This window comes from Oreochromis aureus, linkage group 16, assembly GCF_013358895.1.
Source record: "Oreochromis aureus strain Israel breed Guangdong linkage group 16, ZZ_aureus, whole genome shotgun sequence".
NCBI classification, from domain to species: Eukaryota; Metazoa; Chordata; class Actinopteri; order Cichliformes; family Cichlidae; genus Oreochromis; species Oreochromis aureus.
The window spans coordinates 4,310,110-4,598,467 of NC_052957.1; the positions used below are offsets into that span (position 1 = coordinate 4,310,110).

General features: G+C 39.4%; 4 protein-coding genes and 1 long non-coding RNA gene across 9 annotated transcripts in view; 3 read left to right on the forward strand and 2 right to left on the reverse strand.

The window, feature by feature from the left end:
• Window positions 1–8,371, forward strand: part of LOC116333415 (extended synaptotagmin-3-like) — a 15,334-nt gene extending 6,963 nt beyond the window's left edge. The window contains exons 13-22 of the mRNA XM_031756643.2: window positions 1–4; window positions 1,939–2,010; window positions 2,181–2,267; window positions 2,543–2,692; window positions 2,839–3,194; window positions 3,343–3,441; window positions 3,763–3,894; window positions 4,019–4,124; window positions 7,056–7,105; window positions 7,419–8,371. The exon at window positions 1–4 is cut by the window's left edge and continues 59 nt beyond it. Of these exons, the coding sequence (XP_031612503.1) occupies window positions 1–4; window positions 1,939–2,010; window positions 2,181–2,267; window positions 2,543–2,692; window positions 2,839–3,194; window positions 3,343–3,441; window positions 3,763–3,894; window positions 4,019–4,124; window positions 7,056–7,105; window positions 7,419–7,458 (1,096 nt within the window). The 3' untranslated portion in view covers window positions 7,459–8,371. The remainder of the gene's footprint in view (window positions 5–1,938; window positions 2,011–2,180; window positions 2,268–2,542; window positions 2,693–2,838; window positions 3,195–3,342; window positions 3,442–3,762; window positions 3,895–4,018; window positions 4,125–7,055; window positions 7,106–7,418) is intronic.
• Window positions 8,372–11,972: 3,601 nt separating this feature from the next.
• On the forward strand, window positions 11,973–26,973 carry LOC116333425 (extended synaptotagmin-3-like). Of its 2 annotated transcripts, XM_039600015.1 has the most exons (24): window positions 11,973–12,265; window positions 12,377–12,705; window positions 12,843–12,884; window positions 16,191–16,325; window positions 16,438–16,514; window positions 16,615–16,684; window positions 16,769–16,858; window positions 16,943–16,998; window positions 17,089–17,209; window positions 17,410–17,586; window positions 17,788–17,870; window positions 18,103–18,151; window positions 19,318–19,407; window positions 19,546–19,608; window positions 19,690–19,734; window positions 21,603–21,674; window positions 22,298–22,384; window positions 22,681–22,830; window positions 22,954–23,300; window positions 23,435–23,533; window positions 23,638–23,769; window positions 23,918–24,023; window positions 24,588–24,637; window positions 26,170–26,973. In XM_039600015.1, the coding sequence occupies exons 2-24, from the start codon at window positions 12,400–12,402 to the stop codon at window positions 26,207–26,209; spliced, it is 2,487 nt and encodes an 828-aa protein (XP_039455949.1). In that variant the 5' UTR covers window positions 11,973–12,265; window positions 12,377–12,399; the 3' UTR covers window positions 26,210–26,973. The 2 variants fall into 2 exon arrangements, with proteins under 2 accessions (XP_039455949.1, XP_031612519.1); XM_031756659.2 differs by having other exon boundaries at window positions 16,769–16,998.
• Window positions 26,974–27,504: 531 nt separating this feature from the next.
• dnah7 (dynein, axonemal, heavy chain 7) lies at window positions 27,505–101,746 on the forward strand. 2 transcript variants are annotated; one of them, XM_031756651.2, is made up of 66 exons: window positions 27,505–27,794; window positions 28,662–28,758; window positions 28,880–29,060; window positions 30,346–30,406; window positions 31,055–31,235; window positions 31,483–31,555; window positions 31,702–31,827; window positions 32,256–32,375; window positions 34,186–34,369; window positions 34,472–34,651; window positions 34,732–35,004; window positions 35,273–35,400; window positions 35,766–35,844; window positions 36,133–36,357; window positions 36,456–36,602; window positions 37,140–37,319; window positions 38,791–38,931; window positions 39,024–39,391; window positions 40,365–40,551; window positions 46,553–46,746; window positions 48,528–48,726; window positions 49,006–49,146; window positions 49,464–49,676; window positions 49,774–49,883; window positions 50,521–50,689; window positions 51,334–51,436; window positions 52,872–52,999; window positions 53,226–53,438; window positions 54,460–54,558; window positions 54,874–55,122; window positions 56,102–56,251; window positions 59,208–59,390; window positions 61,212–61,388; window positions 61,665–61,796; window positions 63,803–64,024; window positions 64,799–64,996; window positions 68,876–69,031; window positions 69,184–69,352; window positions 70,492–70,618; window positions 71,151–71,370; window positions 71,563–72,189; window positions 72,291–72,536; window positions 72,760–72,989; window positions 73,163–73,493; window positions 73,573–73,919; window positions 74,585–74,765; window positions 75,069–75,254; window positions 77,333–77,496; window positions 78,161–78,315; window positions 80,394–80,584; window positions 82,270–82,403; window positions 82,521–82,856; window positions 83,031–83,157; window positions 83,456–83,650; window positions 87,749–87,841; window positions 87,940–88,116; window positions 88,307–88,468; window positions 88,556–88,756; window positions 88,912–89,073; window positions 90,110–90,295; window positions 92,956–93,093; window positions 94,937–95,167; window positions 96,645–96,797; window positions 98,489–98,666; window positions 99,411–99,514; window positions 101,263–101,746. In XM_031756651.2, exons 1-66 carry the CDS (start codon window positions 27,726–27,728, stop codon window positions 101,467–101,469), a joined length of 11,994 nt encoding a protein of 3,997 aa, XP_031612511.1. In that variant the 5' UTR covers window positions 27,505–27,725; the 3' UTR covers window positions 101,470–101,746. The 2 variants fall into 2 exon arrangements, with proteins under 2 accessions (XP_031612511.1, XP_039456223.1); XM_039600289.1 differs by lacking the exon at window positions 54,874–55,122 and having other exon boundaries at window positions 27,506–27,794.
• Window positions 101,747–102,945: 1,199 nt separating this feature from the next.
• slc39a10 (solute carrier family 39 member 10) lies at window positions 102,946–139,034 on the reverse strand. Of its 2 annotated transcripts, XM_031756650.2 has the most exons (11): window positions 138,974–139,034; window positions 125,407–125,485; window positions 120,834–122,021; window positions 119,759–119,936; window positions 110,771–110,946; window positions 109,989–110,153; window positions 109,729–109,837; window positions 109,344–109,643; window positions 108,496–108,576; window positions 106,106–106,296; window positions 102,946–105,938 (listed from the first exon to the last, which is right to left on the reverse strand). In XM_031756650.2, the coding sequence occupies exons 3-11, from the start codon at window positions 121,998–122,000 to the stop codon at window positions 105,786–105,788; spliced, it is 2,520 nt and encodes an 839-aa protein (XP_031612510.1). In that variant the 5' UTR covers window positions 122,001–122,021; window positions 125,407–125,485; window positions 138,974–139,034; the 3' UTR covers window positions 102,946–105,785. The 2 variants fall into 2 exon arrangements, with proteins under 2 accessions (XP_031612510.1, XP_039456101.1); XM_039600167.1 differs by lacking the exons at window positions 125,407–125,485; window positions 138,974–139,034 and adding an exon at window positions 124,487–124,591.
• Window positions 139,035–235,815: 96,781 nt separating this feature from the next.
• Window positions 235,816–263,683, reverse strand: LOC120433542. 2 transcript variants are annotated; one of them, XR_005608605.1, is made up of 5 exons: window positions 263,653–263,683; window positions 263,489–263,559; window positions 254,103–254,226; window positions 253,264–253,325; window positions 235,816–235,895 (listed from the first exon to the last, which is right to left on the reverse strand). It is a non-coding gene; the product is annotated as an uncharacterized LOC120433542 (long non-coding RNA). The 2 variants fall into 2 exon arrangements; XR_005608606.1 differs by lacking the exon at window positions 235,816–235,895 and adding an exon at window positions 252,907–252,987.
• Window positions 263,684–288,358: the final 24,675 nt, after the last annotated feature.

Consider the following 288,358-nt stretch of genomic DNA (forward strand, 5'->3'; position numbering starts at 1 on the left):
ACCAGTAAGTATCTTCTAATAGAGAGTATTAGAAGATACTGACGTAAGTCAGTGATGCAAATGTGCTCAGCTGTATTTTTGGACTGCTCTACAAAAAGATGGCCATGAGTCTCAAGAAAAGTAGTTTCACTTTATTATCTTCTAATTTTATAAGAATATTTGGCACCAATGTACAGCATTAGCGCGCTTTATATTTAACTGAGTGTTGCACCACTGAAAAACGGGGTAAAAGACAGTAAAAGTGTGTTTATTTTAAATTAAAATTTGACATGGGTATATAAAAAAAATTCAAGCTTTGTTTTACTCATTAAAAATAACAGAGTGATATATTTTATTTCTCGGCAGCAAGCACACAAAAATGTAACTTTATGTGTGATTGCACATATTGTTTTTAGAACCAGCCCACTGGTCATAATGGAGATATTTTTTCATCTGATATCAGAAGACTGATAAAATTGGCATCAGTTCTGGGAATGCATTTTATAATTTAATTTCTGCTGCACTAAAAAAAGAAAAACAAATCACAACTTTGCATTCGAGTTTGGGGCTCTCAACGAAGGGCAGTCGTTATCTTTCATTGGTACTTAGCTTTTCTTTCATTTTTGTGTCCTAGAGTTGATAATGCTTTTGAATGTTGATGTCTCAGTTTGATCAGGAGCTTTCTGTTATCACTCCAAGTGCTCTTGTGTCTGTGAAAGCTGGCCTTTCCCGTTTGTCTGGCACATGCCTCTCATTTTACGTAGCTGTGTTACTGACAGCTGGTCTTCCTCCTGAGCAATGTTCAGGTTACGTTTCCTAGCATAAAGAAAAATGCAGAAAGTGAACATAGTCGTGAACTTTTGAGGAAATTAGAACTAATTAATCCTTTTTAAATCAGACACACACTGACACATTACCAAGGTTGCTATATTCACAGATCTTTTTATAGTTACATGCTATTATGTGTGAATCCAATGATCTTGTTATTTAGGCACTAGCAGGCAAGGAGCATGTTTTCACAGAGACCTGCTAAACATTTCTCAGTTCTGTTGCCTTCAGAAGCATTGCCTCTGAATGCCCTCTGCTGGCCATAGTGTGACAATGCAATGACACAAAGTGTGTGGGAGTATTTTTGCAACGGGCTGTCATTATATCAGATTTCCGTGATTATTGTGGCATTCCCCACAACAATGTTATTCTTATTTTTGTAGATATTTATTTATTTATTTTATTTGATATCCAAATAGCACCAATAACACAAAAATGCCCTTAGAGTATGATTGCAAGGCAGTGGAGAGAACTGCCTTGCATAAAACAAACAACTGCATAATTATTTATTACATTATGATATGTGTATTATAAACAGAGAGAAGGTTCAGGTTTGAATCCCCCATCTGGCCAGGGTTTTTCTTTGCAGACTTTGCATGATTCTCCTCATGTCTGCGTGGGTTCTCTCTGGCTTCCTCCCACAGTCCAAAGTCATGCAGGTACCGGGGTTAGGTTAAATGGTGATTCTAAAACAGCCATAGGTGTCAAAGTGAGTGTGAACAGTCGTGTGTCTCTGTGTGTTAGCCCTGCGATAGACTGGCGACCTGTCCAGGGTGTACCCCAGCTCTTGCCCTGTGCCAGGTGGGATAGGCTCCAGCCCCTCCCCCTTGAACTGGATAAGTGGGAGAAGATAGATGGATGGTTGGATTCAAGGATAAACTGATTTGTTGGTCAATGATAAAAGCTCACTACAACACATTTTGTCTATACCTGAAGAACTCCTAGCCTAATTGTGGAAAAATGTCCCACAATTAATGAAATGAAATAATGGTATGGATGTACACTTACCAGGTTTATAAGTGCAAGGGTTTTTTTTCCGGTTTAAATGTTGACAGTGGCTCACAGAAACACAGACTCAGCTAACAGTAGTTGTAAACTAGAACAGATGTTCCCACTTTGCTTTTCTTTCAGCTCACAAAGAGAACCACCTGTCCCAACTCCTTTGTGGAAATGTCCATTGACGACGACGTTAAGAAAAGCAAGGTAGGTATTGTTAATACGCGATTTCCACCTTTAAGTGTTTATGTCCTTTTTTGGATTATTTTTCTACTGTAAAAATTGAAAACACTGGTCAGTTCATCTGCTTCAGAGATTGCAGTTACATCCACACATCACAGTGACCATCTCGCTTAACCAATGCTCTCTTTCCACAGGTTGCCTATGCATCTAAAGATCCAGTTTGGGAAGAGGGCTTCACCTTCTTTGTGCATAATGTCAGTGCACAGGAGCTCATTGTTCAGGTTTGTCATTTACTCCGTACTGTTTGTAAAATAATGCATTTAAAACCTTTAATTTAATAACCTAATTAAAAAAGTTATAGCACGTTCTCACCTTTTTTCCAGTTTTTAATCAGATATGCTCTTCATACAGTTTTTGTTCTGTGTCTGTAAATTAATCATTTAAACCTTGATTTTTCCAGTGTGCTGCCAATGTTGCAACACCATGTTCCATCTGATCTCTTCATAAATTTAATCTAATCCGTGATTTTTATATTTTCTTTGTTCATGTGGTTCAGGTCAAAGAGCCTGAGAAGAAGAATCTACTCGGTGTTCTCAACTTGCCCCTCAGTCACCTACTCAGAACCTCCAACCTGACTCTAGACCAGCGCTTCATGCTGGAACGCTCTGGAGCAAACAGCCAGATCAAACTGAGGGCCACTCTCAGGGTGGGCATGCAAGGCTAAAGATCTCTTAGGTTTCCCTGTTTTATGTATTATTGTTGTTGTTTTTGTCTCCCCCCCCCCCCCCATTGTGTTATTCACTAGCACTGCCGATACAATTCCTCATCGGCGCTGATGTAAATCTCACACAGATTCTTAATTTGGAAGAGCCTCCATCCCAGACTATCTTCAGTCCTCCTCCACAAGTCAAACAACAACAGGCCAGAAAATCAGGGTACAACTCAGTCTCCAATCCCTCCAGTGCTCCACCCTCCTCTTACACAGCTTCCTCTAACAATATCCCTGCTGCCTCTACTCTGAACCTGGAGGGAGCGTCACCAAGCGAAGGTTATTTAGCTCAAGGCTGTGGCTCCTCCCAGGCGCCTGAAAACAGGAAGCAATCATCTTCATCAATAAACTTGCGTCGGTTTGACTCCCACAGCCTGCTGCTAGAGAACGTCATCGATTCATCGCGATTCGACCTGTCAGATGGAGCCTCCTATCCAGAGTGAGACTTTGTTCTCTGTGTGTCCATTTCTGTCCTCTAATGCTGACTTTTAATATTTTTACAGATATAATGAACTAAGATGCTGCATTTTCAAAAGAACTGAAAGAAAGAAAAAGTGACATTCATATATTCATTTTTACCTCTAAAGGGCCATTAGGAATCATCTGGGTTCATTTGGAGAGATTGCGCTGTCTGTACGATATGCAACCATGAGAAACAAACTCATGGTCTTTGTTAACAATTGCAGGTATGTCACAGCGATCAAGCAGCACCAGTTATGATTTGCATTTTTAGTGTGATGACATTAAACTCCTTTTCTAATAAACACCATATGATGAAATAATATATATACACATAGGTCCAAAATATTGAAAATATGTCATATAAAATGTTCGCAGTAGCTGGTATAAGTCATAAACAGGCTTAATTTAAGAATATTAAGATATTCATTATTTTTTGTTTTAAATTATCTGAACTCAACAAATCCGATGAGAAAAAGGCAACAATTAGAGATTGTAAATTACACATAATAATAAACAGTTTTCTTTTAAAATCCTTTGTTATGCAGGAATTTATTCCCCTGCAGTGAGAACGGCACAGACTCTTACGTCCGCCTGAATCTCCTTCCCGACCAAAGCTTGAAGCATCGCAAGAGGACCGGTGTCAAGAAGAGGACGATCAATCCTGTTTTCAAAGAAAAGTAAGCGTAATAAACTCATTCTACATATCCCGTTTGTTTTTTAAAAAACGAAGAGCTGAGAGTTTTAAAGTTTGTGCACAGTGTTACTTTCTTTTCCTTTTCTGCCAATCCTCTTTTGTCACAGGTTTCAGTTCGATGTGACACTCGGGGAAGCACAAACTAGGAAGTTGTATGTGTCTGTGAAAAGTAACAAGATGTTGGTCTCCAGAGAGAGAAAGGATATTGGCTCGGTATGTTATGCTACGTCAGGGTAAATGGCATTGATACCTTAAAAATAATAAAACTATACACTGAGGAATATTCCTATTTGTAAATAAACATTTTTATAGTAATTACAGTGATATTTGCTTCTGTTAAAAATAATCTTAATTTTTTTTAAAAAATATTAAGAAATAATCAGTAGTGGTGTCATTAAAATTGTAACAAATATAATTAGTATCTAATATAAACAACTCATTTTTTCTGATACAGGCTTTAAAAAGCAGTTTAATCTATTTGTGATCTCTCTATCTATGCATACATACAGTGGGCAACCTTGTTAATAGTCATTATTTTCCTGTATAAATTGTTGGTTGTTACAATAAAAAAATGTCAGTTAAATATATCATATAGGAGACACACACAGTGATATTTGAGAAGTGAAATGAAGTTTATTGGATTTACAGAAAGTGTGCAATAATTGTTTAAACAAAATCAGGCAGGTGCATAAATTTGGGCACCACAAAAAAAGAAATGAAATCAATATTTAGTAGATCCGCCTTTTGCAGAAATTACAGCCTCTAAACCAGTGTTGGTCAAGTTACTTGAAAAAAGTAATCAGTTACTAATTACTGATTACTTCCCCCCAAAAGTAATCCCGTTACTTTACTGATTACTTATTTTCAAAAGTAATTAATTACTTAGTTACTTTTTAAAAACGTGATTTACAACCTGAATAGGTGATAAAGCGATAGATCTTTCAGCCCAATTCTACTTTTTCTGCATAATCCATCATACAAAATGTAATCAAAGGGAAACGTCTCTTTTTAAAACTTTAAATCTTTTAACTTTATGCATCAAGCAAAAATTAAATTAGATGCAACATTCTCTGACTGGAAGAAATTTGTTTAACATTTAAACCTATTTTCTGCACATTCCAGCACATAAAATAAAATATTTTTTTGTGTTTACACTCACTCTTTCAAATAGATGCAAGTAAAACACAGCAGAAAATAAATAAAATCAAAGACTCAGCGGTCCTGTTGCTCTATTTTCACCTGTAAAGCAGGACTGGGGTAGGCGGAGGTTTACCCTGGTGCAGGTGTGCCCAGCGGTCAGTGGAAGAATCCGCGAGTTTCTCTGTGAATTTCACATTACGTCATAGTACACTCGGTGCTTGCTTGGAAGTTTAGGGTTTTTTTCGCTGTAAAAAGAAGTTTTCTTCCCACGCACAACGGACACTAATGTTTTTGTCACTTTTTATGGAATCAAACTCAAAATAAGGTCAGTATTCCACGCTTTAAACGCTGCATGCTACACTCTGTCCGCACTCCATATATTATGATCTGCACACAGCTGTTGTCACGAACGTCGCACACGCTTACGTCACTGTCATGAGACGTTCTCGCAAAAAATCACGGTTTTAGTAACGCAGTAACGCAGCGTTCCTACGTGAAAGTAACGGTAATCTAATTACCGTTTTTGCAATAGTAATCCCTTACAAGTAACGCGTTATTGCCCATCTCTGCTCTAAACGCTTCCTGTAGGTTCCAATGAGAGTCTGGATTGTGGTTGAAGGTATTTTGGACCATTCCTCTTTACAAAACATCTCTAGTTCATTCAGGTTTGATGGCTTCCGAGCATGGACAGCTCTCTTTAACTCACACCACAGATTTTCAATAATATTCATGTCTGGGACTGAGATGGCCGTTCCAGAACGTTGTACTTGTTCCTCTGAATGAATGCCTTAGTGCATTTTGAGCAGTGTTTCGGGTCGTTGTCTTGTTGAAAGATCCAGCCCCGGCGCAGCTTCAGCTTTGTCACTGATTCCTGGACATTGGTCTCCAGAATCTGCTGATACTGAGTGGAATCCATGTGTCCCTCAACTTTGACAAGATTCCCAGTCCCTGCACTGGCCACACAGCCCCACAGCATGATGGAACCACCACCATATTTTACTGTAGGTAGCAGGTGTTTTTCTTGGAATGCTGTGTTCTTTTTCCTCCATGCATAACGCCCCTTGTTATGCCCAAATAACTCAATTTTAGTTTCATCAGTCCACAGCACCTTATTCCAGAATGAAGCTGGCTTGTCCAAATGTGCCTTAGCATACCTCAAGCGGCTCTGTGCTGTGGGCGGAGAAAAGGCTTTCTCTGCATCACTCTCGCATACAGCATCTCCTTGTGTAAAGTGCGCCGAATGGTAGAACGATGCACAGTGACTCCATCTGCTGCAAGATGATGTTGTAGGTCTTTGGTGCTGGTCTGTGAGTTGACTCTGACTGTTCTCACCTTTCGTCGCTTCTGTCTAGCCGAGATTTTTCTTGGTCTGCCACTTCGAGCCTTAACTTGAACTGAGCCTGTGGTCTTCCATTTTCTCACTATGTTCCTAACTGTGGAAACAGAGAGCTTAAATCTCCGAGACAGCTTTCTGTATCCTTCCCATAAACCATGATGGTGAACAATCTTTGTCTTCAGGTCATTTGAGAGTTGTTTTGAGACCCCCATGTTGCTACTCTTCAGAGAAAATTAAAAGAGGAGGGAAACTTACAATTGACCCCCTTAAATACTCTTTCTCATTATTGGATTCACCTGTGTATGTAGGTCAGGGGTCACTGAGCTTACCAAAACAATTTGAGTTCCAATAATTAGTTCTAAAGGTTTTGGAATCAATAAAATGACAACAGTGCCCAAATTTATGCACCTGCCTGATTTTGTTTAAACAAATATTGCACACTTTCTGTAAATCCAATAAACTTCATTTCACTTCTCAAATATCACTGTGTGTGTCTCCTATATGATATATTTAACTGACATGTTTTATTGTAACAACCAACGATTCATACAGGAAAATAATGACTATTAACAAGGTTGCCCAAACTTTTGCATCCCACTGTATGTGGGTTGTTACATTTAATGCAGCTTATTTTGGATAAGTAAAAGACATTTTGTTATATTCCACAGGTAATAATAGATCTCTCACAGATGGATCTGGTCAAAGGCGTCACAGCATGGTAAGATCAAGCTGTGCAGCAGGTGTTTTACCTGTGTGACACTGAATAAATTCTGTTGATTTACTCTGAATGGAACACTAAGTTGAGTGTCTGAGTGTCAGTATGAAGCATCTTATAATGGGCAAGAGATTTCATTGTTTTGGGGTTTTCACTAAAATAACCACTTTCAGCACCAAATGCAAACTGGTGCTGGTTTCTTTGTTTCTTTGTTGATTGCAAGTCATGGACATGGACTCTAATGTAAAACAATGTGTGGCTGATTATTTGTTTTTAGATATAGTCACGTGAATATTTCACACTTGTTTCTCTGAAGGTATGAGCTCACTCTGCTTGGGCTGAAGAAATCCATCTAGCAAGTGGAACTGAGAAAAACTTTGCAACTTAAAAATCACCTCATCAGCCACTGCAGGGAAAACTGCAGACATGATGCTTGATGAGTTTCATACTCCTTTATGGATTTTTTCCCCCCAAAAGTAGCAGAAAAACTATCTTTGATGATGTGTAAATAAGGAACACTCTGATCACAGGCACAAATTTCATCTTCCAGTCCAGTAATACTGGAGGTCTTACTTGAAACTGACACACTTAAACATAAGATTAAAACAAGTTTGTGTCACTTTTTGTATGCAAGAAAAGACAATTTGTCAGAACTATAACTGATGACATATACAAGCAAAAATCAGCTTGTTTTTGAATGCTAAATAATATTTTTACAGTTTCCATCAAACTGCAGTAAGTTTAGGACTTGACCATTAATGCTGATGGTTGATCAGACAGTACCACTAAGTTAGTGAGTGTCATGTGCTCTTTGTTCAACATGTATCTCATAGGTGTCAAACTCTGGCCCGCGGGCCAAATTTGGCCCGCAGCCTAATTACATTTGGCCCGCGAAGCCATACCAAATTACTATTAGAGCTGGCCTACTGGTATTATACAGCTAATATATATATTGTTTAGTATTAAGCTTTGCTTGTTCCATATTCAGTTTTTCAGCAAAACTTGTTTGAGTTGTTACGCCCCCAGTCTAGGCATGTAGGGACGCACATAAAGGTTGGAGGAGAGAGAGACAGATACCTGCCCTGGTTCCCAAGCCAAACATCCAAAACCAGTTGTGCGTAAAAAAAGGTGATTTTATTAAAGGTAATGAAGCATAGCTCCAGGGTGAACCCAGGCCAAAATAACGAACAAAACCAACTAAGTCCCACCAAAGAAAACTAACTAAACCCTAAGAAAGAAACAAAACAAACAAATGACAATACTAACCCTCACTCCCTAACCCGGAAAACAGGAGAAAACTGTTCCAAAGAAAAAGGCGGCTCACCCCTTCCGCTTCAGCCTAGAAGTGCCTAGGCACTAAGTTAATACACTAGGAGCGGCTCTCACAGAGCACGCTCACACAAACACACAGCAAAGGTATAGGCTGGAAACCAGGGCCAGGACCGCGTCGGCTGTCAAACTGCTTGCTCGCTTCTCTCTCTCTCTTCCCGGCGGGAGCTGTCAGAACGGCTTTTTGAATGCGGTCACGTGTTCCACAGTCCAATCAGCTGCTCACTACTCTTCATTAAGGGAGGGACCTGCAAAGAGTCTTAAGCACAGTAAAGAGACAGAACAAAACAGCCCACACAGAGATCTTATGGCCACAGCCGTAACAGAGTCCATAAGAAAACATTCATTCTTATATCTAGAGGAAGACTTTTTTTTTTCAATAAATATTAATATTAGCCCGCGACTTTGTTCCAGTTTTGAATTTTGGCCCACTGTGTATTTGAGTTTGACACCCCTGATGTATCTGGTCCCACTATCCTTGCAAAAATGCACTTTGGACATAGCTTATACTAAGTATTAACAACGTGTTTGTATTACGATCTGGCGTTCAATTGATGACTGTTATTTCAGAGATGAACGTTTGATCCTCTTCTTTATTTTAAAGATCCCCTCCACTATTATAATGAAGCAGTGAAAGGGACTGGATCTTTTTATTTCAGCAATCTCAATCTAATTGTGACAAGAATAATCCCAGGATGACTGTAATGTATTTCTCAATCATTTTGTAAATAAGGTGACAGGGTTACTGTAAGATCCAAGTTCTCCTTATGTTCCTCAGCATGTGACGACCCTTAGTGAGCTGAGTCCTTTACATCATTCTTTCCAGTTATGCTTAATGGCTCAGTTACAGTAATGGGCTAGATGAAACCCTCTTCATACTTATTAGAGATTTTACCTCTTTCCTGTTTGGGACTTTTACAAGTATTGGTTCTTCGTTTCTAACTACTGTTAACAACTCTTTGAAGTAAGGTTGTGGCATTCCCTGTTTTAAGCATCCTGAGCTAGTTTTGTTACTTTAAAAAAATCTAATCTTGATGCCAGTTCTGTTGGGAATTGTTTCAAAAATGCCATTTACTCTATCAGGAGATTATTAGAAAAAGTTGTGGGGAGTCCATTCAGATCCCTTTTATGCAAAAAACAGATTTCTGACCTGTTCCAGTTTGATTTTCCAAAGCAGCACTTCCCTGAGATTGAGGGACTATAATGAGCTTCTAATGGTATTTGATTCAGGAAATTGTTCTGTACTCATTTTACTTGATCTCAATACAGCCCTTCATACCGTTGACTATGGTATGTTACTTAATAGGTTTGAGATTTCGGCTGGTATCTCTGGCTCGGTGTTAGACTTGTTTTCCTCTGATTTTTCAGACAGGACTTTCTCTGTTTAGGGTAAGCAACTCTAACATTGCTTCTCTAACCTGTGAGGTTCCACAAGGTTCAGTCCTGGGTCTCTTACTATTTTCTACTATATTGCCTAAATCCTTCCTTTAGCTGCCATCATTCAACCTTTCCATTTCTTATTTATTTATGCTGACATTCAGCTGTTTGTGTCTTTTAAGCCTTACCAGCTCGAGAGGCTATCCACCCTAGTTCAATGTCTATCCCAACAATTGATTTGTTTTGAATTTCAACAAGACTGAGGCCATGATTGTAGCTCCTCCTGAACTACACTGAAAAATCAGTCAAGTAATTGCTTCCTTTTGCTCGTCCAACATTCATAATTTTGGTATAGTATTTGTTTCCACTTTAGGCTTTAACTTTTATATAAAATCTATTTGACATTTCTGTTTCTTTCATTTAGGTCTATAGTCTCCTCAGCTGAACTGGAGAAAATGATTCATGCATAACATAATGTCCTTTTTACCAGCTTAGTTAAATCATCTCTTTTTCACGTCCAAGCTTTACAAAACGGTGCAGTCAGACTGCTGATGTGTTTTTCTTTGGGAGCTCACGTCACCCTTATGTCATACTTTCCATTGGCTCTCAGTAGATTTTACAATTCATTGTGAAATTCACATTCTTGCACAGAGATCACTAAGTGAACAAGGTCTATTTATCTCAGCTTGTTTTTACCCCTTCAATCACAGACTCTGAATTTATTAACTGTTCCTTGTTAGCGACTGAAGACCAGGAGAGGGGTAGACGGCTGAGGACAGCTGATTTTTATTGTTATTTATGTTAATTGATTTATTGTCACTTTTATTTTATTCTTTTTGAACTTGCCTTTGTATTATTGTTAACAGTGTTTTGTTTTAATCTTCTGATTTATTTTTATTGTGATTCTTCCTCATTTTAATTTATTTGAATGTACAGAACTTTGTGACTATATGTCTGTAAAACAGGTGTATTAATAAACATTATTTAATCAAACAAAGCTCAGTTCCTTACTGCAGAAGAAAGGTAATGAAATGTTAACGAGATGCTGTACAGCTGGCTGGATGAAAACCCTCTCTCCCAGACATTCCCATAACGGCATCCAGACCAGCTGTCTTTCCATTCTCCATCCTCTTCACAGCTGCCCTCACTTCCTCCTTACCAATCCTCTGCACTTCCTAATTCACTAACTGTACTCCATCTGTCCTCCCCTCTCTCTCCTTTTCTTCCTTAAAGTTCCTTTCATCTTATCAACACACTCTCTTCGCATATTAGTACATTACCATCTCTGCCCTTACACCATAACCTGCTGCACATCCTTTCCAGCTCAATCTTGATGTCTAGCTTAAGTGAAACTGGGACTGTTGTGGAGGGCCACACCAATACGCTGAATTTAATTCTGCTCAATATATTTTCTCTTATAAACTGCTACTGGTAAGAGTAGATGTTTACAAGTGAGTAATAAAAATATGAAACATGCATAGTGAAAATGCCACAATTAATCAGCATTGCCAAAAACAACTATGAACAAAATGTGAACTGACACAAACAAGAGAAAAAGAATACAACTGAAAAAGAGTAGAACACAAACAAACAAACATTTGTACATATTTGCAGATTTTGCATTCAATTAAAACTGGGTGTGAGTTTCATATGGTTGAACCCACTGCGTGGATATGGGGATCTACATTATGTGGTTAGGTGAGTCATCATTAAATAATAATAATAACAATAACAATATTAAAAATATTGGTAATAATAACAATATAAGTAATAATACCACCGCCAGTACTATTTGTACCACTACTGATGGTAATGATAATACTGAGAAAAAGACGACAAAAAAATCAAATGAAGCTAAATAAAGATATTCATGAAAATATGAATTAAAATAATGATAAAAGAAAGGTGAGAATTGGTAACAAAAATATATATGAAGTTTCCTTGTTGTTAATTACGTCATCTGCTATTTTTCCGTTCCTTTTTTTCTTGTCCATGGAGAGCAATGCGGTCTGTTTGGGACTTAAACGAGCGCATTAAAGTCGGGTTCAGTAAGAGAGGATCTGTATCTGGATTTGTTAAACTTCATCACAGAAATTTTGAGATCCAAAGAGAACCGACACCTTATAAGCACATCTCCGTGTGCGTGGAAAGTCCTGACTTGAACACTACTGACACAGTAGATGCCAGTAAGGAATCGAAAGTGCAACAACGTGCCTGTGATTGGGCGCTCGTGCCCTGATAACGTTACCGTGTAGTTACAACACCAACAACATGGTGCGGGGTGTTTTGGCAGTGACTTACACAGCACCTCCCGGTGCAGAATAGGCACACAGCATGAAAATCTAAGTTCCAGGTCTGGATTTATTTCCGTCATTTTATCCTGCATATGTATCTTTGTTTTAAAAAAACACAGAGAACGTCAAAACGCGAAAGTTTTAGGAGTACTATGAGCGCGAGGTAAGTGTGGAGGACTGGTTTGTCTACTTTTCAAATGAAAATGAAATGAAATACGCTACATAGAAATTTGTTCGCCCACTGATCATACAGTAAGTGCGTTTTCTGAACCAGGTCCTCAGACGGTGTCTGACCCGATGGCACAAAAAACGGCCGAAAGCATCCAGTGCACGGACAGGCTGGGCTCCTCGACTGTTAACCACGTAATAATAGAGTTCGTGATGTACTGCGGGAGAGCGGTGTTCATCTGCTACCCTGTGTATCTGTTAGGCTATCTGGGCATCAACATCAGCTGGGTGTTGCTGTGCGTGTTTATGCTCACCTACTGGAAGAAAAATCGCCAATGGAAAGTCGCCCGGATCACATCAGCCATCGAGTTAGTGGACAATGAAAAACGCGCGATCAAAACCGAGCTGAGAAGTGCCTTACCGATGGCATCCTGGGTATGTTCTGTTTTTCTGTTACAACCTAAACTTCTGAGGAAGGTCTTTAATCATCACACCTCTTCATCTTCCATCAACGCCGTCATGCATGACACTGTGACACGTCAACTTCTAACTTTAATGCTTTTCCCCCAAAGGTGCAATTCTCTGATGTAGAGAAGGTTCACTGGCTTAACAAGGTACAGTATTCAAACGTTTTTCACATGTTGAGAGTGATAGCATCTATTAAGTCCTTTTTTAAAACCGGTTCTCTCGGTGAGATTGAAATCTCTTTTTCAAGAAAGATACAAATGACTAAAAACAGGTGCAAGAGTAGTTGCAGATGCACAAATACAACAATTTAAAATGTTCACATTATGCACTGTGATACGCAGAATTCAATTCAAATTAATTCAATTCAATTTTATTTATACAGCATCATATCACAACAACAGTCACCTCAAGGTGCTTTATATAGTTAATTAGACCCTACAATAATACATACAGATATCATATGAGCCCCTATGAGCAAGCACTTTGGCAACAGTGGGAAGGAAAAACTCCCATTAGAGACCTATAGATGCACTCATAAAACAATATCACCATAATCAAGTGGAGACAAAATTGTGGGTTGTGCAATGATCTTGCAGCTTATGAATGAGGTAAAAAAAAATTCTATATAAAAACCAGATCTTCATCTTTTTTCATTTTTTTTTATAGAAAAGTCTCTTTATCATCCAGCCAGAGTCTCAAGTATCTATAACAATCAACTGTTTCAGCTTTACAACCATAAAAGGTTTTAATGTGGACTGTAGGGTGATTCAGTAAGAAGGACTGGATGTTACAGTCCCTGATAATGCATTGCTTTAGATGGAGAGACTCTTGAGGGATGGCTGTTATGAGGAAAGGCAGCCCAGAAACTTTGTCAGCAGCACGCATCGTTGTGTGCCTTTTGCCCAGGCTAATCTGCCATTTTCCTTCCTTGGTTAGGTTTAGGGATGAGAGATCTGATCTAGCTTATCATTTTAAAATTTGGGACACATCATCAGTAGTGGACCTTGGATTCATCGGGTGTTTCGGCCATTATCACTAGACACCCTCATCCAAGGAGGCCCTGCCAGGGTTGATCAGGCCCTGGAGTGTGTCACTGGTTTATGCTAACTTGTTATTTCTCTTCTTCTTTCTTCTGTTTAGTTTCCTACAGTTTATTTTCTATCTATTCACTGCAACTGAGAAATGATACTTACCTCTTTAGCATTTATGGAGCCTAACTTCTTCAAAGGGATAGAAAAGGTGATAGAGAGAAGTAAGACAAAAGGGACAAGATAGGAGAGAGCAGAGAGGAGAGCTGGAAGGGGGGCGCCTGATCTGGCTTCCCACACCTCCCCGCCGGATCGGGCTGTACTGGATACCTTTAGGTGACCTCATTAAGATCAAGTAGAATCCTACCCAGTGCAGTGATGAGGTGTCTGTCATCCGTCCTTCCATCCACAATTCCCAGGAATCATTCCTGCCAGATTACTGATCAGAGTTTATGATCACCTAATGAATTTATGGGAGTTCCTAAAACATGCTGATGCATGTGAATGAGGACTTTATGAGACTAAAAAAAACAAAACAAAACAAAACAAAAACTTTCAGAGAAAGAGAGAGACAGAAAGAGCACAAACCTACAGCCAAATTAACAATCTGGTATATTCTTACAAAGATTCAATGCCCTAGCCAGCTCAGCAACACCAAAAGCAAAGAAAGACCACAGAAGACAACTAAAGTGCATGATAACAGAATTGTTTCCATGGTTAAGAAAAACTTCACTGCATCTAACCAGGCCAAGAACACTCTTAAAGAGGTAGATCTATCATTCACAGAGCAAAAAATCAAATAGACAATGACCCAAAGTATAGTGTAAGAGTTTCACAGGGCAATAATGGATATTCTTCAGTGGCCAAGTCAGTCACCTGTGCTCAACCCAACACAGCATGCTGAATGCAGCGACACAAACAAGCAGCAACTTGTTTTTTGGAATGTATGTGGTATTTGTTTTCAGGCAGAAAGAATAACAGTTCAGGAATACGTGACAAAACATAAGTTCTCCTCATACAGGAAACAACTTCATTATGTTATAGATTTTAATTGTACCCAGGTCCCTATTCATGGACATGACTGACACAAAAAGAAAGAGTTTATAGAAACAAATGATTTTCTTTGACTCCTTTTTTACTTACCCGGAGGGAACCCAGGTAAACATGGGGAGAACATGCAAACTCCACACAGAATGACCCTGGCCTGATGGAGGCATTGAACTCAGGACCTTCTTGTTGTGCGGCAACAGTGCTATCTACTGTGCCACCGTGCTCCCATATACTTTATATACCCTTATATACCTTTTATAGTTATTACTGTAATTTCTATTCTGCTGAAATTAACACAATCCAGAAGATATTCGAATTCCTCTATAACACGAACTTACCTCATTTATCTAAAGTAGATACAGATTTCTTAGACTCTGTACTTTACACTGTACTTTACTTCAAATGCCTGATAACAAGATACCAGGCCCTGATGGATTCCCTGCTGTATTTCTTAAACATTTCAGATCAGTGGTGGCAATGCTTTTCTGCAGAACTGTGACAGAGATCAAAAACAGTGGTCAAAACCAGACACAGACCCTAATCTTCCACCCAACTACTGACCTCTGTCATTTATTAATACAGACATTATTCCTCCTTTTCATGGTTCCTCTCAAATTTGGCTTTGGAAAGTTATTCATCATTGTATAACAACTTTATATCACACACAAAAGGCACGATATCACAATGTTTTACTCTTCAGAGAGCAACCACTGTCTCTCTTATTATTTGCAATTTCCATTGAAATAGAGAAAACACAGCAGGTGATGTCCATAGTTTCTACACTTCAGGCATCACTGACAGCAAAATGTTTTCATCAGGCATTAAAAACAGGTTTTATATTTAAAATCACGTTAATTTGGAAAACTAATTTTGATTGCCTGAAAATGGCTCATTATGTATAAAAACTGTAACTGCTAAACAGCTAAAGAAGTTCTTTTGTTAAACCCCTGACAGTCTGCACTTCAATCATGTTTTGTTGTATGATTAAAATTCATTGTGAACAGATGAAAAAACGGGTCTTTGTCCAAAAACGGATGGACCTGGTTACCATATGTTGACCTGAGTTTTGGTGTAGTTAAGGCCCTGGTGATCTAGAGTACACAAAACCTACACCTTGATGCTCTGGCATGAGGGCAGAAGGTCAAAGTCAGAGACAAATTAGCTGAAAGCAACATGGAGACTGCAGGAAGTGCAGACTATACTAATTAATTACTAACAAAAACATTTTACAAATGAGTTGTAATTTTAGAAAGCTAAACAAAGCATTTGATACTTTAAGGCTTTTAGTGTTAATCTCAGTTAACGTTGTGAGTAAATTTCAGTTTGCTATTCTGAATCAAGTGTTCACATGTTTTTTTGGTCATGTGTTGTCAGGTGTTGAAGCAGGCGTGGCCTTTTTTTGGGACGTACATGGAGAAGCTACTTAGAGAAAACATCCAGCAGTCCATCAGGTTCTCCAGTCCTTCACTGAAAACTTTTACTTTTACCAAAATCCACTTTGGGCGCATTGTGAGTGTCTTTGATTTGTGCAGTTCTGAAAAAGACATTTATTCATTGGAAATGCGCTGGAGGTGATGTGTTGTGGCTGAATGGTTTTCTTTAAATCCTTCTTTATTTTCAGCCTCTCAAGATCACTGGAATAAGAGCATACACACATGAAGTGGAACATAAGGAAGTGATTCTGGACATGAACATAAGGTCAGTCAAACCCATTTTTTTTTACTTTAAATTCCAAGTCGTGTGCAGGATATTTTCTCTTGCCATCATTTATGTCTGACCAGCTCAGTTTACTCTGCAGTTATGACGGTGATGTGGACATTCGTGCTGACGTGAACTCAGCAATGACAGCTGGTGTGAAAGGCGTTAAAGTGAGAATCTCATTTTCCTGTTTTCTCTCCATCATCTGTATCACATGCTTACTATTCTTGTAAAACTTTCTCTGAATCTTCCAGCTCCAGGGGATGATGAGAGTTATTTTAGAGCCTCTTATTGGTCAAACACCGCTGGTGGGAGGAGTCACTTTTTTCTTCATTCGCCGCCCTGTAAGTGGCCACAGATTTTCTCAGCGTGGAGTTGTAAGAAGTGTAGCTGTGTGTTTAATATTGTCTAAAGCTCTCTTTTTTCAGACATTAAAAATAAACTGGACTGGCATGACAAACCTTTTGAGCAGCCCTGCCTTTAGGTCAGAGAATCTTTAAAAATAATCCTATTATTACCGATTCATCCAGAATTTTTGATGTTTGCTTGTCTCACTCCATCTTTCGCTTTACAGTTCACTGTCAGACGAGACCATCATGAACATCATTGCTTCTTTTATAGTGTTGCCCAACCGCATGTGTATTCCCCTCATAGACCAGGTCAAAATGGACCAAATGAGGTTTCCACTTCCTCGTGTATGTACCATCACATTTCCAATTCACACATTTAGCTTCACCTTATAACTGGCAGCTACTTCGATTTTTTGAATAAGCACAGTGCATTTTAAGATTAAAAAAATATTTTAACTATTTGCTCTTTAAACCTATTTTTACCTTTACTTGTTAATTATACAAAGACACTATCATTAATATGAATCTTGTGCTTTTCCTCATAGGGGGTGGTGAGGGTCCACTTGCTGGAAGCCAGGGACCTGCTGGCTATGGACACATACGTGATGGGTTTAGTAAAAGGCAAATCAGACCCCTATGCCACACTCAGAGTGGGTAACATACACTTCAAAAGCAAGACCGTGAAAAAGAATCTACATCCAAGATGGAATGAAGTGTATGAGGTAGGCTAACACGAATTCCCCCACACAAAATTCAAACACATGTATTTCATACCCTGTAATGCTGGGTGTGTCACTCATCTTCGGTTTTACTTGTTTCATTGTATTGTTTGTACAGTATCAGTATCTAATATTCCATTTTCTGCATGTAACCTTGTCTTCTTAGTGCTTTTAAAAACGTCTTCGCTTTCTTTATCTGTGCAGTTTGTTGTCCATGAGGCCCCAGGCCAAGAGCTAGAAGTGGGGCTGTATGATGAAGATGTAGATAAAGATGATTTCCTTGGAAGGTATGTCATACAGCTTTGAGTTATGATGATGTTGTTCTTGGCTTTTCCTTATCTCATCATGCAGGTCGCAGTCCTCGTGCAGAGTCAGTTATGCCTCAGTAAATTTCTAAGGAAAGCCCTTCTCATAGTTCTCGGCATCAGTGCATTCTTACCTATGAAGGGCTTATAAAAAATCTAACTAATATTGACATTAACATTGTGGTTTTTATTTTACATTGGCTGTCTGCTTTAGCTATAACCTCGATTTGGGAGAAGTGAAGAGCAAGAAACAAATGGATCAGGTGAGATCTTTTACCCTGAATAAGCTGACAAATGAAAAATGTATCTAAAATCAGGGTTAATGGAATTGAAATTGAAAGAGTGTACAAAAATAAATTTCTTGGAGTGATAATTGATGATAAGCTGAGCTGGAAGTCTCATATAAACCATGTGAAAGCAAAAATTTCAAAAACCATTGCTATTCTCTACAAAACAAAGCATGTCCTGAACAAGAAATCATTATACACACTTTATTATTCTCTGTTGCTTTCATATATGACTTATTGTCTAGAGATATGGGGTAATGCATGTAAAACAAATACTCTTCCTATTTTCAAGTTACAAAAAAGAGCTATAAGAATTACAAATCAATCGAACTATATAGAACCAACTAACATTTTGTTTATTAATCTGAATACCCTGAAATTGTATGATTTAGTTGAATATAAAATGGCACAGATAATGTATAAAGCACAACATAACTTGCTTTGCCACAGTACTCAGAAGCTGTTTAAAGTCAGAGAGTCAATATGACTTAAGGGGAATAGATGTCTTTAAAAAAAACAAGATAAGAACAAAGATAAAGCAGAGACGTGTTTCTGTTAGAGGAGTTAACCTGTGGAATAGTTATGATGGTGATTTAAAAAGGCGTAGTTCATTTTCCTTGTTTAAAAACATGTTTAAAAATAGAGTATTAGAAAAATCTATAAATCAAGAATGAAAAGAGCAAAAATAAAAATACTGAAACTTTTGGTTGTTTTGCTCTGATTATTTTAATAAAATTTAATTTGATGTAGTTACTCATCTCAGGTGGACAGTTATTGTTTTGTTTTGTTTTTTGTTTGTTTGCTTGCTTTGTTTTGTTTTACTCTTTGCTTCGAGCCCTATGTACATGAGCTGCATGCTAAAAGATCTTCTGTTAAAAGGGTTGGCGTAATAAGCATGTGCTTCAGCCAATACCTTTTGATTAGCCTTGTCTCGTGCTTTCTTGCTTTGTGGTAGATCTTTTTTCTGCATTCACTGAGATATTTGAATGCTGATCAATAAATCAATATTCAATATTCAATAATCTTCATAACACAACATTTCTGTACCACAGTGCACTGTTTCATATAAAATGCATGTGTTGCCATTTTCCCTGGTTTTTTATTTGTACTAAAGCCTTTCAAACATCCTCTTACTCTTGCAGTGGTTTCCTTTGGAGGATGTACCACACGGTGAAGTTCATCTTAAACTCCAGTGGTTTTCCCTTCAGACTGACACCAGCCTTCTGCAGGAGGTACAGCAGCCCACTATTTCTTCAACATAACATTCGAATTTGTATATTTCACTTTGAACTAAAAGCAGCAGCTGTATGTGTCTCAGTGTCCAGCTGCTGTAGAAATCACGTCTTTCCTCTCACAACATTTTCTTCCAGTCCAACAACGACTTTGCCTGTGCCATACTTGCGGTTTATCTGGACAATGCCACAGATCTACCTGTAAGCATCTTCTGTTGATAAGTAGTATTGTTCTTGTTGTTGTCATGCAAATGTGCTCAGCTGCATTTTTGTCCTGCTCAGAACTCAGACCACCAGAGGTTCAGGAAGAACTCAAAAGAAGCGCAGGTAAGACGACAGCTTTTTTAGCACAATGCATCAGGCTGTATTCTTGTTTTTCTTGTTGCAATTTGTTTTAATGCCAAATTTATACAGATATTTGGATCAAATGTGCAATATTAGCTCTAATAATAGAGACGGCAAAGCAAGTCCTTCACTATCACTTGTTTTGATCACATTGAGGACCCTTATATCTTTCTGTCCTAAACATGTTTATAAAAATATCTGTGATTTTTGAGTGTTAGTGGGAGCTCAAAGCTTATTGAGTTTGCCAGTGAGAGTATGTTTTCTTTTACAATAATACATGAGCATATTAAAACAAAAGCTTTGTTTTAATTTTATTTACCTTATTTCAATGTCCTGCAGCTGATAGTGCTTTTTTATATTGATGCCAAAAAGCCATATCAGTCAGGTCATCTGCTTTCTGTAGGTGTTCTAGATGTGCCTGTGCGTGTTCAGAGGTGGTCTTTCCTGTTTGTCTGGCGCATGCCTGTAATTGTATATGCCTGTGTTATTGCCAGCTGCTCTTCATCTAACTCCTTGAACCGAGATATGTTCAGATTAAATTTCCCAGCCTTAAGAAACATGCAGGAAGGAAACTTAGAACATGTAGGAAACAGACATTTTTTTAAAAGTAAGGTTCTACTTTCACGGATTTCATAACTGATATAAATTCCATTCATTTGGTGTTTTAGCTAATTAAAAGCCAACTGGTAGAATTATTAAGGATTTTTTTTTTAAATAACAAAACTCTTTTACTCTTTTCTCAATTCAAGGTCTCCTAATTTCATTAGTACTGTCCTCTGCTGGTTATAATATGAAAATGCAGGATAAAAATAAACTGAAAACTTAATTTCTTAGCTTTATGCATCATTATTTGGAAGTGCAAAGACGGAGGTTGGCCATTAGTATTTTTTCTGCTCCAGTAATGATTCTCAGCATAAATGTTTTTCTTCTTCCTCGTCTTAGTTGGTGTGGTGTGGTTTATTACAGAGTTGAATAAAGAACGTTCCAGTTTATTGTTGGAAGACTCCCAATTTTGGTTTTGTACAAGCCAAATAATATTTTTATGAAAGGAGTGTCATAAGAATGCTACCACAGAATCCAGGTGAAGTATGAAGCAGTAAAGTAGTTGCAATTATATTTTTATATAATCCCACTCAAACTCATACATACATTTGATAAATGACATTTACAAATCTATAGAGACACTGTGAACCATTCTCCTCATGAGGACTTCATCCTGAGTGTTTGCAGGATTCCTCGGTCACTGTATTAATTAAACACTGCTTACAATTGGTTATGCAGTAATCACATTTACTTACACTATAATTAGTTCTTTGTTTCCTGTAAAAGGCTGACTTGTTACCTCCCTTTTGTGCCTACCTTTAAGGATTTGTGGGTAAATATAATTACACAGTAATTTCAAATAAAATTCTGTGAAATTCCATTTAATTACATGGGACTTGGTCTTGGTCTAAATAACTGTTACCAAAAATTCTGTTTTCTGCAAAATTAACTACATTTAAAATATGAGTATAAACAACCAGATAAACTAGTTCTTCAGAACACCTTTAAAGTCAATATAAAAATCCAAAATATTCGCCCGGTTATAGGAAAAAGCTCACGGAGACCTCACAAAGCACACAGAATTCATCACATAATTATGACAAAATTCACTCAAAAAAAAGGAAAAAAATATGGAACAGATGTAAACCGCTACCTAACCTGGTTGGCAGAGGTTTACAACTACAAGGCAGGTTTTATGTTTTTAATATTGACACTGACTGAAAGAAACAGATCCACTTAACCGTATTGGAATTGGAATAGAGCTCTACTGATGTTCTGACCAGGTCATTGTTTTGCTTTGTTTTCAGATCACAAAGAGAGCAGCCTTTCCCAACAGCTTTGTTGAATTTTCCATTGACAGCGATGTTCAGAAAAGCAAGGTATTGCTCTCACCATACCATAAAAACACATAACTTTTCCCAATGATATCAAATATGATCATTAAAGCTGTTATTATAGCTGTATGGGCACTTGCTTTAAATGGTAATGCTTCACCTTTTTTCATTAAGTTACAATTTGTTATGAATGAAAAAGATCACTTTTATGATATTTACAGATTTTAGACCATTTCTGCTACCAGGAATATCAAATCTGAGGTCAGAGTAGAGGTCTACAGATCAAATGGAGATATCATTTCATTTGAAATTTGATAAAAGCCTAAATTCAATAAAACTGAAGAATAGTTTGGGACGAGAGGCCATCTGAAAATGAGCACCTGCATTTTTGTCAAAATTCAAGTCTTAAAATCAATTTTTGTCATTTCTGGTTTCAAATAAGAACGTGTGTCACTTACCTACCAACAGTTTTAAGCAACATTTTTAGGTTTAGTGACCCAAAATAAATACATTTTGACTGCATTTTATCTGGAAGCATTTTGACTCTAGATCAGTGAAACTATTATAAAGTCCATTGAAAACATACTGCAGTTACAAACGCATAACACAGTAACTGTCTCATCTTTTTGCAGTGAACTTGAATTACTATTGATGGACTGTTTCTCCAGGTTGTGTATGCTTCCAAAGACCCGGTTTGGGAGGAGGGCTTCACCTTCTTTGTGCGTGACGTCAACGTGCAGCAGCTCTTTGTTCAGGTTTGTTATTTATTCCAGAACAAATTGCCGTCAAAAACAACCATTTGGAAAGTATTGTATTTAAAAACTTGACTATAATCACTGCTGCTAATAAAAACAATATAGTGCTATATTTATCATGTTCCCAACCACATTTAATTGTCCAATTTTGATTCAAAATGAAACTTTTACTACAATTGACACGAATGATTCTGAAGCATATTCTGAAACCAGACCTCTTTCAGTCTGTCTGATCTCTTCATGAGGTTAATGTAATTTGTGTTTTTTTTAATATTTTTTTTGTTCATGTGGTTCAGGTGAAAGAGCCTGAGAAGAAGAATCCACTCGGTATTCTCAACTTGCCCCTTAGTCGCCTCCTCAACACCTCGGACCTGACTCTAGACGAGTACTTCCTGCTAGAGCACTCTGGAGCAAACAGCCAGATCAAACTGAAGGCCACGCTCAGGGTGGGCAAGCATACACACACCCATCTGTCTTCCTGTACAAAGGAAATGTTCTCTGTTGGTTTCCTGATTGTCTTATTCACCTCCGTCATAAGTAGCATTGCTCATGTCTTCTATCTCACACAGATTCTTAATTTGGAAGAGCTTCCACCCAAGACTTTCATCAATCCTTCTTCAGAAGTCAAACAGCAACAGGCCAGAAAAGCAGGGAATACCTCAGTCTCCAGTCCCTCCGATGCTCCATCCTCCTCTCACACAGTTTCCTCCAACAATACCCCTGGTCCCTCGACTCCGAACCAAGAGACAGCTTCACCAAATCAAGGTTATTTAGCTCAAGGCCGTGGCTCCTTCCAGGCATCTAAGAAAAGGAAATCATCTGCGAATGTGCGCCGGTTCACCTCTCACAGCCTGCGGTCACAGAACTCCATCACTTCATCCAGTTTTGACCCCTCAGATGAATTCTTATTTCCAGAGTGAGACTTTGTTCTCTGCGTGTTCTTTAATGTCAACTTCTAACCTTTCCAAAGATATCCTGAACTGAGCTGGATGCTGCATTTTCAAATAAGTATAAAAATAAAACTGACCTTTGCCATTTTTTTCTCTTTAGTGCCATTAGGAATCATCGGGGTTCATTTGGAGAGATTGAGCTAAATGTACGCTATGTAACCCTGAAACATAAGCTTATAGTCTTTATTATCAGATGCAGGTATGTCACAAAAAACTGTTCTCATTACTATTTAAGTTATTAAAAGGCTTTAATTAAAATATACAGAAACAGTTATCCTAAATATCGTGGCCTCTCCCACACAGGAACTTATTGCCCTGCAGTGAGAACAGCACAGACTCTTATGTCCGCCTGTATCTCCTCCCCGACCAAACCTGGAAGCATCGTAAGAAGACGCATGTCAAGAAGAGGATGATCAATCCTGTCTTCAATGAAAAGTAAGTCTAATACGCTCTTTCATCATTTTCTATTTGTTTGTTTGTTGTAAAGGAATAATTTATATTTTTATACTTTGTAGTTTGTGTGTCTTTAAAGCAGACACTGAGATGGTGTCACTTTCTTTTCGTTTACCTGCTTTCATGACAGGTTTGAGTTTGATGTGTTACTTCAAGAAGCACAAAGTAGGAAGTTGGATGTGTCTGTGAAAAACAACAGCATTTTGGTCTCTCGAGAGAGAAAGGACATAGGCTCGGTATGTTAAGCTAATTTTGAAGCTGAACTACTCATTTGGTATTGATGTCTTAAAATATTTTAAAAAATATAAAACTATATATGGAACAATATTTATACATGTACATTTTTGTTTTACATATTTATGCTGACATTTGCTTTTTATTAAAAAAAAAAATCCTAAACATATATTGCATGGTTTATGAAAATATAACTTGAAAAATATTTTTTAAATATTTTTAAATAACCAGTACTGCTATCATAACAATTGTAACAAAACTAAGCAATATTTTTTTGTGCTAATAACACTCATGCTGCTCCTGGTAAATTGTGTATTTTTCTTCCTGTCACAAGCTTCAAATCCTTAAAAGCTTAAAACTCTCTAACTCAGCTAAACTGCTTTATGTGTTTACTCATTCTTCAGACAAATATACGACCTCTCATTTTCCTACTTTTGTTCATTGTGGTTTAAATATTTATTTTATTTTCTTCATATGTGGCATAAATTGAAATCCTAGCTGCTTTCACTATCACACTTTTGCAGCTTGTTCCAGACAATTAATGGCAGTTTTGCTTCTTTCTGCAGGTAATAATAGATTTATCAGAAATGGATCTAGTCAAAGGCATCACAGCGTGGTAAGGGGGCCAGTTTTCTCTTATTACAATTAGATTTATGTGACACTGAATGTGAATGTGCTGACTTTAAGTATCAATACTTCCTTCTTTTATTGTCTTGCAGTCATCAGTTTTGTAAAGAAATTTGTAAAGAAAATCCTCCCTGACCAGCTTAATTAAAGGAACAGTTTGACGAAAATTCACATATTGACTTTCTTGCTGGGAGTTAGATCAGATTGATGGTTCTCTATTCCTCTGTCTTATCTGGTGGTAAATGAAGCTCCAGCCTGCAGCTCACTGACTTAGCACAAATAATGGAAACAGCTACAGCGGCTTTGTCCAGCAGTAATAAAATCTGCCTGCACCTTTGTTGCTGGGCACTTTTTAACTGGTTTCCTTTTTTCTATATAACTTCCTGGAACGTCCTTGCTGCTTTTATGGAAGTCTCACATTGTTTTTGTACCAATTACACAATTGTGAGGTGTAAGAAGAGAAGTGTTTCTGTTGTTCTGTGTTTTAGCTCATTTAGCTGAAGTACAGATAAACTTGTGCAAACACAAGACATCCACCAATCCATCTGTCCACAGTTCACGACAATCACTATTTCATCTACAGTATTGGTCAGATTTCAGAGAACAATCACAATTCCAAAAATGTTAGGAAACTGTGTAAAACATAAATAAAAATAGAATTCAAAATGATTTGCAAATATATATAAACCCATAATAGAATATAGAATTTAAACATATGAAATGTTTAAACTGAGAAACTTTCAAGAAAGTCTCACCTTATTTTAAATTTCATAGCTGTAACATGGTCCAGAAAAGTTGGGAGAGGGCAACAAAGGGCTGGAAAATAAGTGAAACTGAAAAGAAACTAATTTGTTTGGCAACAGGTTATTAAAATGTTCAAATATATAAAAAAACAAAACAAGTAAAGACTTGCAATCTAAGGGCTTACACATCTGGAAAGTCACTGTCACTGCTCAAAGGTATAAACAGGTTTTAGAGGAACTTATGCTCCCGTCCAGGTGATGCCTTTTTCAAGGAAAGGCCTTGCATATTTCAGCAAAAACAATAATAAACTGCACCTGTTAAAACAGGATGGCTGATCTCTTCAGATGGCAAATGTTTGTGTGCTTTTAAAAGACGTGTGTTAAACATGATTTGGAAACAGTTATGCTATGGTTCTTACGTAATAATGGTTCCAACCTGAACTCATGGTGAAGTTGCATATTTGTTATTTTATCTGCACTTTGTCCATTTTCAATTTTCACAAGTCAGATTCCAGTGAAGCAAGATCAATTTTTCATGAATGTGACCATCTGTGCGCCTCCTTGACATCTCAGTGGAATTGAATTCTCATTACTTTGTGCAATAGAGCCACCCAGTAACAAGAAAACTCATTTAACTTGCAGCAACAAATACATGTTTTTTAAATAACTGGTTGACCAAATGTGGTTGCAGGGCATGGACCCTAAAAAAACAGTGTGTACATGCTTATTTTTTTATCCACACGATCTTATGAACATTTCATGCTTCTTTTCTCTGAAGGTATGATCTCACTCTGCCTGAGATGAGGAACTCCATGTAGGAAGTGGAACAGAAAGATACTTCTGTGTGCTGCAAAAGTCAGCCTGGCTTCCAGACAGTCCTATACTGAAGATCTTACTTGGAACAGAATAAACCTGAGAGCATTCTGGTTCTCTTGTTTCCACGTGTTTTCTGGATAATATAACAAAAACCAGTGGTTGTTAATAATATAATTTCTAGCCATTAGAAAATATTCGTTTCTCTACAGAAACAAGGCAATGTCTGTATTCTGAATGTTTTATCTGAGCCAAAGCTACCTTTGTAATTTTGTGTAAATAGTTCTTACAGTTTTTATGCAATATACTGGGGGGGGGGGGGTGTAAATAAATAAAAGAAATGCGTAGATGAGTCAATACAGGGCACAGAATGTTTACACACTTTGATAAACACTGAAACGCACAAACTCATACTTACATGTACGGTATGCATTTTAAACCTAAAGACCTCAGACCAGCTACATTAATCTATTTTAAAAACTCACTCACAGCCTTTATGAATAGCTTCAGTTGTCAGCTGAATAGTTCATAGCTCAGTTGGTATTTGGTAAATTGGTTTCAACAGGCATCAGAATATCAGAGTGACTCTATTATTAGAGTGTCAAACATTGATGGTGGGATGGTAAAGACTTTGTCTTGACTAGTAGTTTAATGTTTTTTATTAATTATTGAGCACAGAACCAGTTTCAGGTTGTTGTTTTTGAGTTGATGTTTAAACTGACTTTTATTTTTTACTAATATTTATGGCAAATAAATATCCTCCAATAAACACATGGTGTATTTGAAATAATTTCAATAAGTGTATGATCATAACAGATTTCTTCATCTTGATCTACCTTTGTGTATCTTTATTTTACAACCTCATTCATTCTTTTAATGTATTGAGGAAATAAGAATATGTATATGCAAGCACAGTGACTGTGCAGGAATGTTTTTTTTCTATATTCAGTTATTATAATTTAGAAATATCTCAAAGAATGCTGAAATGAAACCTATGAAGTATAATTACGAGGAGCTTAAACTAAAAAAAATGTTTATGGGAAAGTATACAGTATTATATAGATTATTATATATGAAGTACGTCTTTATTAAACACGGTTTTGTTTTTATTGCTTTTCTTATTGTTCTTAGTTTCTCTGTTTTCCACTTCTCAGCGCTGTATCGGAGAGGGGGCGGTACCACCACGTGCCACACAATGAAAGGACTTGCTCACCTAAACATTGATGTTGCCAGGGGAGATGAAAGTCTAACAGACCCACGAGGACTTTCACGACATAACGTGAAACACAGAAACAGTGTTCACGACAGACACAAAAACTCCAAAGAAAAGCAAATAAAACGTGAATTATTTTAAATATGAAGCTTTAGATTTTTGTTGCTGTTCTACCCAAACGTTCACGCGCGCGGGTCTTCCTGTTGTCCACAGGTGTTTACGCGAGGTCACCGTTAATCACTTGGCAACTGTCCTAGCAACGGCACAGAGCTTCGTTAACGGTGGTTTTATGGTAATTTGGCACAAATATGAGTTCAGCGAAGAAAAGAAGAACTATCACAGGTAGTCGCTCACTTTTGCCACCGAGTCCAGCACAGGTAAGTTCAGAATACTTGAACTCGAATATCGTCTGCGTTTCTGTGCTGCTAACTGAATGCGACAAAAAAGTTAGGAAGCCGGTGTTGGCACACTGCGGACGTGAAGTCCAGCCTATGTGTGTAAAGAAGACAAATGAAAGCTTAACCGTGGATGTTATAGCTAATTATTAATATAGCTAATTATTAAAGTTAATTATTTTCTTTATTCACTCATTTATTTTATTGTATGTGTATGTTTGCTTTCATTTAGGTTAGCTTAGTCTTATTTGTTTTCGGGGGGGAGGGGACTTGACTCAAAGTCATGAGTCTTTGTACCATAATAGATTCCAGTATTCTGGAGTCAAATGTCCGAAGTCATTATTATTATTAACAGTTGAAGCTTGGCTGGTATTGGGCCGTGCAACTGGACAGTGATCTGATGCACACCAGTAAATCTCCAACAGAGCGGCTGAAAAAAAAAAAAGAATTCAGGCTCTGCCCACTCACAGTTCAGACCTCAACCCACTGAAGTGCTGCTGTTGGATCTTTAAAAAGAGGTGTGCATAAATGACTGGTCTCAGACCTCGATAAGCAGAACCAACTGTGTAAAGATGAGTGGACCATAATTCCTCCACAATGATGTGAGAGACTGAAAGCCATACAGAAAAACCCTTACTGGTACTTCACATTATTGCTGTTAAATGTGCTTCTGGGGTGTGCTTTTTTAAGGGAGTCCTGAGGAGACTTTATTTCACATGGCTGTGTATTTAATTGTTTTAAAGTTTGTTTTTATTTTTCTGAAGTCTTTTGTATTTCTGTTAACTCAGCAATTATCTCAATTTCTAATTTTGTTTTTGATAACTCCAATAACCTCGCTCCACTGCCCAGGTCCTCAGAAAGCAGCCCTGGATGGAAGCAAGACCTTCATTTTCGCTGTTTCCTCTAATCACACAGAAACCTGATGGGACTGAAACAGCTTCAAAACGTGGGTTCATTCCTCTAGGTTTTGAGTTCTTGCCTCTTTTTTTTATGGTTTTATGCCAGTCGTTTTGTTTGTTTTTTTGTAGCTTTACAGTTTACCTTCCTGAACTGTTTCTGTGCTGTAGGAGATGAGTTAAGTGATGAGGCAGGCAGCAGGGCCTTTCAAAGCCATGGCAGAGCTCAGACCCAGTTTGAGGACAGAATGTGGATGCAGACCCGTTGGACCTCCAAGCGTCGCAGCAGAATCCGCAAAAGCATCAATCGAAAAAACCCGAATCTCAGAAAAAACCTGGTTAAATTTATATGGTGAGTTCACTGTTTATTTCTGGTCCTTTATAGGTACTTATTTTACTGTTATAGTACAGATATAATTCTCTACAACAGTGACTACCCTGCAAATAAAAAAAGCCATAATTAGAAATTAGAATAACTGCTATAGTCGGCCTTAAGCCCTCAGCAAAGGAAAGTCCCAACAGTCTCTTGCCCACACTCTCTTGTGGGGCATTTATGAGAATAAAAACAAAAATAAAGACTCTTTAATTTGGTTCTTGCACAGTTTTCTGCAAGTCTCACAAAGCTTTCTTCACAGGCTGGGACATTATTACACAGTGGTTGTAAATTTCATTACAAAATAAATTACCATGACGTTTGAATGTATCATACAGCCACAGCCTTCTGTCATGAAGCTAGCAACAAATAAATGATCTAAAACTGTAAACAGACTCTGCAGTTTTCACAAAGTTGATTTAGATATTTGTTCTGCACAGGCTCTACAGGGTCCAAGTTAAATGATGGCCTTGGGCCAGTAAAAATTATGCTGGACAAGTTTTTTTTTTCTTGGTTGTTGGTTTTCCTTACAGTCAATATTTGCACTTAAAAACCATAAAGCCCTAAATAGAAACGAATGTTTAAAATATAAAGTAGAGCATGTTTTATCTCCTCCCAGTGAATGGTGATTTCTTTCACAGTAATACACTAATTCAAATAAAAAGCAGCTAAAATAAAAGTTTATATGCTGATAAATGGACAGATCTTTATGTCAGATTTCTTTTAAGTTTTGCAGAAGGCTGAGAGCAGCCAGTCAGTCTCTTTCTAGCAGCAGTGGCCGCAGCATGCAAGGGAAAGCACAGCTTTTACTCCTCTACATTATTTTAAAACCTTAGATAGATGCTTTATTTCTCATTGATATATATGATATCTAAATTATGCTAGCAGTATGTAAAGTAATTAAAGTTGCTTTTTTGTGGGCCTGAAAAAAACATATTACTGGTTTGGTTGTCCAGCATGGAAAAAATGCTTTGCATGTTGACACCGGGCTTTGAGTTTGACATGTGCTCTGTGCTTTGGCAGCATGGAAGGGATGTGGCTAACCACTTAACCACACATTTATGGATGGTTTTTACATTAATATTGAATATACATTTTATGTTCTTACTATAATGTATAGAAACCTTTTTCAAAGGCAATTCTGTACTACAAACCATAACTGAGACTAAAGCATTGCTGCTTAAATGTGTTTAATATATGGAAATATTGTTTAATACGATAAAGTGGCATCTGTATTTACTCTTTTTTGCATTTTCTGACTTAGCCAGCAGGAAGAGGAGGAGGAGGAGGATGGCAAAACACCACCAAGTGGAGACTGTGAAATGGTAAAATTAAACTGTGTGCTTCATGTTCAGTCACTTTTTTATTGTGTATATCCTCATTAACAAGATGTTGGACCTGGAAGTAAAAAAAAAGCATGCAGGTTTAGAGATCATTCATGTAACAAGTTCAATGGAAACATAAAGGTAACAATCCTGCAGGGAATTTGTAAAGAAGACTTAAACAATTTTTCTTGTTTACTTCAATATCATCTCAGTTGTGGTTTTGAGCAGTTCTTTTTGGAAATCTTTATACAATATAGTAATCATGTTTTCTCAGTTAAGTCCTTGCAGTTGGTAACTGCAGGATTTTTTATTTACTGTGAATGATTTCCTTTACTTAAAAATGCATTTTGATTTGGTAGTATAGTAAATACAAGAAGTGAAAACACATTTTGTTAATTTGAACTTCCATAGTGTTCCACCTTAAATAAATGAAAAATATACTAAGAGAAGAATATATTGCTAAGAATTACTAAGAATATATTGCAGGTTATTCAGAAAGCACGCACAAGAAAAATGTGTGTGCCCAGTAAAAATGCGATATTCACATGTTGAATCATATCTTTGAGCTGCATATAGGTACAGATTGATTTTCTGGATATAGATGGATAATTTTATTAACTATTTTTTGGCTTTTTTTTGTCCTGTTAGAGATATAACTACTACATTAAGAATGGTATAGACCTGGACCATGTGTCACCTCTGGAGGAATCTTGGGTGGAGAGCATTATGAAAAGGGTCTCCCCAAACCTGAGGCGCCACAGCACATCACTGGAACTGCTGGTTGATGAGATCAAGGAGGACTACTTGCACAGCATCAAGACAGCAATCTGTATTTATTCATATATACTTAATATATACATCGATCAGCTTGGTCTTTTAATCCGCAAATCATTCTGAGAATTGTTTATGAAATCCAAAACTAATTCACAGTCTTTTTTAATTTATACTGGGTTAAAAAAAACCTGAAGAGTGTAGTAGTTAGATTAATAAGATTGTGGTTTCATTGTGGGGTTTTTGTGTGTGTGTGTGTGTGTGTGTGTGTGTGTGTGTGTGTGTGTGTGTGTGTGTAATTGCAGTGAGATATACATTCAGAGAATCAAAGGAAAGTGACAAGGAGAAAGAAAAAGATGTGCCCCCTCACAGACTAGAGTAAGTCTACAGGTTATTTATTGCATTAACAGCCTCTGCTAGTATTCATAAGCAGTAACTACAAGCTTAAACAATAAATTCTATATTGTGTAAAGGCTCGTGGAAAGTAGTTCTTTCCTTACTGGCCCTATATCTTTTACTATCAGAGTGGAAACGGTGCCAAAACCATGGAACAAGTCTTTTGTTCATGCACGCAAGAGGATCCGTGAAAACCTTTACTCCGTCAACCCCACTGTGCTGAAAATACTCTACCTTTGGCATTTCTCCTTCAAGTAAGTATGCTTGGAAACGTGATAGCCTCAAACTAATTTGGTTAAAATGAAATATTTTTTAATTTAGAAACTTTTAAATTACAAATGAATAATTCATTTAGTCACATGCACTATTTGTTGCACTTTGTTGCACTTGTCATAAGTTAATGATTCTGGTTAAAGCAATAGTGTCGGGCCATCTATCATATTTTTTATATAATAATATTTAAGATGTCATTGCAAGTCAGAAGCCTAGTATGCTGAAAATAGACTGTTGTTACTGGTATTTGGAAGCTCTGTTACGTAATAATTGATGGTGTAAATATAGATCTCTTTCTACTTTTTGAAAATTTGTGGCACTGAAACATTGCACCATGTCACAAACATTGAAAAAACAAATGATCAGTGTACAAGATTCTTGTTTGCCCTGCTTGGTTAACTGGTTACAGAAATCTCCGGCTGATAGATGTAGAGGAGTTCCACCGCAGAAACGAGTCCATAGAGCTTTCTGAGTTTCAGCAGATTGTCACTCGACATGTTGACAGTGCCAGAGGAATCCTTCTCCAAGAGTAAGTCTGCTTTATCACTAAATACCAGCATACCTGTGCTCAGTGAAATAACAGTGAGAAGATAACTTTGCACAGATTTGATTTTAAAAGAAAAAAAAAAAACACCATAAAGGTAGCTAAAAAGTAAGTAGAGATGGCACGATACCACTTTTTAATGTCCGATACCGATTCCGATATCATAAATTTGGATATCTGCCGATACCGATATGAATCCGATATAGCGTATTTTGTAATCAGTAAAACTGTTTTTTATAAATATCTTGCTGCATTTTGTATAAGTTTATACTCAAGTTTTAAAAAGCAAGAGACTGAAGCTATTCTGTTATACCTGTATATAAAAAATACACTCCACCCAAAACATTTTATAGTTCAGCAACACTGATCAATCTAATAAATTTAAACCTACACCATCCTCCCTATTCTGGTATTTTAAAGAGTACTTACCTACCTAACTAATAGGGTTGCCAACTCCCAGCAAAAATATTAGGGAACCACCCCCCGCCCTTAATCGATGTAATCAACTTTAATTTAATGCAAATGTAAAACAAATGCACAGAAATCAATTATTTTTCTACAATAATTAAATAGATTCAGCATCTTTCTTCAGCAGAATTGCAGACTGCTCAGATACCGTCCCAAAGGAAAAAGTGCTATAGATTACTAGGGTATATATTAGACTTATTAGTTACTATATACAATAATGGATTTCTAATCAGATGACCACTTTTGTTGTAAGATTCAGATAATTATTTTTTCAAAGTTTTTAAATGACATAACGAAGAAAAATATTTCTTTGTGCCCCCCTTTCCCTGTTAATGCCCAACTAGGCCCCCGACAAAACTTTGCTAGACCCGCCCCTGCACAGTTACCAGCCGTCAGCTACGTATGTAGAAAAGGATCCTGGTATTATTTGTCTCTCAGAAACAGTTCATAACTTCCCTTCAACTCATTCATGTCACCTAAAATGTAAACCTGTTTCTCCATCACCTGCTCAGCTCTGATGGTTTAGTAAGGACATCTCCTGGGTTCATCTTCATGTTTCCCTCTCACCAAATATCCAAATGGATATCATGACCAGCAGCTTTTACAGCTGTGGCTCCAGCAAACATCAGCTGATACTAGAAAGTAATATTAAATACATTCTAACAACAGCTTATCAAGCTTAAACGTTTATCCGCTGGTCTCCTCTTTCTAGCGCAAAGTGGGTGATAAACAAACAAGAAAGACAGGACTTGCGGCAGAAAAGCCGATCAGCTGATCATTGATCAGTTTCATGTTTGAAGTAATAACAGGAGAGGAAGGGGGGTGAATGAGAGAAGTAGATGCAACTGCGCAGCAAAGACAGAATAACTCCAGCTTTGTGTCTATTTTTTAATTCTAGCTGAAGTACGGGACAAATCGCTTCCTTTTCACCTCAATATGGAACTACAAAGTCCACAGCAGACTTACCCACAAGTCCTTTGCCTATGCATTTAGGTATGGTGGTGGAGTCGTTAGCATGGTCACAGGAAAAAGTTTCCCTGTTCAAAGCTCGACTGAGGCCCATTTGTGTGGAATTTGCATGTTCCTCCTATGGCCTATAGGAGTCTCCACCTTCGTCTCACAGTCAGAAGATATACATGTTAGATTAACAGTTCATTCTAAATAGGCCAGGGTAGATAAAATGCTGAAAGTGAATAGAATAAAGTGCTGTATGAATGTGGCTTGTAGTTAAAGTCCTTTGAGTGGTCAGTCAGACTGTCGGGTATCAACATGTATGGTTCTCATTAATGTAATCTTAAATCTGATGTTGTGTTTCTTTTTGTCCTAGTTGGCTCCTTGAAGTGCAGAACATTTACCACCAAGGGTGCAAGCGTGAACTGGTGCCTTCCAGAAGCAACATGACCAAACTAGAATCTTTTTTTAACTGTGTGGCTGCGCTGATGACTTCCCAGCTGCAGAATCTTCTAACAGATTCAGTCATCGACTATACACACTTAATTTCACAAGATCCGGTAAGAAGAAACTGAGTAAGATAAAGGGATTTAAATATATCTTTTGTTTATATTTTATGAGAGTGTGAACACTTTCCTTTTCATTTTAATTTGGTCGCCTAGCATTCAGAACGAGCCAGTGAACACTCAGGCTTTGTTCTGCATCTGATCTTGGAGGACAGGGAGATCAAGTTTGAGCCCAACCTCAAAATATATGAGGAGGTCTTCCTAAATGTGTACGAGTTAATGCTCAGATCTGTCAGTGTGATACCTCGTGTGGAAACCAAACTCTGCTCTGACTGGGTAAGGAGACAACTCTATATACAGCCTTGTTTAACAGCATGCTTCCCCCTGAATTTTTACCTTACTTTGCTTTTCTCCAGCCAAGCTCACAGTTTGGAAGTACCCTGAAGCCCATCATCCTTCCAGAGGTCCTTCATGCCCACCAGGAGGAGGTACGCAGGGTATTCTGGGCTGAGTGTGTCAGGCCCAAGGAGTACATCCACAAGTATGATAAATATGCTACACTGGTATCGAGGCAGGCGGAAAAAGATGTGGAGCAGGTCCTCCGTGACCAGCACTCTTTCCAGGAATTTATGGTGCAGGTGCTACACTACCAGAAGCTTATTGATGAGATCCGGTATATGCCTTCCAAGGTAAATGTATTAAAAAAAAAATCCTAAACCAAGGTCACATAAATTACTCTGTAACTGTTCATGTCTCCATCCAGTTATACTGATACATATTTTGCTGAAATAGTGTCAAATCAAAAAAGCTAAACGGTGGGAAAGCTTAAATCTAATAATCTAATTCTTAAATTTGTGGTTCTTTGATTGGGCTCATTTAAAAGCTCTTGCATCATTTATCACTGGCCATTTCTTAGATTGTGTTAACTGTGTCACTTATTTATACCATGGATTTTAGGTGGTACGACTTGGCATGTTTGAGGTCCAGTCCTATAAGCTCATCCAGTCTCTTGTCAAGCGTGCACAGGACATACAGCAGAAACTGGTTACACGGATGCTAGATGACCATCAGAAAGCCAACAAGAAGTTAGTTGGTTCTCTTTTTTTTATTCTCATCAGGAGTGTTTTCTCTCTAGATCAGCATAGTTCCCCAATACAGCTGAAGGAAGTTATCATTAAAAAAAAAGTAGAGGGATTAAGCAGCTTCTGTTTGGCAGATACTAGTGAAATATGCATAGGGAAGCTTAAGAGTGCAGATCTAAGCTGGTCGCTCTAAAAAAATACACTATGTGAAAGTTATAAGGAATTTAGTTTAGTGCTCTTTTTGATTTTCAGCCCTGTGTTAGCTCCTCTGTGATGTTCTCTATTGCAAAGAAGTGCCATAATAAGATTGTAAATCCGTGAAATCCTCTGTATACATCACTGAATTAATGCTATTCTCCCTCTCACAGGCTCTGTGATGAATTTGAGCAGATTTCAGAGAAGGCACTGAGCACACCGCCAGATACTCAAAAGCTGATGGAACTTAAGGTGACTGCACCAAAAAATCACACATACCAGGCTTGTTGCATTATGCCATGCACAATTGTCCTTTACAGTTTGTCCACAAAGCAGTTATTGAGTGCACTTAATACCAGTCAGTAAACTTTGTCTTTTATTTCTTTTCTTGTGGTTTTGAGTGTGTTTGGTAGTAGGCCCTCAGCTGAGGCTACAGAAAGCCTGGAAAGTCTTGCATTCCTTCACACTTATGAACTACCTTAGTATGGATGCTGTACAATTTTTTTAAGATATAAATGACAACTGTTTTTTCTTATCCAGGCCTATATTAAAAAGGTGGAGACCACAGAGATGCCTCTTTTGCAACAAAGACTAGCAGACTCTGCCACGCAGTTGTGTTTCCTGGTGGAGTTTGCCACCCTGTCAACACTGGATATGGAGCTCAATACAAAGACAATCCAGTGGTTTAAACGTATGCCATCCATCTTTGAGGAACACCAGCAGATAGTTACCAAAATGACGGAACAATATCAGAGTGGGCTCAAGGTCTGTGTTTTTCTGTTTCAGTGTATTTTAATGTTTAATGTAGAGAAAACATACCAGTGGCTAAAATACAAGGACATCTTTCCTTACCCTCATTCCAGTTGTACCGTGAACACTTGTTGCAAGAACTGAACAGCTATAGTAAACAAGTGGAGGAGTTTAAGGCCTTTGGTGAGATTGCCAACCTCAGCAAGTACCTGACAAAGGCTCAGGCCCTCAATGCCAAACTGGAGTTAGCTGCTGAAAAGGTATATCACGACTTGTAACCTGCAAGCCTAGAGAGAAATCTGTACAGGTAGCTCTGGCAAATGAAAGCATGCAGAGCAAAAATGCTGAAGGTAACTCATGCAGAAAAAGTGTGATTAAAGTGTGATTTAGATGCCTAAACCATGATATAACACAGCATAGAGTGTCTTTGTTTGTGCCAGTCCAGCAGCATCTTACGTGGGTAATCCATAGTAGGAATCAGTGAGCATGTGTGCTATAAAATATTTAACCCGTAGAGGGCAGCATTTTATATATATATGTATATATATATATATATATGTATATATATATATACACATATATGTGTGTGTGTGTGTGTGTATATATATGTATATGTATATGTATATATATATATATATATATATATGTATTACACATTGACTATGCATCTACTCATTAATTTATCTTTTCTTTCTATGTCTTTGTTTATTTCTTTATTTTCTTTATTTTTGTTTATTTCTTTATTTTACTCCTATTTTACTCCTACTCTTACCTTTGATCCTTACCTCTGTGGAAAGATTAATGATTTAAATCTAGACGAGGAGGCATTTGGCTGGTCTGTTTCCCAATATCCAGAGCGGAAGAAGGCACAGGAAAAGTTGACACCATTCCTGCGCCTCTATGAGACAGCTGCTGATTTCATAAAACAGCGTGAGAAGTGGCTGCATGGACCACTCACCAGTGTGAACCCAGACAAGGTACAAGCAGTGGAAAAATTACTTTGTATTCAATACAGGAGCGACTGGGGAGTTTAGGTGACAAATTGAGCTCAGTTCTAATTTTCTGATTTTCATTCATGTAACAATGACATCATCTGTCTTATTTACAGCCTCAGTGGTCCAGCAGTAGTATAATAAGGGCATCCAGACCGTCATACATATTCAGATTTCAATTTTTTTGTTGAATGGTGCATTTTATCAAGTCCCTGGGAAGAATTAAAAAAAACTGAACAAATATAAATGCAAAAATAACGCAGAGCTTATTTTGTAGTACTGTGAACATTCAAAACAGCTAACTTGGATAGTTCAATAATAAAGTGGTTGGTCAGAGTAAGAGTAGACTGATTAAGAAAGCAATAAGAAAGCAACAAGATTAAATGGTGAAATAATGTAAAAAAAAAAAAATTCAAATGAACTTAGTCAACTGTTCTTTGTATAACTAAAGCCTTGAAGGAGCTGATGGATTTTTTTGACTGCATTTTTATCTGTTTGTGCACTCTTATTTATATAATGACATCACTGCATGTGGTACTTTTTATTATACTCTGATGGTATTAATATTATTACACTGTCATTTCCCTTTTATATTACAGCCATTCTTCCACATACTATACATGAGAGCAGCAAAGCGCTCAGCATTTTTCACATCACTGATGTTGAGCTCCACAGAGCAGAGCTCCACATGAAACAACGTTTTTTCTGCTTAAACTCCTTTCCTTTTTTCCTTTTAATGCTTATTTAAGTACTTCTTTCATTAACTACATCCTCAGCTATTATTACTATAAGTACCTCTGTAAGCTAACACTGCTGCTGCCTCTACTATAATCAATAGTTGTACTATTAAAAACACATAAATCTAGCATTTAGTACTTGTGAGCAAACACCCTAAATACTCATAGCAACCATCTACCTATTCATCTTGGCAACAACAACAGTACAATGTTTTGTTACATGGAATAACCTTTAGCTTTCTGCCTTTATGTTCGTTTGTTTAATGTCTGTGTTCTTTGATTTAAAAAATAATAATTTTTCCTTTTGTATTATTATTTAATTCCCACAGCTAAACATGTAGTAGCCTCTTATTACCAGGTTTTCTGTGTTTGCAGCCTAAATCCTGCTGTAGAGTGGAGAGCTAAGTTATGATGTAATGCTAGCAAACTTGATTCCTAAGGTTCACCCACAGACGGCATGGATGCATTGTAGACACCTGCTAGTTACAAATAAAATGGTAAAATCCAAAACTGCAGTTCAGGCCTCCAAGATGGTCAGTCAGTTGACCACAGCTTCAGTCATTCATAATTTTAAACTGTAATATGATTTTAAAGGGGAAGTCTGTTGTTTTTTTTTAATCACCCTGTAAATATTTTTATTGAATTACTTGATGTGAAATTTTTATAAATTCTATTTATGTCCTGTTGTTATGTAAAAAATACCCCCACACCCACTATAGGTAGAAGGTGATGTTGGCAACTATTGGCGCGCTCTATACAAGCTGGAGAAATCCTTAAGTGAAGTACCCAATGCCCTTAATATAGCAAACACTGTAAAGGCTAAGGTGGAAGACTTCAAGGAGCACATTCCTATGGTTCAGGTGAGAAATCAAGAGTAAGATTTGGTATTTGACTTTAATACAATATAATTTAAATTTTGGAAGTCTTTTGGACTGGATGTACTTTTTCATAGGTACTGTGTAATCCTGGCCTGCGTAAACGTCACTGGGATGCCATGTCGGACTTGGCTGGCATCTACCTGGAGCCAGCTGATGATCAGGTGTCCGTGTCTAACTTCCTGTCAATGCACCTGGAACAGCACTTGAGCAGCTTCGAAGGCATTAGTGAAGCAGCCAGCAAGGAGTACTCGCTGGAGAAGGCCATGGAGAAAATGGCCAGTGAGTGGGATCACATGGAGTTTAATCTCCTTAGCTACCGAGAGACGGGCACCTCCATCTTGTCATCGGTGGAAGAAGTGCAGATGTTGTTGGATGATCACATTGTGAAGACACAAACCATGAAAGGCTCACCCTTCATTAAACCTTTTGAAGCGGAAATACGGTGAGAATCAAGAGGAATTGATTTTGAGTAATTTTGCTTTGCTTGCTTGGAAAATGAGTTTGGTGTAATGTTATTAAGGGGAAAATTCCATACACTCACTATTTAGTTGCAATCTGTTGGCAGTCTATGTATTGCTTGCTGCAGGGCTCAGCTGAGATTGTGTGGCAAACACAGACATCTGTGCCCCACCGCCCTTACTGCTAATGTGAACTTGTTGCATAATTTAGCTGCCAAAATTGACTGTTTTTGTGAGCATCTGTGCTGCCCGAAACACCAGCAAAGAAGCCCAGAGATGTACGGCTTATTCATAGATGCTGTGGTGATAGTGAGCTAATGAGTTCTATCCAGAAGGACTTCACATTTAAACAGATGCCACATGTGGATTAAAATACCCACAACAATCCCTGCTGAGATCAGAGGAGCTTGAATCATTTTTTCAACCTCTACAGAGAGGTAAAAGGTCTGAACTGATGAACTGAAACAATTTTTTAGGGAAACATTGCACATGTACAATTGCACTTGTACAATGGTACAAGTATAATAAGCAGCTATGGAAAATGTCTTATGGATGTTGTGTGAGTTTTCAGCAAAGGCATGGAAAGCACAAATGTGTGATCTTAGTTTAGGTCTGGTTGTGTTTTATTTTTTTAAATAACTGTGATCAGGATGAAGATGACAAATATTATATGTGATCATTGAAAAAAAACCTGAATTTAAAAAATCAGTTGGAACTTTTTTTATTTTAAATGCACCAACCTTTTTATTTTTGTGAGCAATGAAATATTATATAGCAAAGATTGCAAAACAAAACAAAAATAAATAAATGTGCGGAAGAGCATAATAGCATGTAGAGGAATCAGTTTGTCTTTTACAAACCTTGAATCTAAGCCTCTGCGTCTGATTGCAACTCTTTAACTGCAGAAAAAAATGACTACACATCAGTAAGTAATATTATTATGATTTTTATCATTAGGGAATGGGAGGGCAAGTTGCTGCTTCTCCAAGAAGTTCTGGACGAGTGGTTAAAGGTGCAGTCTACTTGGCTGTACCTGGAGCCCATATTCAGCTCCCCAGACATCATGGTTCAGATGCCTGAAGAGGGACGCCGATTCACAACTGTTGACAAAACATGGAGAGACATCATGAAACAGGTTTCACTGGTGAGTGTTTTGGATCTAACACTATTGCCTTTAGAAGGCAAAAATCTGAAGATTTGGGTTTCAAGACCTGTGTATTTACTTGTTCTCTGGTTTGAAATGCAAATATAGCTATAGCACATCCAGCTCAGGACAAGTATTTATTACTAGGCACTAGGCAGCATATTCATTAAAATTTCAAGTGTTCTACTGTAATCAGATTAAATTCAGTGCATTAACCTGAGCAGATGGGTCAGTGTGCAGACACATAAACATAACACACTGAGAGATTCAGAGAATATGTAGGAAAAGAACAGTGTCAGCCAAATACACCGATACAGCCAAAGCAGAAAGGAGCATTCAGACAGAGGGAATGCGATAAGAGTGAATCAGTCCGAAACGGATGGGGAGCAAGACAAAAACAACTGAGCAGGGATAGAAAGTGAGTGTTGCAAGAGCATCCTCAAAGAGTTTCCAAAGGGTAATTGGCGTCCTCAGTAGACCTGAAATGAGACACATCAATTTCAGGCAGTGTCCTCTGAAAGCCCAGCCTGACTGCACCATCAAATAGAAATTATGGATTTTGTCTGGAAGGGGCAGGGGTGTATGGAACCACAAAGAAAATGAGGTCACCGAGGGATGGGCAGCCTGCACACAAAGACGCTCATGTGTACACTCTAAGCTGCTTTGATATGTTGCACTGTGTTATTGAGCATGTCAGCATAAATACTAGAGCAGTACAGTTTAAACTTAATTTTTTTCCTGTATAATGGAGCTCAGTTTCTAAAGGCTATCTGTACTTTTTTTTTCTTTTATTAAAGTAACGTATGGCCAAAATTTTGTATCAATATAAAGATTGAAAATTTAATAGAAAATTCTGTAAATAGAAAGATTTGTTGGAGTGAGAGAAAAGGATAGATTATGAAGGTGTGATCAAAAAGTTTGTGGAGTGGTTCTTTAAAAATCAGAAATTTTACCTCAATAAATTTAAGTTTTTCTCTATTCAAGGTCATGTTTTCAAGACCGTCCAGATAGCTTCCAGTGTGGTGGTTATTTTTAGATTGCTCCCTGGAAGTCCTGTTCTGACCACTTGCACTGTGTGTCTGGAATTTGGCTGCAGACCTTACATTCATCCAGAGAGCAGCCATCAACTTCAGTTTCAAATTTAGCCAGATTTTATTTAAAGGATCATTAGAGATGGGCCTCCAGCATCCACCAAGCAGTTTTCAGAAGCTTTCAGTTACCGAGCCTGAGTGCAGTGTATCAGATTCATTTCTGCACCGCGAAATCATACGCCAAAGTAAACCTATGCTCTAAACACACCTTTCTGCAGTGTCCTGAAGCGTCATGTTGGAAGGAGAGTGTTCAGCGGTTTGCTGTATCATGCCACACATACAGCACAGTGCTGGCCACAGTAAAACAATCTGTGCTCAGCAACTTGACTGCTTGTCAGATTTGGTTCATTGTAAGTTTGTCAAACAAAAATCAAACTATTTGGAAGCAGTGGAAGAGATGCATCGCAAACATATACAGTATGGGGTTGGGAAAAAAAAATTGGTATGGCATAGTATTATAATATTTTCCATGGGGGATATTGTATACTGTATCTACAGGGATACAAAATATTGATATTTTATTGATATTTATATAAATTAAAATGTGAATACTCTGAACAAGAGGGCTCATCTCATGTACAAGTCTCCTGAGATAATGTACGTTATGCAACATATATGTAATTTTCAACAATTTATCACAGTTAGATGCTACATTATAAGAAACTGGTTGCATGTAATTGCCATTCAGTTGCAGACTGATAGCAGACTGATTCGATCTTATTTGTGGCATTTTAAAGCAAAAAAATAATTGAAGTGGTTATTTTTTAAATTTAACTTTGAGGACATAATATGCAATTGAAAAAGATGACAAATCAAATATTTGTTATTGTAATACTCTGCTTATCGCAACATGTTAAAAATTGCAATAATACTGTATCATGCCTGAAGTATTGTGATGATATCATAGTGTACGATGTCCCACTGCTAAAGGCATATATTAGTGCATTGAACCAAAGTGAAAGTGTTTCAGTGTCACACCAGAAAATGATCTTAAACAGATCCCCAAAATTTAATTTTTAATTTTTTTTTTGATAGAGGAATTCCCTATTGAACCCTAACTTTTGATAAATGTGAATGTATAGCGCTATCAGTAATGACAGGGAAAAAAAGTTTGTAAACCTTTTTAGAAATGTTAGCTAGATAGCTAAATACAAACAAACAAATAAACAAACAAAAAAGGAATATTCTGCTAATAGTGTGGAAAACAAAATATTTTATGGTATGAAGCTAAGCCAGCAAGCTAGTTCAGCCAAACTACATTATCATAAACCAAACACCACCTCCCAGTTTTAGTAGTCAATTTTGATGTCTCGCTCTGACATGTCAGTGCTGCTGCTTCTCTGCCCTGGTGTTTGACACCCTGCCGCCACCCAAACATCCATCTGTATGCTCTGATGGGAGATTTACTCATCACTCACTAATTTCTGTATTTGAGAGCAGTGATGAGCTCAAAATCTGTAACTGTCCTCTGCTGCTGTAATACAACCCCGATTCCAGACAAGCTAGGATGCTGTGTGTAATGTAAATAAAAACAGAATGCAATGATTCAATGCAAATCTCATAAACACATTTTATTCACAGTGCAACATTGAAAACATAACAGATTTTGTCAGTTTAAACATTTGATATGTTTTCTATCTTCTCTTGTGTATAAAATATGTGTTTATTTCGAGTCATTGCGTTCTCATTTATAATTTAACAGTGTCCTAACTTTATTGTAACTAGGGTCATAAATCATTTCAAATAAGAGTTCCCTGACTAAATTGTAATTATGGCCATAAAAATTATGATTTTCTGCTTTTTGATCTCAAATTTTGTTCATTGCTTAAAGCTAATTTACCATTTTAATCCACCACTACATGAGGGCCAGTTACAGAAAAATACCTCCTCGGCATGATCTTGTACTGCATCAAAATCTGACAAACAGTACACCCCTTCTCTTTGTCAATAAGACTGATCAGTGATGCATGAAATTAGAATCATCTCAACTACATGCTATGACACGAGTGTGAGCAAAGGCAGATCCTCTGTCCACATCAGGACGTCTTTGCCCAGGTTGTTGTCATCACATCAGCCACTGGGAGTTGCTCAAGATCCACTCATCTTCTAGCACCTTACACCATCACCATCTTAACTTAATTTTCCTGGCCTTATTTTTTTTATTTGCTGCTTGTATTAGTGTGTCACTTACTTTACTATTGCATGCTCAGTTGCAAGTACAAACAGGGTAAATCAATTTAAAAGATTTGTTTCTATGAACCTGCTTCCTTTTAACTATGCAGCGCACCACACTCGAGTCCCTTTGAATGAGTGAAGAAGGGCAGAAACAGTTTACCTATGAGCACACAGAGAAGACGACTGGCATAGTGTTTATTAATATAACCATAGATATAGATATACCTATAATAAAACTGAGCATGTGCTAGTAAGCTAATCAAAGACTAGTTCACACTCATATTGTGCAATAAAGGACAACAAAATTTTTGTCCTGAATGTGTGTTAATTTTTTAAGACCTGCTGTATCAGCTGGGAACAGTTCCTACCCTTTACCGATTTGTATGGTGCATAAAAATCTACATTACCTCACAAAGTACTTGCATAAATCAATATTAGCATTTCAACATAAATATAAAAATAGACCTGTTATTACAATGTACTCCTAAAGAATGGACCAAAATCACAAATGTGAAGATTCATAGTTCATCAATTAGGAACACTTTGTCAGAATAATTACGTGCTGACAGAAATGCAATCAAATGTGTCTTGTCTTTGCTATCGAGCTTGAATGTCTGATTTAGGCTTTCATTTCTCGGTTACTGTATTTTAAAATTATATCTTTTGGCCTGATTTAAGAAAAAAATACACGATCTACAACAGTTTAAATCTCTCATTGTTTAAATGTTACTCTCATTATATTAGTAGGAAACAAAAACTTGGGAAAACTGCCCTTGCTTGGCACATTATACAAAGTCAAGAGCAACCATGTATTAAGGATGACTAAATCATTGCAAATCAGCATAAGGTGATACAGTGTCTGCACCATTTTTACCTTCAAGGTATAATCAGTTATCGTTTTGGCTTTCTCTTTGTTCTACATCCAACATTTGTTTGGCTTCCAGACGTCTCTGTGTCAAACCTTTGATCAAATTATCCAGCCAGTGTATATATACTAGTCTTATAGCCCTGATTCTTCCTTATTTTACCTGATTTTTCATGTTTATATTCTCATTTGTTCCTGTGCATTACTTTATGGAGCCCCTTACCAGATTTGTTTTCTTTTGGTGCCAGCCTGCTTGTTCTTGTACAGGACCAGCAATCAGGAGAAATACCTTGTTCTTCTCTTTCTCCATGTTTATGGTATTTTGCACAATTTTGAAAATTCACAATGTAAGGAGAGACACAAACACGGGTCATCTGACCAGGAGTCAGACCGCGGGCATTGTGTTGTAACCAATAGACCAAATGTTCCTCCGTGTTTTTTCATGTTGACTCCACACTGGTTCTGCTCCTTCCTGTCTGTTATTTCATTCCTAGAAGATGATATCAGACTTCATTTCAGAACTGCCAAAATCTTCATGTGAACGGGTTAGACGTTCACTGTCCAACCTTGGAAATTAGACAGACTTTTTATTTAGACGCTTCCTGGGGGTGACAGCTCCAGAGGATATTGAATTAGTGTACAGATGAGATGATATGAGAGCTGAAATATTTCAAAGGTGCTAGACATGCCTCAGGTGAAATCTCTATTGCTCTCTCCCACCATAGATTTTTCTCTAGACTGTGTGACAGGTGGATCTCAGTGTGGAGCATAAAGTGGATTTTGTTAAAGGAAGAAATTGCAGTGTTTTACTGTCACCTTCAGAGCAGCAGTGACAACTCTTATGCAAAGCAGAAACCAAAAAGGAATGTGAATTTCTCCTGAATGTTAATGTATTATAAATAAAACTCACCCCAATGACTATTATTTAATCATCAGAGTGGCCACTTTTGCATTTTTCTCACTTTTCCAACATGGTAACTTCATTCATTTGTAATTCTGGTATTTATGTTGTGCTTTAAGCTGTCCAGGACGCACAGCCTGCCACTCAAAGCCAACTGGGATAGACTTCAGGCTGTGTTTTACACTAATTTTCTGACATTTGTGGTTAATAGCTGCATACTTAACATTTCTGTTTCCAGGCTGCCACACTGTTGAGCCAGTTGCAAAATAGCACATTGTTCCTCACCAAATGCTGCCGTGCATGTTATTCGTCTCATTATCCTTCAGAATTTTGCTCTTCTGATGGATTTGAATTTGCTCTCTCTGTCATTGAGTCTCTGTGCTGCTTATTGGTATGAGCTGAATAATGAATTTGCATCCAGGATGTTTCCAAACTCATATGTATAATTGTCAGTGCAGCCTCACCAACTTGTATGCAGAAAAGATGTCAAAAAAAAGAAAAGAAAAAAGAAACACAGTTGCTGATTCATCCAGGACTAGCATTATCACAGGACTCTGTATGGTATTTCCTTTTAACTAGGGCTTTATCAGACATGTATCTGATTATGCCTAAGACTAGTGCGACTTCTCATTGAACTAAGTCATCTTGCTGTACAAGTTTTGTGACTATCTGAGAAGCTAATGTGATATAACATTTGTATTCTTGCATTAATAGCTAACCCAGTGGAAAGCTTCGTGTTCCAAATAAGCCAACATAAAAAAACATTTTGGTAACACATCTGTGAAACTGCAGTGTGTAGTTGTGCCTGTTTACCACCCAAAAGAACATAAACTCAGAACTTAAAATAATCCAATTTAAACATTTTGTACTAACTAGTTTTGTAAATGTGCTGAAATAAGTTGACAATGAAGATCAAATTTCCCACACTGGCAGTGGACAAAGCATTAAAGCTGATTCTCTTCAATGCAGAACAAGCACGTGTTGGCCGTGATAGCCATCGACAAGATCCTGGAGAGACTGCAAAAGTCCAACGAATTTCTGGAAATGATTCTCAAAGGTCTTAATAACTACTTGGAGAAGAAACGTCTCTACTTTCCACGGTTCTTCTTCCTCTCAAACGAGGAGCTGCTGGAAATCCTCTCTGAGACCAAAGATCCTACAAGGTAAAGAACTATAAGTGTGCACACAGTTAGATTAATTTTTTATCATAATAATAATTGTAATCAATTAGCTATGGATGTTATCAACATCCCTTAAAGAAAAAAACCCCATCAAAACTAGCTTTGTACCACAATGTATAGCATATAAAAAGGTCTCAGAGCATTTTCCAATAAAAAGATTTGAAATTGAGATTTATGAAGTGAAAGAAGGAATGCAGAAAAGAAAATGGAAGACTGTTTAAAATTGTGATTGGGGGCTAGCTACTATAAATTAATCATAACAGCCCTTTGTTTTCTTGTGCTTACAGCAGCTACTTTACCTCCATAGTGGTTACCCAGAAATCCTCACTGATAACCAACACTTGTCTCATTTCACCCTGGGCGTTCAGTTAATAATAAATGTGATTTGAGGCAAGATGTTCAAGCCTCTTACTTTCCTCCTGTTATTTCTGTTTCTCATTTCATTTTCATTCTGCTCTCCCTCAATTCGCTCTCTGACTGCTGGGACTTCTCAGTACATCTGTACAGATACACAGTCATCAGCTCTTCTGTAAAGAAGGGATTTCTGCTTCATTGATGTGGATGGTGGGTTTGTGTAAGCCACAGAGGGGTAATTAATGTTGGGGGAAATTTGCATTACTGGTCACTGAATGTAATGTCCTGAGAAAAACGCTTACTTTAAATTCAGGGACTTTTTAGCAAATGCCACAGACAAATGTGGCATTTACAACATAGCAAACCACAGGACATGAAGAGTTAAATTAGGATGCTTGACTGAGAGTCATCTCTTTGAGGTTTTATAGGTGCAAGTGTGTGAAAATTCTCCAACTACATTCTGACCTATTTTACTAAATTCAGTGATTTAATATTTAAAGAAGTTATAATCATACGCTTTAAGGCTGAACCTTTGGAAAGTAACCTGATACTATTAAGACCTAAAAAAAAAACATGCTTTTTGTCTACCTATGGATAGAAAATCATATAGCAGCTGGTGTCTTGTGGCAAACTGAAGAACACTGAAAAGTATTGAGACTTGAGTGCAGTTATCTTTTTTCATGTGTGCTCTCTCTTTCTTTTTATGAATTTCCCCTTTCTAAACTCTTCTGTAACTGACAAATCCAAGTTTTATTATTCAGTACAACAAATGAGAGCTCAGTCAGTATAAATGCAGACTAATAAATCACCCTCATTGCTGGGGACATAAGCATCAAATAAAACCCCTTTTGTACAATTTTGTTTCAATATTGTTTAAAATGATTCTGTTTGCAAAAGTTTCTATTAGTAGAAAATTACACTGTTCAAATAATAATCCATTTTTTGTGTTGCTTTGAATCCATTTGCTCAATTTCCTCAGATGAAAGGGGGAGAGAAGATTTATTACGCAATGTCTTTTTATATACAGCAAAATCAAAAGTTTTCAAACTCTCCACATGGGGAAATTTGCACATAACGACATAGAAATTTGTCTGGGTGATATTGATCCAGACACACAGACATTTTACTGCTTGTCTCACTGACAGTGTAGTAAAAGAGGGGCATCAGCAGCTCACAGACAAAGCTGTAGTTTTGTCTAAAGTGGATTCATTTCAATCCAAATTAAGCTTCACAAAGCTAACAGGCTAACAGACAATTGTATATATGGCTATGTGCAAGCTTGATACTGTGTTAAAGTGAGGGACAGTGTAAGTTTGCATATATTTTGGCCATTTGATCAGATATACAGGCCTGTGGACCTTGAACTGTAACTTTTAGTGATTCATTTTTCTTGCATTCCTCTTCACAAGGGTGCAGCCCCATCTGAAGAAGTGCTTTGAAGGCATTGCTAGTGTGTTGTTCACTGATGTGCTGGATATCACCCACATGAAGAGCAGTGAGGGTGAAATGGTGCAGCTCCTGAATGCCATTTCCACCTCCAAAGCCAGGGGACAGGTGGAGAAATGGCTTTTAGAACTGGAGAGTGGCATGACTGCGTCCCTGCACAAGGTGTTGTGTGGATTTTTATTGAACTATTTTTAAAGATTAATTCATTTATAGCATAGAGAAAAAATTGAAAACAACACATTTCATACCTCAGATGCAGTTTTTTAGATTGCTTTATAAAAATAGTTGGTTTAAGAATTTGCTCTTATGTGTTATTTCTGTTTCCAGCCAGAGTTGACCATGGATGTTCCATGCATGTTCCAGGCTGCACTCTGTGGTTTCCAAAATCCTTCACGATACACAGTTTTTTGAGTGATTTGCTGCTATTGTGGTCAATTGCAGGTAATAGGGGAGGCTATTGAGGCATACCCCAATGAGCTGAGGATAAACTGGGTGCGTGCTTGGCCAGGCCAGACTGTACTGTGTGTTTCACAAGTCTACTGGACGAAGCATATCCACAAAGCTATCAAAATAGGACAGAAGGTAATTTTTTTTAATATATCATATACAGTATATCCTGAATATGGGCTAAAAAGTTGATTGTTAACAATATCACCAGGGCTGCTGTAACCAGCTGCATCTCACAGATTAAATATTTTTTTTTAATATTCGTCAGAAATTCTTTACAATTTATTTCACAGGATTAAGGACATAGCCAGCCAATTAGAGCACTAAGAAAAATGCAATCTCTTGATTTTGGACTTTTTTTTATTAGTAATTTCAAAGATTAAACTTGATGCTGTTATCTTTGCTGGACTCTGGCTTCCTCTTTTTTCTGTTTAATGATGTTTCTCCCTTAGGCTCTTGATGCTTACTTGGAGCAAAACAACAGACAGATTGATGACATTGTGGGACTTGTGCGTGGAAAACTGTCCAAGCAGAACCGGGTCACCCTCGGAGCCCTTGTCGTGCTGGATGTCCATGCCAGGGATGTGTTAGCCACACTGGTGCAAAAGGGGATAAGTGATGAGAACGACTTTGAGTGGCTTAGCCAACTGCGCTATTACTGGGTGGTATGTGACAGGAATGATTGGGGAAACTGGGCATTCATGGCAACTCATAATACAGTTGCAGTCATTTACTTCAGACTCTGCATCACACGCTTTGCAGGAAAACCATCTCCAAACCAAGATGATCAATGCTGGTTTGCCATATGGCTACGAATACCTGGGCAACACTCCACGTCTGGTCATTACACCACTCACAGACCGCTGCTACCGGTAAAGCTACTGCAGTAACATACCCAACAGTTAACTACACCGTTAGCTAGTCTCCTGTCTTATTACTTTTAACACAAAGATACGTTTTAAACTTTTCTTATCATCTTAAGGTGATATAATGTTACAGGTATAACAAAAACCGAACAAGGCTTTCACTTTCAGTTTTTGTTACACTTCAGCTATGCAGAGAAGGGTGAGGGAAATTCAGTGTAGATGCTACATAGTATAAACGTTTGCATCTGGCAAGCCAAGAGCATGTTGTCTGTCTAGGATACGCTAGACATAGCTCAATGCTTACTAGTTAAAGAAAAAGTACTTTAAACAGGAAAGAGTCCAAGAGGACCAAGAAGTTGCTGCAGTTTAATTTTTTTGTAGTGAAGTTTCTTGCAAATTATTACAGCCTTATTCTCCCTGACAGGAAGAACGTTAAAGAGTGGAACAAGAGTTCATATTGTTCAAAAAAAGCTGTGCACACTCCCTCAAAACATGATCTATATACATACACATATATAAAGTATCATGTACCTCACTGAAACTTTAATCTGTAGATTTCAGATTAAAAAACTTGTAAGCCATTAAACATTCAAAGTTATATTTTTATTTACCTGAGAAGAATAAATTCATTTTTCTTTTTCAGCACGCTGTTTGGAGCACTCCACCTTCATCTGGGAGGAGCTCCTGAAGGCCCAGCTGGCACAGGAAAAACGGAGACAACCAAAGACTTGGCCAAAGCTGTGGCCAAGCAGTGTGTGGTCTTTAACTGCTCTGATGGTCTGGACTACATTGCTTTGGGCAAATTCTTCAAAGTGAGTAAATTGTGTTAATGTGAGTCAATCCCAGCAGACATACGCTACAAAGTTTTAGACGTAAGTGAAACGTGGCCCTCGAAAAGATGTTTTACTTCACATAGCTCATCAGAGGAACATATTCATACATGCTGTTTCCGTCTTCTTTGGATGGAAGTGCGGCAGAACACACACATCTACCTGGGAATATCCCACCGGCGTAGCTATTAGCACTTCAAAGATGTAGATAATAGAAGAAGACACAGGGGTAAAGTTTCATTCTTACAGTGTTTCCTCCTTCCCCACATGGCACACAGCCGTTTAAATGTCAGCCTCTTCACAGCCTGTTCTGAAAAATAAAATGTGGCACAGTGGTGCATTTGTTTGTGGTACGCAAATATATGAAGATTGCGTCCGCCATAGTTTTCTGATGTGAATATTCTGAATATTTATCCTTATAGCAATAGCACCACACTAATGGGCCAGCAAGGCCGCCTCAGTGACCCACAGCGCCTCTGCGGCTGATCAGTGTCATGTAATTAGAAATGATCAGAATAATGAAACTCCTTACACATAATTTTTTCCATGCTGATCCAAAAAATAGTTCGGATAAGAAGTGTTTATGTTATTTACTTACTTGTGTGTGTATGTGTGTGTGTGATCAGGGCCTCTTGTCCTGCGGAGCATGGGCCTGCTTTGATGAGTTTAACCGCATTGACTTGGAGGTGCTCTCTGTGGTGGCGCAACAGATTCTCACAATACAGAGAGGTTTGTGTTTGTGCCTTTCTTTCCCTTTGATCTTTAAGAAAGTTGGCAGCACACCCGAAACAAATTTGACATCATCTCAGCGGTGAAAAAGCAGGTTTTTCTACAAAGCACACTAACACTGAACTAAGGCAATTTGTGTTGGTCAGCAGAACTTCAAGCTCAGCAGTGTTTAGCAGTGTGACCGCTGAGTGCTGCCGGCGTTCAATGACTTGTGTCATGAGATGCAGCCATGGCGATGCCCAGAATTTCTCCCAGAAAAAAATTAAATGTTAGTAGGTTTTGGTTAATTAACAGGTGTTAGGATGCTTGTTTTTACAGTCGTACATAAACATAGAGCTTTTCCTTATTTCCTATTATGTCAGATTTTGGACCAAATAAAATTCTCTTGAACTTGTCTGGCCTATGCAGAATTTCTGTTTTACAACATGGGAGTATTTATTTATTTTTTTTTTATTTTACACAGACGCTATAACTTTAAGTTGGGTAATAATGTTATTAGACTGCTGTTGCCATTAACCATTTCACACACATAAAACCAGCTAAAAAAACCTAAAATTCTAAAGAACCAGATTATAACTTAATACTGTTTTACCTTTTACCATTTATGTATTACAAATTACACCTTTATGTTCCATCCCGTGCTCTACGATCTCAGGACTCTGGCCTTCTAAAGGTTCCTAGAGCCAGAAAAAAGACAATTGGAGAGTGTGCTTTTTCTTTTCGTGCCCCATTCTTGTGGAACAACCTCCCTCAAGATATTAGGCAGGCATGTTCTGTGGAGTTTTTTAAAACTAAGTTGAAGACACATTTTGTCTTAATTCTATGCCTTCTAGTTTTTAAATTCTTACTGTTTTTAACTTGTATTGTGTTTTTACTTGTATTGCTGTTTATCGCTTTTCTTTATTTATCTTTTTAGTTTCAAATAGCTGTACAGCACTTTGTTTGAAAGCGCTTTAAAAATAAAGTTATTATTATATTATTATTATTATTAGCGTATACAGCATAGTTTTTCTGGTACAGGCTATAAAATAGGAAATAAACTCACTGGTTTCTCTCTCTTTTTTGTCAACTACTGTACGTGCAGAGATGCACCTAAGGCCAATGGAGCTGTGCTGTTCTGTTTGTGCCTAAAAACTACTGTTATAGCATACTGATATCCCTATCTGTTTCCAAGTTGTCCTCCCCCGTCGCCCCCACTGGCACCTTAGTGCCAGTTGAAGTCAGTATTGTTAACTTTTTTTGCTGGAATCGTGCTAAATTAACAGATTATTGAGTTTCTTAGCCTGCTGCCGCAAATGTTAGTATATCAATTCATATTTATATGTGCCACTTATGGAAATGTGCTGTTAGGAAATTCCCTAAATCAGCAGTTGGATTGAATCAAAAATCCATTTGCAGCTGACTATATTGTTTCTAACTGCACTCGTGCCCCCAGGAATTGCTGCCCACACCGAGATGTTGATGTTTGAAGGGACTGAACTTAAACTGGATCCCTCTTGCGCTGTGTTCATCACTATGAATCCTGGCTATGCTGGACGGTCTGAGCTACCAGACAACCTTAAGGTACAGTATCAGTTCTTGTCACTGTTCCTGTTTTAATCGTTCAAAATATGATTCTTTTTTTTTCTTTCTGGTAATTTAGGAAATGGCACTGTCTTCTAAAATTAGCTCAGATTAGATTAGATTGTTTTATGTTTCTCTCTACTACTACTTCAGCTCAGAATCTTTTGAGCCTTAAATCATGTTTTCATTTAATACATCTTTTACTGTTTTTTTGGTTTCATACCAGGCTCTGTTCAGGACCGTTGCCATGATGGTACCAGACTATGCTATGATTGCAGAGATTGTCCTCTACTCATGTGGTTTTGTTAGTGCGCGACCCTTGTCAGTGAAAATAGTGGCTACTTATCGACTCTGCTCTGAGCAGCTCTCCTCACAGCACCACTATGACTATGGTATGAGAGCTGTCAAGTCTGTGCTAACTGCTGCTGGAAACCTTAAGGTACGTGAAAACAGATTCACGCTCATATGAAGGGAGACTGTGTTCTTAATTAGAGGGGCAGGATGAGGGATCACCGATCCGGGACGGGTTTCGAGCAGCAGGTGAAAAGGAGCCAGAGAGCAAAATGGTTTGAATGTAGCAGGCAACGTTAGCTCTGTTCCTCAAGCTCACTTCTGTGTGCTGTTTGTTAGGAGCAGCACAAATGTTCAGTGTGTGTATCCTCAAAACTGCCCTATTCTCAAGGCAACAGTGTTTAGGGGACATCTGTTAATTGAGCTCCAAAAAATAACCAGATTTCACTGTCAGCTGTGAAACTGCTAGACTGCAGTGGTTGAACTAAAGGACCAAAAGTAAGGAAAGCATAATTGGGGTGTGCAACATTTCTCAGCTCTTGCTCAGTCTTTCCTGATAAAAGTTGCTGAGCAACTTAAAAGGCAAACACTCACATAGCTGAGTGTAAGAAATTGCTTCACCCTCAAAAGAGATTTACTTACATTTTTAATGCACCAGAAGTAAGTTTTAAGTCAGGTTGGGTTAAAAGTTGGTGTTTCTGGGGTATTATTTTTTTTATATTATTCCCCAGGAGCAATCTTTTAAACACAAGAGTCTAAGGACTGGCCCATATCGGTGCATTTCAGAAAAACAACATGAAAAAATGTTTTGCAGAGTACTGTAATTTGTGAAAGAGAGGGATGTGAGTCATAGTGACCTTATGCATACTGAGAATTTTATCATCGGGTTTTGTACAAGCAGAGCAGAAAAATTAAGCCTGATGTCTTTTAAAATGTTGTTTGTTTTTTTGTTTTGTTTTGTTTTTTCATATGGAAATGTGTTTTGTGAGTTCCCTAGCAACAGCTGCTGATTTCTCTTTTTGGCAAATATGGCAAATATTGTTTTTCTTTGCATTACATATCTTCATCCTTTTCCACTGTTTGGGTGTTTAGCTCTCTACATTTATGCTCAGAATGGTGCCTTGTCTGGTTCTCTTCCCTTCACCTCGGAGTTGTTTGTTTTACTACAGCTCACCTTTCCAGAGGAGAATGAAGACACCCTGTTGCTGAGATCCATTATTGATGTCAATCTGCCCAAATTCCTGGACCACGATCTGCAGCTATTTGAGGTGTGTGGAGCTCAGCTCGGCTTGATAAATGGAGCCATTCACATCAGCTCAAGTCAGCTCAAGTTAATTCCAGTCAGTTCATTTGAACCCATGATGCACAAGGACATTTTAAGCACCTGTCAATCTGACTGAGTTATACGTGTGTTTGCATGAGTGAATGAATATTTATGTGTCTATCGTTTGTCCTCAGTCCGAACATCAAAGTGAATGTGTGTTGCCATTGTATGTTGTGGTTAGTATGTAAGGATCTGTATATACAGTATGTTCCATCATTCCACTCCAGTATTCTCCACCAATTCTCATTTTTCATATCAGGGTATCACCTCTGACCTCTTTCCGGGAGTCAAACTCCCAAAACGTGACTACAACGTTCTGCTGGAGGCCATTGAGGATAACTGCCGGCAAATGAACCTTCAAGTCACAGAATTCTTTGCTGAGAAAATCCTGCAAATCTTTGAGATGATGATAGTGAGACACGGCTTCATGTTAGTGGGTGAACCGTTTGGTGGGAAGACCAGTGCTTACCGTGTGCTGGCAGCTGCCCTTCATGACATTTTTAAGAAGGTGAGATGCTGCTTTAAATCTAAAAATCTAACCAGTGAATTGTAAAATAGAAAGTCCCAGCTCTATTTGCACTCTATTGACACTTGGACTTAACAAGGTGGTTTGAGTGGTTGAATAAGAGTCTTGATTGAAGATAATGGCAACAACAGCATAAGTGGTTATAAGTGGCACTTGGCCTTAGGTTGAATGGCATTTAATATGTTCACATATCTTGTCCTGAAAGAAACGAAAAACAAAGCATTATTTTAAGTGGTTGACAAAGCAGAGTTAGTAGTTTTTAATAGTGCTACCTGAGTCCTTAATGTATAAATTTAATCTGTGAAAGAAAAAAAAAATCCTAAACCTTTGTGTCAAGTAAAAATATGTCTTACAATATTCAAGGCTTATCTGAGCTACATGATTGTCCCAAGTATACACATCCATCCACTTTGTCAGAGCTGTAGTCTTTGTTTAGTAGTTATCGATCTCCCAGAAAGGACCAGAACTGGCTTGTTGTATTTACATGGCTGAGAGGGCTGAGAGGCATCCCACCAAGGAGACAGATGAAGGCCTGCTGATGGAGCGCGTGGGAATGCCACATTTATCATCGTCATCCTTGTCGCTGCACATCCACTGATCATGTCCAGCCTCCCTCCCCTCACGCTCCTTTTTTGTTTTTTGTTTTTTCCTCCAGCAGTTTTTAACTCAAACTGACATCCTGTCTGAAGTGCCATTTGAAGCAGGTTTTGCTTCTCTTCTTCAGTTAGCACGAACCCTGTCAAACTGGCAGTAATTGTGTAAGCAATTTATGTGTCAAGGCAAAGACAGGTTGGTCAAATGAGTGTCATAGAAACACATTTAGTCTGTTTTTGCCCCAACTACAGAGTGCAGTCATCTTATGTATAATCATGTGGCTCACGTTTGTCTGATTTGTATTTGTCTGGACAGCTTTTGTTTTTTCCAGTAAGAATATCTCTTTGCACGCATGGCTTTTTATCAGGGTCTGATGGATGAGAACCAGGTACAGATCACAGTAATCAATCCCAAATCCATTACCATGGGCCAGCTGTACGGCCAGTTTGACCCCGTCTCTCACGAGTGGTCTGATGGCATCCTCGCTGTCAGCTACAGATCCTTCGCTGCCTCCCAGGTAAGACTGCTGCCCATGAATGTTTTGCAAAAGCCTGCAGAGTACTAGCAGGAGATCATCAGAAATTTCAGGTCAAAAACAATCAATGAGTCAAAAGATGAAAGCAGCCAAGCAGTGGTTATTCAGCTACATGCACTTTCAGAGTCATACAGATGAACATGTTCACCCTGATGAGCTGTGTGATTATGTAGTGAGAAAAAAAAACAAACTCTACTAGTACTTACTACTACTACTACTACTACTACTACTACAGGTATCTGAGCACCAAAACTTCAAAACCAGCTGACCCTTTGCTATGCTAACTGTGCTCAAAACAGGGTTATAGTGAGTCCTTTTTTCTATTTTGCATCATATTTTTCCTCTCCCTGTGGTGGATGCTTTTTTCAGATATGAGATAAATAAGGATTATTTTGAACAGTTATTCATGCACAGCTATTTTATCAGGGTCCAAGTATAAAAGTATGGAAATGGAACTGGGCAGAACAGGTGTACACTAAACCCTTTTTTTTCTGTTGCTTTGCTTTTTGGAGAAAATGCTTTTCTGTTGAGAATATAATTAGCAATTTTATGCATGTGATTTAGTGCTTGCAGTTTAAATATATTCAGCTGATAGTGCAGAACTGTGATTAAACTGTTAAAGGTCGAGTAAGCTTTTTGAAATTCATGAACTACTGGACTAGCTGTCTCTTTCTCGTTCCTGGATCCAAGCAACATCATCATGCAAGGATGTTTTCTATGTGGAGTAAAAATCGACTATACTTTATTGCCGCATTATTTTAGCATTTCTGTAACATTATTGCACTCATCTGTCAGTTCAGAAAAATGTTTTTGGAACACCTTTGTATCAGAAAATAATTATTATTTATTATTTGTTTGTCTTCTGCAGGATTTTATAGTGCAGATAAATAAAAAGTTTGAATGGGAATGTTTGCCAGTGTAGATTATTCTGACTTTATTGCAAGGCAGGCGGCAATACAGCAATACAGCATATGCTTTGTTCATAATGAGTAATTCAGAACTGAATCGGGAAAGCAGGAAACTACTGTTGCACTCCCCCCTACAAGGTAAAACTTTAAAGCACACGGTAATTGTGGTACAGTTGGACCAGATGTCCGATGTGCATCCACCTACTGTTGGTAGCTGTGCAGGAATAAGATGAGATCGAGATACATTATTGTCTGCTCATCCTCAGTTAATGAGTTTTGACGGATCTTTATACAATAGGCATGACATTCCAATTAATTGCAAGCTAGTAGAAAGAAAGGCTTCAGTGGCAGGTAAACAAGAGAAACATTTGGCTGTCTTGTTAAAATTAGATCTTTAATAACTCTCTTTCATTCCCGTGCAGACAAACACACACACACACACACACACTAGACACACACAGGCAGACAATTTACAGGCTGCACTAGAGGCATGTCCTAATGGAAAATCATTTCTTCCCTTTATTCTCAGAGTGTTTCCAAATGAAGTTGTCATTTAAAAAAAGTGTTAGTATATAAAGCTGTCATATTACAAATTGTAAGGAGTAACATTATATACTGATGCAATCAAAATTGAAAACAAATCTAGCTTTTTAAAGTCATTTTCTTCTGCAGGCAGTGGTCTTCCTTTGTTTTTGCTCTCTTTTCCTGCAACACATTTTACTAAACTCATTTCATGTGCACTAATCTGGAGTAAACTGCGTTGTAGTGTATTAAATTTCTGCATACAAAATGCTTTTTTTTTTCAGATCATTAAATTACTGCATGTTCACTTCCCTCACAAGCACCAGATGGCCCCAGCCCAGGCATCTCCATTTGTTTATATTATAACAAATCAATTTAAAGTACAGCTCTTGCCAGCCCATTTAACTGGAGAATTGACACTTGTTGTCAGCCCCCATTATGACAATGTGGGTGTTAATTTCATTTATTTAGCAGACATTCTTCACTTAGATTGTTATTCACAGGAGTTCAGCTGTGACCTTGAAAGTATGCACAGTGATTTCAGTGTGAGTGCAGTATGTGGACAATACTGGCACATAAAGTTGTAAGACATGCACTCTTTTCACAAACCTTTAAACACATTTTTTTCTAACCCTGAACATCATACTTATCAACACTCGTGTTTTTCCTGGTTTCTCTGATATTTTCAGACCACGCCCACCTTCTTTGCTTTTTTCTTCTGGGAAAATTCCTTAATGTGCATGATCCTCAAACTTTATTTTGAATAATTGTTTTGTTGTTAAATTTGTTGATTACCAACATTTCCAGATCGTCACGCTCGGCATACACAGCATGCAGGTAAAGCTCACACAACCTGTTAGTGCAACCGGGCAACATGCATTCAGACTGAAGGTGTATATGTGCTTGCTAATCTGCACAGGCAGGACAGACTGAATTATCTCGCTATCTTAGCTGTTATTTTGATACTTCAACTCTCCTTATAGACTAAAATAAATAACTGCAGGTTGAGTACATGTGCGACTCTTCGGATGCTGAGAGCTGTTGACTTTTTTTTTCCAGCCACAGAGAGTGAGCAACAGCCATTTTCAAAATGAGCTGGACATTTCATACTGATCTCTGACTGTAGCTGGCTGTAAGATGAGTGTGCAGGGATCGTCTATAAAGTGCACACTGCAAAAATAAAGATACTACAAAAATATAAAACAGAGTCACCAGAATGATTTTACACATCACTGAACTTCTGTTGGTTGTGCTAAACAGTCATTTTTAAAGGCTTTATATTTCACTGTACAACACTGCATAACTTCAGTGTTATACAGAGTCACTGCACTCATAAATGGTCTTCTGATGAATATATCAACATACTGCTGGCTAGCCAGCAGGTCATGATTGTGGTTAATAATCGTAACCTTACTTTATGTTTTGACGTCACAGCTTAACAATTTAACTTCAGTCGTGTTGAAGTGATTTCTTTACGGTATGAACTTCATATTCCTTGTGTGTCTCAGAGCCCTGACAGAAAATGGCTCATCTTTGATGGTCCAGTGGATGCTGTGTGGATTGAGAATATGAACACAGTACTCGATGACAACAAGAAGTTGTGTCTGATGAGCGGTGAGATCATTCAAATGTCACCACAAATGAGCCTCATCTTTGAACCCATGGACCTGGAGGTGGCATCTCCAGCCACGGTGAGAGACTCCTTTAATTTAGACTTCATAGTTTTACACAGTTTTTATTAGATTTTGTGATATTTATTTTGTTTTATATAAATATAATTTTAGTGTGATAGATGTTGATATTAAACAGGGCTAGAGTTTCACTGAGTTTAGTGTGCTGTCCCCATTATCACTTAACGTGTGTGAGCCAAAACCTCAAGCTTTTCACTTTCCAAACACTGGCCATCTACTCGTGGTTCTACTCGTGGCTCTGTATGATGTCAATGAGAGCAGATACCTCTATCATGGCACACAGCTGTGCCTTCAATCTGAAGAAAGCCTTGAAGGGAAGGTGGTCTTAAGCTAAAACAGCTTATTTCAGGCAGAAGATGAACCGAGGTCCTGCACCAAGGCCAAGCACAAGATAAATAACGACTGAACTATAAATCATGAGGTCACCTTGAAGTTCAGTCATTCATGAATACTCTGGTCAAAAGCCTGTTTTAGATGACTCGACCTCTGCGGTCTCTGTTTCAATAATTAGAATGACAGATGTTTCTGTTTTGTTGTGGGACTGTGAAGAATTTTATTCTTGGGAATTCAGCCCCCTTTTCTGCCCTTTTGAAATGTCATATTAACAACATCAGTGGGGGTTATTTGACTGGTTGATCTTCTCTGTTTGCAGAATTACTGAAAATCTCAACAGATATATGTATTCACCCACCCCATGTCCTGGTGAATACATTTATACAAATAACAAAGGTTCTCAGACATAATTTTAAAGATCAAGATAGACAAACACAGTCTAAACGAGGTTCAGGCTCTCAGTTCATGCATGGCCTGGTATTTTGAGCCTTTGCAGAGGTATTCAGTCTTCGAATGCTACTTTTCTGTTTGCACTGTTGTTATTTGTATGGCCACCTCTGCTATTGGCTTTGGGAGACTCTAGACAGCAATGCGCTAACATCAGCCACATTTCTTTACAAAGCCACAGTGACATTTATCAGGAGGGCATAACACTTGAGATAGCATCCTCCCCAACCTCCTCCTCACTGTTTCCACCCTCCACTGTGTAATTTCAAAGGTGCTAAAGGAAATGTCTGCTATAGGGTGCGTAATCTGTCAATCGTCAAAACAAGAGATCACAGGGGTGACACACCTCTCTCTTCCATTTGAAATAACCTGCAGTCCTTGTGTACCAGTAGTTTTCTTGCAGTATATATTCTTTGGTTATTTGTTGTGAGGCAGGAACAAAGGATGTGCTTCAAATGCATAGATGTCTTGAGAGAATAGCTTCTGCCTCTGTTTTTTTTTTTATTAAACAGACTTCTATTTTTGATTCTCTATAGCCTGGCATCTGTTCCTTTCATTACGCTGAACGAAGAGGCATCAAACATTTTGTGATAAAATTGAACTCTTCCCAATTTGTGCACTTCTGACACTTTTGTGCACTATTGATCCCTCATTTTTTCTTTCTCTGTTAAAGAGTATGTTTATTAAACCCTTGATAATATCTTCTAACTTTATTAGTACTTCTTTGCCAAGCTATTAATGGGATGTTACAGAGAACTTCTGTCTTAAGGCAGCAACTCTTTCATTAGATAATAATTACACATGATGTGATGAATGCACTCTGCATTAATTTGCACTATCAGTATGTGTTTTTTGCTACACTGCTGTTTTTATATCACATCTACTTTCAGCATTGTATACCTTTATCTTCTGATAAGGAGTCTATCATAATTCTGGCTGACGGTTTATAGTTAATGTTATTTACAAACAATATTCTTGTGAGTTATGAAGGATAACTGTTTACATGTTTATTTTCTAATGTGATATAAATGATTGTGGCAGGTGTCTCGCTGTGGTATGATCTACATGGAGCCACATATGCTTGGCTGGCGGCCTCTCATGCTGTCCTGGCTCAGTACCCTGCCTCCTACAGTCAGCGCTACGCACAAAGACCTCATCACTGCCCTCTTTGACCGCCTACTGCCAGCCTGCCTACAGCTCATTCGAAAGGCCACCAAGGTGCTTAGAAACTTTTTTAACACTTTCAAGTTGCCAGTACTTCGATTTTAGAGCAGCGAGTGGTCCAGTCAGCCAGGAATTGAACATAAACTGCTTGGGGCATTTGCATGATTTCTTTTACAGATGAATTTTGTGTAATTTTAGTTTTATGCTTGAGTTACGTTCAGATGTTTATAGCCTCAGTTGCCTTCTGTACTAACAAATTAATTATTTCTGAGTCTGGTTGATTTTTTTTTTTTTTTTTAAACATCATTCTTATTCAAAATTTGATTTTAGGAGCTGTCTTCAACAACTGACACCAACCTCGTGAAGTCCCTCATGAATCTGATGGACTGTATGATGGATGAATTTCAGGATGAAGCAAAGATTAAGAACATGGATGAAAAAGATATTTGCTCCTGGCTGGAGGTTTATGTCCACACTACTGCTGCTAATGCTGCTATTTGTTATTGAAGTAATATAAAACATAGTAACATATGAAATAAGTAGAGGTCTTTATACCTTTTTAGCATTTTAGCCCAACCCTAAAAGATGGCTTTACAGAGCAGTCCACAATATACAGTTTTCACTTCCCACTCTCATTGCAGCTCTGTACCTCTTTGATATGCATAATTCTGCATACGGCATTTTGGCTAATTAGTTAATATGACACAGCACAATCAGAAAAAGTCAAACTCACAAGAGCTTAGAAATACTGACTCCCCATTGTGTCTGTTCTCATTTGATCACATTAAAAAATACACAGTGTACTGCAAACACTGCAGAGACAAAACTGAATCCTGTTATATGCACAGAATACAAATTGAGAATATGTCTCATAAAAAATTGGCACTGTCAGGTTCTGTTTTGTGTTGACGCTGTAAGTCTGGGATATTGCTCTTGGAAGTGTAAGCAAATGCTTACATGAACGCAAATGAGAAAAAAATACTGCTGCTACTTTGATACAAAAAAACAGTTTGTTTCTAAAATCAGACTTGAGTAATACAAATTAATACTGTAGTTTAAAGTATTAAAGTGTGAAACTTGACATTCATTTTCTGTAATCTGCAGCTCAGTGTTAACAATACAGATATAATACAGAAAAGAAAACATTCCTTTTGTCATTCTAAATTTACTGTATTAATACGGTCTGCCCCGTTAGAAAATGGCAAAGTTTTAGCAGATGAGCCATGTGTTACAATTGATTTTTTGCCTCTGTATCATGTCTTTTGAAAGCACTGCTATTATCCCCCTGTGGCATACTGCACTGATGAATGCCTTTCAACCCTCGCTCCTATGTTTCTCAGCTAGTCATTATCAAAGTGTTGAATTAATCAGCTTTTTAACAGCAGGAGCTATCATGAGGCTGCTAAGCCTCATTTCCAATTCCTACAGTATCCCCTGCTGGGGTTTTTTTTTCTAACAAAGGTCCTCTCTTTTTGGATTTTGTCTTTTGTCTCATTTAATAACCTGTACAGTACTTGGAGCTGGGCTGACGTACACGGATGCTTTAAATTAGTATAATAAACACAACCCATGACTCTTTAGTAAAATATTTTAGAACAGATTCTATATGCGCGTGGGATTTTTATTTTTATGCTAGACTGGTGGTATCTGTTTACCTTCTCACCCCCACCAGAATATGTAGTCTATTTAGTCATCTAAGACTGCTCACTGGGTAAATATACCACGGTGTTGAAGTCTTTCACCAGGACATTCCAGGAGACAGGCGGGCCCTAAAACATGTCCTCCTCCAGCAGGCCACTAGTGTGAATTTCACCTAACCAACCATCAAAAACACACTTCATGAAGGTGGCCTGAGAGCCTGACATCCTCTAGTGGACCCTGTGCTCACTGCATGGAGCTCAGTTGGCATTTGCCATAGAATTGGCAGGTCCACTACTGAAATCCTGTGCTTTTACAGATTAGAGCAGGTTCATCATGAGCACATGTGACAGGCAGGATCTGGAGAAGGCATGTTCAGTTTGACCAGTTTGGTAGTGGGTCAGTGACAGTCTGGGGAGGCATATCCATGGAGAGATGCACAGACACCCTAAGTATTTGAATTAAATCCTTGGACCAATCGTCAGATGCTGTTGCAGTGGGTCCTGGGCTTCTCCTAGCCTCAGGTAGTGAGATGATTCCTCGAGGATTAAGGAATTAATACTACTGAGGGGCTCCACGCTGTTTTTCTCATCAGACAAATTTTAAATGTCTTGGAAAGTTTTCTTTTCGATGTATTTTAATGTTGTTCTTGGTGAGTGGGATGTGATTAGCTCATAAACAACCCCAGTTTCCTGAGTAGGGGTAATTTAAAAAAAAATTGAACTTTGAACTTTCGCCATTGATTTCATGAATCATATCCACAACATATATCCATACTGATAGGCTTGAGCAGTCAAAACCAGTAATGATGTTCCTTTTCTTTTACAAAGGGCATGTTTGTGTTCTGCCTGGTCTGGTCAGTGGGGGCCAGCTGTGACGATTTGGGCCGAGTAAAGTTTGATGCTCTGGTAAGAGAGGTGATGAATGGCCCCTTAAGTAAGGAGACAGCATCCCACCATGGCATTCTGGTCACTGTGGAGGCTCCACCGAATCAGCTGACACTCCCCTTACCCACTGAGGGAACCCTCTACGAGTACTGCTTCGTTAAAGAGGTAAGAGTGCAAGAGGTAAGATACTTTTGTGCATGATATTTATAAGATGCTTGTATATAAATTTCAGCTGTTTTAGGATTAGAATAAATCCTAACCCTGAATAAAACAGAATAAAAACAAGAAAACTGAAGGTAGCAGTGGTTTTGTTTTTGCCATAATCACAATATGTACAAAAAAGAACTTAACTCTGAGTTTTGTAATCTAGATGGAGTGACATACCACTATAAATCTTTCCTTCCCTGAGATTGTTGGGGAAAAGGGAGTGTAATTTATTGTCTGTCTGTGACCTTTATGGTTGCATACTGCAGTCTCTTTCACATCCCTCCACCTGGCTTTAATGTGCTGCTAGTAAATTCTTATTTTTCATTCAAGCATTGTTTTCTTAGAAAAAGGTTAGTTCCCTTTTCAACATGGATATTTGAGATATTCTTAATATCTGCTTTGAAAAGGACATATGTACATGAGAGATAACATACCAGATGATGAAACACACACACACACACACACACACACACACACACACACACACACACACACACACACACACACACACAAACAGGTTGTGATCCTTGTACCCTCTTATTTTTCATGCTTGTGATCTGAGGAGAGCAATTCCTTCCTGCTTTAAGCAGCAGTTTAACTGTTCACAAGCCCGGTGGCCATTTCATCAAATAGTATTATCTGTGATTAGTAGTCTGGTACTGTATGTGTCCAGCACTCACTGAGCTTTATATCGTAAATGCAAGTTTCGTCTTTTCATTATTTCCATGTCAGGGCCCGGGCAGGTGGGAGCTTTGGACAGATAAGTTAAAGGCTGCTCCCCCCATAGGCAAGGACATGCAGTTCAATGAGATCATCGTTCCCACTGAGAACACAGTACGCTACATGGCACTGATGGAGCTACTCGTCACTCACCAGAAACCCACTATTTTCATCGGTCCCACTGGCACTGGCAAGAGTGTCTACATTACAGTGAGTCATGCAACACATCTATTTTACACATCTAACCTTTTGAAAGCACTACAGTATTTTGTGTTTATGCAAACTGATTTGAGGTAATATACACAGTATAGCAAACTCTATAAAGCTGAAAGCTGTTAGTTCAAATAATGTCAGACAAGAACAGACTTTTTACATTGCTACAATAGAAGGATGTAATCATTACTTAGTGCTTAATTTGTAGTTACATTTAGAATAAAACCACTTTTGAATGTGATATTGAAATTAATCTAAGATGTTAACAGTCCACATTATTATAATAGCTGTCATTTAATACAACCTTTGTTAAGTTATCCCTACCCACCCTGTCTCCATCATGGTCGACGTCATCAGCAACTCTGTAGAACTCACATGGTAACAGCTGCTTTCTGCCTCATTCTCTTAAAAACAAACAACAACAAAAACAACTGTGTCACCATATGGTGACCTTCCACTGATGCTCTATTGTATCTCAGCTACAAATTGTCCAATTAGCTCCCTCCTTTGGTTTTGTCAACTGGTTGAATGACATCAGAATTTCAACCAACTTTTTCAAAATAAAGAACAATAAAATTGAACTCTTGGTTGTGGCTTCCAAAATTTTGCCTGCAAAAGTGGCTCACCTTCATCTTAATGTGGGTGGATGCTTCATTTCACACACATTTGTAGAAGTCTGCAAATTGGGTGTCAACCTGGACTCTGCTCTCTTGTTCCCATCACATGTCAAATCCATCTTTAAATCTACCTTTTACCACCCAAAGAACTTCTCCAGACAATGGCATTCATTCTCAGACTTAAACCCACACTCATATCTTCATCACCTCCCTCCTAGACTACTGCAACAGTACACTGTTCAACCAACAGGCTGAACAGTGTACTGCAACAGTGTACTGTTTAACCAACAGGCTGAACAGTGTACTGCAACAGTGTACTGTTTAACCAACAGGCTGAACAGTGTACTGGTCAGCCTAACAAAGCCCTTGGACAGTATGTCCAGAACTTAGCTGCCAGTCTCTTACCCACACTAAGACCTGGCTCTGTTCAAGTTCTTCTCCTCACCTGCAAATACATACATGTCCTTGCTCCTACATGTCATCCTGAACTCTGATTTTCAAAATTTATGCCTTGATTATACTTTATTGCAAACACTGATACAGACAGCTGGCGACCTGATTGCCCAGGAGTCTTTCCTGGTATACTTCAGGGCAGCTGACTTAAAAATTTTCAGTTTTCTTTTGTGAATGATCAGAAAACTAATCAAAGACTCAGGGTTGCAATAATAGTTTTTCCTACTTTACTACAGTTCTGTGAAAAGCTATTTAATTTGCAGTTGAAGGTGGTTAGTTGTGACATTTGGAGTGTACATAAAATTAATTTGGTTGCATTTTATTTTATTTTTTTTACAGAGCTTAAACATATTTTTCAGAACTCTAATGTTGCACTTTTCTATTTCCTGTACTTAAGAAGTTATGAGTGCTCAGAAGACATTAACTTAGGTCACATGTCCACAAACAATGATGATAATATCCAGTCAGAACCACATCTTACATAGTACAAACAATTAAATAAGTCATCTACGAGAAACACATATTGCTTTGGCAAAACAGCAATATGTATGTACTTTGATGGCCTGTAACTGTTAAAAATTGCATTATATAAAGGTAAGGATTATTCAAATTTTGATTAAATTAACAGAAAATCAGCTCACTCTGATGGGGTCTGTTAGTTATGACATTTTTTCACCCTGAGACAAAACTGGGACAACTGCTATTATTATCTTGTGCACTTTAAAGCTGTTTTTTATTTACATAAATTGTTATCAGATACAGACAAACATTGCCTGTGCCACTGATAGCATCACTACCTCAGATGATTAAACTTATAAATGTGTAAGACTTCCATTCCCAGGCTAGAGTAAGTGCTGTGAGCACACCAATCATTTGTAGGCAGCTACAGAAGCCAGGTGTGAAATGACCACCTTGGAAGAATACAGAGTATCTCTCAGCAGTGCTTTGACTATTTATATCAAGGACTAATCCGTCCTCCATTCCTTTGCTTCATTAGTTCATCCATTAGCAAGTTCAAACTTCAGACTCTGGGGTGAGTGGAGATCATCTCACTGGGGAGTCTGCCTTGTACTCCACTTCCTGTCTGTCTGTCTGCCTGCCTGCTGAAGTGGCTCTGTCCCATGTCATAACCAGCAGACCGTGGCAGAATCCCAAATCTGGCAGAAGTGATAAACACTCAGACTATGTGAATATGTATGGCACCATGCCCGCACTTGTATCCTCGACCGACTACTTCACCTGCACCACACTAATCTAGGGTGAGATTCAGACGAGCGGTGCTGCTGATTTATAATTTAGGGAAGAGGGTGATGCACTTTGTCTGCATCTTGTGATCATTCACATCACACGCTCCCTTTGATTAAGCAGCACATTATTCAAATAGTTTGACAACCTCCATATGACCACTTAATATATGCTTATGCAGAAAGCAAGCTAAGGATGTGCTCTGAACCTAAAGATAAAATCCTAATAAAATGCATCAGCTCTCTATGTATGCTATGTTCTCTGTACATGTAAACACAGAAGGAGGTTTGTTCAATGGGTGCCAGTTATTTTAGAATAGAATAGAATAGAAAACTTTATTTGTCAATTTCTTCAAATGTACTTGCCATACAAAGGAATTGAAATTACGTTTCACACTGTCCCATGCGTAGACATTGACAACAATAAAGTGCAGATGCACAACAAAAACAGCCCTAACAATTTTCAGCTTTTAGTAAAATTTCCTTTCTGTAAACTCATGCAGTTTGAAAAAGTCACTGATTTTACCGTTTTAGCCTGTGTAACATTATTTTAGAGCCTGTCCTCAGGGAGACACCTCATTTCACACGTCATTTTCAGGGATTAACTGAGAATGTTTTCTAATGAAATACATACTGAAAGCCACTTTTTTATTTTATATAGATTAAAAAGCTTATCACAACCTTTTATCCAGATAAAATTTAAAATGATCATTTTTATGTGTATTTGTAACAGGTATTTTTGGTATGCTAATTTAAAATAGGGTGAAAATGAGCACTACAGTTTTTTTTTTCTTTTTTTGAGTGTGCAGCAATCAGCAAGGTTAATAATTTTCTAGAAATGTTACTACTACTGACATACCCAGTTCTTTATAAATCACTTGTAGGATTTGAATAAACCAGAAAGAAAGCCTTTATAAGTATAAACCCTCCACTGAGTATAAGAGCAAGATATCTGTTTGTCTCATGTCTTGGAGTGTGATACCTTGCTATCGAAGTCAAAAGATTAAGCCAATTTGGTGTAAATATCCAGAGGAACTTTTACTTAGTGCCTCCGATATCGACTTTTTAGGTTAACAGAAGGTTTCAGTTAAGCTGTGATATAGACCTGGTTATAACATAGAGAAGATCAGCAGGAAAGGAGAGGAAGGTGATTTATTTTATATTAAAGTTACACTAAAAGTAAATAAACGGAATAGCTGGAATAAGTTGCACTTGAATGTGTTGGTGTGACCATCACCCTTTCTACCAACGGAACACCAGATCTCTGACCATTAACACATTTCTGTGTGATGTGTTATTAGTGTTTGCTCTTGCTGTATATCTTTGTATCTTTTTTATTACAAAGTATTATGTGACCTGCCCTGAAACTATAGATGTAAACTAGCAGGTTTGCTGTAATCTGCCATGTTTACAGTTTATTTTTTTGATACACTGATGTCCATTAAGATGCATTGCTCCTGGTAAATAAACAAAGAAAGAAATGTAATATACTGTTTACCGTATGCTCCCATACCATGAGATCTGATGATAACTTGTGTTCATATTTCAAATCTCTTGCCTAGGACTTCCTGTTGAATAAGCTACAGAAGGATGTGTACACCCCATTGTTTATCAACTTCTCAGCCCAGACTACAGCTGCCCAGACACAAAACATTATTATGTCCAAGCTAGATAAGCGACGCAAAGGAGTGTTTGGCCCTCCAGTGGGGAAAAAAATGGTATCACCTACATTTTATTATGTTTGAACATCTTGTTTCTTTGCTGGTGTGCACTCAGTGTGGCAGCATACAGTTTTAAATACACCAAATAATTTGTTTTTCTCTAGTATATGCAGTTTAAGTTTAAGAATACTAATCTTACATCGTATTAGGTGGTATTTGTGGATGATGTAAACATGCCAGCGAGAGAGGTTTATGGTGCTCAACCTCCTGTGGAGCTGCTTCGCCAGTGGCTTGATCACTGGAACTGGTATGACTTGAAGGACTGCTCCATGATTAATCTGACGGATATCCTGATCATATGTGCGATGGGACCACCTGGTAAGTAGCCGCTCTGGTACCTAAAGGTTAATTAGAAACGCCATCAGACAATGACAGAAATGTCAGTGCTTGATTAAAATGTTTTTAGAGTGAGTATTTTTGTTTTTGTGTTGCTCGAGCGACTGTTGAGTCAGTGTCACAAACCATTTCCTGCTGTTTTGTGAGCTTCTCATTGCCTTAAGGTTTTTACAAATAGAAAAAATGTTTACCACATCTGTCTCCACTACAAGGACCAGTGTAAACATGAAGGCAACCTCCTCCACTGAAGCAGCTGGCAGTTACAGCTGCAAAAGGAAGGGGATGGGAGCAACTCTCAGGTGGCCACATTTTTGGTGATGCGTGAGCTGACAGTTTTTTTTAGTTTTTCTGAGGTCTGCGTACCTGTGGCAGCCACTGAAACTAAATGCTGTCCCAAGTGTTTACCAGCTGCCACAGTGACAGCTGGTCAAGATGACCGATCTCAAGAATTCAAATAAAAATATTACAAAATTTCACATCTTTAATTAAACTAATACATTTTATTAATACATAATTTGTATGTTAAGTTTAGATTTTAACTTTACTGTGACATTAATATTTTTACAAGTCTACTTTTCTGGCCATTGTTTGTCCCAATCCAAGAAGGTTGGAGGGATTGTCAATCTCAGGTAAAGGAGAGAGGAGAGGTACTGTGGCCTCAGTTGAGTTTTTTATTGATTCGACTGCTAGGTGCCCACCTTCTACACTTTCTTTCCCTGCATTAAACTATGACAGCAGGCCTTTTGTTCCTCTGGAGGCTGCCTGGTAGTCTGCCAAAACCACACTGGTTTTGCTGAGCTTCAGGTGATCACAGTAACACCATGTGATCGTGGCCTCTATTGATCTTCTGTACTTGACTGTAAAAACAGTCTCAAAGGGAAGCCAGTATGTTTCTCACTGGAATCATGCCCTTCATTATATTGGTAAAATGTCAATATATTGATAACTTCCATTTTGGAACAAAATGCATTCAAACCCTTTGAACAAATTCCTTAAATGTTTACTACATACACTATACTGTGTAAGTCTGGACAGACAAGGATGTAAACTACTTGCTTGATGCAGGCTTCAAACTGTGAGTTAGTAATTCCAGTTTGTATTTTGTTGTATGCTTTTTTTAGGTGGGGGGCGTAACCCTGTCACTCCTCGGTTCCTGCGTCACTTCAACATGATCACCATTAATGACTTTGATGAGAAGACCATGTATACAATCTTCTCCAGGATCACAAATTGGCATTTTACCATACGGTAACACTAACAATTATGATGTTGAGACAGTGATTTATTTATTCAAATTTACCAAGAATATGTACCTGTGTAAATAACCGTGCCTTGCATATACAGGATAATCAGTTACTCAATACTGCAGAAGATCTTTTTGAGCATCATATAGTAAATACCAGCTAGGATCCAATTATTCTGTACATCAGTGTCTGTGTCAGTCATTTGAGGATTAAAGGTGGTACTTTTGCTCCCCCTTTTTGCTCTGCCACATTGTTTACTTGAGAGACCATAAGACCAAAAGCAATCAGATCTTTTGGACAGATTTCAGATCTCCCCTAGCACTCATCCAGGAGGATATGGCAGCTGCATTTTAAAAATATACATGTTTTAAAGATGTTTTTGCATTTTGAAAACAGTTATATTTGTTTGAAGAAAGATTTTTAATAATACTATATATTTATGAGTTCAGTGTTTAGTTAAAACAACAATTACAGATTCATTTTCCTAACTAAACTTCAGGAACAGGGTCTCAACAATGAATTTATTTGATTTGCAGGTTTTCATTCCCCAAGGCATTTGCTGCTCTGACCTCTCAGATCGTCCATAGCACTATGTCAGTTTACCAAGAGGCCACCAAGAACCTGCTACCAACCCCCACAAAGTCCCATTACTTGTTCAATTTACGTGATGTCTCCCGGGTTATTCAGGGCATCTGCCTGTCGCGGCCAGAGACTGCAGAGGAGCAGTCTGTCGTCAAACGGCTCTGGGTCCATGAGGTAATGTTGTACATAACAAACAGTATGAGGTACATGAAAGCAGCATAACTAAAGTAACCTAACGTATTGCTGTGGAAAGTGGAAATACATTATAAAATAGCTTCAGTCAAGCCAAACAAGATTTGGTGTTGAGATCTGTCCATATCTGTCTCTGCACATGTCTGTTTCTTTCCTTTTCTTGTTAATCCTTAGGTCCTGAGGGTGTACTACGATCGACTGGTCCACGACACTGATCGATCTTGGCTTGTAAGTCATCTACAGGTTGTGTGTCAGACTCACATGAAGGAGAACTTCCATCATCTTTTCCAGCATCTGGACCAGGACCAAGATGGAAAGGTGACTGAAGATGACCTGCGCAGCCTCATGTTTTGTGACTTCCATGACCCCAAAGGTGAGGACCGCAGCTACCGTGAAGTTCATGACTTAGATCGGCTACGTCAGGTTGTGGAATCACACTTGGAGGAGTTCAACAACACCAGCAAAGCACCAATGAATCTGGTGCTCTTCCGTTTTGCCATTGAGCATGTGTGCCGGATTTCCCGCATCCTCAAGCAGCCAAGTGGCCATGCCCTGCTGGTAGGGGTTGGTGGGAGTGGGCGTCAGTCTCTCACCCGTCTGGCAGCCTACATGGCAGAGGCAGAGCTTTTCCAGGTGGAAATATCCAAGACCTATGGGACCACTGAATGGCACGATGACCTGAAACAAATCATGAGGAAGGCTACGGAAGGAGAGGCTCATGGCGTTTTCCTGTTTACAGACGCTCAAATCAAAATGGAGTCATTCTTGGAGGACATTGGTAACTTGCTCAACACTGGTGAGGTAAAGTGGATGGAAGAGAGAGACTGACTACTTCATTCAGGTGAACAGATGGTGACACAAGGAGAAAATGTGTGAATTTGTAAATATTTTCTTATTTCCAGGTGCCTAACCTGTTTGCAGTGGATGAGAAGCAGGAAATATGTGAGCGAATGCGTGTGCTGGACAGGCAGCGTGATAGAGAAAAACAAACAGATGGCAGCCCCTTGTCGCTTTTCAACATGTTCTTAGAGCGCTGTCGCACACAGCTGCATGTGGTGCTGGCCATGAGTCCCATTGGAGATGCTTTCAGGGACCGTTTGAGACGTTTCCCCGCACTCATTAACTGCTGTACTATTGACTGGTTTCAGGTGAGTGTATGTATGTTAGATACATGTTTTGCTGTGCTTTTTGTCCCATCAGAGGTTTGCACTAATAGTTGACCAGTAAACACAGAGCATGTAGTGTATTTCATGCTCCATGCTTCATTAGTAACTGATAACATTACCAGTACCACATAGCAGAGGGTAAATAGTAATGTCTGAAAACACAACTGTTAAAAACAGGAAAACAACCTGTTTCCTTCCTTGTTAGACTTGGCCTGAAGATGCCCTGCAGGCAGTGGCCTGCCGCTTCCTGGAGGATGTTGAGATGACGGAAGAGGCCCGAGAAGGCTGCATCACTATGTGCAAGAGCTTCCACACTTCAACCATTAATTTGTCTCACCGCTTTTTGACTGAGCTGCAGCGTCACAATTATGTCACTCCAACCTCATATCTGGAGCTCATTTCCACCTTCAAAGCTTTGCTGAAGACAAGAAGAGCGTAAGATCAAGATATATTTTATGTATCTGTATTAATTTGTAATGTTTTTCATTCAAGTGCTGCTTTTAGTTTTTAGTTTAAATTGACTTCATCAGTTGATGTGAATCAAGGAGCACAAAAATCTAGTTTGCATGAGTAAGTGTTTCCCTTTAATCCCTCTGTCCTTTGCTCAGTGAGGTGATGAAGATGAAAAGTCGCTATGAGGTCGGTCTGGAAAAGCTGGAGTCAGCTGCAGAACAAGTGGCTACCATGCAAGTTGAGCTAGAGGCTCTACAGCCACAGCTGCTTGTAGCTAGCAAAGAGGTAGATGAGATGATGGTGGTGATTGAACATGAATCTGTGGAGGTGGCTGAGACAGAGAAGGTGGTGAAGATAGATGAAGCAGTGGCCAACGAACAAGCCATGGCTGCCAAAGCTATCAAGGATGAATGTGATGCTGACCTGGCTGAAGCAATGCCCATCCTGGAGTCAGCCCTGGCTGCGTTGAATACTCTGACCCCTCAGGTAAAAGCTGAATATTTTAATATGGCTCAAAGGCTAAATGTAGTGTACAGCAAATAGTGATTAATGATTCTGTCAACAGGATATCACAGTGGTGAAGTCCATGAAAAGCCCACCCACAGCAGTCAAGCTGGTTATGGAGGCCATTTGCATTCTTAAAGGCATCAAACCAGATCGTGTGCCGGACCCCTCAGGCTCTGGTAAAAAAGTGGAAGACTTTTGGGGCCCAGCCAAAAAGCTTCTGGGAGACCTAAGGTTTCTCCAGAGCCTCCATGAGTATGACAAAGATAACATTCCTCCAAATCTTATGGCCATCATCCGCACCAAGTACATTACTAACCCAGACTTTGTGCCAGAAAAGATTAGAACTGCATCCACTGCAGCTGAGGGTATGTGTAAGTGGGTTTGTGCCATGGACAAGTATGACAAGTAAGTAATATTCTCCTCTTGTGTTCTTAGTTATGAAAACTAATGTATATGCACAAAGCCTGGGCAAGCTTTTCATCCGTCTTAGTGATTAACATGAGGCTTAGTTAGCTTCAAAGGGGTAATAAGTTTCTGGCTGTATACCATGAATATGCCAGGTCCCAAGTGATTCATCTGCAAGGCCAATTCCAAGATATGACTCATTGAAAAGGAAATGTTAACATCATTATTGTTGTGACATTCTTAAATGCTACTTTTATTTATTGATGCAAAGTTTGCCATAAAATTTCATTTTCCTCTCTGCAGTGAAATTCTTAATATTGCTCAACAACAGTATCCAGTTTCATTATAAGGGTGGCATCAGGTGACACAGTCAATGAGTAAAAGCCTTAATTTAAAAACAATAAGATGAGAAATTACGTAATTCATATTTTCATACTGCCACGTATTGTATGAAGTATTTCATCTTTTATCTTCCAAAAGCAGTCAAGAAGCTACAGAACTTTGATGTCTGTTAATTTATATTCATGCAGTATAGATGAGTATTTTTGTACAGATAAACTAACTCATAATGGTTTGTTTTACCTATACTTCACACATATCTAGTAAATTATTCTTATGTATTGCACATTTAGATTTATGACAATAGATTATATGTTTTTTTTTAGAGTTGCCAAGGTGGTGGCTCCAAAGAAAGAGAAGCTGGCACAGGCTCAAGGGAAGCTACAGGTGGCCATGGGGGGCTTGAGGAAAAAGCAGGCTGCTCTAAAAGAAGTCCAAGATAAACTTGGAAAGCTTCAGGAGACTTTGGATGCCAATAAAAACAAGAAAGCTGACCTAGAGAGTCAGGTTTGCTATCTCTGCTGGAGAAACCAATTGATTTTAATAGTTGCCATATTTGAAATTTTGAACAGTGACTTTCCTTCCACAGATCTGATCACTGGAAGTGATCAAACCTGTCAATATCACAGACGTGTTCTGTAAATGTTAAAATACAACAGTCAGTATTTTCTCCACTGAATGTATACAAATGTATGTGGTTATTCATCAACACCAAAAAAAACAACAAAGAAAAGAATATGGCACAGACAGGAATCAAGTACAATGTTTTTGAACTGTTGTTCAGTTTCCTTTTGTAATGATATCTTCCAGGTCGATCTTTGCAGTAAGAAGCTGGAGCGAGCAGAGCAGCTCATTGGAGGTTTGGGTGGGGAGAAGACTCGCTGGAGTGAAATGGCCTTACAACTTGGAAACCTCTACAATAACCTGATTGGGGACATCCTCATCTCAGCAGGCATAGTAGCTTACCTGGGAGCATTCACGTCAAGCTACAGACAGGTACAGACCTTAGATTGTATTGAAAAGAGGTTAATGACTCTTTTTACCCCTCTGCTATAAAAGGCTGATTGTGTATTGTTGTCACTCGAGCTGGCAGGTGGCGAGGACACCTACATTTGTGAACAAAGTTTCAAGTTTTCTGAAAATCTTATAAATGCGATAACTTGAAAACACGGTGAACGCTCTGTATTATTGTAGGGTCTATACCTTAGAACTGTGGTGTCCAAACCCAGGCCTCAAGGGCCGGTGTCCTGCAGGTTTTGGATGTGTCCTTGGTCCATCACAGCTGATTTAAATGGCTTTTACCTCCTCAACATGTCTTGAAGTTCTCCAGAGGCCTGGTAATGAACTAATCATTTGATTCAGGTGTGTTGACCCAGGGTAAGATCTAAAACCTGCAGGACACCGGCCCTCGAGGCCTGGAGTTGGCCAAGCCTGCCTTAGAATGTAAAGCGCCTTGAGGTCACTGTTGTTGTGATTTGGTGCTATATAAATAAAACAGAAACTTTGTACCATATGTGCATCTACTAAAAATCTCAGATGAGTTCAAATCTCAGTGACGTTCACCTCTCTGGGCAGAGTAAGTTTTCTGAAAATGTTGTGAATGTGATAACTTAAGAACAAGACGATGTAGGATATTGAAATTGATACCATAGGTCAGGGGTCTGCAACCTTTTACACCCAAAGAGCCATTTGGACCCGGTTTCCACGCAAAAGAAAACACTGGGAGCCGCAAATACTTTTTGACATCTAAAATGAAGATAACACTGTATATATTGTTTTTTACCTTTATGCTTTGTGTGAACAACTAAGGTGTGCTGCTTATGAAATCCATGAAGTGCTACAGAGAAAATTAAATTATATTTATGTAATCAACACATTTTGAACTCTTAAAGAAATATAACAAAAGTAAAGACACCCAGCTGAACTAAAATGATGCATGTAGCAAACAAAAACTGTTGTCAGCCTTGACCTGACTCTTAAAAAATAATTGGAAAAAAGCACTATGCTGCTGAAAAATGAACAATAGATATTTGCAAAATTCTGCCTAAATATGTATTTTACCTGGTTAATGCGTGCGGTGGGGCGTGGTTTGCAGCGCCGCTGCAGGGGAGGCGGACGCACCTGAGCGACACCCGCAATCACGCCTCGCTGCCTTTACGTCTGCGCTATCTGTGCTGTTGTGTTGTTGGTGGTGTATGTCGGGCTGTGAGCTGAAAAGCTACAGCCGGCTGTATGCGTACAGCAACCGTGTGTGAAAAGTGCTCAATAAAGAGATGCTCAAAAGCATGCTCATGGAAACATCGTCAGGTCTGCCGTGATGTGTTTACAATGGGACTTCTGCTCCTGAACCTCTGCACACAGCGTCCGCAAATCGGGGCTATACAAGTCAGTTTACGCAGGACTGTAAGCTGTCATCTGTCAGGCGTGAACGGTGTTTGTCTTTAACATAGTTCACAGTGGAGAACAGCTGCTGACATAATGTGGATCCAAAGATCCATAATTGGCCTACCTGGGGTTGAAGGTCTTGATAAATGCATGGGGTTTCGGCGGGTATACCGGCTTCCGCGAGTGTGACTCTTATTTTGAGCGATGAAAAAATAATAGAATATAATTTTATTTTTTATCACAATAATCTTCCAATTTAGAACTACGAGTTAAAAAGAACTAACATAAATAAAATACACTTCAGCTAAATACTTCTAATTTATTTGCCCAAACCACGCGGAGCCGCAGTATGAGGACTAAAGAGCCCCATGCGGCTCCGGAGCCGCAAGTTGCCGACCCCTGCCATAGGTGTATCTGCCTGGAGACTAAAGGGTAGCACTAGTGGTCACCAGTATTTTTAATATTAGCTATTGAAAGTGAAATGCTAATGAGCAGTTTAATCCAAAAGATGAATTTCAGTATTGCTAACACACTAGGTAAACTAAGCTGTCAGAAATTTAAAAAGAACACTGGGTACACCAGTGTCTTCGGGTAAAATGGGCAGGTGATGTATTTGGTAGCAGGTTAGTGTGTTTGTCTGCATCTAGGAAAATGAAGAAAGTCATTACTAGTAATCTGCTGCTTTCCAGGATCAGACACAGGAGTGGATGAATCTTTGTAAGAGCAGAGGGATCCCATGCTCCCGCAACATGTCTCTAATGAAATCCCTGGGTGATGCAGTAAAAATTCGCACGTGGACCATCGCTGGCTTGCCATCGGACAGCTTCTCCATAGATAACGCAATCATAATCTCGTGAGTACTGAAGTCCAACTTTCAAAGGCCCAAATATTACCGTAATGTTTAACATTGTATTTACTGTGACTTAAATGATCTTGTATGTGAATTCTTTACAGAAAAATGAATTAAATTGAAAGGAGAAAGACAGGATTTTGAAAATAGAATATAAAAATAATATGAGAAAATAGAATGAGAAAAGAGAACTTGAAATAGGCTTTTCACCAAAGCACTTTAGAGGTGCACTGCACCTTTGGATTGTTGCTGTAATAGAGACAAGGGTCTTTTATTACTCTGCAGGAATGTGTTTAGATGCAGTGTTTGAGGTCAGCTGTATATGTGGATTAACAAAGAATCAGGATTAAATTGGTCAGTTTGTCTAAAATGAATGGTACCCCGGTACATCCTTAAGGTGCACTAAAAAAATAACACTGTTTGTGTAAACGAAGAACAACATTGTGCTGTAATCACAGTACTATTGCCACTGGGGTGCTATCCAGCTGCGAGCTGTCTAACTGTGCTCAGTCGGTTTTCACCTCTCAGCTGCTCTCTGTATCGCAGTTGTTGTTCTTCAGCATTCCCCCCAACCCCGTATGTCTCACAGTTAAAAAGATCTCTCTCACTGCCAAGGTGGCCTCATTTGATCACACACTGCTCTGCGTGTGTGTTTGTGTGTGTGTAGTAATGCCAGGCGGTGGCCATTGATGATCGATCCCCAAGGCCAGGCCAACAAATGGGTGAAAAATATGGAGAAGGCCAATAACCTGCATGTTATTAAACTGAGCGATGCTGACTTTGTACGCACTCTGGAGAATTGCATCCAGTTTGGCACACCAGGTAAGCATAAGAATTCTTCTAGTTCAATGCGTCTGCCATGGCTGCCTCAACCACTGTTGCACTCCCTGTTACTGCCTGCTGAGGTCTCTCTTCACCACAGAAACTAATTACTGCTGCCCCAAGACTGCAGCTCTCTTTTGTTCTCTGTTGTTCCATAGTGGCAAAATTGAAATAAGCAATGTTTCTGAGTGAGACATTCCTGAGTGAGCCTTTATTCAGGTCTAATGTATCAGACTACTATAGATCACATAAAAGCACAGGAGAAATCTATTATATGTTCTGCATTTAGTTTTTCTCCTGCCCGGTGTTATGCTCAAGTTGAGATGTGTAGGCAGATGTGATGATGTTTTTGGACCAGTTTATGTGTCTCTGTGTCTGACTTTATTCATCTTTGTAGCCCCGAAGTGGAACAGCATTCAATCCCCAGTGCTGCTGTGTAGATGTGACCTTTTGGTCCTCAGACTGGTTTCAGAAAAGAGCCCACCATGTCTCATAGAAAAGTATACAACATTTAAAAAAAGTTGTGGTATAATATTGTAGATAATTGCTTCTCATATTATTTTGAAGGGGCCACGGGGGGCAACTTCAAGAAGGAATTAAGACTCAGAAACAGAGAAAGCTGCACCACCATTACAGAGACATCTAAATAATGAGCTGACCCAGCCAGCCACTAGGTCTTTGCTTACTGAAAGACTGCGAGGCTAACAGCTCAGAGAGTAACTTGTCCTTTTACGGTGCAAAAGAGTCCCCTGAGGGTACAGTTTCATCCTTCACAGCCTGTTTTCTTATTTCACAGTTTTAGTTTCTTGCTGTTTGTATTGCCGCTTATAATCCTGATGATGCACTACTATTCTTTCTTTTAGCACGGTTGGGCTGGTGCTTTCATGGCAAATCTCCTAGGATATGCATATGTTTATTAAATTTAAAAACATGCTTTTTAATCTGGTAACATATATTAAATATTTATGCCTATAAAGGGTTGACCTGCTTTGGTAACTAACTTGTAAGAGAAAGTTCATCACTCCATCTGAAAACTGAAGAAAAAGTTAGTTACCACCTAAAGGCAAAATGTCAATTATAGATGGGCTGATGTTGGTAACATGAGAAGAGCATTATCATACTTAATGTGAAATCGTATTAATAATGATGTCATGGGAGTAAGGCGATTGCATTTTCATGTGCTTCACTGATTTCTTGATATTACTCATGTATGCAACTGCAGTGGAAGTTCACGGTTGAGTACTAATCACAGAAAGCTGAAAGACAGTGTGAGTTTAACTTTAATTCATCACATAACTTATAATATATAGTTTATGCGAGCCAGGAATGCATCAGCACAACTATTACAAGTCTCTGTATGGAGTATAAACTTTCGTTGTTGGGAACGGTCTCCCACTGCTCCTTAATATGATTTTAAAGATTTTTAAATTGAAAGAACATTTTCAAGCAAGATGCAGAGTACTTTCCAAAGGCAGGAACATGGCCACAATGACATGAAGTGAGAGTCCTGCATGAAATAAATGCACCATGAAATAAGTAAAATGACAAGCCGTGACACAATGCAGTACAGCGCATTTAAATCAAAACAACAGAATAAAACTAATATAAGAGAGAGATGTAAAATGAAACATGGCAACAGTGAAATGATAATGGTGAAAAAAAGTTGTATTATATAGTTAAATTGGGTTAAGAATTAAATATCAAAGGCAAAAGAGCAGATTAAAGACCATTTATAGTGTATTTTTAACCAGGAAGTGAAACATTTGGTATTAAGAGTCTCTTTTTCACAGGTAGAGCAGGCGACCGTATGCAGGGTTTGAATGCGTGTTTCTCCCAGTTCTGCCAAAATGGCTAACTGGTGATCTATAAGAGACTGGTAAAGGTGTTGTAGGTAAAATGCTTTGTGTGGGCTGAAGAATTTGGAAATATTTGAAGCTTTGAAGCAGCTCAGCTGTTGAGGCAGTAGTGTTGGTCGCCTTGGACAGTTTGACAGCTTATTATATTTATAAAGATGTCTCTCTCCTGAAAGAGGTCAGGTGCTGATTAGAAAAAACACTGATTTGAACATTTTCTGTTAGTGCTGCTGGAGAATGTCGGTGAGGAGCTGGATCCCATCCTGGAGCCTCTGCTGCTTCGACAGACCTTTAAACAGGGCGGTGCAATGTGCATCCGTCTAGGAGACTCTACCATTGAATATGTTCCTGACTTTCGCTTTTACATCACTACCAAACTACGCAACCCTCACTACCTGCCTGAGACTTCTGTCAAGGTACTGTAGCGATACTGCCGTCACCACTGTTCTGCTTTTCTTCTCCCTACTATAGTATAAAGTGCAGTACTTATAACTATGAAACCTTTTTTCATGTACTGAAGTCCATTTGGAAGGTGCAGTAGGATGCAGGACTGGTAGTGCAGGTTTGCTGCAGTTTCATTATAATGGCTTGCTGGGAGTTTCACGGGTCAGCTTGTTGGATCAAGTATCTGAGCATCCAGAAAGAACTTGAATGGATAAAATTCCCGGTGATTAGCTTTAATGTTTTCATTCTACGTTGTGGAGACACACAGAGAAACTTTCTATCCAACATATTTCATCACTGAGACGTAAATCTGATACCACCTTTAGTTAAAGCAGAGGATAGCATTCATAGTCACCACACATAACAGTGCTGTTTACAGCAAGTTTCAGTGTTGCTGTAACAAGCCGTATGCAGTCCTCCATGCATTCTGTACTAACCTCTTCCACACAGATGGAGCTACAACCCTTTAATTGTGTCACAGCTAAGGATAGATGTATCTACCACAACAGAGCCGTAGCCAACAAAGAAGGGAATAATAAAAGACAAGCACAGACATAAACCAATAGAGTCATCTGCAGTCTTCTGCCTTTAAAATATCAATATAATAGTGATAAATAGCATCATTTAGAACTGAGGTTTGATTTTCGTTTTGTTTTTTTATTTAAAGTTTTCATTTGATAGCAGATGAGATCTACTTTTCTTCTTTGGCTCTTAGTTATTGATACCACCCAAATGACATTTTTACCTCAATAACACAGTGAATCATTGTTCACTGATATCACCTATATCACCTTCCCAATGGAACACAGCCCCCATCCACCCTGAAAAAAGGATTCCAAGAAAAGGAGCATTAAAGGAAAATTGCATTACTGAGAGGCAAGGGGTTGGAAAGCATTACAGAAGATCACATTTCAAGCATCTATTTGCAGGGGCTCTCCTCTTTATGGGCAGCCATTAGATTGATTCAACTCATTTTTCACAGCTGGCTCAATTCTTCCCTTTTTTTCCCTCATTTTGCTTAAATCTTTTTTTTTTGTCTTCTGTACAGTACACTATGAGCTTCCATTATTCCCATTAAACCCTATTTGAAATGCAATAGCTCCAAATACAAGAGGGTAAGCATCTAGAAAAAAAAGCCCTTAGGAGCGCAAGGGACGAGGCGAGGCAAAGGAGGGTGTATGTGTGAAAAGGACAAACTGGAGATTTATACGGGCTCTGAGTCTTTACCACCAGCTGAGTGGGTCTCACGGCATCAATAGAAATGGAATTAAGCCCCGAAGAAGTGCACTCGTTTATTAGGGCAGAGAGTAGATAGCATATATAGGCTTTTAACCTCCGGGTAAGTGCAGCGCCGGATGACTACGCCTGTGGTAAAAGACACTCCTTCACTTTGAGCTGCAACACCTTTCCACAGAAAAGGGGAAAAAAGTAAATGTATCCTACCTGTATTTTGCCAAGGCTGAAGTAGTTACTGGAATTGATTGGGTAGGAGGTTTGGCCAGGAGAACAGCTCTGAAGCCGAGACGATCAACACTTCACTTTAATGGCTGAGAAAAAGGGCGGGCACCTTCCTCTGAAACATACACACGTACATCACCTATTCTTCGACGATTATGTCTCCATAGTGTACGTGAAGTGGATATTCTGTGTGATGTAGGTGACCCTGCTAAACTTCATGATCACTCCAGAGGGCATTCAAGACCAGCTACTGGGCATTGTAGTAGCCCGGGAGAGGCCTGACCTGGAAGAAGAGAAACAGGCTCTCATTCTACAGGGAGCAGAGAACAAAAGGTACAGAGGCATATGTTAGACCAAGGTCAAATCCATTCAACTAATTCAATAAAATCTCTACTTCCCCGAGTGAAAAATACTATAGACTGTTAATTCAGAGTTTCTTTTTTTTTTCAGACAGCTGAAGGAGATCGAGGACAAAATCTTAGAGGTCCTGTCCTCCTCTCAGGGCAACATCCTGGAGGATGAGACTGCCGTCGAGATCCTCTCTGCTTCCAAGGTGCTTGCCAATGAAATCTCAGAGAAGCAGGCCGTGGCCGAGGTGACAGAGAAGAAGATTGATGAGACCCGCATGGGTTACACACCTATTGCCGTGCATTCGGCAATCTTGTTCTTCTCTATTGCTGACCTGGCTAACATTGAACCCATGTACCAATACTCCCTCACCTGGTTTATTAACCTCTTCATCAGCTCCATTGAGAGCTCAGACAAGAGTGATGACTTGGAGCAGAGGTAGGCAGGCCTGACTAATGTGCTAGCAAAATACTAGTTCCTGCAGGTCACCAAAACAGTGCTTTAAGGTCTCTGTTAAAAAATAAAATGCAATGCTGGTGATGGTGCATTAATGTGAGGGGATTTCTTGTATTTAACAAGATTATTAAATGATGGCATGCGTCTCTTTTTCAGACTGCAGATCCTGAGAGACCACTTTACCTACATACTGTATGTGAATGTGTGTCGCTCTCTGTTTGAGAAGGATAAGCTACTTTTTTCCTTCTGCCTCACTGTCAGCCTGCTTATGCACAGCAAGCTGGTAGGAATCTACACACACACACACAGACACACATTTGATAGTGGAGAACACACACATATTGTTTGGGTTGTTTTTTTTTAATAAGTGATTAGATAATCAAACAAGCTCCTTAGTGTCAGTTTTCAGCTCTGGTCTTCTCGAGGATTGTTTTAGATTATCTGTTTCTTCTATTTCCAATTTGCATAAACTGCTTATCCAAAGATAATCCCCCAAATTGTCAAGCATTAATCCACTTAATTACAAATTCTGGTCATTCTGCTGCTGTGTTAACAGGCCATGTCACTAATTAATGTTTTAGGTGGATGAGGGGGAGTGGCGCTTCCTTCTAACGGGCGGTGTGGGCCTGGACAACCCCTACTCCAATCCCTGCACCTGGCTCTCTAAAAAGTCTTGGGATGAGATATGCCGCTTGGATGCCATGGAACATTTCAAAGGCCTGCGTCAGGACCTGACACGCTGCAGAAATGAGTGGAAACAGGTCTACGACAGCCCAGTAAGTCACCTCTCGCTGGGTTTGTTGAATATAGTAAAAAAGTATGATGACATTTTTCATTTATTGTTCTAGTTTTAACTCAGAAAATTAAACTTTGATGTAGTCTGTATTAAGTACACTTAAAATGAAATATTCAAGCCTTTTTATTTCTTAATTGTGATGATTATGGTTTATAGCATATGAAAATCAGAATTTCAGTGTGTTATTGGCACCATTGCATTGGCAGTATTAACAATTATAGGGAAGACTGCTGATTCAAGAAGTAGAATCTGCCTCCATGCACAGGAATGGAGCTACAACTGTCTGAGCCAAAGACCACATCAGAATATTTTACCTGGTATTTTGCTCAGTGGTTCAAAGTCCTCCTTTCAGATGAAAGTACATTTTGCTTTTTATTCGGAAATCAAAGCATCCTAGCGTCTGGAGGAAGAGTGGAGAGAATCAAAAGGTGTTTCAAATCCAGTGAAGTTGGCCAGTGTTGGGTGCCATGTTATCTGCTTATGTTGGTGGTGGTTGGCCCACTGTGTTTTATCGAGTCCAGAGTCAATGCAGCCATCTACCAGAGCACTTCATGTTTCCATCTACAGCAAGCTTTATGTGGATGCTGATTTTTCTTTTCTCCAGCAGAAGTTTGCTTCTGCCCACAGTCCCAAAACTGCTACCAAATGGTGTTTTGACCATGTTGTTAGTCTCCTTTATTGGCCAGCTAGCTCAAAGAGATTATATGGGGTATTGTCAAGAGGAAGATGAGAAAGAATCCAACCCAAAAATACAGATCAGCTGCTATCAAAGGCTACGTTCACACTGCAGGCGAAAGCGCATCAAATCCGATTTTTTTGACCCTATGCGACCCATATCCGATCATGGTATGACAGTGTGAACGGCACAAATCCGATATTTTCAAATGCGATCTGGGTCACTTTCGTATGTGGTACTGAATCCGATACATATCCGATGTTTTAGAAAGCGACTGCTGTGTGAACGGTCATGTCGCATTAAATCCATCTTTTACGTCACTGACACAAGACAGACGCCAATTATCAGCGCCGGAGAAGACATCGCAAACGCTTCCTGGCCATCCAGTGTAGATGTCAGTGAAACTGTTGGGAAGACAACGTTGGAGAAACGTGAACATTTTATTTGTACTGTATAATCTGCAGATTCTGACAGAAATCTGCAACTATCCTTTGAAGCACCGCCTCTCTAAAACAGCAATAAGGATAATTATTAGGTTATCTAAATTATTATGTAAATAACAAAATAACTTAAAGCAAAAATTGGGAAACGTAAAATCCGAAGTCTTTATATTAACGGCCATCAGTCAAACAATATTGTTTGCTCTGGGTCTAAACAGAGCGCGTTGTGTGTGACGTCTTCTTTTGCGCATGCGGGCCACTTTGAGCGTTCACACTAGAGCGCGTTTGCTGTCGCATTTTATTTGTAGTGTGAACAAGCAGACAAAAAAAATCGGATTTGATCAAAAAATCGGAATTGAGCATTAAGACCTGCAGTGTGAACGTAGCCAAAGGGGCAGTAAATCATCCTAAAATGTAAAGTTAATCAATATTAAACATTAATTTAGCTGGTGTGACTTGTGTCATATTTTAGGAAGTGTGTTAACTTCTAGGTGGAAGTGAGTTTGGTTACAGTTTACATCAAACTGGGCCTCTTTTGGTGTCAACAGAGTATTGAAATTAAAACATCTGTCTGCAGTCTGTTGGTTTGATAGATTAGATCCACTGACCCAAAGTTTACTTTAGAAAAGAAATATGTACATCGAAAGATTTAACAATTTTTTTTGTTTGTTTCTATGTTTTTCATCTCGCCCTCTTACCCAAACCTTATAGATTAATTACTTGACGTACAACCGACAAAATATTATAATTATTTTTCAGTGTGGGTGTTATCGGTCTGTGCTATTTGTGCAGACTGTGTCCTGCGGGCTGCATTGTGGTGGTTTCCTGGTTTAAAGGACCACCAGCTGTTTGAGGCCTTTCTGTGTGGGGGTTGCATGTTCTCAGTGGGGTCTCTATGAGTATTCTGCCTTCCTCCCACAGTCCAAAGACATTCAATTCAATTCATTTTAATTTTATTTATATAGCGCCAAATCACAACAACAGTCGTGTATGTTAACCGGTGATTCTAAATTGTCTGTAGGTATGAATGGTTGTGTTTCTGAGTGTGTCACCTTGTAACAAGCTTGTGAGCCTGTCCAGTGTGCACCCTACCTCTTTCCCTGTGGCAGCTGGGATTGACTCCAGGCCCAGAATTGGATGTGTAAGTGGAAGAAGATTGATGGATGCATTGAGTTTTGTGGAAGTGCTTGTCTTGTAGACACAGATTAGAGTAAAAGTTGCTGCTTTGCGGGTGAAAACACAACAAGAAACACAGTCTTAATTTCTTCTTAATATGAGTAAAAGTGTTTGATTGGCTGTGCAGAGGCAAAACAATCAAACCTTGGGAAAACAGTGAATGAGATAAAATAGCAGCATTAAATACAGGGCCAGCTTCGCCCACCTTTAAGCTTAGCAGGGTGGCTCTGTGGAATCTCACAACTGGGGTGCAGCGCCACTCCCCCCTTCCCTGCCTGGGAACAATGTGGATGCAGAGTAGTTCAGTTTATACATTCAGTATAGCATGTATGCTTTAAGGTAGCATATGTGCTGAATTTGACTATTTTACCACCTTTACTTTTGTCTTGGCTAGATTTTTTTTATTAATCAGAACATGTGTTCTCACTTTGATTCCACACATATGCCATAATTTGATTTGTTACATTGTTATCTTTTTTCTTTTTAGTTTTGTCAATACAACATCACTTCAAATATTGTATTTTTTTTAATTAATGATAGATCTGCCAGACAAATCATAGGATTAGTTGTTTTCTCATACCGTACCCTCCTATAGTACAAGAAAATGTCTGATTCAAAAATATTGGCCCTGTTCAAATGAGCCTTTTTATTAATTGTTAAAGCCACTGATTGATCTGATTTATCTGACTCTGTAATCCCATGACACATTGAAGTTTTAACTTTGTACTTTGTTTTATGATACTTTTTTTCTGTTATTATAAGTGTAGTGAATATAAAGGGCATACAGAACAAAGGAGGTTGAAGAGGGAAACATTTTCCTGTCAGATTGTGATGCACACAGAGACACTGTCCATCTTTGAAACGCAGAGAATCACAAACTGAGGTTTCATCTAATCTAATCAAATCTATTCAGCTCCTGTTGTGCTTGTCACATCTATGCAATCTAAATGCAAGAACAGCTGCTTAATCAATGTGTGGCGCACTCAAACATGTGTGCGGCGCACAGGCTTGTGTCTTTGCCGTCGCACATACGTACACACAAACCATCTTTGATTTATAATCAACAAAATCAGCCACAACACTTCTGTCTAATTAAATGGAGTTTGTTCCAGTTGTAGAATTCACATTTATTCAATTTTGATGTAAGAACAGCTGTTCAATCAAGCACACAGGCACTCAGGCTCACACACGCTAACACACCCTGTTCACACAGTGAATCCCCAGGAGATCCTAAATAGGTGTATCCATCTCAAAGCACCTGCCAACACACATAGCCAGAAGTCTCTCGACAAACAGCCTGGGGGAAATAATTCCAAAAGTTCCTTCTACCATTGCTCACTTCCTCCGGTGCACTTGTTCCACTAATTAATCAAACATATTGCTGTGACCTAAAACCCATTTCTGTTTTTTTTTCTTCTCTTCCCCATTTCGGTCTGCTTCCAATTGTTCCCTTTCTTCATGCTTTTCATTTTCATATTTAGTTATATACAATATTTCTCTCCTCAACATTTGGAATTTAGTTTCACCTTTTTTGCACGGTTACACTGATTTAACCTTGCCTGTCACAGAACTCTTGACGTAATTGTCCCTCAGCTGGTATTTGATTAGGATCATTTTGATCAACAGAATTAAAATATCTAGTGGTTTTCTACAGCTCTCACTTGAAATATATATTTATGACACATGACAGGATTAATATTTGGAAAGTTATGCAGTGTGGAACTAAAAGTACTTGTCATACATACTTATCGTGAATCAAAACTGACTGTGTTTTGTCTATTTGTAGGAGCCCCATCAGACTCAGTTTCCTAATGAGTGGCAGGAGAAGCTGAGCCAGTTTCAGAAGATGCTGGTGATTCGCTGTCTCAGGCCAGACAAAGTCAGTCTACTTGGGGAATGATCTCTTTTCTTTTCTTTTTTCCTTTTTTTTTTTTTTTTACATAAAACCTCTAAAACATTCCTTTAACTTGTCCCCAGATTGTTCCCATGGTTCAGGAGTTTGTTTCAGACACGTTGGGCCATCACTTCATTGAAGCACCACCCTTTAATTTAAGTAACGCCTTTGTAGATAGCCACTGTTGTGCCCCCCTTATTTTCATCCTTTCCCCTGGCTCCGACCCCATGGCGGCTTTGCTCAAGTTTGGAGATGAAAAGGTACAGAGACATTACAACTATAGCTGTCATCCTGCTGTGTGCATGAAACTGTAAATGAAAAACAAAATTGCCTCTATAAATGAAAGAAATTCAATCTCAATATTTACCGGGTCTAAAAAAAAAAAAGAGAGAGAGACCTCAGTCAAAAAGCAGCTAAAAAATGAAGTGCACCACTCTTCTTATCTCTCAGGGCTTTACTGGTAACAAGCTGACATCCCTCTCTTTGGGCCAAGGCCAAGGTCCTATTGCTATGCGCATGATTCAGACAGGCATTAACGAGGGCACCTGGGTGGTTCTGCAAAACTGCCACTTGGCCACTTCATGGATGTCAACACTGGAGAGAGTTTGTGAGGTGAGGACATGTGCTTTTTCAGTACACAGCAAGTGAATTTGTTCCAATATATGCATGTATTTACTTGCTTTTTGCCTCTGTGAGCAGGGGCTAAACCCAGACACCACCCACCCAGACTTCAGGCTGTGGCTTACTAGCTACCCATCTCCCACATTCCCTGTGGCGGTGCTCCAGAATGGTGTTAAGATGACCAACGAGGCTCCAAAAGGTCTCCGCTCCAACATTGCACGCTCCTTCTTAATGGATCCCATCTCTGACCCAGAGTTTTTTGGCAGCTGCAGCAAGCCGGTCAGTATGTAAACATGTCTTGGTGGCTTGCTGTGCATGTCTACCATGGCTCCATCAGCGGGTGGATTTCAGGATGTGTATGTTTTAGCAGTGGGATACGAGCACCACTATTTATCTTAGATCACATCTTTCATTTGTTCTTATCCACCTCTCAGGCTGTGTTCAAGAAGCTATTGTATGGCCTGTGTTTCTTCCACGCCCTGACCCAAGAGAGGAGAAAGTTTGGACCTTTAGGCTGGAACATTCCATACGAGTTCAATGAGACTGACCTCCGGATCTCTGTACAGCAACTACACATGTTCCTGGAACAGTACCAGGTAGATGTTCTTGAAATGTTTCCATTCACGGGCAATTTTTTTGCTTACTGTTTTTTTCTCTGCAAAAAACATTGTATTTCATCAAGTCAGCGCAAGCGTTTAACCAGTTACAAATTCCATGCAGTCTGGGATGTAGTGCTTTCATATAAACTTTACATAGAGCTGTATGAAGTAAGTTTATCTCACATGCAGACCCACATCCACGATGTACTCCTATATAGCTGTCAGCATCTAAGCTCATATTAAAAATTCTGGCTTTTACAACTACCGTCTGCTTTGCTCAAGTATTCCTTTTCATAAGCCATATTCAAAACCCCTCTTGACATTTTTCCACATACAGATAGCACTCCAACCCTCCACCATCCCCTCTTCCTGTGGAAAAAGCAGTAGAAATAAACTACTGAGGATCTTTTTGGAACACAGTGACATTTTCAGCTTGTGGCTGAGTGTTGCTCAGTACATTTTTAAGTGAAGTCCTCCTCAAGAAAATGCCACACTGGCCACAACTTCACCCTTCTGCATCCTCACATGCTTTTTTTGTGTGCAAATGCTGGTTCTAAAGTGACAGGTGTGTCAGGTCACAGCATTATAACCCCCCAACAAATACTGTGTATGTCACCTTGGTGCTTCAAAATACTTCTGACCTGTTGTGGTTTTGAATGGCATAGTTTGGATGTTTTATGGTTTCTGGCAGTGGGCTGTAGTTGTGGATCCTCGGGTTCTGTGGATTGTGGGGTGGGGTCTTTGTTCATCCAGCTTGTTTTGGGCTGTTAAGGAATTTTTGCATTGTGACAGAGCACATTGCTCTGCTGAAGAAGCATCTACTATGAGGAGGGTTTGCAGCAGTATTGGCTGGTACGAGTCAAAGTAATGTCTGCATGAATGCCATGAGTTTCCCAGCAGATCTTTGCAATGAAACAAAATGATCACTTCACCTGTCAGAGCTGGCAGATCTGTGTACACTGAAAATCAACTACCTCTTGCTCATCCGCTGTTATGTTCTCTTATGAAATGAATGATTTATTGTGTTGTACAGGAAGTGCCGTTTGATGCCCTCTGCTACATGACCGGTGAGTGTAACTACGGGGGGCGAGTGACAGACGACTGGGACAGACGAGCCCTGCGCACGATCCTCTCGATCTTTTACACCCCAAAGATCATCGAGGACCCTGGCTACACATTTGACCCCACTGGGCTGTACTACGCACCAGCTGAGGGAGATGTAAGAAATACAGCGAGTCTCAGATAAGATTTTTTTTTTAATGAATCACCTCTTTGGTTTAGGTCTGGCTGTAGGCAACAAAATAAGCACAGGATTTATGGTAATATGTCAATACCAGGGAAACGTTTTTGCAGTATTCATGATGCAAAGTCTCACTGATCTGAGTTGTCACTCTCTCCTTTAGTCACATTTAGCAGGCTGCAGATTCCCTGCACAGGGCAACTGTTAACCTCTCTTTACTTTTATTATCTTCAAAATGTGTGTTTGGTGCCACAACAAAAACTCCATCTGACTCCAGTTTATGGACCAAATATAATGTGCTGTGTTTTTTTTATCAGGCACACTCCATTTCCAGGGACAATAATTGACTTCAAACCTCATGATCATATGCTCAGTTCAGACTTATGGTAGATATGGTAGATGCACTACCGGTCAAAAGTTTGGACACGCAAAATTGATAACTCTAAATATGTCTTATATTTTAGATTCCTCAAAGTAGCCACCCTCTGCTTTGTTGACAGCAATGCAAGCCCTTGTCCTGTCAATGAGCTTCATGATGTGGTCTCCTGAAATGGTTTCACTTCACAGATGTGCTTTGTCAGGGTTCATTAGTGGAATTTCTTACCGCCTTAATGGGGTTGGGACCATCAGTGTTGTGCAGAAGTCAGGTTGGTACACAGCTGCCAGCCCTATTACAAATGTTAGAATTAATAATATAGTCAGCTAAGTAGAGAGAAATGACAGTTCATCATTACTGTAAAAACCAAAGGTCAGTCCGGAATCTTGCTAAAACTTGTGTTCCCAAAAAACCATCAAGAACTACGACAAAACTGGCTCACACAAGGACTGCCACAGGAAAGGAAGTCCAAGAGTCACCTCTGCTGCTGACAATAAATTCATCCGAGTCTCCAGCCTCAGAAATCGCAAGTTAACAGCAACTCAGATTAGAGCCCAGATAGATGCCACACAGAGTTCCAGTAGCAGACACATCTCTACATCTGTTCAGAGGAAACTGCTTGAATCAGGCCTTTATGGTCAAATAGCTGCTAAGAAACTACCACTAAGGAAAAGAAACAAGCGGAAGAGATTTGTTTGGGTCAAAAAACACAAGGAATGGACACCAGATCAGTGGAAATCTGTGCCTTGGTCTGACTCCAAATTTGAGATCTTTGGTTCCAGCCACTGTGTCTTTGTATAACACAGAAAAGGTGAAAGGATGGTCTCTACATGCATGGTTCCCAACATGAAGCAGCGAGGGGGAGGTGTGATGGTGTGTGGGTGCTTTGCTGGCGACACTGTAGGGGATTTAGTCAAAATTGAAGGCACACTGAACCAACATGGCTACCACAGCATCCTGCAGCGATGTGCCATCCCATGTGGTTTGTGTTTGGTTGGACCATCATTTATTTTTCAACAGGACATTGACCCCAAACACACCTCCAGGCTGTGTAAGGGCTATGTGACCAAGAAGGAGAGTGATGGAGTGCTGTGCCGGATGGCCTGGCCTCCACACTCACCTGACCTATCCCACCTAGGGTGAGATGGATCGCAGAGTGAAGGCAAAAATGGCCAACAAGTGCTCAGTATCTGGGAACTCCTTCAAGACTGTTGGAAAAGCATTTCAGGTGACTACCTCATAAAGCTCAACAAGAAAATGCCAAGAGTGTGCAAAGCAGTAATCGAAGAAAAGGGCGGCTATTTGGAAAAATCTACAATCTAAAACATGTTTTGACTCATTTCACACTTTTTTGTTTACTACACAATTCCCTATGTGTTCATTCATAGTTTTGTTGCCTTCAGTGAGAATCTACAATGAAAATAGTCATGAAAATAAAGAAAAACCATGAAATGAGAGGGTGTGTCCAAACCTTTGACTGGTAGTGTATGTATGCTGTATGCTGGATGGTTTTATATATTTTTAATTCTTTACCCTGCTAATCAAAATGTTGGCTGTAGACTCTGATGAAAACTACACGCTGAAATGCATCAACGAAATGATACAGTTCTTCTGTGTACTGCAAGTGTTCCTTCAGCTTTAACCTCTTCACATGTTCTACTCCTCAGTATTTGCCTTGATGTCACAATATGTCAGCCAGGTTTAAGTGCAGTCTGCTAAACTAGCAAATGCTGAGTTTGTTCATGCTGTTGAATTTTTGATATATAGTACAGCATAGGTATGTTATTCACACATGTTTTCATTCATATTCAAATATCAGTCACACAAAGCTGCTGGCAGTATCATTGCCTTAAAATTCAATAAAAGTAAACTTGGCAGTTTTTCAAGGAAGCGTATTGCAGGACTCCTTTGCGTTGTTGTTGAGCTACCTTTAAAAAGTCATTAACAGATAAAATGTGTGTAACAAGGCACAGCAGGAAGCCACCATCAGTGAGGGCTGATATATTTGTTAACACTAGTACAATCTATGGTGCACACCATTTTATTTGGCATTTTGTTCTCCAGCACTGCACCCCCCTCCAACCACATCTTTTATTCATGAAGCCACATTTACATAGTCATTAAAATAAATGTCAGCAATCTAAGGAGCCGACTTGTTTTTCAGCGAGTGTTATTACTCGAGATGTTTCCTGATGTTGCGTTAAAAATCGTCCTCTTACTTCACCCGTCCTCTCTCCCTCTGTTTTCTGCATCTCTGTCGCAGTACGACAGCTACATCGAATATACCAAGTCGCTACCACTCAACCCGTCACCAGAAATTTTTGGCATGAACGCCAACGCAGATATCACCAAGGACCAGGCTGAGACTCAACTTCTGTTTGACAGCATCTTGCTTACACAGGTAACGCTACCTTGACCCTTGATAAGTCTGTATTGTATTTATCAGCTGTCACAGGAAGTTCAGACACACGTGAGTAATCTTTTAGGAAAAATAAACGGGCATATCCAGGAGTAGTTTGTAGAGATCTTTTTTTGCTACCACAGAAATGGAAAAAAAACAGCAATGAGGCCAGACCTCCGCACAAATTAAAAAAAGAAAAAGAGCCAGCAGCCTTTGGTTGCTTACCAGGCCAAAGCGCCCCCTCTTGGCCAACATCCCAGATGCTCAGCTGGAATGACCCCACCCACTCTGACCCTGCAAATACATAACACACAAACAAACACAAAATAAACAGACCGGAATACATGCATGGGAAGACATTTACCTAGGCACTGAAGTTATTTCTCCCATAAACACACACAGCATCGGTATGCCTCCTGTAGATCTGTTCTAAATATTTTATCGGCCTGCATTAAAATGCACCGTGCAGCATTAATTAAAAACAAAAAAATCTAAATAAATATTGCAGTTGCTTTTAGAGAGACTTCTCAAAGAGCAACATTGTGCTTTGAGGCTGCAGAGACACAGTGTGAGTCACAGTGGCTTTGGTGGAGCTGTGTGATCCAGCATCATTATATCTCAGCTTTCTTAGACGAGGTTAGCTTGTTCAGGATTATATATCTTACCGCTTCCCCGCTCCAGTCGATGTTTGATGGAAATCAAATGTGAGGGATTTTGCATCAAGGCCTACTCGAACATGAAAGAAGTGTGGCTTCTACTGCAAAGTGGAAAGGGGTTTTTATTTATCTGTGTATCCATTTATTTAAAGAACCACCACAGTGTCTTTGACTTCTGAAAAAATATTTCTCTTTGCTAGAAGTTTTAAAGTGGATCGACACACAACAGTAGAGAAGAATGACTCCGCATTCAGCTCAGCATATATAGTGAAAGTGTATTTTTATAGCATCAGACCTGGGTTGCTACAAAGAGAGAATTATCTCCACATGCATCGTGACTTCTAGATCTCAAGTTAAAATTAGAGCTCCATGCAGTCTGGCATTTATTCGTATAAATTCCATTCAACAAGATTAATAATGGCTCCAGTCATGTGTGGACTTCATTAGCATCTAATACGATCTCATCAGTCTCAATGACCGATAAACAGGGAGACACTTCAAATGGAATGAAGCAGCTATTTATCATTCTCCTACTGTAACCCTGGTGCCATTAGCCAATGATTATCCATTACCGCTGGCTAGTGACTAAGCATCATATAGGTAAATGGTGCAAGCTGGACTGAGAGAAAAGCGTAAGAATCACAGATTAGAGTGAATAATTATCACAGTGAATGATCATTATAATTGTTGATAAGAGTGTGTGAAATTACTGCGTGGGAGAAATCGGGGGAGAGATGCAGTGAAGCCTTTCATCTCGCGCTGTATGATGAAATCCTGAGATTATACTTGCAGGGATTCCTCTGTGGACAGTGTTGCAGCTATAACCTGAGAAATGTGTACAAATTAAGAAAGAGAAGGTAAAATAAAATATAAAAACGTTGATATTCTGTGTCATTCCGTGTTCTTTTAGATGCATAAAATGTGAATCACTCAGGCACAAAGATGATGAAATATAAGCAAAGTCGAGTCAGAAGTCAGGCCCTCTTAGCATCAGGGTCTTTTCAGGATCAGAATAGCACCAGTGCAAATGAGTCTTTAAAAGAGAATACATAATTTGACAAGTCAAAGACAGCAAATGGTAATTTTCCCTAAAAATTATGAACTGTCAATCGAGTGAGAACCCCACATCCTGCCTTCCCTTCTCATCAGCCCTCTGTCGCTCTGTTGTGCTCCATGTCTCTGATCAGTCCCGCTCTTCAGGCGGAGATGCCAAATCCTCAGATGACATGGTCTTTGAAGTGGCAGCTGACATCCTCAGTAAGCTGCCTGAAGACTTTGACTTGGAGGCAGCAATGAGCCGCTTTCCTACCAGCTACAACCAGAGCATGAACACAGTGCTGGTGCAGGAGATGGGTCGCTTCAACAACCTGCTCGGCACGATCCGAGACTCTTGCATCAACATTCAGAAGGCCATAAAGGTACGTGCTTACATGGAGAAAGGGCTGGAATGTATCTGCAGTAAATTTGAAGAGTGTCTTTTTTTTTAATCACTTTTCACAAGAGAAATATGAAAATATCAAGAATTAAGTGTCATCACTCAGCAGCCATCTGAGCAAAAGCCTCTAACTAAATAACTGAAAAGAGAACCATAAGTCTTATTTCAGTGGTCATAGGACATAAAAACACTATTATGAATTACTTATGACTCACTTCAAAAAAGCGACACGATCAAAGTGTGTGGCTCATCCCACAGAGAAAATGTGCTGGTTTACATTAAGGAGACTGTAAGATGGCTCCTGGCTAGATCTTTAGTTTGATAACAGGTAGCTATATCAGCAGCCGCACACTTGAAACTGTCATGAACTTATACTGTGTACTTGCAAATGTACAAGACGACTGGATCATATGTTTCCCAGTTGGGCTCTGTGGTGGCTCTCTGGGAGACAGGTGAGACACTTGGCATTCTGGAGTTTTCCCATCACTTTCTATTGATCGTTCTGAGAGTGCCACGCCTCTCCTTTATACCGCCTCTGGGTAATACCTGACCTACCAGAGAGGGGAGAAAACATTAAGTGTTTAAGTCTGGTCCAGGTCTCAGGAATCATTGTTGTCTGGATATTGTCCAAATGCCAAATGCTGTGTAATTGCAGTAAATTTGTTTAAGAAAAACAGTTACGCCAAATGATGAATCATCACTGATTTTACATTTCTGTTCAGTGAAAGCAATAATTCATGTGTGGACGCACACCTCTGCTGAATGATTATAGAGGAAACACTGGTAATGCATCCTCAGAAATCAGATACTGTAAACCTTCAGCAGAATACAGCTGAATGCAACAACCTAAAACACATCCTCTCTTTGTTAAACCAGGGAAAGTGTAGACATTACCCTGCATATAATATTTTTCTACGTAAAAGTCTGTGTGTTGCTGTTATTGTCATCTTACAAGCACTGTTGCTAAATTATACACCAGATAAATCCATGAGCGAGGATCCGCAAGTATTACAGGCGTCTGAGCAGTTGCACTCCCAAATAGATTCACTACCTTCATATAATTTTAATCAGTTATTTTATTCTTTTCTTAAATTGCCACAAACACACTTGGAAACTTAGAAACAGCATTCCAGATTGACTGTAATTAGACTAAATGAGATTAATAAAGTTCTCTACATATAACTGCAGTCCCGTTGTTCAAAGGTTAGAAAAATAAGCCTAGACACTTGCGTGCTTCTCTTTGTAACTTTATTGATCTCTTTCTGAAATGTTCCATTGTCACCTGACTGAAGAGAAAGCCCAAGACTCAGCAAGGGGAACAAAGCACATCATAGTTCATTGTGGTATCAAAGGCCACCCACAGAACAATAAGAGTTTCCCATTACGCACCTGTCTGTCTCCTGCTAGCTTCAAAGAAAGTTAATCACATGTGTGTGATGTGTGGGTGTGTTCATGTGCAGGGTCTCGTGGTGATGTCTGCAGAGCTGGAGGAGGTGGTCAGCAGCATCCTGAAGGGTCGCATCCCAGCCATGTGGATGAAGAAGTCCTACCCCAGCCTCAAACCGTTAGGAAGCTACGTCAACGACTTCCTAGAGCGACTGACGTTCTTGCAGGTGACTAAAACAAGAGAACTGCATCAAATAAGTGGGATTCTGGTCTGTTGACTTGAGTTTAGCTATAAGGATTTGACCATTTTGCTTTTTTGGAGCCAAAAGTGAGCATACTTGGATGAGATGGTGGCTAGTGAGTTTGTTTAGGAAGCTGCATTTGAAAAGTGCACAGGTGTAACAGAGAAAGTAACATTTTACTTACAGCCCATCTAAGTCCTTTACTGTGAATTAAGTTCATGTACTTACCAGATCAATGCGTTAAAATATTCCAATATGCAGCACAAGGCAATAAACATCACCAACAGGTTCAGATCAGCTCTTCAGGACCATGTTGTTCAGCCCTAATACGTGATATCGATAACTCACCAGGTTAAACTGGAAAAAATCTATGCCTACAGTTTTAATGGATGAAGGTATTGTCTAAAACTTTCGGAGAGCAACTTGGGGTTAGTATCTTGCCCAAGGATATTTGGCATGCAGACTGGAGCAGACAGGGATTGAACCACCAGCCTTCCAATTAGTGGAGGACCTGCTCTACCTCCTGAGCTAAAGTCATGCCTTTATATAAGTCAGGTATTATCACAGCACAAAATAAAAATAGTAAAGCTGATTAAAAATTAAATAACAACATAAAAATGTTTTAATAAGGTATTAACCGCATTTTTTATACATGAGTGTTATGGATGAAAAACTTATGTCATTGCATACTTTGGCTGTATAACGATCTGCCTTAAGCTGTGCCACACTTGGCACACTTACACAAGAGTGCTTTATTCCACAGTGGCTTATGAACACGGAGGAGGCAGGGAGATCTGCTGTATTATGCATTTTAATCATGAGCAGAGTTGGCACTGGAAACACTTGCAGCCACATGACCTACCATGTGAGTCTGCAAAGTGAAGCGCTTCATCGAACAGTGCTGTCAGTTCCCACGGCAGAAATGTCCTCCTCCTGTTAGTACCCACTCGAGTGAAAAGAATACTGTGTGTGTGTGCGTCCACTCATGACTCCCTAAAAGTGAGCTGGAGAGTGCCGGGTTTCTTATCTGTGACTGCACATTTGTTTAGGAGATTTTGGTTAAAATAATAATCCCTGTTAACATTTATGAATATAGAAATCTGTAAAAAATGAGGAAAAATTGAACTCTTCACCCTACAGTGCGGGATTTGGTGCTTCTGTTGTTCTGTGAGAGGATTTTGGTGGCATTGGTTGGGTCCACCTGCAAACCAGTACAAAGTTGCTCTAAAGATCATATTTATCATCTTTTCCAGGAGGACTGGGGGTCGAAGTGTTTTCCTATTATATGTGATTTCCTGAATTGCCAGGTTACATTTATTGTAATACCACAACACTAGCATGCACTAGCATGCTAGTGCTATGCCTCAGTGTGTGTCACTTGATCTGTGGTCCAGACTGAAACATCTCAGGGATCAAGTGAAGAATTCAGTTTTCACATTACAATCTGTCATTTAAATAACATATGTGCTGTAATTCCTTTTGTTTGTATAAGTCAGGAATTATCACAGGTTAAATTAGCAGCTCAACATAATATTAAACATATTGTACTTTAGTTACCTGCAGTGTGTGATGTTGATATGGACCTTCTTGTTCTTCTGTGCATTTATCTTTTGACTTGCTTTTCCTCACTGACTGTTTTGCATCTTAATGTCTTCTTTTCCTCCGTGTGTGTTCAGGACTGGTACGACAAGGGCGCGCCTGCTGTATTTTGGATATCAGGATTCTTCTTCACCCAAGCCTTCCTTACAGGCAGCCAGCAGAACTACGCCAGGAAGCACACCATCCCTATCGATTTGCTGGGCTTTGACTTCGAGGTCCTGGATGACAGACAGTACAATCGGCCTCCTGCGGACGGTAGGATGCTGCTAGGAGAAAGAAAACAGCAGATAGAATAAGGGAGCGTGGCCTTGGGTTAATAGTGTAAGCAGGGTATTGGGACAGGTTTTCTAAAGGCCCCTCTCATTAAATGAAGGTAAATAAAAGACACGGGGAAGATGGAGAGCACTTGTAGTAGGAAGGAATCAGAGAGATGAAAGAGGGGAATTCAAAATTAGGTTTCAAAGCAGAGAGCAAAATGAGAGGAACACAAGCAGTGGGTGTAGGAGAAGAAACAAACAGATGAAAAGTGACACAAGGCTGACTGAATACGAGAGAAGCAAAGTATAAAGCGAGAAAGTAAGTTAAAGTAAAGCCTCCCTGCCTCTCTCTTACATGCGGGCCTGCATCAGCCCCTCGCTGTGCCTCCAGCTCTGCTGTGAGATTCTCAGTCAAAGTCTCACATAAAGTTTCACCCTCAATCAGCTCCCTGCTGGGCCCCCACCAAGCTAGCACAAGCTATACTGCCAAGCTACAAATCTGACAGTGTGTTTGTGCATTTGGGTGTGTCATACTGTCGGGGTGCCAACATCTAGTTATCTCTAAGTCATGCCCCCTTTTCCAGCCTATTAGAGGAAGAGCCTGCTGCTCTCTGCAAACAAGCAGAGGTCAGTTCAGCTTAATTCATGTAGAAATGTGTTTGTCCAAAGCTGCAGTTTGTAGAAGGTAATTTGCGGATTTTAATATCACAGTAAGAATGAATTGTGTGTGTGTTTGTGTCAGGTGTGTACATCAGAGGTCTGTTCCTTGATGGGGCGCGCTGGGACAGAAAGACCAAACGTCTTGCCGAGTCCTATCCCAAAGTGCTGCACGACTCCATGCCTGTGGTGAGCAGTTGGCATTGCGTTCATGTTGGTCGTCACCTTTTATTTCTAATAATTTCGTGCTTTTTATTGAATTTTTTGCAGCTGTTGTGAGCCCTCACAAGTACAGCGCGTCCTTATGGAGTTTTTCAGGGCTGATAAACAGATTGAGCTCTGTTTAAAAACTGTTTCCTGGTGTCACAGCCTAAAGGCATCATTTAGTTTTCACTCAGCACTATTTTTTATTCCAGATTTGAGCACCAGTGTCATGGCAAAAAATCATGATGTGTATGGCAGAATAAGAGGGAAAAAGCATTATTTGTAACCAGCTGATAATTCAGTGGAAAAAACACAAAACTTTGAAATGACTGGATTTGAAAGGCCTCGGTTGGAAGGTAAATGCTGCAGCGCACGTGTGAAACTGGCTTATGAATGCCTTCCTGATGAGGCCCCATGCAGAAACACGTAGAGAGAAGCGTGTGGGTTTACACTTTATATTACAGCTTTTGGATTTGAAAGCTCATTGTGGGCACTGTTAAATGAATTTGTGGAGCTGATAGCAAAACACTGCAGGCACCTGGTCCAAAAAGGCCCCAAAAAGCCGTGTTGCAAACAAATTCTTACATAAAGTTTGCAGGGAGGAGGTTTATTGATTGTGCTTGTGTGAATCCCTCTGGCCATCAGAAAGAAAAAGTTTTTAATTGTTGCGTTGCTCGTAAACCCCAGTGCGATAGCTTTTACTTAAGAAGGGACACATACTGCAAAGGAAGCGAGCAGTAGCCGCTGCGGGTGTAGCTGCTGCTTCACCCAGGAGGATGTTCTCTGGACTCGGCTGCAGCCTCAGCACTATTTTACATTCTGCCTGCAGGACACTCGTCTCCTTCCCATCCTTTTATTAATTAGCAGGGCATGCTGTGGCATATGAAAGCAGACTGACAGAGTGATGGAAGTAAGAGCCGGTGGCTCAGAGCAGCCACTGATCAAGTTTTCCTTACGGTTTGAATCTTTTCCATTCTCTCTTCTTCACAATGCATTCAGCGCCTATGAATTATGCACGAGACTGACTTTTTTTTAATATTCAGACAGTTCAGGGCAAGTTATTAACAGAATCAGTTCTTGACAAGAGCGGAACTTAATTAAAAATGTGTTTATTATTTGTGGGGGGAGAAAAAAGCAGCACAACAGAGGCTGCCGCGCCTGCCTTTGAAATGCAAATCTTCGCTGAGGCGCCTGTTATGGAACCAGATGAGCGGTTTTTCAGGCTGCAAGTCTACAAACAGTTTTTGTTTTTTTTGCTTTTTATAGATGTTTTTTGGAGTGGCCCAGTTTATCCGTTTTGCATAACCAAGACTTCTTAATAGCCCAAGGGAGCTCTTGCTCGTTAATGCTATTGTTTTATAAGTTTATGTCCCCAAAGTTCCAATTTGTAAGTTAATGTTTGGATAACAAATCAAGAGCCAGGTTAGTTTCCACTGCAGCGAATGCTTATTGCTCCATCCTGACCTCTGGACCCCTTTGAAGACACCCACGCCCATCACAGTGCATTTATCCTGCAATCAGGGCTGTTTCCTTTTGTGTGTCATCAGCGGAGGCGAAGCAAACCCCCAAAGCCAGCTGAATTATTCCACCAGTCAAATCTTTTGAAAGGAAAACAACCTCTACACGACTGCTGCTGCTTTCCAAACTCTAAACAGAGCACACCCCAAAACTTTGAGGTACGACCTTGTCACCCCAGCCCGTCCCCTCTGTAACACACTATGCTTCTCTCTCAGATGTGGTTGAAGCCCATGAAGCGAGGCGACATTCCTGAAAGGATGTGTTATCTGGCGCCCGTCTACAAGACGAGCGAGCGACGCGGCACCCTGTCCACCACCGGACACTCCACCAATTATGTCATCGCCATGACACTCAACTCCAACGTTCCTGCGGAGCACTGGATCAGACGAGGGGTCGCTCTACTCTGCCAGCTCAGCTTGTAGTCTCAGCTTTGGCTTACGCCTGGGTTTGTTTCACACTCTGACGTGTAATTAAAAAAAAATCGGGAACAGAAACCTGCACAGGCTCTCCGGGCTTTTTTTCAGAATGTCACAAACCAGCAATACCGAAAAATGACACCAATAATCACCCACAAAATACACGAGAGCACGTCTCGTACACAATGTCAGTGCCACGATGCATCTGCTGGATGACAGCAGTGAAGCTGGTCGAACTCCTGTAAAGGACCTCTGCACGCTGCACTGGATAATAACCCAAACCACAATCTTCTCTTAAACCTAACCGAGCTTATTATAGTTAAATAAAACTAAACGTAAAACTACAACTAGATGTCAAAAATAACAATTTTCGTTAACTGGTTTTGTGAACTTTGAAAACTAAAATGACATAAAATATGGAGGTAATGTGTTTGGTTTTAGTATCAGTTAAAAAATGTATTAAAACTTGCCTGATGAGGCACTGATGGACACATTTCTTGAGGCTTTGAGTGTCTACAAGATCGAGTCCAAAAAGTTTTTCTTCCTCCAAATGTTGCCTCTGACATATGTCCTCCACACAAGTAATCATTACAAAGTCTGAAACTAACAGTGAATCTAATAAAAACTAAACTCAGGTTTCTTCCTGTTAAAAGGGAGTTTTTCCTTCCCACTGTCGCCAGTGCTTGCTCATAGGGGGTCATATTGTTGAGTTTTCTCTGTAAGTATTATTGTAGCGTCTACCTTACAATATGAAGTACCTTGAGACGACTGTTGTGAGTTGGCGCTGTATAACTAAAACTGAATTGAAAATTGAAAACTGTAATAACACTGAACTTCAAAAAGTCGTTTCTTAAATTAAACTTAAACAGTGAATGAAAACCAGCAAATCCACCATAGAGACAAAAGCTGCACTCTCATACTTGTTTAACCTTAATTTATTTCACTGTCACCCCTCAAACCTCCTGATCTCAACTCTTTATAGAAGGATTCTTAGCCCCAACAATCCTGACCCAGATACCTGACACCGTGTGCAATAGCAGCATCGGACAGATACATGCGAACCCTGGAATAAAATCACAGCTTTTCTAAAGAACAAGGCTGCACAGCCTGTTTAGTTTCTTCATAGATCCATCATCCAGGTCACTCATTTACAAACCAGCTTCAGCAGATAAAGCGAGGGGAGGGACAGCAGGAGTGCTGCCAACAGGGTCTCTCAGTTCTTTCACCAATTTGTGCCGGTGTGGAGCAAATGTGAGAGCCAGACCGCAGTTTGACGGGTTTGAGAAGTAATTATTACACATTAGCTCGAGCAGATGTTCAGGTAATATATGTAAGAAGGAAACTGTGGTGGACAGAAGGCCTGTGGACTACATCTGCCAATCACCGGTGAATTTGTTGTGGTAGAATCCCCCCACCCATCCTACAAATGTGCGAGACTGGCGCCAAGATTATAGCAGAACCATCAAAGATCAGGAGTCCAAAAAGTTTCCAGAGTTTATTTTCCTTCTGTAGGGGAGAATGTACAGACAGGCAAAAAGCAAGGATATTACATTTTGCATCTTATATCGAGGTCACTAAACAAATATACACAGAGCAAAGCAAATACGATCGTGGTCTTTTTGCCCGAGAAACAGTGAGGAAACTTTGGGCCATGTGTCACAAAGTCTTACTGAGCACTCGACAGGGCGGTAAAGGTTTAAATTATTATTTTTTTTTTTAAAGAAAGAAAAAACCCCAAAACAGAGTCAATATTGGAGGAAAAAGATCAAATAGATGTAAACTTATATTTTAAAAAGGGGGAAATAATAAGCTTCATTTGATACTGAATTAAAATACATTCAGGTCCCATTGCACTAAAATTCCATTTGAACATGAGATGAAATAATAAAACACTTGTACAAAGAATAACCATGCAGATATGTCGACTGCGATCACGACATAATCTGCTTCAAAATAATAAAAAAAATTTAAAAGGCTTGTAACACCGTCACACTACACCCTGGAGAACCTCCCATGATCTTCACACAGTTCATTTAAAAAGGAACAAAAAGTTTTCACCGTTTTTACCCTTGCAGTACAAAGAATGAAAACACCCAACACAACGTCTGTACCGCTTCACTCATGCTTCATGCATGATTCAGTCAGATCAGTGAGACTCACGACAATTTACAGCCAGTTAAGACACAGACGACGGATGTCACACAGTGACAGGATAACTGAAGTCTGCGTGCTCCAGCAGCTGAAGCTAGGATTGGTAGCTTTAGCACGTGAGCCACACAGCAGCCAATGGAATGTCGGGGTGGGCGGGATGATAGGTGGCGTCAAGCACCAGCCGCTGAAAATCCACGCTGTGGCCAGTTTGGGCACAGCCAGCACAGTGACTACACAGGACAAGCCTGGAAACACTCAGGAATGGTTGGAAATATACTCCCAATAAACAACCTTTGTGCTCTGGATCGATAACCTGGTTAATCGATTACTAGAAGTGCTGGGACGTTTAGAAGGTCACAGCGGAGTGCACTGCTCTTTGCTTCATCTGTCACAGATTGTCAGGAATTCATTCTTCAACAAAAACTTTTAGCAGGAAAAATTTTTAGCTTCAACTTTTAGCTGCACAACTACTGACACTAGACAGACCTCATGTATTTACAGTACATCCACAGATGTATGTCTCATCAGTGAAGATGAGACAACTGAACCTCCTAACATAACTACAGACCACAGTTGGTCCAATGGGACAAAGCACCTTTCAGGAACTCAGAGGCACCCTAAACAAAAGTCGAGTAAACTACAACACTTCTTATGAAGATAAAAATAAGTTTAATTCACATTTTGATGCTGCTGACTCTCAAAGAGGCCTAAATAAGAAACGCTCTCATTTAGCTGAAGATTGTTAAACCCTTACAGAACAAAGTTGGCTGGACGTTTGCAGCATTTGTTTCCCAAAGAAGACAAAACACTGAGTACTGTAAATGCTAGTGTGCAAAGGCTTTGGCAGCTGTGTTAGCAGCAGCTGTCAGTAACCCTTTTCAGACACGCTTTAAAAACAAAAAAACAACTTTCTTTTACTGGATCTGAATGTTCCCGATTTAGTTTTTAGATGAGCTCCATACAGACATTTTGATGACTTTAGTCACATTGGCTTTGCATGTATTTGCATCTACTCCCACTAAGAAATATTTGGGTTGGCGGTCTGATGCTTGCTGGTGGGAAACGGCCACATTGTGACGGTGGTGTCATGTTACATCCCACCAGCAGCAGTAAAAACATTAAAAATCTCTAAAAACAGTTTTTGTCTTAATCATAACATAACTATTCAAAACACTGAAGAAGAAGAAACCTATGTTTGAATTACAGAATACTGTCACTTGTCACCTATCCCATGTCTGAAAAGGGCTACTATAAACTACAAAGGTTTAGTAGTCTTAAAAAAAATTAGGCAGTAAAACATAATTCTAAGGGCACAACTAAAGTTAATGGCAGCAAAAATAAAATAAAAACATTGACTAATTAAGACCATCTCCCACACACAAACAGGTGAATACTTTTCTGTTTTGATACTGCAGCTTAAAACTGTCAGCGTGTTCTGCAGGTGAAGCAACACCAGCTAAAATGGTTTATTCCACATGTAGCAGCCAGGTGGGGCCGGGCGTTGCTTTAAGGGCACTGTGGCGCTGTGCGATGCAGCTGTGGAGCTGCTCCAGTGGCCGGGGCTTGGCACAACGGCGTTTGATACACGACGTGATCACATCAGACGGCGATGATGGATGGCAGGTGAAACACACACCACAGATGTACGCGGCACAGCTGACAGGACACAGCACAGAGGGGATGAGAGACGAGGACCGGGGAGAGGTACGACGACAACACACTAACAACAGGCGATGATGGATAGGCGGCGCGCTGCTGAGCCGAGACAGCTGCCTCTCAGTATGAACACACACCCTGCACCACCTCACTATCTACATTATTTTATTTTATTTTATTTTATTTTATTTTAAACGGAGTTCAGAGCACAGGAGGTGTATCCTGTTTGGGGCATAGCTTTGCTCCTCCGTCACTCGGCCTCTTTATGCTTCACACGGAGCAGACAGATTGGAACTGACAGAGGAGAAGTGATGGAGGAGCAGAGTATAAACACCACTAGCAGAGTCATGAGATATGCATAAGCTACCACAGCATGTTTGGAATGGAGGCACAGGCCATGAACGAGACACGTTGCATGCAAGACCGGGCCGTTACATTGCAAACAGAGCAAGTTAAGGCCAAGAACAACACTGATACATCCAGCTCTCCCCTCCTCCTGCTTCCTCTGTCCTCCACTAGAAGCCAAAATCGAAAACAATGCGGTCTTCGAAGATGGCGATGAGCAGCATGATGGCGAACCCGGTCAGCATGCCCAGGTTCTGCAGGATAAAGTGTCCCAGCTGGCACCGCTTGTGGTCCTCACTGTCCCCGTGAAGCATTTCTGGCAGCTATAAAAGAGACAAAGTAACCAGTTGGGATAAGACAGACTTTCTGGGATTAGCATTGCCGATCAGGAGGCAACGAGAATACAAGCGACTGCCCGTGTGTGGGAGAGGAGACAGAGTCGGGGGACAATTATCACTCTGGGGCTGTGGAGCGTGCTCAGCCAACTCACCATATCCACCAAAGCCACATAAAGGAACATGCCAGCTGTGATGGCGAAGATCCAGTTGGTGACACTGTGCGTGTACTGGCCCACCGCGGTGCCAATCAGCATGCCAACGTAGGCCATGAGGGCAGACAGCAGATTGTAGACAATAGCCTGCTTCACTGACATCCCGGCTTTCAGCAGCACCGCAAAGTCACCTGTCGGCCAGAAGACACACTCGTTTAAACAGCATCACTGCAACACACACACACACACACACACACACACACACACACACACACACACACACACACACACACACACACACACACACACACACACACACACACACACACACACACACACACACACACACACACACACACACACACACACACACACACACACACACACACACACACACACACACACACACACACACACACACACACACTGCTCTTTTCATGAGGTAAAAGCAGAATGACAGCTGTATGTCCGGGTTCTGTTTACCGTCTGAAGAGTGACATGCTCTTTGCGGAGTAGGAACTCCTCGGTGAGCAGCGAGGCTCGCTTCATGTAGTTTTATTTATTTTTCCGGTTTATTCCATGACTCACTTCGCCTTCAGTGATGAGGTGAGCTTGTTCTAAACAAACCTCCCCGCACACATCCACCACCACTTTCTGTCTTCACATAGGTGGGGAAAAAAACCCCCCCAAAAAACCCAGCCGCACTTCATATACTTATGATTACATATGCATGCAGTAGCCTCTCTACCCTCTTCAATCATCACCGGGGCCAAATGCGAGAAGAGGCCCGAGTCTCAGCGGAAACGCCCTGGATTTGGAGAGAGAGATGAATACTGAGAAGGGGGGTGGCCTACATTTCCTGCGCCGTGTAACAAGCGGCCTCTTTTCCTCGCTAATTACCACAATGAATATATTACCACTCTGCTCTCATCCATCAATCAACCCCGGAGAAAAGAGGAGAGAACTTAACAGAGACGGTCCACGCACACCTCGCTTCACTGGCATTTTTTTGTCAGCCCCCCTCTTCAACTTTTCTTGCTTCCCCCCGTTCCAAACCGTCAGACACTCAGACACGCCTGCTGCCGCCTCATCTACCGCAATTAACACACCCATCACTGCCAATTAGTTTCACTCTGGGTGGTTAAAGAACCCTCATAATCATCATCTTTTCCATCCAGCTGCCAGTCGGGGGACAGTCTTTGTGTTGAGGAGGAGCTGAGAGGTGCACTTGTCAAACTGCTGCGTTTGTCTGACAAGCTGCCCGACGGGGGTGAAAGCACGACAGCGAGCGCTGCTGAAGAAACGGGCACCGAATCAACAGGAAATGTGAAATTACGCGGGGACAAAGGGACCGAGCTCGCATATCTCCGCATATCGCTTGAGACGAGATTTCGGTGCTGCAGCAGTTAGCCATCTGGAAACTTAAAATAGAGATAAAGGACTTTTAAAAAAATGTGTTCTTCAATATACACATATATGAAACGCTGATTTATTTATTTATTTTTTGCAGACACAGTCATTAACTGGTAATATCTGCTAAGCGCTTTAATATTACAGACTCAAAAGCCTGTTTCTTCTCCTTTACTCATTTTCCCTCTAAAAACACCACAATAAGAGATCAGGGTGCTCTTGATCAACACAAGGGGAGGGGGCAGCCAGACAAACCTAGGTTATTATTCACACACTGCGGTAATTGCCACTAGTCTATTCATCAAGCACACAAACGAGGCAATGAAACTGCAGCACAATGAAACACATCATCAGTACTGATCTGCTGTGGACGGGCCCATTGTCTGTCTTCTTTGCAACATCCTCCTCCTCTCTCTATAAACAAACCGGCAGAGGAGAGCACTGCGGAGTTATTTACAAAAAAACAAGCATGCCTGAACAAAACTGTTCACTGCTGCTGAATCACAGTGAATCAAACGGCTCCTCAGAGGAGGATAGCTGAATGCAAACGAGAGCACCGGCAGCTGTATTGAACAATGTGTGCCAGGCTCAGTATATCATCTGCTCTGACAGATATTGGCAAATCATCTCAGTGCCGTCACGTGAAAGCCATTAATTTACAAAAAAACAGCATTTTTCTGGAGTGAACAGCACAGTGCTGATTATTGATGCCGCTGGTTTTTTAACAAGTTTCAAGGGACGGAGGGTCGCGAGACTCGCTCTGATTAAAGTTTCAGTTCAAGTAAGACGAAAGCTTTTCAGCACCAGGCGGTGATTTAGACGCTGATTATCATTACGGGAACCAAAGCCTCCACAAAACAGCTTTGTTCCACTTGTTGAATAAATGAAGTGTGCAGTGTCTTGTGTGTAATGAGTAAATGAGTTGCTTTTGACAGTTTTATTTATTTTATCCCCCCTTCACAGTGTCTTAATGCACGTACCGAGTTCATGAGGTAATTCGTGGCAGAAAACAGCCACTGATGTGCTGATGCCACCTGTCAGGTTTGCACTGAACGCAGCGCCTGTAGAGTTCAAAGTGTCAGAGAAAAGAGAAAGAAACAGACCATTAGAGGAAACTACACACTGCTGTGCATCTACCAGTTAAATACTAATCTTCTGGCAAAAGACTGTTGGTGGTTGCTTCATGCTTGGTATAAAAACAAAAACTGTTTTGCAGGAGACCAACATTTTATAGTAAAGCAGTGTTTACAGACTTCAGACTTAACATAGACCCATTAGGCCAGGGGTGGGCAATCTCAGTCCACGAGGGTGTCCCTGCAGGTTTTAGATCTCACCTTGGGTCAACACACCTGAATCACATGATTAGTTCGTTACCAGGCCTCTGGAGAACTTCAGGACATGTTGAGGAGCTAATTTAGCCATTTAAATCAGCTGTGTTGGTTCGAGGACGCATCTAAAACCTGCAGGACACCGGCCCTCGTGGACTGAGATTGCCCACCCCTGCATTAGGCCTTATTTTCTGTCAGACATATGCTGTTAAATGATTGGATATTAATATTAAATGACTAAAGTGAAGGAGTTCATCTATTTAAAAATGAGATCTAAAAGCTCAAGCTTTTATAAACTCTAAAACTAAAAGCTCGAGAGTCAGATATGGGAGCAGGGAGTGACGTCATGCCCAACCTGACTGCATTCCAGCATAGTCCTCACTGCTTTCCTCATCTAATAGGCATCATTTGGAAAACTGTTGGCATTTCAGTCTATGCTTTCAGTGCGACTGGATTCACATCCTGTACGCTGGTGCAGATGAGTTACAAAATCGTGGTACCTATGGCGAGGCCGTCGCTGAAATTGTGCATGCCGTCTCCCATGATGACCATCCAGGCAATGCTGGCTATCCCAGCGTCCTTCATCTCCTGATCCGAGTGGCAGTTTCCTCCATGAGAGTGACCGTGTCCGTGCGAGTGCCCGTGCTTCTTGGTTTTACGGCCATTTTCCTTGGTCGGGGACTGACGGAGGTTTGAGGGTGCCAGCGGCGTCTTGTTGGTGGGAGAGTCGGGTGTCTGGAGCTCGGTGAGCTGCGTGTCGTTGTGGCTGTTGTCGCAGGAGACGGCCGTGCTCTCAGGGTCTGGCAGAGGGAGGAAATGTTAACGGGAGGACCAAAGGAGCTAAAGCTCGTGACCTGCTGTAAAGATTCACGAACAAACACTAACCTTCATTGAGCGGCTTAAGGTGGAGCCACTCTGCATCCGAGCGCCGATTTAACTTATGATCTGACAACTTCCTGCCGATCTTGCCCTCCTCATTCACCTTCTTTATGCCCTGAGAGCAACAATGCTCATTATATATATATTTATACACATTTCTTACACTGTGTTGCTTCAAAAGAATTTGAACAAAAAACAGAGTTTTGGAGATTTAGCGTGTGATAACGGCCCACTCCATCACCTGCAGCTGGATCAAGGTAACTCACCCTCTGGTCTTTGTAGTGCTTAAACATGCCAATACAGTGTTCGATGATGAAGAGGAGGTATATGCCGGCCAAGGCTGTAAGCCCCTTCCACACTCCATCAAAAGCTGTTGCCATGTCTTCGTCCTGGTCCGCCCCATGTTTGCTGTGGTCGTGCTGCCCTTGAGACTGAAGACAGGAAGAGGAGCAGCAGATGACTGAGTGACACATGACACTCACACATTCATTAGGGCAGTTTAACCTCGACTCACTAAGGAAACAGCCTGACTAAAACTGACTCGATGAGTTACAAAACTCTTCGGGGGAAAAGGGATCTGAGATTTTCATGTCATCAACATAAAAAAAATAAATAAACACAAATGTGACAAAAATAGATGCTATAAGTATCCACAGTATTAGATCCCAAATATTACATGAATAAAATAAACTTTTTTGTATCCATTTAGCTGCATCTGACTGTTTTAATTGCCTCACTTGTTTCTGAATTTCTATCAGAGTGGTGGATGTGAATGGAAGTCGTTTGTGGTTCAGTATTTAAAAATGAAACATGAAGCTACCGTTCTTCTGATTAACCCACAGAATCCACACGTTCTGGTTCAATTCATTTCCACTGACGGAGCAAGTGGTGCTTGTAGTTTTAGGCTCTTTGTCACAAAAAGGTCATTTCTGTTACCATTTTAACCCACTTCCATGGATTGCACAGGGGACTTAATGAAGTTGCCGTTAAGGCACCACAAAGACATTATTCCTGTGTTTAGAAGCTGCCGTCTGTCTTTTGTACTTACGTGAGGCAGCAGGTGAAGGAGAGCGTCACCACTGAGCGTGCCCACTGCCAACGCTACCAGAAAGGTGAGCAGGAACTTGAAGCACGATTGCTTGAGGATGGGCACGAGTACGACCCCCAGCAGAGACAGCAGGCTGATGATGGTGATGGACACAAATCCCCAAATCCAGACCCACACTGGAGAAGGAAAAATAAGCACTGGGTAAGTTAAATGATAAAATATGAGTATTATTTATCGGAAAGCAACTGATAAGAACTTGTTTTTTTCCCGTTTGTTTGGTGAGGACTTTTTATTGTAGAAAAAGTACAAAATAAAGGCTTTTTCCATTTCCAGTCAAACAACGAGACTTTTAGGAAGAGAGACGACACCATCAGCTGCAGCTTTATCATCACGTGGCTCATGGCTGCAGGTGTTTTCCCTCACATTGTTCACACGTGAAGGAAAGCATCCTCCAGAGGTTTTAAATCCATGTGTCCTTGTGATGACACATGATGCCTAAAGCAAAAACCATGAGGTGACATTTCAGCAGAATTCTTCTCGCCTCATTTTTCATTCAAGGCCAGAGTCAAGAGACGTGAAGCGCCAGAGAAAAAGTGAGAAAGGTACACTATCATTTAAACTGTCAGTCGAGCTGTCAGCCCAGGACGGTCTCAGAAGCGAGAAAAAGTTTTGTCGTCAAACACGACAAAGTGTTTAATGTGGTATGAAATTCCATGTCGCACAAAAGCTGGTCTGTGTTCTCTAAAGCGGTGCTGGTCCTTCACTGCTGACATTCACTTTAAGGACATCTATTGACTGAAACACTTAGTGCATGTAATGCACATATTACAGACAATTGACTCCAGGAAGGCTATTTGAGAACCATGACACGAAACACAAACAACGCTCACCAACACATTTCAAAGATTTACCACTTTTTTGTTAACAATAGTTCGATGTAGCAGCTCTTTGTGATGCCAAACAAGTTTTCTCCAAACTGTTTTCCATATGACAAACTCTTAGGGTTTTGGTGGAGCTTCATTCACGCATACAACCGTACCACAGGTGACACAGAGCCAGCAGGAAAAAACGACAGGCAGACCTTCTCTCCTCTTCTATTCGGCCCCAGGTGGCGGAGCTTTTGAAGACATGATCTGAAACGTGTCTTACACCTGACAGAGTGGTCTTTAAAGAGGCTGAATCAAGCTGTTACTGTACCGTTACACAGCTGTGGGATTAAAAAAAAAAAAACACTACCAAAGACATCTCTCCCCAGGCGCCAGGCTCACCACTCAGAAACAGGAGGCTGGAGATCCTCCTGGGGAAAGTATTTTAGCTCAAGTGGTGTGTCCTGATGCTCGTAATTAGCTTTTGGGAAGCTACTCTTTTCCTCTGAAGCCATGAAGAAAGTCAGTATTTGACTTTAACAATTGTTAAATTGTCTTAAATTGCCTAACATCTGGATTAGATGCACGCAACTAATTCAGATTCTCCTTTAATTTGCCGTCAGGATCTGCGTGCGATGGATTTACTTGCTGACGCCCCTTTGACAGTGGAGTGAACTCAGAGCACAGGCCGAAGCTGAGCACTGAGACTCTTTGAGCCATTTGGATTCAGGCTATAATGTGCACGACATTATGCTGATGTTTTTTTATTCCCTCATTAATTAGACTGACTTGGGCTAAAATCCTCATAAACCTCCCAACATTACTCTCTGCAGTTTATACCCCGTAATGACGGGCAAGTTGGATACAGTTCACCAACATCAATTAAAAGGTTCTCCTCTCGCTGGCTCCTTCCCTCGGCTCTCCCTGTTCACTGTGTTCCCGTACAGCACTTTGTGTAACATCACGCAGCATCGTCTTTTACTTTATTCAATTAATTCGTGCCCGCAGGACTTCAGACTACTGGAGAATGCTTCGTTTTGACATTTTATTAAAGTCTTCACAGATATATTCATCTTGGCCACAAGGCTCTGGGTGTGAACCGAAAGCCCGCCCACCTTCCATTTAAATCTTCTGTTTGTACAAGGCAGCCAATCGGATGAAAGCTGGCTTAAAAAAAAAAAAAAAAAGAGAGAAAGAAAAAAGCCTTGTTTGAGATACAGATTAAACTAAAGAGCTGAACAAAGACCCAGTTTAAGATAAATAAAGATGATTTTGTTTGTGGATGGTGATCATGTAAAGCTACCCAAGCACAGTTAAAGAACAGGTCCCCTTTAAAAACTTTAACTCCAACGTGTTCGGAAAAGTGAACAGAAATAACTAAATCTTGCCTTTCATTCTAAATAATCCTGCCCTGCCATCAAAATGTTTCCTCTGAGGAAAATGTTCCTCTCAAACTGGCAAAAGGGCGTGAATGACGAAGGCTTCTAACACGCCCACTTATAACATATGATTGCTCCTGGGCTCGCCATGTTTCCTCACACTGCAGGCCGTGAGTCAGCACACAAAAATACCACAAAATGCATCTGGCACACCCAAAGGATACCAGCCAGGGAGCATCTGACTGATCTGCACTGCTGGGATTCACAAAAGCCTCAGCGGTTTATTCATGAATCATAACATAAATATAATATATAAAGAAATGTATGTTTTCTACATTTCTTTTCTACTTTCTACTTTGTTGTTCGAGAATATTTTCTTTTGGGGAGGAAGCAAAGTCAAAAATGTTTAATTCTTAGCTTTGAACGTTCTCTTGGACCAAAGCATCCAAGTATGAGTCACTACATATATATTTTTAATCCTATTTCATGGTAAAAATGATGGGAAAGCCTGTTTTTATGCGACTATCACTGATTAGAGTACAACAAAGAAGTTCTTTCTCCTTCGTATGTTAAACTTCAGCCTCAGTCCTGTGCAGATCGCTGCTGCAAAGAAGCAGAGAAGCATCAAGCCAGCCGCTGGCTTAGTAAAACAGGAAGGAAAACGCTAATTTCAGGTAATCATACAGACACAAGTTTTAAGAGTCACGTGACTTGTTGTAGGTCAGTGTTGTGTAAGCACAGCTCATATTTGTTGTGTGTCCCTTCCAGCGTCTTCATGGATCTATTAGAGCTTCTTTGTTCAGTTAAAGAGGAAAAGAAGCGCTGCGTTTCTGCAGAACATTTTACGCACTCTACTCCCACGAGAACCTTTGAAAAGTCAGCACTCTTTGCTCCGTCCTCTGCAGCTCACTCAAACAGTATGCTGAACCCGGCAGCGAGCGCAGCACAAGCCACGTCCTGCGTGAAAGTCCCTTGAGGCAGGAGCTGCTCAGCGATTCGACAGAAAACCCGAGAGCAACTCTGAATATCAAGACACCTCCGACCCCTCTGGAGTTTTCCGAAGGTGGAGGACTTTTCCCTGCAGAATGTGCTGAAGTGGACTTTAGTTTGATGAAGGCAGTCACAAACAGGATCGAGTTGAGCTCGTCGTCTCCCTCCTTCCTTCTCTCTTAATATCGACGGACAATCCTGCCATCTGCACCTGTGCCAAGCCATACGTGGGAGTGAAAAAAAAGAATGCGATCCGATGGTGCTTCTATTTAAAAATGAGCACGGCTTTGCAGAATCCCACTCCAAGCTCAAGACTGGACTTGATTACAGAGAAATAATAAAATCATTATATAAATCCATCTCATTCCTGCCCTTTTTTTATGTATCTGCAGAAATGTCACTGTTACCACTAGCCTCACCATGCTAGCATCCCCCCCGCCCCAGCCAAAAGTGGACCTTTGGGAGTTAAGAATCAGTCTGTGCATCATCCTGGTATTTTGGGGGCATTTTAGGTATTAGTAATTGTATAATTGTTACAAACAAAAAACCCTCCTTATAATAACAACGGTGAGATGGATGGCCAAACCCTGATTGGTTGGCGCCTGCAGTTTTAGACGCAGGATAAAGTGTGACAGTAGAATTATATGAGTTATTCACAGCTCAGAGAACATGTTTATAAGTGCGCTCTACCTCTTCAAGCAGCAGACTACAGCTATTAGTCTCTTCAGAGCTGCTTTACTGATTCCACATACCAACAGAGCGGCTCATCGTGAGACAAAACGGTCAATCTGTATTCAAATCTCTTCACTAACACTCACTTTCTTGTTTTTATCATAACCACCATTTTCGATGTGCATTATATAAGTAAAGTTTTACAGATGACCGCTTTTCTATTTGTCGCTATCATGCGGAACAACGTGTAACCCTGAGAGGCAACTGTACATCAGCCAGACAGTCCATCGCCACATCACCGCATCACCGCAGGTCCTTCACACTCACGCAGCTCATCTGCCTCTCTATCTCATTACCTTTATGCAGCTGTGGTTGTGTGGGCGGGTGTATGTATGTGTGTGTGCTTATGCGTAGACATGGAGGTGGGCAGGGGGTTGCAGCAGGGCAATTTAAAGGCGGTGATAAGGGAACAGAGGAGAGAACGAAAGAGACCAACTTCTCTCCAATTACGCATCTCCTGTGAGCCACGGCTCAGAAAAATGGCCCCCGGTGTCGCTTAGGCTTTCCTAATTGGCACGGCGCAAAAAAAAGAGGGGAGTGTGGACCAGAAAGAAGTGAACTGCAAATTTTCCGAGCTCCCCCGCGGATGCCGGCAGGAGGTAAATGAGAGGCAGCTCTGCAGCTTGTGGTGACGTCTATGGTTGAATCTTGGTGCACCATTTCTGAAAATCTAGCGCCTCTAGCTTTGCACTAATGAGGAGCCATTGCTGCCCTTTTGACTTGTTTGCGCAGTCCTCCTCGTCATCGTTACAGTTTTAAAAAAATTATTATTATTATTAATGTTTTCAGGGGCGGCACACTTTTGCCTGAAGCCCGTATGAAACAGGTTTCTCCAGGAGGAAATGTGTGCTTAAAAATTAAGGCACTTTGGGAATTCCTCCAACCTCACAGCTGAACTTCAGTCCTCTTTTGTCTAATTCTGTCCCCGGTGTAAACCTATCAAGTGTAAATCTGTCTTTAGTCACAAAAGCCGCTCCTCTAATTAAAAGTAAATCTTATGACCCTATACTCACCGTGATGTCTAATTTGCAGCATGTACACAAAAACAAACACACTTACACAGCAGGGGTCACACAAGACATGAGAACTCACAGATTGAGACGGAACCCATTATGCTTTTCCCTAATTTTCTCTCCTATACAAACCATTAAAATGCTGGATATTCATATTAGACTTGACCAAAGTTTCACATAATGAGGTCAGTCCATAGACTAATCCCACCAAGCCAAAAGACTCTGGCTGCTCAATTACAGCAGAAATCATAACTACAGTAATTACAGTTATTTACCACAAATAATAACTATATTCGACTGTTTAACCATGCAGCAGTAGCTACACTTGACCGGGATGAACACCATGCCTTGAGAGACCAACACACCACCAGGATGACGGAGACAGACAGAGTAAACTGTTTATAATCCTTCCACAGGTTCACCAATGGTAATTCTGGAGCTGCACTAAGCAGAAAGTTAGTCTGAGCTTTCAGGACACCACTGTAAAGGAAGGAGGTGGGTGTGATTTGTATAGAAACGCTAAGTTTTGCTGTGAAAATTCATGGGAAAAAGTTTCATTTTCCCCTGGTTTGACTCACAGCTAGTTGCACACAGCAGTTCCTGTTGTTAGCCAAAGTCTGAGGACAACTAGTTCTATTAAGAATGAGCTTGTAGTTCATTGTTTGACTTAATACCACAACTACAAGAGATGCTGCTGCTAATGATGTTTCTCAGGAGTTTCTGATCCTTGAAGGTTAAAGTTCTGAATTTCTTTCCAGCCTGACCTTGAAAAGTGACGTGATATCAGTCCTTGACTAAATCGAACACCTACGTTTTTTTTCCTTATGTTTTTCTTGTAAATTTATTATTTTAATCTAGATATTTTTTTCTCGTTATTATCCCCCTTCACACGTTCTCTTTGCACGGGACAGAGACTCTGAAGAAAGGTAACTTAAAGAGAGGCTGGAGATGAACTCACACTGAACTTACAGAGGATGAGCTACACCGAGGCCCATTATAAGTTAAAGAAAGATTATTTTTAAATGTGAATCATGCAAAGCTACTCTAGCAGAATCCAAGAAAACAAATACAGAGCTGGAAACGAGCATAAGGTCCCCTTTAACTGCCACAACGTGATTAGACTGATTATTACACAAGTTTACAAAATACTGTAATTCCAGATGGCTTTGTGTAATCTATTCTGAGATTTACATGCTGAGCCCACCAATATAAACACATTAATGTACCGTAAAGCGTAAATTCAAAGAAACCCAAAGATGTGCAGTCTGTCTTGTATTTTTGGTTTGCAGTAGCTGAGATTACTGCGCCTCCTTTGATTTGTACGAAGCTTTTATGGCTTCGAGTTTTATTTCACGACCTGTAACTCATTAACTTTTAAACGCTATGATTTTATAATTTGCATTCCCATAAACCTGGAAACGCTGTAAGGTCTCAGAGCAGGACTTAATACCGACCTTCTGTCTTTATGGCTCCGCTTTTGTCCTCTTTCGGTTTTCAGATTTTCTTTTTTTAATAATATTGATTGTATTCTGATCACATCCTCCAAACTGAAAGAAGAAAGCTCACTGAAAGAAAGTAGTTGGGCACTCAAAGAGACACAAACGGTCCTTCTTTGCTCCATTTAGAAAAGCAAAAAAGGACCACTTGTTCACTGCCATGGAAACTGAAATAATTTAATAAGGAGGACTCACAGATGGAAAGCTCCAAACACAGATGTAATGAGTGCTGCGGTTAGGTGTAAGAATATCCCAGAAATGTCCCGAATTAAGATGATCACAAGATGGCCAACTACTTTCTTTAGCCTGTAGCACATTAATGGGGCGATTCCACTATGACCTCCATCCTAATCAGCTCCTGATGCTCACAGTGAATTATAATAGCCTTTGCATAAACACTAAACTGTAAACTTGCGTATACAGTTGTGTTTTTTCATTAAAAAAATTTTTCTGTTTAAAAAAAAAAAAAAAAAAAAAATCACTAATTTTAAGTCAGTTTAGTTTCACTTTGCTTACAATTTTAGTTTTTAGTGCTCAAAGTCACAAATATCCTAGTCTCGGTAAACACACCAAAGTTGCCACCCTCTGTGCGTTGAAGACTTAAACTAAAGACGTCTCCACATACATGTTTAAATGTAGTCTATGCTTGATCTATATTTCAGTTAAACATTTCCCAAACTTTTAGCTTTTTCTTTAGTTAACTATATAAAAAAAAGCCCTGAACCGCAGATGAGATTCACAGTGGTTCCGTAAACCTTCAGTCTACAGGCTACACACTGAGCAGAAACTCGTGAGGTCAGGGTCATGCCTACAGCAGCAGACTCCATAAAAAAACCTCATGAGTGGTTTTGGAAGAACATTTCCGTGTTGAATAAAGGTTATTGTGAGATAACCTTGCGGCAGGGTGATTTTGATATAAAGAACAAAGTACATGTTTAGCAGTAAGCAGGAAAAAGCCTCCTGGACAATGACAACATCGTTGACTGCTTTAAGTGACTCGAGCCTCAAATTTCTCCAAGTCTACATTATTAGCAAGAACTGAGGTTACGCCTTCCTTCAGCTGTAAATAAAACTCATGTTGTGTAAATACATGAAGCAATTCGAGCATAAGAAGCACTCTTCAACGACTACTCAGTTGTTCTTTTTTGTTAAACTAATGTCACTGCTCAAACTGCTCTCCTATGTCTCCTCTGCAGCTCTGCACAGCAGAAGGATGCCGCATAGGTATAGTTACACAAAAATCACATTTTCGTTTTCTAAACCTCGATCTTGGAGTCACGTTTGGGGGCACTGAAAAGAGAAAAAAACAAAACAAAACTGTTGTATTTATTTATTTGAATGAAAACTTTTCAAATGTTCAAAGTTGCCTAAATGAAAATGAATACTGTAAAGAAGATGTCACCAGTTTAATTTTAAGTATATTATAAATTAAATGCGATCAACCGGATTAGTCAAAATACTGATTAAGAAAAACGCTACATGCACCCACCGACCACTTCATTTGTTACACCTTGTTAATGTGACAGGAGTGGCATCTGATACGGTCTTCTGCCGCTGCTGTCACCTTTCTGCTTCACAGTTTGCCGTGTTGTGCATCAAACCAAGATATGCAGAAGAGCAGAGATGCTCTTCTGCATATCTTGGTGACCCACAGAGCATGAACATGATCACGATCATGACCATGGCCATTTGTGTTGTTTGTGTTGCTGTTGTATTCATATCAGCTCAAAGCAGTTTGGCTAAAAACGTTCTTTTCCTTTTTCCTTTTTAAAAGAATTTCATATATATTAAATATATATTTTAACATTTATATTTAATATTTCTAATAATTTTTTTTACATTTTTATTTATAGCTTTTGGGTCCAGTTTGGCATACATTGCCCTGTCCCCTTGCTATCAGGCTCTGAAAATTAAAAAAAATAAGTAAAAGATAGCGGCAGTACCAGGAAATAAAAGTCTCAATATAAAATACGGCTTAACTATTTCAAAGAAACATTATATATTTTGCAGATCTTCCACTCTCCCCTAAGAGAGGAGCTCCAGGTTACATAAAGAGAGCATTACATTAATGTTTTATGATGGGAGTCCCTGTGGTTTTACACTTATGAAGAAAGCAGTTTCCTATGGCCGATGGCATCAGACAAAAACCCTAACTTACATTGTGTTTTGTTAACCACATTTTTTAATGTTTCACTGTGACTTTTTCCTCTATTCCAATTTCTTACCACCATATTCAGTGTCTCAACAATATAATAATACTAGATGCTTTTTATTCCACCTTCCGTGACTGCTGAGCTTGCTGGTCTCACACTGCCATTTGAGAATATCTCAAAGTATCCAAAACAAGGATAAAACACTGGCGTCAGCTGCATTTTGTCATCCAAAAGAATAAAATGAAATGAAAAAGAGCACCGTGTGCTCTGGACTGAACTAAGCAGCTGACACTCATTCAAATTAATATTTCACCTTTCTATGTGTTTTTTTCCGAGCAGATCAATAAGTTTGCTCTTACCAGAACTGGCAGGCTCAAAGGCTTCCTGCTCCACATCCATCTGCTCGTAATGGAGGATGCAGACCCGCCTGTCTATTTGGTAGAGCAAGGCGGGACACAGATACGCGAACTGGCGGGGGGAGATGAGCGAGTCGGGATTGAGGCCATAGTAGGTGAGGAGCTGAGTGAGGTTCAAACACTGGAGTGAGAAGGTGAGAACAGGAAAATATACATAAACGCAGGGAACCACTGACAAAACTGAAAAACATTACAAATAATGGATTCACTTCTTGTAAAGTCAAATTTCACTCAAACACAATGTGTGCTGCAGCAAATGACAGATTTTATGTTAAGGGAATTTCACTTTGGCAGTACTGACTGATCTAAACACATCCACAAGGAAAGCCAACAATTCACTTAAAAATGCTTAGAGAGATTCCAAACACAGAAAACCAACACGATATAATAACTTAAGCAGTAGTGGAACAACAAACACCCGACTAAGCACTGATAACTTCTTAAAACAAGAGCATTTAAATAAAAATCTGGTTTTTTGTGTCTGTTTATTTAATCCTTCTTGTTTTTTGTCCTTTTGTGAAAAAATAAATATTTATTATAAACAAGTGGACTGTTTTCAAGGCTTTCAGATTTCCTCACACTATATTTAACTTCATCAGGGGGTTTATGTAATAGTTTTAGTTTGTCTGTCTGTTTTTTAGCGGGATTACTTAAAACTTTATGGACAGCGTCACATGAAAATTTGACCAGTTAATTGTTTTGATGTTTCCAAGAAAACCAAAATCTAGTCCAGATCCAAATATCCTGCTGGATCCATGGGCTTAATTAATGTATGACCTTGATGTTATTTTTAGAGTTGGCAGGAGTAACAGATAAACACCAGTATCAATAAAATAAAAAAAAATGGCACAGGCTGCCAATCAGAAAATAGTGGGTTAAAGATAGGGGAAAGGAAGCTTCAACTACTTGTTTCACACAGTGGAGGAGTCCAGAATGACGCAAAACTATCACAAAAGTTTAAAAAAAACGAATTGGAAATCACAACAGGTGCATTTAATGAAAAAAAAAAAAATCTTACCTCCTCATGCTGATGGGTTAATCCACCTGGATGACCAGCTGGCATGGAGACTGGCAGAGTGGGCACGGGAAGTACCCCCGGTGCCTCTCTCTTATCTTTATGAGAGTGGCTATGACCATGTGTGTGGTTATGGTCATGAGTGTTGGCATGGTCATGGCCGTGGTCATCAGATGGAGGTGTGTGAGGAGATATGGTTTTGTCTCGCCCTCGCTGTCCTCTGACTCTTCCCGGTTTCCGGGGTTTCTTGGGTTGGTTTTCTGTCGGGGTGGGCTGCAGCCTCTGGGGCACCTGAGATGGCTCCAGCTTTTCCTGGTCGAGGTGAGCGCCGTCTGTGTGCACTTCATGAATATGATTGTAGTCATGTTCATGATCACTGTGGTTGCTGTGGTCGTGATCAGGGTGAGGCTGAGAAGACAGGTCCCTGTGGTTAACCTGTTGGTGTTTGTGCTCTTCATCATGTGTGTGATTGTGATTGTTGTGGTCGTCAAAGTCATGTGTGTCATGCTGATGGTCATTCTCCTCTACCTTAGTGTGATTGTGATCGTGATTGTGATCGTGATCATGATCATGTTCATGCTCTGTGGGTCCACCAGCAGTGGTTTGGCTGCACCGAGTGGGAGCTCCTTCTGTGTGTGGATGCTCAGAGTCTTGTTTTTGGTGTGGACGCATCTGTGTGGTGTGACTGTGCCGGTGGCCCTGGCCCTGGCCCTGGCCGTGGCCATGGCTGTGGCCAGCGTTAGTGGATGAATGTCCGTGCAGCATATCCAACACCTCGAGGTGGGCTACATGGTCATGGCCCAGATCCTCATGATCCAAACCTACAACCTTCACTTCTCCCAATCCCAAGCTAAACAACAGACTCTGAAAGCCCTGGAAATCTAACCGGTCTTCCTGGCCATAGCGCCTGAAAAGCTGCTGGATGTAGAAGCGCTGTTCCTCCTCAAGAGCATCACCAGCGTGCCCACTCTTGGACCCTGGGGACTCTGTGACCCCTCTCACGTATGGAGCCTCAGAAATCTGCAGGTCACTGTGAGCGCTGTCATGATCATTGTGGTGATGCCCATCGTGCTGATGGTGGTGTCCTCCTTCATGGCAGTGGCTGCACTGATGGAAGAGGAACGTGAGCACACACAGGAAACAGAACTTGGTGTGCATGTGGACTTGCATTGTCCCCTCAATTCTCGTCACCTGCAATAAATAAATAAATGGATAGATAAGTAAAAGAACAAGACCGTGACAAAAGCACTGAACTGATCTAAAGCCCGGATTCCTGTTATACTTTGAGCGTCAGGCTTCCGTGGAGCTAACGCATGTTGTTATGGTACACTGTAATGCAAATTCTCCATAGATGGGTCTGCGTGGTCTCACAAACTAAGCAGACATGTGGATATCAACTCATGGACTCAAGGGGAAGTGGAAAGTGTAATCTAGCCTTTTTTAGTCCCAAGTAAAACTTCACTAATTAATCTTTTCTTTTAAGATAATCAGCACCATTGAGAACACTGCTGAGTTGTACTATGCTGATTAGTACATCAGCAAATCAATCTACGAGAACAAAGAAAGGCCTTTTATTTATCTTTGCATTTCATTTACTTTTAAGTGTATTGCATTTTGCATCTTTTTGTTTTTCTTTGTTCTTTGAAACGTATGTTAAGAAGTTTGTAGTGCAGTAAAAATCATTTTAAAATAATGTTGTTATTTCACTTGTTGAAACCCATTTTAATATACTTGATATAATTTTGAGTCTAGTTTGCATTAATTTATGTGGCTACACAACATGTTTGATCATAAGTTAAAAAAAAAAAGATCATACGATTTATTTTGGAATATTATTTTTAGCAGTGAGGATATATTTCCTGATTGTCACCAAATCATAGTGAGGATCCGAATCTTGATTTATTCATCTGGTAGCTGTGTCATTACAAAATATGTATTTATATGCAAACAAAATGTATTTAGTTTGTTTCCTGTTACCGTTTCCCTGGATTTGATTAAACAGTCAACAATGATTAAATCACCTCAACGAGACTCTGGTTACAGTCAACAAACAACATACCTTAATTATGGTCTGGCCTTAGGTAAAAACAAATAAAACGGACACAGTTACACAGTGAAACTATATTTTCTTGCAATCTTTTTTAAAATGTGGCAGTGCAACAAGGAATAATAAAATCTTCCAGAATAAAAGCAAACAACCAAGTGTTATTGGTCTATGGCACATACGGGAACACCATATAAAATAAGAGTAATTACAAACATGAGCCACTAGTATCAGATTACACAATCCTGAGGTCATTAAAATCTGCAATCGATATCAGGCCTACTAACACAATAACACACTGATATCCTCCAGTTTAAAAGTTCACATACAATGTTAGACACACACAAAAAGATGCGAGATAAAAAGCTGGCAAGCCACAGATAAAAAGACGATTCAAAGCTGCTACCTCCAGCTTAGAATAACAGATCTAATGACAGAATCACGAAGCCTTCTGGAGCATAAATTTGTGTAACAAATTGCTTGTTTTCCCCCTACTTTAAAATGCCTGAAGCAGCAGTATTATTCCAGTCAAATGATCCTCATAAGGTCTCTCGTGAAGCCCGTGGGTGGGTGATGTGAGAGAGGAGGGGTGGAGAGAAATAAAGAGAGGTCATATGAGGAATACTGCTGGATAATGGTGCGATGGCACACAGAAGAGACCAGACAAATGTGTGTAATCGCTCCTCCACACACACACACACACACACACACACACACTTAAGCTTGTTAGTAAAGTTTATAGTGGATTTACAGCATGAACATCATGAGGGAATAGATCTGTGTTGTGCAGGCCAAAAATACTGTTGAAAACGAAGAGGATGATAGATCCTTCTCACAGCTGTCAAGGTTACTAACAACAGACTGCACACTGTAGGCATGTGTGAGAACCACAAACAAAGAACATCACAATTTAACCGCATTGATTTCTTTCTGGATATCCACAGAACAGCAAGTAATAGCAAAATAGAAACTCAAAGGAAAGGAAACAGAGATCTGTACACAAAAATTGTCCTTGGTTAAGAGTGTAAGGAGAATCTATCCAATGACAATATTTTATTTATATTTCATCATCTTAGGATGATGCATAGTTTCCTTTCTATAAGATAAAAATATCTCCTTACATGCATAACACAGGAGTCATACCCACCACAAAAATCTTTAAATCTATCCACTCAACCAGTGATGCCTTCTGATACAAATATATTTCCACTCAAATGTATTATAAAAAGGAAACACCCAGAAGACGCCAATCAACATAAAATCAAAGCCCTATTCATTCATCAGTGCCTTGGTCACCGTCCAGACAGCATCAGTAGCTTATCAGCCAAAGACTATTAGCTCATAATGGAGTTCAGAATCAGTGTGTTACAGACTTTTGCAATGTAATGCCATTTTAGAGATTTTTTTGTTGTTTTTGTTTTAAATACACACCAGGATTGTTGCTCTCTGCACCAATCACAGTAAACAGACCCAAACCTCTACAAACACATTTAAACCGCATTCAAGCAAACACCTTCAAAAGGTGGTAAAACCCAACAAATATTTCAAAACCACAAAAAATTCAGTTACTTAATCCCAGCTTCACTCTGAAACTAAAATCAAGCCAACTTACCACAGTGTGCTCTTGAATGAATGGTGTGTGAAATTTGAATGAGGGCGTTCTGACTCAAGGTTGCAGTAGTTAAGTGTGGTTAGAAGCATACTTCGCTGCTGCCAGCAAGACGGTGTTTATAAACATGAGACAGCAGTGACCTATGAACCTAACAGCAGATAGGTTGGGGCAAAGCAAGACCTATTTTTTAAGAGCACACCCTCTCAGCAGCAACAGAGCCTGCAATGTTTCCTGACTGGAGTCTTTGTTGTTCTTGGCCTTTATTGGAAACAACAGAATCTCTATTGAGTGCTACAGTTTAATTGTGTGTTACAAAAACTAATGTAAAACGTAAGCAACACAAATCAATTTTGAGGGATTTTTTTTTCCCTCTCTGGAATTTTTATGTTCACATATACATGAATTGAATATAAAATTGATTTCACTGAGCGGTCAGAGAACTGTTTAATCGCAGTTGTTTCAGTACATGTTAAGAAAATAATCCTACTATCACCAGTGTTTCCCACACACATTTTACTTGCGTGGGCTGCTGAGGTATATAAACAGGTACCTATGTACCTTGTTTGGCAACTCATATTAGAAATCTATTTGTTATTCCTGTCTGAGAGAACAGAACCAATCAGACAATCCTCTAAATTTGTTAGAGGTGCAACAAAATGTTCCGCAGGTGATTCTGCGGATCCCCTATTTAATTGCCAGAAAGTATTTTGAATGAATGATTTGCACAGGGAAAAAAAAACTTGCTGCCCACCAAACAGGTCTCTGCCTTCCAACACAGGTAAGTCAGACAAGGCAATTTTGAGCCAAGAAAAACCCTGAATATGTACACGTTTCCCCACATCCCCAACATAGTCACACAGAGAACCTGAATCTGTGGGAAATCTGATTACCCAGCACACTGCAGTATGTTTTTCACTCACCGAACACTTCTTCGTCTGCTTGGCCCCCAGTCTTGGTGTAACTAAATGGGGGTGTAACAACTCTTCTGAAACTTGCACCCTGAAAAAAAAAAAGGGAGGCAGAGAAGTGAGATTCATTCTTTTGCATAAAGAAAAGGTGATGAAGCATTCTGGCTGTAACCAGACAACAACATCTAGGTGTAGCTACATGGTGGAGGGTCTCCAATTTGGTGACCTGAGGATTTCCAGGTCCTGTTGGCTTCATCAGCTGTTGACCTTCATCTTGCACTGAAATGGTTCATGGCCCAGTGTGAAGCAGCGGTAATGAAAATCAGCACAGCCATATCTCTACTATGTTTCTTAGATGGAAAAGAGTGGAGTGTCCAATCATAGTCTGGGCCAAGTTGATGCCCCAAGTATCTCGGGGTCTGGTTCATGAGTAAGATAGAATAGAGCGTGACTCTCCTATGGTTGCCAAAAGATGTACAAGAAATGTGTTTACTGAGATCATAGAATAAGGTAACTGGAGATTAGTTATCCTACAAGCTTCAAAAGAACTGTAAGATCATGGACTCAGTGGGCGGTTTCAAATTTCAGTGATATTCATAGTGATATTCTGAAGACCACAGTTTTGGTGCTCATAACATCTGGTTTCAGAAAGAAAACATGACAATGGCAAAAACACTCAGCTTTTACAAACCAATGGATAACATCACAGTGACTTCCATATTTTAAATAGTCTAATGTAACCTGCAACATCTCAGTACCTTCTGCAGGTGACCCAGACCATTGTACTACTGCATAATCTGTGCTTGATCTTGTTTCTGCAAGATGTAAGACTTTAGATATTAAGAATTTGGGAAAGAAATTATCTTGTCAATGTAAACCTCTAGTGGATAAGCAACACAACCTCTGGCCAATTTGCCCAAGGAACTATAACCATGATAGTGGACAATAAGTCCAAAAATAGAGCAAGGCCACATCGAGGCAAACAGATGGGAGATAAGATTAAAACAGAATTAGATCTTGAGTGATACATATTCCCTGAGGACGATGGTGGTCAAATTTAACCTTTACACCTGAGGACAAATGGATAAAGCTCACAACTGAAACAGCACACACAAAGACAGAAATGTGCATATGCATTCTTGTTCTCAGATGGTGTGTGCGTGCATGGTGCAAGAAAGAGTGGATGCATTGTTAACTTCTTTTATTTAATAGTTTTTATTTAACATTGCTGTTTGCACCTTCTTGTGATTGCCAGACACAGCAATAAAAAGAACAAGAAAGAAGTGCAATTTCACCGAATGTGAAACTGAGACATTTACCAGAGAAGCGGAGAAAAGGAAATGGGTTTTTTATGTTCTCAGCTCTGGGATCACAAACAGAAGCAAAACGACCGAAAGGGAAAGGCTATCAACTCTAAGGTGACAGAAATTTAGCTTAGCCAAGGGAAGAAAATTAAATCATTATGCATGAGCGCAGTAATTTATAGTACCCATAATCACCAATTAAAACTTAGTGAACACTAAATGGCTTTCAGTGGCTAACTGCACATATTAGCACCACCCGTATTAACTACCCGTTTTGACTGCATTCTACAACATTAGGCTTGACTTGACCAAGAAAACGGTCTGCAATCTGACTCAGTTCATATGTTGGAAATTTATTTTGGTTTTTCTATAAATGTTAATAAATCTGACATCAGAACATGTCAAGAACACCATTATGTGCCCTGACCTTTTAACAAAACATAGCTGCATCTGGATACCTGCAGCTTAATCACCAGGTTGGGTGGCTTTTCTTTGGCACCTTCTGAGATGAAAGTACTAAATGGTGGCCAATGTGCTTACGTGAACAGTACAAGGCAATACACCAAATGAAAACGGTTGAATATTCGGCTGTTCTTCCTTCTCTGAGGACTTCAGGAACACTGAATTCTGCCATTTATGCGCCTCTAAGGAGAGGAGAGCTACAACCCAACTGTACATCTGCAACATAGACCAGATGCTCCCATCCCCATTTTAAAAGCTTTTGTCCACTGGCAGCTTTAAAAGTCTCTCCCTGGCTTTGAACACATGAACAGTATCTAAAAATCTCTCAAAGAGATGAACAGCTGGAGAAAACAAAGAAAACACCACTGCTGAATTCAAACCCCAGCACTGTTAGGTTCATACGTATGTGTATTTCATAAGAGGAGCAAACCTCTTCATTCTGGTCCACCAACAGCACTCAAACCCTGAAGGGTTTTACTTAAGCACACTTCGGTATCCAGAAGTCAGCTGTGTGTAATATTAGTTTAGGTGATACTCCAAAAGACAATGGTGCTATATAAAAGACACTCCAAGCATAACTAACATTGTTCTACAACACACAAAATTAGGGAACATCTATAAGGTCTAATAATAGTTTCTGACTCCTGATTCATTTTGCAAACTGGAGCTACCACATGAGCAGGAATGTGTTATCTCATTGCCAAATGACTAAGCCATACAGCTGAAAAAGCTAACATTATAATACTTATAAATTAATCTTTAAAAACATGTCCTTGTTTCTCTTCAGAGTTGCTGATAACTAAAGGAATGCTGTTATTTCTCTGCAGGAAAAAAAAGAAAAACCCAACTTTGACCCCTAAGCTGGTTCATATGATTCTCACACGACCATACACATCCCTCTCATCTCGGCATGAGGCCGGTGTCTGCAGGGAAACAGGAATGAAGCAAAACATCAATTCTGGTATTAAAGACATGTAAGTGAAACCACTCGTGTTCACTGTTACAAAACAAGTATATTGGTTTGTGCCAACAAGACCAATAAAAGAAAAAATTTAGTAAGAGATTTGTGAGGCTGAGAGATATATACACGTGGGTACTTTGTCACACTGCGTATTTGACTACAACTCCTTAGAAATGTAATTCTACTTAAAAAGCAATAAATGTACACATGGCTTCCCAAGTATTGCAATATTTTGAGCTCTTGAAATGTGATAAATCCCCCAAAAAGTCAGGCAGTCTCACAGACCTGTGATGGTTACATCAGAGCGGATTAAGCCTCCACTTTTTGATCCACACTGCTAAGCCAGGAAGCTACATAACTAAAACCTTGAGCCAAGTGGGGAATGGGAACAACTTTTTTCTTGAGACAGAAAAAAAAAAAAAAAAACATGTCAGAGAAGAGGGTTTTCTTAGTGAGGCCTCAGGCCCACATAAGACGGCAGATGTCAGCTGACACATGGACAAAACTCCCAGCAGATGGTCTGAGGAAAGCATGAAGGACCACAGTCACAGTCTGGCATGGCAGAAGAGGAAACATATGACACACCTGAGTTTAGGTCATGCATCTCTGCAGACAATCACCAAAAACAGCAGGGAACATAATAAGTTGTGAATTGTTTTTTATCTCACACATAACTGCTGTCCTAAGCAGTCATTCAACAGTGGTGAGACATTACAGCACTGACACACAACAGCAAACTGTTAGAGCCAGGCTTAACTGCCTCATAAAGCACAAGCAAGCCTACACTTTGTGGCTACAGAGGGACTACTTGTCCACTCAAACTGTGGACAAGCATTTACCAATGTTGTTGGTACCAACAATGATAAAGGTAGTCATCTCAACAGGTGAAACCAGCAATCCTCTTATTAGAAGTAGCTATTCTGTATATGCATCACCTAGCATAAGAACCACCTCGTCATGAGCTGCACTGCAGGTTTCATTACAGCAGACTCAGCACAGGTGGTAGGTAGGTGAAGACATGTTTTACTGCAAGCTGATCCCGAGGTACTTTGTCAGCAACTGAAAAACAAGGTAAATGAATGACCAAGAAATCCTTCCAAAAGCCCTTAAATGTGCATCGAAAACAAGGTTGACACATGCCATATGGTTAAACCCCAGTATCCCACTGGGATTTGAAAATAGGTTGTTGGCTTCTGTGACACCTTCGGGTTCACATGTAAACAGACCGCAACTCCCCTTAAACTCCTTGCAGTCAGAGAGCGTGACAACGCTGCACCGCAAACATAAACATCTTTTCTGCAGCTTGATGCCACTGAGTCACTTGTACACTGATCCTGAATTTGCTGTTTACAGCCTTGGATTCTGCAGGCAAATTCAAGAAGCAGCTAAATGACACGAGGTTGCTGTGGCGAGACGCAGGTGCATGGCTGATGCTCTGTGGCCTGGAAGCATGCTCATCACAGTGCAAAAACAGATTCAGACTGGATAGTGCGCATACAAGTAAACTCAACTATCAGCCAAGGAATACATAGTGCAAAAACAACAACAAAATAACACCTTTCCCAAAATATACAGTGATCCTTACCTCTGGTTTAAAATATGCCCCAAAAATTTTTTAAAAAGGCACGAATTTACACCAGACCAATGCAGAATGTGGACCGCAGCACTAACATAACTAACAGGTTGACTGTTTTGAGGCTTTTGAGTCCAGTGATTTAACTAATTTGTGCAGAGAGGCGGGGAGGCACGGAGGGGGAATGTGTGAGTCTGCGTGTTTGAGCAGTCAGGGATCGACCACCTGACCAACTACTCTTTGTGCATACAGGGTGGGCCATTTATATGGATACACCATAATAAAATGGGAATGGTTGGTGATATTAAAGTCCTGTTTGTGGCACATTAGTATATGTGAGGGGGCATACTCCTCAAGATGGGTGGTGACCATGGTGGCCATTTAGAAGTCGGCCATCTTGGATACAACTTTTGTTTTTTCAATAGGAAGAGGGCCATGTGACACATCAAACTTACTGGTAATGTCACAAGAAAAACAATGGTGTGCTTCGTTTCAACGTAACTTTATTCTTTCATGAGTTATTTACAATGGACTCGTCTCTGTGCTTGTCCTGCTAAGCCTCAGTGGAGCGTTCGATACTGTCGACCATAATATTCTATTAGAGCGATTAGAACATGCTGTAGGTATTACAGGTACTGCGCTGCAGTGGTTTGAATCATATCTAATAGACTCCAATTTGTTCATGTAAATGGTGAATCTTCTTCACATGCTGAGGTTAATTATGGAGTTCCACAAGGTTCAGTGCTAGGACCAATTCTATTTGCATTATACACGCTTGCCTTAGGCGGTATCATCATTAAAAAAATAAATATATATATATACACACACACACACAATATATATATATATATATATATATATATATAAAATCAGAAGGCATAGGAAGGTCGCCGGTTCGATCCCCGGCCTTTCTGTCCTGGTCGTTGTGTCCTTGGGCAAGACACTTTACCCTACCGCCTACTGGTGTTGGCCAGAGGGGCCGATGGCGCGATATGGCAGCCTCGCCTCTGTCAGTCTGCCCCAGGGCAGCTGTGGCTACAACCGTAGCTTGCTTCCACCAGTGTATGAGTGTGTGCGTGAATGAATAATGGCATTGTAAAGCGCTTTGGGTGCCTTGAAAAGCGCTATATAAATCCAATCCATTATTATTATTATTATTATAGCATACATTTTCACTGCTATGCAGATGACACCCAGCTCTATCTGTCCATGAAACCAGGTATCACAGACCAATTAGTTAAACTGCAGGAATGTCTTAAAGACATAAAGACCTGGATGGCCAATAACTTTCTGCTTCTTAATTCAGATCAAACTGAGGTTATTGTACTCAGCCCTGAAAATCTTAGAAATATGGTATCTAACCAGATTCTTACTCTAGATGGCATTACCTTGGCCTCCAGTAATGCTGTGAGGAACCTTGGAGAGATTTTTGACCAGGATGTGTCCTTTAATGCACATATTAAACAAATATGTAAGACTGCTTTTTTCCATTTTTTTCCTCACATACAAGGTCTTAAATAATCAGACCCCATCTTATCTTAATGACCTTGTAGTACCATAAAACCCTATTAGAGCACTTCGCTCTCGCACTGCAAGGTTACTTGTTGTTCCTAGAGTATTTAAAAGTAGAATGGGAGGCAGAGCCTTCAGTTTTCAGGCCCCTCTTCTGTGGAACCACCTTCCAGTTTGGATTCAGGAGACAGACACTATCTCTACTTTTAAGATTAGGCTTCAAACTTTCCTTTTTGCTAAAGCATATAGTTAGGGCTGGACCAGGTGACCCTGAATCCTCCCTTAGTTATGCTGCAATAGGTGTAGACTGCCGGGGGATTCCCAAGATGCACTGAGTATTTCCTTTTCAACCACCTTTCTCACTCATCATGTGTTAATAGACCTCTCTGCTGAATCACACTTGTTATTAATCTCTGTCTCTCTTCCACAGCATGTCTTTCATCCTGTCTTCCTTCTCTCACCCCAACCGGTCGCAGGAGATGGCCCCGCCCCTCCCTGGCCTGGTTCTGTTGGAGGTTTCTTCCTGTTAAAGGGGAGTTTTTCCTTCCCACTGTCGCCAAAGTGCTTGCTCATAGGGGGTCATATGATTGTTGTTTTTTTTCCTCTGTATGCATTATTGTAGGGTATACCTTACAATATAAAGATCTTTGAGGCGACTGTTGTTGCGATTGGGCGCTATAAAATTGAATTGAATTGAAATGAACCAAATGTCCCCTGATAGGGTTGTCTCATATCTGTTCATGAAAACATAAAAACAAATAAAAGAATTTAAACTGCTGTACCTCCTGATGTCTGCACAACTGACCCATGTCTTGAACTATAGCGCGACACAGTTTCTCTAAGTCATGTCTACTCAAGTCCTTTTTACACAAGACTGAGATTAGATTAGTTATATTTATTATCTTTTCGCACATCTGTGTATCTGGGGCGACTGGAAGACATTAGAAACATTAAACAGCAACAGGCTCCAAAACAACAACTTTACCATCAAGAAAAGCACAACAACGCACAAGTAACACATCTATCACCTTCCAAAGCACACAGGATCCACAGAGCTGTGTTTTTCTCAGCACAATTTTCTTGGACATACTTAAAATATTACTGTGTTCCTGTTAATGAAATAAAGTTAAAAACAAATGCCAGGAAATAAAGCAGAAAGGTACGTAACAACTCCTAGCTGATTAGGTGACTTAAAACTAACCACAAAAGACACAACATGCTGCATTTACTGATCATACTACCTTGTAATACTCAAGAACACGCTAATCCTCGTCACTGGGCTGATGGTGAAACGAATAAATACCAGGACCTCTGTGTGGACGCTCTTCAGTTACAACATGGCAGCACTGATACCTGGTGCGGAAGCCTTTGCAGTACTGATTTTACCACAATAAAAGTATCTAAACTTTGCCCTCAGGACAGGTGTTGCTTAACTAAAGGTAGTTCAACTCCAGAACATGAAAGTTAAAGCCACTGGAAAGACTTTATCACCCAAATCAGATTCCAAGGGTATTGTTACCTGAAGCTAAACTAGAAACTGAAATCAGGTGTTAAAAAAAAACGTAAATGGATAAGGAAGAAAAAAACTAAAGCAATATTTTGCACTTACAAACCAACTGCAATGAAGCATACACTTAGCCACTCTATAGCACCGCACCATGTTCTGCATAATTTCCTGATTTAATTACAGTTAACAGAGAAGTAATGTAAGTAATTAGTAAGACTAAATTTGTGGTCAAAGTAGAAAAAAAAATGAATTGACAACATTAGATTTAAATCAGTGGCTTATATTGAAACAAGAGAACATTATGGCCAAAGGCCATTTTAGTAATTACACTGCGGGACAAGCCTTACAGAAAAAAAACTGATTGGTTATAAACAAAAAAACAAACAAACAAACAAAAAAAACAAAACAGGCTACAAATAATGTACAAGCAATAATGTATTAGAGAAAAATCACTAAAAGGAATTGTAGGGTTAGTCCCGGGCTTGTTAATCACATTAGTGTTTGCCCAGTTAGACAGTGTTGGCCTCCCTTTGGCAATTATGGCCCAGCTCTGGCACTCCAATTGTGTCAGCCAGACTTGATCCAGCCTTGGTTTTTGGTAAGTGGTGAGTAGGTCAGATGTGGCCCAAATGTCCTAGTTCATATAATACGCACTCAGGGCAGAAAATTTACTTTGTGATGTGACCAGTGTTTGCCGTTTGCCATCTCTGTATCCCAGTGTAATCCATAAATAAGTTACAAAACCAACTTCAAACACTTTCACATACATGCCTGTTTTTTCTCCACACACAGTAAGCCAACTATAGAAGTTTAGCAAGCAAAACTGAGACCAAAACACAATTTAAGCTACAGCATTCACGCTAGCGTGCATTTGATGTGAAAGACAAATTTGGTCCCACACTCAAAATAGATGAACTCAGAGGGTTCCCATCTGTACTTGCTGGAGCCAGATGGTTTTGGGGGTTTTTCCCAGCACTGTTTCAATCATATATCTGCTTCTTAAGATTCTTCAGAACTTTTAGTGGTTCTTTAGTGCATTACAAAGCAGCACTTTGTCATTTAGCCCATTGAAGCATTTAAAAATGTGCAATGATTCAGTGGAAGCCTAATCTCCTTAAGCTATATGCTGCAATCATATGCTGCTTATACAGTCATGTGAAAATGACTACACAGCATTTAAATAGGCCACTGCAACATTTGTTTATTTTGCTTCTGTTTCTTTACCCAGTATCAGACAAACTTTGATTGTCAGCTGATCGTCTGACATTTGACTCTAGAACACGTAAGTGAACAGCCCAGGTTCTTTGACTGCTAAACAAGCCCAGATCACCCCGCCACCGCTGTGCTTTATTAACTGGTATGGTGTTTGTTCTGATATGCCGTTTAATATTAACCAAACGTGGCACTGTGCATTGTCGCCAAACATCTCCACTTTGGTCTCATATGCCAGAAGGACATCGATCCGGAAGTTTTGTGGTTTGTTCAGATGCAATTTTCCAAACCTTTGCTTTGCTGCCTGCTCACTTAGAAAGAAGGGGCTTTCTCCTGGGAACCTCTTCCAAACAAGTTATACTTGTTTAGACTTTTTCTCATTGTAATGTCATGAACTTTAATATTCAACATGCTAAGTGAGGGTTATAGAGATTAACGTGCAGGTCTTGTTTTGTTTTTTTCCCCTAGTTTTTCTGACCACTGAGCACACTGACCTTGGGGTGAATTGGCTGGTATGTTGACTTCTGGGAAGATGGACAACTTGAATGTTTCCAGTTGTGAATAACCTTTCTCACTGTGGAATGGTAGACTTGTTTGGAAATGACCTTATAACCCTTTTCACATTGATGGGCAGCATCAGCTGCTTCTCTAAGCTCAAAGCTGATGTCTTTCCTCCTCAGCAACGTGTTAACACACACCTGAACAATCCAGACCGCCAAACTGCCAAAACTTCTTTTTACAAAGATTCACAATTGTATTTGCTTAGTGGCACCTGCCTGCTACTTACCCTCTTAACCCCTACGAAATAATTTCTACTTAGTTTTTCCACATACTGTTTCTACATCCTCGCTTATTTTGTTAAATAAATAATGGCATAGTATAAAATGTTGTGTTACTCACATGAGGTTTCTTATCTAACAAAACGATTTTTTGTTTTGCTGTAAAAACCTTAAAATCAACAGAGGGCACACTGTATTACCATGACTGCATATGGCAAAAAAGTTTAGTAATTAAGCTTAAAACTTACAGGGTAAACTGACCTGCATTGTACACGAGTTTCTTTTCAAGTTGAGAACCTTTAGCTTGAGTTGATATTTTTATATTATTCAAGCCTGAGAAATTCATGCTAATAATATTCAGAGTAATCTCAGCTTTGGTTTAAGACTGCTGGTTTACAATAACCCTTGTGTTATAAACTGAAGCCCTTAAGTTCGAAAATCAGTGGTATTTACAAACTGGTGAAAGTCTATCATAAGAAACTACTGATTGCATTATGAGAATTACAGGATCCAACATAAGCTAGACACATATTAAGGTGCCTACGCACTCTGATTTCACCAATCTTATAAGTTCATCACAAGTTACACTGAGCAACGTGAATCTAATAAACGTGGACATCAAGTATGATGCAAATACACTGTATAATAATAGCGTCTACTATTGAATCAGGGCCAAGAACAACAGCTGTTATTTCTTTTCTATTTTCTACATCTTCCTTAGTTGGAGAACAAATTATACACGTTTCTTCTTAGACAGAATCAGTTTTCCTTTTTCACATTTTTATTTCAATCTCATTTCATTTCATACATTTTCCTGTTGGTTTCTAGCAGACATAGGTCACACATTATCCAAATTTCTGGATGTCTTTGTAGGCAATGGAGCATAATCAAGAGTCCAAGGAAATGTAGATAAACAGACATGATTCCACTATTTAGTCTATGAATAATGATCAATATTGGCTAAAATAGCTATGTATATAATTTGTGGGATAATCAAGGGCCACCAATGTGGTGCCACGACATTTGGGACTGCCCAAAACTCATCTAGTGTGCACCTGGCTTTTGGGAGTAAAAGTCAGTATATCCCAGCAGCCTTTCTTTGGCTACGTTCACACTGCAGGCGAAAGCGCATCAAATCCGACTTTTTCACCCCTATGCGACCCATATCCGATCTTGGTATGACAGTGTGAACGGCACAAATCCGATATTTTCAAATCCGATCTGGGTCACTTTCGTATGTGGTACTGAATCCGATACGTATCCGATGTTTTAGAAAGCGACTGCTGTGTGAACGGTCAAGTCACATTAAATCCGTCTTTTACGTCACTGACACAAGACAGACGCCAATTATCAGCGCCGGAGAAGCGCCCGATAGGACATCGCGAACGATTTCCTACCATCCGGTGAAACTGTTGGGAAGACAACGTTGGAGAAATGTGAACATTTTATTTTTTACTGTATTTTCTGCAGATTCTGACAGAAATCTGCAACTATCCTTTGAAGCACCGCTCCTCTAAAACAGCAAAAAGGATCATTATTAGGTTATATACATTATTATGTAAATAACAAAATAACTTAAAGCAAAAATCTGGAAACATAAAGTCCAAAGTCTTTATATTAAGGGCAATCAGTCAAACAACATTGTTTGCTCTGGGTCTAAACAGAGCGAGTTGTGTGTGAAATCTTCTTTTGCGCATGCGGGTCGCTTTGAGCGTTCACACTGGAGCGCGTTTGATGTCGCATTTTATGTGTAGTGTGAACAAGCAGACAAAAAAATCGGATTTGATCAAAAAATCGGAATTGAGCATTAAGACCTGCAGTGTGAACGTAGCCTAAATTCTGATCCCTCTAGTCCTCCTCACTCAGAGAGTATATCTGAACAAGGAACCACACTAGTTCCGTTTATTTTATTTAATTACCTAACTAAGCAGAACGCATAAGTACATTAGTGTGGACATCTAAATACTAACAGGTGCTGCACTTGTGAGCTGTAGCTCTGTAACCTACTCCCTTAATTGTGGTTGGTTTGGATATGGCATGTAATGCAGTGGAACCAGATTGGGGTGGGAATGTAATAAGCCAACCTTTCCAGCTTATTCATTATCTTAAGCACTGGTCAAATTGTGCATGACAAGCCCTCAACGCACAATTAAGGTTATATAATATTAAACTATAAGTCTTCTTTTCTCTGCCTCTTTATTTGTGTTGACATAGACCAGCATTACCAGGATGTATCAGTATAGTTATTCTGTTACCCAAGGTCAGCAATTCAGCCAGCGGCCTTAAGTCAGACCAAAGCACACCTACATAAATGAGTGTGCATCCTGCAGTAGCTGTTTCATCAATTTTCCACCCAAATGTTACGCAGAGAGTAAATATGATTCAGTACATAGCCACATACTTCAATGTGACTCACTGTATTACATACACCAAATAAGGCACTGTGCTATGAAGTATTTTTTAGCCTTTCTGGTTACGTAGAGGTGTGAAATTCGGAGTTAAAGGATTGCATTAAACCTCATTACATCACTCGCATAGTGCCCACATTTCAACATTACATATTATTTTTAAAAGTGTTAGACTAGAACCCATTTTGCCACAAGGAAGGCAGTTGGACCATGACCAAGGTGAAAGTCTAGTTAACTTGTTGAATTTGTCTGCCTCAAACTTATTACACCATTTATTAGTTGGTTTTTTTTAAATTATTTCTATTAAGGTTAGTTTCAATTATTTTATTTAATTACTATAACATGGATGGCATTTGTCAAGTGCAAGATTTAGGAATTTCAGAATAGGTATTACAACCTTCCAAAGACCACGTGTCACACACTCTGATCCTTGCCAGGTTGAACTCGCTGTGTTAAAAAAAAATTATATTTCTTGTTTCATTTTTTTTAGTTTGTAACCAACCAATATTAAAAGCCTATTTTCATTTTTTTTCTTTGTTAGGTAATTAAAACAAGTTTCCACAACTAGTTTTTGTAAATAAATTTCCAGTAATAAACATTTTTCCCCTTTCAGGATTCCTTATAGGCAAAAATTAAATGCCAAAGTATTATTACACGGGCTTACTACACCTTAAAACTGCAATTTAACACTGAATGAACTAGATTAAAGCACTGCTGCTGGACAGCATGTAGAGGAAACACATGCACACAACCTTTTACTCATGCTGGCTGTTAATCAGGGCGGTCAAACATGGTAGTTTCAATTGCAATAAAATCAGCACTGCAAGAAAAATAAGGGAGGGGGGCATTTACTCCACTGGATCCATTTTAAGCTTTAGCTATTAGTTACTCTGAACATTTAGTTATTTTAAAACAAATATCCAATCTTACGTTACAGTAGTATAGAATAACTTAAATTAGTTTTACGTGGGTCAGTAAACTGCTGGCAACAGGAGGAAAATAAATGTTGGACGCTGAAAAGGTGATCACTGATTCAATGAGACAAACAATGAGAAAATGGACAAATACGCGGACATTTCACCCGGATCACTTTGACCCTGCTGATTTCAATTAAGCCTATAAAAAGACTTTGTGGTGATGCTCAGAAATTTAGTACAATAGAGTAAGTGAATATTTATAAAGAGGGAGGGTACTGTTTGAATGCCATATTTGCATATCACCAAACGCAGTCGCTTCACAATGGCAGCTCCCCACTCATGCAGCGTTCAGCAAGGTGAGTGAAAGCCGTGTAATGTCGACAAGTTCAATAAAAAGCAAAAACAGATCAACAACAGGTCACACAAGTTAGACTAGGGAGAACCGTCTGCTATTGAGGAATCGCAGTAAAACCGCCAATCGCTCATCAATACACTGATCAGAGGGAGGGCTGAATTCCGCACGTGGTTCGAATAATATCAGACTAAGCGTGCTACACTTCCGCGTCCTTGAGACGTGATTTCAACACGACAGCGTTAAAAGGCACAAAAATGAACACTTAAAGTAGTCGCTTATGTTCAAAACACCGGAATACCTCACAGAGGTACTATTTCAAAGCCCCTGACTCCACAGTCAGCCCGTTCTCGGAAGGCTAACGTTAGCCTGTAAAGGAAGACAACAATCCAACCAGCTAACATAAGCTAGCAGACGCCTCACAGGAAATTAGCTCACAGTCTAGAAAGACCAACGATATAAAACACGGTGTTATGTTTCGTTACAAACGTTCGCAACAGCGGCGAACAAAATCCACGAGCCGTGGATAACGCTGCCCGGGTCCATGTTGTGGGAGTGAATGATAACAAATGGGTTTTTTTTATATAGTTACCTCACTCGAGTGCCGTGTGCATCTCCTCTCCGCTCGGTACCAAAAAAAAAAAAAAAAAGTCGGCCAGCTTTACGTCAACGCACGAGCGACCAGCTCATTCACCAACGCCTGCTGAGAACTTTACGTAGAGTTCGCGGGGGTGGTCCTTCAGTCTACGTAAAGTGCGCAGTACACCAACGAAAGCGCTGACGTTTCTTTCCGCCAAATTGTGTCTAGCCTGTCATATGACTGTCTGAGGAGCTTACGTTCTCTTTTTTTCCTCAGGCTGTTTCTAAACAAGAAGACGGCAAATAATTAAATATTACAGTTATTAATATTACACTTAAGGGAGACGAGGAGCAAATTCTAATTTATTATTATTATCTGACTTCATAAGAAATATATGTGCAGTAAGTAACAGTACAATTTCAATAATAATAATAATAAATATTAAATAGCAAGAACAGTTTAAAAGCAATCAAGTGAAATTAAACCACTGTATCTTAGGTATAAGGTTACATAAGGTTAGGTATAAGGTATAAGGTTACAATCAGTTCATTGATTTTACCTTTGAAACTTCATAAAACAAGTTTTTTGGGGATTTCACCCTCTTTGTTATATTTTCTTGGTCCGATACTGTCAAATGACTTTAAATCACCAATAGAGCCAAACTGACCATTAAAGGAACTTAACTTTTGCTGTTTTTTACCACCAAATTGTGACTTGGTGACTGGACTGTCATATGACTGTCTGAGGGAGATCATGCTCTTTCTTCTTTTTTTCCAGGCTGTTTTTAAACAAAAAACCCATTAAGAAATTATAAATCACAATTAGGAGAAACCAATGGCAATTTCATACTTAATATTTTTTTTTGTTTAACAGTTGCAATAAGCAACAATAAAACTGAAATGTACAAATACAAGTCCTAAATAAATTGCATATCACAATGTTTTTGTTACTTTTTCTGTGTAAGAATATAATGAATCAGTTTGGCCTTTGTTTGAAATTCATGAAATATGTGTATGTGGCAGTTCATCTTCTTCTCTGACATTTAGATGAACTTTGCTTTGGCTGTTTCATTCTGCCAAACTGTGTCTGGGCTGCCACATGACTAGAATAATCTTCTTGATTCTTTTTTTACTCATTTTGAAATTTAATACCTTACATTTTCTTAATCACTTATATAAATGCAACAGATAATTAGCAAACATAAAATCAAAACTATCCCATTTTACTCTTAAAAAATAAATTTAAAGCAATAAAAGAGTGAAGACGAACTGAGTTAAAATCACAGTCAGTAAATTAATCACAAATCATGTTTCTTGGTACTTTTTCTGTTTGTCTTTTTTTAGCTTTCTCTAGCTTTCGCAGACATATAAAGAATTTGTCTACAAAAGCTATATCTTCATACCATTTCTGTCTGAGGTGTACAGTATGACTCTGTACAAGATATTTTTCCAGAATTTTGATCCAAGGAAATATTAATTCATATTTAACTTGAAGGTCAAGAATCAGAAGAAAAATATACCTCAAAAAAGGAAAAAAAATGTTGTTGGGATCTTACTTATAAGCTAAGCTAAAAAGAACCAGCTAGTTTTCTCTGGGCAGAACACATCTACTGAGAAGTTTGAGTTTCAGCAGCTTGTTTCGTGTTGGAAAAATCAGTTATCCATTTTTCAAAAGTTAAAAATGTCCTTAAAAATTAAAAACTGTAGTTTTTTATATTTAAATTGTTTCTGAAACTGTTGGGTTCCTAGGCATTACACAAAACCATGTTGCTTCTGTAATACTGTTACAGGAAACACATACTCAGTTTACTATAGCACTGTAAATCTCAATAATTTAGAACAGAAATCACTTTATATTTTTCAGAAATGTTTTTAAGTGAAAGTGGCTTGGTAAATATAATAAAAAATACATAATTGAGAAGTATGTATATTGTTTTTATTAGATCTATAACCAAAAAAGTTAATTCCTTTTATAAGAAGTTTCAGGAGAAGAGATGGGAACTGAGAGAACTGTACAGCCAGCAACCACCTGAGAAAGTGAACAAAGCCTTCATCAGATGAATACACCCTCTAATTTTAACTCACATCCTCATTACTCATGATCACTGGCTGTGTGACATTAAGGTCAACGCCTTTGCTCTGACAACAAACATGCCGTGATTACAGGGCGTTAACAGTATATGACAAATGTTTTCAACTGGAGTGTCTAGTTTTGTGTCAGTCATCCTTTTCTATGAAGTGAAAACTACATCTTAACATTCTGTCCATTTTACTTTAGTCTTCAATTACTACACAAACATCTCAGTGACCCACACCAAACATTCAAAGCAGTCACACAGAGGCACAAACAAGGGGGTCTATAAGAAATCTCATTTTAAATTCTACTCAAAATAACCATCAGTCTGAACTAAACATGACAAAATGGGAGCAGCGCTGCACTCCATCTGACAGGGAATGTACAGAGGCTGAACAAGCAGTTAAATAAGCTGAAGCTTCCTTTTTTAATGTGCAGGTTCCTTATTCACTTTAACTGAAGACACAGATTGTACTCCAGCAACAGAGTATTATAAAAGTACAGTAAGCATACAATAATGACAATAACAATAACAACACAAAAACGAGAGTGAAGCTTGTTAAGAACATAACTAAACAATTTTTGTCTTACAGTAAAAAACTTGAGCAGGTTTTTTTTAAATCAAAAGTCTGTGTGTGGATTACCACTGGGACATGAAGCCACATGACCATCAGAGGATCATAGCTACCGCTGAAGGCACAGAGGTCATGTCCTCAGCACTGTCTCTGGGAATCAGGGATTTTTAATCACCTAGACGAGGGTTTATATTTATATTACATTACAAGATGTGTCTCCTGATGTGTGCCTCAAAAAAGGAGAAAGAGATCTTTGAAGACTTACCTTCAAGACTAAGATCAGCTGATTTTGCCAAAAGAGGATCTTGACCTTGGATATCACGCAGCAGCATTTATTATCTAAAAAAAACGGAACTACTTCTGGGTCTGGACAAATAGCAATAACTGAGGGAGTTGTTAACTTCCATCTTCACCAAGATATCTTACAGAATACTTTGCCTGCCAGCTGTAGCTCAGCAGAAATCTGTATGATGCAGTAAAAAATGAGCCCCAAAATAAAGTAAATCAGTTACCAAATGACTTTAGACGTAAGAAAATCCACCAGTCGGAGTTACTCAAACCAATGGAGATACACTATAAAGCCAAAAGTATTTGCTCGTCTGCCTACTCATATATGGACTTGAGTGACATCCCATTCTTAATCCATAGGGTTTAATATGATGTTGGTTCACTCTTTGCAGTTATAAAAGCTTGAGCTCTTCTGGGAAGGCAAAGTTTGAGGAAGTTTGGTGGTCTGTAGCGATTGACAATGCAGAAAGTTGGCAACCACAGCCTGCTCTGTGATTTTACATGGTCTACCACTTTGTAAATGACTTACTGCCATTCTCAGTCAATTCTACTTTGTTATAAGGCCACTAACATTGAGTTTGAGGTATTTTTACAGCTGGATTTTATGCGCAGAGGTGGCATCCTATCAAGGCACCACACTGGAATTCACTGAGCAGCCTGCATGCCTAGGAGCTTGATTTTATGATTTCATACACCAGTGGCCATGTACAGTAAGACTGGACAGATTGGAACACATGAATTGAATGATTTGGATGCTTGATTGAATCCTTTTGGGAATATAGTGTAATTGTCTGTAAACCCTCCCTTGAGTGTGATCCAGTTATAACATACTAAGTTGTTGAAAATGCCCATTAAAGTGAGTTATTAGAAAATCGTTATTTTGTGTCATGTAATCTTAAATTTGTCTTGTTAAAATCGCTGTATGACAAAATTATGGGTAAAAATAGTATATTTATGGCATGAACACTAAGTACCTTAGAGGCTTTGTGCTAGCTTCACCTCTGACCTCTCAGTTTGGCTGCTGATGTATTTACACTGGACTTTTTATACAGTATATTGAGGCAATGAGATTTAAAACATAGCGCTCCAAGGAATCCATCAAGGTGAAATGCACTGAGATTTCATGTCTGGCCATATTATGTGGTACGATACAGAAGAGGCTGAGCACAGCTGACCTTCACTGCCTGTGTGTAGGTGGCTCTGAGTGTGTGTGCTTGCTTGCGTGTGCAGGTGAGCGTGAGGCATTTGAACGCTCTGATGGGAACGCACAGCTAATTTCTGTCGGCCACGCACCAGCTGGGTCCATGTCCCTGCTCCTCCCCACCCCAGGTTTTCCTCCTCCCCTCCCACCTCATGTCGGCTGTCTCTCGTGATCATAGGGAGATTAATATCAAGTGATTGGCAGCCATGTTCTCGCTTAGCACTCCAGTCATGGTGCCCCGGGGTCTCTGCCAGTCGTAAAGCAATGGCGGAAGTGCCACTGTGGCTTTCACTGTCATTTAGCCAGTACCCTGCCCCAGCAGACAGAGGATGAAAAGTGCCAACAACTGCATTGAATTATGAGTTCAACTCAGCCCCGGCCATATATACAACCCAGCACAGGGAGCCATTTCCTGCTGAAATGCCTCCTGCTGCAGATTACTGAGGTAATATTTCCTGGACTGCAACTAGAGTGGTTATGGTCTGCAGGCAATCTACCTGACGCAGCTTTTGCCCACGGAGGTGCGACCGGTATGAAAGACGAGGCATTGACTTGTGGTGAAATTGCCCTTTTTATCACACAGTGGTTAAAAAGGTGAGGTGATTTTTAATGAGGACAACTATTATAACATTTCACACCGACCCGAGGCCATAAGAGGTTGAACAGCTACTATGCACAGTTACAGACACAAGTGAAATAGTTCATTCCAGTTATACAGTATACCCTATTATAAACCTATATTACCAGAGTCAAATTAAGGTCGTACATCTTGAATGTGTCCTTCCATTTGATGGAAATAGGCACTGGGGATATGTAGCCTGGATCCAGTGTGTGTGTGCGCATGTTCCTGGCTGACATTTTGCTGATACAGAGCAATACTGGCACCCCTGCAGACCTGCTGGAGCTCTGTCCTGGAGGGCAGCCAAAGACAGGAAAAAAAAGAGAGAAAACTGGAACGAAAGGGAGAGATACAACAAGTGACAAGTTTTAAATATCAGTTCATTAGCAACCTGTAAACCCATCTAATGAGCACTCATGGATTTTTCATTCCCTTTAATCGGGTGGAGGTTGAAGAAAGGTGAGAGCGCTTGCTTGTTTTCCCCTCGGGTTTGTTGTACTTGCCAAAGCTATAATGCACACACATACCACTGCAATAGCCAACGAACAGCTACCCACCCAACAAGCTCACACGCTGTCAATCAATGCGAGCAGGGGAAGAGCGTCCAACAAGCTCCATTAGGCTGCATTTGGTCCATATGAATATCCACTGATGTAGCAGATTGACTTCTTGACAGTATTAGTCTTCAGAGACCTGTCACATGATTGGGATCCATCAAAGACATTCAGTGTGTTCTTTGGAAATACAATTTTAGCGTGTTTCTTTTTTAAACCAGCTGATCTTAAAGGTCCAAAGGTATTCACAAGTCTTTTTCCTAATTTATGGAGCCCAGTAACAAGGTAAATTGCAATTGTAAATGACTATTAATTAATTTATTTATAAGATCATGGCTTCTACTCATTTAATCTTTTGACTGAACTTCTTTACTTTGTCAGGTAAAAAACAAATGAATCCCACAACTACACACAGTTCCTCCACACAGCTCCTTTATCGACATATTGACTTGCATGGGTATTTGAGCAAGTGAATTGCATTCTTGGGTACATTCAATCCAATGACATCAAGCTGAACAGTTCTTCTTGTTATCTGATGCAGTAAAATTGTTAAAAGAACCACAGTCAGATTCTTTAAAGAAACAAATTTAAAGTCTAAGGAGCTTGGAAAGAAAAGCGTCTGGACTTCTTTGAGTTGCTTGAAGACGTTTCACCTCTCATCCGAGAAGCTTCTCGGATGTGTAGTTATTAGAAATTAGTTATGAGTTATTAGCTTGATCAGAGCTAATGAGAACATAAAAAACAATGGTTGGTGATTTGGGCTACAAAAGTATAAAACTGGGCCAACACAGTCAACATTGTTTCTTTTTTTGCTTAGTATTAGACAGTAGTTCATTGTTGATCGTGGTATGAAGGATTTGTAAAGTTACATTTTGTTGTCTTTGTGTTTGCCATATGACTTGCAGGTTTCATTTGTGAGAAAAATTGTTGCTCGTGTTAGTTTAGAATTAGAGTGGTGCCTGCTTTAACATTCATTGCCAATAAGGGAAACGTCTATGTACATAGATCTGTTTCTTTTATGGCAAAGACAACGTGGGAGACACAGGTGTTCAAGTTCCCACAGGGGTAAAATACTATACGTGAAGTGTTATTCTAGGCTCCTTTACAAGAGCTGATTTCTGTGCAAGATCAAGTGTTCACAATAAAAGAACACAATTCTTTCAAGTCATTTTCATCTTTTCCCATACACAGAGGAGTGCGTTTGATTCCTGACAGCCCTGACATTTTCTCAAATTCAGCTGCAGCGCCTCCTGTCAATAACAGCTGTTGTGATATTTCATCTTCTTGAGATCTTAAAGGGAAGGAATGGGCATGTTCAAAGGCTCCCTGCAGAGAAACATCATTTTATAGGCATTTAAAATATCATGTCTACATACCAGAACCAATCCAAGAACATTTTTATTTTTCATTTAAAAAAAATTCTCTTAATGACACCACAAAGATAAAGGCAAGTATCTGACAACACTGTGCCATCTGCAAAGAGAGAGCTCTGCTTATGCCATTCGTACTTGTACTTCTGTGGAATGCACACATTACATGGTTGTTAAAATGATGTAATAAGTAAGTGGAACATTCTGATGGTCTGCTGCAGTGTAGTCATTAATTGCAGTGCTCCTAATGTTTTTTTTGCCCCACACTCATCTTACTTCTCACTCCATTCTAGCATCAGTTATTAGCCAAGAGGTAAATCTAAATTAGAGCTGATGAAATTGCCAACCTTATGAGGTTTTGACAAGCAGTGGTAAATGACAGAGAAATGCTCAGATAATCCGTTTAGGTACTAGAATTAAATGAGTCAGCCAGATGCCAGGTGGCTCCAAATCTCAAACACACCGAAACACTAAAACCTTTAAAAGGTGAATTATATACTGGTGATCATTCATCCTGACATTTGGGATGCTACTCTAACACGTACCACCCACCAACCCAGTATCACGGCAAAACGTCCACGTGTCCATTTTGCCTCTCCAAAACGTTATCTCCCCTGCATTACCGGGGGTGGATATTATGAAAGCCACAAAGTTGGGAGTAAGCAAAAATCCTATGAAGTACATCATTTCAGGGTCCTTAATTGACGGAAACAATTAGGCGGCTAATATGTATATACGTGTAAATGTGTTATTAAACGCTTTCCTGTGATTATTTTCATGTTGATTTGAAATAAAATATCTCCCTCTGCTGTTACTGCAGCTCATTGGAACTTTGGAGAGGCAAAACGTATCCCAGTAATTTGCAGACTGCGGTTGTGGTGTCAGAAGGAAGGAGTTAAGGTACACTGTGGACAGTTTGTCAGTCTATAGTCTTGCTGGGAGGCAACAACGGTAACCACTGCACCAATGTGACATCAAGAAAATTATTGCCTGTAATAAAAGAAACAGACCAGTAACTGCAATTACCTGGCCTTTGCATGAGCAGCAACATGAGGCATTCTGGGGATTTCTTTGCTTGATTCAATTAATATATCTGTCTTTGACATTTATTGCTTGCATGATATTTGCAGCTTCAAGGGAAATCATTTTAATAAGGGCACAGGGTGTGATACACTGCAATCCATGCAACTACAGTGTTGTGAAACATGTAATATTAATGGCTGGCTACAATGCGCTTGTTGCATAAACATGTCTTCAGTTTTAATTAGTTAAACCGCTGGCACATTTTTATTTAAAGTTCAACACAATCACTTCACCCTTTTCTTCTCTGGCTCCTACATTTTGACACCTGTGAAAACCCGGATTCTTAGGAGAACACAAAAACAAACTTATGAGACCTGTCAGTCGCATAAAACATTTATTCTGGGTGTCATTCTCTCTCATCTGTCTTTTATTCCTTCTTTGATTTCGTCATTTTCCTTTTCTGTCTTCTGCAACTTTTCTACAGACAAAAAAAAGAAGACAAAAATCCACTTATAATCGCCACAAATAACACTTTAATAATAATAATGTTGCCACCAATAACACACAAATAACTCAGCAAAAATGTTTGCTTTAAGTAAGACAGCTTTTCATATTTACCAGGTATGCCAGGCAACTCAAGGAGGATTAATCACAGCTTATATACCATAATAAAAAAATGGCTGACATTTAGATTTCATTTGCATGGGAAGTTTTTATCTTTTGTTCTTAAAAAAAATGAAGTGTGCTACTAATGCCCAATTTTTGCAGTGTTTTATAGTTACAGATAGCCCAAAGCACTGCAAAGCAATTCAAAAGGTGATTTGATATATACAGATTTTATTACACTACCCAATCATTACCATAATTTTACGAGTTTTCCGTCACATTTGTTATGGAAACTGTTCTTCTGATGGCTGTGCCGTGCCTCTACCCTGACATCCCAAATCCGTTTTCCAATGTGCTGTCACAATCCATCAGTTTAATTTGAAAGATCACAAGCGTGCTTAGCCACGAGCATCAATGCTGTTATTCAATAAGACGACCATGCTTAATTCTTCATGTCTTATGGAAACAGCAAGAAAAGTGCAAGAGGAATGTGTCTTTCCCTTTTATCCGGAGCAGATATCTGTTGCTATGTGATCAAGTAAATGGCAATAATTTTCTCAGTGTCACAGGTCGACTTCATGAAACACAACATTCTATTCTAACATGTAAATTAATAGGGTAAAGAATAGCATATGGGATGAAAAGGGACTTACAGTAACTGGATGGAAACGTCAGGAAATATAACAAGAAGAAAAACACTGATCAAACCAGGTTCCACACTAAGACAAGTGGCATCGTGTTGTCAGCCATTAAATTAGTCTATCTATGATAATGATAATGACTTAATTCTGAAAAAAACATTTGCCAGTAGCAAATCCAAACTTTTTTTTCCGCTGAGTCTAGACAGCAGCAGAGAAAAAAAGACCTTGGCTAAATTTTCCTTTTAAAAACCGTTTCAATTAAAGCGGCTGAGCTGGTTGATTTTGTTAGTGAGCACTTGTCTCGGCACAGAAACTCACTGGTCTTTGTGGAGCAAATAAACCGTTTATTTACATCTACAGACAGTATTCATCTAAACCTTGACGGCATTCATTTGAATCTTTTCACCAAATTTCCCTTTGATTAAATCTTCATTTTTGCCCCGAATGGTATTCTAATCGCACCCAAGAAACCAGTAAAGTTAATGCAATACTTCTCTAAACACAGTACTAAATTAAAATGATTCTAATTTTTAATAATCTGGCTTTCAAGGCCATGTTTTTGTTTTTGTTTTTTTTTTACCACAAGGCCTAATCCCTGCTTCAGAAACTTGTTCCAAAATGAGCAGAACAAGCCAAAGAGAGTTCACATTGTAATTTGCATGCTGGCCCTTAGCGGGAGCTTAGTTGGCGTATGCCTGAGGCAGACTGTGCCACTGTATCCTCCAAAGAAAAGTCTGCCTCATCACTACTAGGGAAGACCAAAAAAAAAGGAAAAAGAAAACAAAAACTTGTTTTAAAAGTCATCAAGCGTGGAATAGTTTCCCTAGTGTTTCATGATGTCCGATGACATTTAGATAGGAGGCAAAGGGCTCTCTGTTTGAGTTCATTAATAAAAGTTTAAAACACAAAGTGAAGGCAGATAACTTGGAGTTATTTCCTCTAAAGGTCAAGTGAATCTCATGCAATTACTGAGTGACGGGCCAACTCTAGATTGTGCCAGAAATAATTGAAAAAGGGAGTGAAGAAAAGAAGTACTTATACATGAGTTACTTGTACAGTATAAAGTGACTTTTCCTGGAGAGTCTTGCGTCATTTAATACTAAGCTATACAGAGCCAAGTCGTAACAGAATGTTGCATACCACACAGTCAACACATTCTCATCCAGGGACATCAAATATGACACTGTAGGTTTATAAAACAGAGCCATAGTACCCTACTGCAGCTGGTCCATCAATGCAGCAACAGCAAAACACAGCAAAGTCACAGGTCTATTAGACAGGAGGCCTTTTATTTGCATCATTACTGAGACACGCCCAGAATTTACTCTGGATCCTCAAGCTCGTTAAGTCAGTAGGTGATTCCAAAATGTCTGTAGGCGGGGACGCAAGGTAAATCAGGTGCTTAATGTGCATAGAATAAAGTGCTGTACATCTTTGTGAGTAAATGTGTTTTTAAGTGGTCGGTTATTTTTTACTTTTGGTTTCACTCACTGTTCAGGTTTAGTCTCTTAAAATTACTTGTTTGCATGTAGGAACTATGCAAGAAACATCTCCTGGATGCACTGCCACGCGTCCTCAGTGATGTATCCTGGGGTCATCAGGTGTTTCAGGTCTCGCAACATCATACACCTTCACCCAGGCGACCCAGCCGGGGGTGATCAGACCCCGACTTGCATACCAGTAGCTACCCACGGATCAGCCCTCTTAATCCACAGCCACCTTGTGGCTTTCTCTGCTGCTTCGCTCACAGCCTGGATGGCCCTCTTCTTGGCCACCCCAGCCACACCCAGCCGGCCCAGGACTTTGCAGAGTGATCGTCCTGCAAAGTCCCTACAACCCACTTCTATGGGCTCATAGAAAGTCTTCCCCTTCCCCTGCACTTTTGCACTAGAAAAAAAAAGTTTAGATCAAAATATTTTTGTATACAACAGTAATTGTACACACTGAAAAATTATGACCTTCATCCTTAATGCTAACATGTGGTGTGACACATATTGCTGTCAAAGACAGCAAGCTTTGACAAACTTTTCTTTAGCACCACCTAGAGGGTAGGTGGTGTAAAGACAAAATTAATCAATTAACAAGACATGATATTATTAACTAATAATCAAAAAAGCTACTTAAAGTTTGGGTGCACTGCTCTTACATGAACACGGTGTATGACAGAGAGGTTAATACGATGCTGATTAAGCCTCAGGACCCACTACTGAATCTTTTCCACCAACACGGAGCTACTGGTGGTGACGGTGCAGGGCCAGGTCTGGCTTGGTGTGTTTTGAGAACCAGACCACATTTCAGTGGATTTAAGAACTGATAATAATAATAATAATAATAATAATACATTTTATTTAAGAAAGCGCCTTTCAAAACATTCAAGGACACTGTACACAAGCAACAAACATAACAATTTACAAAATAATAAGGATAAAACGTTGAGCAAATAAATAAAATAAATTAAAGTAGCAGGATGGAAAAATTTATGTGGAATAGGCTAATGATTACTTCATAGTGTTGCTGTCAGAGGTTGTTGTAATTTTGGTGATGATATCAGTGGTTCCAATACTATTGTGCCACTCTGATGCCTGATTTTTGAAACAGCACCAGCCTTTTTTCGGCTGGTATGTGTGAAAATGATTCTAAACTGTGTACTGGCAGTGCATTACTGGAAAAGGTATCTCTGTGTTTGGCAGTTCTGTATAAAAAAAAAGTCAACAATCAGAAGGAGGATTAAAGTCTGGAAAAGAAAAATATATCAAAGGTGTCCATAGAATGCTGCGACTCTTACTGCTACTAGAAGACAAGTTTAATGTTGTAAAGGACTTAATGAGGATTTTATAATGTGTATTCAGCATAGCTTTAAATTGTTAAAGATCCGTTTTCTATTACTGATATAAAAAGGAGAAGAAAAACAAACAATTTGGATTAAAATGCCACATAAAAGTAGTCAATTTCTAACATTATTACCAGTTATTGTACACCTCTTATATAATTCAGGCAGCTTTGCTATTAAGCTTAAGCTGTACAGTATCTGCAGTCGCCTGATATTGTACAGACGAGCATACAGTCAAGCTGCCAGACACACACACACACACACACACACACACACACACACACACACACACACACACACACACACACACACACACACACACACACACACACACACACACACACACACACACACACACACTTGCTATTTCTTGGCCAATTATACTTCATCAATACAACTTGCCATTTAAACATTCAATATAAAGCAAAGTAGCTGACACATTTTATTTGTGCTTGGCGTCCCCACTGGTTTCTTCGTGATCTCTCTGCTTTATCTTCTGCAGACATGGCCAAGTGTGTTATGCAACCTATTTGATTGTTCCGTAGAGCACTTTGCAAGAGAAGGGAGGAGATGATGATGTGAAGGGTTTTATTATGAAGGTGTCCCTGGGTCAGATGTCTATTTATGAGGAATGTGTTTTGTAATTTGTTACTTTTATCTTGGAGAGTATAATAAATGTCTGGCTCTCACATTGAAGATCGCCTGGGTCTCTGTACAGCTGTCTGTATCTCTCTTATTATTATCTGAACACTCTGGCAGGAGAACACAGAGAACTTTTTCCAGCTACAAAGTGAAATTTTGACACCTCCAGTGCAGATGTGACAGTCATAAGCATGTCAATGGTCCTGCCATAAAAGAATAACTGTTACAGAATTATTTGCGATTGTTTAATGGGAAACAGTTCTCTGTGACCTTCTTGGAAGTAGTTCACATGGTTCTGAATGATTAAAAAAAGAATAGAGCTCATATAGCACAAGGCATTTATTCAAGCAATAAAACTGAGCTCATGCATGCCTGAATTTACAATAGGTTTTTTTAGCGCTCTTGCTGTCTGTCTGTCTTGGATTTCTTCTTCTATGCATGAAACACACACCTGTTCCTGTGAACATTTGATCAAAAGCAACTCTTGACTGAGTAAAAAGTGATGGATGCAAACAAGCACCTATCACTGTGTATAGTTTCTGTTAGCAGGAAGGTAATGTTGGAAATAAAGCCAGACCGCAGTTAAGAACAAAAAAAAAGCTATAAAGCCATCCAACCTAACGTTAGATAATTAGTGTGGCAATCTGCTTACTGCGAGTGCAACAGCTGCATTGCTTTTTGTTTTTTTTCCATTTTCATCTGCCAAGAGAATTTTGGCATTGAATGCTGTGGATACAAAATAACAGTCATATGCAAGTAATTTGCATTTACAAATGTGTTTTTGGACAAAATGCGGGGTGATGCAGGGTGATGTGATATTAAGGATACAAAGAATTCTTAATGTCAAAGCCTGTGTAGCTGCAAAATGCTTGTAGCAATCATATCTGCCAAATATTTTTCGACACATCTCAGGTTTTTATCCATTCTCTATATCTGGGAACTACAGAGGGATCGACAGGTATAAATGTCTTAGACAATCTTTTTCTTTTATGTTGCTGTGTTTCCCTTTTTTAACTCTTGTTTGGGATTAGCTCAAAATGTAAAAAATATATATCACCCTCTATAGAATAGCTATAATGTTTATCATTTAACTGACTGACATTTGTTAACGGTGCACGGAGCAAAATACAACCAATGGGAGTTTCATTTGTTTTGGGGTTTTAATCCATCCATCCTTCCATCCAGGATTACAGTTGGGCTGGAACCTGTCCCAGCTGACATATGGGAAGAGGTGGGGTATCCTGGACAGGATCCCAATTTATCACAGGGTTAACTGAGAGACAGATGAAAAATGCTCACATTTACATCTACAGTTAATTTAGAATAACCTAACATGTGCCTTTGAACTATGAGTGCTCAGAGAGAACCCATATAGCCAACATGCTAGCTCCACACAGAAAGGCCTCAGCCAACCAGTGGATTCAAACCCAGGACCTTTGTGCTGGTTTATGCCACCCCATAAATATTGGAAATAATTTCAAAATTTTTCCCCCACTTGACTCAATTTTCTAATATTAAATTCCTCAACTGTTGAGATATTTTAGTTTGCAAAAGTCTTAAACAGCTCTGCAGACCAAGAGCCGCACTGCTAGCATGGCTAAAAATAAAAGAAGATTGTGGGTGGAGAAGTTCTTAAAAGTAAAAACCAACGACTTCTTCTGCCAATTGATACTTGAAGTTTTGCACCATTTTTTCAGTGACTTATGACTAATTGATTACGTTTTTATCTACGTTATCCAGTGCATATACTGTAGGTTCCATAACCATCCCAGTTCCCTCATTTTAGTGGCAGAACATGAAACAAGTGGCTCCAGCTTGATAAATGCAAATTTCTCACAGAGATATTCTCTATTTATTATGTATAAATGTAGTTTGGCAAAGAATAGCTCCAGTGGGTCTCTGGTGAATAGAGCAAGGCAGAAAGAGAAGCCTTCTCTAACCCACAATATGTTTTGGCCCATTGGGAGGAAACTCTCCTCTGTGCATATTGTAAGTCGTGGAAGCATTTTGGGCCAGAATGAATAAGTAATGGGACACAGAGTAAAGCAAGAACAAGTGGGCTGAATATTTCATCCCTCCAGCCCTATGCTGTGACCTAAAATTTGGACTCCTACAATAGACTAGTGGCAATTCAAAAATATCATGCAAATAAATTAAATTGTTCCCACTAGATTGAAAATGGTTCCAACTTTAATAGTTTGAGGGTTAGAGGAAGATTTTGACTGGAGCAGACATTAATAGGTCTGACTCTTTAATATGAGGTATAAAGGCTTAAAAGGAGAGTGATTTGTTATTGCTTCAGTAAACTTGGCAGCAGGTGTTGAGGTTTCCATAAAAGGGGGATGGTTTCTGAACAATACAGAAATTTTCAATGGATGCAATGATTTTTGATCTGCTTGAGTCTTTTGGACTTTTATAGCCACACCGATTCCTTTCTTATTTCCCCAGTGTTAACATCAGATTTGTCAAGAAAATAAAGTACCTTATTGTACTTTCAGTTTTATAGCAGCCAGTCTTAAACTTTTAGCAAGAATTTTGTACTTTAATGTAAAAATTTACAGAATCCAGGACCATTTTTAATCGTTAATAGACTTGGAAATAGGCGGGTTAGTGCTTTTCTACTCTTACTGCCCACTCAAACCTTATTTATATCACAACTGTGCCCATGAGCAGTTTAGAATCAAACATTACAATCAAACATTTAGAATCCCATTCATAACTAAGGCAGTTGTGGTGTCATTAATTAACTTAATAAGCATGTTTTTGGACTGTGGGAGAAAGCTGGAATACCCTGAGAGACCTCACACAGGCACATGAAGCAAGTATCTACAAAATCCACACATAAAGGGTACAGCCACCCATTAAAGTTCAATGTTTTTTTAACTTTAAGAAAAAAGTAAAAGCAGAGTAAGCACGATATTCCTGATGTCCTTTTCCCTAGGGACTCTTTCCAGTTCCTCCCTGAGAATCCCAAAATGTTTCCAGGCCAGACGAGATGCAATGGGTTCTAGGTTTACTCCTGGGTCTCCTTCCAGTTTGGCGTGCCCAGGAAGCATCCTAACCAGATGCCCGAACTACCTCTACCGGCTCCTTTTGACAGGCAGGAGAAGCAGCTGAGGCACCTCTGAGAGGTATATTTGACTAATTTCTCGGCTTTATTTGTCTTTATTTGTCTCTCCTGATACTGAAACTTAAAATCCAGAAAAAAAAACAGTTCCAATGTGTATATTTCACTGCTTGGATCTACTCAGCTTTCAAAAAAAGGGGAATATAGTTAAATTGAGGGTCAACAATTAGCCCTGTGGGATAAATCTGTTTAGACTGTAGATTTGTTGATTTTGTAACAAATTCCCATGAGATATTTTACTCTGAGGATTTGCATTTTACTCCCCCACGCAGTTTCCTGTAGTCCCAGTGTGCTTTTGTGCCCTCTTTGATGGTTGTAAAACCAACATGAGTCAGAGTTTTCTGACAGGCATGGCACCTGCTCACTGTAACATCTGTCTGTCAGAGCCTGTGACAGAAAGTAATGGAGTTCGGGAATTTTTCTTGTTAAGGGACAGAAAATCATTGTGTTTGTAAAATATGCCAGTATGATGAAGTTTAATATGAACTGATTGATATACTTTGCAAGTACTGCCACTGATTGATAGATTTAAAGCTGCATTATTGAGATTCTGAAGGGCAATTATGATGAGGAAATGAATGACGAGAAATAACAACAAATATGAGAGAGACTGCTGAGCAGACTCAAGCCGAGTCTGTGCTGTAGGAATAATAAATTTTGTTGCTACGCAACTACCACTCATCTGTCAAAAAGACAATGCTGGCTTCAAATATGATTAAAAACGAAAGACGACGAGCGCCAGTTGTCACATCTCTGTGCAGGGACTGAGACATGTTTCATGTGCAGAGCAGAGGACAAAACATGTTCCACGACACACAAACAGCTTCTTCATATCAGAAAATGATGACAGGAGAGCAGCTTTGAATATTTTGAATCAGTTTAAGTAAGTGGTTGTAGTCTTGTTATTATTGAAGCATGGGGCAGACTATTAGCAGGCATTGACTGTTGGATCTGTCCTATGTTTTTTCTAAATTTAAACAGGAGAAAAAGATGGCACTCTAAGCCCACTGAATGAGAGTGAAAACGAGAAAGAAATGTTCTTAGCTTTTATAATGTAACAATAAGACCACAACCACCGCACATAAAATAGAGGAAGCAGGATGAGAGAGACAGAGAGGAAGAGGAGACAAAGATGCACCGAAGTCACATAAACAGGCTGAGGCCTAATTTATTCTGGTGTCCTTTCTCTGGATCCAGAGCCAGGAAGCCAAACCAAGCTGTAGGAAAAGATTGAGGGGTTTCACGTTTGATCAGTGTAGAAGCTTTGTAGGAGTGCTTTTAGTGCTTTTAGTTTAACCCTAAAGATGATGATGAGCCTAAACTGAACACAAGCTCCAAAGCAAAGACTGGGACGTCTGTGCCTCGGCTTCAGTGTGATGGGTAATGAAGAGAGACCATGGTGACCATGGTTCAGAATAAAAGCTTAGATGCCATAGGGGAACTGACAGTATGATTTGTTTCTTTTATCCATTTTCTCTGGTTATCCTGTTCAGGGCCGCAGATGCCGGATTCTATCCCAACTGTTACCGGGGAAGAGCCGGAGTACACCCTGAACCACTCGCCAGTTTGTCTCTTAAATTCAAAGTAACCATATTGCTGAAATTTTTAATACCGTTTTTAGCAAGATTATATGATGGCCCTGAGAAATCAAACATGCTGAAACTCAAGAAAACACAAGCCAATAGAAAAATATTCCAAAAGCACACAAAATAGCGCCACAAAACACAGCTAAGGTTTTTCTGAGAGACAATAATGTGACAGACCAGCTGTGGAACGGACAAGCTAGCAGTAAACAGCTACTAGTGATAGTATAACATGAATAATTACCTGCATCTTTTTCTCTGACACAACACAGCAGAATCTTGCGTGTCTCGATGTAGTGTAGTCCTTTGCATGCTTTGGTTTCAGTCACTTCTGCAGCTGTTCGGCACGTTACCGTCTCTCCCAAAAAACTTCTGTTGTGTTTTGTGTGCTTTTGCAGCTTTTTTCTATTTGCTGTTTTTTTCTTAAGTTGCAAGTGTGTATGACCTGTCATGGCCACTGTAAGATTATGTAAATTTACAAAAAAAAAAAAAAAAGCCAGCTCACTGACAGTGGCGGTGGACCGCTCTCAACAAATGCCCTTTTTTCTGTCCACAAGGACAATCAGCAAGATTATACGACAAGCAACCGGGGTGAAATTCGCGAAATTTGGTAGATATGTGGGATATGTATCACTTTCTTTAAATATGCAAAGCAGGCCACTGGATGTGCTCTCTGAGTACTCTTGTTGATTGAATCTGTTACACAGGGTTCTAGCATTACAATGACCTGCAAACTGGCCCTGTTTAAGCTGTAGTGCAATGGAAAGTCAAAGCATGCTTTCCGTTGTTGCTATTTGATTTTTTCTATAGTTAGCCTTATATTTGCTCTTATTTGTACTTTTTATTATTTAATTTATTGTTGTTAACTACATAACTGTTTCAGCTCTGAGTGAAAATTAAGGTTGAGATTTTTTTAATTGATTTTTAGTGCCATTTGTTTACTTTGGGTTTGAGTTTGAAAGTTTAATTTTGGTTTTAACATCATTCATCACCTGCCTCTGTCAATGTAGTTACCTAACATTGTGTTTTTACAATTATGGATAATTTTATCATTAACTCCTCAGTCTTAAGTGGAAAAGGTTATTTATACAAGTCAGTTTGTTAAATGGTCTTTATTACTTTGATTGCCAGGAAAAACACCAGGGATAATGTGCAACAGTGACTTTGGAGTTTTTCTTTTGAGCTACGGCGACCACATTGATGGTTATTCATGCCTCCTGCAGAGGGACTGTTTTGTGCAGGTCGGCTCTGACGGGCAAATACGAGATGCCTGGAATAAGGGCAGTGCAGAGGGGGAGGGCTTGATTCACAACCCTCATTAATAGTCGCAAGCAGTGGCACCATCTAATTATGAAGCTCATCCATCAACTGTAACAAGAACCGTCATCGATATTTAGTTGGGCATAAAAGCCGGCATGCTCTGCTTTATATGCTAAGCAAGACGCCACAAAGAATTTGCAAGTTTCCAATCTTCACACTAATGGCTTTCCATAATTTAATGAATGATGCATTAAACTGAGTTGGGAACCTTGGAGAACTGAAGGAATGAGCTGGGAGATACAAACAAGTCACAGCCTGTAATTTACTTGAGAAACTCTTGACCCATGTGAGCAAAGCAAGGTAGGAAGGAGGTGATGCACTGCACACATTGCCACTGCTGGTTCAACAGAGCAGGGACTTGGTTGGGCGTTAATGTGTGATTTTTTTTTAAGTGCTGTCACACGAATGCAAAGGTCAAATCTGTCTCATGCTAATTAACACCTCTTAATTATAATGAACTGAGTGATGGGCCGTGCATATTAGAAGGAGGAGAGATGAAGATGGATAACGGTTGAAGTTGTCAATTGTTGCTCTTTGAACCGCAGCACACAACAGTCACACAGCTGCATGTGTAATGAGCAATGTGAGTAAATACCCTGACACAATTTTCTCTGCAGATAAACTTAATAATACCCAATAATAATGATTATGACTTCTATGCACAACAAAAGGATGTATCATTCCAAATGAATCGCTGAACAGAATATGGATCATGACTTGAAACAGCTGCTGTTTAACACTGTTTTCGGCTACTTGCTCATTCATGTTTTGTTATTAACAGAAACGAAGATTTGTGTTTGTTATTGTGAGCTTCGTTCTCTTGGGTTGTGAGATAATTTGCACTGCCGACACATGCGCGTTGAAATTCTTCCTTTCAGGGCTGCAATTTTTTCCTCTAATGAAGCCATTATTTTGCCTGTATCAAATTTAGTAGTGTGAGGTTAATGGCTTCATTAGGCAACAAATCGCCACCCAGGGCCTGTGTAACGCACTTTGCCTTCCTGTCTTGGCTATATTTCATCGTTTGCCATCTATGAAAGTATGAAATTACAAGGGAAACAGATTAGACCAGGCTAACAACATGGAATGCTTTTATTGCACAATGTGATTCAGAGCAACTATTCATAATAACAACTGGCTCTGAGGTGGTGATTTAGCACAGACATCAGTCTGAAACCAGAGATGGAGATATACATAATTAAAAGAAAGGTGTCTTCCAGTTTGGTATTTCTGAACTTGAGTAAGCAGCGAAATATGTGGACAAGGAAATTTTTCTTCAGGAAACTGGAAGCAGATCATTAAATCTGAAAATTTCCCAGAAGAAATCCTGCAACACAACCAACTCTGACACACCCAAAGTGCTGATCTGTTTTACAGTGTGTTTATGGCAATAACAAAAGTCTAAAGAAAAAGGCTCCGAAACCTCTTCATTAAACCAATGAGAAACCACAAGGCCGACTGTCCTCCTTCACATTCTGGATTACCTTAAAAACAATAACTATGCTGTCCTCGCCCTGAGTTTCTTAGTTTTCACCAGCTAGACAGCGAGATAACGATGCTCCAATAACCAGACTTATTTTCCTTCTTTGTGCTGGTCAAGGAGAAGGCAATGGTCAAACTGAAAAGATACATAATATTGTATTAGGAAACTAACACTGTAAACTAGCTTGTAAGATGCTTGATGCAAGCTAACAAGCTAAAACGTTCATACTCAATTAAATGCAGAAATTATCATACCATTTTTTAAACAAAACAAGAGACAAATTATTTTAACATCACTCATACTTACTGACAAATCTCGTCCAAAGCAACAACATTTTAAGGTTCATATCAGCTTAAAACAACAGTACTTTGGCATTACGTTCAGCCATCTTGGATTTTCGCTTTCTCTATTTTTTTCTTTTTCCAAAGTAATCAAAACAATATTACAAAGCAGCCACTAGAGGGAGCTCTAGGGCAGTTTATGAACCCGTATTATGCAGCGTAACTTATAAAAGGGAGATGTCAGCGGCGGAGATGAGGATCCAAATGCAGGACTCGGAAAACAGAATGCAACTCAAAACCTCAGCTTTATTGCTGGCACGAAAACAAAACATGAAGTCAACATTGAATACTGAGACCAAAAACACACAGGCATAATCTGAGGGTACGACAGGACACTGAGAAAGGGCAAACACAGGGCTAATATACACAGGGAAGTAATCAGGGAATGGAAAACAGGAGGGAGACACAGCTGGGAGAGATCAGGGCTAACGAGACAGGAGGAGCGAAGCTGGACACACTGACATAAGACACAATCCTTCAAAATAAAACAGGAAACAATACACAAGGACGCAGACTAAGAAACACGGACTTTACACGGGCAGAACTAAACCTAAACCAGAATAAGCTGGAACATACTAAATCATCATCATCGTCATCATCATCATACAATAGATCAAGAAATAACCAAAAATACAAAATCAAACCAAAACATGAAAACTCAAAATACTGGGTCAAAACTGACCCAGAACCGTGACAGGAGAACAATAATGACAAGAAGTACCGTTCTTCACTTCTTTACATTTACTTTTACAGGAAAAGTATTGCAGTTCATGTATAAACATTATGTAGGTGTAGATAACTGATAATATGTACTGACAGATACATTTTGGAGTCATCTTGAAAGAAAAGCAGAGGTGAAGCATGAAAGTGAGGTCAGAGGTCAAATGTGACATAATATTTGTATGCAAACTATAACATGATATTTTGAATCCCAGTGTTACAGTATGATTTCCTAAATGTTGCCAATATAAACAAAAGCAGTAGTATTTTTAAGGCTAGTTTTAAATATAAGACATTTATGATTAAATTGTTTGACCTTGAAGAAGAAGTCAGAGGTTCAAGCTGATGTTTAGTATCCCCAAATGTGTTGAAGGGCTAACACAGAGAGGCAGCGCTTCATGCTCGTGCTCATGAGTCTAGCCAGTTTGGAACTCAATGCATGTCTTTGGACAGTGGGAGGAAGTCGGGGTACCCATGCTGGGGAAAACACGCTATATGCACAAAAAGACCCGGGACCATCTTGCTGTGAGAGAATTGTACTAACAGCTCCACCACTGTGAAATAGTTATTTCTAATAGATAGATAGATAGATAAATAGATGCTTTATTGATCCCTCAAGGCAAATTGTTGTGTTACAGCAGCATGATAAAGAGTAAAAATATAAACAGTCTACAATAAACAACAAATAACACAGTTAAAATTAAAGTGCCACTGGCGCCTGGTAAGGGCCTTATACTATGAGATAGTGCAGGAATTTATATATTTACAAAAGTGATAAAAACTAAGAAAAGTTCGTTAAAAACAGCAAAAGTAAGGTGTAAGGAAAACAAGGTATGATACAAAAATAGGTTTGGGATCTTTTGCCTGACAGGTGTGTTCACATGTCACAGCATGAAGATGTAGTATACAGCTTCATAGAGAACAGTAAAAATGATTTCCTGAAACATTTTTAACGACAGCGAGGTTGAATCAGTCTGAGAGAGAAGGAGCTCTGCTGCCTCAGAAGTGTGGCGAGGAGTGGGTGTGATGGGTTGTTCGTGATGCAGAGCAGTTTGTTCAGTGAACTCCTCGTAGACTCAAAAGCCTCCAAATTCTGACCAGTGATGCTTCCAGCCTTACTAGTTTGTTGATCCTGCTGGCATCTGTGGCACTGATGCTGACCCCCCAGAAGTCAACAGCAAAACAGATGCACTCACTACCACAGACTGGTAGATGTCCAACATCTTACTGCACACAGTAAAGGGTCTGAGCTCTCTTAGAAAGTACAGTCTGCTCATCCTCTTCTTGTACACAGCATCACTGTTGGTCCTCAAGTCCAGTCAGTCATGAAGATGAACCCCTGAGTACCTGTATCTGTCACCTGTTTCCACCTCCTCACCCATGATTTTGGTGGGCATACTCACAGTTTTTTCCTCTGGAAGTCAACCACCATCTCTTTTGTCTTAGAACACCACCATAAAGTTCCTCACCAGGTCCTTGTACTCCAACTGCTCCAGCGTCCGTTGCAGAAAATCTGAGGTGTATAAGGTAAACAGATGATGTAGCAGTGGATTAAAAAGAAAATGAGAGTGCAGAATGTCCCAATTTGATCATTTCCAAACAGAAAATAGTTTTGAAAAGTAGCAGAAAGATTATTTGTAAACTCAAATAATCCAGAATATCGACATTAAATTTGAGATAACTACTGAGAATGTGCTTACTCACATTCTGCAAAAGTCTGAGTTTGTATGTAAAAACAAGACGAAGTCTCTGTACATTTTTCATGAAGTCTGAGGTGTCAGGTGAGTTAAGTGTGCAATCATTTCACCATCATTTTAAAAACAATAGCAATGCACTCTTTGAAATCCATTCAGTCATGCACTGAAAATACATGGTTTTTAGCAGGCGCCATCTCATAGCTAACTCTGTGTTCAGCTGTAATGTTTAATTCATGCCCATGTGTGTCCCCATTCCAGGTAAGACTGCGACACTCACTGTCACTCTAATGGAGTTGGAGGGGGGTTCTGTGGCAATAAAAATGATAATCAACTGACAAACAGAGCCCACTTTGAGCAAATATCTATAAGGCTGCTGGGATGAGTCAAGTGCCAAACCGCTGTCTTGAGAGCAGAGCTTTCCCGAAGTTGTGCTCTTATCTTAAATGAAAAGATGTTATAAAATTGGAAAGAGAAAAACCTATCTGGTTAAAACCTTAAAATCTCGTATCAGGCCTGGCCATGCTTTCTTGTAATCACAGCAGATCTGGGCAGTGCTAGTAGCCTTTCTTTGTCATCGTAATCTGTTAGATCTGTTAGTCGCCATCGTTATCAAGCAGCAGAATCACACACACCACTGTTTTCTATGTATATGCTGCTGCTAGGTGGCCATATCTGTCTTTCTGAGACTTTCCCATTTGTTGGCTTTTTTAAATAAATTTCTTCTTTGGCTAGTTCATGTTATCTGTATACATACATGTGTAAAAAGTGAATCCAGAATGGATCTTAATATATTTTACAAATGTTTGTCCCCACAGTTAAAACAGAATTAGGTTAAAAAAGCAGCTTTTTTGTTGCCCCCATTTACTGAAATAATCTACAGGACAACCTGAAACTGCCACAGATGGATACTATGGGGGAATTTAAGCTGTTTCTACAGTTACTTTTAAAAAAGACATAAAACACTTGGTCATTGTAATTGTTGTCACGATCTTTTATTGCTTATGATCTGTGTTCACTTGTTTGCAGTGTGTGATGGGCAGTTTTGTGTGTTTATGTTCAGCATCGTTGCAGCTGTCTTGATCAGGTGACTCTTAAAAGTGTCCTTTAATCTCGATGAGACTTAGCTGGATAAATATAAATATAGGACTTTAACACAGAGTCATGGGGAATAAAATTACTTTTTGTATTTTTTCATATTATGTGTAGTTAACAGATTCTAATCTGTTAAGCACAAATTGTGTTTAGTCACTGACCTTGACAGACTGGCTGTGACAATATTAGCCACACAGTTCTGTGTGAAGGACCAACAAATACATTAGATGGTTGGTGGCATAAGTCACAGAAACACAGTTGTGTTCTTGTCAAGCACTTGACCGTTCAGTAGCCGGCTGGTTTAATCACTTATCATTTTATTTGGACAACACATTTAAAAACAGAGTTTATAGAGTTGGAAGTGACAAACTCATGTCACTAGTGCCCAGTATGTGATGCCCTGCCTCCAAAATACACCTTGTGTATAAATCTGACACATTTTTATACACAACTCTGCATTGAGTTATTATTAAAGTCTGGCCTTTTTTTGGTCCCATCTTCCTCTCCTCACCCCCAACGGGTTGCAGCAGCCCGCCCTGGTCCCAGGTCAGAGGTTTCTTCCTGTTAAAAGGGAGTTTTTCCTTCCCACTGTCACAAGTGTTCATTATAGGGGTCATCAGATAAATGGAATATTCTCTGTATAATTGAAGGGTCTTTACCTTACAAGGAAAAGACAGAGCTAGTTGATGCCCTAGGAAGGAGAACCTCTGCCTAGCAATCTGAGTTTCACCCAATATTGCAAAGTGGAATAGTGGTCTCCCTTGGTTGCTTGATAAAGGCACTTTACAAATAAGGAGTGTGCTCTAAATTAAGGGGATCACACTCAGTCTGCGTAGGAAGGTGTAGGTCAGGATACCGGAAAGGAGCAGACACTGTTGTACCAGTTTATCATAGTGAAAAGATAGCTGAGTACAAAAGTGACCTACATTCCCGTCATAATCTATTGCCACGAGCTGTGAGCAGTAGTGACTGAAAGAATGAGACTGGGGATAAAAGCCAAACGGCAACTTCATCGTGGTGACGTCGGCATTACAGAGGAACGTACACAGTAAATCTGTGCTAAATTTAGCACAGCAACATATTGCTGACGTGAGCTATATAGTCTGTGTGGGTGGTGGTAGTCCCTACCTAGCGGAGACGTGTTTGCGCTCATTGAGAAGAAGTCGTTTCTATGTCACTTAGTGCTGCTTTGCCTACTTTCTACTGCTCTCTGTGGAACCCTGACAGAGAGGGATTTGGTAGTGCTAATGTAGCTTTGGGGGTGACCTTGCTTACTTCTACTTCACTGATGCTCTTTCCTTTCTCTCTGCGACTCTGCCCAGGAGGCATAGGGTAGCTACCTTGTTGTAGTGTAGCTGGATAGCGTAGTGGCAACTCTACTGTTTTTGGAACATCAGACAATGCCTCGACATCTTGCCAAAGAGAAAGCTACATTAACTGTACCAAACCCCTTAAGGTGTGTGGATTGCACAGAGAGCATTAGAATGTAGGCAAAGCAGTGCAGAAAAGACGACTTCTACATAACCAAACATGTCTCTGCTATGTACAGGCTAACACCACCCACACAACACATATAGGTTAAAAATACATCTCTTTGCTGTACATTAAGGAATGGAAGATAGGTTCCTCCAAAGGGTGTCTGGGCTCTTGCCTAGAGATACGGTGAGTCATTCTGGAGGCACTCAGAGCAGAGGTGGCTTGGGCATCTGATTAGGAGGCCTCCGGGATGCATCCAACATGATCTGCTTCAGGCATGTTCAACAGGGCGGAGGCCCCAGGTAGACCAAAGACGCACTGATGAGATCAAGTTTCTCGGCTTGAGAACCCTGCCTCGATTTGTTCTGAAGGCTAATTTTTAGACTCCCCACCTGTGAGCCTGGATAAGCAGCAAAGAAATTGACTGATGGATAGAATGAGAATAGACTGGTGCAAGTGGTCTGCACTAACAAGGAGGACACCTAGAATCAAAAGGTAATTTTTTAATGTTTCTGAAAGCATTTTAGTTTGACAAGTAAAAATCACAATTGTTTGTTTTTTAATTTAACTATTAGTCCCTGAGTGATTTTAGTGCATTAGTAAGAATGTGCAGGTTTTTATTTTTTATTTTTTTTTCTTTTACAGAAGATGGATTTAAATTGATTTTGGAAGACAAAACAGAGCTTTTACCCCCCACCACACACTTCCTCTGAACTCATTCACAAAACACAGCTACACAAAGACAATATTTTTCTCTGCTTAATGGAAATGCAAAATTAAAAGCATGCATAATTTTGTCTTTTTTCAAACCACAATCACAGCATAAGTGCACTGCTAATTTCTAACCATTTTTATTTATCTAGAAGTGTCTCAAGAAAAGTGTTTTTTTTTATAGGAAGATTAAAAATGTTACGTCCCCCCCACCATGATGGAGGCAAAGGTAGGAAGGAGACAGCAACACTGGACAACCATAATCAATGAAGGAGGAAGACAACAGGACAGTTAAGAATCAGGGAGGATTTATTGGTTGCTTGCCTTGATAGTCAACTTAACAAAAGAAAAAGGTGGGGGAGGAGGACTGGGCGGTTGAGCCAAATCAAAGCAATTAATAAAACAAAAGGAGGTTGATAGCTTCCAGGGCCTAACTAAAACAAACATGCAAAACAAAAGGCCTACCTAGCTACTCGACAAAAGGTCAGTGAAAACATACAAAAGTGGCATCAACCGCAAAACCTAGTGTGTCTAACAGTTTAAAGCTGCAGCCAGTGTATAGGGTACCCCAGCTTACCTGTCCAGCCTCCCACCACACACAATACAAAGAAGCCTTCACACAAATGTTTGTCATAAAACAGAAGCCAGCAGCCACCAGCTGGCCAGGGAGCTGCTCCTTTGTAGTGATCCCCGGACGGTGATTGGCCAACTGTGCCCAGACCAGCCAATAGACACATGCCAATCAACTTTGAACTGGCCAATAGGTGGAGGCTTGACACCTGAACGCTAAAAAGAACACAAAAGCAAAGCAACATCTCTTGGCACGTAACAAAAAATCTTCCTATAAAAAAAACAAACAAATATCACGATCAAGCAGGAGTAAAGAGGAAACTCCTCTGCCTACATTAATTGGCTTTCTTCACACAGATTCTCCTTACCTTTTGGGTATTGCTCCACCTAAAATTAAATTAAGAATTCAGAGTATCAGATGGATAATTTCCTTACATGCAATTAGAGATTTGAGACACCCAGACCCAGATGCCGTCTAAATGACTGTATTAAAACAAACAGATGATGCAGGAACAGCTCAGGATCATGTACATTAAATGTGAACATGCATTGTTCTAAGTCAGTCCGTACCTAGCTGGTAAGCATTAGTCTGCTGCAGAAGTAGCACATATAAATTGTGAAAACCTTTAGAAATACATATAGTTTTGGTCAGTAGTTTACATTCACTCATCATGAGCATAAATGTCATGGTAATTTCTTTAAACTGTTCTTTTCCCAGGGTGAATGATTTTACAGCACACATTTTTAATGACTTTAAGCACTCACAGTAATATTTGATTAAATGTCTGTTAGCACGCTGCATCTCGACCAGACTCTTTTGGTAGCCATCAACAAGCTTCTGGCATAATTCTAGAGGAAAATTCACTCTCCTTAGCAGAATTGGTAGTTCCTTAAAGTTAGTTAGCTTTTTTGTACAGAAGATAAGATAAGCATAGTCTGCAAATTTTCAGTAGAACTAAAGTTGCATGCTGTCAAATATTGTGATGGTGGCATCGTATATGATACGCACATATGATAGTGTTTATATGAAAAATTCAGTCTGCCTCCTTTTGTTACTATTCCTAGTATACCTACTATACCGAGCAGTGAAAGAAAGTCAGGCACAGGTCCCAAAAAAGTTTTTTTTTTTTTTTAATTTAACCCCAAAACATAGTTGGTTAAATCATAAATCATGGGCCCATAAAAGAGGTCAAAATAACAGAACTCTACTCAAAGTTAAAAAAACAAGCTTAAAAAACAAACAAACTGACCTAACTACAACGCACATATTAAACAAATATGTAAGACTGCTTTCTTCCATTTGCGCAACATCTCTAAAATCAGAAATATCCTGTCTCAGAGTGATGCTGAAAAACTAGTTCATGCATTTATTACTTCCAGGCTGGACTACTGTAATTCTTTATTATCAGGATGTCCTAAAAACTCGCTGAAAAGTCTTCAGCTAATCCAAAATGCTGCAGCAAGAGTCCTGACAGGGACTAGAAAGAGAGAGCAGATTTCTCCTGTTTTGGCTTCCCTTCATTGGCTTCCTGTTAAATCCAGAATTGAATTTAAAATCCTGCTCCTCACATACAAGGTCTTAAATAATCAGGCCCCATCTTATCTTAATGACCTTGTAGTACCATATCACCCTATTAGAGCACTTCGCTCTCACACTGCAGGCTTACTTGTTGTTCCTAGAGTATTAAGTATTTAGCGCGGAGGGCTACGGGCTAAGCTAAAGCTAACACCACATCGGCTGCCTTTACCCAGTATTTTCCTCGCCAATGTCCGTTCTCTGGCAAACAAAATGGATGAGATACGGCTCTCCATCACTAACAACAGACGGATTATGGACTCAAATGTCATGTTTTTCACCGAAACATGGTTGAACAACAGCTGCCCGGACAATGCTATCGAGTTAGCAGGACGCCACACACACCGAGCCGACAGGCTAGCAGATGACTCCGGCAAGGCCAGAGGTGGAGGTTTGTGCATTTATATTAACAATGCTTGGTGCATGAACTCCACTACTACTGAGAGTCACTGCTCACCTAATGCGGAGTTTTTAATGGTCAAATGCAGACCTTACTATCTCCCCAGAGAGCTCACTTCGATCATACTCACTGCAGTATATATCCCCCCCGACGCTAATGCTAGGTTGGCCATGAAAGAACTTTCTGCAGCCATTAACAAACACCAGAATAAACACCCCGAGGCTGCTTTTATTGTTGCTGGCGACTTCAACCACACCAACTTAAAGACAGTCCTCCCCAGATTCTGACTCAAGACTTTGTGGACTGGTGCCAGCTGAACTACCTCCAGATCAATGCCAGTAAAACCAAGGAGCTGGTGGTAGACTTCCGCAGGCACAAACATCCTCCACTGCAACCACTGAACATCCAAGGTATGGACATCGAGGCTGTGGACAGCTACAGGTACCTTGGTGTTCATCTGAACAGCAAACTGGACTGGACTCATAATTCAGACGCCCTCTACAGGAAAGGGCAGAGCAGACTGTACCTGCTGCGGAGACTCAGGTCGTTTGGAGTAGAGGGCCCACTCCTGAAGACCTTCTATGACTCTGTGGTGGCCTCAGCCATCTTTTATGGTGTGGTCTGCTGGGCGGCAACATCTCTGCTGGGGACAGGAAGAGACTGAACAGGCTGATCCGAAGGGCCAGCTCTGTTCTAGGATGCCCTCTGGACCCAGTGGAGGTGGTGAGTGACAGGAGAATGGTGGCTAAGCTGTCATCCCTGTTGGACAACATCTCCCACCCCATGCACGAGACTGTGACAGCACTGAGCAGCTCCTTCAGTGGGAGACTGCGGCACCCACGGTGTGGGACGGAGAGATTTCGCAGGTCTTTCCTCCCCACTGCTGTCAGACTCCACAATAAAGACTTTTGCAGCTGATCAAACACACACATCCACACATGTGCAATAACACTAATGTGCAATAATCTTTTCTGGCATCGTTGTATTTTTACTCAGTTGTATATAGCATTTGTATTCTATTTTTATCTTATTGTATATTTTATTCTACTGTATATAGTATTTTATTTTATTCTATTCTGTACAGTTGTGTACTGTATTTATTCTTATTTTATTTTATTCTAATTTTTGCTTCATAACTTTTGCACTGTCCACTTCCTGCTGTGACAAAACAAATTTCCCACGTGTGGGACTAATAAAGGTTATCTTATCTTATCTTATCTTATTCCACCAACATGTCTCCTGCCACACCAGAGGAGACAAGACTTTAGACCATGTTTATTCCAACTTGGCTGGAGCCTACAAAGCAACACCCCTCCCCCACATTGGACAATCGGACCATCTCTCCCTGTTCCTCACACCTAGGTATTCACCACTCATCCAACGTGTGAAACCTGCTGTGAGGACAATTAAAGTGTGGCCAGAGGGGACAGACGCAGTGCTCCAGGACAGATTTAAAAACACAGACTGGAATATGTTCACCCACACAGACCTGGACCAGTACGCCTCATCTGTACTGGATTACATCTCCGAAACCACAGACAGTGTCACCACCCAGAAACGGATCACCATGTACCCCAACCAGAAGCCTTGGATGAACCGGGATGTTCGTCTCCTCCTGAAGGCCTGCAACACCGCCTTTAGGTCAGGAGATGCACATGCCTACAGTACAGCCAGGGCTAATCTAAAGAAGGGCATCAAAAAAGCCAAACACCATTACAAAAAGAAGGTAGAAGAACACTTCTCCAACTCCAACCCCGATGCATGTGGCAAGGACTCCAGACCATTACAGACTACAGGACCACCAAACCCTCCCCACATCCTCTGATGCCTCCTTCCTCAACGAGCTCAACAACTTTTATGCTCATTTTGAGCGAGGGAACCCCACAACCACAACCATAACAGACATGACGCCAGACCACCAACCTCTGACTCTCTCCCCACCGATGTAGGAGCGGTGCTGAGCAGGATCAATGTCCACAAGGCTGCAGGTCCTGATGGTATCCCAGGCGTGTTCTCAGAGCGTGTTCTGGGGCTTGCAGGAGTGCTCACAGACATATTCAACCTGTCCTTGGCCCACGCTGTGGTACCGGGCTGCTTCAAATCCACCTCCATCGTCCCGATACCCAAAAACTCCAACCCATCTAGCCTCAATGACTACCGCCCAGTAGCCCTCACCCCATCATCACTAAGTGCTTAGAGCAGCTGGTCTTAGCACACTTCAAATCCTGTGTCCCCCACCCTGGACCCCCACCAATTTGCATACCGCCAGAACAGGAGCACAGAAGATGCAGTCTCCATCGCACTGCACTCTGTCCTCTCACACCTGGACAACAACAACACCTACGCCAGAATGCTGTTTATAGACTTCAGTTCAGCATTCAACACAATCCACCCTCACAACTCATCAGGAAACTGACAGACCTGGGCATCAGTTCCCTCATCTGCAAATGGTTACTGGACTTCCTGACCAACCGCCCCAACATGTCCGACTGGATAACCGCTGCTCATCAACAATCACAATGAATACCGGTGTACCACAGGGCTGTGTGATGAGCCCTTTCCTCTACTCCCTCTTCACCCACGACTGCAGACCTGCTGATGGTTCCAACACCATCATTAAGTTTGCAGATGACACCACGGTGATTGGCCTCATCAGTGACAATGATGAGGCCGCCTACAGGAGGAGGTGGATCGTCTGGCTGAGTGGTGCGACACAAACAACCTGCTGCTTAACACCGAGAAGACTAAGGAGCTCATCGTGGACTACAGGAGGAATGCTGACCCATCCACCCATCCACATTAAGGGGATGGCTGTGGAGCGTGTGAGCAGCTTCAAGTTCCTGGGAGTCCACATCTCCGAGGATCTCATCTGGACGACCAACTACTCCAAGCTGGTCAAGAAGGCTCACCAGCGCCTCTTCTTCTTGAGGACTCTGAGGAAGAACCACCTGTCCTCAGACATCCTGGTGAACTTCTATCGCTGCACCATCGAGAGCATCCTGACCAACTGTATAACAGTCTGGTGCGGGAACTGCTCTGCCTCGGACCGGAAGGCGTTGCAGAGGGTCGTGAAAACTGCCCAGCGCATCGCCAGAGCACCACTTCCTGCCATAAAGGACATCTACAGGAAGCGGTGTCTGAAAAGGGCTGGGAAAATCATCAGAGACCCCAGTCACCCATCACATAGACTCTTCAACCTCCTGCCCTCTGGGAGGCGCTGCAGGAGCCTCGGGACTAAGACCACCAGGTACCGAACAGCTTCTTCCCCACAGCTGTCAGACTCCTGAACTCTGCCTCCTGACATCTGACCCACGTTAAACTCATGGACTGAACATACACACACCCACAACCACTAGCACTTTACCACTACTGTATAGTTCTGTCTAGATAATCATTCTGTACATACGATAATTTTAATCCCACAACTGTTTATAACTTACATAGTTCACATTCTGTATAACTGTATATCTCAGATTTCTGTATAGTTTTTATTTCATATTTATATCCTGTTCATAGCCTGTACATAGCTTGTACTCACTACAGCCTGTACATACTTATAGTTATAGAATATTCATAACATACTTCACACCGTGTACATTATAACATACCATAATAGACCCATTTCTGTAATATACTTAAACATCTCTATTATTGCTAATTTATATTGTAATATATCTATATCACGACTAAAGCACTTTCTGGATGGATGCAAACTGCATTTCGTTGCCCTGTACCTGTGACATGTGCAATGACAATAAAGTTGAATTCTATTCTATTCTATTCTATTTAAAAGTAGAATGGGAGGCAGAGCCTTCAGTTTTCAGGCCCCTCTTCTGTGGAACCAGCTTCCAGTTTGGATTCAGGAGACAGACACTATCTCTACTTTCAAGATTAGGCTTCAAACTTTCCTTTTTGCTAAAGCATATAGTTAGGGCTGGACCAGGTGACCCTGAATCCTCCCCTAGTTATGCTGCAATAGACGTAGGCTGCCGGGGATTCCCATGATGCACTGAGTTTTTCCTTTCCAGTCACCTTTCTCACTCACTATGTGTTAATAGACCTCTCTGCATCGAATCATATCTGTTATTAATCTCTGTCTCTCTTCCACAGCATGTCTTTATCCTGTTTTCCTTCTCTCACCCCAACCGGTGGCAGCAGATGGCCCCGCCCCTCCCTGAGCCTGGTTCTGCTGGAGGTTTCTTCCTGTTAAAAGGGAGTTTTTCCTTCCCACTGTCGCCAAAGTGCTTGCTCATAGGGGGTCATATGATTGTTGGGTTTTTCTCTGTATGTATTATTGTGCGATCTACTGTACAATATAAAGTGCCTTGAGGCGACTTTTGTTGTGATTTGGTGCTATATAAATAAAATTGAATTGAATTGAATTGAACTAAACAAGACAAAGGGGAAACTTAAATCGTGGCTGATCAGCCCACAAAAACATAAAAAAGGGTAAAACACACAAAACCCAACTGAAACTAACATAACGAACTCCAACACTTATCAGTCAAATGTCCTGTTAGTTTTGATTCTCTGACAATATGGGACTACATATAATGGCAGTAATTCCTAAAAATGTAATACAATCCTTTGTTAAAGCCCTTGAACTGAAGCTGAAAGTTGGCACTTTAATCATATCTCGATTGTGCGTTTTAAAATCCTGTCTGTGGTGTAGAGGCAAAACTACAACAATTCTGTCATTGTCCAAAACCTTATGGACCTAACTGTAGGAGGTCTACAGGTAACTGATTGGTGAGAACTCCATCCTTGTCACATTCACTCTCTCCTGAGGTTGTCATACTATACTCTTATCATTCCTCTCACTGGCTTACAGCAATGATCTCCTTTGAGGACATGATGGAACTGGAGATGAAAGATTATGGAGAAAAAGCACAAATCAATGGATAATGAACACCAATCAATCACTAGTGGGGAAAGTAGGCATATGTGGCAACAAACAGAGCTCTCCTGGTCTCTGGCATGCGTTTGATTAATGCCTTGTCTCGCTATGTGTGGCAGGGGCCCCCATAATGCATTGCAGACAACTGTCTAGAGACTTAATTTTCTTCAACCTCAATCCTCAGAAACCCTCTCTCCATCCTCTCGCAGCTTTACGTGACGATGCCTCCCAGGTGACGACAGCAATAATATGACCATTAATAGGGTTGCCATAGTGATTAATCATGAATCCAGACGGAGTCAAAGCTCATTGTTCTATCTGAACTAGTAGATTTTTGGGTGGGCATATTTGTGCCCTTGGATTGACTCTCAATTAATGCATATCATCTATGGAAAGCCTTAACATAATAAGCCATAAAAACAATCCTTATTTCAGACCATATGAAGCAAACAGACTCCTGTTCAGAGGAGCCAAAAAGTCCAGCTGTAGTCTTTACTTGTTGCACATTGCAGCATTGCTCTGTAGAGGTGACACATGGGTTTAACGAATGAGATGAAGTGTGAAATGACAGATAAGATGAAACCTAATTTAAGCCCTGTGGGGATTTAGATCACTGCAGAAGCAGCAGTAATAGGATTCAGCAGGAGAGGGACAAAGATAATGAAAACGCAAAGCTGAATGTAAATAAATGAAATATATGCAATTGTCTGGCTCTAACAATATGTGCTTGATTAAAAATAACAGCGACGTAGACGTAGGGAAGAAAAAAGAAGAATGTGATATATGATTCACAACTAGTAGATACTAGCCACTATGCTTTCATTAAATATTTTTTGTGATATTATTACAATGCAAATCATTACCTGATGGTTATCCACCATCTTCAAAACTATAATTAGTTTCAGTCAAAGATGTAATCTGATTTTTGTTCAGCATTTAGTCCTCCATTACAATAATTATTCCTACACTCAAAGCTGCTTTAACACTTTGAATGTATCAGTTTTTAGTCCATACTGCATGATTGAAACACTTTTCTCTATGAACCCAATGTTATTGGATCAGAGGTTAAGGAAGGCTTTGCAAATCAATTTCACAGGGCTTGTCTGCAACTACTGGCAATTGCTCATGGACTGCACACGTTTACCTTACAACTAGAGGTTTCCACATGATTGCCACCCCGTCTCTATGTACTAAGCTGACTTCTCTGCTTGGGCCACTGAACAGTTTTAGGCATTTGTGGTGTTGTCTTTTTGAAATGCTTTTAATGCTGTTGTCTAGCAAATAACATGGTATACCTGTACTAACAATTAATCCAATAAACACCAGTTTTGGTAAGTAAAATTAGATTGTTTTTTATTTGTATGTTAATTGGCTTTTAGTAGGAAGTATCTGTGTCTGTGCTAAGTACCCAGATAGTCTTATGAAGCTAGTGTGCTAATCCAGCTTTCTAGCATTACCCAATAAATTAGGGCTTGAGCCTCCAATGCAAACATGGTCAGTTCTGGTTCTAATGAAGCAACATGGCCACAATAAAAATGGGGCTGCATAACAGGGCTTCAGAAAGTAATGGGATGGTATGGCAGCTTAACAGTGTTTTGTATACAGTCTATGAACTCTACAGATAGTACTGATATCTCAAAAATGTGCCTATAATGCAGGTTTACAAATCTCTTTGGATTCTTTTTGACTGTAGAACAATTTTAGCAACATAGTTAGATGCAATAGCCTCAATAACAGGTTAGCTAAAGGGCTGTATACCAACATGTTCTCAGCAAGGTGACAAATTTCGCCATAATCTGTTGTTCACTGAAAAATTCAGACTATGAGACGCACTTTGAAACAGCACTGACTAACTTCCTGATTAGAACAAGTTTATTGTTGAGCTTGTTGGGGTGTATTTGTATTTCTGACTAAGAAGCAGCTCTGCAAGTGTTTCCTAATGACTTTTACAAACACAATCATAGTTTTCCTTAAGAAAACAAAAGGTTTATATTGGAAAGATTCTGGCATTTGTATTTGTAACAACATAAAGCAAATATCTGTACCTGGTTAAACCCAAATTTAAAACTTTGGGATCACATAACCTCTTGTTTAGTTTTAGTCAGATAAGAGGAAGAGATTTTAAAAAACTACCAGCCTTTATACTTCAATCTAGACAAGAATAATCAATAATGGCAGCACTTACTGTCAGAAGAACCTCCCAGACTAATTTGGGGGCTCAAGGGAAATTTGTTTAAAGTATCTTTTCAGAAAAATTAAGTTTTAGCCTCGAGCACTTAGAATGGACGAATATAAAATTATTGAAATTGTGAGCATACATCTTTGCGAGTGGTCTTTATTGCCTTCCCTCTCTACTCTTCAGAGGCCACAACAAGTGCACACAAGCAAAGCCTGGATTAGCGGGTAATGGCTGACATCAATATGACTGTAATGTCATTTGAAGATGCATCCTGATCGTTACTGGCTAGCAAAGAGTGGTCCCCAGCTTGCTGTAATGACTGGGATGTCAGGAAAACAAATGTTATTACGCAGCGGTATTAAATATAGCTGTTATTTCTGTGACAGCAGTGCAGAAGACAGCAGTCAGCTGATTTTCAAATGTGTTTCTTTACATCAGATGAACGCACGTTGCTTTCTGTGTTTACTCATCACCGCAAAACACATTGCATTTTTTTTTAAAGTTTGCATATACATATTCTTTGTGCAACTAAAAACAAATGAATCAGTTTGTTTCAATAAAGTCCAAAAACATCAAAGACTGAAAATATTTTTTATTTTGCAATATTGTGTGAAATGTAAGTCCGCTAGAAAAAACAGACAGGCCATTATTACCTACAGCTCTGGGACTTGTGCCTCTGTTAGGAGGAGAATAAAGTAGAAATTAGCTGGGTTTGGAGTAAATAGAGGATCTCACTGAGTGCATGCACTCACTACTCTGATTCTCTTCTGCTGCAGTAATTAAAACTACTCCAGTCATTCTTGTTTTTCAGCTTCAGACGTAATTTGTATTCATTAGTCATTGGAGTGTAATGTTTTATAATGGTGCTTTAACTTAAAATTAGTCTCTTTATGGCAGTTCATTTTCCTTTCTTTTATTAAAAGCCCGTAATCACAAAAGTTGTGATGCTGTATAAAATGTAAATTAAAAAAATAATGCAATGATTGGCAAATCATTAAAGCCTATATTTAATTAAATAGCACAAAACAACCCATTACATTTTTAATTACATGCCAGCAACACACTAAAAGAAAAAAAAGTTGGGACAGCGGTAACAAAAGACAGAAATAAATGTGCACTGACCTGGTAGAACATTAGAATAATAAAAAGCACCTGTTTCATTTCATCACAGAAGGTACATAACACCTGAGACATTGCATGGCCTCAGAAACACTTCTTAAATCCACAGAAGTAAACACAGTTTTTCAGCAAATTAACAAATGCTATTACACTTCTCCGTACAAAGAAAAAAAAAGTTCTAGAAATGTAAAAACTGTTGACAGACCAGCTGGCTTTTTGTCAATGCTGAATTCAAAAGGCAGCATGTGAAACTTGTACATCTGTATAGAATTCATAGATGTTTAAGACCAGCGGTCCCCGACCCCCGGGCCACGGACCGGTCGTTTGGTGCCAAATTTATGATTTTTGGGGTTTTAATTGGTTTTTAGTGTTATTTTTTAATTGTTTTTATTGTTAACTCAGTTTTCCTGGGCCTTTTCCCATTTGTTATTAATAAATCTTTTTTTTCATACTGGTACTGGTTTTATTTTGTTGTATTTATCTGCGACACCTTAAAGGCTGGTCCGTGAAAATATTGACAGACATAAACTGGTCCATGGCGCAAAAAAGGTTGGGGACTGCTGTTTTAGAGCAATGGTAAGACAATGCAGTTTCTAGTAAAGGCCTTGCTTATTTCAGCAAGATGACACCAAACTACATTCTGCATTCTGCATGCATTACAGCTTGTTAAAAAGGGACCAGTTGCTTAGGTGGCACCCAGTGAAAACATTCAGAGCATTTTGAAACGCATATAACAGAGGATTGTCCAAACTATTGAGAAGCTGAAATTCTACATGAAGCCAGGAAAGGAAAACACTACGGTAAGTGGTCTCCTCCATTCCCAAAGACTTGCAGGGCCCCCTAATGGCTCAGTCACCTTAGAGAAAAAAATATGACAGCATCTTCTTTGTGACTGGGACAAATCTGAAGCTGATTACAAAAACCAGCTGTATGTGATTGTTTTGATCATAAGACGTTTGGACAGGTCACCTGTCTCCAAACAATCACAGGTATGACAGAGAGTGACTGCAATCACTCTTAGACAGGCTGGTGAAGGTGTGCAGATAATTTCTAATTTATAAAACAGACAGATTGCCAACATATTCCAATGAGTCTGAGTCAGTCTGCGCCAATGAGTGCAACTTGTCTGTGATGGATCTCAAATGGTTGTCAGCTGTTTGTATTCTGGTTTAATTCTTATATGAAAGCAAGGTTAGTGAGCGGTTTCATCATTTTGCTGCTAAATTGCTGTCCTGCAGCAACTACATCACCATGTATGGAGAAATTTCTTAATTTGCCTTTAAATTCTGTGAGGTTCTGGCTGCACGCTGACACGCATACGGCACTGCAGGAAAACAGAGGAACACCTAATGAGAATGAAGAAGAAGAAGAAGGAAAAGAGGAGCTGCAACCAAAGAAAATAATGAGACAGCTAGGGATTGTTGAGTGAAGTCGGCAGACCAGTGTGGTCTGGATCTCAGCATCGTTTCATCATCTACAGAATAGACTCTGGTGTACTTTTACTGTTGTACAATTCCCTATGCTATACATTCAGACTTAAATACATCTCAACTAGCAGAGTAGTAAGCAAGCACATATGTATTGTGTCACTTTATTAAAACAACAACAACAACAACAAAAGACAATAAGTTGGTAAAAATGAGGTTAAATAAGACACGTTTGCATATTTCTATTATCTTCAGTGTTTCTTTGGTTTGTACTGGTTTGTTTTGCTAAAATCATGCTTTTATTTGTCCCTGTTTATATTCAGTCCTTGCAGTACTTGTAAGCCTTCAGAAAGTCAGGCTACACCATCATTCATTATGTGTGGTGCTTTAAAGTCTTTTAAAAATTGTCTCACGACTTGTTATTAAAATGGACATCATCTCTCTCAGAGTACTGGAGGATTTTGCGTAATGAGGGAAATTGGCCGGCAGTGTCCTCCAGCTCAACTCATCCTTAATCAGTGCTGCTGGAGATGTCTGCCTGTCTGTGTAATGATAAATTTAGCAGTGGAGCAAGAACAGCAACTCAGTCTGCCCTTGTCTGCACTGTACATGATATCAACATCACTGTTGACACCGGTGGAGGAACAAGCTGTTCTCCTATGTGTTGAGAATGTATTTATGCTATAGTTGAAACATGAAATATGACAGAGACACGATAGGTTTAATTAAAAAGGGCAAACAAGTTGAATAATAATAATAATATTATTTAACACTACTGCCACTGCTAGATGTTGACTGTCTGTCTAATTTGTGGGAGGATAAGGAAAACTTGTCTTTTTTAAGTCTTAATGATGTCTTGCAATACTCCGTATACTTGCTGCTAACCAGAAGCAGGGGCAATGGCTGCTGTTTTCCAAATAAATGCAGTTCTTATACCTTTGTAGGTATAGCTCAGATTCTGATATGCTAAAAAAAAAAAAAAAGTTGAGTAAAGAGGAAACATGTTGCAGAAATAAAAATACCATACATTAAGGGGCTGTCAGTAAATAGATATGCACACAAACCTTGGCATTTCCTATCAGTGCATTAATCGGTAACTTATTCTCCAAGGGCAGGAGAACCAATAATCTGATACTAATTGCAAACTGGTGATGATAACTGTATCAGCTAAAATCTTAATGCCTTCCCATTAATGTCAATACACCATAATAGTATCTTTTTTTTTAGCACTGTATGGAGTAGAAGACCAGAAGAAATATAAACCTATAAGCTAAATTTTTTTTCACAGTTTAGCTGAGAGTACTAGCTAATTTAATACTACTAACAGCACTAGCAGAGAAACTGCTAAGAGGTGTTGGGTGTACCTTCTGGATGGAAGACAAAGGAAAATCAGACTGGGTGGTGGAATCAGGAAGTACAGCAAAGTGTTCAAAGGAAGAGGTTAGCAAAGAAAACGTGGGATAGTCAGGGTGATGAAGAAAGTAGACTTGTATCAATTGACTAGACAGAAAGACTGAGCTGAAAAAGATGTCCAGCCGATTAGAGCGATTAAGAAAAGAGATTTACTAATAAGTGAAGAGAGTGTGTTTAGATGATGGAAGGAGTACTGATGAATGAAGAAAATGAGGGAGAGAGGGAAGGACAGATGAGGAAAATGAGTGAAACAGGAAGTTCAGAGGATTCATGAGGATGAAGTAAAAGCAGCAGAAAAGTAAGTTGGTCTAGATGACATACCTGTGGATGTTTGGAGATCTAGAAGACCAGTTTAATGTCACACAGTATTTTCACAGACTGGCCTTTCACAGACTGCAGATAAATACAACAAAGTAAAATGATACGACCAGGACAAAACGGTGTTATTTTGTAAATATAATAACAAACGTAAATTCACTGTGTAATTTTGTAACTTTATTAGCAGCGTTCTCCTGAAATGTGCCAACAACATTGAGAGTAACATCCTCCTCTCTGCCCCTTAATGCTCTCTGGTCGCTATGGTAACGTGTAAATATTTCTTTCAAAATAAGACACACAACTACAGCACGGGAAAAGACCCAGGGAAACCGAGTTAACGATAAAAACCGGTACCGGCACCGATCCGTGGGCATGGGGTTGGGGACCGCTAAGGTAGATGATCCGTTGTGGCGACTCCTAAAGGAGCAGCCGGACGAAGAGGAGGAGGATTGTGGATCCAGTTGGATGTAATGTATTTGATGAATTATGCCAAGTCTAACAAAATATGCTCTTTAATCCAAAGGACATACCATATAAGCAAATTGTAATATTTAGGAAAGTCATCAGGACCAGAAAAATATGACATTACAACATTCCAACTTTAGAGAGCTATGCTAGCTGTTTCCTCTGTTTGAAGTCTTCAAGTTAAAACAAATTAATCATCTGCTGGCTGTAGCTTCATATTTAAAAGGCTGAACCGATAAGCTAACTCTGTTCAAGAAAGTGAATAAGCCTATTTTGAAAAAAGCCAAAGCATTCTAAGACAGAGCTGATTCTGTATGCATAAGTATTTTAATTCAGCCAGAAACGTCTGGGAGGATTATAGTCATCTACTGTATGATAGCACCGGGGTGTCCATAAGTGCTCACATACAGGCCCGGTTATTTAAAAACAGTCTGAGACATGTTTGGTTATTTTTATTATGCAGCAAAATGTACCACTTTATGTATATTGCTAAACACTGTTTAACAGCTGGGTGTGATTTAGAGTGCATAATGTGAGGGCAGTTGTAGTTGATTAACCTCATGTCAGAGGAGCCTTACTTTCCTTTCTTTTACATGAGTCTCTGTTCTGCAGTTTCCTCATTATCAAACACTTTCCGGTGGCAACGCTAACTACATCATTCGTCAAGCACCAGGCTGTAACTGGGTTAACTCAAATCACTAAGATGAAAACCCACATTTCCTTTACCAAACCCTACTCGCCTTATTAATGTTCTTGCCATTTACATAGGGATCATTGCTCATTTATCACATTGAAACACAGATATTCCCAACAGTTTCATATCTCTCCAAAGCAATTCATCCTCACTTGTTTTCTCCCACTTAATAAAGAAACTAGACGTCCACCAGCAGGGAGTTTTCAGCATGTTGACATTTTGAAAAACGTAACTTATAGTATCCAGAAATCTTCGAGGATGACTTTTTCCTTACCTTTCAAACCTTTAACTGTACAATGCAAAAAGCATGATTCTGCTATAAGCATAAAGACATGAAAAAAACCAAAGAGATGCCTCATTAGCATTTCCTTATTCTGTCCTTGATTCTAATTACATACATTAGGAAACCTCTGAGGAGGAAGAGGTGTTGCATCATATCAAAAACCTTGGTGGTCGTTTTTCCTCTCTCCCTCTTTGTTGATGTTGTGGATAATGAGCCACCTGTCTTACTGGAGTCCTGCAATATTTCACCCAGAATTTCATCTGCCGGAGCGATGGGAATAAAATCCTCAGTGTGGTATGAGAGAACAAAAAGGAGTGGCAGATTCTTGGCTCACTTGCTTAACCTGCACACTGCACAGTTTTATCTCTTTTTGTTTTTTAGCAAATTGTCTGTGCCCCATTTTTCTAATCTCCAGACATTCTCTGGGAGCAGTGAAGCCGAAGCCTCCTATGTTTTTCAATAATATGTCATTATTATATTCAGCCGTGTGCTAGAATTGTATCCCTAACGGTGGAAAAATACAAGGATGAATGAATTTCCATTGTTGATGACTCTCTCCTTGCTCTGAAATTTAAAAGGTGATCAGGGTTTTCAGGGAAGATCTGTTTCGTTTCCAACATTCTTCATCATGTTAACAATGAGCTCAGTCACATTTTGTTGTTGCACGAAGCATATGTAAGTGAAACATAATGTGTTTTAATTTAATGTTCTTACCAAACAGCTCATTCATTTGGTGCACACTTTTTCCCCTCCGACTCTCAGAAGAGCAGCGGGAACTGGGAAAGGAAAGTGGCCCCTGCCATGCAAAATGCAAATGTGAACTTTGCAGAGAGACCAGCTTTGATGCCCAGGTCTCCTTGGTTAGCTGAGAGAGAACAAAAAGGCCAGTTGATGTGCCTCCATGTCTGACGAGGTTCCTATTTGCAGTTTCAGAGGATGATTAACAGGAAGGCTGTGAAGACTCTACCTGCCGATAACACAAAGATGGTCATCCAAAGTTTATGGCTCAGTCCAAGTCATTTCTGATTTTTATTACCCTTACAAGCCAAAGGATCACATGGTCATGGCATCACCGCTCAGCTGGTCAGTCAGTGAAGAGCATAAGAGTGGATAAAGCTGTCTCCAAATTGAAGCAATTTGCCCATCATGCATTGCTTTGAAACTGGCGGCTGGTTTCTTGCAGACATTCCAGGCCCTGGTTGCCTGGGTAACACTCTTATGTATATACTAAAAAGTCATATGTCAGTCAGTACTATCTTCATGGTAGTTGCTTCAATTGCTTGCCTGTGAAGAAGAAATGGAGAAAAGTTTATTTTGGGTCCTACCCACTTCACATCGATAGCGATTATCTCACCCGTATTGAAGTTGGTGAATTTCCTGCACTTCCTACACTATGATCTTTGTATCGTTGCTAAATCACTGCAAAGTTTCCAGTGTAGTTGAAGCTCTAGTGGATGTTTAGTGTCGTTTATTTTGTGTTGGCAGAATGTTTTCATGTCTGTGCATAGTGTCTGTTAGTTGCCTGAAAATCCGTCCAAACTTCACTCCCATCAACCTGGCTTCATGAGGCCTCGATCCCAAATATATTGTTGAAGTATACCACCCCTATTCTCCAAGCCAGGATCTTAGGTCCACAGATGGTCTCCTTGTGATCGGAAAATGAAGGTGGATTGCGTATTCTGAACCGGAGCTTAAACCATAAACTTTTAAGTGAATTACTAAATAATGTTAATGTTCTACATGCCACAGCATTATTTGTTGTTTTGTTGGATGTTGTCCATCTCCATCTCCCCATTTATCCTTTGGTATTTGTGCCTTAATGCCAAGACAGGTCTATTATGTAACCACTGTAGGTCTAGGCACTAAAAACTTCTTGGCTAGGAAAAGACTGAAGTTTGGGATCAAATACACTTCTTCTTCACAAGGTGGAAATAAAGTAGAGTGTGACAGACCTGCCTCACTGATGTCATAGCCCGTTGCATCAAACTGCAGAACTAAAGGCACCTTGTACCCACACCAGCTTTCACAAAAGGAATTGACTGATGCCCCCAGGGAAACCAGAGAATGATGGGAAAAATACTGTGAAAGGGGGCGTTCACTCACCATTAACTCATCTGATCAACAGCTTACTAGCTTATCTCTCACTGGTTTCAGCTGAATTCTCAGAAAAATTAAAACATTGGAACAATTTGTTCTTAATAAAATAGAATTAGAATAGAACAGAATCCCACTTTATAGTTATGTATAATGACATTGTGGGTGCTCCACACTAACTGTGCAGGAATAAAATATAAATATTAAGACAGCAGGAATAAATTACAAACAGGAGAAATATATACAAATCAAGAGAAAAGCACATAGTAATACCAAATGACAAAGACAAAAAAGAAGTCTCTGTATGATTTGGATTTACTGGATGGAAATGCCACTAGAAATGATAAACAAGTTCACATCAGTCGTGTGTTCAAAATCTGTGTCTGCTGCAGCCAAATGACCAGACAACAGTGCTGATGCAGTTCCTAGGGCATCACATAGAGCTATTTTGTGCAAACATTTCAAGGATACACACACACACACACACACACACACACACACACACACACACACACACACACACACACACACACACACACACACACACACACACACAGAGTGAAGTATGACCTTTTCTAAAACTGAGGGAAGAAGCTTTGGTGCCTAAAACTAACCAAACACCAAAAAACAACAACAAAAACCCTCCCAGTTTATGCCACAGCTATTCCTTCTGACACAGCCTTTGTGCTTGGTGTCTCGTATTGCCACCACTGTTGTATCAAGGCCACTGTATGCAAATCGCTGAGATGCTATAGGCATAGACAAAACACCAAAATGACACTTTGAGAACAAAAACATGCTGTAATTGTCTTTTCCACTGTCATTTGATATTTGATCATATTGAGGATCTAAATACAGAACTCAGTTTTAATGGCAGCTAATACTTACCTAGAAATAAAACAGCAGAAGCAAAGAAGAAAACACTAATGAAAACTACAGAGACCACGTGGTGACAGGCAGACTGACTGACAAGAAGAAGAAGAACAAACAGGACTTTAAATACACAGAAAATAAACTAGGGATAGGTGGCACCAAAGAGAGTGGGGCAGACCTTCAGTAACGAGGGACAATAAACAAATGTAGGAAGTAACAACACAAGACAGCTGAGGAACCCGACCTTCAAAATAAAATGGGAATTAAATAAAACAAATCATAGTTCACGTATAAAATACATGATGAGAGAGACTGAAGGAGACAGAGGGCAGGAAGAATTGAACTGAAAATGTCTCCGGGTCATTTTTCTTCTCATGCACGAGACATCTGTTCAAATCATCCAGATGTGCTGTTGTGTTATATTTTATAAACTTACATTTACAATTATTTTATAAGGCCATCAGTTTCAACATGTTTCCAGCTTCAGCCCATATAGTGCTAGGACATGTGGAGACTCATTAAAGCCATTCTTGTTCAGTACATTTTCTTACTTTACTCAGCGTGGTGGAGACTGATTTGTCAAAGAAGTTTTTCTAGCTATTATTATTATTATTATTATTATTATTATTATTATTATCCTGGAGGTTTAATGGGTGGTCATTTCATAATACACATTCTCTGTTAGTCTTATTAAGTTATTTAATTTTGAATATCAAATTGATGTGTTTGCAAAGCGGATTCATTAAAAAAGTCCAGAGCCTTTTGACTATCAGAGCTGTGTGAATGATGGGTCAGTAGATACCGCTGCATGCTGTTATCTTTGTTGCCTTATTTACAGTTCATGTTTGTCTTTTGAGAAAAGGCTCTATTGTGACTTTATTTTTTTAAAGAATGGGGATGACTGAAGGCCTTGCCTTGTCTTTTCCTCTGATCATGAATAGCATAACATACATGTCATGCCTGGGGCAAAGAGTGCAATACATTCAATGCAGTTTTGTCATTTTTCTTTCTAGCCTTGTTAATGAAGAATGTTTGCAAGTTATATAACAGTTCAAGTAAGTTCTTATTTGCAATGCTGGCTTGGAACTCTTCATATAGACTATTGAAAACAGTTTAAAGATTATCAGTGTTAGAAACACCTGCTCTGATATTTAATTGTCTTGTATCTTAGAAACTACTGCTGCCTACTTGCCTGCACAGTCTTACTACAAAGCAAAGGTGTTGTCTGCTGTCTTTAGGATTTGAAGGTTGCAGATTTGCAAATCCAGACTTCAGAGATCAACTATTTAAACAGAAAATAAACTAGACTGTAATCAGCAACAGTAGGGAGGACAATAGGAACACAGCGTGACTCAACAAACTGAGACTTTAAATAGACACAGGAGGTAATCAGAGAGACCAGAAACGCCAGGTTAACAGGGCACAGCTGAAACTTATCAAGGCAATAACAAAGGAAGTAAGACAAGGCACAAGAGACAGAGGACCAACAAAATACAACAGGACAAAGTCAAACTGGGAATCATGCAACAGAGACGAAGACTTCACGACAAATACAAGGACAAAATACAGAAGCGAGACGCAGACTTTTACACTGCCAAAACTTCCCACCCCTGCCTCTGAAATGTCAGTCCTACTACTAACTACCAACTATTTCAACCACCCAGCGGATGTGTACGAATCACTCCCCTATTTCTGCATGTCATGCCCACAGAACATGAACTGCAGTTTCCATCTTTAATGTATAATGATGGATTTTCTTGTGAAAAACAAAAAAGTAATCTTAAATGTGTATTACATTATTTACAGTATTTTACAAAACAAATTTCAGCTACAAAAAAGCCTAAATTTGTGGCCTCACAGTATAAAAAAGAGGAGTCAAGTAGGATTCATGCAGATATGACCTGTCCCTTGGTCCACTCTGGACCAAAGTTTAGTATAACAAGTATATTTTACTATTTTTATTAAGACTGAATATTAATGACTTTCACATTTTTCCTGATTGACACAACTCTCCTTTAATGCATTTAAAATTATGCAGCTGAAACTTTAGAAAGTGGCAGTGAGCCTCACTGGTCAAAAATAATAATAACAGCTTTGAACAAGTGTAAAGGAACTCCCAAAGCAATGTGCGGATTATTGTCTGGTGTGTTTACTGTGTAATTCAGGGAGTTATTTTGCAGTATGGAAATAGATACAGCCTTTGTTCACATCACTTGAAATGTCTGTCAAAGTCACAGATTTTTTAAAAGCTGTCTTGCTGAGTTACTTAGATAGCTACACCTTTATGAGTGATCAAAGAGCTTCTAAATCTCCCAGTTCCCCGAGCTGCCTCAGTCACTCTTTTACTGGAGCCATTCTTTTTTGTTTTTCTTTGAGTTTTTGTCATTGCCATTTCTGGCTCCCCAAGGTTACAGCCTTTTCAGTCTCACTGTAACCCCACTGGCATGCTGTATAAAAATACAAACAAAAGAAATCCACGGCATTGAAAGCATTCAAACGTTTTTCTGTTTCGCACATGTTTGACTGTTTGTTATGAGTATAAAGCTGACTTTATGTCCTACTGAGAACATGATGCAAATAATGGTTATTAGTGCCAGACGAATGTTCTGTACCTGCTACTCAGTGTTAATTAAGGAAATAAATACAATGTGCAGGTTCTCACCCAGCAAACACCTGTATGTGGGCCACACATGGGATTTACTTGGGCTATGGGGGTTCCAAGTGACCATGAGCTTACAATGGGCATCCAATCTGTGACCCACTTGGGTTAGCCAAGTAGGACCCACATGAGCTAGCCCAGATGGGCTATGTTCTATTGGCACCATATGGGCAACATATGGGAAATAGGTTGTACAGGCAACTGAGTTTAAATACCTCACCTAATTATTACTGATGTGTAAATATGAACATAAATTAAGATGAAATAACTGATAATAAATTATGCCAGAGGCAGCATATTTAAGACATTCAAACAAAAACTATCCTTAAATTGCATATTTAATTAATAAAAATATATATTAATGTAAGTGAAACAGTTATACAAGTCATAGCAAGATTGAGAGCTTGAAAAGAAGGTGACTGGACTTCTTAAAGTTTGTGAGGATGTTTCAACTTTCATCTAAGAAGCGTCTTCAGCTGTTGCTGACAAGTCCCTGGTAATAAATCCTTAGTGGGGGCTGTCCCCTTTGGATGTGGTCCTGAAGGTCATCATTGATCATGTGAGTCATCACATGTCATGCCATGAGTTTCTGGAGTTGCTGTTTTGTTTCTCCCATGTAGATACATCTCACTGCACAGCATTCACTGTGTTGTTAGGGTTGTGTTTGGGAGTTTTGCCCCTGTGATGAACTAGATTTTGTCAAAGGGTGTTGCTGGGTCTGAAGTGCACTGGGAATGTTGTGCTTGATTTTCTCTGACAAACGTGCAACGTAAGTGACAAGAGTTATTTTGTCTGTCGTTGGGGCCCAATATTCTTTCCTGTAGTTCTTCAGTGATTTGGTGAAGGGACAACTGAGATAACAACATGTTTTAAGAGATTTCTTTATGTGTGTGCTCCTTTTTCTTTCCCTTCTTCCTTACAGGGAATGTTTATCTGCTTGGTGTTGTATAGGTGTAGGGTGGTAAGAGTAAGCACTAGTCTCTGTTTGTGGGTTTCTCGTAAACTTCAGTGCTGAGTTTTCATCAAAGCGCACAACACAGCCTAGGAATGCTAACCTATTGTTTTGGTGTCCTCCCTGGTGAACTTCATTTTTTAATGGTAAATGGCCTGTATTTGTATAGCACTTTACTAGTCCCTAAGGACCCCAAAGCGCTTTACACACCCAGTCATCCACCATTCACACACACATTCACACACATTCACACACTGGTGATGGCAAGCTACATTGTAGCCACAGCCACCCTGGGACGCACTGACAGAGGCGAGGCTGCCCAACACTGGCGCCACCGGGCCCTCTGACCACCACCAGTAGGCAACGGGTGAAGTGTCTTTCCCAAGGACACAACGACCGAGACTGTCCAAGCCGGGGCTCGAACCGGCAACCTTCTGATTACAAGGCGAACTCCCAACTCTTGAGCCATGATCGACTTGGTTGATATGTTCAATGACAGCGTCTACTTCTTGGGTTTTGATTTTGACCCAGGTGTTAGCTATGTACTAGAACCAGAGGCTAGGTGCTATCGCATTAATGGAATGGTGTTTGGATGTACAAATCTGATGAGGGGTGAAGTTGGTTCTCTTTTGTAAGGAGCTGCCTTGCTGTAGTAATTTTCTGAAAGTCTCCATTGCCTCAGTTGTAGGTATACAGTACAAGAAAAAAGTGAGATGACATCAAAGGAGACCATGTTTTCATCTTGAGACAGTGTAAGTTTCAGACCTTATTGGTGAAGTCAGTGGAGGGATTGTCCACTCTGCCATTAAAAATTTCAATTATATGGAATGCACATCCAGTAATGTAGAAAGTATTATTTAAAGGAACTGAGACATCATTAATGCTGCCAGAGTGGATTCTAATACTGGAAAGTTTGTTCTACTAGCTGAGGCTTCACTACGGAGAAGAGCCAGCAGGGAGGAGCAACCACAGCTCCTTAGTGAGTGCATTTGTTGAATTAAAGTTTGACTATAAATTATAGTTAGGGAGAAACAACCCTGGAGTGCAGCAACAAATGTGAGCTGCAAAAGGGGAGCCAGAGAAGTAGCGTGTGGACTCCTTTAAGAAGCTGAGCACAAACAGACGTATCAACATGCTGGAGTTGCTGTGGCGCCAGGAGCGAGTGCAGGTGCTTCAGCAAGAATGGAGTTTTTCTGGGTCCTTCATTTGGTGTATAGAGCATCATAGGCCTGCTTGTTGTTCCGGTCCAATTTGGCCGGGCAAACAGATTTTCATCTCTTCTTTGCAGGTGATGTAGTTCTGTTGCTTCAAACAGACATTACAGTCATTCAGTTCTCATCCTCAGGGTATCCACTACTGCTATCCACTGCTGTCATTTGACAGTAGTGTTGTGATGTTCTGGCTTTGACAATATTGGAAAAACAATGCAGTTGTTTAAAAGAGTAATAAAGTAAGCATAAGGAGGGAGCAGATGTAGCAGGGGAGGTATACATCACAAACTATCAACATGTATCTCTTTTGAGAGATTTGTGTTTTCCCCCTCTCTCTGGTTCTGGTTTGTTTTCACTGCTATTTAGTTGGGTTTCAGCACCAAACCCAAAATATGCCTCTATTTGAGGATGAGAGTGAACATCTCCAAGGCCAGAGTCCTCTGATGACAACAAACATGGATTTCTCACATCAAGTTGAGAGGAAGATGTTGCTGCAAATCAAGTTTAAACAGAGTGTGACACTGAGAAACAGGTTGCTGGGATGTTGGCACTGATGTTTTGTATTGTTGTCAGATTGTTGTGTTAAAGGGGACTGTGCTGGAATTTAAACAGTCCAAGAATTGCAACAAAGACAATCTACATACAAGCTGCTGCTCTCACTATTTAAAGTGGGATTGATTTCGAGCCCAGAGATCTAGAAGGTGCATGGTGCATGGCTGGTTGAGGCAGGCGGGGCCTTGTACATTCATCTGGGAGGTGAATCAGGGTAGTAAAGACATAGTTTTGAGCTTCCTTCATGCAGTTTACCACCTATGATCAAATATCTATACTTTTGTCGTGTCAGATGCTGTATTTGCTTACTAAAAGAGGCTCTTTTCACCAGTGTCAATGGTGTTGCTGTCAGTATCCTTTGAGAGCTCAATAAAAGAGCACAGCTTCTTTTACACATGTGTAACTTTGCTGTATAAATGGTTAATTCATGCTGTTTTGTTACAGTGGCTCACATGTACAAAAGGTGCATTTCTGATGGTTACATCATAGATGAGAATGCTCTGTCACCCCTAAGTCGCCCCCTTATAATGTGCAGAGTTAATATTATGAATGTTTCCTAGCACATTGTTTTTAAACCTAACCAAATAGTTTTCAGTGCAGATACCTCTGGTGTGTGAATGAAACCAAAACAAGTCAGCAAATAGAAAAAAAGTGAAAAGGATAAATGCCCCTCTGCCACCACTCCAAACTCCTAATGTTGACTTTGTAGGCTTCAAATGGGGCAGTTATCTCTGGGGGTGAAGAGGACATCATATACATATCTGCAGCGGGTGGCACCTAAAATAAAACATAAGACATAAAATTGTGCAAGAGAAAATAAGAAACAACCAGTTATTTGCTGTTCCCCAACTGAAGGAAAATTAGGCTTTTAAATCACATCATCAAGATTTATGAAAGGTAAAAGCAGAAGTCTTTGATTACTGAAGCGTTCTAATAATCCATTTATATTCCATCTCACCTACGAGAATTTTGAGTTTCTGAAGAACTTGACCTGACGATATTGGGAACAGCACACAGAGGACTTCCAGGCAGATACTGGGTAAACATGCAAACCCCCCAGAATGACACAGCTTTATTAAAGCCTGTGCCTTCTTTACAAAAGACATTTTAAATTCAACAGTGTCAATCTGTGTGTCAGACTCCTCAGTATGTAGACTGCTTAGTTTCATACAAATTGCAGAAATTGTGTTTTTTAACATTATTGTCTTTAAATGTGTTACCGCAGAAAAGTATGAATGTCTTCATTCCTTAGTGTTTTTTAATGAATTTGTAGCTCATACCATAGATTCTAAAACTTCTTTTGCTTAATGCTTTTTTTAAAACTCAAGTTTCTTTTTGAATGTGTGAGATTATGCAAAGATCATAGATCCCTTTCAATTTGCTGCTACAATATATTGTTCTGACAGTTAAGAGTAGGAGTCCTTGAGCCACTGGTAATATGCTAGTTTGGTTATAAACCTGCATCCTATTTGTAAAAGTATGGATAATAACTGTTGATAACCTGGATTCAAATATCCATATGCTGCTGGCATTACTGAGAAATGCAAATAATGGCCTTTGGCATCTTTGCTTATAATATTAGAAGTTGAGCGATTCTTTTAACGTGCGGTAAAGCCCTCATTAGGCGTTTGGGGAGTTGTTGGTAGAAAAAGCCAAGTCTTTACTAACTGCTTAGTTTAGTTTAGGAAAACAGAAGGTTAAAATATGACCCTTCAAAACATTTAAAATGATATTTACTCAGTGCATTCACATGGGGAACTTTGGGGTCCTTCATTATAATCTGTTTGTAACGAGTTGATCCGTCTCACTGTGGCCTTAAACCTGCTGCACCAATGCACTGGTTCATGGCCATTTAATAAAGTCAAGAATTATTTGTCTTCTTATTGCTTTTCAAGCTATTTGAAGAGTCATGAAACTGAATGCTGCACAGTATGAAGTCGCTGAACCAATTAAGTAAACTAATTCACTAATCTGTATCAGTCAAAAGACGTTTTAAGACTGGTTAAAAGTTGGACTGATTAGAAGAGAAAAAGATTTTCCCCCTTTCCCTCCTTTTATTCTCCTCTTATCTCCTCTTCTCTATTAGCCAGCACTGTATGGGGCAGTGTCTCACTAGGAGGAAAAATCATTACCTCTCACTTTGAATCTCCCACTCCCCTCTTTGTGCTGCACACATACGGTTTAGTGCTGCCTTTCCGAGCCCTGGATGCTATTCTAGTCCATGTACTGTAAGCAAAAGCTCCCTGCGGTGCATTCAATCTCTCATTCATCGTGCTTAGCTCAAACAATACCCTTTCATACTTCTTCATGGAAGAAGTTCCTGCAAAGCCAGAGCTGGGTTACAAATGATAGGCATGTAAGAGAGACACAGAGAAGGAGAGGTAAAGAAAGATGATTGATTGCATGAGTATTACAGAGTATGTGTAGAATGCCACCCTCTGTGATTTTGATCTGCTCCAAGTTGGAAGCGAATCCTACGTACCTCCTGGAGTTAACAGGCATATTTGCCTTTTGTTGCACCATTGAGAAAGTGACGCAATGATGGGAGAGACTAGCATAAGTCTGACAAAGGAACACATAGTACTTTTAGAGCAAAAAGTCTTTTTAAATCATTGAAGTTCTTAGATTTTCAATCGACAGTAGGATTTTGAAAATGTGTCAAAGAGTTTCCAAATGTCAGCTTGTGCCGGCATTTAAGTGTGTATCGCTTTATGCAATAAAAGGCGCTTTCTGTGCCTGTAACCAGGCATTTTTTGTCTTCACTGTGCAGCATATTTATCTTAATAACGACCGGAGCACAGTACTATCACACTGTAACACAGAGTGTGGCTCTTACGACGTTAGGATAATCAGCAAATCTTTCATTGTGTAATACAATAGAAACAATAGAAATGCCTGTAGAGGACCAGGTTTCTAACAGGAGCACCATGACAGGTTAAGTGTCAGTTTCAAGGCATTATGCACATGCAGACCTTTTTCTGTTGTCTTACATGATCAAATGATTATTTTACTCTTTATTATCTTTAATGCCAGGATAAACACATTTTTACAGCACAAGCTAACAGGGAGTTGAAATGAATGCTCTCCCCTTGTCTCCTGCAGGGGGTGCCGTGGCTCTGCTCATTTTGCCGTCATCGCTTCAGTCAGTTGCACACACATTGTACTGTAGCTCAGTGAATTGCTATCCACTGCTGTGACTCAAATGATGCAACAAATTTTGTTACATAAAAGCAATTTTTAAAGCTTCCGAAAAACAATATTCTTAGGAAAATCTGAAGGGGGGGGAGAAAAAAAACACACAACGCCTAGCAGGTTGTTTGGGCACTTTTCACTTAAACTATACAATGTGTTAAAATGTCAAAATGGTGTTTGTAAATAGGTGTTAGATAATGATATGCCACAGAAATAGAAAATCTGTTCTTCTCTGAGCAGCATTTGAAGTCTTGTAGGGAAGCTGTTGAAATGCTTCCACATTTGATATTTAAGGGGATTCCAGCATTTCTGTGCACAAAGCTCCTATTTCACTGAGCTGTATGCTGCATTTTAACACTGCTTCGGTGTTTCTGTAGAGAGAAGCGATGTTTGGAATAAGTGTAGTTTTGTTATCTCCAGCGATAGACAACCAGGAAGCAAACTGAGTGATAAGATAACCTGTCACAAGTGAGACATTAGCTTTTTTTCCCCTGTATAGTTTTGTTCCATTCTTATTTACCAAAATCAGTAGCTGCTATAGCCCCTTCGGCACTAATGAAGGATAGATGCAGGTGGGCAGATTTATCACAGCTTCTATTATAGATGTTCTATTTGTAAAGAGAGAAGAATCCAGCTCTGTGATAGCTATTCAGATATTCCTTCTCTGTGTACGCCTCAGATATGACATTTGATTGTGTATTCAAAGGTTAACCCTGATACTGTGAAGGAAACAAAAACAGAATACATGATTGGATGTGTTTATAGTCTCGTATAGTTTCAATATGATACAAGTCAAGCTCTTGATAACGCAGTCACTCTGATCTCAGTGTCAGAAATGCTCCATAAAGAATTTAACAAGGTGTGAACTTGGAAGGCTCCTGGGCTGATGCAGGGAAAAGAACTGCGCTGTGCAAGTACACTGCAAGTGCAATTAGAAGATTACATGTAGATGTACAAGAAGATATATACACATGTACTAAAACAAGAGTATGCAGAACATGAATCCTCACAGAAGAGCACAGAACACAAGATGTCAAAAAATGAGCAAATGTCCTAATGTCATTTATTTCTTCAGGTTCTGTATTCCAAAAAATGTTTCCGGGACTCAAATAGAGGCAACATATTTATATTCTTTAGACTGACGAGGCCGACAAGTATCAAGCCGGGACTTCACCGTTGCCCCAAACACATGCACACCTTTTTACTAATGCATATCCATTTGTCTGCGTAAACGCAAGGTGAGCAGTGCAACTGGAACTCAAAGTGCTTTGTTGTGCTGAGGGACTCTGAGTATCCACCCAGCAGGACATCCATATTTCCCCTTAAGGGCCCCAACTGAATTAGTCTTTCATTCTATTTCTATGCCCTCTTCCAGTATGTTCCCTTTTTCCCCTCGGAGAATTCAAGACTAAACAAAGTGCTCTGTGGCAGACCAACCAAAGGGCAATGTGCAATACTGCGTTCCAAACCCTGACATTAGTCAGTCATGTAGTCATGCTCACTGTTATTTATTTCAAGGGGCAGTCTTTAAAGTTTGGTTGTGTAGTGAGCGTAGCATTGTGATTCTATGTTGTCCTGTCTGGCTGGCTGGCTGGCTGGCTTAAAGTTGTGCCCCTCACTGCTTCCATTGATTGTGCTGACACAGGCTGCTGTAGCATTTGCTGTCTGCTAAGTTCAGCCACTAAACTTGACTGTGTAAAACAATATGTAATAGAGATGATTCATTGAGGAAAAGCTCAGTGTCAAGTCAGAGTTTATATATTTTAATGTAAGCAAGTTTATCCATCCATTCATCCTCTTCCAATTATCCAGTTCAGCGTCGCGGGAGGGCTGGAGGCTATCCCAGCTGCCATAGGTGCGAGAGGCAGGATACACCCTGGACAGGTCGCCAGTCTGTCGCAGGACTAGCACAGAGACAGACGACCACTCTCACTTACTTTTTCATCTGTGAACAATTTAGAATCACTAATTAACCTAACTCCACTAACTGCATGTCTTTGGACTGTGTGAGGAAGCAAACATCCACACACAGATCCTGGCCAGCTGGTGGATTCAAACCCAGGACCTGCTTGCTTAGCCACTATTACATTATATTAAAAATAAATATTAAAAAAATAATAGGGTAAAAATAGCCACCCTTAGATGAGATGCTGAAGCAAAGGATGGAAAGGGAAGTACTGAATCGAATAACATTAACCTCCTTGGTATATGGCTGGGTGATTTCCTACAAAGGCAGCTGAGCCCAGCTGGTCCTCAGAGAGCTTTCCCATTTTCACAAAGAAAGGAGCAGCTCATCTTCAGCGAGAGGAAGCTGGCTTTGCAGGCCACGCTGCAAGAGCACCCCCAACTAGGAATGTAAAACCTATTGTCTGTTAAGAACAAGCTGTCCGAGAAAGTAATGCTTGGATGAAGCAAACTCGACTGTGCAACAAGCGTTTTTCTTTAAAGGCCAGGTACTTGGCCTCTCTACATATCTGAGATTTGTGTAGTGACAGTAGCGATAATCTGAGGCAGATGCAGAGAAAATTTAAAAATTATTTTAAAAATTATTTAAAATTTAATGTTTTTTCTCTGTGAACATAAACTGAAACTCTTTAGTTATACATGCATGCATCATTTGGTTTCCTGTATGTTTCTACATTAGTAGTGCTTGGTGGGTTTGTTTTTAGGTTTTCATGTGATGAACCAATGAGTGTGCTTAGAACAAAGCTGATTGACCTGAACTAGAGTTCAAATATCAGCTTTCTCAGCAGTACAAACATTCTGCACTGACTGGCCAAATGGACCACGGTTAATTTTAAGTGAACCAAACATCTACCTGGCTGGTATTGTCTTCATTAGGAGTGAAAGATTTATTGAAAGAGTTTTCAGAGAAAGCTATTGCTGTACTTTGACAGTCTTTCTTGCTTGTACGTATAAGCTACAGTATGACCTTCAGAAACACAGTAACTTCCTTCCAAAACAGAAATTTGGAAATCATACTCCCTCTATCTCTCTTTTGCTAATGTTCTTTCAACAGCTGCAGCTTCTTTTCAGCAGACTCATCTTTTCATACATCCTTGCTCTTTCCTTGGGCATATGAAGGTCAGGTGAAGGTAATGCCAGGGATTATGGGAGCTCAGTCACAAGTCCCTCTGTCTGCCATGAAAGGGTGAAGTTAATGGCTCAAAGAGGAGTGGGAGGTCTCCAATCTCTCTGCTGCAGGCTGTGAAAACGGATGCCTTTTATTGCAGATTGACCCTCACAAGCTGTAGCTGAGGCCTCTCACCTGATATCTGGGGGCTGGGGGGTGGCTTTGCATGGATTTAAAGTTAATGTACCGGTGTTAATGAAGCTGCCATGGTCCACTGGCCTCCTTGGCCATGCCATGTCGGAGTGTCCATCCCCCTGTTGATCACTGCAGGTCTGCTGTGGGTCATAAGTGCCAATAAAATTGTGGCCTCCACTTTCCTGGATGACTTTGGGTCTGATGGGCAATGGTGGATGAAAGGGTAAAGAGGAGGGGGAGCTGCCTCCCCTTTACACTTTGCAACCATCCCTACAGCTAGCGAAAGTGCAAAGTTATTTATTCATGCAGTGGTAGTAGTATAGCAGGGATGTACAGCAGCTGCAGCAGTAACAGAAGACAAATCACAGGACAGCAGAGTAGCAGAGGAAGCAGTAGTTGTAGTCATAAAGGTAGTAGCAGTTGATGCAGTTACAGGAGTCCAACACCACACGGACTCCCACTGAGTCACCCTCACCTCCCCTGTAGCTCTTCGACTACTGCTGGGCTCAATGTCATCCAAAGTATGGGGACTGACAGAGGTGTGAAGGGCTTGGCAGACCCCTCACTGACTCTAATGGAGATGAATGTGTGTGTGTGTGTGGAGGGGCTGTGAAATAAACTGACTGCAGGGTCAGAGACAAATGAATAACACACATTAAGTTACATGTACTCCCATTCGAATTAGTAGCTTTCTAAAGACTGTGTTTGTAAAATAATCAGATTTTAAAAGCTTTACTTTATCTAATGTACACAGATCAGGGGTTGGACACAGACCAGAGGCATTTATTTATTTATTTTTTCACAATTTATGTTTATTGAAAAGGTTCCAACCCTGGCAGCTATTTTGTTATTGCCATGTACAATTTCATAATCAGGTTTATGGCAGCATAACAAGATGAAGGCTGGATTTATAGAAGGGAACATTGCCATTTACAAAGCAGAGGAGGAGGTCAGGTTAAAAAAATCACCTGTGATAAATGATGCCATATATTAAAAATAACGTTACATATGGCAGTGGCATCAAGCCAGAACCGCAAAGACTGCACATCTCAGCTGGCGGTTGTCACAAACCTTTGCATCTCCTTCAAGGCGACTATCACGAGTAGTTTAAGCTCGAGACTGTTACTTGAGTTTTTTAACATACAGTATCATTGTTATTCGATGTGCTTGTCTTATACCATTATCATAGTAATTTCCCATTAGCTTCAAACTGTTATGTAAGCCATACCTGGGACGAGTCATGAGCCGTCACAGGGCTAGTAAACATCAGACTTATGACATATGTAATGAACAATGAAGATAATTATTTATATCTACATTAATTTATATTTAGTGGTTTTCTTCACACTCGTTTGCTCTTCCATGGCAACCTGGCATAACTTTGACTAGGTCAGACACAATGAAGAGGAACAGCTGGGATCGAGGTGGGTTGCCAAGCTGCTTGCAGATGCAACTGTAGGCAGGCTAATGTAGCATAAACAGGTGAACCTGTGTGAGATCTGCAAATCAGATTTGAAAAGCTATATTTTTATATAAATTAAGGTAAAACTCTTTTTTTTGTGGTTTACTGACATGAAAGAGAACATATGTCTGAGAATGTGGGACAAACTCTGAGATGAAGTGAGATGTAGGGGGTTTGTGAATGAGTTATTTACATGTGACTGTCACTGCACTCTCCTCTGTAGAGCTTCAGGGTATTCTTTGGATTCAGCAGACCGGGATTTGTTTTCCCTGAATGCTATAATATTTCACATAATAAACTATTATGTAAAGGCATGAAAACAACCCGCAGGCTGCTGCTGTACAGTGGCGACCTTTCTCATGTACAGTGGTGACCTTTGGAGAAGTGTTTGCTGCAGGCAGTTGTTGTTGACACTGTGGTCTTACTGAAATCCTGACCACAAGCACAGAGTATGATACTGTGGCTGATGTCAATATGCTATCCCCAGCCATGAGCCACAATACATTTATGCTCGGTGAAGGAAATCTGCACTGAAGCCTGTTTGTTTGGCTTTGTTTTCTTCATTAAGCATCATTTAAAAACACTGACTGTGTCACAGATGTGCCCGTCGGCAACACCTACAGTGACTCACTGAAACGGCATCTTCTGTATTTTGCTTCTTCGTTATTTAAAAAAAAATAACATTTTTTTTTTTTTTGTGGATGAGTTATTATTCATTATTATGTAACATCAGGCTTCTAATGCAGTGTGGTCATATGTGGATGGACATGGTCAACTCTGATAGGCTGTGGTGACACTTGGTGTGGTTTTCTGCTGCTGTCACTGACCTGCTTCAAGGTTTGATGCTTTGCATGTTCAGAGATGCTCTTCTGCAGACCCTGATTGTTAGCCTACTCTCCTCTGACCTCTGGCATCAATGAGGCATATTTGACCACAGAACTGCTGCTCACTGAATATTTTTTCTTTTCCAGATCATTCTGTGCAAACCCCAGAGACAGTTGTGTGGTAGATCGACAGTTTCTGAAATACTCAGACTTGACCAACAGCCATGCCGTGTACCAAATCACTTAAACCATCTTCCCTTCCTATTTGGTTTGTGCCTAAATTTGTTGATTTGCTACCATTTGACAGGCTGATTAAATATTTGTATTAAACAGGTGGGCTAATAAAATGCCTAGTGAGTATGTATTTTATTTCTGCAGTCCTACCGCAGAAATAAAAAGATGAAATTATAAATGGTGGCTTGTAGCAGAAGTATTTGGTTGCATGAGAACATAAAATCCCAGGTTATATGAAATATTTGTAATTGTGATTTACAGGCTTTGCCTCCCCACTGAGACAAATCCTTTGAGGAAACAATGGTGCGTAAATACAACCTGAACTGAGATATTGAGCTCAATTACGAAATGATTGGAAACACAATTTTAAGCATAAATTACCTTTGATTTGTTGGGTTTTGATGTACGTGCATAGGAAGAGCTAGATAGAAGTCACACAGTTCTCAACCTTTTCAGTTCTCAGAGGACTTTACCAACAAGCACTGGGGTGTAAGACAGTATAGACAGGCTGCCACTGTATTGTCAGGGTCACAGATGTTGTCAGACAAAAACATTTACTCTTTCCACCTTAATGAGATACAAGACAATGCACACTGCATTATTAGAACCTTCACACAGTGATTGGATGAGTGATTAAAACATCAATATTCCCCGACTTTACCAGCCTCAGTCGCAGCATGGTAAACAGAGTGAGACCTGTGAAATGATGCCACATTATTGCTTGCTTTGAAAAAGTGATTGTGCTTTAATGCGGTGGGAGGTTTGGGGGAAGGGGGATGCCAGGTATCCCAGCACCATTATTTAGCACTACATTACCTCCCATCCCATTCCTATTAGCAGGTACAGATGGCGCTCCTTGTGCCACTTCGAGGTGCTCACAGCTGGCAAATCTGAACTGCGTCTGGACTTTGGCCATTCACATCGCAGACCAGATGGGAAAAGGTGGGTCTTCTAGTGTAACAGTGTGTACAGGCAACAGCATTCACACACCGATCTGGCCGTATACACGTGTTGTCATCAACGCAGAAATGCCATACAATCACAGGGAGGCTGAATTTTGGTATTTGGAGTTACAGCAGTTTTTTTCCACCTTTGGTGGTCAGACTGTGGTCATTTAGCTGATTGCACGCTATGCTAATGGGTTATGTATTTGACTCTTGCGGTTTGTGAGATATGTAAACTGTCATAGCTGTCTAGTTACTGTTTAGCCAGCTAGCAGTGGAGGTCAGGGAGGTCAGTATTAAAGCTTTCTATTTCCAAAAGCAAATATTCAAAGAACCTCTGAACCTAAAACATCATGGCAGGCACTTATTGTCATCACTGATGAAATTCGTTTTTCAGTTTTCTTCATAAGGCTCTCTTCACTCAGACTGAAAGTATTCCAATGACTTTCATTGATTGATTTGTTATATCTGTTAAATAAGCCCCACCTGTTTTTTTTTTTTAGCAGTTGTCTTTAAGATGACACAAAGTGACATGTCTGAAATTTTTTACAAATTGTCATGTCTGAAATATTTACCATTAAAATGTGTATTTGTTTAAGACTTCTCCTGATGCCTAAATTGCCTCTTTTCTCTATCTAATGATCCTCTGTATCAGGCTTCTTTTTTCCCTCCAGCTGTAAAACTGCTCACATTACCCCAATTTTTTTAAATCTGAGGAGCCGACTGTTGTTTCAGACAACAGTCTAATAACCTTTCTCATAGTAATATCAACATTTCTGAAAAAAAAAAGCCTCACTAACCAACAGAATAATCTGCTCTCCCTGTCATCTTTGTTATTCATAGGTGATACTCTGAAGCCATTTTTATGGGTTTTTAAAAATCCTTTGATGCTTTAAACCACCACAGTGGTCTGAGTGACAACTTACTTTTCTGTATTATTGGTATTTCTCCAATAGGTTCTCTTCTTATAAAACCAGCTGCGATATGGGAGTTCCACAGGGTAGTCAACTGGGTCCTTTTCTTTCTTTTCAAAATTATTTTCCCAATATGTTCCCAACAATTCTGTGATGTCTGTGTGTTTGTCTGACACCATACCTCCTGCAAAACACGACCATCAAATCCCACAAACATAAATATAATGTTCTGTCACATTGCACTTAATAAGAACATATTCACAATGACGAAGAAGCTCAAAAAGACTTATATATAATATCATCAGAGCATATCTCAACCATGGAGTTTTGTCCACATATTCAGTTGACTTCATTATTCCATGAATGTCTTGCTGTGGCGATTGGGTTCCACACCACAAAGGAAACCATTGAATTAATAGCAATGACTGTAAAATAGAGCATCCCAGATTCATGGCGACTTTTCTAACACAAATAACCTGGGAATACTACGCACGGAAAATTCACTTCAAATCAACGCCAACAACCAAAAAGGCATTCAGGTACATTACAATTAGTAGGCACAGGTGTTCAGAAGTTAGTTCATCGGTGATAATAAAAGAATGGGTAAAAGAGGTTTTTATCTATTCATATGTAAATATTGACTCAGTGCTGAGTTTACTTGTGGCCAGATGGGGCTATGAGAGACGGGAGATGATCCGCAGCGGTAAAAAGGGTCTCCTTCCAGTGTTGTTAAAACATTTACAATAACGTTTACAAGAATCCGTTTTTAAAAAATCACTGACTGACTAACTAACTTTTAAGTGTCTACAATATTTCATTAGAGAAACACACATGGTTTACTCTAAGCAGCAAACTGTTTAATGCTTTGAAATTTAATCAAATTGGCAAAACCTTTGATGTTGCGTGCACATGCATACCACTGACATTTTGTCTAAATAGGCCTGAAGAACAGATAAACTGGCCTAAATTCAATAAAATCTTCCAAGGTAACCACTTAAAATGAAGACAGGAGAGGAAGCGATCGAGGGAGAGGCTAAGACAGCAGCTAGAAGCTGTTTATAATAAGAACACAGGAGATGATTGGCTGCTGACCAAGCAATAAAAGCAAGACAACACTCAGTGCGACAAAACAAACGCTAAATATTCATTCTGTTACATACAGAAAAAACCCCGCTACAGTCTTTAATGATCTACTTCCAGGATACAATACAAAAGCAAGAACACATTACTCAGTCAGTTTGTTCTAACTGCAGTGCAGAGTGACAAAATGTAACCAGATTTTTAGAGAGAAGTAATATAAGCATACTCTAATATAATATGTTTGCACGAGAGGACCACTACTACACACTACTGGCATCTTAGATACACAACAAAGAAAGTAAACAATGCTGCACATGTAGTTCATTTAGAGTTCATATCATATCAAATAATATAGAAGGACAGAATGAGTTCAAAGAAGCATCTGTCTTCACTTTTAGCCTTCACAGCAGATTAAACTGTCCTGGTGTCAGAAACATAAACCACCATCCTCTACACAGAAACATTACAAACACAAAAACATCTGCTGAGTCCCTGTATTAGCATTCAATGATCAAAACACAGAGAGTCCTCTTAGAACAATAATACTTATCACATATTTAAAGTGTAAAACAGATATATAAACACTATGATGGAAGAGCACACTTAAAGCGACACATTCAAATCATATACCATCTCAATCACTACACTTAAGTTGACTGCTCTGTAGTATCTCTGCAGCTGTTTATTTCTTTGCTGTCTTAATGGCCGAAGAAAAGTACAGTAAAGTGCTTTGATACACTGGCTTCAAGCTCCCATCATCACCAATGCTTTAAAAGACTCATCCTCTCTCTCCACTAACACTGTCATCACTGCTGACCTTGACCCACAACAGTTTGCATCAAGGAAACGGATCAACAGAAGACGCAGTTCTCCACACATCTCTTACTCACCTGGACCAGAAAAAACCCCATGTAAGAATACTCTTTGTGGATTTCAGCTCAGCTTTTTATACAGTTATCCTCCACAAACTGGTTTAAAAACTGGGCAGCCTACACTTTGGCAATTAACTATGAATGTGGATACTGGACCACAGGATGTCAGGATGATAGTCGTCCACTCTAAACCTGAACTCTGGCATACCACTGGGGTGTGTTCACAGTCCCTTCCTCTACTTCCCACCTTCCCTCATGACCGCTCCTTCATTCACACTCCCAACAACACTGTCAAATTTGCTGGCTGTACCACAGTAGTAGGAGTGATATGAGACAATGATGAAACAGCCTACAGAGACGGGGTCAGGCATCTCACACACTGCGGTCATCACAACAACCTGGACTTGAACTCTACAGAAACCAAGAAATTTATAGTGGACAGTGTGAAATCGAGGCACACAGAGCACTCTGACTTTTGTATACATGGAGAGGAAGTAGAGAGGATAGAGGACTTTTAGGGTTACTTGGTACTCACATCTCAGCTGACCTCGTCTGGACCACATACATCTCTGATCAGGTGGGGAAGGCCCAACAGAAGCTTTACTTCCTGAGGAAGTTAAAGCACGCTCACTTTCCTCATCACCTGCTTAGCGGCTTCTATTGATCAAAAGTAGAGAAGCTACTGATTTGCTGGTTCACCAGCTGCAGAGGAGAGAACAGAAAGGACCTGCAGTGGGTGGAGAGGTTGAAAGAACATGCCATCGGTGTGACTCTACCTCTACCATGGTGATATCTACACTAGCTGACTCCGAAGGAAACCAAGAAAAGCCAATAAAGGATCACACCCATCCAGAATATCACCCATTCCCCCTTTGCGCTCTGAGAAGAGATTCAGATTAAGCCCAAAACCAACAGATTGAAATACAGTTTCTTCCCACTGGGAGTAAGAAAGTGTAACTGTTCCCTCAAACTATGGTCCAAGAACTGAAAGCAGAGTTTGTGCCACAATGCATTTTGCACTTTTATTCTGTGTACGACCTTGGTGTGTTTGCCTTTATCTCCAGTTATTTTCCATTTATGCTGCAGCCCATTTTTGAGTTTTGGTATCAGTGTTGTAGGATTTGGTACCACCAGCAGGTTGCGTTGTATCTAGCCATTGAATGAATAACTGTGCAATGTAACCATCTGGCAGACCAGGCACTTTCCTGCTGTGTAGATGTGCCTGCCTTTTGGGAACAATTGCTTTTTTAATTTATTTTTTTTTACACAAGCCTTATAAAACGGATAGATCAAAACAATGTTTATTTATTTATTTTGTTCATGATTATTTTAATTGACACTTGCCCATTGGGTGCAATGCATGTATTAAAAGCTAGAGTGCAAAAACGTAGGCACAGATAATACAAAAACAGAGGCACAGAGAAATTGCAGGCAGATGCTTCCTAATGTGGGCAAAACTATAATAAAAAATACAAAAAATAATTAATTAATTTAAAAACATGTCACTCACATGTTTTTTTTTTTCGTTTTTTTTTTTTTTGCAGGATTTTGCTTTCAGCACCAGTGAGCAATGTGAGCAATGATGGCATTGTTGGGCACAGTTTGGAGGATAAAAGTAGGGTGAACATAGAAGGTGAGAGACATCAGTGGAATATAGCAATGTAATGTACTGTACCTGCTGCTTTGCTACACAGGCCTCAACCCTCTAAGCCATTTCATTGCAAAGAGAGGATGTGGTTATAGATTCAGGAGTGGAGTGAACATCAGCTACTTCCTGTACATGGATGACATCAAGCTGTACGCCAGGGGTGAGCGAGACATCAACTCACTGATCCATCGAACCAGGATCTGCCGCGAAGACTTTGGGATGTGATTCATGAAAGATAAAAATGAAACATTCATTAAAGAACTAAATTTCACTCCAGTCCAAATCAGTGAATGCTACTGTAGAATATTGTAGAGGTTCAAGCTGTGTTTGCATCATAGTCCACTGGAGCTTCTGTTTCTCTCTACAATGGCTGTCTCCCTGCATGATATGGTTTAATTCTGAGGGAATGCTAATAGAATTAATAAGAGCCGAGCGGGAAATACATTATTGCAATGTCAAATCATCTGTACCGAGGCAAAACTGAGAAAAGCAATATAAAACAAAAAGTGCATGGAAATGTGGCATATATTAGACTTATTTAAATGGTCCTTTATTGTTTTACATTCCTTTTGACTCACTAAAGGTGGTTTTGAATGTGGATTAGGACAGAGATATTCCAGGCTTTCTGAAGGGCTGTTTTTAGCCTCACTTTTTCCACCGATATCCTGGATCAGCCTGAATCCTTTGTTCGCTGTCTGTCCTTTCTCCGTGCAAAAAATCTTTTCCGTTGGCTCAGTGTCTGTTGCGTGCCTGCTGACAAATAAATGCACACATGATAAATGCGAAGTGCTGCAGGAATCCTTTTCTTGTTAAGAAATAATTTCACGATACATTGCAATCGCCGACCTCTCCTCAGTCACGCCACCTGGGCACCGGGTTTGGCCTGTCCCTTGTCTGCCTGAGGTGCAGCTGGCCCTCCCTGTCAAGCCTGCCAAGACACTGTCTCCAGGCAACAGGCTCAGAGGCCACCTGTCATTGTGGATCAATGGACACACCTGCACACCCACCTGTCCACAGTCTTGTCACAACGGGGAGACGCGAGACAAAAAAAGAAAAGAAAAGACAGACAGAGGGAGACTCATCGTGGGTGGTTGATGACCTGATTCTGAATGAATGGATCAGCCCGTATAGCCTGATTTAGCTACACGAGATTGAGTTTGACAGACCTGAGAGAGGCTCGAGTGTGGCGGTGAATGTTTCGGCAGTAATGACTGATACGACTTGTATTTGACACCACGCAGTGAGATGATTGTTAGGCTGTTTGCAAACTTTCTTATATAACAACTCATTGCAATAATCCTCTGCTTTACTTTTTGGCTTTCTTTCACCTTTGGAGGCTCAGAAACTTTTCTGATTAAGTGCTTGGCTGGACACAATGACTGGACAGAAGCGCTCAGTGTCATAACCATTAGTTCTATTTGGATTCATCCACTGAATGACAGACGACTCACACCTCAGGCTCTTCCTAACTTACCAGAAACACTTAATTTCTCCAGATACTGGCAGTTAATAGGCATATCAGCGCAGGAATCTTCATATTCATATGCGCCAATGACCTTTGTGTAGACTAATTATGCGTTGTGCAGTGTGTAGACTCTACTGTGTAAAGTTACAAAAATGTGATAAAGGGACTAGAAGAGAATATTACTGGCATATGAGAAAAATTCTCCCTATGGACTGGGAACCATTTAGTGTAATTTTTAAAGGAGGATTAACATAAAACACAGTATATTTAAATCCAAACCACTATTACTTTTCCTTAAATATTGGTCCCTAAAGTTAACAAGGCTGGGAGTGAAAGCAAAGCAAAGCTAACTGCACACACATAAATCTTCCGTTCACGTGAACCAGGGAGTGTACTATAGATTTAATTGTGATACAGATGCTTCAAAGAGTGGACATTTTGCAACAGAAAACTGGGATCTGAGGAGGTCTTTCCAACTCAATATCTCCTTGAAGGGTCCTTAAAGCTATAGACAATCCTTTCTCCCATCGTAATGTGTGTAACTTTCTATTGAAACTTTTTGTTCCTCTAACTAAAGATCAGTGAAAAGCTACTCATACTACATTTAATAGTGTAACATTAACGTTACCCTGTGTTAAATTTTCACTGCTAGCTGAAGTCAACTGAGTTCTGCATTCTTATCCCTTCCAGTTCAAGTATATAATCCTAGTAACAGTGGCCACTGGTGGACAAACATGTTTTAGTGATCCAACATTAAACTTAGAGTGTGGCCTGCAGTGAGCATGGCTGGCAAGGATATTTCTGCTGTGTGGACTGGATTGTGATCGAGTTTACCTCAGCTGCCAGTGTCAGATGAGAAGCGACAACCTTTATTGACTCTAGAAGAAGCTGTAAACCTTTCTGAAATGAGTTTGATACGAGTCAGTGAGTCAAAGAAGTTCACTTCTGACCGATGACAGTGAAACTCGGGTGTGTTGTTGAGAATATGTTGAAAAATTCTGTCAATAAAACTGCTGTTGCAGCTGTTAGCCTAAGTTAGTCGCTGTTAGCTCGAGTTAGTGAAACTGTTTTTGAAGTAGATGTAACTTTGTTACGTCGTCTCTTTCCTTTCTCTTTTCATTTCTTTAGTGAAGGGGATCCCTTCTTCGATGATAAAATGTAGGTATGATGCTTCATATCTTGAGTCTGAAGATGCAGGCATGAATTTAAATGTCCCTGCATGGCACGACTTCTCTTCTTCATAAGTAAGCGGTCTCTAGCCACATACTTAATACACGGTTAGTCAGGAGGACGACGTCCTTCCTGGTCACTATATTCAAATATGGTAGGGGTACTGGGCAGCATCTACAAACCACATACCTTCTCCTATGTGTTTTTAAGAGATTAATTATGAGTTAATGAAAATTCATCAGTTTGTTGGAAGACATAATTGTACATTGATCTGTGTATATTTATGATCACAATATCTGTTTTACTATTAAATAATCTAAAAAAAAATTAAAAACTGTGTCTTTAAGTTCAGTGATGACATCATAAAAATAAAATAAAATAAACACAGAGTCACCAAAGTTTATTAAAAAACCTTTCTTTCTATTTCACATAGTTATCAATAATTGTCAAGTCATTTTTTGTTTCAGCTGCTATGTGCTGACCTCTCCTCTGTCACTCCTTGCATTTGTTGCAGCAGGATTGCAATCCAGCTGATCCATGAAGCACACTGCTTGTCCATTACCATCCACTTCACAGTTTCACTACTTAATCTACAAGCACTCATATAATCTAGTAGTAACTTTGCATCATATTTCAACTACATTTGAAATCATGTGGCTCCTTAGCTTGCAGCCAGGGGACAGTATATACATGTGCAGCATTCACACATGTATCTAAAGGTTTCTATCACTTCAGTAGATATTACAGTGACTTACTTTTATAACATAGTTACCTAAGCCTTATCCTGATCTGAACTGGGACATGTTATGCAAATTCTCAGCTCCATATTTGTACTCAAGGACTCCAGAGAGTTGCTTTGCATACATCACAGTTAAAAAAAACAACAACACAAAAATGATCTTATACTCTCCAGTTCACTCTCCTGTCTGAAACAAGCATTTAAGGTCATTTCCCTTTAAGCATGCTTTCTTTTGATTGGCTGCCCTTTACCAAGTGAAAGTGGGTGGGGCTTCTGTGGGTTTGGAGTATCCACTGTTGCAGGTAAATATACCTAATTTTGGTACTTTCTGCCAGAGCATTTCGAGCTGTCTGAAGCCTTGTAACTAACTTACATCCCAGCTTTACTGTAACCAGAAACCTACATTTAAAAAAATATAATATTATTACAGTTGAAACACCTGAGGACTTATGGGGACCAGCCCCCAAGATATTTATCATCTTGGGGTGACCTTAGCTGACCACAGCTTGGATTGAAATTTCTGTGAAGTAAAAGCCAAATCACTGCAAGCTCCAGGTCCGGGGTGTGGAAATATTTCCAGCACCTTTGGAACAAAGAGTGAAATAACTGATTTCAGCCTCAGTGAGGCCTCTGAGACATGGCATTACTGTTTTCTTCTGAAAGAGCTTGAAATTTTAAGTCAGAACTTATTTTTTCTTGTAACTGTATGTGACAGGTTTGGATGTCCAAGTATGTGAAAATACTTACCGTCCTTTGTATAAGCTTCCTTAACTCCAAAATGGGTGCCATTTGTCACAATAACACAGAATGTCAGGAAGCTTAGTAAAGTAGTTTAAAGATGGAAAGTGTGGTTCTCACTGTTCTGTGAATGACAGCTATTTATTTTACATGAATGGCACTCATACTGTAATTGTCTGCTGCTGGTGAAAAATGCTGATTCAAGTCATGATAATTTAGCCCTTATCTAGTCTTTCATCAAATGTGATTAATAAATGTTGTTTTCAAACTATGTAACTTAGTTGTTACCAACAGAGATGCCTGTAACCTGTTTAAGGTCCCAGAGGTCAATGTTAAAATCAGAAAACCTGCTCTGAGAAAGTCTCATTGTATAATGTGGTTGCACTGAACTGATTTGAGTTAATTCAGCCCCAGGATTGTATTGAGGACCTGTCGCCCATATTTGTAGCTACAAGCTGCTACATGGGGGCATGTTGATGTAGCTCATGTTAGTTATGCAAACTTTCTCAGATTAAATGTTTTTCTTTTCTCTGTCCGGATATAATACCAAGGATGAGAGTCACAGAGGGAAAGGAAATAAACGGTAGCATATTTCCAGGTCATGTGTCATTACAAGATTCTCTCTTCTAAATCCAATACTGAAATCCAAATGTGCTTCGAGTGCAAGATGTCAGCCTGGTTCAACTTGTTTGCTACTCCCTGTCGCAGTGGAAATCTGTACAAAATCAGCTGCCGAGGAAAACACTTAATTACCTTACTTTGTCAGTGTTGAAGCTGCCCTTATTGTGAATTCAAGACAATGTGAGTGGGCAGCAGAGAACATATTGATTTTGTGGCTCACAAAGAATGCGTATGTGTGACTGTTTTGTGAATTGCTATTGCAATTTCCACCCCAGCCCTGCATACCAGCACCATCATAATTTAGGTCTGATTATGTCTTCATTCTTCTGTAATTTAAATGTTTACCGGGCACCCAGTCAACATCCACAATCCTCCACCCTTCATTTGCATACTGATGCTGAGGCCAATAGGGCAGAGAGTTTTGGAATAAATACAGTGTGTCATCAGCATTTGCTCACTCAGAGCTTAAATTAGCGTGGACCTTTTGGCAACGGTTCATGCAGCAGAAGTGCCTCTTTTAAATTGGCCGTGAGGGTTCATGATACCCCTTGGAAGACAGAATAGACTCATGTTCTGAATGTGCAATTGTGTAAAATCCTTCCAGAATCGAGTCAAGCGGTGAAAGAGAGGCAATATTTTATTTTTCTCCAAGTGTCAATGTCAGAGATGTGCTTGTAATGTCAAACAAAAACAAGAGTTAATTTAAATGCATTAAAAAGGGGACTAGCAAATGCAATCTGGAACATACAGAGTGGTAGCTTTTTAGATTTATTTTAATTTTTGGTGATTGTTTTGGTTTTATGGCCATGAGTTGACCTTTATAACCAATCTGCCTGTCACTATGCAGTAAAGGTATGGTATTATGTGGTAAACTAATAAAGGAAGAAGAATCTAAAGGGATAATATTCTGTTATGGATATTGCTAATGTTGCTCTCAGAGTTGTGGGTGCAAACAGCTGACTGTGTGCTAACAAATTTGCTATGTAATGCTTTGGATGGCAGTCCTACCTACAAGTGACTACAGAAATCAGTTATGGCAGCTTTGGATTTACATATTCATGAAATGAAGTTAAAAGTCTGCATTAACAGCACTGCAAAACTGGACCGTTACCATAAAAGCCAGAGGGGGAAAAAAAAGCTAATTCCTGCCAACTTGCATTTTATTCTACATCTCTCCGTTGTCAAACTTACCCTCAAAATCAATTCCAATATCACGATCAAAGTTCATTGCAAGTCCACTCAATCTTTTGTCAGTCATTGTTCCTTTCAAAAAGGCCAAAGGAGCACTCAGTACTGGGAGCAGATATGGGCATCATTAGTATAATGGTAGATATCACTAATGGCAGCGTCCACAGTTCTAGCAGCACTGTCAGAAATTCTTTCCAGCTCAGAACTGTTTCGCTTCTGTTTTTAAAAGCTTGAAAATCTCAAGTTGTTGTCATTTCCTTATTACTTGCTGACACACAAGATAAGCAAATTCCAACACTACCAATTCCAAGTGGCTGTTAAGCAGCAGAAATGTTGACCGTGCAATACCCAGTATCTGTATATAACAGAAGATGCAGCCAAAAATGCAAGCGCATTAATCATTTAATAACCCAAACATATTTATTGTTGTTAACGTTGCATTTTCAAAATGTTATAGAGTAAAATGAATAATAAATAAATAAAAACATTTGTACCTTATCCATTAATTATATGTAATTGGTTTCTGTTCATTTCTGCAACAATGTGAAACCCTATTAGCAGACTCTCGAAGCTTGTTTGAGTTACAGTGTGTAATCATTAAAGTGAACATCTGTCTGCATAAATTATTTGTTAGACATATTATAATATTATACATGACTGAATTCTACTATATTGCTGACTGCGTTATCATGCAACAATAGTCTGATAACTATGTACTAAATAAATTTGATTATCAAATAAATAATGCAATGCTTTGATAAGCATACAAAATTGTAAACAGAGCATACTTTCCAAAATGATTGGCTGTGATTTAATGTAAATCAGTTTGAAGTAAACTAAGAGCTGCGGCAGCGATATCACGGGAAACTGTGGCATCATTTCCAGCAGTTTTTTGATCCCATTCATGCCACATTGCAAGTATCCATGTTAATGCAAACAATCTATAATCCTCATGAGCATTTGTTCAATTTCTTAGTAGCCAGATAGAGTCAGGTGACAAGGTTTTGAAAAACTAAGTACATCTTTACAGGAATCAAGAGGGTAATTAGCAGTCAGGTGCTACTAATCAGGAGACTTAAATAAGCATTAGAAATCTGCTGTTCCAAAGTATCCAAGTATGTTTGTATATTAACACCATGCCACAATCTTCCCAGCAGTGGATGACCCAGCCGTGCACTGCTCAGAGAAACTGCAAAAAAAACAAAAAACAATGTGAGAATACATCTGAGACTCTATAGAAATCAGTTAGCATGTTTAATGTTAAAGTTCATGACAGTACAAAACAATGAACAAGTATGGAAGGAGTCTCTCCTCTTTAACAAGAACATAGCAGCACAGCGTAGGTTTGCAAAGTTGAATAAACCTCAACATTTCTACAATGTCCTTCGGACACACAAGACCAAAATGGAGATGTATGGCCATGATGCACAGTGCCACCTTTGGCTTGCTCCCACAGGACCCGGGCACCGTGTGGTCAGTCGGTTGACCACAAGCTGCGTACCAAAGTATTCTAGAGTCAGATGTAAAGCCATCTGTCCGGCAGCTAAAGCTGTGGAAAGAAGGAAACTTGATTCCAAGCACAGCAGAAAATTTTCAACAGAATGGCTTTAAAAGAAAAGAGTCAAGTATTTGCAGTGCCTAGTCAAAATCTAGACCTCTGCCTGATTGAAATACTGTGGTGAGATCCTTGGTACATAAATAAGTGCCTTTACACCTCAATGATTAGAAGCAATGCTGTGAAGAAGAGAAGGCCAAAATCTGAATATATGTATGTACATTTAAGGTGACTGTAGATGCATTATCACTCCTTCCAGATTATCTCTTTTTTCACTGGATAGTAAACTTACACCTCAACTGCAAGCCTGAGTTGAACAAACTTTGCCAATCTTTAAATATTAAGGATTACAACAGCTTTTCCATTGCAGCACCTGTTAATTTATTATTCAGTGTTAATAACTTCATATCTTCCATCTAAACCAGTAATGAAGATCAGTGTTTATTAATGCTTCAAGCATACTGAGCCTGGCTTTGACTCAATCCTGGGATCTCGCAAAATAAAGTCAAACTAAAGATGAAGCTGCTGTTTACCAATATTAAATACATGAGCTGACACAATCAATCTTTGTGAGAGGCTTAAATACTTAGAATGGACAATTATAAAAACAAACAATGACTTAATGAAAAATTGGATAGGAATGGTTCAGTTTACATCGCTGACAGATTCATGTTGATAAATTATGCGGCCTGCAGGATTTTCAGTGCAGTAAGGCAGCTAGCAAGCCAACTAAGCTGCATGGATTACTTTTAGGCACTGACATAAACATTCTGCTGCATTTTCCAGGGTGCCTCCAGTCCCCTTTGAGCTTGATGCAAAAAGACAGTGACACTCTAAGGATGCCAGTGGGAACCCTGACAGAGCTTTGAATAAATGTACACTGTTAGAGCTGCATGAGGAGTGTCAATCCACCGAACAGTGGGTGTTTACACTTGGTAACTATACAGAGCGATGATACTTGATCCCTGAAGCTACCGAAATTTTTTTGCTCCCTGTTATCATTAAATGCAAAATTATAAACAGGCAGTGATTAAAGAGGCGAGATAAATTATGCACGGAAGGATATCTCAGTATCTACAGTACGTTAAAGCAGGAATGTCTGAGGTGAAACTGCTACAGTGATGCAGAGAACTGCTCTTATCACCAAGCTTGTTTTTTTAATGTCTTGGCAAATCCCACAGTGCATTATCTTGGCCAAACTAAAATATATAGAGTAGATAGTCATCTTTCTAAATAGACCTGATAAAATTGAAACCTTTGTAAACATACTGGCTGGCTCTAATGTGTCTTTGCTTGCGCAACTCCATTTTAAGAACTGGGGACAAAATTAACAGATCTTGTTTTCTTGCCAGTGCAAGTTCAGCCAATTTGAGACTTCAGCAGAATTTTGTCTCCCCTTTTCACACTGTGATAAATCTCTGTAGTGAGCAATAAACTGACATTTAATGAAGATAAAGAACTGAAATTTGAGGTGTGAGGTGAATGAGAAGAGAAAGAGGAGCACAGCAAGACCAAAGAACAGGACAGAATACACAAGATCAGACAAAAGTTAATGATGTGCAGCAAAACAAGAGCGGCAAATGGAGAAGTGCACCAGCAGTCTGAGCCCATAGCAGCATAATTAAAAGATGACTCAGCATCACCTGATCCAGCACTAACTGTAAGCTTTGTCAAAAAGGAAAGTTTGAAGCCTAATCTTAAAAATTGAGAGGCTGCACGTCTCCTGAAGCCAAACTGGGAGCTGCTTCCACAGGAACTGATAGGCGAAGGCTCTGCGTCCCATTCTACTTTTAGAAACTCTATTGGGATAATATAGCATATGTGCCCTTGAAGGCCATATGTGGTATTCAAGGGGCTAATCTTAAGGATTTTAAATTCATTTCTGAATTCAACAGGGTGAATAAAGAGAAGCTACTTGAGCTATTCTGTAATGAAACACTGACTGGAGTCATTTTGGGTCACTTTTGGGGTCAAAGTAAATCAATACCAATAGAGCAAATATCACTCTATAATTTATTTTTATATAAAATAATTTACCCTTTCTGTTAGTGGACGGGTGTTATAGGCAGCTGTAGCCCATCGCCTTTTGCTAGGATTCACCTCAGCTAATTCCACGAAGAGCTGGACTTTTTTTTCATGATTTTTGTGGTCTTGGTGCCTTTTGGCTTGCTGTGTGGAAGTTTGAAGAAGTTTGTGTTCCACTTTTGTTGAATGAAATCCCACCATATATTAGTTTAATGGCTCCTCCCATAGCTTATGTGTAGTCTTTATTATTATTTAAAACACATGCATTTAGCGATTAGTTGTTTGCTTTATATCAAAGCAGTGGTAAATGCTAAATGTGACAGATATTGGAATGCACAACCTTGAATGCATCTTCTAGGCTGTAACATGCTATGTAAGCACAAGCCTCTCCCTAGATAAATAGGAGTGGTAATCTTTCATTCTGTAGGACCTGACAATGAGCTTTCATGTGTTGTTCTCATGTTTCTCGTGCAGTTTAACAAGAATAGTGAAGGATGGTTTAGCCACGACTACTGTGTGTTTTTGTTGCCCTGAAATACAATTACAATGGATGAGTATTGTGTTTTTCTTGCCTTTTATTTGGTGTGGTTTTGTGAACTTGTAGTGCTTTCATGAATGGATAGTCTAGGTATAGATTGAGCAAAAGTGGCTGTAAGCACCTATAATTGTGGTTGAATTTCTGAAGTGTAAAATTGCTATAAAATTGCCTGAGCACAGGTTTGCTCATTTATTGACAGGATCAGATTGTAACGCTCTGAAATTCTGAAACTTACAGTAAATACTGTAGTAGCTGTGAAATTTAATGTGTTCTGTTCTCTTTTTAATTTCAGTGTACAAAAATATCTGATGCAAATAAATGATTTTAATTAAAAATAAAGAAATGCATGTTCTATTTTCATAACTGTAATAATAAGGGAGGTGTGCACAAAGGTTTTCTGTGTGTGCAAGCCCGGGGAGAGTAAGCTTCAAAGGGGTTGACACTGTTAGTAAATAACTCATGAACACGCCAAATGGGTTGAGGATAGAAGAGTCACAATGGCAGTGTCCTTTATGAAAAATCCAAAAGCAACAACTGTGTGATTTTGATGCTGGAGGGAAAGACCTGAGAGGTTAGAGAATGAACTCCTCATGCCACACTTCACTAACTGAGAACTGTTTTTGCTCAGGGAAATCTCGTCTGAGCTCAGTCATGTCGTTCAGCTGCATCCGACTATGAACGGAGTGGGAAAGTGGTATCAGTGTACCTACTTGTTTTTAAATGAAAGCAGGATCTTAGCAGTGTTTGTGTCTGCATTACACACAAGAGTGTGTGTGTTTCGGGTGTTGGTGGGGGGGTTCTTCGCCATTAAACTGAATCATTTGTGAATCTTCTGACATTTTTTTTCTTTTATCAGAGAGATAAAATGATTTGACTCTCGTTCAAAGACGTCTGTGTTCCTCAAAGGCTGAAGTACAGCAACTTTTCTGCTGTCAGACCAAAGTTTCGTTTTATAGCCAAATTCCTGCAGAAGTAATGACTTCCCCAACAACCTCTGCTCAGCTTTAGTGCTAATAAGCAAATGCTGGTATGCTATGATGGCAAATGAATTTGATAGATGAAGCTACATGCTATACTGTACTTGTTAGAATCATGTGTATGTTAGCATGATAAACAATATTTACTGTACACACTGTAAATAGTATATTTTCTCTCTGCAGTAAAAAAAATCTTTTACTGTGTTTTTTGCAGACGCCTGCAAACCGAGGTCCCAGATGGCTAAAACTAAACTGTCATCACAACACAGGAGGTGTGATGACAACCAACAATAAAAGGGAAATGGGAACTGTTACTATGCTTAAAGTACAACTGTTGCTCTCACTTTAAGTCACACTAGTTGGAATATATAGGACTGCACTAGCTCTGTCTTTTTAAATTGAGCAATATTTAAAACTATAACCATGCACACTGCCACATATGGCAAATTTAAGTGACAGGGAGGCCACTCTATAAATGGAAAGAGGCAGTATGTGCTGGAGAGCTTGTCACATCGGAATCCCTAGTATGCCAATCAAGTCCTCTTCTGCAAGTACAATCCACTTATTCCAATTACACTGCTGCCATCAGATGCGATCTGTTGTTATGAGACGGCATGTCTGCAGAGCTCCCAGAAAACAAGGAAAATGACTTTCATCTTTTTTTCCAAGTACACAAAATGCATCTAATAAAAATTATATCAGGTCAGATGAATTCTCTGACAGTCTGGATCATTTTGCAGGCATGTGCTTCAGCTGCACAGACGATCCGCCACGTCTGTGCTGTCATTTTGGCTGCCCACATATTGTTTACTGACATCTTTATTTATTTATTGATGTTTAGCATGCAATCATGGTTCGCACAAAACTCCATGATGTAAATTATAGAGAGTCAATACTTCTCTGCCAGCTTTGCTGCTATAGAGACTTGGATTTGAGCCAGGCATGTTACCCACACCCCATATTGATAGGAAAGGCAACAGACACCATGCACATAGAATACTAACAACAAGATACAGTGTAAAACAGTAGCTCCTTATGTGTTCTGAAGTTGTGGCGATGCACATCATTCTTGGCCATCGACTACACGTGACAATTTGAGATGAAGGTTACTTTTAATACAATAGTATCTTTTTAGCCCAAGACTTGCTTTTGTAATTACTGTAATGGCACGATCCTGGCTTTCATAGACTGTAAATAAAAGGTGGCCACTGCACCTTAGTTCCTTGATTTGTGGACTACCACTTTTAAGCTTCAAGTTCCACATTTTGCTGATTGCTTTAGGATGAGCCTAATATGCAAGTCACAAGTTGCTATCTCATAACTTTGCAGCGTCCTTCTGTTTCTTGCATGTGACTTACGGTTTTAAAACACCAACGCCTCAAAACATGTATTCTCTAAACAGTCAGTGACATTGCAGTGGCTACTTTAGTCAATGGGAATGAGACATTTTCCAAATGAGTTGAATCAAATTGGCAATATGGAGATTATGTCATGGTCTCTGTGTCTCCTTGGTTGACCTAGGTTCCAGGCCACATGTTGTTTTTAGTTTGTCTCTCTCTCTCTCTCTCTCTCTCTCTCCTGTCTCTCACCTGTCTGCCTGGGTGGAGCTCAGCTGGGCTCCTGCCCTTGGCCCACACACCAGCCGTGAATCTACCCGATTACCTGGACTCCTGGGCTGCTATTTAAGCTGAGGGCTCAGAAGGCTTCTTTGCTGGATCATTGAGTTACTCTCGTCAGTACAGCCCTGATAAACTCTGTTTCTCGTGTGATTTCTCTGTTTATGCTAACCGCAGTTCTCCTGTGCATAGGTTCTCGGACTTGTCCGTAATCCTGATCTGTTTCCCTGGCAGCGTGGAGTGGAGTGAGAGTGAGTGTGCTGAAGACAAATACGGAAGGCGCGAACGAGCGGAGCATGTTTTGGACTTTCTCCCCTTTTCCCCCTGGACCATTGAATATCCCTGCCCTGTACACTGTATATACTTTCACGTGGTGTTTTGTAAATAAACTTGTGATTGCTATTCTAGTTCAGCTGGTCTGCGCCTGAGTCCGTTTTCGCCTGCGTGACAGATTAACCCTTTATAGCCGGTCCGATCGGGCACGCTCCGTTTTGCGTAACTATTTTTAAAGCCCAGTAGAATTGCAACCACTTAAGCTAGCACAATAATTTTTTTTGCATATGAAACCGGAGGAATTGTACTTGCATGTTATGCAAGTTTGTCCTAGGTCACGGTTTTCTTCCACATATGGCTTTGCAAAAATAGCGTAAAAAGCATTTGCAGCAACAAAAACATAATTTTCCAGAAACAGGCTTTGCCGATCTGATCAGCTGTTCACAGCACTTCCTACATTGGAATTAATAAATACATTTCCTGTGTTTGAAAACTATTTTGTGCAACTTTTTTGCATTTACATTTTTGGGGGATAAACCTCTGAAATTTCTCTAACTAGAAATATGTGTAAAAAACCCCCAAAAAACAAAGATTTTCAATTTTTTTGTTGTTTATTGTACTTTTCTTTGCAATTTATGTAGTTACTATGGACTTAATGCATACACATAATAAAAATTTTGGATTTAATGGTTGTATTGATGTATAGCAACTTGAAATACTCCAAAAAATGGCACTACAGCATGTGAAAATATAAAGATAAACTCTTGGTTCTATGGTAGGTCTTAAAGGGTTAACTGATAAATTGGTGAAAACCTGTTTCCATCTGTTTCAAATCTGTTACATCTACATAAAAAGAAATTGTAAAATCCAGCTAGAACTTCCTTCATAAATAGTGATATAATATAATTGCTGAGTAGTGATATTGCTGCAGAATGGGCGCTCGTCAACCTTGCTTTTATGTAGGAATATAAGCAGAAAAAAACCAGTTAGCAGCCTGATAAGTTGAGTTGTTGGCAGTAGCTGGCAATCTATCAGCATTTCTAAATTAGATGGGAACTGTTCGGAAACCTTTGCCAATCTGTCTGAGGGTCCAAGTCCGATTGTTCGGACACGTTGCATCCCACCAGGTCACCTGTGCAATTGTCCTTCAATTGTAAGTAGTCTGCAGAGGCTGAGGGTTTTATATGTTCAGCCTCTGAGCAACCAGTTTGCTCCTACAACTACTTGTAATCGGTTGCCAATTTGTTTTATTTTATGTTTTACGCTAGTGCGACCGAGCCATTATAGAGTTTTTTGTTTTATTTTTAACTCTGAAGGTTGCAGTTTGTACACAGGTTTTCCTGCTGCTCCCAAACATGCATCTTGTCTAACTAAAAGTTGTGATCTTTTAGTTGTTCTTCAAATAATCCACCTCCAAGTTTTCTCGTGACTTCCTTCTTTTTTGTGTCTAAGAAACAGATCTTTAATACAGTATGTACTCTCTGGTGACCCAGACTGTCACCAAAGCACAACAATTGTAATTTGTTATTTAACTTCATGCTTAACTGTTATGTTTATGCAAATTTATCCTACTTTCGAGATCCTTTCATGTCCCTGTTTAGCTCTAAAGGCTACAGGTGTCATGGTTAATAAAACATGTAAATCTTTTCATATGTCCAGTATCTTAGAGAACCATGACAACAGCTCTCTGTTCATAACCTTTGGACTTTGGCTACAACAACTGCTCAGTTTGCACATCTGTTATTTTTACAAGCCAACCCAATATAGGAGGCTGAAAGTAGCCCTGAGATGATGTGAAAACATTCCCTCAGTACTCGTCTCTGTTCCTGGGAGACTTAAGTTGTAAAGCAGTAGTTAAAAACAGAATGTGATGTACTATTGTGTCTCACTCGTATGTTGTGAATCAGTACTTTTACGATCAGTGGTGTCTGACCCAATCTCAGTCATCATTAAAATTGATCTGAACTCTGTCTTCCAAAAAGACTATAAGCACTAGGATCAATAGACTTGAAGGTGCACCAGTATATAATGCTCGGAATTGCAGGTTTTTTTTTTAAGGTCCATTCTTTCCTCCACTCTCCACATATGTTTTATATAAAAAGGATGTAGATAAAATAAGTTATCCTTATCTGTTGCCCTGCATTAAACTGTCTACACTGAAAGAGGCACAGAGATCTGTTTTTCTTTGCACATCTGTCGAACATTCCAGCCCAATACCTTAAAACAACATCTATTGGATGCTCACAAATTATGCCCAGTGGCAAAATTCATTGTCAGTTCAGGAAGAAGTTTGCCCTCCAAGTTGCAAGATGGAAAGCAAAAGTCAAGGGATAGATCAAAATGACACGTCTTAAAATAACAATCGTCCCCTAACTGTAGCCCGGTTTATTATTTGACTGTCATTCAGAACAATACAACACCTTCTTGGACCTTAACAACTCCTTTGATGTTTCATCAAAGGCTTGTAACCACGCCACAGTTCTGGGACTGCTCTTGAATTCCAGGTACTTAAACACAGACGGCCTTGGTATTATTAGACCCAGCATGGTCAAACAAAATAGACTATAAAGCTTATGCTTATTATTTTTGAAGGTCAGGGATTACTGTGTATTGGTCGCTAATTGACATGAGGTTCCTCTCGCTCTATTCTCAGGCCTCTTCACTCCAGCATCTACTGTACATGCACTTTTGAGCTTAGATTACAGAAAATATTCCTTTGCCAGCCCAGCCTCATCAGGAAAGATGAAATATTCAGAAAACATGTTCATGCACACAAACATTTTCTTGTGACAGTAAGCACAGCTTTGAAAGTATTATATTTCAATAGGGAGCATATTTAATGTCTGCGGCATGTGTTTTCTCCAGACAAAGGAGGGATATGTGACTATGGCAACCAAGAAAACATAGAAGTAGGAAACATTTGTTTAAAACCATAATATACATATATTTAATATCCTAACCCAACCATGTCATTTTGGAAGATAACTAATAATGTATTTCAAAATAATAAGTTGGCCATAACCTGTTACATGTAGGACGTTTACTTGGGTCTCTGGTCTGAGCCACAAAATGATTTGTTCCACCAATCGCAGCTCCTCCAGTCTTTAAATGTGGATTTTGCGGTGCCTTAGATGTATAAAATAGTTATTTTGTGAACACAAATCAATGCACATTGGACCCAAAAGTAAACTGCTCAGAAATAAAAATCAGTAGATCAGAAGTCATGGCTGTTGTGTTGGTAAGCATCACACATTAATTTGATTGATTTTTAAATCATCTCTTATTTCTAATTTTGTTGGTGGATATTGCTGATATTGGGGATGTTTTAGCAACTTCCTGTGTTGATGTTTTTGTCCTGTCTTGGCAGAATTGTTACTCTACTTGAAGAATTCAGCTTTAAAAAAATCAAATAACATCCACTTCCCTCTCCTGACATCTTCTAGCAAAATTCCTATACTTTGTCTCTTTTAGATCATTCCCTCCCCTACCATTTCCTGTCTCTGTGCACCCGTTAAGAGCTGAAGTTTTATAAACCGCCTCATACCCAGAAAACTTTGTTCCTGAGACTCAGCAGGAAGCAGACAGAAAAATGCATCCTTCAAAAACCTGCGGGGAGACTTGAGCCAGACCAAAATTGTACTCCATTTTGGCTGAAATCGTTCATCCACTTCATTACAGGGGATTGAAAGCAACCTGCCACCTTCCCAGGGTGTTTAAACTAAATTTAACAAACTTTCAAGCTGAGACGAACAAGCAGAGCGGGGTCTTTATTGTTCGTGTGCCCTTTTCCCTTTCAAAGCTGCATGGGCTGCCTTTATCACACAAATTGCAGTGTTGCGGTGGGACTGTGATGTCAAACCGCATTGTAAAAATGACACTCATGTTGCATGTTTGGCAGAAACCCAACTACCCAGGGCTTTGCTCGTGTCAGAGTCTGCTGATAAGAGAGACTTGTTGGCATGTTGCAAAACTGTTGAGTCTACAATGACTGGCACTGGTGGGTTTTTTTCTCTTCAGTGTGTTAACAGTGGTGCAAGACGAGTAAGGAAGAAACCTGCACAGGAACGTCATGTAATCCAAATCACCATAAAACTCGATCAGACAAGATCCTTTTTTGTTGTATTAAAATATACAACTTATAAATGAGTTTTAAGTTAAAATGGTATTAACAGTTGATGGCATACTTACATAAACATTAAAAACCATCCTAATGGTTGACAAATTATGAAACAACCATTGCCAATATGGTGTGACCAGTTACCTTCAGAAAGGCTGCTAAATAAACTCATGTAGATTCTGCAGCTGCAGACATGAAGATAAAATACTTTAATTTTTTAATCTTATTTCCTTGTTAACGTGATTTATGGGTAACGTGACAAAAAAATGTACATTTAAAAAGCGAGTATCTTGACTTTTAGTACTCTGGCAGCCTAATATCAATTCACTTCAGTTCGGTTTTATTTAAATAAAGGAAAATCAAAACAACAACTGCCTCAAGGCACTTCATATCGTAAGGCAAAGAACCTGTAATAATTGAGTGAAAACAGAGGAATCCCAACAATCAGATTTATAAATCTTCCTCCTCTTTGGAAATCAAATTTGAAGACCTACCTATTTTCACAGGTTATTAGATCACTTTCAAACCGGCTACGGGTCTGTGTGTGTGTATTTATGTGCAGATATGTGCTTGTATATGCACAATGTGTGACAGCTTTTTTTTAACTACATTATCCTTCTCTTGAGCACTTTGTCTGACACTTGACCTCTTTTAAATGTGCTCTACAAATAAAGCTGACTTGATTTGACTTGACCCTCTATTTGTCAAAAGTGGGAAGAAAAAACTCCTTTTTAACAGGAAGAGACCTCCAGCAGAACAGGGCACAGGAAAAGGCAGCTATCTGCTGTGACTGGTTGGTGGTAAGGGGAGGGAGACAGGACAGGACAAGCTGTCATTATTATTAACTCCTAACATTAGTTACATTATACAGTAAAAACCCCTTTTATCATCAAAAATGAGAAATGAACCTTATATAAAATTAATTTAAAAAATATCTGTGTTCTGTTTTCCAAAACAGAACACAGATATTTTAAGGTATGAATTTTATTTTTCTTGCTCACAAAGGTAAATATGTCATGTAGTTTAACAATATGAGACTGGCTATACTCCCTGTTCTCTATGTCTTGTACATATAACAAAATTGACAATAAAGACTCAGAAGCACACAGCAGAGTACAGCTATGTGAAGCAGCTATCGCCTGCTGTGGTGACAGAGCGGAGACACATAGTTTTATGGATTGGTGGAGCTTGGTGCGGTCAGTAAAACAGCATTTGGAGACTGAAGGAGCTCAAAGTAGAACCACTGCATTGGAGTCAGTTGGAGTAGTCCGCAGGTCTGAAATTTAAAATCTAAACGATGTGAATAGTCATGCCAGTGATGACATCATTTTATGTTAAGTATTTATTAAATATGTTTAAGTTTTTATGCTAACATAGCTGTAAGGTATATATGACAGAAGTTTTGGAAACAGATGCATTGTGCATTTTCTTTCACATAAATAAATAAATTAACCTTTCTTCCCCATATTCCGTGCGTAAATGGTTTCAACTTTACATTATATTTTCAAAGAGGGATATGACCTTTTCAGAAAATGTTGACACAACATTAACTAAGACCGATCAGACATCATCTGCTTACTGAGAGGACAACAACACCTGCCGCTTCCCAGCAAATGTAGCGAGTAATTCTGTATCAGTTGCATCACATGCTAATGTCTCATGAGGCGCAGACATTCCTGCCAAAATCTGAGGGTGACAGAAAGGTGGAAGAGTGTGAAGTTTGTGTGTGTGTGTGTGTCTATGCACATACCATAGCATGGGTGCAATGACTATTTATGTAGATACCCCTGTGGAGGTGATGTATGTCTTTATAAACACCTGATTATTTTTAGCTCTTTGATTTCTTTTGTTATGTTATTAACAAAACTTGTGACATAGACAATTAGTCTTGTAAATCCAGTTTGTAAAAACCTCGTATAATCATCACAGTCTCTCTATTCACTGTTCACTGCTGTGTGTCATTTCTTTGTGCAGTAGAGAGACATTTGTTTGAAAAGAATTGAAATGAAGCTTCTTCACCATCACTTTTGATTGTCGATGGTTAAAAGCAATGAAAAATGACACATACATGAAACAAATTAAAAGAATCTAAGTTTTTTCCTTTGAGTTTTGAATATCACCCCATTTATGCATCCTGTTCATATATAAGTTAAGCCTAAAGTTAAAGCTGAATAAAATGCACACAAGCAGATTATGCACCACCCTTTGTAATGCTGCAAACACATTAGGAATGTGAAGCAACACTTCATACATATTTATAACACCTATCATTAAAGCAAAAGTTGGAAAAGTTCATTAGCTAACCAACCCTTGAGGGTCTTGGTACTATTTTGTACAGCACAAAGAATAAGCATGCAGAAGAGGTGAAATAAATGCCACTCACTAAACTGAATAATGAGACAAGAAGTGACGAGTTTGCAATACAAACGTGAAAACAAAGCTTATTTTAAAAACTTTTTCAGTGTAAGTATTTCATTTGTTTTTGCTTTCAATTCTAAATCACACTATATAATAAAGATATCAGTTATAGTGTGTTTAAAAAACATATATTGTCATTTAGTGTTACTTTAATGCTTATTAATTTAAAATTCAAACTGGGGCACCCTAGAATTAGATTCAGTAGGGAGACATTAAAATCAAAGAAGTGCAATTGAAATGCTGTAGATTCTATTTGTTATTCTATTTTGGATACTGTAAGGAACAGTATCTTTTTGGATCATTCAAAAACAATAAAGAACATGAAAATAAAGAAAAAAAGCGCGTCACCTTATGTATTAAAGCCAGCATGACACACACGTTTTACAGTGTTTAATCCATGACAGTTGGTAGTAACTCCTGGTCGACTCTGACTAAAAACCACATTTCAAACGACTCACAGAAGCTGCACAGAGCCCTGCTGGCTCTCATTATGAAGGCTTAAAGCACCTATCTCCACCTCGAGGCAGTTCAAAGCTTTAAAAAAAATTGTCCAGACGGGTCAAAGCAGTCAGCTAAAAAACATATAACCCTTCTCTGCCTGTTTTGATGTTTTGGCATTTTTTTAAATGGCGAAATATTAAAGATAAAGAGGAGCAGCTTAAACCAATTATCATCTGGAGTGAAAGAAGAAACGAATGAGAATAAAATTTCTGCCTCAACATATGACCACGCTGCTATAATTAGCACGGCCTTTTTTAATCTTCTTCGATAAGCCACTAAAAGTATTTCAATAAATTGAGAATATGATTTTGATTTATATTTTTATCTGCTCGGTAATGACACAATGAAACTACTCAGTCTGGTACATCATTTTTCTGTGACTTATTGCTTACACACCAGCTTACACATCAAGGCATCAGCAAACAATATGCATTAATTGGTATGATATAATGATAATGGATTTATAATTATTCCAATTTATTCCAATCAAATTGTTTGACAGGAAAACAAACTTGTATGCCTTAGATATTATAATAGATATTTAACAGCTTACATATATTAATCTAGACGCTAGCAATAATACCAAAATAAAAAAAATACAATAGGTAAGTTTGGTATGATGTAGATATTCTGTTTACCATTTTATTTGAAATTGACAGGCATTTATTAACCCATCAAAGTACTTAAGATAAAAGATAAGATAAGATATACCTTTATTAGTCCCACAAGGGGAAATTTCATGTTAAGGCTGCCGACCTATTGCACGCAATGGTGGCACCATCTTACCCTCTGACCATACATACATTACACAAAAACATCACATGGGGAAGACAGGTCAGAGAGGTATAACAATGGAAAATGCACATCAGAAGGCACATTTACTATCCATACATTTACCCTTCATACAGCACTTTCCTCTACACACACCTACCAGACTTTCATGGCTAATTTAGAATCACCAGTTAACCTGTGTGGGAGTCAGAGGAAACCTGCACATGCAATACAAAAGTGAACATACAAGCTCACTCACAGAAAGGCTGACTGGGTGATACAAACCTAGAGCCTCTTTCTACAGTAAATGATGTTTGACAGTAAATAATGTCCACGATTTCAGACGTGACAGTGCAGGGTCGAGATAATAAGACAGCATTCACAAAAGCCTTGAAACCGGTCTGTAATAAATTAGCAACTACCAGTCATGAGTGAGAGTGTGTTTTCCCCAACCTGTACACGGTTGCCCAGAAGTTGATGCAGTCAATGTGAAAGCGATTTCTAAAGTCCCAGCCACAAAGGCCTTTTACTGGAAGAATTTCTATTCTTCCCCAGCAGCATCCACAATTCTACAATCAATTGCTGAAAACTGCAGTGTGATTATTATCAAATTGCCATGGTCTCCCACAGTTTGCATGTGGCATGCTGATTTGTCTGCAAACACTCTGCAAGTGGTAGCGAAACTTAAAAAATTATGGTTGCATGGCTGAGGCACAGCTTTTACTTTGACGGTAAACCACTTCCAGTTTGTGTCACAATTTTTTGAATTTAACTAGCACTCAGCTAGCAGTCGGTGAGTGTGTGCAGAGAAGTCTATTTCTTCTATGCAAATCTGCAAGCGTCCAGAAAAACATGTTTGTGTTCTCCTTCTGTCTCAAATCACCCCGGACACTTGCCTCCACCTCGTCCACCCTGACTACCCTCTCTTGACCCCAGGTATTTAAACTCATTCACCTTCACTTGCATCTTCACTGTAGCACCCGGCTGACACCAATTTACAAACATTAACAGTCATACACTCATCATGGACATGAATGTCATGGTAATTTGTGGCTTTTAATAATTCCCTTGATGGACACTCTATTTCCAGGGTGGAAGGACTGTGCAGCATACATATTTAATGACTTTTAAAAAACAAGAGCTTTGGTTTTATTTTGCATTTTTCTCTCATTACATGTAGGTTAGGACTTTTTCTAGATTGTGGCATGATGTGTTGCTTTTCTAGCCCACTTAACTTTGTCAGACAGGATCTCTTCAAAGGATTTCTTGATTCTGGCAGTAATGGGGCCTGGGTGTGGCTCGTGACACTGAACTCAGCTTTCCAAAAACTGTGGTTGATGACAGTTATTTCATGATTACTTAAAAAATGCTTGATGATCTGAAACATTTAATCATGACAATTATGAAAAAACGGGCATCAGCACTGTAGATACAGAAAAACAATCAATCTAGACAATTCAGATGAATGACAACGCAAAGTTTCCAGTAGAGAGCAAACTGAAGTGATGAAACTCAACAAATGTGATACAGGTGGGAATATGTGGATTATCTTCTATCAAACTGAATGCGAGATGGCTTCATGCACACAGTAAATATGAAACTAAGTAACTAAAAGAATTTACTGGGCGTAGTTCATGCCAACAAACACATGACAAGGTTCATTTTAGCTTTATTGCACAGTATTACTACACTTCACACCCAAAGCTGAAACCAAAACACCCACATGCCAATCACAGGTTTGCTGTAAGAGAGCAGGGACAGACAGGAATTAGAGATGGTGCTGAGGGGATGGTGAGGGAAAGAGGTCTTGATTAAACAGTTACTGCCATGTAGCCTCACTCCAGGCAATTTGCTAAGACTAACACATTTTCAAAATGCCTCGGCTTGCTGCCAATCAGTTGCTCTGCATAGCAATGTGGCCAGAAGGTTTTGGATTTTGTAGTAGGAAGGATGTCATTGGAGAGAAGTGCCGCTGGCATCCAACACCTACTCTCCTGGAAATATGCTTCAGAAATGTCACATGCAGGTGCTACATTGCTGCCTGTCATAGATTTGAAATGCCAGTGTGTACATGCAGGAGACAGGTTCTGAAATAATAGATTTAATGCAGCATTCTGTTCTGTCAGATATTATAGCTGTGCTGTATGTGCGCATGTAAGGTGTTAATATTCATTCCAATTTGGCTGAAATTCAGGATTAACATAGCTGATTTGAATGTTTGAAGCTACAAAGAAACTTGCCAAAGGCAGTGTGAAGGAGGATATTCACATGCAGTAGCACTCACACACTTGCAAATGCGCACACACAGATATTTTCTCGGTGTCAAAGCAACTGTAACCCATCATGCCCCCACTGGTGGAGGTGCCAGCCACTGGCTCCCTCAAGGATGACAGGCAGATGACAGCGCACACAGTGTGGCAGCTGCAAAAGATCGTCTGCAAAAGCTGGAAATTTCCTGTCTGCTTACGACAAACACTAACTGTGGTTTCACAAAATATTCAGCTCTCATAGACACTATTTTGACTCCCATTTTTGCCCAGCTATCTACACTCGATGAACTCAATAATTGTTGGAAATTCTACTTCCAGCTGAGAGGGGCAATGTTGTTTTGTTTTTTGGTGGAGCATTGTTTTGACGCGCAAATTATCTGAAACACTCAGCTATACCTAAGTGGAAACCTACTGTTAATCATTTCAGTCAGTTAACTAGTGAAGACATGTCCATCTTGATTCTCATGTCTTTGACTATTGTGCCAGTACAAAACACAACAGTGACAAATTTTAAATATGTGCTTGCAAATTTATAAAAAAATCACAAACTAATATCAGTTATTTACAAAAGTGTTCAAACCATTAGCAGAGACAGTAACATGCTTTTCTTTTTTACTTATCTGTTTGCATAAAACAGAGGAAGCAGAGATGGAAGAGTCTCCTGGATGGCTGTCTCAGCATCAGTCTGCCTGTTTTTGGCAGCCCGTGTGGAGTTTGCCAAATGGCATATAAAAACTCAAAGACCATGTGGCAGAAAATATTCTCTGATCTGACGAAAGAAAAAGTGAACTCTTTGAGGAAAACTTTAAGCTCTTTGTTGAACATCAGGCACTGCTCATCGCCTGCTAATGCCATCTCTACTGTGAAACATTAAGGTGCCAACATGATGTTGTGGGTGTGCTTCTGAGTGGCAGGGAGCAGGAAGTGGTCACAAGGATGAATGCAGCAAAATGCAGAAAGGTCCTTGGAAAAAAAAACTTGTTTCAGAGTGCAGCAACTTGAGACCGAGTGACAGTTCACCTTTCAGCACCTCAATTACCTGAAGCAAACAGCCAAGACAATGCTGAAGCTGCCTTAAGACAGAGCTGACTGTTCCTGAGTGGCTCACCCAAAGGCCAAACCCCCAAAGGATGTGGAGTGACCTGAAGTTCACATATGTTTTCCACCCAGTCTGATCAAGCTACAGAGGAAAAAGAAAAATGGTATGAACTGCTTACAAAGGTATTTTAGGCACTTATTTACAACACTTTTGTTAGAACTTTCCCCAGTGAGCACAGTGTAAACCACCGTAAACCTTTTTTTATTATTTCCTCACAAAATGCAGCTCATAACTGATGTCAGAGCAGTGAAAGCAGAGCCAGCAGCAGCTTGGCTCACATGCTGGTCTCCCATCAGTCTCCTGTCAAAGACTGGAGGTTTATCCACAATTCACATGCACAAACAACCAGAAAAAAGCTGCTTACCTCTCAACTTGACAAGCTCCATCCATTGTTAGCTGATAATGGAAGAGGAATACACCCATGAAAATAGAGACATGCTACAGTTTCCAATGAGAACCAAGACAAGCGGAGTTTCCAGTGACAATAGCCAGGTATGGCCAGAAGAGGTCAGCACTGTAAAGAATGCATGGAAACAGGTGAGACTTGACTAGACAAGAATCTGACAACAGAGAGACAGACAAGCATTCGCACCCGATTTAGACACAGGGAGAACACGGACACGCCACACAGAAAGACCCAGACCAGATGGTGGAATCAAACTCAGGACCTTCATGTTGTGAGACAACAGTGCTACACACCATGGCACCATGCTGCTGGTAGCTAGGATAGGCTCCAGACGGCTCACGATCCTGATAAGTGGAAGAGAATGGATGGACCACATTAAGCAACATTTCATGGCTTGATCAAAAAAAATCTAAAAATTGTTCCTGAAATGTCAAAAAATATGATTTGTGTAGAGGAAGACTATTTTCTAATAAAGGCAGCATCTGAAGCTTTCTTTTACTTGATATGAAGTTTTCTCTGCTGTTTGAAAGTAACAGAATTGACAATCCTGCAAATATTAGTTGATTAACTTTTTCTGTGGGAATCTTGTCAGAACAGCTTTATTTACCCAGGAAGGACACTCAGGAGAATTAGATGTTGTTAAAAAAAACAGTAAGGAGATTAGGTGTTGGCACTCATAGCATGATTTCTTAAAGTGATCCACATCTACCCATCAATCCAAAGAAGTCTGACCTATCTCCTTTTATCTTCAGTCCAAAAAAGAATTAGGAATATTTTGCATGCAGGTACCTTTCTCCTAAAATTAGAGGAGAGAATCTCAGACTCCTGCAGACAGTGAATTATTACATTCTAGCAAGAGATTTTTTTCAAAATTGCCTTGGAAACCTTAACAAGACCTTGTTTAGGCACGATTATCTTACATTTTCCCAACAACTGATTTAAAGTAAGTTATTTCAATTGTAAACTATTACATGACAGATGTCACAATTTAATTGATTTTTATCATCTATACAGACATTGCTCAATAATTGAAAAGGTGCATTTTATTTCTAAACTTCCCCATTTCTAGGAAGTTATCACTCCACAACTTACTATTGGGCCACCTTAGCATGCCTTGTTTCAGCATGTCACTAACAGGCCTTGGACTAAAAGGATAAATCAGCTGACACAATCATTTCATCCACTTTGCAAGGAAAACTAAACCCAGAAAAGTTCAAGGTAAATGTGTAACAGCAGCACAGGAAACTAGGAATGGTAAAGCTACCGTGAGACTAGGACTATGAGACCATACTATGAACATGTTATGTCTAACAGTCCCCTCTATATCTGTAAATATTCAGGTTTCTGTAGTGACTCCTAAATTTCAGAAGGAATGTGGCTCTATTGTGGGGAACAGCTGCTCCACCTGGTTGGTCCAATGAGCTACTCTGCCTTAGTAACTTTGCTAGTAGTAGACCATGTTGTAGCTTTGACTGCATCATTCTCAGAAAGAACATACTCATCCTATTATCTGGCTTAACATAACACAATCATGATATTTATTTGTCATGTTTGAGTTTTCTATCGACCTGAATGCAAATTGCATTCATAAGCAATATGTACTTTGCTTGTTGTGTATACTGGTTGAGCCTGTTCTTTATTAAAAAAGTAATTAGTTGTTGTTACTATATATGTCTTGCAAAGTATATGTCAGAACTACCTTGTTGACATTACATTTTTTTTTATATTACAACATATAAGTCTGAAACAGACTTAATGCTTAGAAGGACCACAAACAGAGCTGGGAGGTCTTGTGTGGTGGCAGTACGGTGAACAGTACTTGAGTTTCTCCTTTCTTCATGCTGATTAAATTCTTACAGCTTTAAAAAAGCTCTTAGTGAGCACTAGTGGTGACCATGAGTTTGAAAAGGTTTTATGTGCGACACAAATGCTTACCCTGTGACTGGTTTCCAGAAAGCTTTGAGCAATACTGTCAGGCAAAATTCAAATTGAGATTTTGGCAAAAAAATCAAGACATTTAAAAATATTACTGACTAGTGTTGTTTAAAAAAATTAAAAAACAAAAACAAATAAACAACATTTACAGATACTAATCAGTACAACCATCCAGCATAAAACCTTTGCCAGAGCAAACTGTGTGGATCAATCTCCTGTGGTGGAAATAATCGAGCACCCGAAGATACATTTATCTGATCGCCATGTCATCAGCAAACATACTGTTGTCAAACTAATGAATCAAAGATTGCTCTTGCATATAATTCTGTAACTGTTACAGGGCAGAACATGAAAACTCAATAGTTCTGTGAGACATTTAGCCAAAAGCCCAAATATGAAAAGTTGGTCATAAACTACTTTATTTATTGAATTTATTTTCCTTGGAAATAATATTTGAAAAATTTCTTAAGCAGACCCAAATGTAGACCACACTACAGACAGACAGTCAAGAAGTAAAACTACAGAGAAATAAAAAATAGAAATAAAAATAAAAAAGTAAAAGTACTGCAGGCTGGTTGTAGGAAATTCCAAAGACAGTCAGCAAGAAAATACATTTCAACAAGAACAGACTTGGAACTGTACAGGAGGGCAAAAGCACAGGAACACAACCAATGGACATGACTGAATAGACTGACCCATAAAGACAGAGGGAAAGATTTGGAAAAAGGGCCTAGGTAGAAACAATTAGAGTGGGGCAGACAATGGAAGTAAGAAGAGAGTAAAAGCTGGAAGTAAAAAAAAAGTAAAACTGTAAACCAATAATGGTAACTTTAAAAAAAATAAACCTGAAGCAGGACCCAGACCGCAGTGTTCTGCTTTTGAAAAGTTTCTTTCACAGGTAGTCAGTTCAATCTGGAGCAGCAAGAACGTCACGTGAGTGTGTGTTCACTGAACAGGAATAATCTTCTACCAAGGAAAGAGTGAGAGTTTGGCCAGAGCTGTACTGATCTGTTCTGGGTTTTTCCAGAACAGGTGTTTTTCCAGCAAGTAAAGGAAGTGGTTGAGGACGTGCAGGCAGGAGAATTTCAGGTAAGTAAAAACACAGTTCTTCTTTCTGCAGGGACAGCCCACCTCGAGATTGCAGGTGAGTTTTTATTCTGGGAGGGTGCTTCAGGCGACTGAGAGAATTACTGAGAGGAAAAGAGGGTTTTTTAGGTATTCGAACAAGCACCACAGAACCGTATTACCACAAACTAGAGATGGCACGATACCACTTTATGTCCGATACCGATACCGATATCATAAATTTGGATATCTGCCGATACCGATATGAGTCCGATATAGCGTATTTTATAATCAATAAAACTGTTTTTTTAATATCTTGCTGCATTTTGTATAAGTTCATACTCAAGTTTAAAAAACAAAACAAAACTAAAGCTATTCTGTTATACCTGTATGTAAAAAATACACTGCACCCAAAATATTTCATAGTTCAGCAATACTGATCAATCTAATAAACTTAAACCTACTCCATCCTCCCTATTCTGGTATTTTAAAGAGTACTTAGCGGAAATATTAAGCAACCTAACTAATAGGGTTGCAAACTCCCAGCAAAAAAAAAAAAAAAGGGAACCACCCCCCACCCTCCACCTCATGATGTTTAATCGACGTAATCAACTTTAATTTGATGCACGTGTAAAAAAAATGAACAGAAATCAGTTATATTTCAAGAATAATTAAATAGATTCAACATCTTTCTTCAACAGAATTGCAGACTGCACAGATGGTACCTTCCCAAAGGAAAAAGTAGTATAGCTTACTAGGGTATATAGACTTAAGAGTTACTATATACAGTAATGGACTTCTATACATTTTACATCAGATTAAAACTTTGGGTGTAAGATTCAGATAATTATTTATTAAAAGCTAGACATTTTAAATGAGAATAAGAAAGAAAAGTATGTCTTTGTGCCCCCTTTTCCCTGTTCATGCCCTATCAGCCCCCCTGGCTACACTTTGCTAGATCCGCCCCTGCACAGTTACCAGCTGTGAGCTACGTAGAAAAGGATCCTGGTGTAGAAAGTAATATTAAATAAATTCTAACAACAGCTTATCAAGTTTAAATGTGCTGCTGTTGTTTATACACTGGTTTCCTCTTTCTGGTGCAAAGTGGGCCAAAAACAAAGAAGAGAGACGGACTCGCGACAGAAAAGCCGATCAGCTGATCATTGATCAGTTTCATGATTGAAGTAGCAGCAGGAGAGGGAGGGAGAGAATGAGAGGCAGTCGCTCCCAGGATTCGCTGGGAATGCTTTACAAACATTCAGAGATGAACTTACACACTTGCTTTACTTCTCTCTGGGATAACTTTCTCAGAGATTAAATGCTGGTTTGGTAGCGAGGCTCCAAATGCTCAACCAGACCACCGACAGGTCTCGCACGCCACAGCCGCTCTATCACCTGACGCATACTGTTCTGACGTGCTAAGGTTATGAGCTGAGTTACGCCATGTCGCAAGTTTTGTGAGGTGCTTTCGTGATATTTATTGGATCGGATTACATTTTTTATTTCTCTCCGATATCCGATCCAGTAATTTAGGCCAGTATCGGATCAGTCCATCTCTACCACAAACCAACATGACTCCAACCTGGCAAGGAGTGTAAGCCTGAGCTGGTTTTTAAATACAGAACAGGTGTGTCAACTGAAGAGTGGAATTCACCACCAGGTGGAGCCCAAAGTGGAGCTGGCCCAAACTCCACCTGGGAGCAGAGGAAAGAGAGAGGAAGGAGAAAAAAATCCCTACACCATGACAAAAACAGAGGGAACCAAAAGACTAATAAATAAAAGACAAATAACTAACACTGAAAAACATCAAAACTTAAAAAGGGGGACACTGAAGGCAGGAGGACACGGGAAACTAGAAACAAAGGCATGAAACCAAACCAACAAATGCAGAACGGCCATGACTGTAAATAGAGATGGCCTTGTAGTAAATGAATGCATGGGCCTGTCCCTGTACTCAGTAAAGGACTGCTCAGTCTCCCTTCACCATTAACAAAGTAGCTGTGCATGAACTTTCCTCTTGAGTGCACTGCATATTAGTTAGTGTGTTAACTTGAAGCTGAACTTGCTGTTGCCCTCACCTGTTTAGTCTGCAGACCACTGGTATAGAAGGTAGGCCCAGAATGTGTTATCTACCTAAAGTGATACACAGACTGAAATATGTAAAGAGCTGGGCTGAATGTGACACATGTAAAGTAATATCTAAAATGAACATACATTAAACTTGAACTTATGTATACATATGATATATAGCGGGTGCAACAGCCTGCAGGTCTTTGGGATCTGGGAATATCACTTGCCATCCATATGCCAACAGTCTGTGGGAGAATGAATTGTCAAGAAATAAGTACTATGCACTACAGTGGATTAAGTAGTTAGACAAACATAATAAGCACTTACACACACAGAGGAAGTCAGCAGTAATTTCCCTGGGAGTTTCAGACAATACTGAGTGAGGAAGGAATGAAGATTTGGAAGAGGGAGACTCCCTTGGCTGTTTCTGTGTTGTCTTACGTACAGTGTGATGTGTCATATGAACTTGTTTTCTGTCTCTGTTCCTTGAGGCTGCTAAACCATACAATGAAAAGACAAATTTAGTGTGTCTCCTAGTTGTCGCCCTCCGTTCTGAATTTTAAAACCAATACTGATAACGCTACTCGCTGAATTTAAAAATATCTAAAATGCATTAGCTGGTATTTTTTTTTCCAGACACATGAAGCAGAAACAGATTTCCCTAACATTTGTTATTTGTAGTTATTTGAGTCCTTACTAAAATAATATAACAATGGAGTTTAACTATAATCATGTGTAAAATATCTATTCAATTCAATTCAATGTTTTATTTATATAGCACCAAATCACAACACAAAACACAACAGTCGCCTAAATCTTTATATAAAGCTTTATATCTGTTTGTATTAGCCAGTGTTTACCTTTTTAAAAATACAAGCTAATATCTTATTGTTATTTTTAACAAATCCAGTAAAAAAGACACAACTCGGTAATATGTATTAATGCTTTTTTATATAACTGCATAAAGAAATGAAAGTATTAAGTGTGGACACCACAGGATATTCATGCAACTTGTTGATAATAAGAAATTGTCAGAATATCCTCAACTTTAGCCTTTAATTTTGTATTATACTAGGCACAATAATCTAAGAAGATGCTAAATGTGTTCACAGAGAAGCCACTGATTATCCTCAGACGATGGTTCAGTAGTAAGTTCAAGCCATTTAGTAAGCAGATTCTCATCAAATTGAAATATTGGGGCAGATTTCCATTAAAGCTTCTGTCATATCAGATATTTGAAAACATAATTAAGGTTAAATAATTAATCCAATGAATTGCTTTTTCTATTTACAGTATGGACCTGCCTCACAAAGTAGGATTACTAACCTTATCACATGGGGAATATGGCGTATATAGAGTTTAAAAATGACAGCCGTTAACACGTCGAGGATAAGCTGTATGCAGCCTGTACTCAGCACAAATTTATGATGCAAAGATGTAAATCACCATTAAATTTCTTCAGCATCAGTCTCAGATGCTCTATTGCACCACAGTTCTGGACTGAAAAAAATGCACACTTTGAGCTTTTCTTGCTCACTTGGCAGCTCTTTGAAGTCGTGTCCACTCGTATGTAATTGATACGAGCAGCCGTTTACAGAGTCCTGTTTTAAGAGAGACTGCCAATTAGGCTGTCTGTCACTTACGTAACACTAATGAGAAATTACACCCTTTAATCACTGTAAATGTTGATACTAACGGTGAGCTACCTGCCAACCTCCACAGCATTCAGTGAATACAAATTGGCCAAAGCAGAGCTGACTGGAGCCTCTGTATATGTTTTACTCTCTATCTGAGGACCAACTCTTGAACTTTTAGAGCCTGAACCATGCAATAATAGCCAGAAAATTCAATTTTATTGAAAAATAACAACAACAATAATATTGATTATAATTAATTCTCATAAACGTTTCATACTGCTTTTGTTTAAAAAGCTGACGATTAGCAAATAAGGATAACATTTTTTTATTTGAGTGATGGAAACTAGATTTTTGTACATTCAGATAGGCTTAAATCACATGTTTGTTCCTCAGGAATAAACTGTACTGCATGAGTTGCATATTTGCTCCTAGTTTGAGATTAAAATGACAACAAGAAAAAAAGAACACCTCAGCAGATAATTGGGTATTAACAGTTTTACTGTTAAATTTGATAGGAAAGCCTCAGGTATTTGAGGAAGCTGTCAAAAAAATGTGAGCAGCTGGAAGGATTATACTGGGAGAACTAATCCTAGACATAAACCAAAAAATGATTTTATTAAAGTCAGCCATACTGAAACACAGGTCTTGGTGAAAGTGGTGACAACCAGTGGTGACACAGTTGTGACAGCAGTGTAGAAGTAAGACCGATGAGCATTTTAACACAGTGTACACAGGTGTAATTACTGATGTTAGCAGCCACCTGGTAGCCAGTCAGTGCTCGTGGATTATAAGTGAAGCAGCTGATATGGAGTTATGTCCTTGTGCCAGTCAGCTTGGAGGATGTCCAACCTGTGCTTACTAAAAAGTAAGAATCAAAAAGCTATCTGGGTATTTAATGTGTTTCCTCTCGAGTTTTAAAGACCGCTGTGCAGTGAAAAACACAATCTCCATTTTCAATGGCTCTAATCCTGTTTAAATGCAGATTAGAGAAACTCTGTAATGTAATTAAATGCAGGTATGAGGTAAACAGCTCTTTCTCCCTCTGACTCGAGCATTGTATGGAAGTGTGCCCAGTGTCTACATTAACTTCTTTGCTACTAGAAAAGTGGCAAGTTTTGTTTTTATGGCTTTTGAATCTTGCATCTTAGGTGAGGACAGGATAACAGGGCAGAATTTCTATTCATTGTGAAAAGTTTTAAGCTCCAAGATATGGAGATTTTGTTCTTGGATGGCTTTTGTAAAGAACTGCAACATTTTCTCACCATATTCACATGTACAGAGCTTCTGTCAGGGGCGGGTGGTGTGGTGGAAAATCCAAACACAGGTTACATAGGCAGGTTTAAAGAACAATAAGCAAGCTGCTAAAAAATTCTCAAGAGAGAACGCAGGAAACTATAAACACAAAAACAGATAAATCAGTTTAATCAAAATAAGAAACAATTTTAAAATAGAGACCAAAGTTAAAAAAGCAACAAAAAAAGCCAGGTCACAACAGCTTCAGTAATAACGATCTTTGTTATTAGAGTAACTACCTTGCAGGCCCTAAAAGGCAAAAGACTTACCAGTCTCTGAAAACTGAACAGAGGTTGGCTGTTAGTCAAAGTCTCTCTCCTGCAGGGCGATAAGTGTGAAAACTCCACAGCAACATCTGAAATTCATCAGAAAACAGCAATTATTTGTATTTTCACTTAATCAGAACAGTTAGTAGAGGGTAAATAAAAACCTTGTAAGAATGAGTAATTTAACTCAGGTGTTAATGAACCTGAAGCTCAACATTTAGTCACAGTAGTTTTAGGAGTCCTATTAAGTTAATGCAACTGTCTTCACAGATTGCATCTTGATAACAGGTAAAATTTGAAACTTTAAGCTCAATGAATAAAATTTAAAATCACTGGCAACCAGAAATATGTGTATAGCATTACTTATAGATGTAATATATAGCATGGTGTGATAAGTAAACCTGCATTCTTTAAAACAGACAGCATGTGGCGGCTCATCTGCTTTCAAGTCGGTGCCTCATGAGTAACTCTTAAAGACATTTTTCTGATGAGGATATGGACCCGTTATGCATCAGTTCCTAGTTTCAATTCATATTTACAACAACATGATGAAAATTTAGTAAATTATGGCCTCAAATAGAGTAAAAAAGGAGGCTAAACCAGGTAAGCTTGGTTGTTAAGTTGTTAACCTATGAACCAACCAGTCGCAGCAGATGGCCGCCCCTCCCTGAGCCTGGTTCCGTTAAAAGGGAGTTTTTCATTCCCACTGTTGCCAAATGCTTGCTCAAAGGGGTTGGGTTGATTTTTGGGATGTTCTCTGTAATACTGTAGAGTCTTTACCCTCCAGTATAAACATCCTTGAGGTGACTGCTGTTTTGATTGTGTGCTATATAAATAAAATTGAACTGAATGTGTAATGTCTCTTGGTTTCTCAGCCTCAGTCTACTCACTGTGAAAAATCTCAGTTTGAGGTTTGACTGACCTTTTGGTCACAATGATTTCAGATTTTTCTGAAGACTAAAATTCAGCACGAATCTTTCTCTTACACATTTTCTAATATTTCTTTTAACAACAGTACAAACATTATGGGGGAGCTGTAACGATAAAGGAAAAATTCTATGTGAGCATTCATCTTTGAATTTTACTGCTCAGTGCTTATTCAAGTGAAGGCCTATTTCCAGATGATTCACCTCTATGGAGTTATGGCCCCACGCAAAAAGAATTTCCTGTGACCACTCATTCTTATTCTCTTTATGTACACAGACACACACCTGCCTCCTCCACAAAAGCTTGAAAGTGCATCACTTAAATCATATCCAGACCTCTGTGACAAAGCCAGTAGTGTGTTTTGAAATTGCCTTACTGCTTCAGGCACAGTGGTGCTTTATAGATTTCATTTCACAGCAGCAGCCTACCAGGACTGGGCAAATGGCTCTGCAGTCACACACTCGGTATAGTTTTTGTACATTGCTTGAGGATGAGCAGATTTGCAGTATCATGCGATCAAAACAACAGTACTCCACATCTCATTTCACTGTGTATTATTCAATCCCCACAGACATGAGGTGGGGAGACGACTCACGACCCAGAAAGAAAATTCACATATTTTCTACCCTGAGAGAGAACTGCCTTCCCATTATGTGACACATGTCTGTTCTAGTTCGTATTTGTTTAGCATTATTTATTCAGGAAATCATAGATATATTCCTCAGTGAGATTTTCAAAAGAGACCTGAGGACAAACTGCATATACAGATGTATCATCCCACATGTGTTTACACAACCATACAGTATAAAATCCTCTAAATACATTTAAATCATAGAACTAATTGACCTGGTGTGACGGACGGGATGGCCGGTGTGTTTGAGGTGTGGACCAAAACACAGACACGGGAGAGAGTGATGAAGGTTTAAACAAAACAGCCTTTATTGTGGCTGATATCATAAACAGAAAACAAGGCAAAGTGAGCTGGAGGGAAAAACAAAAATAAAACCTACACTGGGATAAACTAAGATTAACTATAAAAACTGTGACAAGAAACAATCTAGACAGGTGCATGTGAAACTATGAGGTGAAAAAACAGCGTAAGCCTGAGACCTGGAGAAACATAAAGCAAGACAAACAGACGACCCAACACTGAACAGAGGAAAACAGAGGACCTTAAATAGAAGAGTAATGAGGGAAGTAGAAACACCTGGGGAAACACAGCTGAAACAAATTAACCTGACGCCACAGGGGAAGCAAAACTAAACATACTGAACATGGAAAAACAAGACTTTCAAAATAAAACAGGAAACATGGAGAGATGTAGAGATAATAACACACAAGTTTGACAACATGAAACATGCAGACAAGAAACACATGACAGACTGGGGAGACATGGAACACAGGGAGAGACACATGAGAACAGATAAGGGAGACGCAAGCATGGGCATAACTAAACATTAAACAAAGAGGACAAGACAGACTAACACAGAAGGCAGGAAAAGACTCACCAACTTGGAGACATAGGTGAGACATAACCTAGACTAAAACTCAACTAATCCCTAACTAAATAATAGCACAAGAACTTAAAATTATTGCAATCTAAACATAAAACAATCAAAAATACAAAATAAACTCAAAATGCTGGGTCACAGATCCAGCTCCTGACACCCGGTTGCTGCACATGCCAGTTTTCTATTCTGGGTGACCACAGTTTACAAGATGAGTGGAAGATTTTTCACTCCAGTTTTTGGTGCAGTGGGTCCTTTGTGTAAAACACAAAGGTTTCGTGTTCGGCGTGACGGCTGCTCTAATGAGGTCAGCCACTATATCTGCACCCTTGCTGGGAATATCAAATAATCTGCTAAAAATCATGGTATTATTTTTGACCAGGATTTGAATCTCACATCTCAAAGCTCATCCGGTCTTATTTCCTCATCTAAGAAACATCACAAAAATCAAACCATTTCATGTGCATTTCTCAGTCTTTCCAAACCCATGTTCAGCTGGTCCAGAACATGGCAGCTGGGTTCAAACATCCCCTCTTTTCTTGCTTCCCGTCACTGGCTCAGAACTCATGTTAAAATTGTATTAATAATATATAAATCCCTACATGGCCGGTCTCCTGCTGAGATCTTATTCTAGGCTTTGAGCTCTCCCATCATCTGATCAGGGTCTATAAACTGTACCAAAACCAGAGGTGATTATGATTTTTGAAGTAGTAGCTACTAAACTTTGGAACAGACAACTGGTCTGAACTAGTGAGGAAGACTGTTCCAAACAACTACTCAAACTTGATTTATCATTTTATAGTTTTTTTTTAACCTTCGCCCAATTTTTTGTCTGAATTTTATTTCAAATTTGTATTTATTAGTATGTATGTATGTAAAAACAAACGTAAGACCATCTATTTGACTGTTAGTATGTTGTGCAAGTTATTATATTCTTATTATTATAAAACAAAAGCAGATTTCTTATTCGGAGCTGAATAAAGGAAACTTTCATATTCTAGAAAAACCTGGCTGTGACATCTATTGGCTTGCAGGGATCTTTCTGTTCTACCTGTGACTGGTCTACTTTTACTGTCCAATTACATGCCTGTTGGGTTCCTTGGTGAAAATGTATGGATTTACGGGAGATTCATTTTGCTACTCATGTAATGAAGGTAATCTTTGTTTTTTAAAAAGGAGTCTCCCAATGTGAGAAAGAAAACAATTCTGGGGAAGCAAAGAGCCCTATCTATAAAACATCTGCAGTGAATTCACCTCCAAATGATGTTACTCACAATGACAATAACCCAAGGCACCTCACTCAGTTATACTGATCCGTGTGAATGTTGCAGCGCACTGACCCTTATGTTCTTCCTGGCAGAGTGGCCCAGGAGGGAGGACTGGAGACACTGAAGTCTCTGAGGATGTAATGGGTCAAGACTGACAGATTTTGGTACATGGGGGGAAATTTTCAGTTGGTAAAAGTTTGAATTGCCTCTGGCACGTGACATTTCTCAGTGTGCTGTTTGGGATACGGCAAATACCAAACTCAGTCTTGTGTGTTTAATATACCTGGAGCTGACGTCTTGAATAAAACGGCTTCCTTTTAAGCTAAAGCAACACCTAAGCTCTGTCCTATATTGCAGTTTTGAATATTCGGCACTCTCCCCGACCAGGTGTTTACTGCACTGCATAGATGTCAGCTTATGCCTAATTTGCTTCCTGACAGCGTTCTCACTACAGTATCTCTCTCCCCATGCCTCTCTTCTTAATGCACTACTGAAACGTTCACATATATTCTGGTTTAAAACGACTCTTATGGCTGTAAATCAACTCATACTTATGTGTGCACATACACACAAGAGGACTGATGTTTCCCAATAACTCACTCATTCAGCCATCCACCAACTGGCTGGACAGACTTTGATGAAACAGGGCTTTGGAACACAGTGAGTCGCTCTGGAGCCCGTGTCACCACGCATGAGGCACTCTGCGTCTTCGGCAATTGATTTCCAGCTGACACTCAAGTGGCTGCCAGTGAAAGATGACCTGTCAGTGCAACTCAGGGGAGCACATCTAGCGAGGCATCATGTCGAGAGACTCATGCGTAAGATGGCAGGTAGACAGACACAGGAGACCCTGAGCTGGGCCTACTGGGGAGCCTCTCTTATTAATAGCCCCAGGTCATTGAAAGCTTGCTAACAAGCCAAGCAGGCAAGTATAAGAAAGTCATACTTCTTATATTGAAGTGAGTACTGCAGTTTGCTTGTATGTCTGACTGTGAGACTCTTGAGTGTCAAAGCTGTACAGCAATGTTTATGTGATGTGTCTGAAAATCGTATAGTCTATCTATAGCTCATACATTTACAGTAGCTGATCCCAATTAGCCTATGCTAACATTGCAATCAAAGCTTAATAGGGTTTGCTTAACAGTTGCGTGCCATAGAAAGAGGGACTTTTTAGCTCCTTTTAAACCCCCACAAATAAAAAGCAAACAGGAATTATCAAGCTAGGACGACAGCTTCATCCACTACTCACCCTAAAGCGTCTGTTTTCTCCAGAGGTTTAGTCCTCCTCCACTTGCCCACAGATACGCTGCTTGCTCTTGCCCAAATTCCCAAAGGACCAGAAACTGTCAGCGTGATCTTGGAAGCCAGAGCCACATGTCTGCTTGGCAGTGCTAAAGTCATCTTAACTTTTTCTCACCATGAAAGACTTGGCCATTTCCCACTGGCCTCTCGCCAACATGGTGGAAAGATGCTGTCTGTAAAGTCTTGTAAAGCTGTTGTAGGAACAGTAAATAATGGTGCCTAGAAAAGAGCTAAGCAAAGCTGTAGAAATATTATACAAGATCATGATTAATGCTGCTTATGCGAGAGCGGCAACCTTTTGTATGATTAAAAGGGCAAATTTGACCTCAGATTTCACAGTTTCACAATTTGGTAGATCGCAGAGAACTCTGCGGCATTTGGTAAAAATTTTATTTCACTGTTTCAGTCAGTCAGGTAGAGTTTGTCTCTTATGAAGCATAAAGTATTGTTGTATATATATTTAAAAAATGCATATTGTATAAGTATCAGGGATATGACACTAGAGTGAAACAGTGGTAAGATAAAGTCATAGAGATTAAAATCTTAGGCCTAATTTACACACAGTCGTTTTATGTCTCTGGGCAAGATCAAAGCTACTTGATTTTTAAAAAAAAAAAGCTTAGTGTGTCCTTGTGGCTTACGAATTAAGACGCTGATCACGGATTGTATCATCCCATATTTGAGTCTGTCTGGGGACCTTTGTTGCATGTCATTCCCCTTGTCTTTTCTCCCATTTACAGTCATCTCTCTATTGTCACGATGGCATAAAGATGCCTTAATGGAAAAAAAAAAGATTAATGAATCGAGTAGGAATGAAAGACATAATTTAATCCTTATCCAGACCTCAAGTTATAAATATATCAGTCCCTCCAAGATGCATACATAAGATTTCCTCAGAAATGTAACTGCATCAGTAAGCACACCGTGGATATTTGCACTTTCTCTGTGGTGATATGGTTAATCGTAAATTCTCCCTATCACATAAAAGCATCAATATATATATATATATAAAAAAAACCATATCCAACAATTTCATCATAATCATAGCGAGTGCACAATGAGCTGCTGTAGTATTTATCTGACCCCTAATCGGTTCAACCACTGAATGATATACATGGATGAGAGAGCACTGATCTGTATGATGGAGGGATTAGTGTGGGTGCGAGTCAGCGTAGTCACTCAAACATTTGTCTTGTTCATTGTCCATAAATATGATTTATTCATGTTGTTCAGCATTTAGGTGCATTGTACCATGCAATAAGGACTAGATAGCAGAGATGAGAAAGATAAAGCAACAACTTGTGTGTTTCTGTTGAACAAGATGGGTGTAACTAGAGTTGGTCATGTTAGAAATAGTAATATGAACTATTAACAATATGCTTCCCAATGATGTATATACATACATATTTTATTAAATGCTGGACTTTATTAGAAGACTTTTCTTTGCTTTATTTTCAAAATGTTCATATTAATAAATATCAAGTTGAATATGAACACAAGTGCTATAGACTATATAAAACATGAAAACAAAGCCACTGAGATATCACCCGAATAATTCACACCTGCACAGCTGTTCTGCAGTGAAAAAAGTGTGAATTTCATATTTTTAAGTTATGCAATTTATAATAGGAATGTATGAGTTTTCATTCGCTTTTGAAGCCTCTCTTGCCGAACAAAGAATCGCCACTTTTTCAGAAAAAGAAAGTCTTGGTAACAACTGGAATATTATCATAAACGCTTCTCTTAAGATCCTCCCTGCACTCCTTTAAGGTCAACCCTGCTTTGTAAGCACAGTTAATCTGTAACAGATTACAATCAGAGTTGTTATTCACCACAGAGAGATGCATTCTTTCTGTTGAATGCAAATCAAATATTTTCAAGACGCTTTAAAAGACTGGTAATTGGGGCCAGACTGCCTCATAAAGGCCTCTGTATGATTCAATAAAGTGCTGCAGATGATTTAACAACATCTGAATCCAAGTGATGTGTCCCTCACACAAATATTTTTTGGGGGGCAGCACCTTGTAAATGTGCATCCTTGGCCCTATTAAAACACTTCAGTGGTTCTAACTACCATGTATTGTATGAGGCAGAGTAGTGGAGAGTGGTACTTTGTTTGTTGTGTGCATATTGTCCAACTTAGATTTAATGAAGTGAGGTGACACAAATTTTATGAATCATCAGCTCCATCAAAATGAAGATGACACTACCCACTATTTGGTCACTCCTTTTCTCAGTTCAGTACATCAGCTGCCAGCACCTTGAAAGCCAAGGTCGCCCTTTAATAAAAACATAAAAATCTCTGCCATTACCCGGTTAAATGGTGCAGAAGATTTGGCTTTAACAGGACTACTTCCCCTCCAAGTGCTGCTGAATTAATTATAGGCAAAGTGGGAGGCACTTTTAAGTTAATCAGATCTTATCAAATGCCCATGTGTGGTTGAGACTGATGAAGGTCACTCATTCCAGTGAGTAAGTGAACGATGGCTTAAAAGATACGGTTTTAATTAGCAAAATGTTAAAACTCAAGCGAGTAATGTTATGCAGTGCATGCACATAAAGTATGTTTACAGCTAGGTTCTTAATTTACTTGTTGTGTCATTCCTTATGGTTGAGATATTTGTGTGAACAAATCTTGTCCTGTAATGAGTATGCTTAAAGTAACTTACAGAGCAAGTAAGAAAAAAGAAAGTTATATTTTCCGATGGGTGTTGGAAACAGTAGCTATAGGTGCTAGCTGTCTGCTAGGTGCCACCTCAGGTAATTCAAGTCATTGCACTTAATATCTGGCGGTACAGGTGACAGAAAACATGGCTGGCTCTATGGTTAGTTGTCTGTTCCAAAAGTCTGTGCTAGCTTCTTTAGCGACTCTGTAACTTTAACCCGGTCATTCTTGGCATTTAAAAAACAAGATGGGGGTGATGATAATGTCAAATGGCCAAACAAAAGTGGCTGGATGGTTACTGTCCGCTTCTTGATACACATTCATCTGAAAAAGACTGCTTTCACAGGACTGTGTGTGGTCCTCTGAAAAAAATACAAATGTGATCACCAAGTGATTCAGTGCTTGTAGAATCTCTTTTAGCAGCAATAACTTCAAGTAATCATTTTCTCTGTGACTTTATCAGCCTCTTACATTAGCATTCATTTATACACAGCTCTCTTATGATACCGCCACAGCATTTCAATCAGGTTGAGAGCTGGACTTTGCTGGAACATTGCAAGACATTGGTTATTTTCTTTTTCAGCCATTCTGTTGTAGATTTTAATTCTGTGTTTGGGATCATTGTACCGTTGGATGACCCAGTTTACCTAGAATATTCTGTCATGCAGAGGAGTTCATGAACGTCTTGATGCATGCTCAATCATCCAGGTAAGTAAATCCCAAAAGGTTGATTCTGTTCATCTGGACGTAGTGTTTTCAGTGGGAGAAACGTTTCGTCACTCATCCAAGTGACTTCTTCAGTCTCAGCTGACGGCACGTTTCCCCAACCTTATAAACAGTACATTTGCACAATCACTGAAACCAGCCCACTGAATGAACAATGGGCTGTGAGGTCAGTTCCTTGATCACTAATATGCACTGTTTGTAAGTGTTTATATGTACTGTTTATAAGGTTGGAAACCTGCAGTTAGCTGAGACTGAAGAAGTCATTTGGATTAATGACAAAAAGTTTATCCCACTGAAAATGTCCAGATAAACAGGATCAACCTTTTGGGAGGAGTTCATGAAGGTTCCCAAGTTCTGCCATTGCAAAAAAAAAACAAATCATCACCCCTCAGTTTGTTTCACAGTTGGTATGAGATGCTTATACTGAAAAGTTGTGTTTGGTTTTCACAGGGCGCAGGGTCCTGTGCATTATGGCCACACGTCTCCATCTTGGTCTTGCAAGTCAGAACAATGTTCTAGAAGTGTTTTGGCCCATTCAGATGCAACTTTAACTTTAACGTTTTCTCCTGGAAACCCTTCCCATATAGCCATCCTTGTTCAGTCTTTTTGTAACTGTATTGTCACAAGCTTCAACATTTTACATGTTAACTGAAGCCTGAAAAGTCTGAGATGTAGCACCTTGTTTTTTTGCAGTCTCTCATAGCATTGGATGGTCTGACCTTGGGTGAATTTGTGGGACGTCCACTCCTGGGAAGATTGTGGCATTGCATTAGCACGCCTGAATGCTCCAGAACATCAAACTGCCAGAACGTCTGCTGTTATACTGCAGGTTATCTTGGTGATGATCAGTTAATCAAATGTTTGTAGAAACCTTTATCTTTCACTATAACATGGCAGTTTATACTTGACAATCAAATTTCAGCTGCCATGTAGAACAAAAAAGTCTTGAATCTAGCATATCATCTGTAAATGAAATTCAACTATCCAGGCATGAGACGTGAACATGAAACCATATGGATTGACCTATAATTCATTGATTGGACCGTTATAGTGAATGAAATCCTTCATGGATCACTGCTAACAAATCGCGCTGCACCTCACTGGACTTCATTTATATTTTTTTTTGCTGGTTGCAAAGTTTCTGAGGGAATTAAATTCTATAAATATATTTTTCTGTCTAGTTTAGTTTTGTAAAACACACATGTAACTGTTACAGATTAGGGAATGTATATCAGTGGGCTGACTTAAGGAAACTAAGGTGGAACAGAAAAAATTGAGCAGATTGTCTTTTTTCTCTCATATTTTAGTATGACAGTACGAAACATACACACAGTAGGACATTTGCTAACTTATTACCACAGTAACCAATTATTCTTACATTGTTTGAAGGCTGCACCTGACAGTTTCCATGACCTTTGACAAATTTCATTAACAGTACTTAAACTGTTCTCAGCAGTGGCATGCATGCTTATCACACAGACCTATGGTTTATATGCTTTCCTTTCTTAGCCACCTAACACAAGCTTAACCTCAATTATATGGCCTTCTGGTCACATTAGATTTTGCCTGTGAACACAGTATGTTAGAAATAGACAGCTTTCCCTCCCATCTTTTCCCCTGCCCAACGTTTGCAAACCAGGTTGCTTTCCACTTGCAAATTACTCCTCGTTGGAAAAAGTTGGAAAATCACACTCTTCCTCTTCATTGCTTTCTCTAATGGGACTGTATTTTCTATCTTATGTCAGGTACAGTTTCCACAGTTAGTCCAGTTTTTCCACCGTCCACAATGACAGCAAAACAGTTCAACCATAACATGTCCTCTCCTTGTTGTGGTTGCACAACTGAGCATTCATTACCTCAGGTGATTTGTACTATGTGACAGACAGAATTGCACAACAAGAAAAGGAGATATTATTTTATACCTCTGGTGCTGGGGAGACACTAGTTATACCGAATTGATAAATTATCTAAATGCTGTCATTTATCCCAATGAATGCATCATTGTTACAAAATTTTCAGTCACTTTGCAAAAAATAACAGCACATTTAAACTGAGCTGCTAAGCTAAGTAGCGCACATGCCTCACTTTTTATCTGATCCATTTGAACAGTCATGCATCACTGTGCAAATGTTTATGTTGCTACAGATTCCAAGACAACCCAAAGCACTTAAACTCACTCTGTGAGTTCTCTTTAAATCTACTGGCCTAGAATTCTCCTTCTTAGCTAATGTGAACCAAACATGAAAGTTTAATGTTACCATGAACACTTCACTAATTTGCTTTTTGTTTGTGTGGCATACTTATGAAATTTTTAACGCTCCTGTGAACTTAGATGTAGTAAGTCAGACAACCTAACTAACTTTAGCTAACTGGGAAACTAGTATGAGAATATGGAGTCAGTCACACCATATGTTAGAGAGTACAATGGCACAAACTTCATTGGAGCCACAAAGTCATCTTGCAACAAACATGCAGAATAAATATGTGTGAGTAACAGCAAATGTAGGCAAGCTGTCACATATCAATTCCCCTTTTTCCCCCACTCCGAGGAAAAAAGGCATTAATGAGAAATGAAAGTGTTCCAGTCACATTACCCAAAAATATGCATGATTCACCTTCTGAAAAATGCACCCAGGGAAAAGGTCAAAGTTTTCTTAATCACTAACACATATAACATTTATCTCTGAGAAGAAAATATGTAATTCATTGTTTAACCAGTTGATCAAGGACTTTTATATTTATATTTCTTCAATTTTATTGTGAGGAATTAATTTTATTCCATCAATTCAGCAAATCCTGGGTCTACAACATCTCACCTAGGAGCTTATTAATGCGTTTGTCTCACCTGCATGTCTCTCCTTTGCATTTGGCAAAATATTATGAACACTGTTTGATGTGATCAACTAACAGACAGTTTGTGGTAAGTTTACTACTGGTTAGCTTTCAAACCAGTAGTTTTTACTGAAAGCAAAAGTTTGTGAGAAATTTGAAAGGAACACATTTATTAGCATTTGTAATTATGTAATTTAGAGAAACAGGCTAAATGGTTTGCACATGATTATTTTTGAATAAGAATTGCAAAATAGAATTATTTATTAAGCCTGAACAAAACACCATCTGTAAAAACCTGATTTTATTCAAATCGTTGTTTGTGTAAATTTGACAATACAGCAATAATGTAATATGTATTAGTTAACTGATAGATAATGTCAACGCAGGTAAACATAATGATATACACAAAAAACTCCAATTATTCTGGTTCCATCCATTTTTGTTTCACTGGTACTATTTAAAATTCTTCAATACATAATTCATTATTACAGAGATATGTGATCAGGATATAAAGATGCTTAATCTGGTTGAGAAATCACCCATGCTGTGAGTGCATTAAGCGGATGCTAATGCATTTACCTAGAGACAATAGCAATGTTAATGTAGCCAGAGTGAAGCAAGAAAGTCACAAAGAGTTCAGTGTTAACATTAAGAGACATCGCATGAATGAGTCATGATTTTGTCTAAATGCATTTGTGGTCATATGTCTTGTGTCTTGGAACATGTCACACAAGCATGAGGTAAACAACAAGGGTTAGTTACTATGAAGCAAATCTCAACTCTGACAACACAGTGGTGAAAAAAACACTAAAAATCATCATTAGTATATTCAGTCTCTCGCTTCATCATGCTTTAGGGTGTAAAATCAAGATTGATGACGTGCAAGATTCAGGAGTAAGATGACACCCAATTCTACACTCCCTCATTGTCTAGGCGTCTTCTTATAAGCAGATAGCAAGCTGTGATATTCAAAGTGACACTCAATTAGGTGTGCACTGGGCAGGGGGACACAGATTGATTGGATGGCTTAGTCCCTGAATGCAGAAATAACTATGCTGAAATTGTCTTATGCTTTTCTCCACAAACCTTTGCTAGACATATAAGGTGAAACCGCTAGATGTGACATTACAAAATAAATGTGTGTGTACATGTGTGTTTTTTTTTTGTTTCTTTTGTTATTCAGATTAAGAACGTACTCAGCCAAAAGAAGAAAAAAAATCACCCAAGGCAAGGACATCCATCATTTGATTCTGGTCAAGTGTTGAAAGAGGAAAGCAGCATAATGGATAAAGTAATGACGTTGTTACACAGCACTAATGCTCCCTTAGTAGCACTCAGCGGTGCTCTAAACTACCTGTTTATAATAGGTCTGTTACCGTAACACCTCCAGATGTTGCCATTTAAGTTATGAAAATGATCAGAGGCCCAACATTTTGCCCTTGTGCAAGTTCATTTATACCAACATAAAGATAATGTGCACAGCTCAAACGGGCAAACATCTGCCAGGAGCACACATTCAGGAGCTGAGAGGCAGTGTGTTCCCACCATCAATCACCTCGGTCAATGAGTTTACTTAACCTCATTTTAGTAATTACTAGCTAATCTTGGGTTGACAATTAAAAACGGTAAGCAAAGTTGTGCCTGTTTAGCAAAGCACTACCCTATGCTTAATCTTCTCTTTAACATAATAATAAACAGGCATTGTAAACAGGTGTCATGCCACATGTGTCAGTTACATGTCATTTCCTTTTTTAGTTAGTTTTTTCCAGTTGGTTCAGATAGTTACTGGCTACTTCTAGTTGGAACCTATGACTTGAACAAATAAACGTATGAAAATCTTCTCTTTAACCTAATTGATCAATAGGTGGCCTTCAATCAGGGGTCATGTCACACACTGCAGCTATATTTCAAATTATTATTTTTTTTGGGGGGGGGGGGATGTCCCTTTGACTATTTATTTAAATTACAACATATATAAATATGTAAATCTACACTTAGCAAATACAAAATCTGGGTTTCAATACATTTGAAGTAACAATATGTCCAATATCACCATCTCAGCTCTCTAACTTTATCTCCACACGGTTTACCTGAGCTGCACCTCTGATGTACCCACTTATAATCCTGTCGATTCTGCTCGACTCCACCCCCCAAAATCTTATCATTTTCAACTTATTGAATGTGTTCTGATGTATCTCCACACTATACATCACCACCATCTTTTGTTCTTGCTGCTATCCTTTCGTCACAAATCACCCCTGACACTCATCTCCAACCACTCCACCCTCCTCGCACTCTTTTCTGTGTGTAGTTTCTGTTGCTTTGGATCGTCTCTTTCTCATTCACACGTATTCTGTTTTACTTCTAATGACTTTAATTCGTCTTCTCTCCAGAGCATACCTCCACTTGCTCCCTGCTCTCACTACAGAGGATATTGTCATCTTGTTAGAACATTTCCATCTCTATCTTTAGTCATTCTCTCCATTCCTAGTATTTCTATCTACTTTGTTCATCTTCCAGCCTGTCCCACATTTTCTTTCCTAACCTCTTCCTTTGAATTATTTCCTATACTTCCTCATTCTATCACCAAATACCCTTGTCCTCTTTCCAGAGGATATACCAAACACCTTCTTGACAGTTTCCCTGTGTCCTCCCTGCAACCCAGAGCCTGTTTCAACTCCCCCCAGAAGCCTGCACAACATTCTTCCTTCTTCAGTTTCCACCATTCAATCTTCACTTTTGCCTTAACGTATTCTTCTTGATTTCTAAAGTCATCCTAATGACCACCATCCGATGCTGCCTAGTTACATACTCCCCTGCCTTCACCTTGCAGTCTCCTATCTCTTTCAGATTGCACCTTCTTTATAATCAGGGGTGCACATAAATGGTCCGCAGGTGCGCATTCGCTGTCAAAATAAATGACGCACACCAGATAAGAAGTAACACGCGTTTTTGTACATAAGATTTTCTGGAGGAGGACAGACATTTGTTTAGAACTCTTAAAGATGTCGAAGAAGCAAGCTCCTTTAAGCAATTACTTTGGTGTTCCTCCACCTCCAAAGAAATGTCAGAAGGAGTCCAAACCGCAAAAGAAGCGCGTATTCTCGGAAAAGTGGTTGCAGGAGGTGAGCTGGCTTCAAACAAATGATGAACGCACAGAGATGTGGTGCAGAATATGCCATGAAAATCCCACTCTAGCGGACAAAAACACTGCCTTTTATATGTACGCAAACACGTGTTGCAACTTCTTAACTGGTGCGCGTCTTTTATTTTGAAAGCGAATGCACACCTGCGGACCACTTATGTGCACCCGTTTATAATATAAAGTTTCCCCCATGTGCACCTTCATCCACTTTTATATGTCACCCGATGCTCCTCCCTCTTTCTGAAATATGTGTTCACCACAGGCATTTCCACCCTTTTCACAAACTCCACTACCATCGCCGCTTCTCAGATTCTTTCCTTAACACCATACCTACCTACCACCTCCTCATCACCTCTGCTGCATATCTATTGAAGTCTGCTTCAATCACCCCTCTCTCCTCCTTGGGGACACTCTACCACTTGATCCAACTTACTCCAGAATCCTTCTTTCTCTTCTAATTGACATCCAACCTGTAGGGCATACACGCTGACAACATTCAACATCACCCCATCGATTTCCAGCTTCAAGCTCATGATCCTGTCTGGCACTCTCTTCACCTCCACAACTCCACTCCTACTCCATCTCTCTCCCCATCTATACAATGAGAAAACCATTTGAATCCACCTCCATTGTTCCTGGCTTTATGTCCCTTACACCTGGTATCCTGCATATATAACATATCTACCTAAAAAAAGCAATTGCTACTTACTTTGTAATTAATATTTTTATTTAGTTTATTTTTATTGTCTTTTGTACTATTTGTGTTCTGTTCCATAGACAGGACAAAAAAAATGCATGTACCCACCATGGTGTCATTCACCTGGTCATGAAGTTCCTGTGTTGAAGCCAGAAGAGAGGTGGGGTACATCATGGACAAGCCAAGAGTCCACCGTGGGGCTAATGTATAATTTATGGTACCGTGTTTGTTTGCATAGTACTTGCCTACAGAGAACCTATGGAGAGCGCTTTACAACCAGGGTAAATCTGCTCCTGTCAAATGCACTGCTCCCATCTGACAACAGATGCTCTCTGTAAGAGGGACAGTACGCAGCTGCCCATGGACTGCCAACAGACTGCCACCACTGAACCATAATTTCTCTGTAACACAGAGACACCACCAAGCACTCTCACATCCGTGCATTGGCTGACCTATATTACCCAGTTAACCCAATGGAGGAACCAGCATGGAGGGAATGTGCAAACTTCACAGAGAAAGCCCATAGCTGATCAGGAGCTTTGAGGAAGAAATATTCTTATATGAGATGTCAGTACTGAACTGGTTTTCTACAATTTTATTTTAAGTTTATATAGTTTACGCATTTAATCATACATAAGTTAAATACTAAATACTAAACGGGATCAGGGATCATCACACTCCCATTATATAATAACAATAAAAGGTTCATGTACATTTGTAAATAACCATTTTCATGTAAGTTGGATCACACTGCTACGTCTTTCAGTATGCAGCATAGTCCTCTTCACGTCTACTTGATAAACACTGTAAAGCCAATTTGAGTTTTATCATATCTGTTTAATTCAGCTGAGGCTGTAGGCCTCAGATAAACTGTGAGGATTAAGCTCAAGAGGGTGATGCATTATGGTTATCAATTTCAACCCAAAATTTATGGATTAACGTCTCTTTGAGTGAACATTTTTTTAAGGTCCACTGTGAATTCAAGTCCTCCTGGGTTCCTTCAGCCAGCATTTGAAGGATTAATTTGCTCTCTCCATTAGACAGCAGCACTTGGCTGCCCAGGCCTCCAGAGGGAAACGATGAACATGGCCAGTGTTGTAATTGCTTTAATACTATCAACACAAAAACATGTTTCCGCCGATGTTCACGGTCACAAATTAAAATATGAGACTTAATTAATTGCTGTGATTCAGGTGTTATTTACTTGTTACAGTGGGATGTTGCTGCTGCTTGTCTTGTGTAAAATATAAAAATGAAACTAAAGCAATGAAAGAGCCTGGGGTGGCTACGCTGCATGGGGTACCTAAATGAGATCCACTTGATAATGCCAGCTTTCTCCAAGAAAGTGGCACTTTGATAATATGAAATGCAGCACCCCGAGGACACCTGTGAGACAATTAACTCAATTTTCAGCACCATTTATTAATGGCTGACAGTTTGTCAACCTCATTATGTCAATTTGCAGTTTATTTGTGCAAACTGTATATGCTACAATGTCCAGGTGCCAAGCTGCTTTTGGTCACCTGTTCTATTGCTTTGTTGTTGGGACAGTAATTAAGAAGGCCATTATTTCTGATTAGTGTTCCTTTTCATAATTAATGAATAGGCAGCTTTGTCCAGATGGCTATTTCATCACTAAGCCATTAGTCATCTTGTTAAGCTGGACCTTCAAAGTGAAGCAATAAGTTAAACATATTTCCTACAATAAAAGCACAACAGTCACATTGATTTTAAGCTTCAAGAACACAAGTTTTACTGCTTTAGGCGAGTCAGGAAAATACTTTTGTATTATTGTTATAATATATAATGAAAATGCGCTCGGTGCTTTCTGTTCCTTCAGTTTACAATCCCATAGCAATACAATAATGAGGACATAAATGAAAGTCAGCCAATTCTTGTCTCTGTTGGTTTTTATTTTTTGTATTTTTTTGGCCCCCAGTTTGCTTCTCAGTCCTGCAGCCTGATCAAACGGCCCCAGAGTCCACACTTGACCTCAACTCTGTTAACCCTGACTAAGCTCAGTGGCAGTTAGTGTTTTATCACCTGAAGAGGGAACCAACTTTTCCTTCAATCCGCGCTAAAACTAATTAAAGTTGGGGCAGAGGAAGCATCTGGCGAGAAAGAGAGAGAGAGAGATGGAGCGAATGAGGTTGAGTGAGTGACGTCGGGAGGGGAGAGATTAACAAGTGCAGGCAGAGCACTGTCTCTCAGTCGCTAATCCTTAAAGTCACAGATATGCAGTAAGCTGGGGCCTTTGTCAGTTAAAGACTGCCTTCAGATCTACCCAACTCTTTGTCTGCTGCCGTGCATCCTCCTCCCCTTATACCCTGTGCTATACCCTTACTCTTCATACTCCTGGAATCAAGGATAAACATGGGAGCACTCACTTTTCCAGGCGAGATGAAAGGCTGCTGGGGGTTGAAAGAAGCAGCTCATGCAGCAGAGATGGCTTGCCATAACACCAGATGGATAAAAGAGCATGGAGGAAGAGAAAAGCAGGAGGTGTATGAAGAGGCTCTATTTTTTCCCCACAGTGTTTACATGTCACAAAGTGACTTCAACAGATTTGTTTAGCACCTTATTAAAAAGTTCTACTGGAGCTTGGAGAAGTTGCAAAGTAGATTTTTAAAAAAAATTATTTATTTCATTTTCTTTTTTTGGGAGGGTTAGTAACTCAGTAAAGTGTGAATTTTTATGGACTCTCACATCATCACATACTGACACTTAATCAAAAGCCTTTAAATACATTTTAATACCTTAATATCCTTTAAGCAACTTTATGTATTCAGTTAAATTCAATTAAAATGTTTTTTTAATATCTGAGACTGATGTAATTAAACTTTTTTAATTGGAGTTATTATTATGTTATCCAGTGTATAACACCTGGTCTTTATTTTATTTTTATTTAACCCTTCTGTACCGTGAACTTTCTGAATAACATTTACAAAGATTATGAATTTATGTCATTTCCCCCCCTAAAAAAATCCTTTTTTTTATTACTACTTCAAAAGATCAGCAAGATCATTGCTGTACTTTTACAGAACTTCTACATTCACAAATGTAGAAAATAAAATTAAAAATACATTCTTAATTTTGTTACCTTTGTTTTTTTGTTTTTATAAAACCCTGTTAAACTCTTAGAAAAGTAAGTTTAAAAACAAAAACAGCCCCAGATGATACCCAAACTTCTCTTTTCATGCTTAAAGTCTTGTGATATGCAACCAACCTCTTTATGCAGACTTTCACCGGTTGATGTTCGTCCTCACAACATGTTGTCCTTTTAATGCGTCAGATCCTGTTGTTCTGTCAGATACTGCTGGGATCAGTGATTTAACACACCAGTCGATGCACTATAGGATGCAGGAAGATAATGTTTCACTTTTAAAGATCATAAACACTACATTAAGTAGAAGTTTAAAAAAATAATAAATAAAATCAAATGATGTAAAAAAAAAAATCATCCATGAGACGCAGGCTTGGGAGTGGCTACAAATGGAAGATACGATGGATACCTGATGTATTAAAATGTTCTTAGGAGATTTCCTGATCAGCTGTCTGTCATCAAATGTCAGCATGTTAAAAATATGAAAGCTTCTGTAAGTATTTCAAAACTGACCAAGTAACATAAATGTACATTTTTCTCAGCAACAAGCCAGTTCAGAAAAATCAGAAAGAACTTGGTTGTCACAGACCAGCCGTCGTTAGATTGTAGGCTACTTGTTCGAGTTTTAGATCTTTTATTTATGTAAGGGGTTAATGTTTAAAAAGCAAGAATAGCTCATTTTCAATTTGTGTCTGCCCAACGCTGTGTCCCAATCATAGTGACACACAGCCTTGGACACAGACAGACACAGATTGAAAATTAGCTACTTTTGTTTCTAGACCTCTGACTCATGGATGGACAATGACAGTGTTCCAGCAATACAAACAAAGAGAGCTGTCATGCATCACCATATTCAGTGCTTAGTTTTAATTGGCTTGGCCTAGTCACTTAACCATATCAAAATGATGTGCTGTTTTAATGACTCAACCAGGTACATCAGCAGTAATTAGCATCTGAAGGTGAATCAGTCCATTGGGTTTAGGATGCTAAGGGTCAGTGCTAGTACAGGCAAGCCACAATAGGAGGACCCCCATTAGGCAGCAGAGACAGGGTCCTTGTATCTCCAGGTGGCTACTGGGCGGTTACTCAGAGCAACTTGTTTTGTTTTTGTTGTTGTTGTTGTTTTTAATAAGTTATACCATCTGTCAGAAGCGGTTGTGTCTTTACTGCATATTCTATTCTACAATGGACCTCCTTATCATGGTCCCCTCCTAATGATCTTATCCACTTCACTGACTAAGATGCAATATTCATTTAATTGCATAATCGGCGTATGGGATTTGTTTGGGTAGCCAGAATGAATATACAGGGTGTTTGGGTGCACTGTGAGTTGATGAGACAATTATTGTGCTAGCATGCATAGCTAATTGTTTGCACAATACCAGCCACTTGTAGAGATATTTGAAAATTTGCTCTGCCTGCTAGATTATAAATGTAGTGGCAACTTCCACCAGAAACCTTAGTGCAATAAGGCAAACTCTAATATCAATAATATGACATAACTGTGAAAAAAGAAACAGAAAACTTAGTAGTTATTCAACAACATCACAAATCATCATCAAATCATCATCAGAAAACATATAGCTTTAACCACACAGTGGAAAGCGGTGAAAACATCCCAGCTGATATATAGTGGTATACGGTATATGTTATTTCATTAAGTGTGGGAAAAGTGACATGTCAGGCTGGAGAAATTCTTCTATCATTACAAGTTAAGAGCCAATGATTTTTAAAAGCAAATTTATTATAGAAGTCATTTATTTTTACACTACAGCTGCACCTTGTCATTTCCATTCAAATCTTTTAATTAATAACTAGTATCTGAAGAGAAGATTTTTTTTCCAAGCAAAAGCAGAGCTTGTAACAGGATTTGTTAAATAACATTTTTTAATCTTCTCAATCCACACTGACATTATTTTTACAAGTACGTTTTGGCTAATTTAACACACACTTTGACTACAGCAACTTTTAAAATGGTCAAACACTATAACAAGTGCTTAATACTCATTGCATAAAAGACCCGTAGCCACTTGGTAAACAGCATTACTGAAAAAGTACAAAGGATCTGATAGTGTGACAGAATACAAATATTCTAACATTGTCAGACACCTACATAAAACATGTCAAGGCTGTTTGTTGGTGCATATTGCATCTCCAGTGGCAGACATAGTCACCTTCAGCCCCCAGCCACACTGTAATCTTCCACATTAAATATTTATCTGTTGAATAATCTTTAACCAGAGCCCTGGGATCCATATTTCATCTCCAACAACATCAGCCTAATATTTCATTAAAACTATCATATAAAACAGTCATAGTCTGAGTTGCAGGCACTTGAATTTTGGCTGAAAAAAAGGCATTTATAAACTTGTATTATAAATTATTTGTTGAAATACATGTATGGTTTTCTTCACAAAATATTAATTACAGATTAATTACTGAGCATTCTATAAAGTTACATAAATATATTAAATATTTTTTTAACCAGTTATTTCATCATTTCATTTCATGACTGTGCACATATCCACATTGCAGAATCACAATAGCAGAGTCACATAATCACATCATGGAAAATGTATGAGTGTCAGCGTCAGCCACATTTGGATAAGATAAAACTTTACTACAGAAAGTCTTTCTCAGCTCGTTGAAGTTGAAACACAGAGAAAATTCTCCGCAGTTAAACTTTCATTAGTTTTCTGTGTATCTGATGTTAATCCCAAATAAACAGCATGCACTCATTTTGGTATCATAGAAAAGAGGATTTAGAACTTGCCTGAGAACCATCAGAAGTTTAAGTTGGCATTAAAATAATCCAGCCATAGCTGTGTGAAAATAATGGCTACAATGCAACATATGAGCTACTTCAACATAATTTTGCCAGTTAATGAACTGCAGTGAAATATCAACAAGAGAACTTACAGGGTTCAAAAGAGAACCAGTACTGGCATTTTATAGCAGATTTATAGCCTTACTGTCCACATAGAGCACTTTTTTGTATGTAATAGGGGTGTGCATGACTAGTTAACTAGACATTTGATTCTCTTGCTAGTTAGTGCCAGAAATCGTAGTCAGTTAAAAGTATTATTCTGATTTTTGGAATATACAACAACAGTTACCAATTTAAAGAAGTGGTGACCATTGATTAAAGGGGGATTCAGCAATTGTAGAACCATAAGATCAATGACATAAAACCACTTATTTTCAGTCACTCAAAATAAGTAAAATAAAAACTTGTTTTGAGGTTTTTCTCTGTGTAGGCTGTGATCAGATGACTTGTGTTGGTACTTCAGTATTCACTGCTCTTTGTAGATTTAGCCAAGTGAATTAAGAAATATACAAGCAGCTGTTTGATGGCGCATGGGAAAGTTACCCAGCAGCAGGGGGCGGGGATACTGGTGCCTATATATTAGGGGACCAGAGGACACCCCAGCACTTTTTCCCCTCTGCTGTTTCTCGCTGTCCGTCTCTGTGTTGCTCTACTGTCTGTGCTTAAGGCTGTATACCCCGGGGTTTTGCTTTGCTTGCTTTCTGCTATGTAATTCTCTTGCTAAATGTCTGTATGTGTTTATCCTGCTGTTCATATGATTCAGTGTATTAAACTCTGTTCCAAGAATTCTACTCTTTTCCAGGGCATCTTTTTGAGTGTCTTGATTTTAATTGGATCTAAAGAGGTTGGATCTCCACATCGTTGGTGGGAGAAGGTTATCAGGATGCCTTCGAAATTTGCGACCACAACTGTGACCCAAACTTTATTTGCATTTGTACCATGAACGCATCACCTGGATGAAAAGAAAAGATGCTGGCTGTGGGATGTCATTGTTTTTTTATTATTGAATAAGTATCGACAAGCCATGAGTGGAATCAATGCCACACTGCATAGAAGTTATAAACAAGTGAAGGAAAAAGCTATGCTAACTAGTGTTGTTCTGTAGTAATTAGCTATATGTAAGTTTTGTAAGAATAAACTGGAATATAACCAAGCAACAGAAGAGATGTGAACACAAGCATAAGAGAAATAAAGGCTACTTCTGCTAGCACTGCTAAGGTTAGACGAACTGTCAAGGCGGGTCGAGGCCAGTACGTGAGCACAAACGCAGATTCAGACAGTCACACCAGGAATTCAGGTTAGCTAGATTTTACTATTTACTGCGTTTACTATTTAAACACAAGCGAAAGCAATAATAATACATCTCTCATGAAACTTGAACGAGGGTCTTTGAAACAGAGGGAGAGAGAGGTTAGGAGTGATACTGAGGAATGGAGATGGGAGGTGATGTAACAGATGGCCTTTATGGGTTACTTTACTAGCAGGTGGAGAGTGCCTAGAGGGGAGGCAGAGTTAGCCCGGTGTGTCCAGACGGAATGAGAGTGAGCCGAGAATCAAACCTGAATGGCCCAGTAATCCGGGATTGCAGTGGCAGGAGGGTCGGCAGGTGAGGAGTTGAGAGTCCGTGAACATGAATCAGTGGTTTGAGATTCCAGGGGTGACCTGAGTCCAGGTGAATGAAAAGAACTGCAAAGGTTGAGTATGATGGGTCCAAGAGGCTAGTAGAATGCAAGGACAATGAGGTAAGTTAACAAGAACATGAAAAATCACAAGAAGCAAAGTCAGCCTATTGCTAACGTGAGTTAGGAGTCGAACTGGCGAAGAATAGTTGCAGGCGCTGGTCTTAAATACTGCTGGCTCAATACTGACAGGTGGGTTGATGAGGGCTCTGCCCAGAGGTGGAACTCAGCAGAACTGCGAAAAACACAGCCACAAACCCGGAAAATGACACAAACTCTGCAAACTAGTCTGACATAGTCAATGTTTGCAAAGTTATACACCATGCAAAATGCTGTACCTTTGACTTCACAGCATGATCTAATTAACAAGGAGCCCAATTCTAAAATACGAACAAAATCCCTAAAATACTCACCAAGTATGTGTTTGGCTTGTCGAGGAGTCTAACTTTTTCTCTTATTTAAACAGCTAGCAAATTACTTGGTAGAAATGTACACTGCAATACAAGGTCTTGTCTATCAAATGCATGCTTATCGACATATCTGGAGGAATTTTATATTCTATATCAGGGCTCGCAAAATCGCTAGTCCAACATCCTGGGGCTAGCAATTTTTCCAGTCGGGCTACCAAAATCCATCTCAGCCCTGCCCGTGAGGCTATCATAGGAAGGAAAAATATGTGTCAATGCTTTTGCATTCTTTCGCAAATGTAGCTGGGTAATTATGCCTTTGAAATCGCGTTTGAATTTGCGCTTGTTTTTTGCTTTCACTTTGCGATCGCGCGAACTGTGTATAGAGAGCGGCAGTACTGATTGGTGAGTCACAGATTAATTGCGCACCAGTTCCTCTGGCATCGTCTTATCAATCGTTAGCTTACTATTCAAACGTGACAAGTGAAATCTCCCGCAGCAAGCTTAAACATGTGATAGAGGTTGATTGCGCAGAGAATCGCTGACCGTTATGTAAGTACATGTGTAAAAGCAGATGGATTTATGCAGGTATTTTAGTTCTGCAGAGCCAAATAAGACAGTACAGGGTGAAGAAGGGACAGCCAAAGAAAAGCCGACCACAAAACGGAAAAGTTATGACAAATCAGACTATGAGGCAAAAAGAAAGCTCAGCTTTTTTGGTTTCATGGACAAAAGAATTTCTGTGGTTGGAATATGGTAAGCTAAATAACATGATGTTCTGCCGGGTGTGTCGTGAGTTTCCCTCGATTTCTGAGTCGACAAGCGCTTTTGTTACTGGGACCAGTAATTTTAAGAAAGACCCCATCAGAACCCATAACAAATGCAAGAAATGCATTATTGCTCAGTCTGCAGTATCTTTCCCAGAACAAACACCAATTGCAAAAAACATACTAAAAATAAACCAAGCACAACAAGAAGTGTTTGCAAACTTCAAAAAGCAAAGAGGTTCCACTCACCTCTTACCCGTGATTTCAGTGGAAATTTCAAATTCAGGATCTGACATAGACTGATTCATGTTCAACACAGTTCTTACAAGTTCACAGAAATTTCTGTTCAATTAGAACCAAATATTTGAGTTGATCATTGTAATTTTGATACAGTTGTTGTAATTTGTATTTTAACTATTTTTTGATTGGTGTTTTGTTTCCTTTACAACTGTCCTCTTTTTTAAATTCGAGCTACTTAAATTTATTTTGGGCTACCAAAAACTGAGGAGTGCCTGCCCGAAGTGCTACCAGGGATTTTGAAATTTTGCGAGCCCTGTGTATGTTCCTCAAAAAAATAAAGGGAACTACTGATTTTTCAGTGAGTGGACATGCCAGTCGACCTATTGAGCCGTCATTGAGTTACCAGCAGTTTATCTTTTGCTCTTGCCCTATTGGTTCTGTAGTATTGGTAAGCCTGTATGTTGGACTAACATGCTTTCAGCTGATTACAAAAAGCTAGTTCTTACATCTTTAAACAAACAACAAACATATACCTTAATTTTGAAGGTAGCATAAGTGAGTGTGAAATATTATGTGCTGGATAAAATTTTCTTACTAGTGTTGAAATCCTCTCATCTCCCTGGGATCCTATAAAGTCTTTTCTTGTTTGCTTTTTAATTGTTCAGATATGTAACAGTTCCCCACACTGAACCTGTCCGATTGTTGAGGGCTTCCTTTTTGAAGGTGAGAAGAGGTATTTTACTGTTATTTTATCATTGCATCAGAATCATATAATAAGCATTGCATTAAAGCATTTATTGAAGCTATTGACATTACATTAACATTTGTATTACAGTGATTGTTATAACCTCATGTTAATCTTCTATTTACAGGTGTTGGTATAATCATATAATCTTTCATTGCAGGTGTAACCATGATCATTTTTATACATATTGCCGCTTGGTGCTTATTATGGAGTTGTGCTCACGTCAGTAAGGGTTAAAAGCTACAGTCAGCGGGATGTCTGGCTGATCTATTGAGTGAAGTGACGTAGAGCGTAGAAGGCCGCACATGCTTACAAAACACATATACCATGTTATTCATCATGATGCTTTATTCATTTATATTCTTTTATTAAGCTTTGAGTAGTGGCATTTGATTAGAATATTTATTCAACATATTACATGTATGGTTTCAGTTAGGTTATTGCACACATGAAGAGTTGGCCTCTTATTTAAATAACAATCTGCAAGGCCTTGTAGCTGTTTGATTATGCTTGTAGGAGAGACTGTTTGTTCCAGGGGATAAGCAGAGTTGGAAGATTACCGGGAAGGATCTGGCCTCGGGAAGAAGAAGATGTTCTTTTAATGTGTTAAAAGTTGTCAACATTGATTGTATTGTACCTACTTTACGCATGAGGGGGCGTTCCAATACCCTGATTTTCATAAAAACTATTGTTGTGTGGTTTTCGGTGAGAGATCGATGCTGTCTGCGTGCAGTGTTCATCTCCCACACGTGTGTTCATTAAAATCATCGTTTGACTTGACCCGGCCGGACCAGTGTTGTTATTTTGGTTTTCCTCCTGTATCCATCCCCAATATTTTGAACCCATGACAAAGGAAAGCTCATTTTAGCTCCACTCGGTAGCCCATTATAATTACTCAGTCACACAAACTGCAAGGTGCTTGTGAAGACATTAGAGTAAATAGTGATTATTAGAAAGGTCTGATAACAACAGGAATGTGTGTTACTTCCAGAGTGTTCAGCAAACGGCTTGAAAGAAAAGAGAGACAGGAGTGCGCCGTTCTTCATTATCATTAGTAGCAGTGTCTGATGTGCTGCGGATTGTCCAGTGGTGCATATAATCGAGGCTGTCTGTACACTCAAACTTTCATCTAAGAGTGACTGAATAGCTTAGCAAGACTTTGGTTTTATAGCAGAGATGTTGCAGGCTGGTGGATCCTGTTAAATATGCATCACGGTTCATCGGACAGTACGCTGTCAGGCTGTGAGCTCAACTGGCCCATTTGTTAAATCTTTGAACAGAAGGTCAAAACGGTTGAAAAAACAGAGCAGATGTGGTGGTACGTGATTCTGACATCTTGTAGTTTTGGACTATGCATACACACATGCAGGCATATACAAATGCTTTGGATAGGGGTAGCTGTAACATCGGGTGCACATGTATGGTTGTCTATAATAAAATCTTTATTTGACTTTTGGACTATATATCAAGATTATTTTTTTGTTTAATATAACCTGTGTGTAGCACTTAAGTGGAGTTATATACAGTACTGATGGATAATAACCAAGGTGATGAGTAATCTGGGATAGTATCAGAAGATTAAGAACGACTCTTAGAGCTTTGGTACATGAATGGCAAAGAAACCAGACAAAACACCGTTGTGTGGCTTAAAAGTAACTCTAGTGATGTTAAGCCTTTTAAAAGAATTTTTGTAAATAACACAGAGTTACAACATGTTTTAACAAAGACTTCAAGTATAAAAATTTTCCCCAAAGTAGCAAAAACAGAATAAAAATAAAATTGTGCACAATGTTTATCATGGGGCCCATGATAAACGGGTGTATTTCAACAGAGTTCTGTCCAACGAGGAGTGTGTGTGTGATTGTCTGTCCAACCGCACTACTTGCACAGTAGAGATTGCAGTCCATCAATGTGCAAATGAGTGTGCGTGTGTATGTATATCGTCTCCTAGGATCTTGGGTTGGCTCGCCATGCAGCAAACACTGGAATACTCTGGGATCTGGAACCACTGACCTGGTCTTTGGATTTGTCCCATATAAAAACCTGACCTATAGACAATGGTCAAATATATGTCACGAACAATTTAAGAATAACTCTCACAATTTAAACTAAAGTAGTGTCACACTGCAGTAACTACTATTCAGATCAGCTATTATCAGTTCAATCATCATCAGTTCAGTCATGTTGTACAACATTAAATATCAATGTTCAAAGTTCAAAGTATCAATGTTCAAAATTTAGTTGTAACCTGCAGTAATATTAAAGATTATCTACAAGGCTTCAAACATTCAGGAATTATAGTGACCATAATTCACTTTTTATGGTAAACATTAATTACATCCATCCAAAAAAAACCCTCACTGTACATATATATAATCACAAATAAATAAGTGGATCATTCCTTTTTAAGAAATGGAATAATATGCAAATGCTTATCAGAACTGAACAAAGTGTATATAATCAATTTCAGTAACATGTAAACACAAGGACTCAGTCCACGAATAGGAGTATTAAAATAGATGTGCTTAATCCCGCTTGTACCATTGGCCTACTAGTACAAGTGGAAATACACTAAAAATTTCCTCCAAGTATTCAAGTATTCTATACTGAGTATAGTAAAATAACCGATTGACATCAAAAAAATTAAGCAGGAACCAGCATAAAGTCTGCTTACAATTATCTCTCATAAACTTATTTTCAGCTGCTTTAACCATTTACAGCTTTTCACATGTTAATGACTTGGTTAACGATATAACTAGCATAACAACAGTGCGTTTCAGAGACACCCAACAACTGTACCCACACTCAGCATATCACGTGTCTAATTAGCCACATTTAGCTTACCGCTGTTGAGTGGATGGTCAACGTTTACGTGAAGCCACAGCTTAGTAAACCCTCCGGTTTCGCTCTGCCCTCTACGACAACAAGTGAAAAACCATACTGTGTGAACAATATCAGTTTAAAGGGTTTTTTTAAAAACTCGTTAGAGATTAATTTCTCCAGCTTACCGATAACAAAGTTTTAGCCCGCCGGCTCTGTTTGGCTGTAGAAGCAAGACACTGAAAACATTGGAACTGGTACTAAGGAGGGACAAGAGCTGCTTAGACCTTCACTCATTGGCTGACACGACAGGAGTGGAATAAAACAATAGGCTCTCATCAGAGCTCATCAACCCTCGGAGAAACGTAACCCTTGTTTAACCAGAACAAATATATAAATCCGTGTCCCTTTTTTTTGTTTAAATAAATATATCGATCTCGTTTCACTTTCATTAAACAAGGACAGTAAGAACAGAAACAATGAACATAAAATGTTTTACTTTTTTGGTTTAAGATGATTTTAGGAACTGGGTTACATGTGGTATACTTGTCCTTTAAAACTAGCACTGGGTGAATTTTCAATAGTACTCAATTAAGAATGACATATAATATCTATATTAGCGTTTTGCTTAACACGGTGAAACAGCACTGTAGCTGTTATGCATTTGAGATTAAAAGAGCCTGTTCAACAACGGTGTAGCTTCTTAAACTGTTTTTGCACGTGGGACATTTTCAACTCAACAGTTCAAAATACCACATGAGTTTTCATTTATATCTTTCTCACAGTAGCAAACGTTCCAAGGCCAAGAACATCTCTACTAACAAATACCAAGTTGTGATTACACAACACATTCAACCAAATATTTAACCTCAAATCATTTAATCAAAAGTATGAAAGATATGTACCTATTTCCTAGAAATATTGAATGTGAGCTGCTTTACTCTTCTGGCGTCAGAGGCAATAAAGTTAGACCCTCAGTATGCATTGCATTTTTTCTTTTCTGGAAGTGATACAAGGCGAGAGAACTGAAATACACAAAAGATGATAGTAGGTCTGAAATGTCTTGGTACAGTGCTCTCTTTGCCAGTTATAACCTAGACTAAATTCGTTTAAATAACTCCAAAAATTAACCCACATTCTTGGGAACACAAACTCAACTGCAGGCGATGCCAACATTCTGTGGGAGACCAAAAATATTCAAATTAGATTTTTGGTTCAACGCCCACTTTCAGACTAATTTCAGCTGTTGGTTGTCAGCAGTTTCCAACAACCACTCCGCAACCAGTTGGGGAATACACATTTTTCCCAAGTCACCTTTTTTTCAGCTGTTCCCTGCTCGCAAAAGGGTCACCACAGTGGCTGGATCTGCATGTCTGATTTGGCTTGGATTTTAATGCTGGATTCCCTTCCTGATGCAACCTAATGCAACCAGATGCACAAATTTCTTTACTTCCAATCATGATAATATGCCACCTCTCCTTCAGAAAAAGAGTAGAAAGGCTAATCCCTAAAGCATCAATACCACCAATAACAAAGACTTCTTTTGACTTTCAGACTGCACAGTAAATGGCTCAGGTCTGACTACAGGTAATGGCATCACTAGATTAGCCCAAAGGTATTGCAACTCTGTGGACATCTCTCATTGACTTTGAGTATTGTCCAGCTTTTAATCTCAGCTTTGATCCGTTTCTCTGAAGTTGAATTAATGCAGCACATATGATTTTCTGTCTGTATACTAAAACTATTCAAGCTTTGAGGGATGATAACATGCAATCTTCTTTGTTTTGAAATAACATTACTAAGGTCATGAAAGGAAAAAAGAACAAAAGCCTTTTAACCAAGGGGGGAAAGGAAGGGTAGCTGAAACGAGGGAAATCAGTCCCATCTTGAAAGAGCTATAATTTTTGATGTAAAAGTAAATTACACTATGAATCAAATTCAAAAAGGAGAACAGGAGACTGATATTTCTCCCAGAGCACTTTAATTTGTCGGATAAGGTTAGATAATAATTAAATGCAATGCAACTGCAATTTGGGGCCTTGGCTAAAGTCACTCTAAATCAGAACTTTCTTTTGAAGTAAAGCAAAGATAAAACCTTACTTCAAATTATGTTTCAGAGTTATGTGTAATCTCTTCCTGAAAAATTGGGTATGAGAGTTAAATACAGCAAGATTTCACATGGATAAGAGGTGAGCTATGAGATTAGGTGGAAACTGATTGGATAACAAGCTGTCAGTGCTGCCTAAAACGGATCGCAGATGAACTCAGGATAAATGGCCAAGCTCATCCGATGTTCCAGCTCGCAAATGACTGAAAACACCTCATTAAAAGATGCTCAAAATTTCCAACTGTGTGAGTACAGATGGGCAAAATTATCCGGCGCTTGCTCCCTTTCACACATAGCCACACAAATGCATGCACACATTATTTATTTATTTATTATTATTTTTATAATTTGCTGATGCACAATTATAATGGGTGGGTGAGATACAAAGGAGCCCTATTATTATGTTATTGAAGTGTTGCTGAATTTCTTCTGCCTGTGCTTTATCTTTTACTTTTTTCATTAAAAAAGAACCATCATTACAGCAGTGTCCTGGATTTTTGTCATTTAAATAGTAATAACATTAACCCGACTAGGAGGTGTATATTGTGATTACATGAAAGCACCTTATCTAATTCCCCTTCTTGTTATGTAGAATTCTTCTTTTTGAAAACATCTTTTCTAGCTAAGAAGTCAACAAGGAAACAAACAAACGAACAAAAATAATTGTTGTTTTAATTATTTTAATACAGTTTTTGTTTTGTTTGTTCTTTCTCTGTAGGTCTGGAGCACTGTCACGATGCACTGCTTTAAAGCCTGAAGCCAAATTAGTTCATGTGATCTTGGTAAAACACTACAATATTCAGTTCAAAGAAACACTGCAAAGAAACTGTCTGGAATAGTTACAGGACACTATTATCTTCAACGTTTTAAACTGTACAGCCACTCAAAGATGTACGACTGAGAATTTTTTTCCCTCTCTTGTCCCACAGTGCAGAAATCAGAGTTGTCGACTGAAGGCCAAAAACTGCCAAACAGATTTGCTTTCACAATTGGAGTATTATGGCATTCATTATAAAGATCTACTTGATAGTTTTATTAGAACCTTTTTAGGATTATTTTATTTTGGATAATTACAGTGATAAGGGACAAGACTGGGGATGGAAAAAATGAAAAAAGTAAAGTGGAGAAGAAGAGGGATAGAGAGAGAAAGGGACAGCAACAACCAACACATGCATAAAAAACAGTGACAATGTTACTGAACAGTACACAGTACTAAAAATACCCAATATTTCTGGAAGCAGCAGCAGCCCAAGATAATGTGTCTGTGAGTACCTGTGTGCGTGAGCATGCTTGTGATTATAAGGTTTCTCCATGTCAGTGTCTAATAGTGGGTGTGGGGAGCCCCCCAGGACCTGAAGCAGGTATGGAGGAGACTCGGGCCCCAGACATCCAGAGCCCCCCAGACCATGGGAACCCCAGGAGGTTTGTGTGACCATCAAACAGCTGCCGGGAGTGCGCCAGCACACACCCGACAGCCCTGGACACCGAGAACCCCCAATGCATCGGCGGGTGGGGTGGGGGCACCAGCCTCTGGCAGGGAGGCCCCCACATCTGGGGGAGCATGAGGTGGAGTCTAAGACCTGAACTGACACATACATATAGACAAACAGGCACACCCGGACACAAGCATGCATTTCCTCATGCACACATACACAAACACTTACACACTTGACCAGCATGGAGATACACAGAAATGGACACCTTACACACACTCACACTCCCCATACACACTCTATACTCCCAGGTCCAGGCACCAATACCCCCAGAGGAGTAATCAGGCCCCAGACCCAGGAGATCGTCCCCTTCAGTCTGGGGAGGAGACAAGCAGATCGCCCCAGCAACCGCAGCAGCAGAGCAGCCCACCAGCCCACCAGCCCAGACCCTCATCAGACGGCCAGCTCCTCCTCCTCATCATCATCATCTTTATTTATAAAGCACTTTAAAACAACCACAGCTGACGCAAAGTGCTGTACATTGGAACAAAATAATAAAATTATGTAAGCCTCCACCCGGCACATGAGGGCACAGAAAAGGAGGACCTCCCCTGCACCTCAGTGATGCACCTGCATCCAGTCATGTGTGGTGGTATGATGGAGCGGGAGGAGGCAAGTACTTAGGGATCGGGAGGAAAGGTAGATTCCTGGCTGCAGGATGGTCTCCTGAAAAGCAGAGAGCACCTGCAAAAGATGGTAAAAACCTCCTTGCCAATAAAAGGGGACCCCTGGTTTGACCAGTGCACTGAAAGCTCCCCAGGCCCAGGTCTCAGTGCATGCACCAACCCACAGCCCTGGCAACACACCAGTCAAGGACCAAGCCCCGTAGGCCCAGCCAGAAACCCAGCACCCGAGAACCTCATCCCCAAGCCTTCCCCCTAACCTTCTTCTAGTCTCAAAAAGAGGAATTTTAAGATTTCTCTTTATATCAGGAAAAAAATACTTTAAAAAATGCATTCTGAAATAATTATATTGGTAGTTCAGTATAAAAGGGTAAGAATTGTAAGTTGAAAGCATTACATTTTCATTGTTTTCAGTAGAATAGCAGTTAGAAAAAAAGTCCAAAAAAAAAATGTGCTCGACCTTTTCGTGACCAAACAATGCTACCCTGCAAACAATAACTTATTTCAAAGTTATTTAAAAAAACTTAATATTCATTTTTGAAGCAGGTTTTTAAAGAAGGTTGCTCTATTTGATGTGGTCTAAATATTTTAGGGGTGTGTGAAGAGGTCCTTTTGTGGGGCTTTTCAAGTGCACTAATTTAATCTCAGGGTTTTTACTGAGGTGTGTTTTGTTTCTGTATTAGAAATCCTTGAGGACCCAGCAAGGCTTCCAGGCCCATTTCTTGTCTACTTTCAGACAAGACCACACCGAGCACCTTTATGTGGATGTTTACTTTGCATAGAAGAGGGATTAAAAAAATGTCTCTGACATCTATATTTTCTATAACATGGACTTCAGATTAAATATTTCCATAATAATTTGATATATATATATATATATATATATATATATATATATATATATATATATATATATATATATGTATACAAATTTTGTTTCATAATATTGTCATACCTGTCATGGAGTGTGGGGTTTTTCCACTCTGCTGGGCTCTACCTTTGTGCAGAGACTCCAATCAGCCTTCACACTGCAATCAATTCACCGGCATTTAGGACCAGCACTCACAACAGACCTCTGCTAGATCTTCAGCTAACTCATGGTAGTGCCAGGCCGTCAAACTCTCATTACACTCCCTTCATTGTGGCACTCCACCTGCCTGGCTCCCTGCACATTCTGGATTCTCTCTGGATCACTACTCACACGGACCCCTAAGGGATCCTCTCCCACGTCGCCTTCACCTGCAACGCGTAAGCCATTACCATCATAGTTTAACCAACCAGCTGTGATTCACTGGAATTCTACTGACTCCCTGCCTCTTCTCGTTATAGTGACTCTGTGTACCTCCACAGTTTAGGTTTCATTTTTCATAGTTTTGCCTCATAGTTCATAGTTTTCTCCCTCATAGTTCACAGCCTTCAGAATTTCTTGCATTGTAATTAAATTAGTCACTGTAAATAAAGCACTGTATTCATGTCAGTTCTGCCTCCCTCTGTGTCCGCACTTGAGTCTACACACACAGCCTGGCCCTCTCGGCCGTAACAATACCAGCAGTTATGGTTTTAATGAATTACTGACCTATCAGCAGATTATATGGATTAATAGGGTAAAACTCTAATGTAAACAATGAAAACACATTGATGTTAATGTCTACAAGACTTTCAGTGGACATATCGGTCAGTTATTCTGAGGCGATTTATCTGCCAATTTCTAACTGTAGTTTTATTCTTAGACTCTACTACAATAGCTATTTGTAGTGTACTATGTTTCATAGATCAGAATAATAATGAAGCTTATGCTTATGTCTGTAATCACACATCTGTCTGCTTTCCAGGTGTTTAGTGACTAATCTAAGCTTTACATCACTTCCACTTTCTCATGGTGTCAGGCCCACTGAGACACCACTGGTCTACTCCAATCATCTTTCTGCCCACCTTCTTCAGGCCAATCAGATTCCACTCTACATACTTTAACTCTCACTGCTCATCTGTTGTTCTCCCTTGTAGACACCTTCGTAGGACCCACATCCTCCCAGCCCCGGCTCTCCCTTGTTAATCAGGCTCCATCCAAGCCTCCATCTCCACCACCAGCATCGAGAGTCAAGGGGTCCTTCCCTCCGCTGGGATTCCATCTCCTCCTTCCAGTGATAGGCCATCGGAGTTTAATCGCCAAATGCCTTAACTGAATTCTGTATATCAACAAATCATGTTCCTTCTAATGATCTCACCTTATTGAACTTATTTATCTTATACTCGACATCGGTGCTCTGCCTTAGTTTACGTTATGTCTGATACAGACTTAAGTCCTGTTCCCCTCCATAACTTTCTTATGATTGGGTGCCTCACACAAACAAAATATTTGAACAGCATGTGTGCAGGGCATCTTGCAGTCAGAACTGTGGTCATGATGTGATCATAACAGGGATGACAGAAAATATAAAAAACAACTTAATTATGTCTTTAGATATGCACCGATTTTTCAGGTGTAGCACATCCATTGGCAGTATACACACAGAATTACAAAAATCATCAAGAAAGTGAGAGAAAGCCAAAAAGAACATCAGGTATCACACAGGTTGCCTGCATCCTGAAGTGCAGCTGAACAGACCTTTCTACACACTGCATCAACAAATGTAGCTCCCCTCGTACCAACACATGCCACGGCACATTGAAACCAGTAGGCTCCCTCTGCTGCTCTCACTTCCTTTCCCTCATGCCTCCACCCACACACAAAAAACACATTGTAGGACCATTGAAGCAGCAGGCTGTTCTGCCAACCACTGGCAGTGTGGCTCACAATAACATCTGTGCGTTTTCACGGTCCAGCTTCATTATACAATCTGTATACCGCATGGGAATCAGTCACAGAGCATAGAAAAGATAAGATTGTGCCTATTCGTGCCACTGCCATGTGGCACTTGAACACAACAACTGCTGCTTGCTTAAAGCAGTATGCCAGTTATAGCCTTGAGGCCGAAATGGCATTTTAAACCTTGCCCTTCTCCCTTCTGTTGGTCAAGCATTTCTCACTTATCTTGATGAGCTGTCTGCCTTGTAATGGTATCAAGCCGTGACCGAGGGAGCCAGCGTGTAAAGCCACCACATGTGAAGAAGCAAATGACAAGAGGTAATTTTAACCACAAAGAAGAAGAAGAAGAAAAACAACCCCTTACTTTTCCTGCATTTGACTTTTTCCTTGATGTTTTAGCCAGCAGAAAAAAATTTACATTTTGGAGAGCAATAAGACAGTATCACTTATTAGAAGAGTTTATTTTTGCTTCTTAGCTGAGGGCTGGCACTTCCCTTCCAAATTAAAGTAACAGTTTTGAGAATAAATAGATTTAAAATTATGTTTGCTTTTAAGACTCCAAAGCACAAACTCTTTTTTTGGGCTTTCTTTTTTTTCTGCACTGAAAGGTAAAGAAAATAACTTGTTAATCAGAGCGTCCACATTTTCTGTGTGATAATGGAAATAATAGACCAGCAGAAATTCAGTAAAGATAAACTTTTAACTAAACATGAACACATGTCCTCATGTAGGTTTCATTTTAGATAAGTTGCTCATGTAACTTGATTAAGATTAACATGATAAACATTTTAATTTTGAGAGGAAAGCTGAAAAGTTGTGAAATTAATTGAACTTTGGAGAAAAAAGACAAAACTTTAATCACATTTTCATGGATATTAGTTAAAAATAAATTACGGGCCAGCGATAAGAGCTGTTAATGGATGCTGTAACATCTATTCCTTTATTTCAACATTTCATATTAGAGGAAACCAAAACCCAGCTGGAGCACTCCAGCTCTCCAAAATGATGTCACTTATTGTATAAATGTATTATGACTGAACAGAACATGAGGTAACTTTTAAGAAACGCACAGACCGTATGCGATTCGGTTGCTGCTGCTCTGACCAACCGTAGATCAAATTCAGGGGTAACCACGACAGCCGATATTAGATTCCCCTTTCATTTTATCAGATCTATTGAACCCCTTGAGGTTTTTGCTATGGTTTCTGATCTTATATGTTTCATGACATCGGGGATTAAAGAAACAGTGAGAATAGAGCAAGAAAAAATATGTGCCAACTACTGTATTGTAATTGTACTTAGATTTCTGAGTGTTTTAAATGGTTTTAACCTCCTAAGACCGGAACTCTTCCACGACATGCATTTTTAATTTCTCTTGGATATTTGGGCATATTGGGGCCCAATGAATGTAAAAACAAAGAATTTCCAGGTTTTTTTTTTTTTTTTACCTTATTTTTGTTTTTAAGAAAAATGAGAGCCACAAATGAGGATATTCATTTAAAATCTTGATAGGACAGTAGCAGTATAATGCCCTCATAAGTGGATATCAGGCCCATGTAGAGCAAAATTTAGTATTTTGGTCTAAATAAAGCAAAATGTGATGTCCACATATGTGGACGGCAGGTCCTAGGAGGTTAAGTTAGCTGACTTTATCTCCTGGCAGGATTTTTCATTCACTTACTTCATTCTCCCTCTACACTAATGACTGCACCTCCAAGAACTCGGCTGTTAAACTCCTAAAGTTTGCAGATGACACCACCGTCATTGGCCTCATTCAGGATGGTGATGAGTCTGCATACCGGCAGGAAGTTGAGCGGCTGGTACTCTGGTGCAGTCAGCACAATCTGGAGCTGAACACTCTTAAAACTGAACACTCTTAAAGACTTTTGCAGCTGATCAAACACACACATCCACACATGTGCAATAACACTAATGTGCAATAATCTTTTCTGGCATCGTTGTATTTTTACTCAGTTGTATATAGCATTTGTATTCTATTTTTATCTTATTGTATATTTTATTCTATTTTATTCTACTGTATATAGTATTTTATTTTATTCTATTCTGTACAGTTGTGTACTGTATTTATTCTTATTTTTATTCTAATTTTTGCTTCATAACTTTTGCACTGTCCACTTCCTGCTGTGACAAAACAAATTTCCCACGTGTGGGACTAATAAAGGTTATCTTATCTTATCTTATCTTATGACAGTGGACTTCAGGAGACATCCCCCAACTCTGCCCCCCCTCATCATGTCAGACAGCCCTGTGTCGACTGTGAAGATCTTCAAGTTCCTGGGTACCACCATCTCCCAGGACCTGAAGTGGGAGACCAACATCAACTCCATCCTCAAAAAGACCCAGCAGAGGATGTACTTCCTGAGACAACTGGGGAAGTACAGTCTTCCACAGGAGCTGCTGATCCAGTTCTATACTGCGGTCATTGAGTCTGTCCTGTGCTCCTCCATCACAGTCTGGTATGGTGCAGCCACAAAACAGGACAGGAGCAGACTGCAGCGGACTGTACGGGCAGCAGAAAGGATCATCGGCGCCCCCCTGCCCTCCATCCAGGACCTGTACCGCTCAAGAACCAGGAAACGGGCAGGGAAAATCATCACAGACCCCTCACACCCTGGACACAGACTTTTTGACCTGCTGCCCTCTGGCAGACGGTACAGAAGCCTGCAGACCAGGACCACCCGACACAGGAACAGTTTCTTTCCCCTCGCCATCTCCCTTCTAAACAGTTGAACTGTCACACTGCTCCCCACTGCCAGACTGCAACTGCACCTTATGTACATTCTGTAGTATTCATTCCACCTCATTTCATTCCTGTATTTTATGTACATAAGTTTAGTTATTTATAGTTGGTTTACACAGCTTTGTGAATGTATGTGTATGCATGTGTAATGTACATATAGATGTGTGTGTGTGTGTGTGTGTGTGTGTGTGTGTGTGTGTGTGTGTGTGTGTGTGTGTGTGTGTGTGTGTGTGTGTGTGTGTGTTTTACATTGCTGTGCTTGAGAGCCACCATCTACCGGAACCAAATTCCTTGTATTTGTCTGCACATATACTTGGCCAATAAACACGATTCTGATTCTGATTCTGATTCTCTTTAGTCTTTTTATTCATATTAGTGAAGTCATAATGATAACAAACAGAGTGGAATATAGAGGTGAGGACCCAAATGCAGCAGAGATCATAGATAATGTTGCATGTATTCCATTACTTTTCAAGTTTCTGTACCAAAGCAAACAGAAAATAAACAGCGAACCAACAAAAAGGCATGGAAATATTCAAATAAGTAAAAAAACCATGAATGAACAAATTCAGGGGGATCACGGTGTAAAGTATACAGGCAAGCTAAAGGGATTAAAAATGAGGACACCAAGGGGAGAAATAATAATAAAATGTAGATAAAATCTGAATATAACAGAAATAATAATAAAGAAATTAAACAGGAAACAAAAACTCAATCAGATCACAAGAATAAGAATCGAAGTTATAACCAAAACTGGGGACCTTACTGAATTCAAGAAGAAAATCTTGACTGAACTTAGTCGTGTGCTGCTTTTTCCAAAAAAAAGGAAAGCAAAAAAAAAATACATGCAAATCTGTCAAATGTTATGGTAAAGAAATAAAGAGTGAATTGTACCTCATAGAAGGTCAGAAAAGATGAAGACAGTGGTGAAGACTTCTTCAGATATGCATCATATTGCCATACAGGTTGCTAGTCAGGGATACCAGGGAGGGTTCGATGCAGCCATTTCTTCACATTCACTGGTTTGACCAGACCTAGAATCCCTGTCAGAGATAATGGGTATCAAAATCTCTGTTAAGCCATGTAACCTAGTTCCTGAGCGGGTTATGGGTTTAGCAGTTGTGGTAGTGATTAGCGGGTAAAAAATAGAGGCAGGAAAATGATCAAAAAACCCCTCTGTGTTTAATTTTGAAATAGGTTGCTAACTGATTAACCTGACTTCTAGGTTCAGACCTCTGGGTTTAGAAATGAGTGAGATTCAGAATTCTTTGTTAGTGCATCACGTTTGAAGCATGGTATCTGTGCTCCAAAAACCATTACAAAAGGCCATACTTGTGTGCTGCAATGCAATCATAACCAGACATTTTAAAAACAAAATAACAGAATGCAGAATTATCTCTATATAGAAATATAGGATGACTTACGAGGAAAGTATAATTACAAACATCAGCTTTGGATGACCAATGAATGACAAACACATTTTCCTTGAAAACATCAACCTTAAGGTTGTAGCTCCTTAACCTTTGGAAGAGCCTTCCTCAGCCTAGCAGGCTGGCTCAGGCTGTGGTTTGGTTTTAAAAACTAATTTATGCTGTAATGAATAAAAGACTTTGTGTTTGCATGCATGAATATGTACACTTATTTAATTTGTTTTTATCCAAACTGGGAAGCACTTTGTGGGTGTTTAAAAAATACTATATAAACAAATAAAATTAAAGTTAATTCATCAAAGCTAAACTCAAGAATTGGCCTTTAATAGTGGTAAAGACCGTTAAAGCCCAATATCAACATCTGATTCCACTCTCTCACTTTAGACTTTGGCATTCAGCATGAAAATAAGATTAAAATATATGAATTATTCTCATGATATATGCTTATCTTCTTGTTCTTCTTCTATTGGCTGCTCCCTTTAGGGGTCGGCACAGCGGATCGTCTGCTGCCATGTCTCCTTATCTCTGGCATCCTCTTCTGTCGCACCAGCTCTATGCACATTCTCCTTCACTATATCCATGGTGATCAAAGAGGGACAAAAGGACCCCCTGATGATCCTCTACCTAATCACATGAGCCAAGGTGTGAAACCGGGTGTAGGTCATAATCAGCCAAGGTTTCGGGTGAGCTCATTGTGAAACCTAGCCCCACCCTATCATGTGATTTCCTGAGGTCAGATGGCCCAGGGTGTGAGTGGGCGTTAAGGCATCTGGGAAGGGATGTCTCCCTCTTTGGAGGGACACTCCCACTGGGTTTAAATCTGGGACTCTCCACCATTTAACCCTAGAACTGAAGAAGCTTCTCGGATGAGAGGTGAAACGTCTTCAAGCAACTTAAAGAAGTCCAGACGCTTTTCTTTCCAAGCTCCTTAGACTACGATGACCTGGATGACTGAGAACCTTCACAGACTTAAAACTATTGGTAATTCTCTCCATTTACGAGAGAACTTACATTTACAACTTACTCAAGTCATCTGTTGCTTATTATATTACTGATTTATTTTAATACTCTGGTTCAAAATTTTGTGCTGTGAAAGAGACAATGCAAATGCAACAATGGGTATATGTCCCACAAGTAAGTGTCCAACCTTCAGTATTTATTTATTTAGATAGTTGTAAGTGCAAAAACTCCATGAGCTGACCTGTCATGGTCTTAATGAACTTCTACACAAACAACGCTCTCAGCCCCCACAGAACAAGATTTCTTTTTTAACTACCCAGTTTTTACATATTTTCTATATCATTTCTAGTGATTGTTCAGTCAAAGCATCATCATCATCATCATCATATGACCCCTCACCCTGAATGCAGAGAATAAACCATGTAAAATGTATAGGAAACTGCAGGTACCACCTGAATCCTGATGATGAATAAATAAATAAACACTTATACATATATATATATATGTTGTATAAATTATGTTATTATAGTTTTACGAATAATAGCTCGATTGCATAATTTTCAAATGCAGCCCGCTGTGAGCCACCTGCATTCTCTTTCTGTGCTCTGCGAATGATCTGATCAATAACTGCAGTAATTTTAAGGCCAAAATCAACTTTTACAGACAGGCAAGAGAGCGTAGACTGTCATTAGCATCACAGCAAATTCTTCTGTCACACATTAAGTGATTGTTCAAACAGCTCTCCGACCTCCCCACAGAAGGACAACGACTTCCAAACACCAGCCCAAATATCCTCTCTATCCTATCACTGTGATTTTAACACATGTAAACCGTATTCCAGGAATCATTGTGTTTAGAGTACACTGTTATAAAAACAATCCTTTTCTTTTTTCTTCCTTCCTTTTTTACAAAGTTCAAACGAGGGATTTTTGCTTTACTCATTTTAGTGCTTGTTGTTCAGCAGCTGTGCTTCATTTGCATATCATCACCTCTTAACGATGGTGAAATAAGAGCCTTCTACAGACAAGCAGCAACCCCCCATCTCTGTCTGTCTGTGAAACCATCTTAGTGAATGCCATTGACGTGTTTTGTCCTTTAATAAAATTAACCACAAAAGATTTCATCATGTTGAATTTATAGCAGCATGTAACTTAAAAATATTTAGAGAATATTTAGAGAAACAGTTTTCAGCAGTTTTCAGAAACAGTTTTAAGCTTCATTCATCAAAATATCAGTCTCTTTTTTATCTTGATGTTACTGTGAGAGCATGTACTCTCCAAAACAAATTGACGGTTTCCACAGAAGCAACAAAAACTGAATATAGTAGGAAAACCTTAAATTTATGGAATTAACATAGACTGCATTTTTAGTAGTTTTGGTGATTTGTAAAATTTCTTAATAGTCAAACTGACTGTAAAGTTTTATCCATTTAATTTTCATTTTCAAAACTTAAGTTTTTATTTTTTAATGTGAGAAGAGGTTTATCAAAAGAATGTGATATTGAATTCAGCGCCAAATCAAAACAGTACCCTCAATGTGCTTTATATCTTAAGGAGAACCCCCTACAATAATACTGATAGAATTATCTTTAACTAATTATCCAAGTCAAAGTCTAAGGAGCTTGAAAAGAAAAGCATCTGGACTTTTTTAAGTTTCCTTGAAGATGTTTCACCTGTCATCCGAGAAGCTTCTTCAGTTCTAAGAGCAAATGGTGGAGACTCCCAGATTTTTAAGCCCTATGGGAGTGTCCCTAAAAGGGTCATGGACCCCCTATTGATCCTCTGCCTAATCACACGAGCCAAGGTGTGAAAACAGGTGTGGATGACAATCAGCCAAGGTTTGGGTTGAACTCATTGTGAGGGCTTGCCCCAGCCTATCATGTGACTTACTGAGGTCAAATGGCCCAAGATGTGAGTGGGTGTTCTGGGAAGGGATCTGAAAACTGGATTATAGATGGCATACAGTTGGTGTTGTAAGCCACCGCCTCTGTTCAAAGATGGTCGTTCACAGTGGACATAGATGGCTTCTTTCACTCCTCTTTCAAACCATCTGTATTCTCTGTCCAAAATGTGAACATGATTGAAAGAGTGATCTTTGTCCTTTAGGTGAAGATGAACACCTGAGTGTTGTCTTGTCGAGGTGGCTCTTTTGCCTGTGATTATGGCAGAGGATCAGTACCACTCTCTTAAGGCACATTCCTTAAGAGGGCTTGAAAATCTGGGACTCTCCACCATTTGTTCTTAAAACTGAAGAAGCTTCTCAGATGAGATTTGAAATGTCTTCAAGAAACTTAATCAAGTTCAGACGCTTTTCTTTTCCAACATCCTAACGGTCCACAATTCAAATTGACCAAGAAAAAATTTGTGTGGGTTGTTAATCAATATCAGCGTCTCATTGATTGCGTTGCTAGTTTCTGAGGTTGCACGCCCTTGAAACTAATTTTCTGGCTGAGGCTTTTTTCTGAACAAAACATTCCCTGCTTTATACACCCTGCCACAAGCACTCGTATTTTTAACTGTTCAACAGAATGGGACAGCAGTAAGTAAACAAATACGTCCAAATGGCAGTCCTAGTCTTAAAAACATTTCATGTTCATCCATCTAACCGTCTATTTTCGAAATCACTTATCCTCTTAAAGCGTGCAGGAACACGAGTTGATCTGGGAGCACAACGGTCGAGAGGTTTGCACCCTGCGTAGGTGATCAGTACACTTTAATAACACTGATGTGAGGATGTTCACCCAAGATTCTGGTGTCAAAGTTTAAATTATGGTTTACCAACACCAGCTGTTCTCATTTCCAGATATTCTGTCAAAGCTGCTGGTGTGTCTTGATTACACACAAAGACTGACTTTGGTTGCAGCATTAGTTATTCAGGATTGTCACTCCCAACTTCTCATTTGTCTTTTCAAAGAGTTACTGGTTGAAAGGGCTGGATTTTCATCCACACCACAACATTTTCATAACTGTAAAAAGTAATTTTCTGTGAAAAATTAAACGTAAATGTAAAATCTAAACAGTAAGTGGAAAACAGTGGAACCAAATGTAAAACACGATGGTCCAAATCTGACACAAACCATGGGCTGCGATGTATGTCAACTCTCTTCTTCCAGGCTTTTTTATTGATGGCCAGTGTTGCAGTGCAGTGGTGCATCAAGCCATCGATGCTGAAAGAAGACCTTGTACATAACTGAGACATTGGTGGAACTGAAAACAAAATTACGTGACATCAAGAGATAAGAAATTCTAATTCTAAGTAATTAGAATCAGACCTATTGTTATAATGACTTATTGACATCAAAACCTTTAACCAGATAAGGCAGAGAAACCTTATGTTACTCTTTAAAGTAGGTTGTTCAGCTTTTAAAATATATTTTATCTTCAATAGTTTGGGCTTGCTCTTGCATTTTCAATCTGCACTCCTATTCAGGTCATGATCAAAGATCAAACAGAGTACCTCACTTGCAGAATCACCACCTGAACTCGCCCATCTCGATGTTTCCGTTTTGTTGAATAGCTTGTAAGACTGTCAATTTTCTGAAACCAGCTCAAGAGGACAAAATATGCCAGGCTTAAAGGAGTCTGACTGATTTACTGGACAGCTGCCCAGGTGGAAATCTTACCAGCACACCCAGCCAACCATGAAGTGACAGGTCTAAGAATGTCAAGAAAATTAATACAGTTAAAGACATTAGACGTGGCAGGAACAAAAGTCATTGCTCAAAGGTCATTTCCCCCCCAAGTAAATACTTGGTGTGGCACATAACTCTCATTATTCACATCCATGTGCATGAATTCACAGAGTAAAGTGGTTCCTTTTACACAGAAGATTTATTGATGGTAGCTAGGTCTTGGATCTCTCCTTTGACACAAAACAATTGCTCCTTGGGTACCACTGTGGTTCTGAATAAAGATGTTTTTAAATCAGTGGCTAAAATGATTAAGCATTAAACAGAAAACATGTAGATGAGGAAGAAGTAAACATGAAAGAACAAGGCTGATTCAAGAGAGAGATTTTAGATAGAGCAGTTGGGTAAAGCAGAGGCAGAAGAAAGAGAAATAAAAAGTCTGCTCGAAGCCGAGTACTATAATGAGACAGCTGGGGGCCCACAGAAAATGACAAACCAGGAAGAGAAGGAGTGAAAGCGATGGCCAATGCAAAAAAAGACAGCGGAAATAAGCAGTAGAGATAGAGCAAGCGACTGGATGGCAGCAAAATAGGCGTAGATTCTAAGCGGATAGGCGATAAGAGGCGAGACAAAGTAAGAAGCAGGCAGAGAGGTTTTGTTGGAGCAGCTCGTTACTGCTGAGCCAACTCATGCTCTCTTGTCATCTCCAAGAGCTAATTGGCACCTCCAGTGTGAAAACCCAAGCCTGTGTACTCATTCTCACAGACATGCTGCACACAAACACGCAGTCCCATGCCTGCACACATACAGACTCGCAGGGGGTAGAAAAATAATCTAAACACCTTACAGAAAAACCCTTTACCTTACTTTAACAAGCTATAATGAATAACAAAGAAAGTAACTGACAGGGTGGTATAAGAGATTGCTGCATCAAAACGAGGGATGTTTCCATCACTGTGTTGTCTTTGTCTTCATAAGGACACTGGTCACAGTAAATGGTTCTGCTTTTTTAGTATGTACACATAAAATGGTACCCATGTTTATATTGTCCATTTAAATTTAAGACAAGAGAGTTAACAGGTTATGAAGCATGCCTCTTGTTGCTATGGGTACGTATGTACCACTGGCAGATAGAGGAAGTGGCTGACATCTAGAAATCCTACTAGTGGCTGGACAAAGCTGGACTGAAAGAGAGGTGCAGGCTGTGTAAAGAAGCCCCTGAGACAATCCAGCACATAACAGCAGGGTGCAAGATTCTAGCAGGCAGGGCATACATGGAACACCATAACCAAGTGGCTGGCATAGTATACAGAAACATCTGTGCCAAGTATGGCCTGGAAGTTCAAAGGTTGAAACAGGAGATGCCCCCTAGGGTGGTTGAGAACGACCAAGCTAAAATCCTGTGGGACTTCCAGATACCGACAGACAAAATGGTGATCGGTAACCAATCGGAGATAGTAGTGGTGGACAAGCAGAGGAAGACGGCCGTAGTGATATACGTAGGGATACCGAATAACAGCAACATCAGGAAGAAGAAATACGAGAAGCTGGAAAAGTACCAAGGGCTCAGAGAAGAGCTGGAGAAGATGTAGAGGTTGAAGGTAACAGTGGTCCCAGTGGTAATAGGAGCCCTCGGTGCAAGCGGGTGGCTCCAACAGATCCCAGGAACAAGATCCGAGTTCTCTGTCCAGAAGAGCGCAGTCCTAGGAACAGCAAAGATACTGTGCAGGACCCTCAAGCTCCCAGGCCTCTGGTAGAGGACCTGATCTTGAAGGATAAAGACTGCCTGCAGGGGCAAGAGGGGATTTCTTTTTAGTTAGCTTTTACACTGACCAAACAACTATGTATAGCTAACTAAAGTTAGCTTTTTAAGCTAACAATATATCCTTTGCTTAAAAAGTGCAATAGACTGAAACCTAAAATCTGCATCATGGGAATGAACAAAAACAGATTTATTCCCGACAGCATTTCATAAGACAATATTTCTAAGAAAGGGCTCTGAGGTGAGCAACAACAGTAACAATTGTCTGGAGTATGCTCATTAGCTAATGGCTTATCACTGACAAGTATTTAGCCAATCCATGCGCCATTTTACAGTCTCACCCAACCCTGTTACATCACATCCAGTTTCTAAATACCACGATTATGATGCTGAAGACAGAGAAAGCAGTGATTGACATCATGCTAGCTATGCCCCTCTTTTAAACAGTCTATGACTACACAGGGTGGCACTGTTAGTTTGGTCCTACTCCTGTCAACTTTGTTGTCATTAGAGTAATAATCTGGTGTATGCTGCAGTATACAAGCACAGACCACCACACAGATCTATAATACACAAAAGATTCTGACAGAACAGTGCATGACAACCTTAGCATTCTACAGCATGCGGCCACTCCACAGGATCAAATGAAAGCAATAGGATGCTGACTGCTGTTCAGTTAATATTGCTTCAGGGTTATCTGTTAGTCCACAATTAGTTAAGTATAAATGGGGAAATACATTGGATGAGAAAAATGCAAAGGTGGACACTTTAATGAGTATAATAAAATATGAGCCACAAGTCTTACAACAGACAAGTACAAAAACATCTCAGTTTTCAATTTCTCTTAACTTTTCACACCATCATTGTTACACACATATTCACATTGGTGAAATATTTGTGTACTAAAGATAACAGCTTGTTGATTTTATGAGCTTTCCCATCTGTAATTACAGGGAACAGAAAGCTGCAGATGAAGAGCAGCTCTTCATGCTCTTCATGTTGGAGAAAGATAGCAGTGTTAAAAAGCTGAGTGTTTGTTGAAAACACAACAAATCCAATATGAGTTACAGATTAGAATAATAAAACATGGAGTGCTATGGTGGTTTATGCTTTATAGTTTCAGAAGAAAGCATAAAATTATCACATTTACAGAAACATCAGCCTTGAAAGCAGTTGACACTTAATAGATACTGATGTTACATTTGGGCATTTGTCCATTTCCTTGTGTTTGGTAAAAAGCACTGACCTTTCATTAGTTATTATTAATCTCTGTTTCTTTTCCACAGTATGTTTTTTTTTTTTAAATCTACCTTGCATCACCCCCAGTTGATTTCTTCCTGTTAAAAGGGAGTTTTTCCTTCCTACTGTCACTAAGTACTTCATAATAGGGGTTGTATGATTGTTGGGGTTTTCTCTGTGGTATTTTAGGGTCTTTACCATGCAATAAAAAGCGTCTTGAGGTGACTGTTGTTGCGCTATATAAGTAAAATCAAATTAAAAAACATGCCAGTGTTTCCGTTGGCATAGCTTCCTTACTAAAGCAGGAGGATACAGTAACATGCATGAATCTGTTTCCAGGCCACAATACCAACACTACCAAGACTTTACTGATGTGATGATTGTGTGGCGCTACAAAGGCGTGTCTTCATAACTGTGATGTGAAGAGAAGTAAGTACAGCAACAAACAACGCAATCTCAGCATATGGACCTTATACAGTATCAGGTATGAACTATAAAATTTCCTGTAAATATTAAAAAATATTTGTCATAATAAATCAGTATAAACTCTATACAAGTCCTCTGCAAAAGAAACATTAACTTTAAGGTATGGCCTTTTCAAGTTCACTATGTCAAATTGATGTTAGAAAGATTCTGTAATTTATGGAAGCTTTAATGAAAACAAAAATCAAATGCGTAACATTTTGGGCCATGGCAGGCTTAGTTTAGAGGCTTGGAAAAAATAGTTTTTTTTCTTTCCTTATAAATCTTGAGCAAATTTACTGCATATATGGTGTCAGCTGTGAGTTGTAGACTCAGCAGGTTTAGCTGTTTGTCAGCTTTTAAAAACCTAATTTCTTCTGCTTTCTATTGCACATGACTTGACATTTGGAGAGGGAGCAAAATAGGATTTTATAGTGTTTATAAAATTCAAGCTCTACAATGACCAGGACCATAGTCATGTGCATTTAAGCACCTTAAAAAAGCATGTCTTAGCTGTATTTTAAAATTTGTGGACATGCTAGTCTTGTTTTGATTTTGGAGGCACACTATTTCTATTACTTACAGAATCCTCAACCAGAGGAACTGGCCTTTTCAAGCTGAGGGCTATCAGGCTGTGGTCTCGCCTTTCTACATCAAGGAAAATGAGACTTCCATTACCGACTGTGCCACCACCTGCTGCTCCTACAATCTCTGTAATCCAAAGATGCCAGCTGCTGACACCTCAATCACATTCACTGTCTCCCCTTGGAAAATTTACCCGCCAACCACAGGAGTGCTACAAAACCCTGTTTTTCTCCAAAGTGATGAGGCAGGCTCTTTTGCTGTGTTTGATAGTAGGGCAAATGTTGGGGACTTGAAAAAGATGGTCTGACCAGTATGGCTTAGAGAACATGCTATCAGAAGATGCAGTCCCCAAGTGTGCGAGGGATTTTTGAATGAAAAAAAATTACAAAAATGCACACTTTTCCAGCACGAATGGAAAAAGGGAGCGGGCAGAGGTTTCTTAGAGATATCAAAGCATTCAGTTTTAAAGGCTAAAACAAGGGATGGCCAAATTTAAATCAGTTATGGTTTTTGCCTTTTATGGGCCACACCTCAAATGCCAAAAATGACAACATTTTCTTTTCTAAATAACAGTAAAGTATTTATGTGTCATGTGGTGTAATTCCACTAGTAGGCATCCATCTACTGTATACCATGTTTCTGGGATATTAAGACCCCACTCAGTCTAGTCCTGGATAGAAATCTTAAGGACTATTCTCTTGAGACAAGCGTGGTTGGCCTGCCTCCACCTGCCTGAACTGTTGTTGCACTGACGCATGGTAACAATTGAGGTTAGCAAAGGTTTCTTGATGTCATATTAAAAATGTAGTGTAACTTGGTCATGTTTTCTTGGCTAACAGTGTCCTGAACATGAAATTGGTTGAAGTTTGCTCAGTGTCTGAGGCAGAAAATTATTGACATGGTTGTAACTTTGCACATAATGGGCAAAAATGCTTTTCATACCTCATTTGGGGCAAAGCTGAGCTGACAATGTTTTTAAGGACTGTTTTTGTAAGTGCTTGGTTTGACTGGGGATTCTGAAGACTTCAAAATTGCATTGCCACGATGGTTGCTGAGTGGCGAGACTAACTTCTAGACTAACGTCTAGACTGACTTTTATATATTAAGGTCTTAAGACAGACTTAAAATTTGGATATTTGAGTGTATATCATAGCTGTATCTGTGTATGTCTTTTACTTCCCCTCTGTAATACCTCTCGTTGGAAATTACAGCTTCAGGTAACCTGCATTCTTTCATTCCATTACACCTTAACCTAAAGGGATAAATTAAATATTGCATTATCTTTATAATGATCCCACTGCTTCGCAACAGCGACCCCCGGTACAATCAAGGACCCCTTCAAATGAAAATGAATCATAAACTGGTATTACATGTTCCTTTGGGAAACGTATTCTCAAGATCTTAATAATTCATCAGCACTAATGCAAATGGTTGATAAATGGTACAATGACTAATTTATTATTATTGTAATATTAGAGTTGAAATTGAATAGATGTGTATAATTTGGAAAGTAGTTTCTATTTTAAGCACAGCCCATTCTGACCGGTTTGGCTGAAAAGGGAATTATTAGCATAAAACATGCTGATAGGAAATGAGAAAGTGTAGCAAGTTTAATTTTTAATTGTCTTCTACTTATTCCACCCACATGCGTGAACTTTGTTCAGATTTCAATCATGCCCACTTGAGGGAAGAAAGAACAAGCATCATTTGTTTCTGATACACAGCATTTCACTTAGTACTGATCTCAGTCCATTGCCTCACCCTGAAACCAACCACTTTCACCTCAGGGTGACTAATTTTTCACCGCCCACAAGCAAAAGGCCACCAAGTAGACAGGCATAACAGGAATCAATGATTTCTACTTGACACATGGTGCTTTTCTCCACACTTCCTTACCTCGATGCAAACTAATTTTCTTTTAACCCTTATGTCAGTCAACCTGACGGCTGCAGGCATTTGCAAAACATTCTGCCCCACACCTCCAAAGGAAAACAGGTTCTGCCTCAGGAACAAGGTCTTTAATAGCATATTGATCAAAAATGAACTGAGTGCACAAATGAGAACATGGCAAAGTGCAAATATTACAAACTACCTAGCCCTGGCCAAATGAAGGTTTGATCGATCCAGGATTAATTGCATTCGTTTCAGATCACAGCTGAATAACAGCGTTTGATGTTCAATCCGAGGCTCATAAAGCAAAATACAAAAGCTTCCCATCCAAACAAATCTATCAAATATTATTTCTCACAAACTCTATTTTAAGAACATGAAGTGAATCACTGTTTGAATGCTTAAAGCCAGCTGTGAGATTTTCCAGATCCTTGAAATGTTTTGATGATATTACCATGTACTGTAGATAATGAGATGCGCAATTTTACATTGAGGACCATTATTGTGAAATTGTTCCACAATTTGTAGACAGTTTTTTGCAGACTGGTAAACCTCTGCTCATCATTACTTCTGAGACACTGTGCCTCTTTGAGATGCTCTTTTTTATACCCAATCAGGTTACTGACCTGTTCAGATTAAGCTAATTAGTTGCTAAATGTGCCACCAGCTGTTTCTCTTTTTTTGTACCACTTATTTTTCCTGCTTTTTGCTGGCTTCCCATCCTGACTTTTTTGCAATGTGTTGCTGCCATCAAATTCAAATGTGCACATTTTTTTCATGAAATTGTAAAATGTTTTTGACGTGTTTTCTATGCTGTATTGTGAATAAGATCTTTTCTATGTAGATTTTACACAATGTACCAACTGAATTGGGGCAGTAAAATAACCCTTTTTAGGCTGTCAAAAGTTTAACAACCCATGACAAAAAGGAACATTCCTGATAATCAATTCTGAGGTTTTTTAATTCTTCAGCCTGGTTAAAGCTGTTTCCTGTTGGCATCTCTTTTATAGTTAAAGTAACACAGCTGTTGTTAGTTATAGGTTTAGCCAGTTTCCTGGGATCATTCCTGCTATATTTATATAATTTACAAATCCTCGAACACTCACACAAGTACACCTGACTTTCAAAGAAGAAGATGGTGAGTGACTCTCATCTGGTCATATGTAAAATTAGTTTTAAATCACGGTGTGGTTTGTGCATCAAAACTACATGAATACATATTACACACATTAGAAAGCTCTTTTTTTAATGTCACCACATTTTGCTCACCTGATGAACATCCTTATGTCGTCCCACCATTATACAATATATTGTTAGTTGCTAATGTTTAGGCACTGTAGTGCTACATGTACTGCTAAATGGGAATGCTAATATAGCTCTGCATAATCATGCTAAAAAAGATGCAGCATCTATCAAGGAACATGTCTGGGCTGCTTCAAACTTTAAAAACTATCTACAGTGTTCAGTATTTATAATCCTGGTCTCTAGTTTCAGAGTCTTTAAGGAGTTCATACCACAAGCGCTTTGCAGGCTTTCATGTTCAAGGTTTCTGTACACTAAGTTTACACGTGTTTTACATGTAGAGATGTACCTTTGAAAGGCCTCCAAGGCCTTCGGTGCTCTTTCTCTCTGCAAGTGCTCTTCACTAAGGACCACCCATAGACTGTTAATTGCTGGTCAGGATGCTGGAGTGAAGAGTGAATTTAGGTTAAGACCTCGACATGATGCAGCAGGATTTTCAAAGACCTAAAGGGTATTAGACTTTTTGATAACTATGTAATCAAAATTGAGAGCAAAGGCCACTGAAGGGCACGGGAAGATTTGCGGGGGCAATAAAGTTTTCTTGACGTTAAATAAAAGTGATGTAGACAGCTTTCCGTCATGTAAAAATTAAGGGTTTTGTCATCCTGCCCTTTGTGATGTTTTAAATAACCAATCTTTCAAACAGATGCAGTACCCTGACAGAAAGGTTTAAAGATTTGAAGATCAAATGTCCAAATACATCAGATTTGGTCTCTGGATTGAAAGGTGACTGTGAAAATGAAGTTAAGACACAGGAAATGTTCTGAGTAATTTTACTATACATTCGTTTTTATTTAGCTTCAGTATCACTTCAGGGTGACTCAGTGATGTAGTGGTAAGTACTGTTGCGTCACAGCAAAAAGATCGTGATCTTTCCGCTTAGTCCAGCTTCCTTACAGTGTTTAAAGATATCTATAAGCTTTTTATCGTCGGTCCAAAATGTGAATGGTTACAGTGTAGCCGTACGCCTTTACATTAAAAGAAAATCTAGGTTATTATACATCTGTTTTAGTCTTTCAGCTCACTAAAAATCAAATTGGGCCCATGAGTTAAAATGACAAGGTGAAATAAAGAATAGTAAGGGAAGAAAATTTGGGGCTGAACAGTTTCTGTAAAGACACAGTATTAGGTAAATTTTTCCATTTGTATGTAAAATAATAGACCAAGAAACCTTATTCTCATGCCTCCCTTGCTGTGCTGCTCTAACATGTGAAATGTGTGCTCGGTCTGTCTCCTGAGGAGTTTTCTGAAATAGAATTGCAAACTCATCTTTGAAGGACAGAAATCCAGTAAGTCAACCTGTTAATACACTGAGCCCCTCTGTGATTTTTCAGTGACAGTAAATTACTAGGTAAAAGACAGGTAATAAAGATATCAATCTGATCCTCCAGTCCCTGTTTCTTCATTGCTCTGAGCCTTCTTCAGCAGATTATAGATGGAGCCTTACTAAGAATGACTGACTGAGTCAGAAGAATATATAATTGGATTTCTGACGTCTGCAAATCAGTTACTGCTGTTTATTATTTTTGGTACATGGGTATACAGTTATATTATGGACATAGTTGTTGATTGTAGAAGATCACAAATCCTGTGCAGCAACCTTGATGCAAACTTAGAGGCATAAGTTAGAGAGAACTGCAGCAGCAAACAGCAATGGCATTCCTATAGAAGCAGACCAAAGCAAGACGAGCAAGGAAGGCTTCAAAGCTCTCCTCTCTTTCTGAACGTGTGATTTCGTTGCTGGTGAAACTGAATTTAACTGAATTTCTCGTCAAAGTTCAACATCTTAACACACTGGTGCAATCACCAGCCAATGAAATGTTATAAAACTACTGTGGGAGGTCAG

Bases quoted from the DNA above. Each gene is read 5' to 3' on its own strand.
- LOC116333425 (XM_031756659.2), top strand. From the start codon at position 12,400: ATGGCACAAAAAACGGCCGAAAGCATCCAGTGCACGGACAGGCTGGGC. The intron at 16,999-17,088 runs GTCAGAGAATCT...TTCGCTTTACAG, and splicing joins TTGAGCAGCCCTGCCTTTAG to TTCACTGTCAGACGAGACCA. The intron at 17,210-17,409 runs GTATGTACCATC...TTTTCCTCATAG, and splicing joins TGAGGTTTCCACTTCCTCGT to GGGGTGGTGAGGGTCCACTT.
- dnah7 (XM_031756651.2), top strand. From the start codon at position 27,726: ATGAGTTCAGCGAAGAAAAGAAGAACTATCACAGGTAGTCGCTCACTT. The intron at 69,032-69,183 runs GTATCACCTACA...ACATCGTATTAG, and splicing joins CTCCAGTGGGGAAAAAAATG to GTGGTATTTGTGGATGATGT. The intron at 90,296-92,955 runs GTAAGAAATACA...TCTCTGTCGCAG, and splicing joins ACGCACCAGCTGAGGGAGAT to TACGACAGCTACATCGAATA.
- slc39a10 (XM_031756650.2), bottom strand. From the start codon at position 122,000: ATGCAAGTCCACATGCACACCAAGTTCTGTTTCCTGTGTGTGCTCACG. The intron at 119,937-120,833 runs GTAAGATTTTTT...TTCTCACTCCAG, and splicing joins TAACCCATCAGCATGAGGAG to TGTTTGAACCTCACTCAGCT. The intron at 110,947-119,758 runs GTAAGAGCAAAC...TTCCTTCTCCAG, and splicing joins CTTTGAGCCTGCCAGTTCTG to TGTGGGTCTGGATTTGGGGA.